Here is a 288,358-nt window from a genome sequence, read left to right as displayed (position 1 = left end):
TATTCAGTTTAAAGAAGACGAGACACAATTTAATGTGTTTTTTAATGTATTACAGATACCACAGCTAGATACTCTCAGTGCAGAGGAATTGGACAAACCTCTGACATCTTCAGAATTACTTGACGCTATAAACTCACTTCAGATTAAGAAAGCAACAGGCTCTGATGGCTACCTTGCTGAATTTCAATTAAGTCAGCTCCCCTTTTATTAGCAACATTTATAGAAGCCAGAGGCAATAAAATTCTACCTCAGACTTTTCGCAAAGCATTAATTACCATCTTGTCTAAGAAAAATAAAGACTTATTACAATGTGCATCATACAGACCAAACTACCTTCTGAATAATAATGTTAAGATGTTCTCCAAAGTCCCAGGTAGAAGTACTGAGAAAGTCTTTCCTTTAGTAATATCACAAGACCAAACTGAATTTATTAAAGGCAGACACTTAGCTTCCAAACTTCAACGCCTGTTTAATGTAATATATTCACCCACAAAGTCTAACACCTGTCAGGGATGCCAGGGGCAACGACCGGCCGGGACGCCGTGAGGGACCGGATGTGGGTCTGCGCCCACTCTGGATCACGTGTGGGCTGCCTTCCTGGCTGCTCTGGGCGCCTCAGGTTGAGGGCATGGAAGCCCCACCCTATAGAGGCCCGTGGTCACCGCCAGGAGGTGCCCCAATGCCTTGGGGACCTGTTACCTCAGCACTTCCGCCACACCAGGAAGTGCTGGGGGGAAGAATAAGGAGGATACACGGTGAGCTGCCGGGAGAAAAGCCAGCACTTCCGCACTGGGGCATGGCCAACGGGGGAGTGTCGGAAGCACCTGGAGCTCATCCGGGTCATGTATAAAAGGGGCCGTCTCCCTTCATTCAGGGCTAGAGTCGGGTGGAAGACGGACAAGGCAAGAGAGAGTGGAGGCGGCCCAAAGAGAGGCATTTTGTGGCCAGGACTGAGAGTTGGGGTTTGCGACCTACTTTGGACTGGGTCTTAGTGACCATTTATTGTAAATAATTATAAATAATAAACGTGTGGTGGTGATTAAGAACATGTCCGCCTGTCTGTGTCTGGGTCAGCTCTACACACCCTGGAGATTTTATTATCTCTGAATGCAGAAAAGCATTTGATATAGTTGAATGGCACTACCTATTTACTGCATTGTACAAATTTGGGTTTGGCCTGAACATATGGGCATGGATTAAACTACAGTATACCAGTCCAGAAGCTTCTGTTTGTATTAACAACATTATTTCAGACTACTTGAAACTAAACCTGTGAGGCTTTTGCTATATTTTTTTATCACAAAATTAATGATACTAGAAATAATATAGTACATCCCCCCCAATACTGATCCTATTAAATCCCGGTATTTCATTTTAAATTAATTAATTTCTTTCACCAGGATAGATTTACACGACCTATATAGAATAATTTCTCAACTAAGAACCTCCTCCTGCGTACTTGACCCAATACCAACAAGTTTTTTCAAAGAAGTATCCGGTGTGCTAATTGATAGTGTGCTTGACATTGTAAATTCATCATTTTATATGGGGGTCTTCCCAGACTGTCTTAAGACTGCTGTTGTTAAACCCCTGCTCAAGAAAAATAATCTTGACTTCTCTGTTTTTGACAACTTTAGACATATTTCTAACCTGCCTTTCTTAAGTAAAATCCTAGAAAAGGCAGTCATTACAAATATAAATGGTCACTTGAATAAACCAAGTTTCTTGCCAAGTTTCAATCAGATTTTTGAACAAATCACAGTACAGAAACTGCACTCATGAAAGTAGTAAATGACTTGCTGTTTAATGCAGATAGAGGCTGTTTATCTGTTCTCATCCTCTTAGATCTGAGTGCAGCCTTTGATACCATTGATCACAATATTCTTATAAATCGCCTTAGTGAGTGGTTGGGCCTCTCTGGCAATGTCTTAAATAGGTTTGACTCTTAACAAGTAGAAAATTCTTTGTTAGTTGTTGTAATTATACTTCAAAGGCACATGATATTCAATATGGTGTTCCACAAGGATCTGTCCTGGGTCCACTGCTGTTTTCGATCTACATGCTTCCATTAGGTCAGATTATCTCAAGGCATAATGTGAGTTACCACAGATATGCTGATGACGCACAACTATATTTATCAATAGCTCCTGATGACCCCGACTCTCTTGATTCACTGACCCAATGTCTTACTTGTGTTTCTGAATGGATGAGTAGCAATTTTCTCAATCTAAATAAGGAGAAAACAGAAATCTTAGTGATTGGCAATAACAGATATAGTGAGAGTATTACAAATACTCTCTGTACTGTTACAGACACAAATCATATGTATGTTTTTATTGTATAATATTAACAATAAGAGCAACTCACTACTTAAACCAGTAAATTTGTGAGGCAGCCTGTATCGAACCAGCAACCTCTTGATTACGAGTCAGCTCTTTCCGCTGCAGCACTCGAAGCTGTTGTATTGTACTTGTACCTTTTGTGAAAGTGTTTATTTGATATTTGAACTTCAGCCTTCACACATTATACAGTTCATGTCTGCATTATGTAATTTATTACTAAAACATGAAAACCGTTTCTGTTTTAACAATGTGTTTACATAGATTGTTTTAGACACGGAACACACATGAAATGTATGTATTCCAAATGACGATATATTATTTACCCTCTACAACTGCAGACAATTACTCCAAGATAAGGTTCTCAGTACTCAGTGTTTCTTTGTGAAATAACCTGTGGCTATGGGTGGGGGATGGGATAATAGGCTGTTTGTTGCTTGTGTTGATCAACACATTTACAAGACAAAAGACAGGGAAAGTTGCAAAGGGATTTAAGGTGGGGCCGGGATTACGAGTTTTTTCGTAGGCTTTGGTAATTCTAGTGTTAAACTGCGAAAAACCCATTATTTTAACTCTTTTAGGGCTAATTTTTTTTGTTTCTCATCTCCCAGGGCTGAATATTTTTCCAAAAACTAACATTTTTTAAAAAAGAACACAAAGCAATTGTGTAACATATCAAATCAATAAAAAATATTTACTTTTGACAAATATTACTGTCTTGCATGTTGTATGAGCCTGCATACTCTATGATTTCACATACATATCACATAAATTTTACACAGCAAAGTCCTGCAAAGTCTGATCTCGCTCAAAGTAGCCAATTTCAGTCATTGTCACATTGCACTGCTTACAATACGTGTTGCTTTGGTGCCTACTTTTCAATTGTCTGTTGCTGCACTTTCTCACATATATTGTTAGTGTGTACTGTAGAGAGACAAGTCACCCTTTTGCCATTGTGCCATTCCACTGCCACCAAGTTTTCTGCCCGCATGAAAACCGTATTGTCACCTCTTTTCATCTTCTGAAACTTTATGAACTTTATGCATGGCATTATAGCCTGGCTCACCCCATGGGATTTGCTTCTGTTTATTACAGAAGTGAATAAAACTTTGCAGCAGCACGTACCTATCACCATGCTGCATAACCTGTCCAAAGCCACCAGGGGACAAAGCACGTTTGGACCAATGCTCCCTGAAGTTATATCACCAGTTCTGTCCCATCTCTATTTGTAATACCACAGCACGCTTCATCTCGTCTTTTGTTGTGGGTTTACACTTTGAAAAACGAGAATGCAATGCAAACGCAGACCACGATTCAAAAAATTTCTCTGCCTACCTGTTTATCTTGTCTGACGGTAGCTGAAAAGCAGCATCAGGAGAGAGCAGCCTGAAGTACAGCAGCTGGCGATCTGTCGTGTCCAACAGCAAGCCATGCTGTCTTGTGAAGTCCAGCAGCCAGATCAGCGCACAACGGATCAATGTCTGTGTATTTATCCCACGCGAACCTTGCAGTAGATGCATCGGCTGCGTGAAGCACTCAACTGGCAGCAGATCCGCTGGCGCGGCATCGGCTAGTGTTTGATCAGCTGATGCCGGCTTCTCACTCTCTTGTTCGATCTCCTGATCACTGTCAATAAAATCCGATTCTGAAAAATGCCGATTGTTTTCTTTTCTGCACTCACTTCGCTCCCTTGTCACATGTCGATGCCATCTTGCCATTGTTTACATTTCGCAACTCACGCATATGCTAGGATTAGTTGCCGAGTCAACGAGTCTAGCATTCCTCCAAGCACAGAGGGAATGCCTGTGACGTGACAGTGAGATTTATCGCCATTAACAGCTGATTATCGCCCTCTATCCCTGGATGTCGACTTTAGTCGACATTCGCCCTCAACTCCTCCTGTCGACAAAAGTTGTTGTAGAACATGGTATTAGACAAGGATGCCCCCGTCACCACTCCTATTTGCAATTGCCATTGAACTATTGGCAGTTCATTTCAAAATATTTCTGCGATAAAGGGGATTGTCAGAGAAGGACTAGAACAGAAAAATCACTATATGCAGGTGATATGGTACTATATATATCAGATCTACAAAATACTGTGCCTGCATTCCTAACAATAGTAGCAGAATTTCAAAACATATCTGGCCTCAAAATTAATTTGAATAAAAGTGTGCATTCTCCAATTTTTCCCCCACCATTTTGCTGTCTGCATGGAAAAATGTACTCAAGACATGCAGAGATGGTCTACCCTCCACCTCACTTTAGCAGGGAGAATTAACACTGTCAAGATGAATATCCTTCGTAAGCTTATTTTTCTATTTCAAAACATCCCTATTTACATTAACAAATAATTTAAAAAAAAATGTATCCAATCATAACCTCATTTATTTGAAATTTAAAAAGCTGATCTGGGAAAGGAAAGTCTCCTTTTTTTAAATAGTCATAAAGTAAACAGCTTTGCTGTAAGCATTAGTACTGAAAATGTGATTGAAGACATTACAATAAAAAATGACTGTGACAACTGATTCTGCAATACAAAACCATGTGTATTTAGCAGTGACATTCACACTCTTGCAGAATGCAGTAAAAGCAAGGAATTACCAAGCAAAGGTAGAGTTGACTTTTTGAAATCTAAATGTTTATCATTTACTCTTAGTAAAAACTGTACTGAGAAAATGATTTGTCAGAATTTTTTTGCAGCACACAGACATTCTACACATCAACAAGGAGGATGGAGCTAAATCCACTAAAGAAACTGACACAGGAATCTGTATGCTTACTGGGGTCATTGAAGAATATGCATTATATATAGCCTCTGTTAAGGTAAAATCCAAGAAAGTATGTAGAAACACAGACCTTTATATATCCTGGTAGTACAGTGACAATTTGCACTGAAAATCTTCAGAGACAGTTAATCCTTCATGAAAGAAGAACTCAAGTGTTCCACGAAATTATGAGTAATTGCGATGATGATTCAAGAATGTTAACCAAATGTTCTTATCAGATTTGCCAGTGTATGGTCTCAGTGATAATACATATTTACACACAGGTTTCTATTCCAGTGACCAAAGAAAATATTCTATCACAGGAAGATATTGTGAAATGGACATATCTTGAGGAGGTGCATGTACTTTTTATTGACTTAGAAGTTGATCTATTAATAGGTGTCAACAACCCTAAAAATCTTTAAAAGAGTATCTTTTTTATTAATGTTGTGAGATTCTGCGACAATTGTGTAGTGATCTGGCCCATAATGCATATGCCAAAATACTGTGTAAATGTGTGTTCAGTAATCTCTGGTTAACAAATGAAAAATATAAACCTATGGTTCCATAAAGATGAAGACACAGGACACGTGAAACGTAAATTATGTGGGAAAATGTTTGACATGAAGAATATGTATGGAGCTGTTCTAGCAAGTCACTCAAAAGGTAAAAAGCATATTGAAAATGAGCAAGAAAAATGATTGGAATTGAAACCTTATTCAATTAGTTTTTTGCTAATAATAATAATAATGACATATTTTAATTATATAGTGCCTTTCCCATGTTTAAGGCTAGCACAGCCAGGGTTAGTACAATTCCCTTATGCAATAATCTGGCCAGGCAAACTAAACAATCTAACACTGATGTAACTGTCTGCTGACGATTTGTGGGCGATAAAAGTAATTGATTCACACTATTATTACAAATTGTCTAACAGTCTTGGATAGCTGTTTAAAATAATATTCACAAACTGCTAAATCTCAGCTAAAGTTTCATGTAGTGAAACAAAATGTGCATAATTTATTACATTTTGTATTACTTCTTATGGTAAATCATTGATTGTCAGAGAAGTGTTTCAACAAAATGGGTATGTCCTACATTTTGATGAGACCCATAGTCACTCAGTTAAAACAAATGGATATATATTTAAGCATTTGGAATGGTGGAGAAGTGAAGTCTAGGTATGTAGGCATGGAATTTATGGGGGCATGCAGCTGCTTGAAACATTATGAAGAATTATGAAAAATTGCACAACACCAAAACATACTGTTGGAATAAAAAATATTGTCCATTTATCCATGGATGTGGCAGCATTGTCTGAAAATTGTTTCACGTGAAACAGACAGAGGATTTGAGTGATGTAAACAAGACATTGATCAACTATGTACACTTCAGGTTCCCCACAATGCATTTTGCGATCAACATAAATTGAGCGGATGGAAATTGGAACGTACCGCTTCCAGCCTCTACTTAGACTATTCAAAGACAGTCCTAATGCAGAGAAGACTTTGTTAGAATTACAGGTTGCAATCGATTTATGCTGAAATTTTCCCATTATGTGAAAGAGCATTAATGTTTTGGCTTCAAATATCCTGAATAATTTTGCTATTCACTAAGTGCCATAATAATATGTGAATCCGTCAGTCATTATCCCACCTGCTATATCCTAACACAGGGTCATGGGGGTCTGCTGGAGCCAATCCCAGCCAACACAGGGCGCAAGGCAAGAACAAATCTCAGGCAGGGCGCCAGCCCACCACAGGGCAGGGCACACACACCAAGGACAATTTAGGATCGCCAATGCACCTAACCTGCATGTCTTTGGACTGTGGGAGGAAACTGGCACACCCAGAGGAAACCCACACAGACATGGGGAGAACATGCAAACTCTACACAGGGAGGACCCGGGAAGCGAACCCAGGTATACTTACTGCAAGGCAGCAGCGCTACCACTGCGCTACCGTGCCGGCTAATATGTGAATGTTAATTCTAATATTGATTTTTAAGCAGTATTTCCTTTTTAGTTATTGGACAGAAAATGTAAGTTTATATATTAATAACATGCACATGGCAAGATAAACCCTGAGAGACACAGCTTCAACACTGAAGCTCCTCCAGGTCCCTTTTCAAGAAACCAGTGAGCAGAAGGATAGCTAAACAGTGAACATTGGATTTGCGGCATAGAAGGTTCTCTGTCAATTTAAGGCTCATAAGAAAAGCTAAGAGAGGCAGCTGCTTATGTAAAATGTAAACATTTTCTGATTCCTCCACTGGCCATGCTTCTTAAGAAGACACCAGTAAACCACCTGCTTGTCAGGAATATGCAGTGTCTTGAATCAAGTCTCAAGTAAGGAGCAGTGTGCTGAAAAAACAAAGTGCCTGCGCACTATTTGTTACAGCAAATCAAGAGAATGAGTCAGTTGTGATGATGTGCTGAGGGAGATCAAGTAATTTTTGTGATTTTGCTTTGAGCACAGCAGATTTCTGTTAAACTGACCTCAAGTCAGAAAGGTTAGATGCTATATTGAATGGGACAATGGGTTTCAAAGCAGAGTTCAGAAGGTTGAAGGGATATTTTTGGACAGGCAAAAGTAGAGAAGGGGATTCTCTGCAAATAAGGAGATTGTAATGGAGAATCTGTAGGAGCATTTAATGGTTGTACAGAAAATGCAGGACAGTTGGGGAGTATGTAATGTTCAGATTACAAAAGAGCTTCTTATGTCAGCAACAGGAACTAGGCAGAAGTACCATGTGTATTGTGATGAACAGAAAAGACTGAGGGACGGACTGAAGATTAACTAAGTAGGAACAGACTCATGGATAAGCTTGACAAGTGGAAAAGAAAGAGTTCAAGTGAAGGCTGATGTAAAAATATTTGAGCGTGTAGCAGATGATTACGCTCTCAAAGCAGAATATACAAGCAAACTGACTTAAATTGCAAAATCAAACAGTCTCTGTCACACTCAAAATGAAAAATAGGCATATTTGATGGATATCAACAAGCAAATTATGGAGAAATGAAAAGAAATAAAGCACTTAACACTGAGACTGTTCTGATTCTTAAGAATCAGTAATAACATTCCACTTACCATATGCAGTTTTTCATGATGTTATTCATACAGGAAATAGTTTGTTTATGAAGATAAGTATTTCATAAGACAAGTCTTAACAGTTGACCAACCAGTATTGACTAACCATTGAGAAAGGTTGCTAATTTTCTAAGAAAGAATGCATTATAAAACAGCGTGGTGCCTACCAGCGCTGACCCAAAATATTCCAGCTTATTTTATGCTTTTAGTAGCTTGCTAACCTTAAAAGGACTGCTAGCTTTAAGCCACACAAAGATGTAAAAAACACACAACTGTGCACAGTTGGTTTTATAGGCACTCCTGCTATTGATAATGTCATGTCAGCTCATTCTTTTGGTAATTCATCCCTGGCTCATGTAACATGTGCAGCACTGTTTCATAGTCCTCCTTCAAAGTCGTTGTCTCCAGTGACATCTCCCAACTCCTTGCAATGGTGCACAAACTTGTCAAAAGGTGGGGTGGTCTTTTCTCCGGCTTTGGTCATGCAGCTCGTGTTGAGGGCTCATCAGCAGGGATAGGGAGCACTGTGTTGACACAAATTGGAGAGGCACTGTCTGCGTTTATATGCTAAACAAGATCTGTTTTGTTGCAGTCCTCGTCATAAGCAGCAAACATATCGAAATTCTCCTTCAGCAGAAGAAGAAACTGTTGGGTATGGTGCTCTGGCAAATCAACTGTGCTGTGTTGCCATAGACCCGTAACAGCTGTACTGGTAGTAGTGGATGAATGCTGTGCAGGTGGATGTTCTGTTGTAAGGGACGGCCTAATGGTGGTGCTGACTTTTATTTTTTCTGAACTGGTATATGGATGCTGCTAATGGGCTTCTTTGCCAGTGGTGCTGACCTGGTAGGAATCTGGGTACTAATGACCTGAAGGCTGTGGGTCGTAGTATGATCCCTGCAACAGGTATTGCTCTTTCACACAGACACAGCTTTCTTTTTCCAAAGTCCAGGACTGTGTGTCACCAAGAAATCTGCTCCAAGGAACAGAATTTTTGTTCAAACCAGAGATGTCCAATGACTATTGGTAACCATCTTTTGCCTCACATTTAAGTTTCCTCTCCGGTGACCATCTTCAAGGTACCCAGTGCCATTTCCCAGCCCTCTGTTTCTCCATGCTATAGCTGCCCCACCCTCACCAAAGAGATGGTGAAACCGGTGTCTAGTAGAGCTTCAAAGGAGACAGAATCGATTTTGTAGCAAAGACGAGGGCAACTAGAAGAACCAAGGTGGCCAGTAGTGAAAATGTTCTTTTGAGAAGGGCTGGGGTTATGGAGCAACGCTTCCCTCAATGCTGAAGTTTTCTGCTGAATGCAGATAAAGCTCTGGGCATATCCAAGCCTTGTGATCCTTCTTGCAGCATTGCCAACACCTAAATCTGCTGGGTGGTGGTCTGCTTCCTCCCTGTGTGCTGTGTCTCTGTCACTGAGTGCCTGGCAGGGATGTTGAGGTTCATTAGGTGGACACAAGGCAGCCTCAACCTTTTCGGCTTCTGCAGGTGCCTCACTGAGACTTCTGGGTGCTGCCAGACAGATGTGCTGCTGTGTAAGTGACAAGATATCCACTGCCAGGGCTCTGAGCCTTACTTGGCTCCTTCTTTGTTTAGTGGACAGGGGAGCCTGGATATGTTCTTTCACCTTCTTTTACCCGAACCTCTTCTCCAGTGCTGTCACCAATGCAGTCAAATCTCCCTAGTCCTCCAGGCGGATATCTAGCGAAGCACTTACTGCTTTGACATCCAATGCCATGCCAAGGTGTGCTACTGTTGCTTCCTCGTCCCATTTATTGTGGCAACAGGCCAGGTGGAGCTGTGCATGGTAAGTTTCCCATGAGATCTGTCTGTTATACCTGAGTAAACAAATCTCTTGCTGTGCAGTTGCAGCAGTAGTGGTCTCTTAGCTGTCCTTCCTTTTAGGTTGTCGCTGCAGCATTCCATATCCCAGATCTCAGCTTTAAGACTCTCCATCAGCAACTCAGAAGAGTCCAGCAAGTCAATTTTGGCTAGGTGAGGCACTCGGTGGAATGTAGGTCCTCTCCATGTCCTGCTTCTGAATCCAATGTAGCACTGTGTGATGCCTGCCAGCACTGACCCATTGGATTCCAGCTCACTAATGCCCTTTTAATAGCTTGCTATGTTTCAAAGGACTGATAGCTTTCAGCCACACAAACATGGAAAGAATGTGCAACTACACAGAGTTGCTATTTTTATAGACACTCCTGCTATTGATGATGTAATGTCAGCTCATTCTTTATGTGATTCATCCCTGGCTGTTGTAATTTGTCCAGTGCCATTACAGTAGTGATGAGATTAAAGAGAAATGCCGTGTAAAGGTGTTTTTGTAATAAAAAGTTTCACTCTGCAAAATCTTTAGGAACTATACACTTTTATTTATTTATATTGATTTATTTTCAAAGTTTATTAAATCATACTGTATGTTTGACCTTATACTGCTCAAGACTTTCTTTAAGTTGCAGTTCACAGTTATAGCCAGTACTTGCAAATCATTAATCCCTTGGTAGAATCAGGTGTGCAAGAGTTGATCTATTGGAAAATTTACAAAACAGGAGCCTAAAGATAATATTAGTCAACTAACACTGTTTTAAATTCCACAAACCTGTCACATCAGTGTTGCTTTTGTAGTAGTTGTAAGGCAAATGTATTCACAAAAGTGCAAAATGTCATAGAGAGTTTTTAGTTAGAAGCTATGGAAAAGTTTTAAAATTTTGCTGGTAAAAAAGTGTGAGAAACCTGAGTTACATCTTCAAATTGGATCCAAAACGATAACTATTTGTTTGTTTTAAGATTGAATCTGTACATAGAGTTTAAGAGTCTTTGGCTCTTAACAAGTAAAATGTAGTAATTGTCTCTGTTCCCTGCATAAACAATTATGGGCCAGAAATGTAAGAGCCAAATCCTTTAAATTAATGTTAATAGTAAATATAACTTAGTTTACTTAGTTTTGAACTCGAATATAATGTAGGCTTAACATGGATAATGGAAGATTCAGTTTAACCTCCGACTGTGTGACAGTAGAACAGCCCTTAGATTGTAGTTAGACAGCCAGAAAGAAAAATTAACAGTAAGACAGAGAGGCATTAAGAGCATTTAGTTTTCTGACCATTATATACGTTATGTACATTGATGTGGTCAATAAATTAACATTAAGAAATGTAACCTAGAACTAAATCCTCAAGCAGAATGCCATAAGTTTCCATTCCCCCCTTTTTTGTGTGTATTATCAACTTTTTTCTCTTATTTTTTGTGTGAACAGTTTGCTTCGAATTTCATTAAAATCTTCAAAAAGACGCTTGGAATGTGTTTTTATGTATGGCAAGTCATACTAGTGCTGGAGTGTTTGTCTGGTAGCTGGATTTGACCTATTTTGAGCTATTTGTAAACCATCAACAAACGCAGGTACAGTAGCAATAGTTTAACCATGTAGTTAAATTACACAATAATTTTGCGAGCAGTTCTCTACGCTAGTGTTTAGATCTGGCAGTACCATGCTGACAGTATATGTGCCCAAAAAGAACAAGTCTGACTGCATTCTCTGTGCTATTGCTCACATACTGATGTGACTATAACTGCATGTGGAAGCTGCCGTGGCACTTTACATAACTAATCTTTTCCTAAATAAAGAGTAGCATTGCATATGACTTTGTCAGCATTCCTATGTCGATCAAACACAGGAAGTTCTGCAGTCTACTTTGACTCTACTCTGTAGGAAGATAAGTAAATAAAAATAGGTCAACAACATTCCAAGCGGTGCTTACATAAGTAACATATAAATGTTTTTCATATAAGCATCAAAAAACATAATCGCAAACAGAATTCTGCACTATACATTGCCAAGCTTTGCAGGTTCTGCTGTTTCGTTCAAGGACATGTGTGGGGCAGATTCACTGGCAGATTGATGGCCAAACTGTTGCTGCATCCAAACGGTGCCATCTTTTGCCTTTACAGCTGGTGTAGCTGCATTGTTCTTATGTGTGACTGGACATTTCTTGCGGGGAGGACTTCTGTTCTCTTTCTCCGATGTAGAACCCTCATCCTCATCTAAGCTCACCTCTGTTATATCATATCCTTGAAAACAGCAGTATCAGATCGTGGGGAGCGTGAACATGACTGAGAGAATAAGATTAAATATTTAAAAAAAAAGCTAACCTTTACAAATTACTTTTATTCAAATTAATTTTGAGCCCAGATATCTTTTGAAATTCTGCTAGTGCTGTCAGGACTGCAAGCATTGACTTTTGTGGATCTGATATATATAGAATCATATCATCTGCATATACTGTAGTGATATTTTCTGTTCAAGTCCTTCTCTGATAGTCCCCTTTATCTCAGATGCATTTTCAAAAGTGAATAGCCAATGGCTTAATGGCAAATGCAAGTAGCAGTGGTGACAATGGGCTTCCTTGCCTAGTACCACATTCTAGTTTGAAGTAGTCTGAAATAATGATATTATTGCAAAGTGAAGCTTCTGGACTGGTATACAGTAGTCTGATCCATGCACATATGTTTGGGCCATACCCAAATTTGTACAATGTAGTGAAATAAGTAGTCCCATTCAATCATATCAAGAGGCTGTATCTGATTTCAGCTTTCTGTAAAGCACTGTTAAATGCTGTAAAATATGGCACGTTTACCAGCTGTTAAAGGTGAGAAATCAGGGAAAATATGAATGAGGTTATTTTCAAATATAATCTCGTTTCAGTCTTAGAAGCAGTTTCATTTAGATTATAATTTGTCGAAACGTACAATAAGGCTTCCAGGTTTTGAGGCATTCAATCCATGTATGGAGTAAGCTGCTAATATCTCAGTCTCTGATTTAAATTCCTCACCAGTTATTTTAGAGAATAGTTCAGCTATGAATTTCACTGAGTTTGGACTTTCATGGTTTTCAGGGAGACTTTTGATTACAATTTATTCCTTCTGTATACATCTTCCGGTGCAGCTAGTCTGTCTTCAAGCAGTTAGCATTCGGATTTTGCAGCCATTGCTTTTTCATCAGTGTCAGATGTCAATTATTCAACTATTTCAATAAGAGTCATGACATTCACAGCAACAAGTACTGTAAATTTATTTTCAAAAACTTACTCACATTTTTGTGCATTTTTTCTTGAATTTTTGTCTATCATACCTTTAAAGGTTGCCTCAAAGAAATTACTTAAAGTTTTCTCCTCGTCTTTAATATCCTAAAGCAGCTTCTCGTTTGTCTTGTTTATGTCCTTTACTAGCAGGAGTACCCGGGCATGCCCGGAAATGTGTAATGAATTTTCAAAATAAAAGAAACACAACATAGAAATAGAACAAACATTTTTCTGTTTCACATTTTATTGTAATATGTAATACAAGTGGTTATTCCAGAGCCTTTGGATACACTATATTTTTTTTTCCCTTGTGGTGCGAAAATGAACAAATTCTGAGGACTGCCCACTGTAGAACATGCTATGTAGAGTTGTCCGTGTGAAAAGCATGGATTTTCCAAATTGATGCCTGCAACTTGCACTGATTGCCCTTGATCCTTATTAATTGACATAGCAAAAGCCAAACAAACAGGAAATTGTAGCCGTTTGAAATCAAAGGGTAAATCATTCGGAATCAGCGGTATTCTTGGTATGAAAACATTTTCACGTCTTGCGCAACCTGTTATGATAGTTGCTTCAATAATATGTATTGATGGAAAAATTGGCAGCATTTCAAGATGTGATGTGAGTCATTAGTCGGTAAGCATAAAAGTCCATTGCACTAGTAGCGGGGTTCCATCAACCCAGCCACAGGAGATGCACAAATCAGTGTGTTTCTGCGTGCCGGTTCCAAGCCCGGATAAATGGGGAGGGTTACATCAGGAAAGGCATCCGGTGTAAAATTTTGCCAAATCAATATGCAGAAAACAATACAAATTTCCATACTTGGATCTGTCGAGCCCTGGGTTAACAACGACCGCCACCACTACTGTTAGCCAACAGGGTGCTGGTGGAAATTGGCCTACTGTTGGCCGAAGAAGAAGAAGAGGGGAGATGTGTCTGGAGGCAGGAGGAAAGTAAAGAGAGTGGAACTGAGGGTAGGAACTTTGAATGTTGGCAGTATGACTGGTAAGGGTAGAGAGTTAGCAGATATGATGGAGAAAAGGAAGGTTGATATATTGTGCGTACAAGAGACTAAATGAAAGGGGAGTAAGGCCAGGTGGATTGGAGGTGGATTTAAATTGTTCTATCATGGTGTGGATGGAAGGAGAAATAGGGTAGGAGTTATTCTGAAGGAGCAGTATGTCAAGAGTGTTTTGGAGGTGAAAAGAGTGTCAGGCAAAGTAATGATTATGAAGCTGGAAATTGGAGGTGTGATGATGAATGTTGTTAGTGCATATACACCGCATTTGAGTGTGCAATGGGTGAGAAAGAAGATTTTTGGAGTGAGTTGGATGAAGCAATGAACAGTGTACCCAAGGGACAGAAAGTGGTGATTGGAGCAGAATTCAATAGGCATGTTGGTGAAGGGAACAGTGGAGACGAGTAGGTGATGGGTAGGTATGGTGTCAAGGAGAGGAATGAAGAAGGTCAGAGGATAGTGGATTTTGCCAAAAGGATGGACATGGCTGTGGTGAATATGTATTTTAAGAAGATGGAGGAACATAGGGTTATGTACAAGAGTGGAGGAAGATGCACACAGGTAGATTACATCCTATGCAGAAGAGTTGATCTGAAAGAGATTGAAGACTGCAAAGTGGTGGCAGGGGAAAGTGTAGTTAAGCAGCATAGAATCGTGATCTGTAGGATGACATTGGAAATGAAGAAAAGGAAGAGAGTGAGGGCAGAGCCAAGGATCAAATGATGGAAGTTGAAAAAGGAAGACTGCAAGGTTGAGTTTAGGGAGGAGGTGAGACAGGCACTGGGAGGCAGTGAAGAGTTACCTGACAGCTGGGAAACTACAGCACATGTAGTAAGGGAGACAGCAAGAAGAGTGCTTGGTGTGACATCTGTAAAGTGAAAGGAAACCTGGTGGTGGAATGAGGAAATACAGGAGAGTATACAGAGGAAGAGGATGGCAAAGAAGTGGGATAGTCAGAGAGATGCAGAAAGTAGACAAGAGTACAAGGAGATAAGGCGCAAGGTGAAGAGAAAGGTGGCGAAGGCTAAAGGAAAGGCATATGATGAGTTGTATGAGAGGCTGGGCACTAAGGAGGGAGAAAAGGACCTGTACTGATTGGCTGGACAGAAGGACCATGCTGGGAAAGATGTGCAGCAGGTTAGGGTGATAAAGGATAAAGAGGGAAATGTACTCACAAATGAGGAGAGTGTGTTGAGCAGATGGAAAGAGTACTTTGAGAGGCTGATGAATGAAGAGAATGAGAGAGAGAAGAGGTTGGATGATGTGGAGATAGTGAATCAAGAAGTGCAATGGATTAGCAAGGAGGAAGTAAGGACAGCTATGAAGTGGGTGAAAATTGGAAAGGCCATTGGTCCAGATGACATACCTATGGAAGCGTGTGTGTGTTTAGGAGACATGGCAGTGGAGTTTTTAACCAGATTGTTTAATGGAATCTTGGAAAGTGAAAGGATGCCTGAGGAGTGGAGAAGAAGTGTGCTGGTGCCGATATTTAAGAATAAGGGGAATGTGCAGGACTGCAGTAACTACAGGGGAATAAAATTGATGAGCCACAGCATGAAGTTATTGGAAAGAGTAATGTAAACTAGGTTAAGACATGAGGTGATGATCAGTGAGCAGCAGTATGGTTTCATGCCAAGAAAGAGCACCACAGATGCAATGTTTGCTCTGAGGATGTTGATGGAGAAGTTTAGAGAAGGCCAGAAGGAGTTGCATTGTGTCTTTGTGGACCTGGAAAAAGCATATGACAGGGTGCCTCGAGAGGAGCTGTGGTATTATGAGGAAGTCAGGAGTGGCAGAGAAGTGTGTAAGAGTTGTACACGATATGTACGAGGGAAGTGTGACAGTGGTGAGGTCTGCGGTAGTAGTGACGGATACATTCAGCGTGGATGTGGGATTACATAGGGGATCAGATCTGAGCCCTTTCTTATTTGCAATGGTGATGGATAGGTTGACAGACAAGATTAGACAGGAGTCCCCGTGGCCTATGATGTTTGCTGATGACATTGTGATCTGTAGCGAGAGTAGGGAGCAGGTTGAGGAGACCCTGGAGAGGTGGAGATATGCTCTAGAGAGGAGAGGAATGAAGGTCAGTAGGAACTAGACAGAATACATGTGTGTAAATGAGAGGGAGGTCAGTGGAATGATGAGGATGCAGGGAGTAGAGTTGGCGAAGCTGGATGAGTTTAAATACTTGGGATCAACAGTACAGAGGAATGAGGATTGTGGACGAGAGGTGAAAAAGAGAGTGCAGTCTGGGTGGAATGGGTGGAGAAGAGCGTCAGGAGTAATTTGTGACAGATGGGTATCGGCAAGAGTGAAAGGGAAGGTCTACAGGACGGTAGTGAGACCAGCTATGTTATATGGGTTGGAGATGGTGCTGCTGACCAGAAAGCAGGAGACAGAGCTGGAGGTAGCAAAGTTAAAGATGCTATGATTTGCACTGGTTGTGATGAGGATGGATAGGATTAGCAATTAGTACATTACAGGGTCAGCTCAAGTTGGACGGTTGGGAGACAAAGCCAGAGAGGCGACATTGTATTGATTTGGACATGAGCAGAGGAGAGATGCTGTGTATATTGGGAGAATGATACTAAGGATAGAGCTGCCAGAGAGGAGGAAAAGAGGAAGGCCTAAGCGAAGGTTTATGGATGTGGTGAGAGAGGACATGCAGGTGATGGGTGTAACAAAACAAGATGCAGAGGACAGAAAGATATAGAAGAAGATGATCCACTATGGCAACCCCTTACGGGAGCAGCCGAAAGAAGTAGCAGGGTTCCATTTCAGACACCCATCTCCCAACATGGACAAGACCAAACCTGAGCTAAATTTAAAGCTGGTGTCCTGCCTGTGGGCCTCATGCATAAATGATGCGTACACACAAAAATGTTGCGTACGCCCATTTCCACACTCCCATCGCAATGTATAAAATTTAAACTTGGTGTAAATCCACACACATTCTCATGCTAGCTCAAACCATTGCATACACAAGTTTTCAGCTTGGTTTTGCAAACAGGTGGCACCCAGCATCAAAACAGTGCTACTGTTCCGGTGGTTTCCTTTTATTTTGTAGATTCATATCCCTGACGTGGCTTTATCAAATACACTGCAGTTAACTGCATATCATTTTTAAGTTTAAGGCATCTGATTGTAATCAGCCTGTAATTATATAATTTTGCACAGAATGGCCAAACTATTCTAAATGCCATAGCTACTTTAGGGTTATTACTCTTAGTACACCACTCAGAATATTTTAATCCATTGTATCTGAGTGTTGAATCACAGCACTACAGCAGATGATCAGAAAGCTCTACGGCAGATTGTGTTGAGAGTGGATACAGCTTCTAGCACACACTGCCTTAGCCATGCGCACAATCTATTTGAACTTCACCTATTCTGCAAACGTTTCAGATACTTTCCTGTAGGAACCTTGTAGTTCTGAAACAGTTTCATCCCAAGAGCTATAAACACACTCAATCAGTCATAAACCCTGTAGTTAGTGCTAGAATTGTTTGCATCTGTCAGCATCTTCTGTAATATAAATTTAATTTGGTTCTATTGTTTTATTTTTTGGGCGGCACGATGGCGCACTGGGTAGCACTGCTGCCTCGCAGTTACGAGACCCGGGTTTGCTTCCCGGGTCCTCCCTGCATGGAGTTTGCATGTTCTCCCCGTGTCTGCGTGGGTATCCTCAGGGTACTCCGGTTTACTCCCACAGTCCAAAGACATGCAGGTTAGGTACATTGGCGAGTCTAAATTGTTCCTAATGTGTGCTTGTTGTGTGTGTGTCCTGTGGTGGGCTAGCGGGGTTTGTTTTCTGCCTTGCGCCCTGTGTTGGCTGGGATTGGCTCCAGCAGACCCCTGTGACCCTGTAGTTAGGATATAGCAGGTTGGATAATGGATGGTTGGATGGATGTTTTATTTTTAATCTTTGTTTCCTTGTAATTTAATTTTGATTATACTGTTCACTCTTTTTGTTACCTTATTGATAAAATCTTTCTGTTTTTCATGATAATACTTTCCTAAAAGTGTTGATGTGAATACATAAAATAATGCCATGTTAGTCACTGCCTTATTTAAAAAAAATAAAGGAAAAATTCTCCTAGAAAAATAATTTAAAGTTAAGCATTCTTGACTATGATTTCTTTTTTGCTCACTACAAAATTCACTAAATTTATTGACCAGCTATTTATCTCAAGGTTACAATTTCTATTTAACATCTCTATTTAAGCCTTACTAATGATATGCACTTTTCACAGAAAAATGTTCTCTTTCTTCACATTATTCTAAAGATTACTTAAATTTTTATTTAATTTAACATGGATTGTTTATGACTGACTGACTGTTTATGTTTAATCAATTAGACTAAATTCTGTTTTGTTGATCCTATTCCATAATTTGTGTTTATGTATCCAAACACTGTACGTTTCTCTAATTTACTGTTACCCTATTACAGCTTTTAAATATGTGAGTCTTCTGAGCATTGTGGAATACTGGGGCATACAGCTTCCCAAACCAGGACACAGACAGGCACAGAGGCACAAGTCCAAAGTCACACATGTTTATTTCTCGTGGGGCAGCGCACCTCAGTACAAACAACCACACAATGCTCAGTCCCTTCTTTTTTATTCATCCTCCTCCTCCTCCACTTCACTTTCTCTGCCGCCTCCAGTCCTCTCCCAGCAATCTTCATCTTCCTCCTCCTGACTCTAACTCCTAGACTGGAGTATGGCAGCTTCTTTTATTTAGCACCTGGGAGCACTCCAGGGGCCTCATGTATAAACGGTGCGTACGCACAGAAATGTTGCGTAAGAACTTTTCCACGTTCAAATCGCGATGTATAAAACCTACACTTGGTGTAAAGCCACGCACTTTTCCACGGTACCTCATGCCTTGTCGTACGCAAGTTCTCCGCTCGGTTTTGCAGACTGGCGGGACCCAGCGTCAAAGCAATGGTACTGTTCCTGTGTGATTACTGTACTCATTATTTTCATGACGCGGCTTTATAAATACACCGAAACTAACCGCATATTGTTTATTAGTGTAATGCATCTGATTGTAATTAACTCGTAACAATATAATTGTCCAGGGAACAGCCATAGTATTCCAAATACCATAACTGCTTTAGCGTTGTTACTCTCACTGCACCTTCCTCTTCTTCTTATTTTTCTTCTTCTTCTTTCAGCTCCTCCCGTTAGGAGTTGCCACAGCGGATCATCTTTTTCCATATTACTCTCACTGCACCACGCGGAGTATTTATATCACTGTATCTGAGTGTGAATCACAGCAGCAGCTGATCGGAAAGAGAATTATCGGTATACAGCTTCAAGGACACGCTGTCTCAGCCACGGCAAAACGTTTTAAAGCCTTTCCTGTACAGACCTCGCGGTTCAGAAACAGTTTAATCCCAAGAACTTTAAATGCAGTCAATCAAGTACTCCTTGTAGAACTGTTTGTACTTATAAGTACAATCACCACACTGTAAACTTGCACTACAGTTATAATATCGCACAACCTCAGCCACTTTATAAAGCGCGTATTTACATATGATGACGATATCATTTTTAAGGTGAAATGCAGCAAAATATGTTTGTTAAATTATACAGATAAAATTTTAACTTCATTTAAATAATCTATATTCTTCACTGGGAGTGTCATTAAGGATAGAATAATTAAACATGTACTACGAAGATATTTCAATGTTCTTTAAACGTTTTGAAGAATCGGCGCTAAGCTTACAGATGGCTTAACGTCTATTACAGAGCTGATTGTATGGTGTTCGGTTACTTGGGGAAAGAAAAGAACTGACTGCAGTGACAGCTACGCCAATATATATTGAATATAAAACAGAAAGAGAAAATAACAACACAGGAAAAAACGCAGCAACAAATTTCGGCAAAAGTTAAATGCTTGTGTCATGAGCACAAGGCGGCTATGCAGTGTTTGCAACGGACGTGGCCATCCACCGTGCATGACATTGGTGGGTGAAGGAGTCACCGATTCTTCCTCTGCCCAGTGCCACCACAAGCCTAGAGCCGCCCCTGAGTACTGCTGCAATAAATTATTTCATCGAAGTGAAACACATGTCTAATAACGTGCTTTAACTCATGTCATCATGAAAATGACATCACGTATACATCTCAGTATTTTAGTTATTCAGAGAGCTGTAATATCACGAATGTAATGGACTCTGTGTCCAGTTGGAGGAAGAGAGCCGGTTTAAGAAGCAAGTAATGATTCACACGCACAGAGCACATAGAAGATCAAATACAAAACAAAGCATTTAACGTGCTACTTTAATTACGATGTGATTTGAGAAACTGGTTAATTAAACAATTTTAAGATGAAGTTTATGATGTTCTACTTTAATGACAAAATAAACTACGTGATTAAAGTGCAAATGTTGAGATTGAAGTTGACATTTCGTGCTTTTTCCCCACTGTGTGCCTTTTTTTCTCTGTACCCTAATAAGCTTTCATATGACACTCAGACAGTGGGCTACAACTCGGCTTTTCACGGTGACTTTGATATGTGACTTCTTTTTTATTTCCAGCACTGTGCGATTTTGTGAACGTGAGCTTTCAAGTTTCTCCAACACGCTATGTCACTCGATCAACTTCCTTTTGTTGATTAAACATACTATTTGAACAAATAGTATGTTTTTCCTTTGCCTCCACTTGGTATTTGCTGAAATTCTTATATTTTCCCCCGTGCTTTTCCCAATGTCTTTTCACAGAAGGCTGCGCTTAAGGGAGATTTATATTATTTTGCATATTCAAAGAGGTGTAATTCTGGGAGGAGTTGGGGCGTTACATAAAGCACGTGCACGAGCGTTAGTTTTCACGCTGATCGGGATTTATGTAGCGGAAGAACGTGGAAGTTGGAGTACGCACAGATTCCTGCATCTGGATTTTTCTGTGCGTAAGCACATTTCGGCTTTTGTGCTTACGCCATGTTATAGTGCAAGTTCTACGCACAGCGTTATACATGAGGCCCCAGGTGTGGTGGAAATCCAACATATGGCTCTGCAGCTCCCCCTGGCGGCCTCCACGGAACCCAACAGGGCTGTACCAAATTCCAACTCCTGGCATGCCCTGCGGGAATCCATGGTGCCCAGGAGGGCTGCCCTCTAGTGCCCCAATGGAGGTAGTGCCTCACAGATGCTCTCTCCCCTGGTCCTTCCATCCAGGTGACATCCCGGCCGGGAAATGGCCAAGGCCACCCGTCACAGCATATACTTATATAACAGGGCTATATTAGAATACCATAAATATAATTGAATTAATTTCAACTCTCCAGATTCCATGCTTTCAGGATTAAGTATTATATTAGGAATAATACTTAATAACCTCAACCTGAAACTAAATATTAATTGTCAAAAACATAAAGTTGCCCAAATGTTTGTGCATCTATAATTTGTAGACATACAATTTTCAATGAATTCTCAAAAAGCACCTTGTTAGAAGAATTCACAGTTAATCTTTTGTGAGGTTACAAAACATATTTAAATTGTCAGTCTGTGACAGTCTGTATCCATATTATATCAACTTTTTGTGACATTAAAATCCTCAAGCTCTGCTTAACTTAATATAGTTGTCTTAATTCATTGTGATTGAATAAATTCAGCCTGTCCATAAAAATTGAAGAAGTTGACTTGAAGGCACTCCTTAAAAAAAATATATAAATCAACAAAGACAAAAAGATGTTGACATTGTGCTTAGGTCATCATCAGAGAAGGAATAATCAAGAGTAGCTTTACAGTATTGTATATACTGTACAGATGGAAAATCAAGAAGAGCTTACACATAGTATGTAAAGTTGTGTTGGCAAGGATCTGGTGTGTTATTTATAGTCTAACTCAAAAACTGCAGAAAACACAAGTGAAGTCTTATTCTGTTATGGTGGCAAAATCACAGAAATACAGCTAAATGTCTTATGAAGAATTACAGCCTGGGCCATTATAAAATGCAAGTTTAAACCATAGAGAGTACCATAATGCTAAGCCTTCAATTTTCAATATGTACTTATGAATATTTAAGAGGCAATAATAGTATCCTTAATATTCCAAAGAAAGTAATGAGAAAAACAAAAGTTATTCAAGAGCAGCATATGGGTAGGTTTATACAGAGATACAGTATTATTCTTCAGTTATGATATGGATTAGTGCTCCAGGACATGAAAGAGTAATGGGGCAAAACTATTAGAAGGGGTGGAAGGACAGGGAAATATTTAGGACATGTTTATGAATAACAGTATGATTTTTAACTCCTTGACTTTACAGTAAGATTATGTTGATAGATTGAAAACACTGTGTTAAGAGGAATTAGGTCTAGTCTGAACTGAGGTAACACTTCAACAGCTCGAAAGATACCATGGAACCCATAAAAATAGCCAACAGCACCCACAACAGTGAACCAGCATTGACTTGATTACATTCTTTCATCAGGTTTTTTGCATGCCTACATTTTTTTGTACAACTGAACTTCTCATGGCATTTTGGAAGACTAGGGAGGTCACAGTTTATTCACTGCCCTATCAGCTTAAACATACAGTACAGTATTACATGAGTGACCCAGTGACTGTCTGTCTTATAACATTCCATATTTATCTGATTACTGAGTAAGCTTTAATAATTTCACTGACCTTGGAAGGGTCTAGGACAGGGGTCCTCAATCACGGTCCTGGAGAGCCGCAGTGGCTGCAGGTTTTGCTCCAACCCAGTTGCTTAATAAAAAGCACTTATTGCTAAAGTAACACTTCTGCTTCACTTTAGTGATTTTGAGCCCTTATTGCTTAATTTTGTCTTAAACAGCTATTTTAATTGCTCCTTATTATCAATAACATGCAAATGACAAGTGAGAGCAGCATTTCTCCATTTAGCTTATTTACATTTACACCTGTGTGTATTTATCTGCACTATTGGGTTTAATTAAATACTTGGAAGAAAAATGAAGAGAAAAAAGTGAAGGACTGAGAATTACTCGGTCCATTTTAGCCTTCAAATCATTTGCATGATAGAAAGGGAAAGAAAATCTAGGATATGAGAATGACCTGACATAGCAGAGTTAATTTAATTTCATAGCTTGTTAGTGCTTTATTGGCAAGAATTGCTTTTTAATTAAGCAACCAGGTCAGAACAAAACCTGCAGCCACTGCGGCTCTCCAGGGGCCTCATGTATAACGCCGTGCGTAGAACTCGCACTATAACATGGCGTAAGCACAAAAGCAGAAATGTGCTTACGCACAGAAAAATCCAGATGCAGGAATCTGTGCGTACTCCAACTTCCACATTCTTCCGCTACATAAATCCCGATCAGCGTGAAAACTAACGCCGTGCACGCATTATGTAACGCCCCAAATCCTCCCAGAATTACGCCTATTTGAATATGCAAATCAATATAAATCGCCCTTAAGCGCAGCCTTCTGTGAAAAGACAATGGGAAAAGCACGGGGAAAATATAAGAATTTCAGCGAATACCAAGTGGAGGCAAAGGAAAACATACTATTTGTTCAAATAAACCGTGGTATAATCAACAAAAGGAAGTTGATCGAGTGACATAGTGTGTTGGAGAAACTTGAAAGCTCACATTCACAAAATCGCACAGTGCCGGAAATAAAAAAGAAGTCACATATCAAAGTTGCCGTGAAAAGAAGAGTTGTAGCCCACCGTCTGAGTGTCATATGAAAGTTTATTAGGGTACAGAGAAAAAAGGCACACGGTGGGGAAAAAGCACGAAATGTCAACTTCAATCTCGACATTTCCACTTTAATCACGTAGTTTATTTTGTCATTTAGTAGAACATTATAAACTTCATCTTAAAATCGTTTAATTAACCAGTTTCTCAAATCACATCGTAATTAAAGTAGCACGTTAAATGCTTTGTTTTGTATTTGATCTTCTACTGTATGTGATCTATGTGTGTGAATCACTACTTGCTTCTTAAACTGGCTCTCTTCCTCCAACTGGACACAGAGTCCATTACATTTGTGATATTACAGCTCTCTGAATAACTAAAATACTGAGATGTATACGTGATGTCATTTTCATGATGATAGGAGCTAAAGCACATTATTAAACATGTGTTTCATGAGCCTCGTGCTCATGACAAGCATTTATCTTTTGTCAAATTTGTCGCTGCTTTTAGCTGTGTTGTTATTTTCTTTCTGTTTTATATTCAATATATATTGGCGTGCGCCCAAGAGTCCTTGCTTTTCTTTCCCCAAGTAACCGATCGCCATACAATCAGCTCTGTAATAGAAGTTAAGCCATCTGTAAGCTTAGCCCGATTCTTCAAAACGCTTAAAGAACATTGAAATATCTTCGTAGTACATGTTTAATTATTCTATCCTTCACGACACTCCCAGTGAAGAATATAGATTATTTAAATGAAGTTAAAGTTTTATGTGTATAATTTAACAAACATATTTTGCTGCATTTCACCTTAAAAATGATATCGTCATCATATGTAAATACGCGCTTTATAAAGTGGCTCAGGTTGTGAGATATTATAACTGTAGTGCAAGTTTACAGTGGGGTGATTGTACTTATAAGTACAAACCGTTCTACAAGGAGCAATTGATTGAGTGCATTTAAAGTTCTTGGGATTAAACTGTTTCTGAACCGCGAGGTCTGTACAGGAAAGGCTTTAAAACGTTTTGCAGTGGCTGAGACAGCGTGTCCTTAAAGCTGTATACCGATAATTCTCTTTCCGATCAGCTGCTGCTGTGATTCACACTCAGATACAGGGATATAAATACTCCGAGTCGTGCAGTGAGAGTAATATGGAAAAAGATGATCCGCTGTGGCAACTCCTAACGGGAGAAGCTGAAAGAAGAAGAAGAAGAAGGAGAAGTGAGAGCAGTTATGGTATTTGGAATACTATGGCTGTTCCCTGGACCATTATATTGTTACGAGTTAATTACAATCAGATGCATTACACTAATAAACAATATGCGGTTAGTTTCTGTGTATTTATAAAGCCGCGTCATGAAAATAATGAGTAATCACACAAGAACAGTACCATTGCTTTGACGCTGGGTGCCGCCAGTTTGCAAAACCGAGCGGAGAACTTGCGTGCGACAAGCTATGAGGTACCGTGGAAAAGTGCGTGGCTTTACGCCAAGTGTAGGTTTTATACATCGCGATTTGAACGTGGAAAAGTTCTTACGCAACATTTCTATACATTAGGCCCCAGGACTGGGATTGAGGACCCCTGGTCTAGGACCATTAGAATTACATGGTAGGAAAATCAGAGAACACACATATGCAGTTTATTTAGAACTGGCAATTAAACTACAGTAACTGTATTTCAGAGATGTGTTATATGTTTTTCACAGTGATGTTTTGGAAGGAAGGATATAGAAAAAAAAAATTACTTTTATATTGGCATATACATATAGATGTGAGTTTCAAAAAGTGCTGCTTACAGTAGGCAGGACAAAAAGCACATTAAGGTGTTTATCTAGTTGAGCTAAATTAATAGACTCTTTATATAAGGCTAACACATAACAAATAATACAGACAATGGTGTGAGGGTGAGGTTTCATAGCCTTCAGCAGCCACTGTGCTTTTTTGCCACTTTTAACCTAGCAGCTACATTAATCATGAACAAATTCCATACAAACACATACACTTCAATAGCTTCTAGTGAACATACAACTGTACCACTTGTGTTTCATGAGTATAGTGTATTCAATGGATACTGTAATAGTGAGCAGATTGATTAGTATCTATCTATCTATTATACTGGCATTGTTCTATGCACTGTATTTAAAGTTTATACTTTGCAGCTTCTGTGCAATGGACTGGCATCCTGTCAACAGTTGGATTATGTTGTGTACCCTGTGCTCCTGGGATAGGCTATACCACCATGAACCCAAATTTTATTACAGTTTTATTACAGTTTGCACATTCAGTTCTCTGTTACGCCTTATATACATCTGTGTGTGTATTTTTTTTGCATCACAATGAGTTTTAAAACCAAACTTCTAACCGTCTATATGAGTGATATGTATAATACTGTCGGTGAAGGCTGAAATGAAAGCTAACATTATTACATCCTCAAAGGCATACATGTTAGCTTTCTTGGCAGTTCCAAATTTGGCACTGTGTGAAAATGAGTATGTCAAGTGATGTTTTCCACCTTGTGTTTGATGCTACTAGAATACAGTAGGTACCATATGATCATTAATTGTATTAAACAAGTTGATAATCTACTGTATGAAAGTATGAACTAAATTAAAGGGTTATTGGCTCTTCGTATTCCATACAGCATTATTGTGAATATTTTTTTTTTCATTTGAAAGAAATGCTTTATTTTGATTTTAGTGTAAATAGTATTATTTGTGTAAATATGGTTGTTAGCGTGAGCGAGTAAGTAATGGACTGGAGCTCCTCCTTTCACTCAGTCCTGTCAGAATAGGCCTTTGCCTCTTATAATAATGCACTTAAGTGCAGATGGAAATGGATGAGTGGATTGTGACAGTAGTAGAACCGTCACTGGGTCTTTTGTTGGTGAAGAGAGCCAGAAGAATCAGCAGCAGCCGCTATTTAACAAAATAAAGTACAGTAAAGAGTTGACAGGTGTAGTGCTGAAAGGTTCGTAAAGGGAAGATTCCCCTTAAGACACTTAATGTTGGAACATCATTCTGATAAATATTAGATTTTTTTTATTTTAGATAAAGCCTTCACTTACCGGCTTGGCGGAGTCATCTTCTCAAGTGGACTAGCTGCGGTAGTGGTCAGTTGACGGGCAGTTTTCATTCCACAGACGCGTGGCTGTGTACTCCCTTTATGCTGCTAAAAGCCAGCAAGCAGTTGATTTCACAACAGTCACGAAGAATGAAATGGGAAAGGGGGAAAGCAATCACAGTACAGGTATGGTAATAGTTTTACTGCATTTGTTTATGTATATTATGTCTTATTGTTGTTTAAGAATTCAGATGTAATCCCCGGGGACGTGTGAAATGTATGTAAGATGGTATATACAGTATGTAGGAATAAAGTATGGATAAGGCTGTGTTCCTCTCCCTCTGTCTGAATGGTAGAAGCCCATTGCCTTTAAGCAACTGGGTGGGAAATACTTAAAAGGCCTCAGTGCCATTAGTAAGGGGTTGGTGGTAAGGATAAGTGTCACTATTCGGCGTATTACAAAGGTTCTTTTTCCCCCCATGCTCAGAGTTGTCTTAAAGGTATTTTTTTAAATTTTTTAAGCCAGTAAGTCTCCTAGATTTTGGGGAGAGCTAGAGCACTTGGGGAGAGAGAGGTTTTGGCTGCTACAGAGCCATTGGAACAGTTATTCGACCTTTTTTTTTCTTTCTACAGTTTTTTTTGGCAGCTTTGGACTATGTACATTTTATGAGCCCTTGCCTATAAATACTATTCATGATTTTTTTAAGTAATTTATTGAATTCCTCCTGTTTGTTGGAAAGGACTATTTTTGTTCTGCTGGATTGTTATATATTTTTTAAATTTTTTTTGTTGTTGTGGATTTTGTCCTTTATCTCTCCCACCAATACTAGTTTATCATTTTTTGCAATAAACATTGGTGACTTTACTTTCAAGAGACTTAGTACTTTATCTGTGTTTTGGGGTACCTTGAGCGCCATCCGGCTATGAAATACTAGCGAACACTGACCGAAGACAGTGTTATGTTATGAATGAAAAAAATCTTATGGAAATACTGCTGAAATATTACCATGAGAAATGCTAAGTAATGAAGAAAACAAGCAAGACAGCATTTTCATGTTTTGTTTGCATTTTTATTTATTTATTTTATTTAAAAGCAAATAACAATCCATATAATAAAATCAAATTTAACAAAAACAAATTCAGCCCCCATCCAAAAGAAAGAAAAAGAGGAGAGTCAGCTAATAATGTAATGAAGCAAGGAAGGAAGAGTATCATTTTCCCTGATATAGAAGCTTATTCTAAAATGTTGTTGATTAGACCCTGCCATATTAAAAAAAAAGGTCTGAACAGATCCTCTGAGTGAGTATTAGATTTTTTCCAATTTCAAATATTGTAGGACATCAGTTGCCCAATGTCTTAAATGTGGTGCGTTGAGATTCTTTCACTTGAGCAAGGTAAGTCAAAATATTAGTAGTGAGGTAAAGGCAATTATGCTTTGTTTGTTCTTCTCCACTTTTAAGTCCATCTGGGAGTACACCAAACATAGCCGTTAATGTCTTAGGAGTGATTGTGACACTAAGGCTATTTAATAGGCATTCAAGGATTTTTGTCCAAAACAATGTTAATTTGGGCACGCCCAAAACATATGGCCCAGTGAAGTTGGAGCTAGATTGCAATGTTCACAGATCGAATTGCCCTAGAAAAATTTTGGATTATTTTAATTGAGATAAATGTGTTTGAAAGGAGATTTTAAGTTGAATAATTGAGTGCTTTGCGTATATGAAGCTACAATGTATTCTGTTCATGACTGCCTTCCTAAAATTTTAAGTGAATGGTCATTGGGTTTTATTTATAATTGTGCATGTTTTTATATTTTGTCTGTATTATTCCCTTTGGGGCCACCCAAGTCATATATAGTTGTTACAACAGCATCAACTAAATGCACTAAAAATCATAAAGTATATCAAATCAAAATAAAAAATAAAAAAATGATGACAGCACTGGACTCAGGGTAGGAAACAGCCATGGACTGGGGACAGTCTAACATAGGATATACTCACACTGTTCATCTGAAACTTGAATTCTCATGATGTCCTTAACAAAGAGCTAATTTGTAAAGAGAGGATTATGACGCAAGCAGCAGGCAGAGGGAGTGCTGAACAGGTATTTTGAAATAGAGAAGTTCTAAATGCATGTGACATGTAGACAGATGTATCAAGCTGCAAAAGCCTTTTAGTAAAGTTTTGATTTAATTTTGATTAGTGTTTGTTAGTTAGAATATGTAAGTTGTCTCTCCATAGGTTTTCTGTTTAACAGAGGTTAGCATTGCCTTCTGCAGTGCAAATTTACCAAAGGACTCCCTCGTGCACATACCTGCATGACGCTACTTCACAGTTCTTTATTTCACTGTTTTATTGCCACATAATGCAGGTGAAACCACAACACACAGATAAAATTAATTATATTCTATGGCCCCTGTTCATGTCATTGTGAAAGAGCACAGAGCATTTCAAAATGTGATATGCTACCTATTTTCTACATGCTTGCACAAAAAAGGGGCCCACTGAAAAACTGGTGCGTGAATACTGGTTTGGAAGGGGGCAACCTGGACGATTCAAGATTCACTTCACTTCCTCTTCCTTCTTCTGCTGGGGCTAAATTCTCCTATTAAAACATATTCTTTCAGTGTAATGTAGAATTCAAAACTTCTCAAAAGCTGTATTTGTTAATAAAGATAAAGCTGACCTCAATGTGGCTCAGAAACATGAGGAAGTATTGTGTACTCTTGTTAAATAACACATATCTAAGGGGTAGATAAGGAGTGTCCCAGAATGTAATATAGTATAAACATTTAACTTAGTTGGAATCACCATTAATTTTACTGAATCAGTCCACAACCTAGGAGTTATCTTTGACCCTAGCATGTCATTTAAAGCACACATTACAAAGTTGTACAAATCATGTTTCTTCCATCTTAAAAATGTTTGGAAGTTAAGGCGCTTTCTAAATATACAGGATTCTGAAAAATTAATTCATGCATTTATTTCTAGTAGGATTGACTACTTCAATGCTGTGTTCACTGGATGTTCAAATTGGTCTTTATACAGCTTTCAGTTAATCCAAAATGCTACCTCAAGAATTATTACAAGAACAATAAAATACGAACACGTAACTCCAGTTTTTAAAACCTTACACTTGCTCCCAGTTAAGTTTAGGGCAGATTTCAAAATCCTTCTTTTAACATATAAAGCCTTAAATGGCCATTGTCTGGCTTACTTATCTGAACTTATCATGACTTACAAATCAGAGCGCACATTCAGATCTCAAGATGCCGGTCTGCTTATGATTCCAAAGATTAATAAAATAACACTGGGAGGTCGAGCTTTTAGTTACAGGGACCCTAAACTGTGGAATGGTCTGCCTGCTGCTATAAGAGATGCCCCTTCAGTCTCAGTTTTTAAATCCCAGCTGAAGACTCACTACTTCATTTAGCATATCCTGACTAGAGCTGCTGAGTAACTGTACAGACTGCATCTCTGTTGTTGGAGGTCATTAGCACTAAAACATAAGTAGTATGATAGTTCTAATTTGTTACTAGCCCTCAACTAGCCCTCCTTTGATGGAGGATTGCAAGAATTGTCGGGTAGAGGGGTCCTTTCTTCGGATTGGCTGGCCCAGCGCTGTCTCAGCTGTGGAATGGCTAATAGGGGGAGGCACCTTGATGTCTGAGGTCTCCAGGACACTGAACAAATCCAAATCATATTATGTGATATCATCTACTGTTGAATTCTGCTATGTACTTGTAATATTTCTATCGCACTATCATACGGTATTGTATTGAGGATTACTTGTGTTTTGTTCTGCGAATTGTATTGGATTTACCACCTTCTTTTTGACACCCACTGCACACCCAACCTACCTGGAAAGGGGTCTCTCTTTAACTGCCTTTCCCAAGATTTATTCAATTTTTTTCCCTACTGGGGTTTTTTTGGGAGTTTTTCCTTGTCTTCTTAGATAGTCATGGCTGAAGGGCTGTCTCAAGGCAAAGCCTGTTAAAGCCCATTGCGGCACTTCTTGTGTGATTTTGGGCTATACAAAAATAAATTGTATTGTATTGTATTTAATGGACATGATCCATTTCTCAACAACACAATAATGACATGTAATTCATCCTGACCTGCATTAACATTTCCATAAATGCATTTGCATTGTCACTCAAAAGCAAAGCAGGTGCTGAGGTGAACTAAGGTTTTGAAGCCATCTTTCGCCAGAGTCAAAGGTAGAAGCTGCAGACAGACCAGAGTATAGAGTGTCTCAACAGGCCTCTTCAAGGTCTTCTCAAGGCAAATCAAATACAGCATTTTGTCACACAGAGTGGTATGGCAAAAACATCCATCCATCCATTATCCATCCCGCTATATCCTAACTACATGGTCACAGGGGGTCTGCTGGAGCCAATCCCAGCCAACACAGGGTGCAAGGCAGGGTGCCAACCCACCGCAGAGTGCACATACACACACCAAGCACATACTAGGGACAATTTAGAATCGCCAATGCACCTAACCTGCATGTCTTTGGACTGTGGCAGGAAACCCACGCAGACATGGGGAGAACATGCAAACTCCATGCAGGGAGGACCCTGGAAACGAACCCGGGTCTCCTATTACGCAAGGCAGCGGCGCTACCCACTGCACCACCATGCCACCCAAGTAAGAACATTTACAGTAAAATCATGCAGGTGACAAAGACCAAAAAGGAACTACACAGCTACACATTGTATTATAATACAAGCTAATAACAGTCCTCCTGGGTTTCATCGGCTCCCCATCCAGTATGGCAGCAGGATCAATGTCATACTTAAAGCACTCCTGAAAAAGGTAGTACCATTTCTGAAAGGAAAGTTGGAGATTGTCAAGTGGCATGTCAAATGCTGTGCAGAACATACAGTCATATGAAAAAATTTGGGAACCCCTCTCAGCCTGCATAATAATTTACTGTACTTTTAACAAAAAAGATAACTGGTATGTCTTTCATTTCCTAGGAACATCTGAGTACTGGGGTGTTTACCGAACAAAGATTTTTAGTGAAGCAGTATTTAGTTGTATGAAATTAAATCAAATGTGAAAAACTGGCTGTGCAAAATTTTGCTGATTTGAATGCATGTAACTGCTGAATACTGATTACTTGCAACACCAAATCGGTTGGATTAGCTCGTTAAGCCTTGAACTTCATAGACAGGTGTGTCCAATCATGAGAAAAGGTATTTAAGGTGGTCAATTGCAAGTTGTGCTGCCCTTTGACTCTCCTCTGAGGAGTGACAGCATGGGATCCTCAAATTAACTCTCAAAAGATCTGAAAACAAAGATTGTTCAGTATCATGGTTTAGGGGAAGACTACAAAAGCTATCTCAGAGGTTTAAACTGTCAGTTTCAACTGTAAGGAATGTAATGAGGAAATGGAAGGCCACAGGCACAGTTGCTGTTAGACCCAGGTCTGGCAGGCCAAGAAAAATACAGGAGCGGCATATGCGTAAGATTGTGAGAATGGTTACAGACAATCCACAGATCACCTCCAAAGACCTGCAAGAACATCTTGCTGCAGATGGTGTATCTGTACATCGTTCTACAATTCAGCGCAATTTGTACAAAGAACATTTGTATGGCAGGGTGATGAGAAAGAAGCCCTTTCTGCACTCACGCCACAAACAGAGTCGCTTGTTGTATGCAAATGCTCATTTAGACAAGTCAGATTCATTTTGGAACAAAGTGCTTTGGACTGATGAGACAAAAATTGAGTTATTTGGTCATAACAAAAAGCACTTTGCATGGGGAGGAAGAACACCGTATTCCAAGAAAAACACCTTCTACCTACTGTCAAATTTGGTGGAGATTCCATCATGCTATGGAGCTGTGTAGCTAGTTCAGGGACTGGGACCCTTGTTAAAGTCAAGGGTCAGATGAATTCAACCCAATATCAACAAATTCTTCAGGATAATGTTCAAGCATCAGTCACAAAATTGAAGTTACACAGGGGTTGGATATTCCAACAAGACAATGACCCAAAACACAGTTCAAAATCTACAAAGGCATTCATGCAGAGAGAGTACAATGTCCTGGAATGGTTGTCACAGTCCCCTGACTTGAATATCATTGAAAATCTACGGGATGATTTGAAACAGGCTATCCATGCTCGGCAGCCATCAAATTTAAGTGAACTGGAGAGATTTTGTACGGAAGGATGGTGAAAAATACCTCCATCCAGATTCCATACACTCATCACAAGCTGTAGGAGACGTGTAGAGATTGTTATATTTGCAAAAGGAGGCTCAACAAGTATTGATGTACTATCTCTGTTGGGGTGCCCAAATGTATGCACCTGTCTAATTTTGTTATGATGCATATTGCATATTTTCTGTTAATCCAATAAACTGCTGAAATACTACTGTTTCCATAAGGCATGTCATATATTAAAAGGAAGTTTCTAGTTTGAAAGCTCAGCCAATGACAAACAAAAATCCAAAGTTCTTAAACTTTTTCATATGACTGTAGCTAAAGATAACAAGAATAGTGGTCAATAAATTTAATGCGCCACCACAAGGTTCTTCAGGAGTGAGAGCCTTAAGGAGTGTTTTGAGGAGAAAATCACCCCTAGTCCCTCTCATGGGCCCACTCATGCTATGTCAAAGAAGGTCAAATAGACAGTGATTGAGGGAGAGAGTGCAGAAGGCAGATTAAGAAATGGTAAGTGCATCACTGGGAGCCTAGGGATATACAATATTCTGATAATAGCTTTTGCACACTGTTGTAAGATTGTACAAAGTTGGGCCTGCATATCTTCCATATCGCCCCCTCCCAAACCAGTACTGAGAAATGTTTTTACATGGAATAACCCTAGCTGACTGAATTGAGAATGCCTCTGTCTGGTTTTGCATCATCGGAGCTGGCAAAGACTATTTGGACCTAAACAACAATATGGTCTCTGTAAACTGTAAAGACACCATGGAGGATGGGACTAACCTCATGGCCAATTCGCAGGTAAGTTTGGTTAATTATCCTGTTGCCTCACTGTTTATCCAGGTGTATATCACAGTGGGCAAATGGTTGATCAGCCAGATTAATAATTGCTATCCGTACAAAGCTTTTATTGAAACCCCAAGAAAGCAGTTCTCAGCTGGACTGTTTTTTGAGAGACACTCTGGGTTATCATGAGGTTATCACCATGATGTGTAAATAAAGGTTTAAAAAAGAAAGACACTTTCACCTCCCTGAGCAAAAAGGTGAATCTGCTAATCAAACTTTTACTCAATGGTATGGGTCTTAAATTAAAATTGATTCACAATATGATGCTTTCTGCTTGATGAGCAAGGGTGGCATCTATAAACTTCACATCCTGTAATCCATATGAAAAAAAGTTCTGTGTCAGGCTGTTTGAATCGGCCATACAGAGGTGCTACTGACCAGTAATGTCAAATACCCCATTGATTGAGTTCAAATGAAAGTCTTCAGCATCTCAGTGGGAATTAGAGCCTGAAGCCAGGAAAACCTGTTTTTCGGACCAGTTGCCCAAACTGCTTGTTCTGCAGTTTGTTGATAATACAGTCTTCAGCAGCGATTTCACACAGAATCCTTTTAATTTTAAAAATAACATCAAATTTCTAGCTCTGTACCTGGAGTGAAAAAGTAAGAAAATAAGTAGATAAATCTCTAGTGAACTGTGAAGAGTTTCAAAAATGTTCCTCTATTCACCTTCAATCTGGTTCCTGATGATAAGCCTACTGGACACTACCCAGATAGCAAGCAATCATTGAATCAATGTTGAAGCCTAACATTGTTGATTCATTATTAGTTTGCATCCTGATTTAATGTTGAAACAAGGTTGAAATCCTTAACTAAATTCAGCAGAACTTCAGGACTACTTCAATCATTTTTCAGCCTTGCGTAAAAGTTATATTACTTTAGTAAGCCTGCTTTATCTATAGCCAGATTTATTTATTACTGTGTATTGTCCAAATAAACAAAGTACACAACTCTGTAGTTTCACAACAATTTTTTTACTGACACAACATCACAAATTAGTTTACTTTTATTTTACGACCAGTTCCACGTAAGCGATCTGGTGCACAGAGCAGCCATTTTTTGACAGCATCTGCAAATTCATACTGGGACACATTTTCCTCTTCCATTCGCAGTTTCAAGGCATCGAAAACAAACAGAAGAAAAAAAGGGAATGAGCTTGTTTACTGTGCAATTGTGTGCATACATATTCACTAAATAAAATAATTTCTTTATGAATAAAAGTGTAACATCATACTACCAGTCTGGCTGAAATTTGAATCAAATGTGAATTTGGATTGCTCAGCCTCATTAAACACTGTACCAGATGGCGGGGATTAGGTCCTGTCTACGATTCTGCTGCTTTGGTTGCTACTGCTCCTAAGCAGTTGTTATCTGCCATTGCTGTACTGCATTGTGGGACAGTCTTTCTTTGTAGGCACACTATTTCATATTTGTCAATTATTGCTGACTCCGTAGCCAGAAGCATTGACTTGCCAATACAGGGCTCAAGGCAGGAACAAACGCAGGGCACACGCACACACACACACACACACCAAGCACACACTAGGGACAATTTAGAATCGCCAATGGACCTAACCTGCATGTCTTTGGATTGTGGGAGGAAACCGGAGTACCCGGAGTAAACCCACGCAGACACAGGGAGAACATGCAAACTCCATGGAAGCGAACCCAGGTATACTTACTGCGAGGCAGCAGTGCTACTACTGTGCTACCGTGCCACCCCTTTTAGTTTTACCGCTATCTTAATCAAACACTACTTCATTTCCCTATTTTAACTGATTAAACATCATCATCAATATCAGAGACTGCTCATTTACAGTGTCCCTTATCAATGGCACCTGTTTGAGTTTAGTCAATTGTTACACAATTTATCTACAGAAAAACACGAATTAAAGGAAGAAAATTAAAATAAAAGAATGACTTTTTCTGTTTCAAGATCTGTGACAAAAATATAATTTATCCTATGTGTCTTTCTGCCTGTACACACTCTGAACAGAAAATAGTCTGTTAAACCTTGCGTTTAATACTACACAGTATTACTGGATAAACTGTATGTACTGTTACAGTAATAATTGATTGTATTCAAATAAGGATGATTAATAAGCTTCAGAGGCCAATAAGATAAATGTTTTTAAACATGACTTCTGTTGCAAGAAATGTCTTAAAAGAACTAACTTGTGTTAAATAAGAAATAAAAAAGCAATATAAGTAAATCATAGTTCTCCTTTTTCTTGTTAAAATGTAATAAATTTGCTAGGAATTTCTCGATTGGCATAGTAATTGTAGAAATAGAGCAATAACATGATGTTTAGTTGAGATATGGGTTAAATTTAAAATTGAGTTCGAACAAACACCAGCACCCATTGCAGCACTCCAGGTTTGTACACCCTGCTTAATCACATAAAATAAATGTGCATGCATGCAGCATCTTCCAGCCAGCTAATCTTTTGCTTCAGTTTGACCAGATTTTACAACAGGGACTGCAGCTATTGTTCAGTGAGGAGATCACAACTTTCTTAACCAGCTTTCTGGATGTGTTCTTCTCTGATAGGCTCCTCAAGCAGAAACTAACACTAAGACCATTATTCTTGATTGTGAATGTTGACTCCAAGCATAAACCCAGTCAACAGTGGTTGACCTTTTACCTGACAGAAGATGGAAAAGTAGAATTCTTTGAGTCATACTGATTTCCTTCCATCTGTTGGTCCGTTGCTTGTTTTGTCAGCAGATCATCAGCAGACCAACAGTAGGGAGACAGCAGCAAGCTGATAGAGAGTGTTCAGCCTGCGGCCCACTGTCAGCTTGCTTGCTCATCAGTGGCTCTTAGCTGCTAGAACGCTAGTGGTAACCATCCAACAGGTTAACATTGTTCTTGTGGTGGCTAGCCAACCACTGTTATAGTTAGCCTGATCAGAATACACTTGAAAATGAATATTGTTTGCATATAACAAATAGTAGAAAGAATAGCAAGCTACTTGTAGTTTTATAATTTTTGATATACTGTATCCCTTTTACATTACAAGTTACTTTAGATTACTTCAGGTTACTTATTGCTATTGTTGCATAATCTTTGCTTTAATAAAAATATCAAGACTTTTACAAAGTGGGTTGTGGTCTAGTTAAATTTCCCTACATGAGAGGTGGTCAATTAATGAACTCCCAAGAACAATATTTAATATTAAGACAAAATAAAAAGGCATATAGTGCCTGAAGGGGGGGAGGGACCTGATTCTGTTGGCAAATGCTCTTCTGCCACCCAAGGACTGCTGGTAGCGGGCTGCCATGGGGCCACCCAAAAGCTGATGTGCAAAATTCCAGCAGACCACTGGCGGCAGATGCTAACAGATCACTGTTTTGGCCATTAGCTGTCCACTAGTGCCCCGCTGGACCTTTGCAATCAGGGGAGTTTTTACTCCCGACTATTCGGAGAATTTTTCAGGACAGAGGTGGCTCCATACTATATAACTCCAATCAGTGGCAAGATGTTTTGTCCATTAAATAAGGCCAATATTGCTGATTTTACCTTTTTCAAAAATGTAAAGAACTTTCTTTAAAACAAATAGTTGAACTGTACTTTCAGAATTCAACAATTATATTGTGATGAATTCTTTTCACCAAGCATTCTGCCTGAAGCCATATACCAAACATGTTGGTACTTTACCGTGAAAGTAATAAGAAGCAAAATGTGAATGAAGGTAACTGTTGACCTACCACTGTTCACTGCAAATAAAAAAAACTATCAAGAGATCCCTTCCTTTGTTTTTTGTGAAGGCAGTAAAATAACAAAACAGCAGGGAAAAGTGTTAACTGTTTATTGATTGACACACTCCAGTCTTCATAAACACTTAAACATTTAATGTATACAGTGTTTTCACATTTATAGGATTTACAGCAAATATTTTTCTTTTTCTCAACCTGTGAACAGTGGTCGGTGTTTTAACAGAGTAACCAGAGTCATGTGTCACCACCGTCAGTTGTACAAACCAGCCCCAAATAGATTTTATTTCCTCCAACAAAATTCTGTTTGTTATATTGTGCAGAATGGAGATTGGTAGGTTAATTTTGCCTATGGCTAGAAAAAATGTATCCTAACCTTTGTGTTTTTTGTCAAGTGAGAGAGACTGAGTCTGGGTCAAACGCTTGACCAGGTCCAGCATGTTGATTCCAGAGATGGTCATGCCTTTATGAATAAATCTCCCCCTCTCATTCCAAGATATCAGAGCTATATGCATCATTTTTCTTTACAAGATTTAAGCATTTTTTTGGTTTCTCTAAGATGCACTAATCATAGTATCAGATGTCCCATCAAGGTACTTGATTCAGCCTGTGCCTCTAGCATAAGTAAAGTCAGATGAGTCTTTTCAGATTAAGACTGATGGATCAAACTAAAATAGTGATGTAACACTTGCTAATGCCCCTTGGCCTCCTCATACTCTGGGAATTGTGGAATTTGCAAAATGGCACTCATTTCATCATCACAGGCTATGTGTGGTGGTCTGCTGTATGACAGGTTTTAACTGGTGCAACTGTTTTTGAGGTACTAAATACATTTTCTCAATATGCTAAACAAACCTTTTAGATGAGGGATGGCAATGATTAGCAAGTTTCCTATAAACCTGCCAGCTTGAATCACAATGCCTTTTCATTTTCAACAGATATCCCCTTGTTACTTACGGTTTTTACCACAGATCACCTTTTCTTCAGATGGTTAATTTGGTGCAAGGTGAGAGGAAGATTTCCTTTCACAGCATTTAGGGCAATTTCAATGATGGTTTGTACCAAGTCGTTTGAAGTGGAGCACAGAATGGCCTTCCTTCGTGGGGGCCTGGCCTTCAAAAGAAAACGTAATAGCAGTAGGTTTTGTAGCACAATGTGCAGGCATGATATCCTTACACCTCCCTTTCCCCAAATAAGAAGACAGATATGAGGATCATGACTTTTTTAACCCAAAATCTCTTTTGTATAAATAGGCTACTGGTTGGTCCGGAGGGAATACACATGAGTTTGCCCAGATACAGTACATCTTTCTGGCCAAGATGGCGAACTGTTGCTTGTCACACAGGTTCTTAAACAGCACCACATATTTGGCATTTAAATTGATGGTGCAACTGTGTTTACCCTGCAAAGCACATTTTGCACAATGTACAGAATGTTCAAATCTCTGTGACACACATATTTTGTAAATACCTTTTCTATTTCATTTATTTTACAAGCAGATTCCATTAAATCATTCATAATTACCATGTCTATTATTTAAGGTGGTAATAACTCATCATCGTGCTGAGACTCTGGCAAACTCTCAATAAACTGAAAGTAATTAATTTTTTTGCAGTTCATTATTCAGAGCAACTTTACAGCCAGATGATTTTTTGGGCATGTTGACACTATACATGTTAACTGAAGTGACTTTAGCTGCAGGTGGAAGCTCCAGTCGAACCCTACTCAACTGTGCTTGATATTATGCAGGAAAAGATCCCAGCTGAGCTACGGGAGAAAGACTTTCCAAGACTAAGGTCATAAAGCTAATGAAACCGTTTCTGGACGAAGGCAGACCCGTAACAATGGTTGCGTGGAGCTTCCACCTGCAGCTAAAGTCACTTCAGTATACATGTACTTTGTGAGCATGCCTGTGTCGATCAAACAGAAAAAGCTCTGCAGTCTACTTGTGACTTTATGCTGTAGGAAGATAAGTAAATGAATCAAGGTAAATACCATTCGATCTGGCTTTTATATTAGTAACATATAAATGTTTTTTTATAAAGACCATCACAAAACATAATCACAAACAGGACTTTGCAAGATACCTTGGCAAGCTCTGTAAGCCCTGCTTTTTTTTTGAAGGACAGGTGTGGGGCAGACTGACTGGCAGGATGCTGCCTGACCTGTTGCTGCATCCAAACGTTGCCATCTTTCTCCTTCACACCTGGTGCAGCTGCGTTGTTCTTATATGTGAGTGGATGTTTCTTGCGGGGAGGGTTTCTATTCTCTTTCTCCAATGTAAAACCATCATCCTCATCTGAGTTCACCACTGCTATAGCACATCTTTATTTGAAAACAGCAGTGTCAGATTGGAGTGAGCATGAAAACAAATGAGAGAATAAAAGTGAATAAAAAAATTTAAAAAACGGTAACCTTTACAAGTACCATAAATTTACACTGGCTGTTACAGACTCAAACTAAATATATGTTTTTATTCTACTGTATAATAGTAAGAATAAGAGCAACTCACTACTCAAAACAGAGGTGTCTGGGATCGAACCACAAACGTCTTGATTTTGAGTCTGCAGCTCTTACCAATACACCATCAAAGCAGTCGTATTAAGAGTGTGTCAATGTTGCACCCTAAAGAGTTCTTTTTCTGCAGTTATATTCTTGAATAAAAGCATACTTGTTTTGTTATACTTGTACCTTTTGAGAAAGTGTTTATTCGATATTTGGACTTCAGGCTTCACACATTATAAACTTCATGTCTACATTTTGTCAATCTATACTAATAAAAGGCAAAGCCCTCACTGACTCACTCACTCACTCACTCACTCACTCACTGACTCATCACTAATTCTCCAACTTCCCGTGTAGGTGGAAGGCTGAAATTTGGCAGGCTCATTCCTTACAGCTTACTTACAAAAGTTGGGCATGTTTCATTTCGAAATTTTACGCGTAACGGTCATAACTGGAACCTACTTTCGTCCATATATACGGCTATAGCCTGCAGCTCTGTCACCGTGTGAGTTGTGCCTGCCCATATAAGGCCGTCCGTCAGCAGCTATCCAATAGACACGCTGCCGCGAAATATTCACGGGTGAAGGACTGTGCTTATGCAAACGAGGATGAGATGGTCAGGCACAAACTCAGCGAAAGTGCGAGAGAAACTTTTAAGTGCCGGGTCTTACATTAAATAAAGCCGTGGACATCGTAAGATCACACGACATAGCACAAGCACAGCTGAGAACCTTCGAACTGACTTTGCAGGTCTGGGAAAGGTAAACCCGTGCATGCAGTGTGTGATGTAGCAACCCTCTGATGCTGAACAAGCCTTTTGTACACATATCAATAGGAAAGCAAGGTGTAAAGCTTAAGTTTAAATTACGTTCATAGACACGCTGCCGCTAAATATTCGCAGGCAAATCCACAACTTAATACTGGGAATGCCTGTTAAACATCTTAGATTCACGAGTACCGATTTAGGTAGTGATCACTTCAATGAATGAAACCTGTTTAAAAAACGCATTACACAATTGAGAAGGCAGCAAAAGAATATGAAGCGAGTGACGCATACAAGCATATTCATAAGTGCAGCTAATGCGGAAACAAAGCACGGTGTAAACCTTAAGTTTAAATTAAGTTCATAGACAGGCTGCCGCTGGCGTTTGACATCGCACTAGATAGCACAAGCACAGCTGAGAAGCTTCGATGGATGTACTCCGAGCGGCTCACGTGAACTGACTTTGTTCTGGCTTTAACTACTGTAAATTAAACAGACATAAACTGGAAGCGTGAGTCTGTGCCTTTTAATAATCTCAAGAGAGAAACATGGTGGCAGCGTAGGTGACGGAACAGCGGCAAAAGTCACGCCAGTTTGCTGTTAAAAGTTCAGGATGCGGAGACGCTCACAGGAAAGGAAAATGGACGGTCTGAGACCGCTGCTGGCATTAAGCCTTGATGCTAAAGACCTGGCAAAGTCATGGAGAACATGGAAGTACGAGTTCAGATTATTCACAGAACTTGCAATGCCGGAGGCAGAGGAAAACACTAAAGTCAGATTATTCCATTATCTTATTGGAGAGAGCAGCAGAGAATTGTGTCAGGCGCTGACCGATGATGTAAGACCTGATAAGTTAACCATGAGCTTGATGATACGTAAATTTTATGAAAATTACAACCCGAAAACAAACGAAACTGTAGAGAGGTACAGATTTTTTTCAAGAAATCAGGCAAGGGTTGAAAATATAGATGACTACGTCACAGATCTGAGAGTGTTAGCAGGCACATGCAATTTCGGGGAGATTAAAAGTTCCCTTATACATGACCGAATTGTGTGCGGAACTAGTGATGCAAGTTTAGAGAGGTGCATACAAATATGCAGAGCCACAGAACTGTCAAAGGAGAACAGCAGAAGAGTCACACGGGGTTCCCTATTCTATAATTCTCCCGGTGCGTCTCTCTAAACCCTCCGTGCGGGAACATTATCATAAGGCTTAACAATCCTATTGTTACACCTTCTACGTGCACCCAACCATCCTTATTACGGAGTCTTCCTTGCTTTACCACTGGCTGCTTCTTTCCATTCACCTTCCCAGCTCTTTATTTAAACAGTTTTCCTTCTCAATTTTCCGCTCCTTCGCTGTTCTCCCTTTTCGTTCAAAATACGCGCCTCCTTGCCTTTAGCGATTTGGGTAGTGAACACTTCGATGAATGAAACCTGTTATCTTTACAAAGGTTAACAAACACGGAATGTAACTTGAACACAACACGTCCCCCAAATACGAACCTGATTGAAAGAAATAATGATAATCAAATCCTTGATGACAGAAACACTCATAACAGTCACAAAACAATTACATTGACAATCAGGTTATGTTATTTTTAAAATGTTTCCTTTTCTTTTTCATAACTTCTTTAACACACTACTTCTCCGCTGTGAAGCATGGGTATTTTGCTAGTTATTACTAAAACATGAAAAACATTTCTGTTTTAACAATGTGTTTACATAGATTGTTGTAGACACGGAACACACATGAAATGCATGTATTCCAAATAATGATATATTATTTACAACAACAACAACATTTATTTATATAGCACATTTTCATAAAAACAGTAGCTCAAAGTGCTTTACATAATAAAGAATAGAAAAATAAAAGACACAATAAGAAAACAAAATAAATCAAGATTAATTAACATCGAATAAGAGTAAGGTTCAATGGCCAGGGGGGACAGAAAAAACAAAAAAAATCCAGACGGCTGGAGAAAAAATAAAATCTGTAGGGATTCCAGACCATGAGACCGCCCAGTCCCCTCTGGGCATTCTACCTAACATAAATGAAACAGTCCTCTTTGGATTTAGGGTTCTCACGGAAGGGCTTGATGATGATGATGGTCACGTAGACTTCTGCCTTTAAATCCATCCATCGTTGTTGGAGCATCATGAAGCTTTGAGTAGGTGGAGGTGGCGCAGGCCACCACCACAAAGAAACCGGAAAAAGAAACAGAAAAGAGAGTAGGGGTCAGTACGGATTTTAGAGCCACCATGAGTAGTTATTATAAGGAAATTGAACATACAGAGTATCAGGATTAAGTTAAATTAAATTAAATTGAAGTTATAGAAAGGCCATGTTAAAGTAAATATGTTTTCAGCAGTGTTTTAAACTGCTCTACTGTATTAGCCTGGCGAATTCCTATTGGCAGGCTATTCCAGATTTTAGGTGCATAGCAGCAGAAGGCCGCCTCACCACTTCTTTTAAGCTTTGTTCTTGTAATTCTAAGGAGACCTTCATTTGAGGATCTGAGGTTACGATTTGGAATATAAGGTGTCAGACATTCCGATATATAAGATGGGGCGAGATTATTTAAGGCTTTATAAACCATAAGCAGAATTTTAAAGTCAATCCTGAATGACACAGGTAACCAGTGTAGTGACATCAAAACTGGAGTAATGTGTTCAGATTTTCTTTTCCTAGTTAGGAATTTATTTACCCAATACAACTCCAGGCAACTCACACACAGGTAAACAGACTTGAGCTGAAAGAACTTTCTCCCCTTTCTGCGTTGATGGGGGGATGGTATAGCAGGCTGCTTGCTGCTTTTACTGATCAATACATTTACAACACAAAAGACACTGATGGAGAGGTGTGAAGGGATTTAAGGTGGGCCAGGATTTCGAGTTTTTCGTAGACTTTGGTAATTCTAGTGTTAAAGGTTGCCTCAAAGCAATTACTTAAACATTTCTCCTGGTCTTTAATATCCTGAAGCAGCTTCTTGTTTGTCTTGTTTATATCCTTTATGACCACCCAAAGAGCAGTAGTTATTGTGGTAATCATCGCGGTGATCATTACCTTTAGCTTGGACTGTTTGTTTCGATCTCCTCCATTCTCCATCGGTGGAGTACCAAGCCTGGTTGGAGTCTATGCCGCTGACTCGCGGGGGCAAGTTGACAGTGGTGATAGTAAGGCCATGCTCAGTTCCAATGAACCTTCTGGAATCGACACATTCTCCTTGCCCAACTCACTTGCAGTTTCCGCTCCCACTTTCACTCTTGGCTGGAGATGATTTTGCAGCATCAAGTCCCTGGAGATCTATTCCTTCACCTATCTGTTCTAAGTCAGTCTTTGGCAGGCCGTACTTTGAACTTGAACTTGAGGCCTGTTTGGACTTAGATGAAGCTTTAGCTGTTTCTTTTGTTTCTTTCGGAGCCTTTTTCTGCTACTCGTTCTTGTATGTACTTGTATTTACATTAATTAAAGTCCCTTGGGTTTAGTAAATACAGGATACCGCGGGATGATAGTTAAAAAAAAGGCAAAATAACACTGCTGCTGCATCTCAGACATCCAGATCACTGAAACAAACAAGACCAAAGGTAAAGCACAGTAAATTATTTTATCACAGCTCTTTTATTTCAGGTCCTTAAGTTTTTTCTGTTTCGTTTCATTTACATTAACTGATATTGTCAGGCAGTTCTTTTGTATTAAAGTCCTCCGATGACAGTTTTCTGACTTATGGTATAATGTAGCTCAGGTTTTCCAAATAGTTCAAATGCACCTACCAGGCAACTATTGCATCACTAGTATGACTTAACATACATAAACAAATTCCACAGTCCAAGTGTTTTTTAAAAGATTTTTTGCGAAATTTGAAACAAGTAGTTCACACAATAAATAAGGAGATAAAAGTTGATAATACACACAGAAAGGGGGGAAAATGGAAACTTATGGTATTCTGCTTGTGGATTAAGTATCTAGGTTACATAATATATGTTATCTTATTCGCCACATGTACATTCATAACGTACATAATGTACATAACATACATAATGAACATAACAGTCAGAAATCTATATGCTCTTAATGTCTATCTGCCCAACAGTTCATATTTCTTTCTAGCTGCCTAACTTCAGTCAAAGGGTTATTGTATTGTCAAAAAGAACTAACATTACAAACATTCCATTTTCTTTAACTTATAGGGTGTTAACACTAGAATCTCTGAATCCTACGAACAAAGTCGTAATTCTGGGCCACCTTAAATTCCTATGCACCTCTCCATTTTGTTTTGCAAATATGTCAATCAGCACAAGCAGCATATATTCTTGAATAAAAGTGCATGTGTTTATTTGATATTTGGACTAAAGTCTTCACACATTATACACTTCATGTCATTATTACTATAACATGGAAAAAGTTTCTGTTTTAGGTATGTGTTCAGCATTTCTTGCCTTGCATTTCCTGTCATCCTACATTTAACCAGATCGTTGTAGATATGGAACACACAAGAAATGTTTGTATTCCAAATAATGACATATTATTTACCCTATACAACTCCAGGCACCTCATACCCACATAAAAAGACCTGAGGTGGGAGAACTTCAGCTACGTTGGTGAGGGGATGGGATAGCAAGCTGCTTGCTGCTTGTGCTGATTGACACATTTGCAAAACGAAAGTTGCTAATGGAGAAGTGCTAAGGACAGGTAGCCCAGGATTATGATTTTTTTCATAGATTTCTGGAATTATAGTGTTAAACTGAATCTTTCATTATCTATATTATGTAATCTATGTTATTTATTATATTCAAGTTCAAAACTAAGCAAACCAATGTAAATTTACGATTAACATTAACTTAAAGGATTTAGCTCTTACAGTTACCGTTTTATAAACTCTCCCAAAATGGGCCAAGCTCCAGATAGGTCTCTTTTCACAATGGACATAACCCTAGATGTTGTTTAACGGTACTCACATTTCTGCCTCACTCCACACCATTTGTGCAGCATGGCAACAGAGAACTTAAACAACTAAGCACATCCATATAAAAACGTCAAGGGTGAGCTTTCTTGAAGGCTTTTACTGGACATACCTTGTTGTAAACTAAAATATATACAAACAAAACATACAGGTATTTACAGGTGTACAAAGACAAAAAATAATGATTTACAAAGCAATACATAGCAGACAGTATACTTTAAACAAAATCTTTAAAAGACACTTACAAAGCGAATGATTTCCATGGTCGGATTGTGATAAACCTTAAAGATACGTTTTGAACATGACCAAAACAAGAGAAACCTGGGGTGTATTGTATTTAAATGTTTATTATGGGACCTACATGCTTTACGTGAGTTTCATAGACATTTATAGTGTGTGTGGGATATGACTGACAGGTGTGTTAATAAATGACAAGACAAATAACAGTAATATTTAACAGTATGGTGGGCAGAATACTCCCCATCTGATATAATAACATTATATCACTATTTGTATAAACAAACATTGTGTGAAATTTCTAGATGGGTGAGCCCATTTACGTCTCCACTGTAGTGTGGGGAGGTATTCACATCTCTAGCGTGTCCAGAATTCATTTGCCAAGGCTTGCACTTGTCTCCACTAGCTTTTAAAAAGGTAATTCCTTGTGAAATTACCTGGTGGTGCAGACACGCCTGTTTTCTGGGTAAGCAGCATTGCAGGGCTCAATAAAAATGGCATCTCTGGGTCAGAGGAAATTGGGACCAGTGGTCTGGCATTTATTATCACAGATACTTCTGTCAGAAACTTAAAAAAGACTTCATGAGTGATGTGAGATAGTCTGCCCTGTAGCAACATGGAGTCAAGTCTTCTACGTGTCATGCTAATAGTACGCTCCCAGGCACCTCTCATGTGTGATGTGTGAGGAGGGTTGAATTCCCAAGTACATCCCTGTTCACTTAAGTATCATTGGATGCTTACATAGTAATAATAATAATAATAATACATTTTATTTATATAGAGCCTTTCCCATGCTCAAGGCACTTCACAGAGTTTAAGAAAGAATGGCAGGGTATACAATATATAGCATTATACTAAACCAAATAAATAAATAAAGAAGAGTAAGATAGTAATTCAGAGAAAAGCCTAACAGACAACATAATTGATGGTCTAGCACACACACGCAATACATGAGCATTTTGACATAGAGTTAAACTGAAAGAAGGGTAATAAAGTCAGGTAGAGTTAAAAGTCTTCCTGAACAGATGAGTTTTGAGTTGTTTTTTAAAAGAATTCATGAAGTCAGCTGATCTAATTAATTTTGGTAGGTCATTCCAGAGTCTGAGTGCTATACAGCTGAAGGCCCTGTCACCCATGGAGTGTAGATTAGTGTGAAAAGCAGAGGACCGAGGACAGAGTCCTGTGGAACCCCTTGTATGACTGGTGCTGTGCTGGACCTGCTGTTGCCAAGACTAACCAGAATGTTCTCCATTCTGGACAGTAGAATGTCATGTCTGACAGTGTCAAATGTTGCACTGAGGTCTAACAGAATTAATATGCTGGTTTGTCCAGAGTCTGCTGCCATAAGCAAATCATTGGTTACCCGTAGCAGAGCAGTTCCACAACTGTGCTGTGCTCTGAATCCATAGTGAAAGGGTTTCATTAAATTATTAGAAATTATGTTTCTCAGAGTCTTTTACAAATCCTAGTTCCCTGCTAGCTCCAATAAAGTTAGTTCCACATTCAGACCTAAGTTGCTTTGCAGGGTCACGTATTGCAAAAAACCTTCACAAGGCATTGATACAACTGCCAGTGTCCATGGTTTCCACTACCTCAATGTGCACAGCTCTAGTGCTCATTCAAATGAAGAGTATTCCCCAGCACTTGTTTTGAGCCACACCTCCTCTTGTGCGTCGTATGGTAACTGACCATGGGCCAAACACATCCAGTTTCACATATTTTAGGTGAAAGGAGGGGATGTGTTGAGACATTCTTGGGGAAGTTCTGCCATCAGTTGTTTTTCCATTTTGCCTCTAAGCTTACAACAGGTGGTGCAGTGATAAAGCACAGAACTTACGAGTCTCTTACCACTGGCAACCCACAGACTTGATGCTCTAATGGATCCTTCTGTAAATAGACGGCCCTGGCCCTCTTTGTGATAGTGCTCCACTAACAAAGATGTAACATGACTTTCCTTGGGAGTATAATAGCGTTCTTTTTTTTTTTTCTGCGTGCTTCAGTTGTCCCCCTACCTTGATAAAGCCATCATTCAGCATAGGATGTAGTTTAAGAAGAGAACTGTTTATGGGGAGGTTCCTTTTTGCTGTGAGTGAATTGATTTCATTTGAGTATGCCTCTTTCTGGAATGACTTAAAAATAACATTTCTTGCAGTGGTGAGCTCATCTGGGTTTATTACACCAATGCCAGTCATTGCAGTTCCTGCAGTGCTCTCAGGACAGAATGCCAGGTGAAGAAGCATTGAAAGCGCTTAGGACTGAGTTGTTTCAAATTAGTTAGAGTGACGAAGCTGTTTATTTGTGAGCATAGTTCTGCATCAAGCACAGGATGGATAAGTATGGGGTATGGTTGGTTCTGGCTTGGAGGTCAATTTGGCTTTTCCCAGAACAAATCCCACATGACACTGTCCACTCTTGGTGGTAACTTTAAGGTATGCTACTGCACCAATGGCCACATTAGATGCATCTAAGAAGACACACAATTCAGTATGCTTTGCCTGGGCCCGGCCATGAGGAGCATATGTGTGTGGGATATGAAGATTTTTTAAATCCTGTTGGGAGTTTTGCCAAACCTTCTACTCTTCTAATTTATCTTGTGAAAGTGGGATATCCCAGTCACCAGAGTCGTGAGAGTGTTTTCGCAGCAAAGCTCTCACTTGTATGGTAATCAGGGCTAATATAATAAGGGTGTCAAAAAGGCTGTTGACTGTGGACAAAACTCCACAACATTTAACTGTTTTTTTCTTCTCCTGAAAATGTAAAGGTAAATGTGTTCAATTCTATCTCCCAACTAAGTCTTAGGCTTCTTTGGGCTGGAAGAATCTCTTTAGTAATATCCAAGTCCTTTATGCTTTTGGCTAGGTCATCTGTTATCACAGATACTTCTGTCAGAAACTTAAAAAGACTTCATGAGTGATGTGAGATAGTCTGCCCTGTAGCAACATGGAGTCAAGTCTTCTCACGTGTCATGCTAATAGTACGCTCCCAGGCACCTCTCATGTGTGATGTGTGAGGAGGGTTGAATTCAAGTACATCCCTGTTCACTTAAGTATCATTGGATGCTTACATAGTAATAATAATAATAATACATTTTATTTATATAGAGCCTTTCCCATGCTCAAGGCACTTCACAGAGTTTAAGAAAGAATGGCAGGGTATACAATATATAGCATTATACTAAACCAAATAAATAAATAAAGAAGAGTAAGATAGTAATTCTAGAGAAAAGCCTAACAGACAACATAATTGATGGTCTAGCACACACACGCAATACATGAGCATTTTGACATAGAGTTAAACTGAAAGAAGGGTAATAAAGTCAGGTAGAGTTAAAAGTCTTCCTGAACAGATGAGTTTTGAGTTGTTTTTTAAAAGAATTCATGAAGTCAGCTGATCTAATTAATTTTGGTAGGTCATTCAGAGTCTGAGTGCTATACAGCTGAAGGCCCTGTCACCCATGGAGTGTAGATTAGTGTGAAAAGCAGAGGACCGAGGACAGAGTCCTGTGGAACCCCTTGTATGACTGGTGCTGTGCTGGACCTGCTGTTGCCAAGACTAACCAGAATGTTCTCCATTCTGGACAGTAGAATGTCATGTCTGACAGTGTCAAATGTTGCACTGAGGTCTAACAGAATTAATATGCTGGTTTGTCCAGAGTCTGCTGCCATAAGCAAATCATTGGTTACCCGTAGCAGAGCAGTTCCACAACTGTGCTGTGCTCTGAATCCATAGTGAAAGGGTTTCATTAAATTATTAGAAATTATGTTTCTCAGAGTCTTTTACAAATCCTAGTTCCCTGCTAGCTCCAATAAAGTTAGTTCCACATTCAGACCTAAGTTGCTTTGCAGGGTCACGTATTGCAAAAAACCTTCACAAGGCATTGATACAACTGCCAGTGTCCATGGTTTCCACTACCTCAATGTGCACAGCTCTAGTGCTCATTCAAATGAAGAGTATTCCCCAGCACTTGTTTTGAGCCACACCTCCTCTTGTGCGTCGTATGGTAACTGACCATGGGCCAAACACATCCAGTTTCACATATTTTAGGTGAAAGGAGGGGATGTGTTGAGACATTCTTGGGGAAGTTCTGCCATCAGTTGTTTTTCCATTTTGCCTCTAAGCTTACAACAGGTGGTGCAGTGATAAAGCACAGAACTTACGAGTCTCTTACCACTGGCAACCCACAGACTTGATGCTCTAATGGATCCTTCTGTAAATAGACGGCCCTGGCCCTCTTTTGTGATAGTGCTCCACTAACAAAGATGTAACATGACTTTCCTTGGGAGTATAATAGCGTTCTTTTTTTTTTTTTCTGCGTGCTTCAGTTGTCCCCCTACCTTGATAAAGCCATCATTCAGCATAGGATGTAGTTTAAGAAGAGAACTGTTTATGGGGAGGTTCCTTTTTGCTGTGAGTGAATTGATTTCATTTGAGTATGCCTCTTTCTGGAATGACTTAAAAATAACATTTCTTGCAGTGGTGAGCTCATCTGGGTTTATTACACCAATGCCAGTCATTGCAGTTCCTGCAGTGCTCTCAGGACAGAATGCCAGGTGAAGAAGCATTGAAAGCGCTTAGGACTGAGTTGTTTCAAATTAGTTAGAGTGACGAAGCTGTTTATTTGTGAGCATAGTTCTGCATCAAGCACAGGATGGATAAGTATGGGGTATGGTTGGTTCTGGCTTGGAGGTCAATTTGGCTTTTCCCAGAACAAATCCCACATGACACTGTCCACTCTTGGTGGTAACTTTAAGGTATGCTACTGCACCAATGGCCACATTAGATGCATCTAAGAAGACACACAATTCAGTATGCTTTGCCTGGGCCCGGCCATGAGGAGCATATGTGTGTGGGATATGAAGATTTTTTAAATCCTGTTGGGAGTTTTGCCAAACCTTCTACTCTTCTAATTTATCTTGTGAAAGTGGGATATCCCAGTCACCAGAGTCGTGAGAGTGTTTTCGCAGCAAAGCTCTCACTTGTATGGTAATCAGGGCTAATATAATAAGGGTGTCAAAAAGGCTGTTGACTGTGGACAAAACTCCACAACATTTAACTGTTTTTTTCTTCTCCTGAAAATGTAAAGGTAAATGTGTTCAATTCTATCTCCCAACTAAGTCTTAGGCTTCTTTGGGCTGGAAGAATCTCTTTAGTAATATCCAAGTCCTTTATGCTTTTGGCTAGGTCATCTGCTGTAGAGGCTTTCATTATTAAAGCATTATTCGAATCGATTTAGTGTAGCTTTAGATTAGATTGTGCCAAAGATGCTTGTGTCCGTTTTAGAAGACTAATGGTTTTACATTCCATTGGCAGAGAAAAAAGACCATCATCCACATAAAAATGTCTCTGTATAAACTGGCATGTATCTGATCCATACTCATATTCACCTTCCTCAGCTGCTCGTCTCAGCCCATGTATAGCAACTACAGGGGAATGACTATTCCCAAAAGCATGCACTAGCATCTGATATTCAATTATTTATTTAGTTGTGTCATTGTCTTGATGCCACAGAATCCTGAAATATTTCCGGTAGTCTTTTCTCACTATGAAACAACAGAACATTTGCTCAATGTCTGCAGTTACTGCTACAGGTTCCTTTCTGAAATAGATCAACACGCCAAGCAAGGAATGATTTAAGTCTGATCCTTTCAGTAGAACACTGTTTAGTGACATGCCACAGTGCTGCGCACTGGAGTCAAAAACTACCCTTACTTGACCAGTCTTCCTCCTCTTCTTTCAGTGTAGGGGCTGGTTCTGCATGCCCATTCTCAAATGTTTTCCCCATAAAATTGGTGAACTGCTCTTTCATCTCAGGCCTTGAAAAGTGTGCTGAAAAGACACAACGCGAGAAAGAGCCTGTTCACCATTACTGGGGAGATGAGGTCTGGGAGATCTGAAAGGTAGCAGAGCAACTCAGCTATTCCCTTCATCTCTGCTAAATTCCTTTACCATAATTTTTAAAAAGACTTGATCAAACAAATGCTGAGGGCACACTTATTGTCATCTTTAGTTTTCTGAAACACTGACCAGCACATTATGTGCAGACTTGATCAAAGAGGCCAATGGTGTTGGCTTCCCACCGTAAGTCACTCTCTCTCTCAAGCGAAGGTGACTATAGCAAGGTGTGAAAAGTAAAGATTGCCCATCTTCCAGCAAACTTGTCTTGAAAGTACAAACTATTGGTTTATGTACATTTTCGATGCAAACTTCACCTACAAGAACTGTGGAAAAATACAAAACAGCTTGATCAATCTGGTGTATGTGACAAGAGCCATGTAAAACTCTGCTTGCCCATGGTGTACGTGACAAGGGTCATGAAGACCCTGCGTGCCCAAAGTATGCGTGCTAAGTGCTACTTCTTGTTTTAAGGTTACTACACAAAAAACCACAAGTGTGGACTCATCGAGCCCCAAACTAAGGAAACTAACAGATGTATTCCACCTTTAGATTTCTGGTAATGCTGATTCAGGCTAATATTTTTAAATATTTGGGTAACTAAAGTCATAAGACAAAAGCCCTATAAAAATTTGGGACACCAACCCCTCGGGGCAGACGAAGGGCAGGTGTCCTAGGACTGTGCTTCTCTGTCATTTAACCTTTGCCTGGTGTGTATCAATAAAAGATTTTTACTAACTTTAATTATATCTCTCTGTCTTCAGTCACAAGAAATGACACCATAGAAAAAGTGTCGACAGAACCCATTCTAGGTCAAGTATTTGAGCACGGTGGATTGTGAGGGCCATTAAGTTGCTGCCTGACTTTGTGCACTCTGATGATGTCTCTTCCAAGCAACAGCAGAATGTGGGCATTAGTGTCCATTTTTGTGATATGGCCTGCCACAGACTTTAAGTGAGGGTGGCGAAGTGCTGGCTTGAGGTTTGGCATTTCAGAGCAATTATTCTAAAACTCATTGTATTCAATAAGTGGATGCAGGGCTATACTTACTCCTTCATTCACAGCCTCTATTTGTAAGCCAACTGCTTTTCTTCTAATTGTCTCCATAACCCCAGCATAGGTTCGTAGAGAGAATGTGAATGGGCAGCTTTGAATGTTAACACTAGAATCCCTAACGCCTACAAAAAAAGTCATAATGCCAGGCCACCTTGCATTCCATGGCATCTCTTCATCAGTGTCTTTGTTTTGCAGTTAATCAGCACCAGGTGTTACAGACTCAAATCAAATGGATGTTTATATTATTATTATAGTAATATTAATAACCAGTAATATATGATTCTCTTTCAGATATGTCTTTCGTTCCTCTAAGGGCTTTTCTCTGAAACCTTTACATTTTGCCAGGGGATGAGGTTAGTTGTGGATGGGATAGTGCTTCATGAATCTGTTTTGTGGAAAGATATCTGAGCTTTTTGGTTAAAATTCTTATATGAAGGCTTGCCATGCCTAGCAGGATCACTATAACTCCCAGACAGTGTGAAGCTTGGGTTGTTCCTGGTTCTGGCTTTATTGCATACAAACTTGAAAAAAGAGAAAGGAGGGTAGCACATTTTATGTTCCTCTTTGAGCCTTGATCCAACTGTGATCCATTTTTGTTGGATGCTGTGAGGTCATTTTTCCACAATTAGATTAATTCCACAAACTGTATCTAAATAAGCAAGACAAGGTAGATATCCATCTTCCTTTGGATTCAGCAACAAAATGAGGAGGTATCCTAGGTCTCTGAGCCGGACATAATCTTTGCAGGATATGCGTGGGAAGTTCTCTAGTTTCTTAAACAGAACACTTTCTGACACTTCCGGGGTAGCATAAAATTCTGTCAGTCTTTCTCAGACTATTTTAAGAGCTGCCCTTGGATTATTTTTATGAACAGCTCTGATTCTGTGGACATGCTCTGCTGAATCTTTCCCCAGCCATTTTATTAACAGATCTTGCTCCTCAATAGAGGTCAGGTGTAGCCCTTGGGTAGCATTCATAAAGGATGACAGACACATCCTGTAGTTCTCAGGCTGGTCATCAAACTTTATGAGTCCAGTGGTAGCAAGTTCTTTGCATGCCAAATACTTTGCAAAGTTGATCATGTCAGGATTCTGGACCTGCTTAATATAATACTGGTTATGCTGGGAGAACAGCCCAGTGTTTAAGGCTTGTTCTGTGACAGGGCTGTTCTTTAGAGGAGGGGTCTTGATGTGATGATTAGGCAGTCCTGCTTGGTGGGGCAGTTTTGTGTAAATGGTGTGTGCTGACTGTGATGACACTCTTTGGACATTTTTACTTTCTCCTGCCTGCACCTTGTAGAAAAAGGGTGGTCACTGAAATGCGTGAAGGACTCCTCTGCCTGACATCCTGCAGATGATTTTTCCATTGCTGTGCATGTAGGTGAGTTAGGCTGAGTGGTGACAGCGTCAGGTGTGAGCCATACACTCTGATCCCGTACATACCCTGTTTTCTTTCCCTTATCAGCTTGAGATGAGCTTCTGTGGCTGTGGATCTCATCATTTAGTAGATTTATCACAGCTTCTAATATTTCAGCTTCAGCTACTGCAGCAGCAGTTTCCTTTTCAGACTGAAGAGCCTCTAGTGCTTGCTACCAGTGCAAGTCTCTCTGCCTCCATTCTTGCTAGTTCTCTTTTTATGGCAAGCTCTTTCTCTGAGAAGGATGTGTGTACATGCTCAGCTTCAGCCAACGCACGGGCTTTGGTTACAGAAGTGCTTGATGATGCATTGGAATAGTGCGTGTGTCTTAAACTTCTACAGAAGCAGCATCGGTTTTGCATACTTTCTACATGTCTTTAACACTGAATTTTGGGTTGTACAGTATATGTTGAACCAAGTGCTTGTGTAGCGAGCTACACCCAAAGACAACTGCTGATTTTAGGTAATTCAGGACAGCCAAAGTGAATAAAGCTGAAACGCTTAAGTCAACCTGATCCCAATTCGGCCCTGTGTGAAGTGACATTCTTGTTGTTTATGGCCATGAGAAACACCGCTAACACCCCTGTTGCTTATGGTTATGAGAGATGTCAATCTGTATTGGAAAGCAGAGCATCAAAAGACAGGACCTTACTGGCCCTCAACCTGTCAGTAGGTGGAGTTGAGTTAAATGATGCTGTGGAGATTCTGTGCTTTGAATCACAGCATGAATTCTGTCCTTCAGCCGAGTTGCCCTGAGATCCTCCCTTTGATCCCTGGCACAAACGTCCCTTTACTTAGCTGGTGTAGAACAATATCCAGCAGTCTGTCCTGCAACATGGAATTACCCTTTAACTAAGTTGCCTTTGATCTGCCAGGCGAGAACTTTCCTTTACTTAGCTGTCAAAGCGATTCTCTTGCAGTCTGTCACACAACATGGATTCGCCTTTTTACTTTTCTGACCCACTCTGTGTCATTTGTGCAGCGCGGCCACAGAGAGCTTAAACAACTAAGCACATCCACATAAAAATGACAAGGGTGAGCTTTCATGATGGCTTTTACTGGATGTACCTCTTTGTAACCTGAAATGTATACAAAAAAAATATACAGGTATTTACAGTTGTACAGACAAAAACAATAAATAATGATTTACAAAGCAATACATAGCAGACAGTATACATTAAACAATAAAGCTTTAAAAAACACTTTCAAGGAGAGTGATTTCCACAGTCAGATCGTGACAAATAGAAGTGCGTAGACAGAGGTTCAAATTGCTACATACCACAACTAACCAGACCCAGGGGTTGATACACCTTAAAGATATGTTTCGGACGTGACCAAAACAACTGATAAAGGGGTGCCTATGTGAGACACATGTAGTGTATTGTATTTAAATGTTTATTATGGGACCTATGTGCTTTATGTGAGTTTCATAGATATTTATCACACCACTGTGAGTGTGGGATGTGACTGGCAGGTTTGTTAATAAATGACAAGGCAAAGGGGGAGGACAGTTCAATAAATAACATTAATAGTTAACAGCATGTGGGGCAGAACACTTACCTTGTCTGTAGGAAAAAATAGTTTATCCAGGTTTGCCCATAGAGTGGTGTGGAATGTGCTACTTCAGCCTATGTTAACTATTGTGAAATGAAGTGCCTTGACACATAAAAAAATCTGGGGCATTTTAATATGTTTAAGTAGTTTGGATCTTTATAAAATATTTAATTTAGAGATGTGTATGCAATTTATCTAAAACTGATAGGTGAAAATTTAAATATATTGAAATGTATAATGAAAATTAACTTAACTAATAAAAGGAAGCTCCATCAGCTGGTGTAAATAAAGGATGTCTATGTTTGGAGTCCATATATAGCAATGGCCCAAGATTCTTCTTTATTTAGTATTTTCTGCAACAAAGTGTTCTGCCATTTTAGACAAACTAAGGTGCTGGCAGAACCTACTGCATAATAGCGTATAACGTACTTAATTGTCAGCCTTAACAAACATGGGATAATTCATGGAGTACAAAATAATAGAAATTAATTTGTCTAGTGTGTTTGGAAGTATATTTTTGGTAAAAATCTGTATTCTTGAGTAGAAGACAATAAAATCTCTAATATGCCACACTTGGCAAAAGCAGTACAAACATGTTCCAAATGGAAAAGAGATGCCGAAGCAAGAAAGGGATCTGTTTGCCAGAATAGAGCCGATAAATAAAAATGCTGAAAATTCTTTAACAAAATTATATCAAACCAAACAAAATCAACATACTAAAGAAAAAAACAACTTGGAGCAGAATTATAATTGAAACATCATTGTTCTTTCATTACAAACATGCTTACATTCGTTGTAACCAATTTGTAACACAAGAGTAGTCTGAAAAAGATGCTGTCCTACTGTAGGTCCTCATAGGCACTAGGAAAAAATTACTGCCTGACTGAAAAACATTAACTGAATGTTAATACCTAAAGAATGGAAAACACAGAAAAGGATTAATGGCAACTGGCTTTGTCTAGCAACCGATTCTATAGATTTTCTCAATTAACATCAGTTTTAGGATCTTTGCACACATAAAAGTTGTGGTTTAACATTTACACAACAGCCTGTAAACATTACTTGGCTATTTTTGAATATATTTGGTTATATTTAAAATATTTTCCATATTGCTCTTTTCTCAATATTTTTCTAGAAGCAAGATGTCATAAATAATTATGCCAGTGTTTGGTTTATGATTGATCAACAGGACTGGGCTTAGCTTTCATCTATATATCACAGATGACAGCTTCTATAAGATACCAAACCCTTTACAGCTGTTCAGGAAGAGCCGCTAATTGTGCTTCCAGCTGACTTTCTTTCTTAATATTTTTGTACTTTGAAGAAAGATGGCAAATAACAACCTACAGAACTCCAGAATGGCTGTTAATTTGTTTGCAGCATTCACACTTTTCCTTGCCACTTTGAGGGTTAACAGGTGTGCTTATGCACAAATAGAATATTTTAACACATTCTAATGGAATTTGTTAGATCAGTTTTATTTGGAGATCACCCCAACCTAAAGCTGTTGCTTCTTAATTAACAACATTAATTGTTCTATGACATGACAGCTGCTGCCATTTACAGAACTCTGTTTTGTGCACATTTGAAATAAAAAGCATTCTTTCGTCTTAGCTTGCTGCTTTAACTGCTCTAGTTTTTAATTCTATATTTTGAGTATGAAAAGACAATTGAAATACCAGCAATATTATTATTATTATTATTAAACTTGTTGTTGGTAAAATAAAATCTGAAATAAAAAGTGTGTAATGTTCTTTATATTGTATAGCATTAGTATGCTGATTTATGTCCTAAAATAATTTATAATAATAAGACAGTTATAAAAAATTATAGGTACGTTAGTTGACAGGTTTTCAAATAGTTCAAAATACAGCTACCAGAAAGGAATCCCAGCAGTCTACATAAGTAATTGTGCAAAAAAAAAACAACTCTGTAGTCCAAGTGTCTTTTTTTAAAACGTTATAAATTCAATGAAACAGTTCACACAAAAAGAAAGTTTATATTGCACATACAACAAAGAAAAATGTTATTTTCTATAATGTTCTGTTTCATAATTGTAACCTAGATACTTAAGCCTTAAAGTATCTATTGTCTCATACACTAGAACACCTATGTTTGATATGCATACATACGTCTACATATGGTCAGAAAACTATAAGCTCTTAATTCTTTTTCCATCTAGCAGTTCATGTTTCTTTCTAGCTGTAGAACTTCAATCTGAGAGCATTCTACTGTCTAAATCCAGAAATGCAGTAGACCATCAATGATAACTTGTTAGCTTATAGGGTAAACAGAATCTTCCATTATCTTTGTGAAAGATACTTTCTAGTCAATTTAAGCAAAACTAAGGTACAGTAGAACCTCATTCCAAAACTCTGGTCATAAACCGATTTGGTCGTGAACCGAAGCTATTTCCCCCTTAGGATTGTATGTAAATACAATTAATCCGTTTCAGATCATACGAACTGCATGTAAATATAGATTTTTTTTAAGTTTTTAAGCACAAATATAGTTAACTAGCAAAATACCAGGCAAGCAGCGGAGAAGTAGTGTTAAAGAAGTAATGAAAAGAAAAGGAAACATTTTGAAAATAACGTAACATGATTGTCAATTGTCAACATGATTGTAATTGTTTTGTCACTGTTGTGAGTGATGAGTGTTGCTGTCATATATATATATATATAGCAGAATACCCGCGCTTTCGCAGCGGAGAAGTAGTGTGTTAAAGAAGAAAGAAAAGAAAAGGAAAATTTTAAAATAACGTAACATGATTGTAATGTAATTGTTTTGTCACTGTTATGAGTGTCGCTGTGATATATATATATATAGCAAAATACCAAGGCGCCAGCGCATGTCATGTGTTAAAGAAGTTATGAAAAAGAAAAGGAAACATTTTAAAATAATGTAACATGATTGTCAAAGTAATTGTTTTGTGTATTTGGCGGCAGCGTCACAAAGTTATTTTCGTCTAGCTGCATCAGAAAATGTACCACGACGCCTGACACGCCTCTTTTACTTTCTCCTGCCTGCACCTTGTAGAAAAAGGGTGGTCACTGAAATGCGTGAAGGACTCCTCTGCCTGACATCCTGCAGATGATTTTTCCATTGCTGTGCATGTAGGTGAGTTAGGCTGAGTGGTGACAGCGTCAGGTGTGAGCCATACACTCTGATCCCGTACATACCCTGTTTTCTTTCCCTTATCAGCTTGAGATGAGCTTCTGTGGCTGTGGATCTCATCATTTAGTAGATTTATCACAGCTTCTAATATTTCAGCTTCAGCTACTGCAGCAGCAGTTTCCTTTTCAGACTGAAGAGCCTCTAGTGCTTGCTACCAGTGCAAGTCTCTCTGCCTCCATTCTTGCTAGTTCTCTTTTTATGGCAAGCTCTTTCTCTGAGAAGGATGTGTGTACATGCTCAGCTTCAGCCAACGCACGGGCTTTGGTTACAGAAGTGCTTGATGATGCATTGGAATAGTGCGTGTGTCTTAAACTTCTACAGAAGCAGCATCGGTTTTGCATACTTTCTACATGTCTTTAACACTGAATTTTGGGTTGTACAGTATATGTTGAACCAAGTGCTTGTGTAGCGAGCTACACCCAAAGACAACTGCTGATTTTAGGTAATTCAGGACAGCCAAAGTGAATAAAGCTGAAACGCTTAAGTCAACCTGATCCCAATTCGGCCCTGTGTGAAGTGACATTCTTGTTGTTTATGGCCATGAGAAACACCGCTAACACCCCTGTTGCTTATGGTTATGAGAGATGTCAATCTGTATTGGAAAGCAGAGCATCAAAAGACAGGACCTTACTGGCCCTCAACCTGTCAGTAGGTGGAGTTGAGTTAAATGATGCTGTGGAGATTCTGTGCTTTGAATCACAGCATGAATTCTGTCCTTCAGCCGAGTTGCCCTGAGATCCTCCCTTTGATCCCTGGCACAAACGTCCCTTTACTTAGCTGGTGTAGAACAATATCCAGCAGTCTGTCCTGCAACATGGAATTACCCTTTAACTAAGTTGCCTTTGATCTGCCAGGCGAGAACTTTCCTTTACTTAGCTGTCAAAGCGATTCTCTTGCAGTCTGTCACACAACATGGATTCGCCTTTTTACTTTTCTGACCCACTCTGTGTCATTTGTGCAGCGCGGCCACAGAGAGCTTAAACAACTAAGCACATCCACATAAAAATGACAAGGGTGAGCTTTCATGATGGCTTTTACTGGATGTACCTCTTTGTAACCTGAAATGTATACAAAAAAAATATACAGGTATTTACAGTTGTACAGACAAAAACAATAAATAATGATTTACAAAGCAATACATAGCAGACAGTATACATTAAACAATAAAGCTTTAAAAAACACTTTCAAGGAGAGTGATTTCCACAGTCAGATCGTGACAAATAGAAGTGCGTAGACAGAGGTTCAAATTGCTACATACCACAACTAACCAGACCCAGGGGTTGATACACCTTAAAGATATGTTTCGGACGTGACCAAAACAACTGATAAAGGGTGCCTATGTGAGACACATGTAGTGTATTGTATTTAAATGTTTATTATGGGACCTATGTGCTTTATGTGAGTTTCATAGATATTTATCACACCACTGTGAGTGTGGGATGTGACTGGCAGGTTTGTTAATAAATGACAAGGCAAAGGGGGAGGACAGTTCAATAAATAACATTAATAGTTAACAGCATGTGGGGCAGAACACTTACCTTGTCTGTAGGAAAAAATAGTTTATCCAGGTTTGCCCATAGAGTGGTGTGGAATGTGCTACTTCAGCCTATGTTAACTATTGTGAAATGAAGTGCCTTGACACCGCAAAAAAATCTGGGGCATTTTAATATGTTTAAGTAGTTTGGATCTTTATAAAATATTTAATTTAGAGATGTGTATGCAATTTATCTAAAACTGATAGGTGAAAATTTAAATATATTGAAATGTATAATGAAAATTAACTTAACTAATAAAAGGAAGCTCCATCAGCTGGTGTAAATAAAGGATGTCTATGTTTGGAGTCCATATATAGCAATGGCCCAAGATTCTTCTTTATTTAGTATTTTCTGCAACAAAGTGTTCTGCCATTTTAGACAAACTAAGGTGCTGGCAGAACCTACTGCATAATAGCGTATAACGTACTTAATTGTCAGCCTTAACAAACATGGGATAATTCATGGAGTACAAAATAATAGAAATTAATTTGTCTAGTGTGTTTGGAAGTATATTTTTGGTAAAAATCTGTATTCTTGAGTAGAAGACAATAAAATCTCTAATATGCCACACTTGGCAAAAGCAGTACAAACATGTTCCAAATGGAAAAGAGATGCCGAAGCAAGAAAGGGATCTGTTTGCCAGAATAGAGCCGATAAATAAAAATGCTGAAAATTCTTTAACAAAATTATATCAAACCAAACAAAATCAACATACTAAAGAAAAAAACAACTTGGAGCAGAATTATAATTGAAACATCATTGTTCTTTCATTACAAACATGCTTACATTCGTTGCACCAATTTGTAACACAAGAGTAGTCTGAAAAAGATGCTGTCCTACTGTAGGTCCTCATAGGCACTAGGAAAAAATTACTGCCTGACTGAAAAACATTAACTGAATGTTAATACCTAAAGAATGGAAAACACAGAAAAGGATTAATGGCAACTGGCTTTGTCTAGCAACCGATTCTATAGATTTTCTCAATTAACATCAGTTTTAGGATCTTTGCACACATAAAAGTTGTGGTTTAACATTTACACAACAGCCTGTAAACATTACTTGGCTATTTTTGAATATATTTGGTTATATTTAAAATATTTTCCATATTGCTCTTTTCTCAATATTTTTCTAGAAGCAAGATGTCATAAATAATTATGCCAGTGTTTGGTTTATGATTGATCAACAGGACTGGGCTTAGCTTTCATCTATATATCACAGATGACAGCTTCTATAAGATACCAAACCCTTTACAGCTGTTCAGGAAGAGCCGCTAATTGTGCTTCCAGCTGACTTTCTTTCTTAATATTTTTGTACTTTGAAGAAAGATGGCAAATAACAACCTACAGAACTCCAGAATGGCTGTTAATTTGTTTGCAGCATTCACACTTTTCCTTGCCACTTTGAGGGTTAACAGGTGTGCTTATGCACAAATAGAATATTTTTAACACATTCTAATGGAATTTGTTAGATCAGTTTTATTTGGAGATCACCCCAACCTAAAGCTGTTGCTTCTTAATTAACAACATTAATTGTTCTATGACATGACAGCTGTTGCCATTTACAGAACTCTGTTTTGTGCGCACATTTGAAATAAAAAGCATTCTTTCGTCTTAGCTTGCTGCTTTAACTGCTCTAGTTTTTAATTCTATATTTTGAGTATGAAAAGACAATTGAAATACCAGCAATATTATTATTATTATTATTATTAAACTTGTTGTTGGTAAAATAAAATCTGAAATAAAAAGTGTGTAATGTTCTTTATATTGTATAGCATTAGTATGCTGATTTATGTCCTAAAATAATTTATAATAATAAGACAGTTATAAAAAATTATAGGTACGTTAGTTGACAGGTTTTCAAATAGTTCAAAATACAGCTACCAGAAAGGAATCCCAGCAGTCTACATAAGTAATTGTGCAAAAAAAAACAACTCTGTAGTCCAAGTGTCTTTTTTTAAAACGTTATAAATTCAATGAAACAGTTCACACAAAAAGAAAGTTTATATTGCACATACAACAAAGAAAAATGTTATTTTCTATAATGTTCTGTTTCATAATTGTAACCTAGATACTTAAGCCTTAAAGTATCTATTGTCTCATACACTAGAACACCTATGTTTGATATGCATACATACGTACATATGGTCAGAAAACTATAAGCTCTTAATTCTTTTCCATCTAGCAGTTCATGTTTCTTTCTAGCTGTAGAACTTCAATCTGAGAGCATTCTACTGTCTAAATCCAGAAATGCAGTAGACCATCAATGATAACTTGTTAGCTTATAGGGTAAACAGAATCTTCCATTATCTTTGTGAAAGATACTTTCTAGTCAATTTAAGCAAAACTAAGGTACAGTAGAACCTCATTCCAAAACTCTGGTCATAAACCGATTTGGTCGTGAACCGAAGCTATTTCCCCCTTAGGATTGTATGTAAATACAATTAATCCGTTTCAGATCATACGAACTGCATGTAAATATAGATTTTTTTTAAGTTTTTAAGCACAAATATAGTTAACTAGCAAAATACCCGCGCTTCGCAGCGGAGAAGTAGTGTGTTAAAGAAGTAATGAAAAAGAAAAGGAAACATTTTGAAAATAACGTAACATGATTGTCAATTGTCAACATGATTGTAATTGTTTTGTCACTGTTGTGAGTGATGAGTGTTGCTGTCATATATATATATATATAGCAGAATACCCGCGCTTCGCAGCGGAGAAGTAGTGTGTTAAAGAAGTTATGAAAAAGAAAAGGAAACATTTTAAAAATAATGTAACATGATTGTCAAAGTAATTGTTTTGTGTATTTGGCGGCAGCGTCACAAAGTTATTTTCGTCTAGCTGCATCAGAAAATGTACCACGACGTCTGACACGCCTCCTTTTTACTGTTTTCTCACAGCTTGGATTGCTGCTGTCATATATATATATACACACACACACACACACACATACATACATACATACATACATACACATACATACATATATATATATATATACACATACATATCTTCATATCTACATATCTATATACATATCTACATATACACATATATATACATACCTATCTACATCATATATACACACACACAAATTATATATATGTATGTATGTATGTATGTGTGTGTGTGTGTGTGTATATATATATACACATACATACATATATATACACATACATATACTTGTGTGTATGTTTGTATGTGTCTATATGTGTGTGTATAGCTTTGGTCACTGAGTGCAAGGGAAAAATAATAAAATATAGTCTATAAGTTATTAAACAGTAAAACATTAACGTTTAAGAAGTACAGGTACATTGAGCACTACTGGAGTGGTTGCGGGTAAACTACATTTTAAAGACTGTGTAACACAACAGGTAAGTAACTAACAGCAGCTAAAATGTATATGGATCATCTCTCGGTAGTAGATCCCTTTTGAAAGGTGCTACACGACGGCTGTGGTATAGAAATTACATTTTCTATGTGAACGTTCAAATTTGTGCCTCTGGTAATGTGCCTTACCGGCAATTAAAGAAAATTAGTTTTGTGTCCTCTGCAGTGTTAAGAGAGAAAGGCTTTGGTTTGGGATAAAAGGAAAAAAGGTGTAAAGAAAGGAAAGTTGCCTTTTCTTTTATATAGTATAGAGAGATGTGTTCGCTGACGTTATGATCGCCTTTTGGGGACAGTCGCGTGTGTCTTGTGTAGACTGGTGAGACGTCCCCGCCATTAATCGGCTGTGATGGCACTGTCAGTCCTCCACTCGTGTGCGTGTCTTCATAATCCGAGTTTAGGACCTCATAATCGTATACGTGCAAAAGAAAGTGTGAATCGCCTTAATATTATTTTGCCGTGGTGTAGAAAAGGGGTCCCGTGTTTGCACTTGTCTGGGCTATAGCGCAGGGGGAGGATGAAAAAAATTAAAAGTGCTCACTTTGACTTAAAGCAGAAGCGCAGTCAGCGTCTCAAAGGCCGGCACAGCTATGCACGCGCTGGCTGCTCGACTTTTGCTGGGCAGGAGACCCCTTTTGTACACACGTTCATGATATCAAAAGTCTCAGCGCTCTTTGGAGGTAATTCATATATTATATATATAGCAAAATACCCGCGCCTCGAAGCGGAGAAGTAGTGTGTTAAAGAAGTAATGAAAAAGAAAAGGAAACATTTTAATAATAACGTAACATGATTGACATTGTCATGAGTGTTGCTGTCATATATATGCCTGCCTAAATAAGTCACCCTCGCTTTGCTCTTACTTTATTTACCGTTCATTTAATCATGGCTAATGGCGGAAAAATTATAAAATGGAAGGAGGATGGCTTTACCAAAACAATTATTGATGGCGAATCGATTATTCATAAAGCTTGAATTGGTGATCTGTTTTTCTGTGTTAACCTCATATTTTTCATACTTCTTCTCAAACTAAGGTGGTGCGAGGGTAAAATGAATCGGGATGCGCTGATCAATGTAATCCGTGTACCAGGAAATCATGCATTGACAAAACTCCCCTTTGCTTGTAATGCAAAGTGTGATTAAATGCATTATTTTTTAACGCGTTATGGAGCACATGCATCGAAGCTTCTCAGCTGTGCTTGTGCTAAGAAAAGGAAAGATTTTAAAAATAACGTAACACGATTGTCAATGTAACCTTTTGTAAGTAGTGCCTGGAGGATTCAGTGTGGAGAAACTCTAGAGACAGTGTGTGGATTTTTCTGTGAGTATTTGGTGGCAGTCTGACGAAGTTGCTTCGGAAGACGGCGTTAGCCGTGGAGCTCAGCTCAGAGTGAAATGAGATGAATGGGAGGGGAGATGATGACGTGACTCCCCCACCCGCCTTAACTGTCAATCCCCAACAAACACAGTCTCGGAATTTGCATAAGCACACCCCTTCACCTACAATTTTAACTTAGTTACAAAGTGATCAAAACTCGCTTTATATCCTCGTCCTCTCATTAAACTTGTATCCCGCATTACCTGTGGGCATGTGAAATGCCAGCGGTAGCCTGTCTATGAACTTAATTTAAAGTTTAGGTTTACACCTTGCTTTCTTTCCGAGGTAGCAGCACTCATGAATATGGTATTATATGTCACTCGCTCGCTTCTTATTGTTTCGCTGCCTTCTCAATTATATAATGCATGTTTTTTTAAGCGCTTTTTGGAGGTCTTCCTGGTTTTCTACGCACTTCGTTGACAGTCAGTTCACGTGATTACGTGGGAGGCGTGATGATGTCACACGAAACTCCGCCCCCACGTCATTGCCACTCAACTCCATTACAGTTAATGGAGAAAAATACCTTCCAGTTATGACCATAGGGAGACGGCTCCTTTTATACATGACCTGGATGAGCTCCAGATGCTTCTGACACTCCCCCATTGGCTGGCTATTCTCCCGGCAGCTCTCCGGATACCGTCCTTATTCTTCCCCTGCTTGAAACCTGCTTAACTTTTGTAAGTAAGCTGTAAGGAATGAGCCTGCCAAATTTCAGCCTTCTACCTACACGGGAAGTTGGAGAATTAGTGATGAGTCAGTGAGTGAGTGAGTGAGTGAGTGAGGGCTTTGCCTTTTATTAGTATAGATTAAACCACAGAATGCACAGCCTAATAGTAAATTATATGTAAAAACATCGAATAACACTGAGAAAACCTTGAACAACAGAGAAAACTAACACTGTAATAGTTCACGCTATAGTGCTACCAACCTCCAGCTAAAAGCACTTTTTAAATGAGTTTTAAGCACAGGGAAAAAAAATGAACATTTGAAAAAATCCATAATTTAATAAACCACCAAGAAAAATAACATTGCAACAATGCACGCTACGAACAGATCGCTGTAAACAGAAGTGAAAACAAAATCAAGCCCAGTGCATTCTTTAACTGCCTTCCTACCTTAATGCGTCCAGCTCTCTCTTGCGCTGCCTGTGTGTCTGCATCTCGGGCTACCTCTGTGTATGTGTGTGTCGCACTCCCTCTCTGTATGCGTGTGTGTGTGCACGCCTCTCTCGCACTGCCTGTGTGTGTGCCAGCGCCGCTCTCGCGCTGCCTGTGTGTGTGCGGGCGCACGCCTCTCTCGCGCTGCCTGTGTGTGTGCGGCGCACGCCTCTCTCGCGCTGCCTGTGTGTGTGCGCGCACACGCCTCTCTCGCGCTGCCTGTGTGTGTGTGTGTGTGTGTGTGTGTGTGTCTCGCTCTCTCTATTGCTCTCTCTCTGTCTCTTGCTCTCTGCACAGGAAATGCACAGGGAGAGACTGAAGATGAACAAATCGAAAGGGAAACTGGCTTGTTCGTATACTGAGTGTGTGGTTGTGAACCTAGGCAAAGTTTGGCAAACTTTTTGGTCATAAACCGAGTTGTACGTGTACCGAGACGTTCATGAACCGAGGTTCCACTGTACATTTACTGTTAAGATTAACTTAAAACATTTTCCTTTTACATTAAAAATGAATAGGAAACATTTAGTGACTTACTTCAAAAAGTTAGTAAGTGTAGTTTTAAGATTGTTTCTTTAATCTGCAAGTTAACATCTACAAAAAAATGTTAAATTACCAACAAAACCAGGTGTTTATCAGAAAATGGCACCTGTGATATGGTAGGAATAATTGTGGCACCTATGGCACCTATGGTAGAGATAATTGTAGGGAGAATGTAAAGAATGAAAAGGATAAACGTCTATATCCACTTCAACTTCAAGTGACCTTTAAAAGGTCTGCTTACTGCTTCTTTAATGTTATACCAACCATAAAAACTACCTCTTCTGGGTTAGTATATCTCTTTTAGCACTTGAAACATATAAATCATTATCCTGGTATCCTCCTTGTCATCTTGATCTTACTTGGAGAATCAGGAATATCTGTCATTTTTTTGGGTGTCTGGCCATCCATCATGGGCAAACAATATTTCGAAATATACAGTACAGGAACATTGCTGGCTTGAGTTGCTTGAAGGATCTACAGTAGTCTCCTGATAAACTAAACTTTAGGTTTCCATTCACAATAATGGTACATACCATGCATAAGATGCCCTCTCCCTAACCATGCACAGAGACTGCCAATGTGGTTTTCTTTCACTCTTTTAGCCCCTCTGAAGGGTCAGTCTCCTTCTACTATGCCACTAAAATACTATTTCTGCCCTGGTAATAGGTGGCTTCCTACACCTGCCATAATTATGGACATTTCATTTATGTTCTTCTAATATTGCTTATCTAATATTTTTACTATTAGTTTAGTCAAATTAAACATAGTATTTTTTTCCTTCACTTGTGTTTTTGCATGTCTATTGTTTCATCCCTGCCTGTCCTAGTTTTGCTGCTTCTGTAATTTTTAATCTTCTTTCCTGACCTATTTTGTTCTAAATGTAGTGTAGGTCTAACTTTCTCATATATATTGTGATGTGTGGATCAAAAACTTCCACAATAGAGAAGGATGCAAGTCCAGGTTTCCGAAAAAATCAGCTTTATTGTTGGGAAGTCAGGAACAGTTGTAAGCATTTTGAAACAGGAGCAGTCAGTTCAGCACTCAAAACACAGCAAGCAAGCAGTGACGCTGATGTCATCCTGCATTAGCGCCTTTATTCAGATTAAAAGAACAGATGGCCTTCCTCAGACAGAAAGTGAGCATAACGACAGGTCAGCTGCCGGTTTTAAATTTTCCCTGCATCAACTATCATGCAACAGACATGTGTTCTGGTGATTCCACTTAACTTGTAGTTGACTCAGTAGTGGACAACCAACTCCTGCTTGTTTTAATAGAGTCTCACACCCCACACCACCAGCTTTGCAAGCACCAGTGTGAACAAAGCAACAGTTGAAGTTGGGATCCAGCCAGCCATGTGAGGACATCAGTGTTGACATGCGCAGAATAGGAAGATGGAAGACATCAGTATCAAACGACTGCAAGCTAATGAACCACCTAGAGAGCCAAGAGTTTGTATATTTCTGCCTGTAGAGCCACTGAAGTGGAGCACATTCAGTAATCAAGGTAAACCACCTACCCGACAAGAAATAGTGGAGTGCCTCCACTGCACACTTAATTGCCAAACTTTCTTTCTCAATGGTCAAGTTATGACACTCCCTGGGTATTAATTTCCTGTTCACAAATGTGATGTTCTTCCCCATCAAAATTCTGAGAGAGTACAGCTCCCAAATCAGATGAACTCTCATCAGTCTGCAGAATGAACTTCTTAGAAAAATCCAGATTCCTCAGAACCAGGTATTCAATGAATGTCCTGTGAGTCCAAGGAATAAACCAGTGAGTTCAAGAAAGCACAAACCTGCTTCTGTGTTTCCAGATATGGATACATCAGAGCAAGAATGCACATACCATTGTTTGCATACTAAAGTGTCAGCAGGCACTTTTCGTGGCATTACAAACAGTTTTGAGCATGCCCTCTGCACACTACTTGTGACTTTTGGCTTTAGGAAGTAAGTAAATAAATAAAGGTAAATTGTGTCATAAAATGATTTCTTCAAAACGATGAATGTTATTTATTTGGCACGGACATGTCTGCATGCACTTTTTGTGGCATTACACATGTATTTTTTGAGCATGTCTGTGCTTTGAAGAAATCATTTTATGACACGATTTACCTTTAGGCTTTAGGAAGTATGTAAATAAATAAAGTCACAAGTAGTGTGCAGAGGGCATGCTCAAAACTGTGTGTAATGCCACGAAAAGTGCCTGCTGACACTTTAGTATGCAAGCAATGGTATGTGCATTCTTGCTCCGATGTAGAAGGGAGCTGAGTTTACCTCTGTTATAGCGCGTATATGTGAAAACAGCAGCGTCAGATGTTGGGGTGGGGTGTGTTTGGGCTCGTGAACGCGGCTGAGATAATAAAAAAGACTAAAAAAAAAACAAAAAAAACAAAGCTAACCTTTACAAGTATCATAAATCACACCGGCTGTTACAGACTGAAATCAAATGTATGTTTTTATTCTAAAATAGTAAGACTAAGAGCAATTTACTTCTCAAAACGGAGTGGTGCAGGATCGAACTCGCAAACTTTTGATTCCCAGTCAGCGGCTGATTCTATTGCACTACGGAGGCAATCATAATAAACGGGTGTCAATGTCGTATGTTAAGCCGGCTTTTTGTTTCTGCAGTTATATTTTTGAATAAAAGCGCAATTGCTGTGTTAGATTTGTAGCTTTTGTGAAAGTATTTATGTGATACTTCAGGCTTCATACATTATATAGTTTATGCCTACATTTTGTCATCTACTAGTAGAATATAAAAAACGTTTTCTGTTTCAACAATGTGTTTACACAGATTACTGTAGAAACGGAACAGACATTAAATGTGTGTGTTCCAAACAACGATCTATTATTTCCACTCTAAAACTCCACTTTACTCCCAGAAAATCAATCAAGGCATGAGCTGGGGGAAGTTTGTGCACCTTCTAAGTCGGTGGGGGGATGGAATAGCCGGCTGCTTGCTGCATGATTTTTATCAGCACATTTAGATGACAAAAGACGCTGGTGGAGAGCTGTGAATGATTTTAAGAAGCGATTTAAGGTGGGACGGATTTACGAGTTTTTTCGTAGGCTCTGGTAATTCTAGTGTTAAAGGTGCGCCATGAAGACCAAATGGGAGCCTAGAAAATTTGAACAACGAATGTAGCCTTCCCACAACTGGATTCCTCAAGCAATACCTGCCAGTACCCCTTTGTGAGACTGAGTGTGGAAATATACTAGACTTGTCCAAGTTTCTCCAACTTTTTCTTTTTCTTCTTCTTCGTCCTCTTTTGGCTTCACAAATTAGGGGTTGCCACAGTGGATCATCTTTTTCCATATCTTCCTGTCCTCTGCATCATCAATATACAGTATCAGGTATGTATCAAATTTGGAAATCTTATTCAAACATCTAAAATCTATACAGAAACTAACAGAGCCATCTGGTTTTGGTACCAGAAAAACTGGATTGTGCCATTGGCTTTTACTCTTGAGAATTACACCCAATTTGAGCATCTGCTTCAGTTCTTCACATACCACAGCCATCTTAGCTTCTGTTAAACAATACGGGTACATCTGCATCTTAACCCCAGGCTCAGACACAGTCTTGTGTTTCACCAGTGTCATCCGGCCAGGTAAGGATTAAAAGACATCTGAGTTCCTTTCAAATCAGTAACAGCAACTCAGCCTTCTGAATTTCCATTAAATCATCACCAATTGCAACCTCAGTCTGAGAGATTTCAACGGTAGTGGCCAACACCTCATTAGGACCATGCCACTCCTTCAAAACATTAACATGCAGGATCTGAACGGGTTTCCGATGATCCAGAATCCTAACCTTATATTTCAGAGGGCCCATTCTTTCCTCCACCACTGCAGGACCCAACCATTTTGTCAGAAACTTATGTAGGTCAGACATGATCAAAGCAAGAACCCTATCACCCTTTTTAAATTCGCAAAGTCTGCTTTTCCTGTCATAATTGCATTTTTATGCCTTCTGCTCAAGCTGCTGATGCTCCACCATGATAAAGGACAATTTAGAAATTTGTTCCGGTAGTGAAATACCCAATTTTCAAATTCAAACCTGGAGTTATAGTTTGAAACCCTGTTCATTCCATCTGAAAACTATCCAAAACAACTCAGGGTTGTCTTCCAAATATAATTCAAATGGGCTCAAGCCAGTAGATGCCTATGGGTATTCATGAGCGGCGAACATGAGAAAAGGTAAAACCATGTCCCAGGATGTCGGGTTGTCATGAGCCACACACTGAATCTTCTGCTTTAAAGTCTTATTAAATCATTCAGTTAGGCCATTCGTCTGAGGATGGTAAACAGAGGCATGCAATTGTTTTAAAACTAGAATTACCAGAGCCTACGAAAAAACTCATAGATTCGTCCCACCTTAAATCGCTTCGCACCTCTCCATCAGCGTCTTTTCTCCTGTAAATGTGTTGCTAAGCAGCAAGCAGCCTGCTATCACATCTTTTATTAAGTAACTAAAAAGATTACAATATGCAAGCTTTTGAGGCAACTCAGGCCCCTTCTTCAGGCAAGATGTAAGTAACATATAAATGTTAATATTTGGGCACATGCACCGTCCAGATCTAAACACTAGAGTGGAAAGTCTCTTGCATACAGAAGAGTCTATAGCTGCAGGTTGAAGCTGCCGTCGCTGTACTTTCTATATAAGAGCCAGATCAAATGTTATTTACTTATTTACCTTGGTTTATTTACTTACTTGCTAGAGCGTAAGGTCACAAGTACAGTGCAGAGCTATAGCGTGTCTTGTCAGATGGCGGGGTTAGGATCGCGAACGTGACTGAGAAAATAAAACTGAATAAAAAAAAAAAAAAAAAAGCTAACCTTTATGAGTATCATACATTTACATCGGCTATTACAGACTGAAATCAAATGTATGTTTTTATTCTAAAATAGTGAGAATAACAGCAGCTCACTTCTCAAAACGGACTTGTCCGGGATTAAACCTGTGAAGTTTTTATTACCAGTCAACAGTTGACACCATTGCACCACCAAAGCGGTCCTAGTAAATGCATGTCAATGTCGCACCCTAACGCAGGTTCTTTTTCTGTAGTTACAGTATATTCTTGAATAGAAGCACACTTGTTCTGTTATATTTGTACCTTTTGTGAAAGTGTTTATTTGATATTTGGAAATCAGGCTTAACACATTATACACTTCATGTCTATATTTTGTCAATTATTACTAAAACATGAAAAACGTTTGTTTTAATGATGTGTTTACTGTACATAGATTGTTGTAGACACAGAACACACATGAAATACATGTGTTCCAAATAACGATATAGTATTTATAAAAGGTATGATTTTGCTTGACTTCTCACTCTACACAACTCCAAACAACTGACACGCAGGTAAACAGACTTGAGCTAAGAAAACTGTGCGCCGGTGGGGGATGTGATAGCAGGCTGCTTGCTGCTTATCAACACATTTACAGGACAAAAGACACTGATGGATAGGTGTGAAGCGATTTAAGGTGGGACGGATCTACGAGTTTTTTCGTAGGCTCTGGTAATTTTAGTGTTTATTGTAAGGCTCTCACATAGCTGCTTCATTTTTCTGGTGGTACACTAAAGGGCATACCCTGGTCAGTTAGGATCTCACATAGAATGCCAATACGAGTGAAAACCTACATTAAAGCCTTGGCAAGCCTGCGGGTTAGCCTTCTGCAAAGCGCCCACCTCAGTATATCTTGTTGTGTAACCAACCAACACACACACATATTGATAACCATTCTTACTCTTGAGAAATGGACCGACAATGTTTAACCCAGCTCTCTTGAAAGGGGCATCTAAAATAGGCATTGGTGAAAGGGGAGCTCTAGCAGGTCTATGAAAGAAACAACTTGACAGTCTGGGCAAGACTTAACAAAACTGCTCCACAAATCTGCCAATATTCAGCCAATAAAGCTGTTTTGAAATGCAATTCCTTGTGTTCTCCATACCAAGATGTCCATGCAAAACATGTGTGTGAGCAATTTTCAATGCTGTCTCTCTATGACCTCTTAGGACCACTAACTGTTCAATCAGCCCATCCCCAATGTGATACAAGAAGCCGTTCTTCACTAAAAATTACAGAGTTTTGAAACTAGGGCCTTCTTGCTGTTCATAGTTACAATTGTCTGTGACATGTGCTTGTTCAAATGCAAAATCTAAGCTGGTATCAGCTAGTTATAAGTGTGCAGACTCTGGCTGTTTGTCAGCCAATGCTTCTCCAGAGCCCAACACAGCAGCCCCCTCTTCCCTAGATAATGTCTCCCCAGAGCCCGAAGCAGCAGCCCCATTTGATTAGGTTAAAGGTGCAACACCTGTTGTGAAGAGCCCTCCAACTGTCCCAGAAACTCAGGAGAGGAATTGTCCCCATCCTCACTGGACAAATCAGGCTCAATCTCCAGGCTGGCTTCTGAGAGACCCTGTCGGGGCCAAGTCCCTCCCTTTTTACTAAAGAAAGAGGTACTTTGGAGGTGGTCAACACCTGTGGGAATAGGCCATTCCTCTTCCTGACTGAGAAGGGCCAGGGAGAAGACATGGCAGTCCAAATTTTAAAGTTCCTTCCCTTATTTTTCAGACAATCTCATACTCCTTCACATTCACATGAACACAACAAATGTTTTCATGCTCCATGCTTGTGCAGGGCATCTGCTAGAACATTAGATGACACAGAGTTCACTACCCAAACCCAGCAGGACCAGGACCTCGTGCCCGGCTGTGCCAACCAAGACCTTAAAGTTATCTTTTTCCAAAAACTTGGCCTGAGAGCAACAAATATCAGGCAAGCCAATCTCCAGGGAAAGAGCAGGTAGGAGGCAACATTTCCTACCCAGATGTCCAGACTGGTCACAGCAAAAGTACCTGCAGTCAGTCTCGGCCGTATATATATCAAATCTGAGAAACACAAATTAATTTTCTAACTTTATTAAAATAAACAAAAACTATTAGGGATAACATTCTTAAGAACTTAAAAACTAAATGTAATTTTGATTACCAAATCCACTGTATCCCAGTCAGGGCTGGGGGGGTCAGCAACTGTTCAACAATACACTAAGTACCCCCTCTGGAGAGAGGAATAGTTAATTACTGTACATGGCACTCACAAGCAGTTTATAATAGCCAACAGACACAGGTGTGTTTATTTGAGCTAAAAAAATGGAACAGGCAACAATGTTGTTAATCATTATGCTATCATAGCACTTTGCTATTTAATAGGAATGCATCAGTACCATTTTCCAACTGAGAATACCAGTGGTGAATACTAATATAGAGACTTTTATTAAAAGGAAAAGAGTGAAGCTAAATTTTGTTAAGATGAGCAAAATGCTTAATTATTAATCATTTCAATTTTTGTAAACTGATTGTATGTTCAGATATGCTTACTTTGAGATATTTGTCCTTCCTAAGCTGCCTTACAGTGGAGCATTCCCAATGTAAGTCATGTATCTGCAACAAATACATGCAGTGAAGTTCATCCCTCTCGTTTAAGCCTATGGTAGCATAGCCGGTAAGTTTATATTTGAAAATGTTACTGTTCTGTACTGCTACTTATAGTTTAAAGCTGTTTCCCAACCTTTTGTTATTTGCATGCTGAATATTATATTACTTTACTTGTAGTTTCACACCTACTCTTTGTTAATAAACTGGAGATGGGTACACTTTGTGTCAAGTCAGTCTCTGAGTTGTTATAGTGATAAAGGGAGGAGTTTAGCACCCTAAATATTTACTACATCATAATACTGAGATCAGAACAAATTGATTCCCATTTTTTTTTAATAAGTAAATAAAGTTAGAATGATATGCAATCATCATTATTATATTATATATTGACATGTGTGCATATTAACACTAGAATTACCAGAGCCTACGAAAAAACTCATAGATCCGTCCCACCTTAAATCGCTTCTGAAAACCGTTCTCACCTCTCCGCCAGCGTCTTTTGTTAATCTAAATGTGCTGATAAAGAAAAGTTGCAAGTAGCCGGCTATTCCATCCCCCACTGACTTAGAACGTGCACAAACTTCTCCCAGCTCATGCCTTGATTGATTATCTGGGAGTGAAGTGGAGTTTAAAAAATAAAGCAAGTTACAGTAGGCGGTTGATACGACAGCTTGCGTGGTGCAATGCTAAGAACTGCTGATTTCCGATCCGTACTATATAAAATCATCACATTCAAATATTAACAATTCCCACACACCCTTCCTACATTCACGACATGTGTACTTGTTGCAGTGTACACCTGACACTGTACTTTCTTCCCTGTATAAATAACATTCGAGCTATAGTGCATCTCCAAATAAATCATATTTGAGCTATAGCACGTCTTTATGTAAAATAGCAGTATCAGAATGGGAATCATGAACGCGACTGAGAGAATGGAACTGAATTAAAAAAAAAAAACAGCTAACCTTTACAATTATCATGCATTTACACTGGCTCTTACAGACTGCAGAGCGGCAAAGGTTAAATAACCTTCGTCGTTCTGCCTGCCTGAACTCCCTGTCTATCTACAGTATATAGTAATAACAGTAATTTTATTCCCTGTCTGCCTATCATATAGTGCCTATCCTTCCTACCTATCTATATATCTATCCCCTTAGCTGTTATTTATATTACCTATTATACAGTGCCTTGACTGTTTATTTATATATCTAGTGCCTTCTCTGCCTGTCTGTCTGTCTGATTGCATATAGTGCTGAACTTACTGCTCTGTACTATTCTGTCCTCTGCGTGTCCTGGAGTACAAAAGAAACACCACCATACAGCAACATGTGCGAACTGGCAAGATCGGGGAAAAAAACACGCGGTCACTGATTACAAACCGCAAGATGAATGAAAGAGACAATATATGTAAAAACATCTGACGCTGTTCGTTTTCAGATAATATTGCATGTACTGTGCGTTGAAACTGCTGCACTGAATAAGCTGACGCCTTCTGTAACAGCGTCAGCGTGTATTCAAACCCAATCTGACGCTGTTCATTTTCAAATAATATTGCATGTACTGTACTATTTTAGAATAAAAACATACATTTGATTTCACTCAGTCTGTAAGAGCCAGTGTAAATGCATGATAATTGTAAAGATTAGCTTTTTTTAAATTTAGTTCCATTCTCTCAGTCACGTTCACGATCCCCCCCTCCATCTGACACTGCTGTTTTCACATAAAGACGCGATATAGCTCAAATGTGATTTATTTGGATACGCGCTATAGCTCAAATGTTATTTATATAGGGAAGAAAGTGCAGTGTCAGGTGCTCATTCAGTGTAATAGGAACCATAGCACAGAGAGATGTGTACACTGCAACAAGTACACTTGTCGTGAATGTTGGAAGGGTGTGTGGGAATTGTTAATATTTGAATGTGATGATTTTATATAGCACGGATCGGAAATCAGCAGTTCTTAGCATTGCACCACGCAAGCTGTTGTTTCAACCGCCTACTGTAACTTGCTTTATTTTTTCTTCACTTATAGTCTAGAATAAAAGTGCACTTGTTTTGTTATACTTGTACACCAACATATGTTCCTGTGTTTGAGCAACAGTTAAAGTTTAAACAGTGTAAACTTTACACAAACCCTGGGAATTTTTTCTTCACACAAAGAACCACAGTAGACCGATCCTCGGCTACAGAAGCAGGCTCTTGGGATGTTGAATGTCACCTCGCTGAAGGGGAAGGAGCCTGAACTAGTGCGCAAGGTCAGAAGGTTCTGGCTAGATATAGTCGGGCTCACCTCGACTCACAGTGTGGACTCTGGAACTAATTTCCTTGAGAGGGGCAGGACTCTGTACCACTCTGGATTTGCTCCCTGTGAGAGGTGCCGAACAGGTGTGGGTATACTTTTTGCCCCCCGATTTGGAACCTGTTCATTGGGGTTCACCCTAGTAGACGAGAGGGTAGCCTCCCTCCGCCTTTGGGTGGAGGGACGGGTCTTGTGGACGAAAACTCAGACCCGACAGCAGGTGCGGTTATAAAGCAGCTTTATTTTCAGAGACACGGTGAGAAGAGTTTCAGAAAAGCAGACAATCAAATGTACATGACAGCGTCAGGGCTCTTCTGAACCCCGTCTGTTGGGTGGGGTCCAGTTTTATACCCCTAGAATGCATGATTTAATATCATTATGAAATGTAACAGTCAACACATTTATTATACACAAACCTTGAGCTCCTTTAACGTCCCTTGTAAAACTTGATTTCTTGGCTCTTTTTGTTATGGCGTTCAGATGTAAGCTAAGGGAAAACGTGATAAGGCAGACTCATGTGTGGAATGCTCAGACCTTGAGTCCTTTGCACAAATATTTTTCTGTTTGCTAAAACAAAGCATGCTTTTACAAGGTTTAGTAAAGCCTACTTCTCAGACATGAATTAGTACAAGGGAACGAAGAGAACATTCAGTTTCCACATTCCCCCCTTTTTTAGCAAACAAAAAATATTTGATCAGGGAGAGTTGAGTAGGAAAGGGTAGGAGAGGGGATGGAGTGGAGTGGGCGGAGGAGTGTGGGGTGGCTGTGCTGATCTGAAGCATTTTTTCTTTGTGTAAAAAGTAAGCCTTTGCCATAGAGGCAGTAAAATACTTGGATACAGTGTATCTTATCAAGGGAACAATACAGCAAGCTACAAGCAGGAGAATGATAAAAGCAACTGTAAGAGAGATGAAAACTGACTTAAGCCATTTAACCAGGTTAAGTGGAGGTGTGTTCTGACTCAGGACACACAACAGTGGCTAAAGCTAAGCTAAATTAGCCACCAGAAACCTGCAAACAGGAACAAAGCACAAGAAGTCCCCGGCGACTTGGAAATAAATCACCCTAAAATGTCCAAATATTGCTGTTCTTATAGCTGAAAGTGCATACAATTTTTACTATTATGTTCTAGAAAATAATCTGTAGGAAGAACAAAAATCCAGCTTTCTTTCAAGCTGTGCTTTATATAGCGTCTTTCATACATTTATCAGTCCATCCATTTTCTAACCCACTTCAGTTCAGGGTCATGGTCATCTGGCACCTATCAAAGTTGTGGGCACTGGAACCCTTGAACTGGATGCCATCCTATCACAGGGCACACTCTTCACATGTCCATAAGAAACACCAGGCAAAAGTAAATTATCCAGTTAACCCAGTTTTACATCTTCAGGATATGGCAGCAAACAAGGATACCACAATCAAGGGTGCCATCTTTTGCAATGTGAGATGTGAATCCAAGCAGGCAGTCCCTCAACTTTAACAGCGTGTGGTGTCGACAGCAGAACTTGGACGGTCCTCTCCACCGAGGGTGATGCCAATGTTTCCTTCGAGTATCTCTAACCAGAATCCAGGTTCCTAACGGAATCGGGAGTCCTTTGATGGAGGACTAGTTCTCCAGGCCTGATTCACCTGCTCGTGGACTTCCTTCAGAGAAGCTCGGAGACCTGTAAGACTGGAAAGAAGATCATTGTCCACAGTATGCAGTGTAACATTACCTATGACCATGCCGACTGGCATGGGCCATCCGGTCAGAATTTCGAATGGTGACAGCCCTAACTGCCGATGTGTTCTTCCCCTTAATCCCATCAAGGCCAGAGGCAGAGCATCAGGCCAAGTTAAATTTGTTTGCTCACAGATTTTAGCCAATTTAGATTGCAAGGTACCATTGCATCGTTCCACAATACCTCCACTCTGGGGGTGGTATTTGCAATAATGATGCACATTTATCTGGAGCCAGGTGGTTAATTCATTTATAACGGAATTTACAAAGTGTGTGCCATTATCAGTTTGTAATTTCTGCGGTATGCCCCATCTTGGAATGATTTCCTTTATCAAAGCTTTTGCCACAGTTTTGGCATCTGCATGTTTGGAAGGGAAAGCTTCCACCCATCGGGAGAACACATCAACAATTACTAAACAGTATCGGTACCCCTTTGATGGTGTTAATTCAATGAAGTCCATTTGAAGGTGTTCGAATGGACCCATTAGGTTAGGTGTAATGGCGGACTTACCTGGGTGCCCTTTCCTACATTAAACTTTTGACATAATGCACAGCGCCTGCAGAACTGCTCTGCATATGTAGAGAAACCTACAGCTTCCCAATGTTTTTCAACATCTTGAACCATGGCGTCTTTTCCAGCATGGTCTAGGCCATGGGCGATTTTTGCCATACCTGGGAAAGAAGCTTTGGGAGGAAAGGTTTGTTAGTTTGCTTATGGGTCCAGACTCCATCAGAGAGGACCCTTCTTTGGACCATTTTCTTTCTCTGTGTCCGTGGCTGCACTCTGTAAAGAAATAATTTGATTATCAGTGTCCTGGTCATTTCTCTGTTGGAATAAAGAGATTGGTGTGTTATTATACGCAGCCCGTTTAGCAAAATGATCAGCTAATTGTTTCCTTTGCTGACAGGATCCTGTTTTCCTGTGTGAGCTTGACATTTAACGATCGCTAGCTTTGATGGTTTAGTTATGGCCTCTAAGAGGGATTCTATTAGTTTTGATGCTGAATGGGCTTGCCAGTACTGGTCTTGAATCCCTGAGTTTCCATAATGCCCCATGATCATGGCAGACTCCAAAAGCATATCTAGAATCAGTATAGATAGTTACAATTTTTCCCTCTGACAACTGACAAGCTCAGGTGAGAGCTATCAACTCAGCTGCCTGCGCTTAAACTTGAAGAAATTCGTTGTTAGGTGGTCTAGGTTTTATAACCTTAGTTATTTCATCATGACAGTTGGTAGAAGAGTAGCTGGATTTAAGGTGGAGCACCTTTCTATGGTAACGTTTGACAACGTACAGAGTACATTTTGATAGTGTATTGCCCTAGCAGTAGTGAGATGTGAGGTTTTAGCCTGTACTAAAATGGAGTGTACGGCGTGAGGCACTTTTACCACTAGGGGGCTCATGAGCACTATATCTGTACTGGCTAGCATGGCCTCTGTTGTGGCTGCTACAGCTCTGAGACAGGTTGGAAGTCCCGCAGCCACTGGATCCAATTTTTTCAAAAATAGGCTAAGCCTTTGTTTTTTCTCCATGGAGTTGTGTAAGAACTGCATTCATATATCCCCCCTTTTCGTCCACAAACAGAGTGAATGGACGAGATAGTCAACAGTCCCAACGCATGCGCAAACAGTAGGGCACTTTTTTTTTTTTAAGTCACATAGAGCCTTCTCAGCTTGATCATTCCATGCCACCTGACCAGAAAGGGGGAGATCAGGGGTGATCGCTAAAGTTTGCAAAAGCTGTGCTCTTTCAGTGAAGTTTAAAATCCATTGCCGGCAGTATCCTAGAATGCCTAATACAGACACAACCTGTTGCTTTGTAACAGGTCTAGGAAGATTTTGAATGGTGTTTATATGATCGCTAGAGAGAGAGAGCTCTTGTTTCACAAGAAATGTCATGACCTGAATATTTCACAGTTGTTTGAATTAACTGCAGTTTTGTTTTAGAAACTTTATGGCCATTTTCTGCTAAAAATAATAACAATTTCTGAGTATCATGCACAATCTTCTTCTGTAGTACTACACATTATATCATCTACATACTGTATCAATACACTGTCTTTATCTGGCCTTTTAAATTTTGAGCAAGAGCTTATCCAATACACAAGGGCTGCAGTATATCCCTGAGGCATAACGGTCCATGTCCAACGGCGGTTTTGGAAAGTAAAGGCAAACCAGAATTGAGAGTCGGGGTGCAAAGGAATACAAAAATAAGCGTTAGCAAGGTCAATAACAGAGAAATAATGGGCAGACGGGGGTATATTAGAAAGAAAAGTGGAAGGATTAGGAACAATAGGTGCCCTAGGAAAAACTGCAGAATTAACGTGTCGAAGATCTTGAACAAAAACGCCATGAACCGTCAGCCTTTTAAACAGGTAAAACGGGGGAGTTGACTGGAGAGTATTTAATTTGAATGATTGCTCCACGTTTCACGAGATCGGAATGTACGGCGGAGATGCCAGCCTCTGCTGCTGGAGACAGAGGATACTGGGCCGATGCGGGCGGAAGGACGATTTTGGGTAAATCACCAGTGGCTCACAGTGTGCTATCCTTCCATAATCATTTTTCCCCTGGGACCACAGTGCATCGGGAAGTGAGGAAAGCCAAGAGGGAGAGGTGGTTTGCAATGAAAAAGCAGAAAGGGAAGGACGGCACAATGCACGATGTACTAAAAAATCATTTTGAAGCACAACTTTAGTTATCAAATGATCTGAGGTATCAAAAATACCCGGAGCAATGTGCAGCCAGTCCGTCCTATCGAAACATTGTTCCACCCATTCCCCAATTTCAACTCAGTGAACGGTGCTAGATTTGGCTAAAGAAAACATGGGGAACCGAACCTCCTAAATAGAAAATGCTTTGTGAATATGTGAGTGCACTGACAGCAGCAGCTGTGTTGGATGAGAAAAAAATGCAAGGGATATGGAGGGTCTCTGGGCTAGTACCTGAAGAGAGAAAAGATTCTAACCAAGGTGTGTCCACTTCAGCAGGGAAGTACTGGGCAGTGCAGTGGAGGGTGTTGGGGACTTGCAAGTGGGGAAAAGACATGAAGGAAAAGAGTGTAGGGCTTTAAGGAGAATGGTGTGTGAGGAGATGTTCAGGGTCCAGGCTGCAAAAGAGGGCTTAGTGTGGGGGGAGGTTTGGCACAGGAGTTTAGGAATAGAACAGTAAAACCCTCGTTTGGTTAGAGAAATAGAGAGGGAGAGCTTAGTCATCAGATCCCTTCCTAACAGATTAACAGGGCAGAGCTGATTTAATAAAAAAACGGTGCATCAAAGTGGAACCACTGGAATGAAGCTGAACCCGAAGAGGTTTAGACACCAGCAAAACATGAGGTTGTCCAGAAGCAGTAAGTACAGTCACTGTATCGTTCGAGGCAGACTAGAAAAGCAGTTTCAGTGCCATTCACCAGCAAAGTCAATAAAGGATCTGTGTCCGCATGGCGAGTGAGCAAAGGCAACTGAAGAGAGTGGCTGGGGTCCCTGTGAAAGGAATATCCTCAGGTTCAGGTAAGGAAGGTGGGGGAGGAAGCTGATGTGGGCAATTGCGACAGAAGTGTCCCATCGTAACAGGCAAGATGTGTAGGTGCTTGATCTGAGGGGAGAGGCGGCTGAGCAGACGAAGAATTCGGATTAGGGAGTAAAAATCCGCGACCTCTCCCCCCCGGCCTCGCCCCTGTCCTCGGAAAAATCCACGTCCTCTACGTCCTTGACCCCTGCCTGAGGCAGCTTCACCTGCATAATAATTATTTTTATTATTATTTATTATTTTAATAAATTATTTTATTATTTATCACTTACACTTTTACCACTTACAACTTAACACCAGCAAGACCAAGGAGCTGGTGGTGGATTTTAGGAGGCCTAGGCCCCTCATGTTCTTTAGATAGATTGTGAATTTCCCCTTGGGATTAATAAAGTATCTATCTATCTATCATCATCTAATTCATTTGTGCCGCGATTAACTTGGTCTGAGTATCTGACTCTTTTTGCTTAGTCTGTTGTTCAGCATGCTCCGCGTGTCATTAAACTTCATCAAAAGTGGCACTTTCCCATCCAAATACAGGACGTGCATACTTTATTTTGAATATCACTTCTGAGTCCTGACACAAAAGGAGGAACTGCTGCATTTGGCACGGTCGTCTGGGCTGTCTAAGCCAGAATGGTTTGTCAACAAGTCCTGAATGTGGTGTGCCCATTCATCTACCGTCTCATCTTTCTTTTGTTTGGCAGCTGAAATAAGGTACCAGTCGGTGCCCTTTTTATATTTTGCAGTTATTGCAGTTTTCACGGGTTCCCATTGGGCAAGGAAAGGACCCTCATTATTTTGTCCACGAGGCAATGCCTCATTCCACTGCCACTGTTCTCCATTATGCTGCCCATGATTGACAGTAGCCCAAATGGTGCCCATCTTCCTGCGTAGCACCTGGGTCCACTCGGCCGCACTGGGTTTATATATGTTGTCTAGTTGCTGCACCTGTTCCACAAACTTCAACCCACCGATTACCTTAAGATCAGGCAATTCGGACACTACGGCTTTCAGTTCTTGAATATCTCAGTTACGATGTATCATTACAGTAGTGGGGTTATTGTTTCCTGGGGGTTGTGTGGGATCATGTTGGGGGTTAGGGACCTCAATTAAAGGGCATGAAAATGTGGGTGCTAAAGGTTTTGGGGACTTAAACGGGGTAAGGTTTTCAGGGGACTTATCTCTGAGGGTCTTGCTTCTAGTACGTTGTGAAATGGAGGGCTTTTTGTGTGAGTTAGAAGAGCCTCCCATAGCCCCTAACAAGTGGCCGTCAGTCTCATCACCTGGATCTGTAAGTGAGGAGGGGTCGCACTGATATTGTTCATCAAAGAAATCATCAGTAACTGGGGCATCGGTAACCACAGGAGCCGTTGGGGCAAGGGGTGAATGTGGCGGTGGAAGGGGTTGAGGGTAAAGTGTTGGGGAAGACAGTACGGGATATAAAGGGTCTTTTTTATCACTCCTTCTCCTCCTTCCTTCAGACTGGGGTCCCGTATCAGCCTGCACTTTCTGTAAAGCTATAAGCAGCTCTTCCTTTTCCTTTCTATTCTTAAGTTCAGCAACTTAAAGCTCATTCCGTTTCTGTGCCGCTTCCAACGTACGGTCTTTAATAACCAATTCCCATCTGTCATACATATCCATCCGATAAGGACCTCCATTACAACAACCCTGTGTATTTCTGCACAGTATTTTTCTAATGTCCTGTATCTCATTCATATCTCTGGTTCCTTCCACTACGCTATCTACCTGCACTGTCCTTACTCTACTTTCTACATGCTTTTTTTAATATCTAATCCTGTCTTCTTTTCAATGAGCTTTCTAGGGGACCTGCCTTTCGATCCCGACAGCGCACTAGGAGCCTGGCGATCCCCCGGAAATAATCCTTCTAACGTTAGGTTTTCAGGACTCTTGGGGGACTGTTTGACTGGCTTGCTAATTGTTTTTTCCCATAGTAAGCGGCAGGATCTCAGCAGAAAATGACTCAGCCCTCGATAAACCCCGTTCCACCCGCCGTCCGCTCCTATCCCGGATTACAGCTTCAGGTGACTTTGTGTCCGTTTATTCGCATCAGCAGAATCCTACATCAATAAGCCCCGTGGAGTCCGGGATATGGAGGATTTAACCCCATCCCCTCATCAGACAGTTTATATGCGTCAATCTGCCAGGGTATAGTCTCCATCACCTTAGCAACCCGTTGAGACAAGAGTATGACCAGACAGAGGATGAAAAACTCGACCTCCCGTTTATTTAGACACACATTCTCTAAATACGCCCTTTCACTCCCATTCCTCAAATTATTATAGGAGCGTGCCACTCTCCCCTTTCTAATCCACTTTACAGGGGTGACTAGCTAACATTCACACTGTGCCGTTTTCCGTAGAGTCCCAAAGTCACCTTCTGTGAGTCCCTAGAACCCTCCTATGGGTCTGATACAGTATGCTCTCTTATTCTTTATTTTGCATATGCTTTTATTCTTTTTCTTTCTATATTCGTATTACTTCTAGCACACCAGTCAAACTCAACTAACAGGAATCCCCCGATCTACTCACCATGACTCCATCCACCTGCCTGGAAATGCCCGTCAAGTCGTGGCCTCGTATCGGCTAGGAGGAGGTCAGGGACTCCCCACGCAGGAAACGCCCAAGGCAAGCCAATCCTACATTTACCGAAGCTGGACCCGACCCGGCCGGAATCGGCTCCACCACGGTCCTCTGGACGATCCTGCACGAGGAGCCGTCTGCCGTCTCCTGCCCCACATTTGGGCGCCAAAACTGTGGACGAAAACTCAGACCCGACAGCAGGTGTGGTTATAAAGCAGCTTTATTTTCAGAGTCACGGTGAGAAGAGTTTCAGAAAAGCAGACAATCAAATGTACATGACAGCGTCAGGGCTCTTCTGAACCCCGTCTGTTGGGTGGGGTCCAGTTTTATACCCCTAGAATGCATGATTTAATATCATTATGAAATGTAACAGTCAACACATTTATTATACACAAACCTTGAGCCCCTTTAACGTCCCTTGTAAAACTTGATTTCTTGGCTCCTTTTGTTATGGCGTTCAGATGTAAGCTAAGGGAAAACGTGATAAAGCAAACTCATGTGTGGAATGCTCAGACCTTGAGTCCTTTGCACAAATATTTTTCTGTTTGCTAAAACAAAGCATGCTTTTACAAGGTTTAGTAAAGCCTACTTCTCAGACATGAATTAGTACAAGGGAACGAAGAGAATATTCAGTTTCCACGGTCCTAACTGTTGTTTGCGCATATGCGTCGAACAGCAGTCTGGAGTTCACACCTGCTGGGGACTCCTTCGTTCTGTTGGGAGACTTCAATGCTCACATGGGCAATGACAGTGAGACCTGGAAGGGCGTGATTGGGAGGAATGCCTCCCCAATATGAACCCGAGTGGTGTTTTGTTATTGGACTTCTGTGCTTGTCACAGATTGTCCATAATGAACACCATGTTCAGGCATAGAGGTGTCCATATGTGCACCTGGCACCAGAACACCCTACTTCATAGTCGTGTCGTCTGACTTGCGGCCACATGTCTTGGACACTCGGGCGAAGACAGGGGCGGAGCTGTCAACTGATCATCACCTGGTGGTGAGTTGGCTTCGATGGTGGGGGAGGATGCCGGTTAGGCCTGGTAGGCCCAAATGTATTGTGTCCCCTATCAGAAGTAGCTTTAACTCCCACCTCCAGCAGAACTTTGACCACGTTCCAAGGGAGGTGCGGGACATCGAGTCCGAATGGGCCATGTTCCGTGCCTCCATTTTTGAGGTGGCTGACCGGAGCTGTGGCTGTAAGGTGGTCGGTGCCTGTCGTGGCGGTAGTCCCTGAACCTGCTGGTGGACACCGGCGGTAAGAGAGGCTTTCAAGCTGAAGGAGGAGTCCTAGGAGGAGGACCATTTTGTCCTGTTGGACTCTGGAGGCAGCTAATAGGTACCAGCAGGCCAAGCAGAATGTGGCTTTGGTAGTTGCTGAGGCAAAAACTCGGGTGTGCGAGAAATCTGGGAAGGCCATGGCTTCGAGCAGATTCTGGTCCACCATCTGGCGTCTCAGGAGGGGGATGTGGTGCAGTGTCAACACTGTGTATGGTGGGGATGGTTCGCTGCTGACTCGGGACATTGTGGGTTCATGGGGAGAGTACTTCGAAGACCTCTTCAATCCCACTAACATGCCTTCCAATGAGGAAGCACAGCCTGGGAACTCGAAGGTTGGCTCTCCCATCTCTGGGACTAAGGTGGTCAAAAAACTCCTTGGTCGCAGGGCCCCGGGGATAGATGAGATACACTCAGAGTTTCTCAAGGCTCTGGATGTTGTAGGACTCTCTTGGATCTGCAACATCGCATGGACATCGGGGACAGTGCCTCTGGATTGGCAAACCGGGGTGGTGGTCCCCGTCTTTAAGAAGGGGGACCAGAGGGTGTGTTCCAACTACAGAGGGATCACACTCCTTAGCCTCCCTGGAAAAGTCTAAAAAAGTCCTGGAGAGGAGGGTCCATCAGATAGTCTAACCTCGGATTCAGGAGGAACAGTGTGATTTTCATTCTAGTCACAGAAACAGTGGACTAGCTCTACACCCTTGGCAGGGTCCCTGGAGGGTGCATGGGAGTTTTTCCAACCAGTCTACATGTGTTTTGTGGACTTGGAAAAGGCGTTCGACTGTGACCCTCAGAGAATCCTGTGGGGGGTGCTCCGGGAGTATGGGGTACTGGACCCCGTGATAAGGGCTGTTCGGTTCTTGTACAACCGGTGTCAGAGCTTGGTCCGCATTGCAGACAGTAAGTCGAACCCATTTCCGGTGAGAGTTGGACTCCACCAGGGCTGCCCTTTGTCTCCGATTCTTTTCATAACTTTTATGGACAGAATTTCTAGGCGCAGCCAGGGCGTTGAGGGGCGGTTGGGTTGGCTCAGGATTGGGTCACTGATTTTTGCAGATGATGTAGTCCTGTTTGCTTCATCAGGCCGTTATCTTCAGCTCTCACTGGATCGGTTTGCAGCCGCGTGAGGCGGCTGGGATGGGAATCAGCACCTCCAAATCTGACACCATGGTCCTCAGCCTGGAAAGGGGTGGAGAACCCTCTCAGGGTTGGGGGCGAGATCCTGCCCCAAGTGGAGGAGGTTAAGTATTGTTCACAAGTGAGGGAAGAATGGAGCAGGACATCAACAGGTGGATCGGTGCTGCGTCCGCATCCGGGAGGAGCTCAGAGTACAGCCACTGCTCCTCCGCATCGAGAGGAGTCAGATTAGGTGGCTTGGGCATCTGATCAGGATGCCTCCTGGATGCCTCCCTGGTGAGGTGTTCTGGGCACGTCTAACCAGGAGGAGGCCCCGGGGAAGACCCAGGACACGCTGGAGGGACTATGTTTCTCGTATGGCCTGGGAACGTCTCAGGATTCCCCCAGAAGAGCTGGTAGAAGTGGCCAGGGAGAGGGAAGTCTGGGTATCTCTGCTCAAGCTGCTGCCCTTGCGACCCGATCTCGGATAAGCAGAAGAGGATAGATGGATGGATGGACAAAGAACCATAGATACATGAAATAAGTTAGTGGCAGACAGTGGGACTTTAGGAACCTTCAAAACTGCAAGCAGCCGGCTATTCCATCCCCCCACTGACTTGGAACATGCACAAACTTCTCCCAGCTAATGCCTTGATTGATTATCTGGGAGTGAAATGGAGTTTTAGAGTGGAAATAATAGATCGTTATTTGGAACACATGCATTTCATGTATGTTCCGTTTCTACAGTAATCTGTGTAAACACATTTTTAAAACAGAAACGTTTTTCATATTTTAGTAGTAAATGACAAAATGTAGGCATAAACTATATAATGATAAAGTCCAAAGATCAAGTAAACACTTTCACAAATGGTTCAAGTAAAAGACAACAGCTTCTGTGGTTTAAGGTTTGCTGACTTGTAATTAAGAGTCCCTGGTTCGATCCCGACTCACTCCTATATTTGCTGTTTTCAGTAGTGAGCTGCTCTTCTTGTTAATACAGTATTATACAGTACACACATACACTTGGTTTGCTTCTGTAACACACGGTGTACATTTATAGGACTTGTAAACGTTACCGTTTTTTTCACTTTTATTCTCTCTAGTTCACGATAACGATACATACTAACGCCACCCCCACCCAGTCGCGGATAGTTGACACAGACTGCTCAGCCAATCAGTGCGCAGCAGGCCTCTTGCGCCTTAGAGACCCGAGTTCGATTCCCTGCTAGGGAGAAAGTGTTATTTTTTTTTTCTTTTTAACCATATAAATTGGTATGCACTGTTAGTCAGTCAGATCATTGTATTTTCATGTGGGATGCTCCTTTTAAAATATTATTTTTAACAACTGAGACTGCAATTAACATGAACAAGTGTCTTAATAAGTGTTATTTTTAAGATCCATAAGACATAGACAGACAGAGCACTGCATAATAGACAGACAGATAGAGAAGTCACTAGATATATAAATAAACAGGGAAGGCACTGTATAATAGGTATAAAAAATAGCTAACAGGATAGATACATAGCTATAGCGTGTCTTTATGTGATCCAAATAAATAACATTTGAGGTGTAGCGTGTCTTTATGTGATTCAAATAAATAACATTCGAGCTATAGCACGTCTTTATGTGATCCAAATAAATAACATTCAAGCTATAGCGCGTCTTTATGTGATCCAAATAAATAACATTCGAGCTATAGCACGTCCTTATGTGATCCAAATAAATAACATTCAAGCTGATTTATTTACTTATCTTCCTACAGTATAACGTCACAAGTGAACTGCAGAGCTTCCTCTGTTTGATCGTCAAGGGCATACTCACAAATTACACGTGTAATGTCACGAAATACCTGCTGACACTTTAGTACTTGTTCTGTTATGTTTGTACCTTTTGTAAAAGTGTTTATTTGATACCTGGAAATCAGGCTTAACACATTATACACTTCATGTCTACATTTTGACAATTATTACTAAAACATAAAAAACATTTCTGTTTTAACGATGTGTTTACTGTACATAGATAGTTGTAGACACGGAACACACATGAAATGCATGTGTTCCAAATAACAATATAGTATTTATAAAAGGTGTGATTTTGCTTGACTTCTCACTCTATACAACTCCAAGCAACTGACACGCAGGTAAACAGACTTGAGCTGAGGAAACTGTGCGCCGGTGGGGGATGTGACAGCAGACTGCTTGCTGTTTGCTGCTTATCAACACATTTAAAGGACAAAAGACACTGATTGAGAGATGAGAAGCGTTTTAAGGTGGGACGGATCTACGAGTTTTTTCATAGGCTCTGGTAATTCTTGTGGTAATGACCTCTTGGGCAGAGCCATCAGCTGTTTGTCTGTCTGTAGAGAGAGTGTTGGCCACATTGAGAGGTGTACTAACCACGGCAGCTATATTCATGTCTCTGGTGACTCTTTCTATGAAGTCAGTAGATGGATGGGGAGAGCATAGGAGGGTTCATGAGGTCACTGGAAAGGGGTATGTAGCACTCCCGATATTTTTGCAAAAGGATGAAAGTCCAAGTCATTAAAGTCCTTTGCTCTATGGTTGCGAGACATGAACGCTATCCAGTGACCTAAGAAAAAGCCTGGACTCCTTCGGTACGCTGTCTCTTCACAGAATCCTTGAGTACCACTGGTTGAGAAATATTGTAAGTTGTTCATATATGTGATTTTACCGCGGTTGGTTGCTAAGCAACACTTGTGAGGGCTCCACAAACACAAGTTCTGCCAGAGTGTTTGTGTACAAATTTCGGACGGAAAATACTTGTGCGCACATTCACCGTAAAAAAAAGAGGGACGAAACGTTGGAGTCTTTCCAGTATGCGTGCTGATTGTGTCGAACAAGCGATTGCTCATGGAGTTCCAAATGAGGTACATTACCTACATTTTGAGAGAGTGTCAATTACGACACTACAGCCACGTGGTGCGATTCTCAGAGGGTGATGCAGCTCGCAGGATCCTCATTGTTGAAGACCCGACTGGCAGGACCAGGCAAAGGGGACACCCATGTAAAACCTGGCTGCGGCAGTTAGATGGCTATTTCCAAAAGGTGGGACTGGACCATGTGTCTGCCTGTGGGGTTGCCAACCAGGATCCCAAGCTGTTTCGTGTATTGGGTTCAAGCACTACCAGTGCATGCTCCCCAACCTGACCTAACCTGACCTTAGGAACACTTCTAATTTTAAACTTTTAATGCAGTTATAACCTTTCCCACAAAGGCACTGCAGTCCAGATGGCGTAAGATGTACAAGTGAATGCAAAATGAGACTTTTCAATGTTACTTTTTAATATTAGATTATCTTTATCAGTCAGTATTATTGAAGTCACAAAAAATCTTTATATCCACAACATACAAAAGACAAAATCAATTTCATGGAGTGTACTTATTGTCTCATACCACTATATGTAGCCACCTGACTGACTGATTCACTCATATCAATATTAGTTCCTTGTACCTATCACCATCCTGCATTTTATATTGCTTGATGAAGATTTTATTGCTTTGTTCACACATAAGTAGACCAAATAAATTAGTAAAAACTTTACTAGGCATTGACTTTGGAAACTGCCGGGATAAATTTCCTGATAAAATCACATATATGAACAACTTACAATATTTCTCTTAAGGATGCTGCACTGAAGCAGTACCAGCAGTAGTGTCATTCAAAGTGAACTTGCAACACCACCTTCATCCAGTATCTTTAAAATGTTATACACATTATCTCTCACAGCTCCATGCAGTTTCTTTCCACATTTATAACACTGTGTAAAAGGCCAATGAGATGTGGTGTGTGATTCGGTGGTGTGTGATTCGGTGTATTCAGAACCATGTTAAATGAAATTTTATAGCTGTTAGTCTGTGTTAAGTCACTGACCTTTACAAATAAATTTACCTAAAGTACTGCTGTTAGAGCTGCAAGTATTCATGTTAAAGTTTAGGGAATTTAAAGTTTTTAGTAAGTGCATGGTTCATAGATGTTAGGATTACATTTAACAGCCCTGGCAAAGTCACATCAAAGCAGAAAATCTCACCTGGGTTGAAGATTTTCAACAAGCCTGCAAAATTCAGAATTTTTAACAGAACAAGGAATCATTAAGCAAAATACCTGTATTTATCTTACAATGTTTTCTGTTAAAGGTGTTCTGTGTTCAAGGTGATTTGTCAAAATATCTGGCTAAAGTAAATTATACAATTGTTTGGATTCCTAGTACTGTATTTGCTGCTACTGGTTTTTATGCAAATAAATATGATTTTCAAGTAAAAGCTTAAATTCAGTGTCTCTCTCTCTAATTTGATTACTAGTGAGCCAAGAAATAAAGATTAATCATTGCTTGTCTAGCTGTGGTCCTTTAAAGATTCAAAGAACACTTCTGGTTCACATACTAAGAAGTGCTGTTCAGGAAGCAGATTCTGGCACTGCAGTATAAATTACTCAGATGTGTCAAGATGGTAGGAAGTGCAAGGCATCCTTTAAAGACTTGCTGTGGCAATATGCAGACTAGAAGTGATCGCTATCTGAAATAAGAATTTCATAGCTAATTGTGGTACCAGCAGACTCTCTCTTATTGTTGCTGCACTTGACCCTGACATTACACTCACCACTCCCCTCAAGAAAGCCAGGTCATGGCAACATTTTTTTCTGGAAAATGAATTAAATTAGGGCGACACCACTGTTAGCTTAATGTCTTCTCCTCTGTCACTCTCTAGCTCTTTAATTCTTACTACAATGTTTTGATTTTGGCATTCTAAACAGAGTGGAAGTTAAAGAAAGATGCCAAAGATTGCAACTTATGACTGCTTTCTTCTAATTGACTGGCTACAAAAAAAGATGTTGTGGTATTTCATGTAACAAAATAAGATTTGGAACTGAAAAAAAGCAATGAGGGAATTGTATATTCAGTCGCCTCTTGTGATTCATCTATACTAATAAAAGGCAAAGCCCTCACTCACTCACTCACTCACTCACTGACTCATCACTAATTCTCCAACTTCCCGTGTGGGTGGAAGGCTGAAATTTGGCAGGATCATTCCTTACAGCTTCCTTACAAAAGTTGGGCAGGTTTTATATCGAAATTCTACGCGTAATGGTCATAACTGGAAGCTGTTTTTCTCCATTTACTGTAATGGAGATGAGCTTGAACGCCGTGGGGGCGGAGTTTCGTATGACATCATCACGCCTTCACGTAATCACGCAGTACATAGAAAACCAGGAAGACCTCCAAAAAGCGCTGAAGAAAACATGCATTATATAATTTAGAAGGCAGCGAAACAATAAGAAGCGAGCGAGTGACATATACAACCATATTTATGAGTTCTGCTACTTCGGAAACAAAGCACGATGTAAACCTACACTTTAAATTAAGTTCATAGACAGGCTGCCGCTGGCGTTTGTAATTTAGTGCCTGCCCATATAAGGCCGTCCGTCAGCGGCAATCCAATAGCAAACTCCCACTAAATATTCACGGGTTAAGGACTGTGCTTATGCAGAGGAAGATGAGATGGTCAGGGTGGTGTTTGGTACAAACTCAGCGAAACTGCGAGAGAAAGTTTTAAGTGCCAGGACTAAGGTAACATTAAATACAGCCATGGACATAGCACGAGATGGCACCAGCACAACTGGGGAACTTCGATGCATGTACACCGAGCGGCTCACGTGAACTGACGCAGTGCACAGATAAAAAGCAACAGTTCCAAAGAGCTGAACAAAAACCGAATTACACAATTGAAAAGGCAGCAAAAATATGAAGCGCCTGATACATACAAGCATATTCATAAATCCAGCTACTGCGAAACAAAGCACACGGTGGAAAAGTTAATGTCCCGCTAAAGGAAGACAGTGTAAAAAAAAAACCCGTGCATGCAGTGTGTCACGGCTCAGATAAAGAAGAAGACGAGCTGTTTATTGATGCAGTAAGAAACGAATCGATGAATGAAACCTGTCATCTTTACAACGATTGACAAACACGGAATGTAACTTGAACACAACACATCCTACAAATACGAACCTGATTGAAAGAAATAATGATAATCAAATCCTTGATGACAGCAACACTCAGTAACACTCACAAAACAAATACTGTATATTGACAGTCATGTTACGTTATTTTTAAAATGTTCCCTTTTCTTTTTCTAGCTTTTTAACACACTACTTCTCCGCTGCGATACACGGGTATATATATATATGTATATATATATCCCAATCTACATACTCGAATAATGGATACTTTATTCGCCATCAATGATTGTTTTGGTAAAGCCATACTCAGTGTATTCATTAGATGAACGGTAAAAAAGTAAGAGCGAGGGGAGGATGACTTATTGAGGCATGCAGGCTGTAGTGCGTGTCAACTCTATCTGAATTGCACGATCACATTTAAAAAAAAAATATATTTTCAAGTTCTATTTAGTCCATATGTGTCAAACTCAAGGGCCAAGGCCACATCCGCCCGGCGTAATTATATCTGGCCCGCGAGATCATTTTATATACTGTATTATTGTTATTAATGGCCCGGGAAGCGCTGGTAACACAATAAACTACAGATCCCATAATGCAGCGCTTCAGCTGCCTTGCCGAACACTTACCGCGTTAATCAAGTCTAGCTTATGATGTGTGTAAATATATATATATATATATATATGACAGCAACACTCATCACTCACAACAGTGACAAAACAATTACATTGACAATCATGTTACGTTATTTTCAAAATGTTTCCTTTTCTTTTTCATTGCTTCTTTAACACACTACTTCTCCGCTGCGAAGCGCGGGTATTTTGCTAGTATTCATATAATCTGATGTGCATACAGGCAAACAACTGCATTTAACACATTGATAAGCTCTCTATCTATCTAGTTGAGCCCCGTAGTTTGACACTAGCTTTGACACTGCATCATATTGCCCATGTATCAATTTTCTCATGAATATATTGTTTATGGCAGAATAGACAAGTTATTTTTAAAAGATTATAAAAAAGCAGATGAAAGGTTATGTTGCCATGTTATTGAATTGAGTGGAGACTGATGGTGCCTTTCAAAATAATGAATAATATGTTTTAAATGATTTGAGAGATCAGAAATAAAGGATTTGTAAAAATGCACAGGGATGATGATAAATCAATGACACACCACATTCTTTAAAGAGAGAAAGAGGTTGGGAGCATGCACTGATACAGTATGTTGCCACACCCACCCACGACTGGGACCGAGATTGGAATCCAAGTGCAATTGTGCAATGGGTGACACCTCAGCACCACACTGGAACTGTGTGAGGCTTTTTACGGTGGCCAGAGTGCCAATCCTGCCACCAACCCACAAGGCTAGAGGATCTGCTGGACCAGTGCTGGATGCACATTAACGTCATACGAAGGACATTACAGGTTTTCTTTTCAGCCACTTCCTTAATTAATGATCAATTACTTCTGCTAATTAACACTAGAATTACCAGAGCCTACGAAAAAACTCGTAATTCCGTCCCACCTTAAATCGCTTCTTAAAATCGTTCACAGCTCTCCACCAGCGTCTTTTGTCATCTAAATGTGCTGATAAAAATCAGGCTGCAAGCAGCCAGCTATTCCATCCCCCCACCGACTTAGAACGTGCACAAACTTCTCCCAGCTCATGCCTTGATTGATTATCTAGGAGTGAAGTGGAGTTTTAGAGTGGAAAGAATAGATCATTATTTGGAATACACGCATTTCACGTGTGTTCCGTTTCTACAGTAATCCGTGTAAACACATTTTTAAAACAGAAACGTTTTTCATATTGTAGTAGTAAATGACAAAATGTAAGTATAAACTATATAATGTATGAAGCCTGAAGTCCAAATATCAAACACTTTCACAAAAGGTACACATATAACAGAACAAGTATGCTGTTATTCAAAAATATAACTGCAGAAAAAAGCCACCTTAGCATGCCATATTGACACGTGCATGCTGCAGCTGCCACAGTAGCATAATGGTATCAGCCGCTTACTGGTATCCAAAAGCTCATGAGTTCGATCCCACATGGTTCAGTTTTGAGAAGTAAACTGCTCTTATTCTTACTATTTTAGAATAAAAACATGCATTTGATTTCAGTGTGTAACGGCCAGTAATTTATGATACTTGTAAAGGTTAGTTTTTTTTTTATTCACTTTTCATTCTCTTAGTCGTGTTCAGGATCCTTCCCTACCTCCTCATCTGAGAATGCTGTTTTCACATAAAGATGCGCGTGGCTCTGCAGCGTACTTGTGACTGCATTCTCGTACCAATGCTTGCGAACTGAAGTGCCTGTGCACTTTTCGTGGCATTACACGCCTATTTTTGAGCATGCCCGTGTCGCTCAAACACAGGAACATATGTTGGTGTACAAGAATAAAAAACAAGTGCACTTTTATTCTAGACTATAAGTGAAGAAAAAATAAAGCAAGTTACAGTAGGTGGTTGATACGACAGCTTGCGTGGTACAATGCTAAGAACTGCTGATTTCCGATCCGTGCTATATAAAATCATAACATTCAAATATTAACAATTTCCACACACCCTTCCTACATTCACGACATGTGTACTTGTTGCAGTGTACACATCTCTCTGTGCTATGGTTCCTATTACACTGAATGAGCACCTGACATTGTACTTTCTTCCCTATATAAATAACATTCGAGTATAGCGCTCTCCAAATAAATCACATTCGAGTTATAGCGTCTTTATGTGAAAACAGCATTGTCAGATTGGGGGTTTATCGTGAACGCGACTGAGAGAATGGAACTGAATAAAAAAGACTGAAATCAAATGTATGTTTTATTCTAAAATAGTTAAGTACATGCAATATTATTTGAAACGAACAGCGTCAGATCGGGCGCATATTCAAACCCGATCTGACGCTATTCGTTTTCAAATAATATTGCATTAGTGCGATGATGTTTTTACATATATTGTCTCTTTCATTCATCTTGCGGTTTGTAATCAGTGACCGCGTGTTTTTTCCCCGATCTTGCCAGTTCGCACATGTTGCTGTATGGTGCTGTTTCTTTTGTACTCCAGGACACGCAGAGGACAGAAAAGTACAGAGCAGTAAGTTCAGCGCTATATGCAATCAGACAGACAAACAGGCAGAGAAGGCACTAGATATATAAATAAACAGGGAAGGCACTGTATAATAGATATATAAAAAACAGCTAAGGGGATAGATATATAGATAGGTAGGAAGGAAAGGCACTATATGATATGATATGATATGTTCTGTTATATGTGTACCTTTTGTGAAAGTGTTTGATATTTGGACTTCAGGCTTCATACATTATATAGTTTATGCTTACATTTTGTCATTTACTACTACAATATGAAAAACGTTTCTGTTTTAAAAATGTGTTTACACGGATTACTGTAGAAACGGAACACACGTGAAATGCGTGTATTCCAAATAATGATCTATTCTTTCCACTCTAAAACTCCACTTCACTCCTAGATAATCAATCAAGGCATGAACTGGAAGAAGTTTGTGCACGTTCCAAGTCGGTGGGGGGATGGAATAGCTGGCTGCTTGCAGCCTGATTTTTATCAGCACATTTAGATGACAAAAGACGCTGGTGGAGAGCTGTGAACGATTTTAAGAAGCGATTTAAGGTGGGACGGAATTACGAGTTTTTTCGTAGGCTCTGGTAATTCTAGTGTTAAACCAGTTTCTTTTAGCTTAATTTTATTGATTTGCTTTTAGAGACCCAGATCTCTTAATTGTTTTTATTTTTTCTTAAATAAAAATTCAAGGCAAGCCAACAGATGACCAGCTAAGTCGGAAGCCTCAAACTTCCACCAGTTTCATGCCAACCAATTTCATAATTAAAAGTAAATTCTTGTTAATAAAACAAATTATTTAATTTCATGGCTTGTGAGTGCTCTCATTCTGCTACTTCAAACATTTCCAAAAGTATTTCATTTTTTCTGACAGCACCTTCAAAATGTTTTGCAGATTAGAGCACATCATTATTTTTCAGACCTTCACCATTATTTCTTTTCCAGTATTTAAATGAAAAGGATGTTGTACACACAGGGACAAATCAGATAAGGTTGTGTGTTGGCTTACTTTCCATCCCATAATTGTGTGACTGCTAATTTTTTAAATGTTACTTACACCATTTAGTTTCCAGTGATGCCAAGAAAAAAATTTAGTTTTATGTTTTCACATGATTTGTCATTTGGCAGCATTGGTCACTACTGGCTTCTTCAATATCATAAACTTATTTCTCTCCATTCTGCTTGCAAAAATGACATTAAAAGTTTTTCTTGCCTATCACTACAAAATTAATGGTGTAAGTAACATATACAAGTAATTTTGGATTTGGGATGAGTATCCAGGTAAAATTAAAGCAAAATCAGCATATTCAATGAATTAGTAATTGGGCAGGAATGAAGAAAATGAAGAAAGAACAACACAACAGCCATCAATGATATGATTTTTAGACATCTTTGTTAGGGCATATGAAATCATGAACATCAAACTAGCTTTTTTGGATTTTAATTTATAGGAGGTGAGAGTGATATAGAGAAGTCTAGGAGATTCCACCAGTACTTCTAGTGCCAGTCAGGGAAAAGAAATGCCAGGAGGAGAGACAGTACCAAAGCAGATGAAGAACAAAAACCAAGTTGTACATTTTAGTGTCTGTATTGATATCCTACCTTTTAAATTGTCTTGCCTTGCAGTATATAACACTTAATAGATACTCAGTTAGAGGACATTACAGTCTTAAAATTATTCCAATATCTTGTCAGGATGGAGGGGCATTTGTAGATTTTGTTGATAAATTTAAAACAGAGGATTTATTAATTTTAACAACAACCAATCTACAGTAGTGTGAAATGTGTAGATACAATAGACAATCATGAAGTACGAACCTCTTTGATTCTATTGAATACTAGAGGGCTCCACCCCCTGCTCGCTTCTCTCGCCAACCCCCGTGTTTGTGTTTCTGGAAATAAAAATGTTTTTTTTTCCTTGGAATTGTTACATATGCATTGTTTTCACTTTTACTTTAAAACTTCAGTAAAAACAGTATATGGAATTAACTTTTCTTCAAGATATCACTGAATTTTGCTTCCTTGTTTGGTCTCACATGGACATAATGCAACTGGCCGTGAGTGAATATTGTTTCTTTCTCTAATAAGTCTTCACTTATTGGCAGACTTTGAATTTGAAAGTTTCCAATGTCTAGTAGCCAGTTGGCAAATTTTGATTTGCTCATATATATTTTTGTAATTTGAATTATTGGAACAAGGATCATAAAGGCCTACTCTTTAGACATGCATCGTAAATCTGCTGTCTGCCTCTTTTCTTGACTACTGGTAGATAATTCAGGGCAGATTTCTGTGTTTGGAATTTCAGCACAGACAAACCGATCTACATCATCAGCGGTTAATCATTTTTTTTGCAGAGTAATCAATAAATGCATGTGAGGCAAACCCCATTTCTTAAATTCGTTCATGTAAATGTATGCTCTGATGTGAACGAACTCTCTGATAGGAACAGCACATGCTGTGGAAGATCCATTATTCTATATACAAATTCTTCAGGTGCTTCCCTATCATGTTGCTTTGTATTGCTTAGTTCCTGGAACAGTTCTGTGCTGCTTTTATCCCTAATGTGTAGCCTAAGAAATTGTTTGAGTTCTTCTAATGTGAGATCCTCTCTACTGATGAGAAAATTTTAGAAGATACCTGGTTTAACTACTTTTAATACAGATTTAACAATTTCAGACTCAGTAAATCCCTCATGTTGCCCTACATCTATTTGTTTGCAAAGGTTACTGTATAGAACTTCAGAAGATCATAGATTTGGCCACCATGGACTTTGAACTCCCTGCGAGGCAGAAAAGCAGCAACATCAGTAAGTCATACCACTTGATCTGAAGTGATATAAGGAAGGCATCCTTTCCCCAAGACCCCAGAATTCCTCCTATTTTCAAAGTTTGTGCCAAGATGTTTAGCTTGGCTCAAATGAGTATCTTGATCCAGTCCTGTGGTAATGACATCTGTACATTCCTTACTCTTAGCAGTGGTGAAATCCTTTACGGTTAGGAGTTGTGAAATCATATCCTGGAGGTTAAGTAGGTGTGACATGCCTTCGCCCTCCAAATTTCTCAACTTATCACCCTTAACATAATCAAAAAGAAAATAATAAAGTTCTCAACCTAGTTGTGAGAGTTCTACAGTTTCATTCCCTTCTCTATCTTCTATACTTGCAGTCAGAAGGCTGAGTTGATTGTTATCCAGCAATATTAATTTCCTGTGGTCTGGATGTTGCAATTTCTCTTCTGTACCTGAAGCTGGGCTCTCTGGCTGACACACTTAAAGGAGTGCTCCCTGAAGCTTCACAACAGGAATTCCCAGGCGTAGTGATGACTGTCTTCACAACAGGGTGCTGATCCCGGACGAGCCTCCAATTGTTATCGGCCTCAGGCCTAAGAGATCCTGGGCCAGGTACAAGCCACTGTTTCTATAGGGTGTAGCCAAGGCAATATGCTGAAAGAGCATAAAAGAATCAGGCAGCAGTCACAAGTCCCAGACCATACTTCTCTATTCTTTTTTATTCTTCTTTTCCCATAAATATATAAAAGCTTCAATTTCTGCATAGATCAACATGGCAGTCAGTGAAACAATGGTGCAAGCCAATTTCCTCCGCTGAACAAATAGTGTAAACACATTTACTTTGGTTCAACAATGGTATTGTGGCCAGCTATCAAAAAGTACTTCATTAGAAACCAATGTCCCAGAATATGTTAATTTTCAAAGGAAGCAGACAGTTCTGTATCACCACATTGTGTGTGATCAAAGCAGTCTCACTATTTAGCAAAGCAGGTAAATATTTATGTCCTGTAGATAGCCATTAACAATAACCTGTATCAGAATTTTCCAGAAATTATGCCTTTTCGTGAAAACACTGATTTATAGCCCATTACACTAAGCAACACACAGAAATGTCTTATTCCTTAGAAAAATGTATTCTAGCCAATTACAATATCTCCGTCTTTAAAAATTATTATCGCTGACAATTCGTCACAAGTTGGTTTATTATAAATTTGACTGTGATCTTTTGGATTCATACAAAGATCCAATAACATTTCTTTGTCCATGTTTTGCAGATAAAATTTGTGTAAAGTGTGATACTGTTGGATGTATGGACTTGTATGCAGTATTGGCTGTATAATTTCTATTACATCTGAACGTTTAACTCTTTCGAATTCTATGTTGCATCGCTTCTCCGTGATCATAAATATACACCTGTCCTAATTGTGGTTTCTTTGAAATTAAACTTGTTGTAGCTGTAATTGTTGCAGGACCACAGATTCCCAAAGCGTATGGTCCATTATTGTGTAAATCTACGTTTTGTGCATTGAATAATGCAAATTGAAAAAGGTTATTGTAGGCGCATATATTTTGCCTGTAGTGTTTGTGGATTTCGCTTTCACCAAACAAAAAATCTTTCAATTCCCACAGATATGCCTCTTCATTGGGAAGCAACAGGACTTCTCCCTGATGGCAACATGAATTTGATGATCTACAACTCTCCGACTTAAACGTTAAAGCCTTACAAATATCTACATACTTCTGACATATCACTTATGTCCCTATATTCAATCTCTATTTGCTGCTCCGTTATTTCACTGAGTAATAATTTCCATTTGTTAATGCTAATGCGATCTTTACTCTCTTGTTTTTGATACTTGGGAATTTTACTACTTTCATATTTTTTAACTTGCTCTGCATATGTATATCGTGCCAAAGTGTTTGAATGTCTTTATGAAGTTGTACTTTGTCTTTTACTTAGTGTTTTGTTTCTGTGCCCAATTGGACCTGTGAGGTTAGATCACTGTGATCTTGTTTGACAATGTTTGTAATTAAGGCGTGACTTGCCTATGTCACTGTCTCACGGGAACATACTTTCAATGCATGCCAGTATGACTTGACTTGACTTGACCGTGACTTGACCATGTCGTGGGAAGTGAAAGTGTCTCTGCCTCTCTGAAGTGTCTCTCTGTCTCTCTTCAGAAGATCACGTCTCGTTGCAAGTTTTTTTTTTATAATAGAGAGATGCGCAAGTAGTTGGATGTTAAAATATTGTATCTTGTGGGAGATATCAATGTCTAGATATTTAAGTGAATGGTTGAATAGGTTAAAGAGTCTTGATCATACTGACAAAAGAACTCAGTTTCTGTGAAAGTTTTTTTTTTTTTAAAGCTACAACTGCAGGGTCACATATTGATGAATCTACATCAATAATGTGTAACATTTAATATTTTCCTGCATTATGGGCACACCTAAATCGTTCAGGATGTATGATTTTTTGTACTTACTGGTTGAACAATGGAAATCGATTTTGTGTTTAGAATTAGTAAACCATACATTGAAGATGAAATTGAAAATTTAATTGAGTTGGATTAAATTGTCATATGACAGAGGGGCATTTTGCAAAACAGGAGTGTCATATTTGGGAAGAAACTTAAACACCATAATTTATGTATAAAAGAGTAGCACTGGTCTAAAAATTGTCAATAGTCTGGCTACTAAGATTGCATTGTTCCTTTCTAAAGAATTTTGAAAGACTTGCTGCATTCAGCAGACAAAAAATACACCTTTACAGATGACCTACTAATCAGAATAGCACAATATCACACTATATGGATGAAATCATTTTTAAAAGAAAATATTCACAAAAATAATATTAAACATATTGTGCTCTTATAGGACGGTATCCAACATTTGTTGTTGTTGTTTTGTTTTATCATTTTGGTAATGGGCATCTTCAGGCCAGGAAACATTAGTTTATCTACTTTCATTCAATTCCAAAATCTGGATAGTTGAGGAAATTTCTATTCATAAAGCATTAAAATGTCACTCTGGGTAGAAATTATGTGAAGGCTTGCATTTAAATATCTTGTTTCTTTAAAGCATGGTGATTTAATTATTTTAAATATACTGTATACATGGTGTTGGATTATTTTAATCAATTATGGTTTAATGCTGTTTTATTGATATTTTGTAAGTTGCCATTATTATTTTATGATTTTTAGTATTTCAACAGACAATAAATAATATCAGTGCAAAAAATGAAATCTTAACAAGCCAGAAAATCTTGAAAAGAAATAACAAATCTTATTTTTTTATTTTAAGAATAACTGACTTGGTTAGATTTGTATGTGTAAGATACATACATTAGTTTTTAGAAACTTAGTCTACAATTAACTTACTATGAAAAAATACCTAGTTATAAGGACATCTTAAAGTGAAATTCAAAATAAATAAGATATTAAATAAGAAATTCAAGACAACTTTACTTAATGTAAAATTACAATGTATTTTTAAGACTTAAAAACATTTCATTTTTCTTTTAATATATACTTGATGACACAATTTTATGTGACTGAAAAATATTTATTGGTATTATGTTGTTTGCAGTGTTTAAACCAAATACTGTTACATTAAAAACAAAAAGTAGCTTTCAAATGTGGTATAGTGCATTTCTATAACAAGTTTCACAAAATGTGTGAATAAATTCAGTAAAAAAATGTAAAAACAATCAGTAAAGACAGCTTTACATGTTTTTTAATACATGAGCTGATTACATGAGTTTACACATAAGCACTTCAAAATGTACAGGCATTCCAGTTATGTGTTCATACAGATGAAAAATAGGGTCAAAAAACAAAATAGACCAGAGTGTGTTTCAAAACCTAAATTGCCCCCAACCCCCTTTTTTGTTTCTCACAAACCTTTGATAGTTTGTATACTAGCAGTCAGTAGTGCATCATTGTGCATAAATGAAATCACCATCATAGTATTTCAGAGGAATGTAGGTGGTTTTTAAAACTAATAAGATGTGTACTCAACAATCTTATCAGCATTGACCAACTCAGTAGCTTGAGCAAGATCTGGTACCTCAATTTCACAGGAAAAAAATCAGGATTGAAAGCTATAGTGTCATACACCGACATTCAAAGCAATACAATGAAGACTACAATGAATGTGCCTTTTAAAAGTACAAACTTGGACACCTTCAACTTCACTACTGATAATCACTGACTTCTGACAAACATACTTATTACCTTTCAGCTCGAGCCATTTCACAGACTCCACATGATAAATCTTTTCTGTGCCCAAAAGATCTCTCATTTTATCCTGGAGATTTTGTAAATTTCTCACATGAGAACGCTCGTCCCATTTACCACCTCTTTGGAAAAAAGTGGATGTTCCACGCTGCTGACATTTTGACAGCATTAAAACATCTGGTTGTGCTTTACCAAGGACTTGCATATATTCTTAAAATTTAACTAGGAAAATCACTGTTTGAAAAAAGGTTTAGATTCAAATCTCATTCACATATGTCTTACCATTGGACCTAAAGCTTTTATCTATGCAGTAATGTTCAAAAGATAATGCTGCTATGGTGTTATAGGATTCTCAGGAAACAATTGCTTTATATGAATTAAGTGTTCTTTGATAGGTGACTTGAGGTTTGATATAGTTTCTAGAGAAATTATTAGTGCAAAAAGGATCTGAACTATCTGTATTAATTCAGTATGGCCTTGAATATATGCATTTCTTTCACAACTGCGCAATACACATGGTAAAATCTTGAGGTACACAAGTATTTGACCAGAAGATTGCTTCAATTTGTTGTAATTTGTTGACAATGTTGTAACGGTGACAGGACATGGCTTGTCTCAGACATCAACTGAGTATGAGTATCCTAGTACAGTACTTTTGAATGTGTCTAAGTCAAGCTGTCCTGACAGTACAAAGTATTTCAAATCACTTTTTCATTGTTACTGGTGCTACTCTCTCTAGTATTACATGCATTATACTGTACCTTGAGGAGTTTGCTTGATTAGATCAAACAATGGAAAGTCTACCAATTTGCTCATCCTGTTAATTTCATATGTAGTTTTCAAACAGTTTCTTAAAAAATCAGTAGAAGACTTCTCAATTTCATGACATTGTCTGATTTGGCTATTTAATGTTCGTTGGAAAAAAGCTTTCCTCATTAAAGTGGATCTGTGTATTTTCAAGACTGCACTCACAGTGTCTGCACCTACAGAATGAAAATCCAACTCCCTTTTTAAACCTGCTTACCTCATGCTCAGCCAAGGAGTCTCCACAAAGAGAGACTAACGCACAATTCTCTAATCAGCAAATATTCTGATTCTCACACCATTGTACATCATATTCAGATCTTCCTGTATTCTATTCAGCATTACATCAACACCACACTGAGTAATATCACTTGCTTTTGCAATGGCAAGTAAATGAATAGATGCCAGTTTAGATCTACAGTATATTTAGGATTTATATTCCCTAAAGTATAGCACACCATTAGAAGTTTGTTTTTAAGGCATGTGACCCAAGAGGATTACACAGTTCTATTTAATCCATATACAGTATCAGCTGTAGGGCATTTGTTCAAACAGAGAATAACAGATGTGATTTCGAAATATCACCATTAATGATGTACTTTAATAATCCAGTCTTGCAGGTCTCTATACTTTTTGTCAAACATGACTAACACCACAGGATGTGAAAGTAATTATTCCAAACTTTTCACCAAAGTTATATATTAAAAGAATTAAAATGTTATAGTTACAGCCTGAGATGATCCTGTCTTTAAGAGAATGGGCAATATCTACTGCATTCCAGTTACAATGTCGTTGACTGCACTCTTAAACCAGTCAGGCTCATGTCATTGTCACTGAGCCCTCCCGGCGCCTCACAGAACCTTCAATCTGACAAAAAGAGAAACGATTCACCCTTCCCCGCTGTTTCAAGTGTGGGGAGGTTGGACATAATTTTCCTACATGCCCAATCACGAGTGAGCCTATGAGTTGTTCTCATTCCAAGGGAGAGAGGTACTGTGCTTTAGTTAACCCTTTGTCTCTGCCATATATGGAGGTAGTGATAATTAATGGTTATAAAGTACTCGTTATGTTCGATATAGGGAATAACATTTTTATTGTTGCTCACTGTTATGTTACTGCGACAATGGCTTAAAAGACCAGTGTCACATGGATACATGGCGAAACTTGCTATTCCAAGTCCACCTCCTGTATTATTTTGGTTAATAATTCTATGAAAAGTTTAGTAGTAGCAGTTTTACCCAATCCACCATATCCAGTAATACTGGGGCGGGACTGGTCTGATAGTAAAAGCAGTACTAACATAACTACTCCTGTTAAAAAAAATGAGCTTGCTAATGGATGGGGATAATGCTAATTTGGCTGCTTCTGTGCCATATACGGCGGCCACTTGGACCCCATTCGTCGACTCAGTGTGAGAGGATGGAGGGTTGTTTCAGTTAATGGACACATGTCCCAAAATCTTACACCACGAGAGCCTTACTTTGTTATTGAAAATGTTCTCTTTTATCATGTGGCAGAACATGAGGGGGAGGTGAGGTCTCTGTTGTTTGTGCCACGTGCATATCGGTGGCCAGTATGTGAACTAGTGTACTCCCACCTCCTAGGTGCTCATCTGGGAACTGAAAAAACTTTAGAGTGAATTAAGCTTCGATTTTATTGGCCTGCAATAAACGAGGAGGTCCGACAATTCTGTACTTCATGTCCTGAATGTCGGCTTCGCCATATCCCTAGGAGGGACTGAGCTCCTCTTATTCCTTTACCCCTGATTGATATTTCCTTTGAATGAGTTGGTATCGACCTTGTATGACCTTTAGAATCATCATTACCTGGCCATAAATATATATCGGTCATTGTAGATTATGCCACTCAGTTTGCAGAGACCGTTCCTTTGTGCTCGACTACTTCAAAATTTATTGCACTGGAACTAGTAGGGATTTTTGTGCGTGTCAGGATCCCAAAAGTGGTATTAACAGACCATGGAATTCCCTACACTTTGGAGATGTTTAGGGAAGTAGCCAAGTTACTACAAATTAAACATCTTAAAACCTTAGTCTATCATCCTCAAACTGACAGGTTAGTAGAACGATTTAATGAAAAACTTAAACAGATGTTACGCAAGGTAGTTAGCGAAGATGGAAGAAACTGGGATCAGTTACTTCCCCTTGTATTATTTGCCTATTGGGAAGTCCGGGGTGAACTTGTCCAGGCTGGTAGTAAGGCTATCCTCCTGCCATTGCAAGCAATCTTTGCTTCCATTTGGGAGACTGGCATCATCCCAACTGACTGGAAAACGGGACTTGTCATCCCCATCTGGAAAGGGAAGGGTGATCGCCTGGATTGCAGCAACTACAGGGGGATAACACTGCTCTCGGTGCCGGGTAAGGTCCTTGCTAGGGTCGTCCTCAATAGGATCCGTGATCACTAGCTCACCTACCAGCGACCGGTTTAATGCCTAAAAAGTCTACCATCGACCGCATCCTGGCACTGAGGGTTCTCATAGAGCTCAAACGCGAATATTGGCAGAGTTTCTTTGCAGCCTTTGTCGATTTTTGCAGTGTTCGACTCATTTGTTCGAGTTGCCCTGTGGGACATCCTGAGGGTTCGCGGGATCCCCTCGAGGTTGCTGGATATAATGGCTGGCCTGTACACTGGTACTGTGAGTGCTGTGCAGAGTGGAGGCAGGACCTCTGTGTTTTTCCCAGTTGATTCTGGGGTTCGTCAGGGGTGTGTTCTTGCTCCTACTCTGTTCAATGCTTGTATGGACTGGGTGTAGGGCAAGGTCGTAGGGTCCAGCGGCTGTGGGGCATCTATTGGTGAAGAAAGATTCACGAATCTTGACTTTGCTGACGATGCTGTCATCTTTGCGGAGTCAATGAAGGCTCTGATTGGGGCGCTCGAGAGACTGAGTGAGGAGTGGGAACAGCCATCAGCAGTGAGGTCTGTTTGCAGAGAGTGTGTAAGACCTTGTTGAGAGGTTTACTTACCTCAGCAGTGACATTCATGTCTCTGGTGACTCTTCCTGTGAAGTCAGTAGACAGATTGGGTAAGCCTGGGGTTCATGAGGTCGCTGGAAAGGGGTGTGGGGCGCTCCTGATATTTATGCAAAAGGACGAAGGTCCAAGTCTCTAGAGTCCTAGTGCTTCCTGTCTTACTATATGGTTGTGAGACATGGACGCTATCCAGTGACCTGAGACGAAAACTGGACTCCTTTGGTACTGTGTCTCAACAGAAAATCCTTGAGTACCGTTGGTTTGATTTTGTGTCAAATGAACGGTTGCTCATGGAATCCTGAATGAGGCATATTACCTGCATTGTGAGGGAGCGTCAGTTACGGCACTATGGCCATGTGGTGCGTTTCCGCAAGGGTGATCCAGCTCATAAGATCCTTATTGTTGGGGACCCAAGTGGCTGGACCAGACCATGGGGTCGCTCACGTAACACCTGGCTACGGCAGATATAGGGTAATTTCCAAAGGGTAGGACTGGACCTGGGGGTCTGCCTGGGGGGTTGCCAACCGGGATCCCGAGCTGTTTCAACGTGTAGTGGGTGCGGCAATGTACCAGTGCATGCTCCCCAACTTGACTTGACTTGGTTTGAAGTACTGCAGGCCTCAACAGGGTTTTCTCTGTTTGAATTATTATAAGGATGACATCCCCGAGGTGTATTGCATATGTGAAAGGAAGGGTGGGAAGAAAAGGACCTCCCAGTCCTGATTTGACCTGGAAACAAAGACAGGAACTAGAATCAGCCATCCTGTCCATACCAGCAGTAGTAAGTGAGCAACCCGGTCACACTGCATTGATTGAACATGACATAGTTAATGATCCAGGAGTAATTGTCAGAGAACGCCCATATCAACTTACTGAGGCAAAGAAAACAGAGGTGAAGTTGGAAATCAGGTGTATGTTGGAACTGGGTATGACTGAGGAAAGCCACAGTCCTTAGTCCAGTCCAGTTATGCTGGTACTAAAACCTGATGGGACGTGGAGGTTCTGTAATGACTTCTGATGTCTTACTCAGGTCTCCAAGATGTTTTTTTGGTTTAAAAGAGGCTAAATATATAGGCTATCTGGTTGGTGGGGGAACAGTCTGATTACCAAGAGGCAGGTACAAACATTTTTGGGTTTAGCAAGCTACTACTACTGATTTGTACCTTGTTTTTCAGAAATACCCTCACCCTTGACTGACCTAACAAAGAAAAGAGCACCCCTGAAAGTGGTTTGCAATGACAAAACTGAAACTGCATTATTTGACTTAAAATGGCCCTGACATCAGCATCTGTGTTAAAAACTCCCAACTTTTCATTTCCTTTTATTCTTCAGACTGATGCATCGGACACAGGACTTGGAGCCATGCTCAGCCAATTCATTGACCGCGCTGAACACGCCATATTGTATCTGAGCTGGAAATTGCTGGATCGGGAGACCAGGTGTGCAGCAATGGAATGAGACGTCATGGTGATTAAATGGGCTGTGACTCAGTTGAGGTACTACTTGCTAGGATGGGAATTTACCTTGATCAGGGATCATGCCGCCCTACAGTGGATGGCTGTTCATCGAGAGTCTAATCCTTGTGTCACCAGGTGGTTTTTAGACCTTCAACCCTACAGATTCAAAGTCATTTATTGTAAAGATTCTCTGCAGCCCAATGCTGATACTCTACAACCTCTCGGTTCAGACGGCACAACCTGATGGGTCTGGGCTGGTGGGGGTGGGGGGGTCATGTCACACACAAGCACTTAGGAGGCAGCCACCAAGTCCTGAGGTGAGTGAAATATCGCGAGACAAAGGCTTGATATCGAGCATTAACACCTCCCTCCTTTCAACAGAGTTACAGAAGAAAACTAGCTCACTCACCTCCATTATTTCTGCCTTCCCAAAATGGCTTTTCGACCAGGACATCACTTCCAGTCCCATCCTGATAACATCACTTCCGGTCTTATCATGGTGATGTCATTTCCATCTTCTGTTATAACGTTACTTACAACTATACTTCCTTCTGGTCGCCATTTTGTATAAAAAGCCACAGCTAACCTCTGTATTTTGTAAAATGCTTGTGTTTTTGATCCAATTCAATGTTTATTGAATGTTTTTTTCTTGGTTTCTTTGTCGATTCCTTTTTACCACACCTGCTTAGACTTTGCCACATCTGCACAAAATTGGCCCTACCAAATTTAAACTTAACAATTTTAGTCTTTGCAGCCGCACTCTTAAAAAAACACTGAGAAACTGTATTATATTATGGTCACTTGACCCTAGTGATTCAATCACCTCTACACCCTAAATTCTATACTGATTTTTACAAAATGCTAATCCCAAGCAGGCTTCACCCTTCAACCTTACAATGTGTTACTCTATTTATAAAGTTATCTGTCTATCCTTCCTAAAAAATGTGTATCCCTCTATGTTACATTTATCCCCATTTTTGTTATTTAGCCATGTTTCTGTTATTGTTATAATATCATAATAATGCTCTGCTATACATAGCTCCAACTCACTTGCCTTATTTTTTGATACTTCAAGCATTAAGTCAAACTATTTTTAATGTGTTACTTCTTCTATGTTTAAATATTTGGTTAGAATGTATATTACTTCGCATTTCGATTTCTACACTGCTGTTTGTTCCTCCATATATAGTTCTAAACCTAGCCTGTCCTAAACAAAATGCCATCAATGCCATAGTTTAAGCAATCCTCAACTAGCCTACTCACACACCTCCACAATACACCGGTGCCCCTCTGGTTCAGATGTAACTTGTCACAGCGGAACAGGTCCCATCTGTTCCAAAAGTGAGTCCCAATGCCCCATAAACCTATACCCTTCTACCTTGCACCAAGATTTGAGCCACAAGTTAAGCCTTCTAATCTCTTCAACCTTACCTGGACTGGTACATGGCACAGGCAGAACTTCAGAGGAGACTACCTTGTCAGTTCTGCTCCTCAGCCTAGCATCTAACCTCTTGGAATTTGGATCTCGGAACTGACATACTATCCTTATATGTATGTATGTCATTTGTTTCAACATGGACAATGACAACTGGATCCACCCCTGCTCTTGCCAAGAGCCTATCCATCCTTCCAGGGAAGTCACCCACCTGTACACCTGGAATGCAACACAATGTGCGAGACCCTCTGTCTCTGGAGCAAACCTGTGCCTCAATCCCCCTAATGATTGAGTCCCCAACTTTCACTACCTCTCCCTTTCTGGGAACTGGTTTTGAGGTGGCCTGTTGGGGCTCCTCATCCCTGCCTACCACCTCAGAATCTGCTCTGCAAGGACCTGAAAATGGGTTGAAACTTCTAATTCTGGGGTTGATGCCCCCAGACAGTGTGCACCCTTTACCATATGCCTTGTGACCATGACCCACCTGTCTCTACCTGTCTGGTCTGGAATCTCTTCCTGCAAAACCTTAAGGGTGCACACTATCTCTCTAAAGGACATCTGGGATAGGTCCACCAATTCTTTACTACAATGCAGGCCATCCAACTCCTCTAGTTCAGCAACCCTGATCTCGAGGTGCTGGATCAACTGGTATCTCCTGCAGATGTAGACCTCATAGACAACTAGCTCTTCCAAGCCATTTTCTAAAAAGTCCAACATCCAACAGGACCTGCATTACACTGGCCTCATTGTTAAAATTTGATTCAGGATCACTAAAACTGCCTTAATTTTTTTTTTTATTTAAAATTAAATGATTTAACTTGGTAAATCTAAAAAAAATAGCCAAATAAAATAGATTATAAAACTGGTACATCTATTTTACACCTTTCTCCTTAAGCTTATGTACTATTCTCCCTCTCAACTGCCCGCTGTTTGTCCTTCTATGAAATAAACTTTACTTTTCTCTGTTTTTCTAACTTTGCGTTCCTCTTATTCCTTACATAAAAGCTCTCCATTTGCACTGTTTGTATTCCCCCGTATTAATGAACCCTTACAATGTTGCCCACTTAGCTGTTCTACCTCTGGACCGCTAAGAACTGTTCAAACTAAAATAAATAAATAAATAAAACTTGCTTAGTGGATATCTGCTGCTGTTAATTTCTTATTTTCTCCTGCAGCCCCTTTTGTCTGATTGGGAGTCATAACGATGGCTGCTTACCTAAGCACCGCTAACCCTTCCGGCTTATTGCTCTAAAGTCATCCAAGGTTTTTTTTTTAATACTAAGGAAGCACTGTTTCGGTTACTTTTTAAGTATTTATTGCTGTGACACAGTTATTTACTTACAGATGCTGATATCAGTTACTGCTGGTTTCTACCCTGCCTCTTTGATGCTAGTTCAAATACAGATAGCAAAAACACGTACACGTACCAAGGACCTTTTCCAGGCGCACCTCCAAACACCCAGCTACTTTTGCTTCTGTGTGGGTGAAATAAAAGCAAATAAACCTTCAAAAGGGAAAAAAAGCTTTACAAATTCCTGCATGGTTCCTTACCATAAACCAATACCCAATTTTATAGGAGCAAAATGTATTTTATTAATTAACTCTCACACCACAGAAAACATAAAAATTCTCAGCAACTGTCAGCAGCCTCTCTTTTTAGCAAGGTTAACGTCAGCACGTCCACTTGCTTATGAGGAGACAGCAGTCCTTACCTCTTTACTAGTCAAGCAGAGGTATCTACTTTGTATTGATTGATTGTTGGGCTTCAGTTTTTAAATATTGGTAGCAACATGTAAATATTTTTGAATAAAAGTGCACTTGTTTTGTTATACCTTTTGTGAAAGTGTTTATTTGAACTTTGGACTTCAATCTTCACACATTATACACTTCACGTCAACATTTTGTCAATTATCACTTTAACATGAAAAAAGCTATTTCTGATTGACTGTAATTGTCTGGTAATTGTACGAAATGATTTTTGTGAATTGTGTCACATTTGTACCTTATTGTGTATTTATTTTTACTTTAAAATTAATTTAAATGTTTTATTTTAAGCATCGGATGTGCTGCAAAACCATGTACTATTTAACTCTTAATACACGGTATATCTTGTAGTTATATTAGTGGGGGATCACATTCATATATCATAAAAACTGCTGTAGGGTTCACTTGGTACCACACCTAGACCATCCTTTGCAAAGGGTCTTGGTCTGATTGTTTTGGTCCATACTTAGGTGTTCACAACAACCTCTACGAACCAGAGTTTCAGGGAGATCACAAAAACTGCATCAAACGAACTAGTTCTGAAAACACCTTTAAGTTTTTTTGCAAGTGTGTACTATTAGTTATGTAGTTAGCTCATTAATGCCCAATGTCTTTGTTAGCTTTGTGACTTTTCCATCTAATAGCAGTCTTACCTTTGCTAGCGAACTTTCTGAAACATTACTCTTCTGGACATTATTATTGAAAATTTGTATGTGGTATCGAGAACTGCCTTACAAGGTAAAATTCAGTTTAACTCACATATTCATATCAATTTAGGTGATTGATCAATTACCTGACTTTTCAAATTCGAACATGTGCAGGCATGTACATCCTACGTTCTACTAAAATTAAAACACAGAATGTTAGGTAAGCATATATTCACTTATGGATTTTTCAGTTTTTAATTATATATCTCATAACAAATTATTAATTCCTTATACATTAGTAGATTTTAAATAATGCATTATAAAAATTGATGATGTAAAGGACATAAAAGATATAAAGTCTGAGCTGGGCTTTAACAGGACTCCTGTAACAATTTAGGCCCACTTACTAAAAAGGTCCTAACACCAAACATTTAAACTGGAAACTATGCAAATACAAACACCTGCTGACAGCGTATGTGTTGTTTTTAGATGACATTCACTTATTTATTTTTTTTGTACTGTAATTTTTAGATTATTTCACATTTAAAGCGGACATTAGCTTATTCTGTTAATGGGCTTATTATGGGCTTTTTCGTAATACAATCAAATTATAATGAATTTTATTTTTTACCCATTACAGCATAAATTATTAAATGTTACAGATTTAAAGAAATATACAAACATTTTTGCTTAGCCCAGATGAGGTCAGTCAGCTAAGATATGTTTAGAGATAAAAATAAGCTGCTTTATTTTAGAACTGGAGATGCAAAGCTAACATTCCTAACAAACAATACAATCAATATATACAGTATCCCAAATCCTTCCTGTAAATACATGCCTACACCTTTTCTCACTAGGTTCAAACTTTAATTTAAATCATCCAGGCTAATCAAAATGGTTTAGGACACAATATGAATTACTGTAAGCTTTAAAATTGAATAGAACTATAGCATATAACAGAAAGCTGTAACAGACATTACAACCAGAGTTGTGCCAAATTCTGATTCCTGTTCTTGTTCATGCAGACATATGGATACTACAGATTATGTTTGCTTTCTGTCGTTTGTAAGTCTAGATGGAAGTTCTGTTTACTGTCAAAGCTTAAAATAAATCATATTGTATCTTTAACAACTAACTAGGTGACAAATTAAAATCTGGATGTGGGTTGAGAAAAGTTTTGCAAATATATTTATAGAAAAAATTTAGCTGACTATTGGCTTCTATTGTTTGTTAGAAACATTAGCTTCACAGCTCCATCATTAAAACTGAAATTTTACCAGGCTAGTTTTTGACTGATCTATTCTTTATAGATAGATTTGTAGTAGGTTATCTAAAAGATGTGTATGCTTCATATTGAGGTGTAAATTTCTCTAGCTATGTTAATTACCAAACTTCAAATCTTGGATTGCTAGGGTAGTTGACAATTATAAAGTTGGTGGCCTACTGTGCAACATCTGTGTTGAAATACACTTTGTGTAGGGATGCAAGTCCTAGAAATTCTTAAATAATTTAATAACTTTTGACCAATTCAATTTATGATTAGTTTTCAGTATGTTTTCTTTTTCAGCTTCAGATGTCAGTGAAACCCTGTTAATAACCCTGTTCCCTGGAAATATTTGTGATCTTTTTCCTGGACCGGAACCTTTTCCTTGAAGAAAAGTCATATGGAACCTGTTTCACAAGGAGCAGAAGGTACACATTAACTGAAGTTGGCGTATACTGTAATCTCATTACAAGCATTCAGTCAGTTTAAAAAATAATGCTTAAAATAGATCATTCATTAGTAATCTGTTTAATTATAGTCATGACTGTATGAAGTTGGCCTGTTCTTTTATTTAATTATCTATAGCATGTTTTGTTTTCTGCTTTCTAAAAGAGATAGTACCTACAAATTTCATTTACTATGTTCTGAAACAGCTGAGCTCTAAAAGGGACACAGGTCATTTTTCTGAAGATGCAGACAAGGCCAGCCAGCAAGCATTTCCAATCATAACTGAATTAGCAGTAGAACATATATGAAGTATTCCTAATTGGCTGAATATGTATAATGGGAAATAACAGACTGTATTATTCCAGTAAATTACTGATTAATAGTTACTTCACTTTCACAGGTTCTTACAATAGCATATTTACAGTAAAAGTGGTAAAATAACAGCTATGAGTATGTACTGTGATGTCCCTGTCAGACACATTTAACAGTTACTGTGAAAAAGCTTAACACTACTAGGTATTTTCAATGCTTTTTGATTTTTGTTCAGGATGATCTTCACTTTTATTAGAAAACAGCATCTAAAATTTGTAATTACCAAATTAATAATGCTTTGAGAGGTTGTATTTATGAATTATAATATTATTTTGATGCTTTTCAGCAGAGGAAGCAGGCAGCAACTCCCAATAAAAGAATGGTTAAGGTGATTGAGAGCTGGCTGCTGTACAAGTGAACCCCAGTGTCTCAGAAACCCCTAGCTCCAGCAGTCCTGAACCTCGCAGACCTGATGTGCAAGAAACATTGCACCCTCCAAGAACCCTGCAGCTACGCAACTCTGAATATATTGTATAAACAGACAGTGAGCTAGAACATTGCTAGAAGACAGTATTTTGAAATGCAATGTGTTGGCCATGAAGGTGAATTCATTCTTTCAAAAGAGCTTTGCTGATGATTAATGAGAAACACAGTACCCAACATGGTATCGATCATCAGAGCAGCAACTACTATTTTATGTATCCACCAAAAATTATGTCCAAGCAATAGCAAAGTGGCTTGTGGATCATTATCCCATGCTTTGTGATAACTCTGTGAAATATGGACACAATTGGCTAAGTCAGGGGTCTCCAACACGTCACTTGCGAGCTACCGGTACCTCACAACCCCTTTCCAAGTAGCTCGCCAAAGGGTTAATGAATCCTACATAAATTTGAAAACTTGATTAGTCAAATTAGGGCTGGGTGATCTTTCCAAAAAATCATATTACGATCCTTTTAACACAAAATCACAATCCACAATCTGAATTGCAATCTAACTTTTCAATGTGGCTATCACTTAAGAGAATATCTGGACTCAAACTCATCAAGACCTAAGTAACACTTTATTTTAAATATCAAACAAATTTGAATTCAATTGTTCTCTCGTTGCTGGCGAGTGAGTGAGAAAGGCCCCTCCCCTCGGCCCGCTGCATATTGCACAAATAAATTTGTACCGCAAGCGAACTATGATACATAGCAAAATAAGAGAAGTTGCAAAATTAACCGGAATGTTCAAGCAAATTATATAAAAAACCTGCTCTAAATCCGTTAAGTATTTCTTCTGTGAAAAGCGGACAGACATACAGACAGACATTGGATTTTATATATTATATATTAGTAATCATTCAAAATAATGTGCAGTTAAAGCCAGCAGCATTCTCAGCATTTCTGGAGCTTAGTAAAGCCAGGTAACTGGAAGAATCTTCACCAAGCAGCTCTGAAAATGTCTGCTTTCTTTGGGGTCTACATACTTCTGTGAGTCGGCCTTTTCTGATATGAATGTCATGAAATCAAAGTTTAGAGCAAGACTGACAGATGAACATTTAAATGACTCCATAAGAGTGAACCTAAGTGGCTACACTCCACCATACACCTCTCTTGTTGACTTCATGCAGTGGCAGTCATCACACTAACTAAAAAACACAGCACACATTCAATTGGACATGTGAATACTCTTGTGAAGTGAAACAGTGACATATAACAAAATGATAAATAATAAGTAATATCAGTTGTGGCAGGAGCCGGGACACCTGGAAGGACCGGGAGACACAAGGGGGCAACTGCCCTGGATAATGAGGGGTCCACGGGGATGGAGCAAGGAGGGTCAAGCCCATTGGGGCCCATGGCCACCGCCAGGAGGCGCCCCGAGCATCATTGAGCCAGGGAGATCTGCCCTTCCGCCACACCTGGGAAGGTGGAGGATGGACCTTCCAGGGACGACCTGAGTGCTTCCAGGTGCTCATGCGGCACTTCCTCCACACCAGGAAGTGCTGCCAGAAGAACGTCAGGGAGCACCTGGAGCACGTCCGGGTGATTATAAAAGGTGCCGCCTTCCTACACTCAGGAAGCGAGAGTCGGGAGCTGGTGACAGGAGGAAGAAAGGCGTCCCACAGACTTTTGAAAGGCCTGTGACTAGTGGTGTTTGTGCTGTGTTGGGAATTTTGGTGATTAAACGTGTGTTTTATACTTATACTGGTGTCTGTCTGATGGTTTTTGGTCCAGTTCTCACACTGTGTATTTGTAATTGCATTGTTTTGTTTTGATAGCATTCATGTTTTAATTCAATAGTGTGAGATACACTAAAAAATGCATACAGACATACAAAATGCACTTGCAGGTGAACTAAATATTTTTTGTGATTTTTTTAATGCAAAATGTGAGTTGTGGACACCAACATTTTGCAAATGTTCAGGCAATAAAGCTTATTCCATTTATTTGGGTTGAAATAAACTATGAAAATAAACGTTAGAAACCATGAGTAGCACTCGGCCATTTTCATTTTGTAAAAGTAGCTCTCAGGGAATAAAGGTTGGAGCCCCTGGGCTAAGTGTTTGTTCCATTTGTAAACTTATCTGCACATTATTATGGAAAAACTGTGTGCGGTATTGAGAACTACCTTACACGGTAAAATTCAGTTTAACTCACATATTTGTATCAATTCAGGTGAGTGATAAATGACTTGCCTTTTCAAATTCGAAAATGTACAGATGTGTATATTTTACATTCTACTAAAATTAAAACACATAATACAGGTAAGAATATTTTTACTTATGGATTTTTCAGTTTTTAATTATATATCTCATAAAAATTATTAATATCTTATAAATTAGTAGATTTTAAATAATGCATTATAAAAAATGATGATGTAAAGGACATAAAAGATATAAAGTCTGAGATGGGCTTTAACAGGACTCCTCTACCAATTTGGACCCACTTACTAATAAGGTCCTATCACCAAGCATGTTAATACAAGACACCAATACTCCATTAATGTCATAAAAGCCAATTTTAAGTTTCTTAGTGATGGAAAGCACATTATACACTGCATACTGGTCCAAAGGAACTGAACTAAAAGTATACATTTTAGCATAATTACCAGTAGGTTCTGATGGATAATGACGTCAATTAGCTTCTATTTTGAAAAAAACATTTGGAGTAGCACATTCATTGTAATATCATGTTTAAGCTGGAAAATGTAAAAAAAAAAAAAAGTAAAATCACAGTAAGTATAATTCCTTATTTTTATGGTCCTGTTTCAATTTAATTCCGATAGAGAAATATATATAATACATGTATCATTTTGCACCATATAACTACCTGTTACTTTCATGCTTAAATATATGGCATTACTGTCAAATATGGTTAAACTACCACGTTACATCATGCCCCAAATATATGCACTGCAAATGGCGTGTTCCCCCACCCTCTGATAATACCTAGAACCTGCTGGGCATTTCACTGTAATTTGCAGTTCACCTCTCGTGGACCCTACCATCATGCTACCTAAAATATTTATGTATTGTAGAATTTTGTTTTAGATGGATAGAATCTAGATTACATGTTAAAGGAGGAAGACATTAATCCCATAGTAAAATGTAATATGCATTCTAAACATGTAGTTCTACATGATGCAGCAAAATGAGTACATTATTGAAATATTTTTGTCTTCTACTCTATCTTTCACATGCAGCAGTTGCTTTTCAAGCAATTAATGAAATGACTCCACAACATAAAAACACCAAAAAGAGACAGGGACCTACACCACAAAGACAGTGGAAACAAAGACGGCTGGATTTTGTACGTTTTGAAAATGATTCAAGTGCATCATGAAGCACTGCATCAACTGTAATCTTGGACAGAACAAGCAGCACACTATCATCGAAGGACAGGAATTCAACTGATGCTAAGTGCAGTATGTTATGAATTGTCTGTTATATATAAAATTTTGAAAAGAACCTATTCATGCTGAAGATCTAGGTGGCCAATCTGACACTGATAGTCAACAAGTCAAGCAAGACATTACAATACCCTGAAAGAAATGTATAAATGACCAAAATCTAACAAGGAGGCAGTTGCTCAGCTGCTTGAACTTGAATTTGATTCTCGTAGAGCCTTCATCAACTCTGACACCTTTTAAGACCAGAACAGACCAGCTAACATACTGCAAGCATATCCCTTGACACGTGAGTCAGTGTCTTGCACCCCAAAATATAAGGCTAAGTCTCAGTACTTTAGCAAAACCAGCTTTATTCAACTTAAAACAGGAACAGCAGGTTTATTTATTGCAACGGGAATTATCACTCTCCTATACACAGACATAGCAAAATGGCATAGTCGGGGCCAGGTCAGTGGCCAAGTTATACTGTTCCCTGCATTTATTATGTTCCACCCATCAGTGACAGTCACATATACCAAAATCTCGATCAGCTCTTAGTTGTTTCCACAGAACTATACTGCTGTGCTGCAAACCTGTAGTTGCCCCAACAACAGACAAGCAGTCCTCTACAGATGCATCAGTCATGCTTTGGTATCTCGTCCCGTTGGGGGTGGGTCCTAAAGGAGTTCAGAAAGCTCACAATATGTATTTATTTTAACTGCTCCTAACTATACTTTCATCGAAATATTAATTTTATTAAATATTTGTGTGTTTTTCCCTTTTTTCCTATCAGAATGTACTAATTTTTGTAATTATTGCTGCTGCTTATACACTTCTTCTTCTTTTGGCTGCTCCTGTTAGGGGTTGCCACAGCAGATCATCTTCTTCCATATCTTTCTGTCCTCTGCATCTTGTTCTGTTACACCCATCACCTGCATGTCCTCTATCACCACATCCATAAGCCTTCACTTAGGCCTTCCTCTTTTCCTCTTCCCTAGCAGCTCTATCCTTAGCATCCTTCTCCCAATATACCCAGCATCTCTCCTTTGCGCATGTCCAAACCAATGCAATCTCGCCTCTCTGACTTTTGTCTCCCAACCATCCAACTTGAGCTGACCCACTAATGCACTCATTTCTAATTCTATCCACACCGAATGCAAATCTTAGCATCTTTAACTCTGCCACCTCCAGCTCTGTCTCCTGCTTTCTGGTCAGTGACACCGTCTCCAACCCATGTAACATAGATGGTCTCATTACTGTCCTGTAGACCTTCCCTTTCACTCTTGCTGATAACCGTCTGTCACAAATTACTCCTGACACTCTTCTCCACCCATTCCACCCTGCCAGCACTCTCTTTTTCACCTCTCTTCCACAATCCCCATTACTCTGTACTATTGATCCCAAGTATTTAAACTCATCTACCTTCGCCAGCTCTACTCTCTGCATCCTCACCATTCCACTGATCTCCCTCTCATTTACACACATGTATTCTGTCTTGTTCCTACTGGCCTTCATTCCTCTCCTCTCTAGAGCATATCTCCACCACTCCAGGGTCTCCTCAACCTGCTCCCTACTATCGCTACAGATCACAATGTCATCAGCAAACATCATAGCCCATGGGGACTCCTGTCTAATCTCGTATGTCAACCTGTCCATCGCCATTGCAAATAAGAAAGGGCTCAGAGCCGATCCCTTATGTACTCCCACCTCCAACTTGAATGCATCCATCACTCCTACCGCAGACCTCACCACTGTCACACTTCCCTCGTATATATCCTGTACAACTCTTACGTACTTCTCTGCCACTCCTGACTTCTTCATACAATACCACAGCTCCTCTCGAAGCACCCTGTCATATGCTTTCTCCAGTTCCACAAAGATGCAATGCAACTCCTTCTGGCCTTCTCTAAACTTCTCCATCAACATCCTAAGAGTAAACATTGCATCTGTGGTGCTCTTTCTTGGCATGAAACCATACTGCTGTTCACTAATCATCACGTCACTTCTTAACCTAGCTTCCACTACTCTTTCCCATATCTTCATGCTGTGGCTCATCAATTTTATCCCCCTGTAGTTACTGCAGTACTGCACATCCCCTTATTCTTAATGCTGCTGCTTATACACTAAGGTCAGATAATCAGGGGTGCAGAAATGTGTGTTGGAAATAAAGTGGATATGTACCATAACTGTACTGTGGTACTCTAGAACTTATATGAGAACCTTTGACCTAGACATGAGCATAATATTTTTAAAACTAAATGTGTGAATATTATGGTAATAATATTATGGTTCTATTTAACACTAGAATCCCTGAAGCCTACGAAAAAAATCTTAATCCTGGACTACCTTAAATTCCTTCGTACCTCTCCAGCAACATCTTTTGTTTTGTAAATATGTCGATCTGCACAAGCAGCAACAACAACAACAACAACATTTATTTATATAGCACATTTTCATACAAAAAAGTAGATCAAAGTGCTTTACATAATGAAGAAAAATAAAAGACAAAATAAGAAATTAAAATAAGACAACATTAGTTAACATAGAAAAAGAGTAAGGTCCGATGGCCAGGAAGGACAGAAAAAACAAAAAAAAAAACTCCAGACAGCTGGAGAAAAAAATAAAATCTGCAGAGGTTCCAGGCCACGAGACCGCCCAGTCCCCTCTGGGCAGTCTACCTAACATAAATTAAATAGTCCTCTTTGTATTTAGGGTTCTCACGAACTGACTTGATGATAATGGTCATGCAGACTTCTGGCTTTTAATCCATCATTGTTGGAACATCACGGTGCTTTGATGCAGAAGAGAGAGTAGGAGTTAGTAATGATTTTAGAGCCACCATGAATAGTTATTATAATGAATTGGATATACAGAGTATCAGGATTAAATTACAGTGAAGTTATGAGAAGGCCATGTTAAAATAATGTGTTTTCAACAGTTTTTTGAAGTGCTCCACTGTATTAGCCTGGCAAATTCCTATTGGCAGGCTATTCCAAATTTTAGGTGCATAACAGCAGAAGACCGCTTCACCACTTCTTTTAAGTTTTGCTCTTGGAATTCTAAGGAGACACTCATTTGAGGACCTGAGGTTATGATTTGGAATATAAGATGTCAGACATTCTGATATACAAAATGGGGCGAGATTATTTAAGGTTTTGTAAACCATAAGCAGAATTTTAAAGTCAATCCTGAATGACACAGGTAACCAGTGTAGTGACATCAAAACTGGAGAAATGTGCTCGGATTTTCTTTTCCTGGTTAGGATTCTAGCAGCTGCATTTTGTACTAGTTGCAAATGATTTATGTCTTTTTTGGGTATTCCTGAGAGGATTGAGTTACAGTAATCTAGCCAAATGAAAACAAACACGTGAACTAATTTCTCAGCATCTTTCAGTGATATAAGAGGTCTAACTTTAGCTATGTTTCTTAAGTGAAAAAATGCTGTCCTAGTGATCTGATTAATATGCGATTTAAAATTCAGATTACAGTCAACAGTTACCCCTAAGCTTTTTACCTCTGTCTTGACTTTTAATCCTAATGTATCCAGTTTATTTCTAATAGCCTCATTGTATCAGTTATTGCCAATCACCAAGATTTCACTTTTCTCTTTATTTAGCTTGAGAAAGTTACTATTCATCCATTCAGAAATACAAGTCAGACATTGTGTTAGTGAATCAAGAGAATCGGGGTCATCAGGTGCTATTGATAAATACAGCTGTGTGTCATCAGCATAGCTGTGGTAACTCATGTTATGCCCCGAGATAATCTGACCTAACGGAAGCATTTAGATTGAGAACAGCAGAGGACCCAGGATAGAGCCTTGTAGAACACCATATAGGATATCATGTGTCTTTGAGTTGTAATTCCCACAACTAACAAAGATTTTCTCCCTGCCAGGTAGGATTCAAACCAATTTAAGACACTGCCAGAGAGGCCCACCCATTGACTAAGGTGATTTCTAAGAATGTTGTGATCAATGGTGTCAAATGCAGCACTCAAATCTAAGAGGATGAGAACAGATAAATGGTCTCTGTCTGCATTTACCCGCAAGTCATTTACTACTTTAACGAGTGCAGTTTCTGTGCTGTGATTTGTTCTAAACTTGACTGAAATTTATCAAGAATAGCATGTTTATTGAGGCGGTAATTTAACTGCATAATGACTACCTTTTCTAGAATTTTACTTAATTAAGCAAGCAGTCTGCTATCCCATACACACCCATGACAGAGCTTTTATTAAAGATCTAATCACTGGCGTGGAGAATTGAACGCATACTGAAGAGACTTGAGCTGTCCTGTCTCATTTTATTTTATGGTGCCAAGCAGAGTTGTGTTACGGTGCAGCAGTCTATTAGCCACCATCGAGAGAGACGTGGAGAAAGCAAACCAGATAAACAACTTCTTTAACAGGTTTGACCACCCTAACCCACTCTCACCTCGGAGTAATGCACCCTCCAACCATCCTTCTGCTGATACCAGCATAGGAGAGAGTTTCCCACCACCCATAATTACAGCAGCCCAGGTAAGCAGAGAGCTGAGGAGACTTTGTGCCAGCAAAGCAGTGGGTCCAGATGGAGTATTGCCATGACTGCTGAAGGCCTGTGCGTTGGAGCTACAGCACATCTTCAACCTAAGTCTGGAACAGAGAAGAGTCCCGAGGCTTTGGAAAACATCTTGCATCACCCCAGTCCCAAAGGTATCATGTCCTAGTGAGCTGAATGAGATCCAGCTCTGATGTCACATGTGATGAAGACCATGGAGCAGCTGCTGTTTCACCACCTGAGGCCACAGGTCTGCCACACCCTCGACCCTCTGCAGTTCTCATATCAGGAGAAGGTAGGAGCGGAGGATGCCATCATCTATATGCTACACCGATCCCTCTGAGGCAGTGGTGCTGTAAGAAGTATGTTCCTGGACTTCTCTAGTGCCTTCAACACCATCCAACCTCTGCTCCTTAGGGACAAGAAGACAGAGATGGGAGTAGATTCATACCTGGTGGCATGGATCGTGGACTATCTTACAGACAGACCTCAGTAAGTGTGTCTCGGTAACTGCAGGTCTGACATTGTGGTCAGCAACACAGGAGCACCGCAGGGGAATATACTTTCTCCGGTCCTGTTCAGCCTATATACATTGGACTTCCAATACAACTCGGAGTACTGCCTGTGCAAAATTTCACTGATGACACTGCTATCGTGGGCTGCATCAGGAGTGGGCAGGAGGATGAGTATAGGAACCTAATCAAGGACTTTGTTAAATGGTGCAACTCAAACCACCTACAACTGAACACCAGCAAAACCAAGGAGCTGGTGGTGGATTTTACGAGGCCCAGGCACCTCATGGACCCCGTGATCATCAGTGGTGACTGTGTGCAGAGGGTGCAGACCTATAAATATCAGGGAGTGCAGCTGGATGATAAATTGGACTGGACTGCCAATACTGATGCTCTGTGCAAGAGAGGACAGAGCCGACTACACTTCCTTAGAAGGCTGGCGTCTTTCAACATCTGCAATTAGATGCTGCAGATGTTCTACCAGACGGTTGTGGCGAGTGCCCTCTTCTACACGGTGGTGTGCTGGGGTGGCAGCATAAAAATGAAAGACGCCTCACGCCTGGACACACTTGTTAAGAAGGCAGGCTCTATTGTAGGATTAAAGTTGGACAGTTTAACATCTGTGGCAGAGCGACGGGCACTGAGTAGGTTCCTGTCAATCATGGAGAATCCACTGCATCTACTAAAAAGTATTATCTCCAGACAGAGGAGCAGCTTCAGCGACAGACTGAGGAGATCGTTCCTCCCCCACACCATGCGACTCTTCAATTCCACCCGGTGGGGGTAAACATTAATATTATACAAACTTATTGTCTGTTATACCTGCATTTTTATCACTCTTTAATTTAATATTCTTTTTAATCAGTATGCTGCTGCTGGAGTATGTGAATTTCCCCTTGGAATTAATAAAGTATCTATCTATATATCTATCTATCTATCTACCACATGAACGTCAATGAGAAAATAAAACTGAATAATAAAAAGAAGCACTAACTTTTACAAGTAGCCAAAATTTACACCAGGTGTTACAGACTCAAATCAAATGTATGTGTTTATTATATTATAGTAATAATAATAATAGCAGCTCACTACTCACAATACGGAGTGACGAGACTCGCAACCTTTTGGTTATAAGGCAGCAGTTCTTACCTCTGCATTATCCAAGAATACGTATTAACTTTCTGCGATTGACATTTGAGCTTGAGTTTTTAAGTCATTGACAGCCACATGTAAATCAAATGCTTTTTTTTCTATGGTTATATTCCAGAATAAAAGCGCACATGTTTATTTGATATTTGGACTAAAGTCTTCACACATTATATACTTCACATCATCATTATTATTATTATTCTATTTCCCGGTTCAGTGAACGCTGGCGTGACTGGTCACTGCTGGTCTCTGGTAACTTTTTAACTATTTAAACTTTTTTTATGATTAACTTACCATTTAATGGACTAAGCAGCTGTTTTCATTTTCATTTCGGGCAGATTTATTCTATGAGTTTTATTTTTCAATCATTTAAGGCTAGACTGATTTCTAGCTCGACTGGTTATTTGGCTGTGTATGGACTATTTTTTGGCCTATCCCTGCCTTGAGACTTACCTGGCTTTGTTCTCTGAACATCAGAGTTGTCTGCGTCTTTGCTTAACCTGTGGACCAGTAGGATATTTATTTGGTTCGTATTTGTTTGGTCCCTCCTGTCACTCACTATCCAACCTGCAATGGGCCTGCTTCAGTACTCAGCTGCTGAGCTACTCCGACTCCGCTTTCACCTGTCCTAGCCTCCGCTGAATGGCCTATATCTCCACTCAGACATCGTATTCCTCCCCGTCGGAGATAAAGCCACCGTGGGTCCCGCCGGAGTATCCAAACTGACAGTTCGAAACTAATAAACTCCATCTGGTCCAGTTCTCGATGTCCTAAATGTAATTTAGGCAGAGTCGCTGACCACAGTGTGTTAGCCAGCCTAGCCTGGTCAGCTAACACCATTGCTAAATGCGATAACGCCATTGTTAAGGTGGAGGTCTCGCGTTAATGTATCGTGAGAAATGGAAAGTCTTGCCGTTATCTGTTCCTGCCTTCAGTTCTTTTGAATTTTTTGTATGTCAGTTAAATGGACCTATTCCTACTATTATTGCAACTGTTTACCGGTCCCCTAAACCAAATAATGACTTTCTAAATGACTTTGCTTTTTTCTTTACACACTTATCTACTGTTTCATCAACCATAATACTTCTGGGGGATTTCAATGTACATATGGATAATATCAATGTTCCTATTACTAGAGACATTACATCCTGCCTTGAGAGTTTTGGATTCCAGCAGCATACTGATGCTCCCACTCATTCCAAAGGACATATCTTGGATTGTACTGCAGATGAACTCGCCATAACTGATCATTTTCTTATTTCATTCAATGTTAAACTTGCACTTTCCAACACTAAGCTTTCCCGTCTCATGTCTTTCCGTAATATTAAGAATATTAACTTAGACTCTCTTTTCTCTGGTATTGATTCCCTTATGGACATTCATAATTTATCCACTCCTGAAGAACTGGTCTCACACTATAACATTGGACTTAATAGTATTCTTAACTCTGTTGCTCCATTAAAAAATAGATCTATTTCTTTCTCCTTTTCTGCTCCCTGGTTCACGCCTGAAATTCGGCTTTTGAAAGCCAAAGGCTGGCAGCTTGATCGGTTATATAAAAAAACTGGACTCTTTGTTCACAAAAAGATGTACAAAAACCATATACTTTATTACAAGGACTGTATTGCCCAAACTAAATCTTACAATTATACTCTTATTATTTCTTCCAATAAAGGAAACACCAAGTCATTGTTTTCACTACGTAACAATATCACACAACCCCAAGATTCTTTACCTTCTCACGTTTACTCTACTGAATTTTGCAATTCCCTTATGTCCTTTTTCAATGAAAAAATCCATAAGATTCATCAGTCTCTCTGTACGGATTCCTCCAGTACTTCATTTGAATTTCACCCACCAACTCACTCATTTTCCTCTTTCCTTCTTCCTACTTTCTCAGAAAACTCAGATCTTGTCTGTAAGTCTAAGACATCCACCTGTCAACTGGACCCCCTCCCTAAAGTTCTAGTCAAAGTCTGCCTCCCCTCTCTGGTCTCCCTTATCTCTGCTATAATCCACTCTTCTCTCACTACTAATACTGTTCCTTCATCTTTTAAAACTGCTGCAATAACTCCAATACTGAAAAAACCTGTTGCCGATCCGACTAATTTCAGTAATTTTCGTCCTATTTCTAATCTACCCTTCATTTCCAAAATTCTTGAAAAAATAGTCACTATTCAACTTCATTCTCATTTATCTCAAAATAATATGTATGACAGTTCCAGTCTGTTTTTCGTCCCCTCCACAGTACAGAAACGGTTGCTCTGCTCCCCAGCTTTGAAACTCAGTACCACCTGAGCTTAGAAATATTGAATCATTTTTACTTTTCAAATCTAAACTTAAAACTCACTTGTTTAACACTTCTTATTCTCTTATTGATTACAGTTGCTCTGTCTGATTTTAACACTAGAATTACCAGAGCCTACGAAAAAACTCGTAATTCTGTCCCACCTTAAATTGCTTTTAAATCCCTTCACACCTCTCCGCCAGCGTCCTTTGTCCTCTAAATGTGCTGATAAAGAGAAGCTAGGAGCAGCCGGCTATTCCATCCCCCCACCAATTTAGAACGTGCACGAACTTCTCTTAGCTCATGCCTTGATTGAGTATCTGGGAGTGAAGAAAAGTTTTAGAGTGGAAATAATAGATCGTTATTTGGAACACACGCATTTCATGTCTGTTCCGTTTCTACAGTAATCTGTGTCAACACATTGTTAAAACAGAAACGTTTTTTATATTCTAGTAGTAGATGACAAAATGTAGGCATAAACTATATAATGTATGAAGCCTGAAGTCCAAATATCAAAGAAACATTTTCACAAGAATAACACAACAATTGCGCTTTTATTCAAAAATATAACTACAGAAACAAAAAGCCGCCTTAACATGCGACATTGACATCCATTTATTGTAACTGCCTCTGTGGTGCAATAGAATCAGTTCCCACTTGGGAATCAAAAGATCACGAGTTCGATTCTGCGCCTCTCCATTTTGAGAAGTAAACTGCTCTTAGTCTTACTATTTTAGAATAAAAGCATACATTTGATTTCAGTCTGTAACAGCCGGTGCAATTTATGATCCTTGTAAAGGTTAGCTTTTTTTTTTTTTTTTTAATTCACTTTTCATTCTCTCAGTCGCGTTCAGAATCAATCCATACAACCCCATCTGACACGGCTGTTTTCACTAAAGACGCGCTATAGCTCTGCAGTGTACCACGATGCATACTAACGCCCCGCCCCAAAGGGTTCTGACACACACAGACGCTGGCAAAGCTGCCTTCTTCGTATCTCACTGTCACTTGATTTTCTTTTTATTCAGTTTTATTGAGTGTTCCTGCCAGTCCCTGCATGTTGCTGTATGCTGTTTCTTTTGTACTCCAGGACATGCAGAGGAAAGAATGGTAAAGAGCAGTAACTTCGGTGCTATATGCAATAATCAGACACTCCCCATCTGCCCGTGTCATTCAAACACAGGAACATATACAGCAACATGCGGGGACTGGCAGGAACACTCAATAAAACTGAATAAAAAGAAAATCAAGTGACAGTGAGATACGAAGAAGGCAGCTTCAGCAGTCTGTGTGTGATAACCCTTTGGGGGGTGCGTTAGTATGCATCGTGGTACACTGCAGAGCTATAGCGCGTCTGTATTCTGTTTCTTTTGTACTCCAGGGCATGCAGAGAAGCGAATGGTAAAGAGCAGTAACTTCGGCGCTATATGCAATCATCAGACACTCCCCATCTGCCCGTTGTTTTGTTATACTTTTACACCAACTTATGTTCCTGTGTTTGAGCATGCTCAAACGGGCATGCTCAAAAAATACATGTGTAATGCTACGAAAAGTGCACACAGACACTTCATTTCGCAAACAAAACAAGTGTACTTTTATTCAAGACTACCTGTATAACCGAAGAAAAAAGAAAGCAAGTTACAGTAGGCGATTGATATGACAGCTTGCATCGTGCAATGCTAAGAAGTGCTGATTTTCATTCCGTGTTATATAAAATCATCACATTCAAATATTAACAGTTCCCACACACCCAAGGACCGTCCTTGCTACATTTACGACACGTGTACTTGTTGCCGTGTACACACCTCTCTGTGCTATGGTTCCTATTACACTGAATGAGCACCTGACACTGTACTTTCTTCCCCGGGGGAAGGTCCCGCATCAGAGAATTTCCAGTTCCTGCATAAATTCACACCCGATCTGACGCTGTTCGTTTTCAAATAATATTGCATTAGTGCCATGATATTTTCACATGTATTGTCTCTTTCTTTCAGGTGTGTAATAGAAACCACAGCATAGAGAGAAGTGTGTACATTGCTTCTTACAGGAAAAGCGATGGAAAAGTGCACTTGAATAAAAGTGCACTTTTGTTATACTTTTACACCAATATATGTTCCTGTGTTTGAACGACACGGGCAGATGGGGAGTGTCTGATTATTGCATATAGCCCCGAAGTTACTGCTCTTTACCATTCTTTCCTCTGCATGTCCTGGAGTACAAAAGAAACAACATACAGCAACATGCGGGGACTGGCAGGAACACTCAATAAAACTGAATAAAAAGAAAATCAAGTGACGGTGAGATACGAAGAAGGCAGCTTCACCAGCTTTTATGTGTCAGAACCCGGGTGTCTAGTATGCATTGTGGTAGACTGCAGAGCTATAGCGCGTCTTTAGTGAAAACAGCCGTGTCAGATGGGGTTGTATGGATTGATTCTGAACGCAACTGAGAGAATGAAAAGTGAATTAAAAAAAAAAGCTAACCTTTACAAGGATCATAAATTGCACCGGCTGTTACAGACTGAAATCAAATGTATGCTTTTATTCTAAAATAGTAAGACTAAGAGCAGTTTACTTCTCAAAATGGAGTGGTGCAGGATCAAACTCACAACCATTTGATTCCAACGCAAGAACAGGCTTCATACATTATATAGTTTATGCCTACATTTTGTAATCTACTACTAGAATATAAAAAACGTTTCTGTTTTAACAATGTGTTGACACAGATTACTGTAGAAACGGAACAGACATGAAATGCGTGTGTTCCAAATAACGATCTATTATTGCCACTCTAAAACTTTTCTTCACTCCCAGATACTCAATCAAGGCATGAGCTGAGAGAAGTTCGTGCACGTTCTAAATTGGTGGGGGGATGGAATAGCCAGCTGCTCCTAGCTTCTCTTTATCAGCACATTTAGAAGACAAAGGGTGCTGGCGAAGAGTTGTGAAGGGATTTAAGAAGAGATTTAAGGTGGGACGGAATTACGAGTTTTTTTGTAGGCTCTGGTAATTCTAGTGTTAACTTTTGTATTTTACTTTTGTTTATAATCTGTGTTTTTTCTATTGTTCGGTGTCCTTGAGTGTTTAGAAAGGCGTCTACAAATAAAATGTATTATTATTATTAGTAGTAGTATAACATGGACAAAGGTTCTGCTTTAGGTATGTGATCAGCATTTCTTGCCTTGCATTTTCTTTCTTCCTACGCTTACCTAGATCTTTATAGACACGGAACACACATGAAATGCATGTGTTCCAAATAACGATATACTGTATTATCTACCCTATACAACTCCAGGCATTTCATATGCAGATAAGGAGCCTTGAGTCGGGAGAACTTTTTGCCAGTGTTGAGCCCTGTTTTCTGTGAAATAGCAGGCTGCTTGTGTTGATTGACACATTTACAAAATGAAACACGCTTATGGAAAGGTATGAAGGAATTTAAGGTGGCCGGGATCGCAAGTTTTTTCGTAGGCTTAAGGGATTCTAGTGTTATATCATTGGATTCTGCTACTCCACTTATAACAAGAAAACATACTCAGATTAATTCCACACCATGGTTTTCAGATGACATCCTTGCACTCAAACAGACTTGCAGAAAATTAGAGTGCAGGTGGCATATGACAAAGCATGAGGGTTTTCATCTTGCCTAGGAAGAAAATTTTAAAAATTATAAACAAGCACTTTCAATTGCTAAAACAGCATATTTCCCTGATTTTATTAACACTTATAGAAATAATCCATAATTTTTGTTTGATACGGTTATCAAGTTTACACGGAATGCTCCTGCGCAATTTTCTCCATTCAATGCTGATGAATTTCTTAGATAAATAAGTAATTTATACATAACTTATTCATAAATAAGTTTGACTTTATTAGAGTTAAAATCAATGATTTTCAGTACTGTCGCTTGGACCTCTTGCAGTTTTTCACGATTTGAATTAATTTCCCCTGAGGCTTTGTCCTGCCTGATAACTGTTTCCAAAACTATAACCTGCATATTATATCTAATACAACCTTATCTTTTTAAGGAACTGTCTCCTGTTTTAATTGGTCCTAGTTTGAATATTATCAATAAGTCACTATTCATTGTTTCTGTGCCCTCCGCTTTTAAAACTGTCATTATTAAGGCATTGCTTTAAAAACTTAACTTGTATCCAAAGATTTTGTGTAACTATCGACCAGTCTCAAATCTTTCTTTTATGTCTAAATTACTTGAAAGGGTTGTCAAGGATCAACTTAATACCTACAAATTTCAAACCAAGTCTTGGTCCAGTCATTCTGCAGAAACTGTATTGACTAGAATAATCAATGATCTACTGATCACTTTTGATTCGAATTTGATATTAGTATTCCTGCTTCTTGACTTAAGTGCTGCATTTGTCACTGTAGACCATGGCATACTTTTAAGCCTCTTGGAGAGACATATCAGCATCCAGGGGACGATACTTTCATGGTTTCATTCTTATTTATCAAACCGAACTCAATGTGTAAGTTACAACAAGACAATCTCTGAATTTTCTGAAGTAAAGTTTGGTGTATCCCAGGGATATGTTTTTGGCCCCATAGTTTTTCCATCTATATTGGAGGCGAGACAAGCCATGCCCACCCTGAGAAATGCTCTGTCTGTCCAATGAAAACTCTGGAGAAGAATAACATTTGATTTTCACAGTTCACTTCGCCACACATTTTGCAGCACGTTTTGAACCTGTTGACCGCATTCTTTAATTAAAACAGCATATACGTTCCATTCTTCTTTTATTTTCTGGTTGGTAACACCAAAGGCTATGCATAGGTGGCTTATTAAAAAGCAGACATCTTCAACTTCTGTCCCTCCGCGAGCTGCTGGCTCCACGGTTGAGCCCAGCACCGCTGCTACCAACACACAACACAGCGCACCCACGTCGGGAACTTAAACTCCAAAAGATGTAGATAAGCCTACACAATCCTCCAGCTCTGCGCCCGTGTCGGGTACTCCAAACCTCTGCCTTCAACAAAATATACAGTCCGGTCTGCCTGACTTAAATATGGATAGCCCATCCCAGCCCATTTTAATTAATTATCCCAAGCGCGCAGTTGGAAATACACTCAGATGTTTTAGAGCAAGTTGGTATCAGTCTCGACCATGGCTTGAATATTCTGTTGTTCGTGATGCCAGCCTTTGCTTTGCCTGCCGCAAATCTAGTGTTTCCAATTCGGACCGTGAGGACATGTTTACCAAACACGGCTACACTAAATGGAAAAAAGCTCTAGAAAAAGATGGTGGCGGCTTCCACAAACACGCGTCTAGTATCCCGTACGTCATAACATAGCACGTCAGAGCTATGTCTGCATGGCAAGAGTATCGGCGCCGGGCAGAGACGGACGAAAGCATAGTTCAACTACTGGGTCCAACCCACATACAAAAGAACAGATATTATGTGAAAAGCATTGGGGAGGCCGTTCAGTTCCTTGCAGTCAATGAACTGGCTTTGCGTGGTCACAATCACGAAGGTGGGGAGGAAGGACTTTTCCTTAAGTTCTTTTATTACACAATCAAAAAAGATGCCAAACTTGCAGAAATTGTAAAATACATCCCAGACAACGCAAAATATACATCCAATGTAATTCAAAATGAAATAATTGAGACTCTTGCCAAAATGGTGGTAAAAGATATCAGGACCAAATATGAAAAAGCTGACTCTCCTGGATTTTGCATTAAAAGTGATGGTACCAGGGATCGCTGTAACATTGAGAATTTGTCTGTAGTGATTAGATTTGTCCAGAACTCCATCCCTGAAGAACACCTGATTGGCTTAATTGAACTGAATCAGCTTGATGCTGAATATATTTGTAACCAAATTCTGTCACATCTCTCTGAGCTAGGTTACAGCCCAGACAATTTAGTGTGTCAGTGTTTTGATAGTGCTTCTGTCATGTCTGGGACAAGGGGTGGTGTCCAGGCTTTGTTACAAAACAAAGTTGGTAAGTATATTTCATATGTACACTGCTACAACCACCACCTCCATTTACCAGTGATACGTGCAATGGAATCAGAACCTCTGGCTAAGAAGTTCTTTGACTGGTCAAATTCATCGAACACATTTTGTCACAGACATTATGTTTCACACACATACAATATACCCACACTGGCAAGACTTCTAGAAATACGATGGACCAGTCATTATGATATCACAAAGTCCATTGTCAACATTGAGGAAGCTATAAGAGGGCTTCTCTCAGAGGTAGCAGAGGCTGACACTGCCCCTTTTGACATTTGCATAGAGGCATGTGGTCTTTTGACCCAATTAAAAAAGCAGAATTTCTTCAATACAGGAAAATTCCTCCTTCATGTGCTTGGTGTGCTGAAACCATCCAATGCAATTCTACAGGCACATGCAGTGGATTTGTGAACTGCTGGGTAGGTGGTGACAGCTTCACTGGCCACACTGAAGGAGACAAGAAGCGACTCATTCTGGGAGGAACATTTCTCTCAGTGTGAAAGTAGGCCTACCAATTCGCTCAAAAGGAAACGGAAAGTTAATTCACAGCTTGATGATAGTATTGTCGTGTCTAAGCTTGGGCAAGGTGACTCTGATGAACAAATTGCTCCTAATCAGACTTTTAAAAGGGTTATGTTCAGCATTCTTGATAGAGCTATTGTGGTAATGGGGACAAGATTCTCTCAGAGAAATGTTGAATTATTGAGGGCCACATCACTTCTCCTGCCAAAATCAGAATTATTTCTTGATCATTCTCTCCTGAAACCACTTCAGGCACTTGCAGGCACAGAGAAAAACAGCATGAGCTTGCAAAATGAAATTGCTGTGGCAAAAGCAATATTGATTAATAAACTGCCAGCTGATGCTAATCTCTCTGAAGCATGCAAATGCATTCAGCAGTACAAAGAGGCCTTCCCTATGTTTCATTCGCTATATGTCACAGCACTCATCATTGGTGTGTCTTCAACTGCACGTGAAAGCTCTTTCTCTACTTTGAACTGCATTCTCACTCCACTCCGCCAAACAATGCTGCATTCAAGGAAGAGAAATGTAGTCATTCTGGCACATGAGAAAAACATCATAGAAAATCTAGACATGAATAAATTTATTTCAGAATTTGCCAAAAGTAACTGCAGACTGGTCCTGTAGATAATATCCAAGTTAAACACTGGCAACTGATATCCTATAGCCTCCCTAATGACTACAATGAGCCACGTTTCTGTTCTTGCTTTCATATGTTGTATACATTTGACTTTATTGATATTTACCTGGTAGATGTAGTTCTATATTTGTTCATAAAAAATAATACAAGTTCCATTGCCTCTGTTAATTTTATTGAACAATAGGTTATGATTTATGCCAAAGTTTTTGTTTTTCTATGTTATATAAAACTATGCTGTTATTATTATTTGATCCCCCTACAAAAATGGGGATGGATGGATGAATATTTTCGCCCGCCCGACAAGCCAAATGCCCACCCACACATGATGTTCTGGTCACTCCTCTGATCTATATGCTTCCCCTTGGTGACATCATTTGTAAATATGGTGTTTCATAGTTATGCTGATGATGTACAGTACAACTATATATGCCAGTAAAGCCAAATGACTTTTCTCAACTTCTAAATTTAAAGGCATATGGATGAGTAAGAACTTTCTGCTCTTAAATGCTGGTAAAACAGAATTCAGTGTTAATAATGATGGCTGTTCTACCTGTGAAAGTTCAAGAATTAAAAATATTGGAGGAATTTTCAATAATTGTCTCACACTCCAGTCTTATATCAAGACTATTACCAAGACACCATTTTTTTATCTTAGTAATATTGCAAGAATCTGATCTATTCTATCTCTGCATGATGCTGAAACATTAATGTATACATTTGTTTTTTCTAAACTTGATTATTGTAATGTTCTTTTCTCCAGTCTTCCTAGTTGTGCTGCTGGAAGTCTTCAGCTTGTTCAGAGTGCTGCAGCTAAAATCTTGACAAAAACAAAACAAATTGAGCACATATCACCCACTCTAGCTTCTCTACACTGGATAAAAGTACAATCAAGAGCAGATTTTAAAGTTCTTTTTTATCATATAAGGTCTTGCATGGAGTTGAACCTCTGTAATTAGCTGATCTGATTACACAAGTCTCTCCGTTACATCCTCTTTGCTCTCTTAATGCTGGTCTTTTGGTCATTCCCTTAGTTAAGAAAAAAATCAGTTGGTTAAAGAGCATTCACCTATCGTGCACCTTATCTTTGGAATGGCCTGCCATTATGTGTAAAAAAAGCACACTTAACTGAGACATTTAAATCAAGACTAAAAACCTACCCATACTCTGTTTATTACAAATTACCTTAGTATTCAGTCAGGTCCATCATCCTTGAAATATTCCTTATTATATAATTCCCTTGTTGATAAACCTTAACTTTTAATGTTTTGGTGTTATTTTATTTGTTTTATTTGTTATTGTTCCTTTAACATTGATGTTGTTTTATTTGCTTATTTTATATTTTGTACCTTGTATTTTTCCAATTTGTAAAGTGTACTAGACTATGCTACCAGGTGATTTTGCACTTTAAATAAAGTTGATTGATTGACTGATTTCAAATTGCATGGACAGAGATTGTTAAAAATATTTAAAAAGCTCTTTTTAAAGCTTTCTCAGAAAACTATTCTAAAATAATTGATAACAATAATATTAAACCTTGTCTACTGTTTGGAACAGTTGCTAATTTAACGAATATAAATTCAGATCTAGAGTGCAAAATGCCAACAGACATTTGCAGTACAAACTGAGCGTCTTCAATAAGAAAATTAAAAACATAAGATTCAAGATCTCACCATCACAGTGCTGCGTTCTGGCTTGGCAAACCCTGTCTCACCTTGCATTCACCACTTTAGAAATTTTAATCCTGTGACAGAACAGGAAGTCTTTAATTTTTAAAATGAAACATACTATTTGTTCCCTAGATCCAATGCCAACAAAACTAGTAAAAGGCACAATGGATGTTCTGGCAGCATCTATTCTTAGCATTATCAATAGTTCCTTATTGCATGGCACAGTACCTGATGCACTGAAAGTGTCAATCATCTCTTACTACTTAAAAAGTCAGACCTAGATCCTCATAAACTTAATAATTATGGACCCATATCAAATTTACCCTTGTCTCTAAAATACTTGAAAATGTAGTTGCCAATCAGTTTCAGTTACACCTTACACATCACAATTTATTTAAGAAATTTTAGTCTGGCTTCCGCACAGGTCATAGTAAAGAAACAAGCACTAACACATGTCGTAAATTCTGATATCCTCTGATGAAGTAAACTCCACTGTAATTATGTTATTAGATTTAAGCTCAGCATTTGACAGCATTGACCAGTCTATTTTACTACACAAACTGGAAAATTGGGCAAACAAACAAAAAAAAATCTAGATGAACTGTAGAAAAAAACAAAATCTGCAGGGGTTCCAAGGCCACAAGACCACCTAGCCACCACGGGGGATTCTACCAAACATAAATGATCTAAATCAGTAGTCATAGTTTTCAGGCTTTGTGAAAGAATTTGATGTTGTTGGTCATGTGGACATTTGGGGTACTGCCTTCAATCCACCAGCGTAGGGACTGCAAAGTGCCTTGATCAGGTAATGGTGCAGATTGCCACCGCAGAAAAACCAGAAGAAAAACTGCAGAGAAAAGTAGAAAATGATGATTCTATATATATATATATATATATATATATATATATATATATACAGTATATAAATATATATATATATATATATACAGTAACAGTATATATATATATATATATCAGGGGTACACTAAAATGTACCGATGAGAAAGCCATGTTAAAATAATGGATTTTTAGCAGTTTTTTTAAATGTCCAGTAAACTATTCCAGATTTTAGATGCATAACAGCAGAAGGCTAACACACTACTTCTTTTAAGTTTAGCTTGGGATTGTAAGCATCATTTGAAGACCTAAGGTTACGATTCGGAGCGTAAGGTGACAGGCATTCCAAAGTATAGGGGATATAGCAAGATTATTTAAGGTTTGTAAACCCCATAAGCAGTATTTTAAAGTCAATTCTGAATGGCACAGGTAACGAGTGTAGCGACATTAACACTGGAAAGATGTGCTCAGGTTTTCTTTTCCTAGTTTAGATTCTGGCAGCTGCATTCTGCACTAGTTGCAGTCGATTGATGTCTTTCTTTGATAGTCCTGAAAGGAGTGCGTTACAGTAATCTAGTCAACTAAAAACAAAAGTGTGAACTAATGTTTCAGCATCTTACAAAGTTATAAGGAGTTTAACTTTTGCTATATTTTTTAAGTGAAAAAATGCTGTCCTGTAATCTGAATAATATGCGATTTAAAATTTAGGTCAGAGTCAATCTTCTTCTTCTTTCGGCTGCTCCTGTTAGGTGTTGCCACAGCAGATCATCTTTTTCAGTAACTTCCTGTCTTCTGCATCTTGCTCTGTCATACTCATCACCTGCATGTCCTCTCTCACCACATCCATAAACCTTCTCTTAAGCCTTCCTCTTTTCCTCTTGACTGGCAGCTCTATCTTTAACATCCTTTTCCCAATATACCCAGCACCTCTCCTTTGCACATGTTCAAATCAACGCAATCTTGCCTCTCTGACTTTGTCTCCCAACTGTCCAACCTGAGTTGACCCTCTAATGTACTAATTTCTAATCATCTCCATCCTTGTCACACCCAATGCAAATCTCAGCATCTTTAACTCTGCCCCCTCCAGCTCTGTCCCCTTTCTGGTCAGTGCTACCATCACCAACCCATCTAACAAAGCAGGTCTTACTACTGTGTGCTGTAGTAAGTAAGTAAGTACTCTTGCTGATAACTGTCACAAATTACTCATGACACTCTTCTCCACCCATTCCACCCTGCCTGCACTCTCTTTTTCACCTATCTTCCCCAGTCCCCATTACTTTGTATTTTTGATCCCAAGTACTTAAGTCTTGACTTTTAAACCTAATGGATTAAGTTTTTTTTTTAATACCCTCACTATATCTATATATATTTTTGCCAAAAACTAAGATTTCTGTTTTCTTATCACAATTTATGCTAATAAATGGTCTTAATAATAATTTAAAATTGCACCAAGTTTGATAAACAGTATGCAACTTCATCAACAAACCCAAACCCATATTTTTTCCCCAGATAATTTCATGTGATTGATGCACTATTCATAGAAAAAAGCACATATTCATACAAAAAAATGTAGCTCATAGTGCTTTACAAAATGAATAGAAAAATAGAAGACACAATAAAAAATAAACATAAGTCAACATTAATTAACATAGAATAAGAGTAAGGTCAGGGCGGACAGAAAAAACAAAAAAAAAACTCCAAATGCTGGAGAAAAAAATAAAATCTGTAGGGGTTCCAGACCAAGAGACCGCCCAGTCCCCTCTGGGCATTCTACCTAACATAAGTCAAACAGTCCTCTTTGTATTTAAGGTTTTCATGGAAGGACCTGATGATGATGGTCACGTAGACTTCTGGCTTTCAGTCCATCAATGTTGGTGCATCATGATGCTTTATCTATTTATATATTTATATATAAATATACATATTTATATATTTAATTTATATATTTTATCACTGGAAGCACCACCGCCGATGCCAATTGATGTTGTGTTTTTAGATCTTTAATTATTTAATCAGTGCATATGTCATGCTCCTGTCTTGCTTGACTCTTCTTAAAATTCAGCATTTCCTTTGGCTCACACTTGACTGCATTTGTATATCCTTTTTACCAAATCCTGGCCTTCCACTGCTATTAACATTACTAAACATTATTGCCTAAATGTGAATTGTCATCTCTCATCTGTAAAAAACTTGAACATAATTGCCAAAATATGTCACAATTATAATCACTTGCACATATTCACTATGTGTTAAGAAAAAAGTATACATATCTGAATACTGTCAACACCATTTATTTCATTTAGGTTCAGTTCACTCACTTTAAATTACATCACAGTGTTTATCAGACAAGTTGGAATATGAAATACACAACCAACATCAGTTTGAAGTGGATAAAGGAGAACACTGAAGAAAGAACATTGTGGACGGAGCAAGACACAAGTGAAGAGCTGAAGAGCAGTTCACTCAAAAGATATTTTCACAGATGTGGAAGACGTGAAAATGTATACAATTCTGTTTTTTATTCATTCATTGTCATTTTGGTCCATGAAGAAGGTACCTTTAAAAAAATGGAAAAATATGATTTGAGTATGGTTCCAATGAAATGCTTGCACACATATTGAATCACATACACAAACAGTCGGTCATATTACAATACTATACAATACAATTTATTTTTGTATAGCCCAAAAATCACAAAAGAAGTGCCACAATAGGCTTTCACAGGCCCTGTCTTTTGACAGCCCCCCAGCCTTGATTCTCTTAGAAGACAAAGAAAAACTCCAAACATTAAATCCCAGTAGGGAAAAAATGGAAGAAACCTTGGGAAATGTGAGACCCCTTTCCAGGTAGGTTAGTCGTGCAGTGGGTGTCAAAAAGAAGGGGGTAAATACAATACAATACACAGAACAAAACACAAGTAATTCTCAATACAATATAAAAGTAAAATAAAAATATTACAAGTACAGAGCAGAATTTAACAGTAGATGATAATACATTAATGTGATTTGGATTTGTTTAGAGTCCTGGGGCCTCATGCATAAAGTTGTGTGTAAAATTCACACTAAAACATGGCGTACGGAGAAACTGGAAATGTTCGTACACACACAAAAATCCAGATGTATAAATCTGTACGATCAGTAACTTCCACATTCTTCCACTCCATATATCTCAGTCAGCGTGAAAAGTAATGCATGTGCATGTGCCTGCTGCCACTCCCCAAACTCTCCCCAGAATTACGCCTCTTTAAATATGCAAATCAATATGAATACCCTTTAAGCTCAGCGTTCTGTGAAAAGGCAATGGCAAAAGCATGGGGCAAATAGAAGAATTTCAGCAAATACCAAGTGGAGGCAAGGAAAAACATAATATTTGTTGGTTTAAACAGTGGTATAAACAACAAAGGGAAGTTGATCGAGTGACATAGAGTGTCGGAGAAACTCGAAAGCTCAAGTTCACAAAGTTGCACAGTGCCGGAAATAAAAAAGAAGTTGTCATATATCAAAGTCGCTATGAAAAGGTGAGTTATAGCCCACTGTCTGAGTGTCATATAAAAGCTTACTAGGGTACAGAGAAAAGAAAAAAAAATAGGGACACAGTGGGAAAAAAGCTTGAAATGTCAACTTTAATCTTGAAATTTCCACTTTAATCACATAGTTTATTTTTTCATTAAAGCAGAACATCATAAACGTCATCATAAAATTTTTAATTTACTAGTTTCTCAAATCGCATCGTAACTAAAGTAGCACGTTAAATGCTTTGTTTTGTATGTGTTATTCTATGTGCTCTATGTGTGTGAATCACTACATGCTTCTTAAATGGGCTTTCTCTTCATCAGACAGGACCACAGAATACATTTCATTCATGATATCACAGCTTGCTGAACAATTTAAATAGTAAGATGTATACTTGATATCATTTTCATGATGATAGGAATTAAAGATGTACTAAACATGGGAGCACGGTGGTGCAGTGATAGTGACGAACTGGCGCCCCGTCCAGAGATTGTTCTTTTTCTCATTTATATCTTCCGGCACCATGGTATTAAATTTCATTGTTACACTGATGGCACACAGCTATATCTATCCACTAAATCCACTTCTGTTTTCCCTCCAGATACTCTTATGGCATGTCTCCAAAACATAAAAACATGGATGACTCACAGTTTTCTCCAACTAAACAGCAATAAAACTGAGGCGCTCCTCATTGGTTCTAAATCCGCACTTGCTAAGGTTAACCAGTATTCTATTTTAATTAACAATATTAACACAAACATCTCTACCCAGGTGAAGAGCCTGGGCATTATTCTTGACAGTATTCTCCCGTTTTCTTTCCATATAAGTAATGTTTCTCAGACTGTCTTCTTCCATCTCTGAAACATTTCTAGATTTTGTCCTGTTCTCGCCCAATACAGTACTGAAGTATTGGTTAATGCCTTAGTCACCTCACGTATAGATTACTGTAATGCTATTCTATCTGGCATCCCACAAAAATGTATCCATTGCTTACAACTTATTAAAAATTCTGCTGCCAGGATAATAACCTGTTCTCAATCCACTGAACATATTACACCTATTTTCTCTCAACTTCGTTGTCTCCCTGTTAACTACAGAATACAATACAAAATACAGCTCTTAACATTTAAAGCTCTTCACAACCTTGCACCCCCTACCTCACTGATCTCCAACAGACTTACACTCCCTCTCGCTCACTCAGATCAGCTCTACTTTCTGTACCACACATCAAACTCAGTTCTATGGGAGCTCGAGCATTTTCGCATAGTGCTCCTCAACTCTGGAATTTTCTTCCCTCTCATATTCGTCAGCTAGATTCAATAACACGTTTTAAAACTGTCCTCAAAACTTATCTTTTAAAACTGGCATATCAATTGTGAATTTTGCACTGTTATTGCATGTTATCTTTGTTTGTTTGATAATTATTGACTATTAATTTATCACTCTCTTTGTTTTTATTTTACTAATGTTGTTTAATTTCATTATAAGTTTACTTTGATTAATTTTAAACCATCCTGAAAGAATAAATCCGGGGAATGATGTTAAATTTTCCCATAGAGAAGCAGAAAAGTAAATCAAGGGTTTGATATTAAACTGGCCCCTTCAGGGAGAATAAAATTATATAATTGTAAAATATTGCACGTTTAGCAGCTGTTGAAAGTGAGAAATGAGGGAAAACACAATTTTAGACAATCTATTGTTTTTGGGGATAGTACTGTAGGGATGCATTATCAGGATGCCAACCTGATGAGCCATTAATGTGAATTTAAAAAAATGTGTGGCTGTTCTGTTAAGATGTGTTCATGTATGCCTTACCTAGAAAGCATCAAAGTATTCATTTTTTATTTGCCAGGAATATATTATAAGCCATCTTTTTTATTAGGCCAATTTTTCTGCTTTAATTTGTGCAAACATATGTGTAGACCTGTGACGTGTTTCATATTTTATTAACTTATCTTTATTATGTGGCAAATATCTTATTATTATTTTGGTCGTTTGTCAAACAAAAATTTGTAAAATGAATTGTAATTGCAACATTTCATCTGGTTATAAACCTTCCTACTAAACTACAGTTTTTAAGAATTAAAATAAGAGTCTTAAGAATATATAAATTATAAATCTCTCATAAACATCAGTATGGAATAATCTACATTCGTTGAACCTTGCATATGTTCATCTTACTAAGAATTCTTGACTTGAACTATTTTTTTTAAATTTACCTGTTATGTTCTCTTGTTGCAATCTTCTGTTCAGAAAGCCATACTTAATAGCTTGTGTATATTCTACCCATAAACATGTTTTAGGATGCTCAGCTGAACTTGCAGATTATTACTGCCGACAAAAAATCATGCACCTTGTGATGGTGGAAGAATTACCTTTATAAAGCTTCATATATGTCTAGGCCAATAAATGATAGATCAACCATAAAGCCAGTTGAAATATACTGCTGAAATCATACAGTGAATGTTCAGTAATGTTAATTAAAAAGAGACATTTGCTTTTGAATCTGAAGTGTCATTTAATGTGTAACCAGACTTCTGCGCTACTGGTGGTTCAGGAGTGGTAATGAAGTACACATTTTTGCATCAAATTACTATGACCTGACAATTTATTTTATAATGTTGCAGCTCTACTTCTTTTTCTAGGCATAATGTGGAGAAAATGTTACTTAAAAGGGAAAATGCAGAAGATGTTTGCTTCTACAGGAACCTCATCTGTGCCATAGTTTCTTAATTGTTCTGTGATCATAATAAGAAAGTTATTCATCTATGAGCCTTGTTTAAAGTTGACCCAAAACTCAAAATAAAACAATTAAATTAATCACAGGTAATTATTATTCTTTGAATTAATCTTTAGTGTGTATACATATGAAAACCTTAGTTTTCACTTCCTGTGTCTATTTTCTTATATCTGTGTAACAATGCCTTATGTTTTGGGCTTTACTGCTGCAAACAAATCTCTATCTGGTGTAATAAAGTCTACCTAACCCAAACTAACAGACCTTGTGACATCATGGAACTGACAGAGTCGAACCATCTGCTTTTCATTAAATTAAACAACTGTCAATCAGAACTGGCCGAGAGAAACCCAACTGGTGCAACTCGATGATTTCAATGGCTTATTGTATAGAGACACTCGGGGGCATTCCAGCTCCTTCAAATCCAATACAACAGACACAGGGCAAAAGTGAAAAGCACACAAGAGCCTTTTTATTGTGATTAAAATTCTTCACAACAGCCACAAGTACAATACAAGTTTAGCACAATGACTCTTCTTTTAATTTTTTATGTTCTTTGCTTCCTCCGCTCCTCCCATCAAGTTTTGGCCTCCACCTCCCAACTCTGGCTCATCCCTGTGAGGTTGGCAAGTCCTTTTATTCTGGCCATCCCAGAAGTGCTTCTGCTCTTCCACCCACGTGATCTGCAAGCAATTCCAGGTCAGGCAGAAATCTCATGCCATACAACTGCTCCATTTTCACAGCACCCCCTAACGGCACCCACGGTACCCAACAGTGCTAAGACATAGAACTCCAAGTCACATGGTGCCCTGTGGGAATCCGGGGGACCACTGCATTCTAGCGTTCTGGGGAGCCAGTGCCCTAAAGAAGCTGCCTTCCCCCATCCTTCCATTTCTTGGGTGTCCCCGCCAGGTCGGGCTGCCGGTCGTCCCTTACAATTGGTGTATACACACTTACTACTTATAATATTACTATAATTCATTTTCTTTGCAAACATCACTAAGAATTTCTTTAGTTCAGGCAATGCCTTTCAATTAGAGGCATATCACTAGAGAGGCTGAATAGTGTGGTGGTTTAGCTGGTTAGCTAGTGTTTTTTACTACTTGTAGTATTCTATGACTGGCACTTGCCAATACAGCTCAGTTTCTACATGTTTTCTGAAGTGTATATCCTTAAGAACAAATTTTTCCAAGACAGTCTTATAGATAGACATTAACATAAGTGGTTGAAAACCGCCTATCAACCTTCTGAAATTGCCAAACCACTATTTTTATCAAATTCCTTCATCTCTTGTCCTCGGCAATCCTGGCATTTTTCTCAAGTCTGCCTTGCTTTCAGTGTAGCCAATGTAAAGTCAACCTGTTCAACTGTGAATGTCACTTATGCTGGAAGGGTAAAGTGTGGATCTGTGGAAGATTTAGGCTGATTCCATTCACTTAAAAGTAGTAGTAATAACACCTCACAGATGGGGTTAGGGGGTGGACTTGGAGGAAGGGACCTGTGCTTGAAACATTGTTTGGGCTTTCCTTGACTGTAGTGAAGGAACCATAGAAAACTAGAATTTAATGTCAAAGCCAGTGCCCAAGAACTGCATGTGTAGTGTCCATGTGGGTTTCCTCTGTCCAAAGTCCAAAGACATTCAGGTTCGGTAGATCGTAGATGGTAAATTGACCCCAATGTATTTGTGTTTGTGTATGTGATCAACTTGTGCTGGGCTTGTGGCCTGTCTACGGATTGATCTAGCCTTGTGCTGGTCTGAATAAGTGGGTTTGGAAGATGGATGGGCAGATAACATGCTACATGTTGAATTCAAATTGTTAACTGTGTAGGACATCTGTGAATTCAATGGCAAATAACTGAAATTATTCTAAGTACATATTACTGTAGATCTGAGACTTTCTACTTTCTTTACCTATGTGCGTAACTGTATGTAAGTATATATGGTCATGAGAAATACGCCACTCAACAAGACTCTCAGAAAAATACACACACGAGGAAGAACATTTCAAAAAACATGTAACAACTGGAAACAGCAGGCTTTATTTTTTTTTCCATGTTACTCTAAAATGAACCTAATCTGTGTTGTAAAAGTGAAAAGAGCTTCTTTTGTGCATCATTGTACAGCCACCTGTGAGTAACTTTTCTATATAACCCAACAAAATAACAGATAACTGATAACTATGGTGGCAATATAATCATAATCTTACCACACAGCTCTCCATAAACTTGTAAATTAATTTAGGTCTCTGAAATAAACAGACTATCCCAATATTATTACAAAATTATATTAAATCGAAGTATAATGATGCTTTAAACATTTCCCCATGATGCCTGTTTGTCATAGCTTTACAAAAGTATGCAAATAAAGCAAACTCACCAATTAATCAATAAACAAATACCTCAGTATACATTGAATTACATCAGACTTTAGCAATGTATTCAAAGCTTACTCCAAGCCTGTTGCTGTGTTGATCATTTAATCTTATTTTACTTGGCGTGAGCCTCCCATGTTACACTAGTCTGAGGATTACTATTATTGTTGTTGTTTATTATTTAATGTTTATGACAACTGATGAGCTGGAGCATATGCTGTCCATTGTTGCTCCTGTATTGCTTTTGTGTACTTTATTGATTCTGTTGAAACAATTGTGAGTAATTTCAACAGGTATTTTTTTCAACCTGCCTAAGTGTTGGAGCCATTTCATTTTTTTATGAGGAAAATTTTCTTTTTTTTTAAATCAAGCAGAAATTGAGCTCTACACTCTTACCAGCATGTTAAAAACTATATTTAGCACCAAGTAACTTTTACTGAAACCACACTAAAGGTCACAATAAATGAAAGAAATTAAAAAAAAAGGTATTCCCAATAAGACTGTAGAAGGTGGAAACCAATAACCCTTTACATTAGTATTTATGCATGTCTTAACTGAAGTGAAAGGAAAGCCCATTTTAGACAGATGACAACTGTGCTTGGAAATCAAATGCAGCAGCTGATCAGAGGCCTTTTTAAAATCACATTATACATATATTGTAGACAATTTGCAGGAAAAAAGGCCAAAAAAACTGATACATTTGAACCACCTGGGCACAACATGTTATATTAGTCTATTAGCCTTGACCACTATAAGGAAAATAAAATGTCAAAATGTTTCCAGGAGAATGAATTGAGGTATACATTGTTGTTGCTTAGATGCACAATATTATATTAATATTACTATAATTTAGTAATAAATAGTACATTTCTTTATTATTAACAACAAGTTGTGTTCTTTCTACATTATTGTATGAATTAGAAAAGGTTAAAACATTATACAGGACCATGTTGATACATAAAATATTTAGAAAAAGGATAGAATTTGGTTGTGCACATTTTCATGTAATGTTTAGGGACACTTGCTGACTCTTGTATAATATACTGTGTATCAATCCATATACTCAATAAGTTTTATCTGTTTCAGAGATCAATTGAGAATATAAATTAGGCTTGGACTTTAGTCCACTAAAGGGCACATGCATATACTTAATTTGGGTGTTTATAAATGTACACAAGAAATAGACGTGGTTTTTTTTTTTTTGCATTTAACCATTTTTTCAAGCATGGATATGGATTAAAAAAACACACACACAAATGATTTTGCCTTTTTCACATGTACTGAAAATCTTTGGATGAAATTCACATAAAGTCATGCTTACTATATAGAAGAAAAAAGTATAGTATGCAGCTTATCTGGTTGAGCTAAATCAACAGAGCTTAGCACACCCTGAAAATACAATTAATAGTGGGATGAACTGTATTCAATAAACAATGTAGTATTTTTTCACTTCACTGTAACATGTACTGTAAAGAATTATGAGCATATCACAGTATATACACTTCAAAAAAGTTCCAGAGCCATGCATCTTTCCTTTTTTTGTGGGACAGTGGTTCATGCTGTGTACTTAGTACTGCTGGAATATGTTATTCTGCTGTTTCAACATTTGTTTAAAATGTCATTGTGCATGTTAACTGGTTCATGATTTATTCAGCTGAAAGAGCTGACAGAGGTAAGTACTGGAAATTATTTTGTTTCAGTTATTTGTAATATTGCTTTGATAGAAAAGAAAAAAAGTATTGACAATTCTGTTCAACATTCATTAATATTATCCTCATTCAAGTCAAACAAAAACTCCAAAAAAAAACTCCTCACTAAACTGCCACCTTATCGTGGTGGAGGGGTTTGCATGTCCCAATGATCCTAGGAGCTCTGTTGTCCGGGGCTTTATGCCACTGGTAGGATCACCCAAGGCAAACTGGTCCTAGATGAGGGATGAGACAAAGAGTGGTTCAACCAAACCTCCTATGAAGAACAAAAACCTTGGATGACGTTTTCTCTTGCCCGGACGCAGGTCTCCGGGGCCCCCTTCTGTAGCCAGGCCTGGAGGTGGGGCTCGATGGTGAGCGCCTGGTGGCTGGGCCTGCACCCATGGGGCTCGGCCGGGCACAGCCCGCAGAGACAACGTGGGTCCCCCTTCCCATTGGCTCACCACCTGTAGGAGAGGCCAAGGAGGTCGGGTGCAGTGTGAGTTGGGTGGTGGCCAAAGGCGGGAACCTTGGCAGTCCGATCCTTGGCTACAGAAGCAGGCTCTTGGGACGTGGAATGTCACCTCTCTGAAGGGGAAGGAGCCTGAGCTAGTGCGCGGGGTCGAGAGGTTTCATCTAGATATAGTCAGGCTCACCTCGACGCACAGCTTGGACTCTGGAACTAATCTCCTTGAGAGGGGCTGGACTCTCTACCACTCTGGAGTTGCCCCCAGTGAGAGGCACTGAGCGGGTGTGGGCATACTTATTGCCTCGTGACTTGGAGCCTGTTCATTGGGGTTTACCCCGGTGGACGAGAGGGTAGCCTCCCTCCACCTTCGGGTGGGGGGACAGGTCCTAACTGTTGTTTGTGCGTATGCGCTGAACGGCAGTTTGGAGTACCCACCCTTTTTGGAGTCTCTGGAGGGGGTGCTAGAGGGCATACTTTCTGGGGACTCCCTCGTACTGCTGGGAGACTTCAATGCTCACATGGGCAATGACAGTGAGACCTGGAAGGGAGTGATTGGTAGGAATGGCCCCCCCGATCTGAACCTGAGCGGTGTTTTATTATTGGACTTCTGTGTTCTTCATGGATTGTCCATAACGAACACCATGTTCAAGCATAAGGGTGTTCATATGTGCACTTGGCACCAGGACACCCTAGGCCTCAGTTCAATGATTGACTTTGTGGTCATGTCGTCGGACTTGCGGCCACATGTCTTGTACACTCGGGTGAAGAGAGGGGCAAAGCTTTTAACTGATCACCACCTGGTGGTAAGTAGGCTTCGATGGTGGTGAAGGATGCCGGTCAGGCCTGGTAGGCCCAAATGTGTTGTGAGGGTCTGCTGGGAATGTCTGGCAGAGTTCCCTGTCAGAAGTAACTTCAACTCACACCTCTGGCAGAACTTCAAACATGTCCCGAGGGAGGTGGGGGACATTGAGTCCGAAAGGGCCATGTTCCGTGCCTCTATTGTTGAGGCAGCTGACCGGAGCTGCGGCCATAAGGTGGCCGGTGCCTGTCGTGGTGGGAATCCCCAAACCCGTTGGTGGACACCGGCGGTGAGGGATGCCATCAAGCTGAAGAAGGAGTCCTACCAGACCCGTTTGTCCTGTGGGACTCTGGAGGCAGCTGATAGGTACTGGCAGGCCAAGCAGAATGCGGCTTCGGTGGTTGCTGAGTCAAAAACTTGGGCATGGGAGGAGTTTGGGGAGACCATGGAGAATGACTTCGGACGGCTTCAAGGAGATTCTGGTCCACCGTCCGGCGTCTCAGACCTCCTCAATCCCACTAACATGCCTTCCAATGAGGAAGTAGAGCCTGGGGACTCGGAGGTGGGCTCCCCCATCTCTGAGGTCACCGAGGTGGTTAAAAAACTCCTTGGTGTCAGGGCCCCGGGGGTGGATGAGATACGCCCGGAGTTCCTCAAGGCTCTGGATGTTGTAGGACTGTCTTGGTGGACACGTCTCTGCAACATCACATGGACATTGGGGACAGTGCCTCTGGATTGGCAGACTGGGGTGGTAGTCCCCCTATTTAAGAAAGGGGACCGAAGGGTGTGTTCCAACTACAGAGGAATCACATTTCTCAGCCTCCCTGGAAAAGTCTATTCGGGGGTTCTGGAGAGGAGGGTCCGTCGGATAGTCGAACCTTGGATTCAGGAGGAACAGTGTGGTTTTCGTCCTGGTCGCGGAACAGTGGACCAGCTCTACACCCTTAGCAGGATCCTGGAGGGTGCATGGGAGTTTGCCCAACCAGTCTACGTGTGTTTTGTGGACTTGGAAAAGGCGTTCGACCGTGTCCCTCTGGGAATCCTGTGGGGGGTGCTCTGGGAGTATGGGGTACCGGACCCCCTGATAAGGGCTGTTCGGTCCCTGTTCAACCAGTGTCAGAGCTTGGTCCACATTGCTGGCAGTAAGTCGAACCCGTTTCCAGGGAGAGTTGGACTCCACCAGGGCTGCGCTTTGTCACCGATTCTGTTCATAACTTTTATGGACAGAATTTCTAGGCGCAGCCAGGGTTTTGAGGGGGTCTGGCTTGGTGGACTCAGGATTGGGTCATTGTTTTTTGTAGATGATGTTGTCCTGTTTTCTTCATCAGGCTCTCTCTGAATTGGTTCGCAGCTGAGTGTGAAGCGGCTGGGATGGGAATCAGCACCTCCAAATCCGAGACCATGGTCCTCAGCTGGAAAAGGGCGGAGTGTCCTCTCAGGGTTTGGAGCGAGATCCTGCCCCAAGTGGAGGAATTCAAGTATCTTGGGGTTTTGTTCATGAGTGAGGGAAGAATGGAGCGTGAGATCGACAGGCGGATCGGTGCAGCGTCCGCAGTGATGCAGGCTCTGCATTGGTCTGTCGTAGTGAAAAAGGAGCTGAGCCGTAAGGCAAAGCTCTCAATTTACCAGTCGATCTATGTTCCTACCCTCACCTATGGTCATGAGCTATGGGTAGTGACCAAAAGAATGAGATCGCCAATACAAGCGGCTGAAATGAGTTTCCTCCGCAGGGTGTCTGGGCTTAAAGATAGGGTGAGAAGCTCAGTCATCCGGGAGGGGCTCAGAGTAGAGCTGATGCTACTCCACATCGAGAGGAGTAAGATGAGGTGGCTCAGGCATCTAAACAGGATGCCTCCTGGACACCTCCCCGGCGAGGTGTTCCGGGCACCTCCAACCGGGAGGAGGCCCCGGGGAAGACCCAGGACACGCTGGAGGGACTATGTCTCTCGGCTGGCCTGGGAACACCTCGGGATTCCCCCAGAAGAGCTAGAAGAAGTGGCCAGGGAGAGGAAAGTCTGGACTTCTCTGCTCAAGCTGCTGCCCCCGCGACCTGACCTCGGATAAGCGGAAGAGGATGGATGAATGGATGGAAGTCACACAAAAAGGTAATGATTTTTTCTTTAAAAGACTATCCTGTTTTGAAGTAATTTATTCATGATTGAGAAATATTACATAGTATCAGGCTTAGGATTTCCATGTATTTCAGACATGAAGTCCACATGCCTACACATACATAGTTTACACATATGCTTTTCTGGATCTCCATGAAAACATATTGTATGTATGTATCTTTTGCAGCACAAGAAATTGTTTTCCCCTTAGATTCTGACAGGCTTTATTAAGGTATGTTTAGTGCTTTGAGATGAATGCCTGAGGAATACTAATATTTGCACAGGGTCTACTTACCTGGCCCACCTTGCTAGATGATGTACAATATGATCTATTTGACTGAGCTGCTTAAATTTAAAAGAGTTTATGTTTACTTCTGCAAAAGTGCAGCAGACATCCTCATGCAAGAATGAGTGAAATGAAGTCATTTGGATGTGCTTCTTTTATCAACATCTGTTGAAAAAAATGCTGCATTTCAAATCATTCATTATTACATCGGTTTACTTCTTATTCAGATGAGTCTTTTTTGGGTTTGCTCATTTTTTCTGATTCTTCCCTGGATTATTCTGTTAATTTACCACTGTTACTAAATTTACCCCAAATGAGTGACAGTGGGTGTTTTCTGATTTTTGTTTTTGAATTTTCTTTCTTTAATTTATATGGGAATGTAATTTGTCAGTGCTAAGACATGTTGAAAACATTTAGTGATGACTACTGTGCAAAGAAGTCAATATAGTATATTATGAGAACATACAGGATTTGAATCATGCTCCTTATTGTTTCTGTATGGTGTTTGCACATTCTTCCTCTGTCTGTGTGGGCTTTCCACTCACATCACCCAAAATATACATGTTATATTAGTTTTCAATTCCAAATTGGCCCAATGTGAGTTTAAGTATGAGTTCCCATGAGCAAGAGTTGAATTGAAAGTCTTTATTGTCATTGTAAAATAATTATAATAAAATTACGAGTACTATCATTGTAAAATAATTACAATGAAATTATGAGTGCCTCTTCAAATGGGTACAAGAAGCAAAAATGACACTACCTTTCATGAAACACAATCAGTGCTACAACAAAAATTACAGTAATATTATATCTAAAATACACTTTAAAAGAAATAATCCAGTAGTAATACAGTAAAACAATACCAGTAGCAGCAGCAGTATGTATGAGTCTATTTCCCAGCACTGACTAAAAAAATATTTAAACCACCTTAATTTCCTTATTCATGTTCAATGTATTTATGGCCATTGGATATAAACTATTTCTGAATCTATCAGTCTGTAGTTTCAAATTTCTGTAATGCTGATCAGAGGGCAGCAGGTCAAACAGGTGGTGCCAGGGTGTGAAGGATCCTCAATACTAGAATTCCTGAAATCTATTAAAAAATCATAATCTCAGGCCACCTTAAATTCCTTTGCATTTCTCCATTATCGTCTTTTGTTTAACCTGTACCAGTGCATGCTCCCCAACCTGACCTGATACTATTCCAGGCACCTCACACCCAGATAAACAGACTTGAGCTGGGAGAACTCCAGCTGTGTCATTTGGCAAATGGGGTTTGGGGGGGTCAGACATGATAGCAGGTTGCTTGTTGCTTGTGCTGATTGACACATTTCCAAAACAAAGATGCTAATGAAGAGGTACAAAGGAATTGAAAGTGGCCTGGCATTACAACCTTTTCTGTAGGCTCCAGGGATTCTAGTGTTAATAAATGGGTGTATACAGAACACATTTTCAAACTTAATATATTTACTATCTCCATTTTGTAAAAAAAAAAAAATCCATCCATCCATCCATTATCCAACCAGATATATCCTATCAAATCCCACTTCCTAGCATTAGACCCGTGTGTCACTCGGGGTGTAAAAACAACTAAAAACAGTAGTCTCAAGTGTTACCCAGGCAATGGTATAGCTGCATCTGCTCCTCTCACCTGTAGATGTGTCTAGTAATACTGGCGAATCATAAAAAAAGTTTTTCAGCAGTCCAAGTGTTGCATGATTTTGACAGCGATATGGGCAGTGATGTTGAGGAGCATCTCATCAGCACTGATGATAAATTCAATCTGTCTTCAGTCACTGAAACTGAAATGGACAGTGAAACCGAAATGACACTTACTCTGTATTTGCATCATTATACTTTTTGCACTTGTGACTTCATACTTTTAGTGCTTTGCACATTTTATAGTAAAAAATAAAAATGTTATTTTTTGAGCCAAAAATGCAACGCTTTATACGTTTTTTTCAAGAAGAAATGTAACGCTAACGCTTGTTGTTGTTCTTCAGATTGTTTTCAAGAACTCAACATGTTTAATATTTTCTGTTAATAAACAAACAAACAAAGAAATGTGATCATTGGCACTATATGTAATAATCTACTAATGCAAAGTCTTTAATTTTTTTTAGTTTTTTACTGTATATCTACAAATACTGTAAGTTTTACAGAAGATTAACCATTCTTGTAAGACAACACTCTGGCTGCATCAATATTGGTATCAGTATCGTGAATACTCGCCTCACCCAGTGTCAGATCGAAAAAGAAAATCAGCAGTATTGCCCATCACTACCGTGGAGCTTACACTTGCATGTCTAGCAGGGGTTCAATTATAGAAAGTTTTTTGGGACTAGTGTAATTATTTTTCCTTTTTTATTTAGTTTATTTATTTTGATTACTCTTGTGCATATTTTCCTCTATTTTTTCCCCTTTTGAGGAACTTCCTGAGCCAGGGATAAATGAGGAAGGCTGCCTTCCATTGTGGTGTGTGTAGTTTTTGTATAGATAATTAAAGGAGTGTACTGTACTTGTTTCTGTTTGTTTTTTGATGGAGTGTCAGCGCTGAAGGACTGTGAAAAAACCCACCACACACTGCTGTGTTTTTGTTGTACAGCAATCTTGTACATAAACCTTTCACCATTCAATTTTGGTGTGTCTCTCTTCTCTCCTCTGATCCTATTTGGCTCATAAACTATCTTATGCCTAGAGCGTAGGTTGGGACCACTTTCCCACTACACAGGATGTTACAGTAGGATGTCACCTAATTATTAAATTATTAATTATATAACACAGTCTACTGGATTGATTTTTTTTCTTCCTTAATAGCATAAGGATGTTTAGAAATACATCCAGTCTGGTGCTTTGGACCTGACAGCATCAATCATTGGATGGATGCATGTTCTGTCAAAAAGAGTAGTATGCAGAAGAGAGAGTCATATAGAAGGGAGAGTCCACACTATTGACAAGAAAATTCAATTCAAAAATGCATAGCAGCTGTCTAATATTTAGTAGAACATTTTTTGAATAATTGTTTGAGATGTACTATAACACAGTGAATATTAAATGGGGACTAAGAACAATTACACAGGTGCTAGAATGTGGAATGTGTGTTAATCCATTCAGAATAGTTTTATAAAAATACCAGGGACACCATACTCATTTTGTGTGTATAATATTTCAAAAATGTTCTTATTTTCTGATGCTGCTAAACGCTAAATGCTTTAGCCAACATATGCTTCAGGTAGTTTATATACCTGTTTTTTATGTGGTTTATTAACATTAGAATTACCAAAGCAAACAAAAAAACTTGTAAATCATGCCCACCTTAAATCCCTTCGCACCTCTCTATCCGCGTATTTTGTCTTGTAAATGTGTCGATCAAGACAAGCAGCAAGCAGCCTGCTATACCATCCCCCAATCCCTTGCAGAAAGGGCAAAACATTCTCCCAAACTGAGCCTTGATTATCTTGGAGTGAAGTGCTGGAGTTTTAGAGTGGAAATAATAGTTCTTTCTTTGAACACATGGATTCATGTGTGTTCAGTGTCTACAACAATCTATGTAAACACATTGTTAAAACAGAAATGTTTTTCATGTTTTAGTAATAATTGACAAAATGAACTTATATATCAAGGCTTAAGTCCAAATACCAAATAAACACTTTCATGAAAGGTGCAAGTGCAATACAACAGCTTCTGTGTTGCAGCGGTAAGAACTGTTGACTTATAATCCAGAGTGTGCAAGTTCAAAACCAGCTCCCTTGTAAATTTACCATTTTGAGTAACGAGCTGCTCTTATTGTTAATATTATAGAATAAAAACATACATTTGATTTGTACCTGTAACAGCCAGTTTAAATTTATAGTACTTGTAAAAGTTAGCGTGTTTTTTCACTTTCATGATACAACCCCCCTCTCAAACCCCAGATCTGCATTAGATGAGTTGCATATTTAAATTATTCCAGTACTGTATAAGTTTAGATATGTCTGGGCATGTGCTCTGCGAAGAACCAGTGACCTAACTGGAGTTGTATCTCACTTTGTGCTTTTTTCTAGCAGTAGACTGAAAAATCAGTCCCTTGTACTTTTGACACATTTCATGAGGCTTCGATTTCATCTTTATAGACTCTTGCTTTTGAATTAAAAAGAGAGATGCATACATAATTTGCTTGTGCATGGTTTTGCTCTTACTTAATACTTTTGCAAAACATTTTATGAATTTATTAAAAACTGATATTGTGTTTTGTAGTTAATTTCTGATGCACATTACTTGTATTAGTCTTGTGGCTCTGGTTTTTCTGTGTCTCACTGCTACACACTTGCTGAAATCTTTTCCCGTAGGAATTCCCTTTTGACAGAAGTATACACATGTGTAGTGTCAATGAAAAATATGCAGCACCTAAGTCTGCAAAATGAGGCAAAGAGATTGCTAAAGGACTCCCCAGCACAGGAGGCATCACTGGAAACTTGTGCTTTGTATTTGTTAATGGTGTAAAGAAGATTACATGTCATTGAAAGTTGATTTAAAAACTACTTTCAAACACAACTGTATATTGGTATTAGATTCTAAAAGCATGGCATGAGCTGGAATAAATGTCTTGCCAACAGGAAACAGTAAAACGTATTAGTTACTGTCAACAAATATGTCTTCTTCAATCATTATCTATCTTTCTTTATTACATTCTCAGCATGAGCAACTCAGCATGTATAAGGACCACAAAAATCTACTCTGGCCTTTGCCCTGTTTTGTATAAAAAAAGGCAGTTTTTGTGATTCTATATTCTGTTCTCTAGTAGCCTTTTTGCATTATCTTTGTCTTTTTTTCCCTCAGTTTCCTCTTTTTTTCTTACTATGCTTGCCACACCAAAAGAAGAGCGTAACACTATTAATTGGTACTGCAAAGTTAGCATCCAAATACAGTTGGTCAGTGGAATTGACTAAGGTTTTGATTTCACAAAAAATGCCCTGGGTGGCACATTGGTGCAGTGGGTAGTGTTGCTCCCTCGCAGTTAGGAGACCCGGGTTCATTTCCCGGGTCCTCCCTGCGTGGAGTTTGCATGTTCTCCCCGTGTCTACGTGGGTTTCTTCCTGGTGCTCCGGTTTCCTCCCACAGTCCAAAGACATGCAGGTTAAGTGTATTGGCGATCCTAATTTGTCCCTGGTGTGTGCATGTGTCCTGCGGTGGGCTGGCGCCCTGCCCGAGATTTGTTCCTGCCTTGTGCCCTGTGTTGGATGGGATTGGCTCCGGCAGACCCCCATGACCCTGTAGTTAGGATATAGCGGGTTGGATAATGGATGGATGGATGGAAAAAATGCAATGTAGGGTAATCAGTTCAGATTTATTGTCACTTGTATTGAGTATAATCAACTTTTTAATTGAACACTTGGGCAACAGGCAACATGAGCCACTCTATTGCATTTAGAATCTTGCTCCTTAGGGTATTTAAAGTATACAATTACAAAATCTGGTTCCCCTGAGTTACAAAGTCCATGATGCCTATAACTTGACATTTCATTAACATATAGATAGTTATGTAATACATTTGTAATAGATTAGAAAAATATGATAGAGATACATTCACAGGGCTAAACATTAAACAAATATATTGATTCTTTTGTATTGTGCTTTGTACATATAAAAAAAAATTAATTCTAATCAATTATACATTCTTTCCTGAACATTGTAATTTAATTGTACTTTGCTCACTATTTTTTAATCAATACAATTTTATTTGATTGCCAGCTGTTGGTTTCCATTAGATAGATAGATAGATACTTTATTCATCCCAAAGACAAATTCACAAAGTGTCATTAGTCTTACAACACAAAGTCATTAGATTTACAACACAGCATAAATGTTTCTCGGTTGAAAATGTGCGGTACCAATCACCTGTTTTTGGGGATCTATAATGCTGTAGTTCTTTTAAATTTAAAAATTGTTTACCCTATTTTTCATTAAATTATCACAGGGACATGGAAGTATCCATTTGCATATCTATTGTATATTGACATTCTCTCTTTATTTATGTTACGTCTTTTCATTCCAGCCTTTTCTCCCCCTCTTTATCCTTCTGGACTGTTATGGTACAGAAGACTAACCATGCTGAATTAGCATTCTGAAGTGTACATTTATACACTCTTTCAGAAATTATAATGTGGTTTTAAATGTGCAGATGTAATTTAATTATTGTACTATGAATACTTTTCTAACACATCTGTAGTATCTGAAACTAGTCGGGCACAAATTAAACATTTGCAATGGTAAAAATACATTTCTTTATTATTTTGAATTGTGTATCATGTAATGTTGAGAGTTCTACAATAATGTAAAATGATAATTTTATTGTAATAACGATGAAAATTTCATTTTTACCAACAATTTTTGACAGCTTTGCTTTAGCGTATTAAATCTTTCATAATTCCATACATTGCTGCCTTCACTAGGGGTTTTATACTTTGATGGGTTTTCTTCAAGGATTTATTTGTTAATTCTGTAATTCTTCACTAAAATGATTATGAAAGGAACATATTTGGTCATGAAAAATTTTCCATGTCAGTTTTACAGTGATATACTAGCTGTCTTTATTCTTTTGCAGTCGTTTTTAAATAATTACTAGAAAACAGTACGTGTAAGCTTCAACAATTCTCTCATTTTTCAGATTTCAATATGTATTGTCATTCAGTGTCAAATGAAATAGATTTATTATTAGTTAGAATGATAAACAAAGACCTAGTATTTTAGCAATTCACACTGATGGTGTCTTGGAATTGTCTTTTCATGTTTAAATATAAAAGCATACTTGTATCAAGATCAATATTTCTGTAGACATGAGGTATGATTTATTTTTATTTGCAAAGTACATTACAGAGATTTATTTCAAACCTTTCAAATAAATTGCAACTTTGCTGATTATCCAGGAACACATACTGTAATTGTGTTTTAGTAAACTGGACTTCTGTGACAGAAATTATAATAATTTTCCAAGATTGAGTGTTACTGGACAAAAATGTACTTAGGTGATTACAGGAGTTATTAAACAACTGAAAGATCATGTTTCATAATTAAAGATTGTGCAGCCCTCATCAAAAAAATGATTCTGGGAATGTAATAATTTTGACCCTTAATATGTTTCAGAGTTTCAGTTTAAATTAAGAACCATCTGCTGATGTGTGAATCATAAATAGTTTTAAGTAGTATTTTTTCATTGAACTATCGGTGAGCTTAATTAAGTGACTGATCCCAAAAGAACAGTAATTAGTAGATAGAATTTTAAAACTGCTGGGTGCAAGGACATTTTTCAGTACAATTTAAATTCATTGCTGTTTAAATGAATTTGCATTAGACATTGAAAGCATCTACTGTTCCAATTCAAAAATGCCCAACAAGAAGATATTGTGTGGGAGGAAAGCTAGAAAGGGCAGAAAAAAATAAAGCATAAAAAGTCAGAAGGTACAGTATGTTGCAAGCTGTAGACAAAGACCCCATGATGTTTTCTTTCTTTTTTTGAAAGAGATAGTTATGCTCCATTACCTTATTTTTAGAAAAGCAAAATTAGAAGATTTTTAAGGTAAAAATAATAAGGTTAGCTCATAAACAATACTAAAGAATATACCAAAAATGCAAACACACTGAGGACATACAAGAATAAATCAATAGGGGTTTCCCTGCTGAAGTCTAATTTGTCAAAGATAAATTTAAAATACAGTAGTAAGTACTTGCTCCTCTTTGCCATGAAATCGACTGGGAATTCTGAAATTTTACATATGCCGTTCTTATTCATTTTTTCCAACAAATCAGTGAAATTAGGTGAAGTCTCCAGTGATTACAAAGAATGAAATAATATTCCAAAATTCAAAAAAGGGAACAAGATTGAGTATAGTATTAAGTAAGCTGGTAAACCTTTAATTTCTGTTAGACAAAATTGACTGTGTTTTTTGTTACTCTTAAGGGATAATTTCCTTATACAACAGCAGGGAAGATAAGTGTTGCTAGGACACCACAACCACTAAAATGCTTAAAAATGCTTAATCCTGGTACTTATAATTGCAATACACCATAACCTCTCACCATCCAAGTTGCCCTGGATGCACTGACTGCATGAGGACAAGATAACAGTCACCAAATGCTAACAAAGAGAGACAGAGAGAGATAAAACCTGAACTGCTGACAGCTATAGCAATGCTCATATGGGGATTATTCAATAGGATTCTCCAGGCAGCGCATGGACTGTATGTTGAAAAATTAATTAATAAAAGCTAAATATAAAATTGTTTTTGTTGTGGTTGTTCTGTTGCCATTCAGGCACTGAATAATCCCTGTAAGTGGAATAGTTCTATTTCTCTTCTGACAGTCTTAGCACCATCAGCAGTTCATTAATGACTGGTATAGTTCCTTTTTCCCTAAATGTGTCAGTTATCAGACCATTGATGAAAAAATACACATATACTTAACAATTATAGACCCATTTAAAATTTACCATTTCTTTCTAAAATACCTGAAAAAGTAGTCACCATGCTGATTCAGTTTTTATCCTACACATCACAATTTATCTGAAAACATTCCAGTCTAGCTTTCACACCAATTACAGTACAGAAATGGCACTCTCCAATGTAGATTAAATTCTAATATCTTTTGATGATGGAAATTCTACAGTGATTATATCATTACTTCATTCTTTGACATCATTGATGACTCTATTTATATGTTAAAATTCACATATGTTTTCGGGATCAAGGATTGATTTTTTTTTCTCTTTGTAATGTCTTAGACACAATTTTAGGGCTTTGATCACGGCCATTTTGAGTACCTGTTGTTAGGTCTGCATCCTGCATTTCTATTGGCATGACCTTAGAGGTAATGACCTTCAGACACAAAAAAACTTTTTCTAATACAGTAATCCCTCCTCGATCGCAGGGGTTGCATTCTAGGTGAAAATATGAGAAGCAGAAACCATATGTTTGTATGGTTATTTTTATATATTTTAAGCCCTTAGAAACTCTCCCACACTGTTAACATTATTAGAGCCCTCTAGACATGAAATAACACCCTTTAGTCAAAAGTTTAAACTGTGCTCCAAGACAAGACAGAGATGGCAGTTCTTTCTCAGAATTAAAAGAATAAAAACATATCTTCTCTTCAAAACAGCGCCTTCAGGAGCAGAGAATGTCAGTGAGAGAGGAAGCAAACAATCAAAAAATCAATACGTGCTGTTGAGCTTTTAAGTATGCGCACCGCGATAAAGCAGCTGCAAAGAAGGGTGCAATGTGAAGGTAGTCTTTCAGCATTTTTTAGAGTAGCGTCCTTATCTTCTAGGCAAACAGCCCCTCTGCTCACACCCCTTCCATCAGGTGCAGAGAAAGTCAGAGAGAGTGAGAGAGAACGAGAAAAGCAAACAATCAAGCACCGCTTGGGAAGCACATCGTATATCATTGAGGAGTTTTATTTAATACGTAATACATGCTCTGACTGGGTAGCTTCTAAGCCATCCGCCAATAGCGTCCCTTGTATGAAATCAACTGGGCAAACAAACTGAGGAAGTATGTACTTTAAATTAAAAGACCCACTGTCTGCAGAAATCCGCGAACCAGCGAAAAATCCGTGATATATATTTAGATATGCTTACATTTAAAATCCGCAATGGAGTGAAGCTGCGAAAGTCGAAGCGCGATATAGCGAGGGATCACTGTATAATACTTGCAAGTTTCATTTGATTTTGACCCCTTTGTACTTTTTGACTATGAATTTTGTCTCATGTTTTGGCTTTAGTTCATATTTTTTGACCTACCGGGCTTGACCCTCTCCCAATTTTGCTCATTAGTTTACCTGCCAACTTGCTGTTAAGACACCAGGGATGCTGCCTGCTTAACTGGCCATAGTTCAATGGTAATATTCATGTATAGATATAATCAAATTAAATTTATATTATTCAGACCTTGTGTATATATGTTATGCAATTAGTGTTTTGTAAAGTTTGTAATCACATTTTACCTGTAAGTGAATCAGTCTCAACATACGAAAAAAGTTTGGAGCAGACACCCTTATATTGTCCCTGGCTCCAAAAGGGTATTGAAGTAAGATGAGATGTGTTCTCATTGAGTTCCAAAACTGAACTGCCAAAGCAGTGATATGATGGCGGTATTAAAGGCCAAAACTGGAAATGATATCATCTGTGCCTGGAATCAGAAGTGAGAATCAGAAGTAATGTCTTTCGTAGTGCTGGAACTTGAAGTGATGTCTTTCATGGCGTCGGAACCGAAAGTGAAGTCATTCGTGGTGCCGAAACTTGAAGTGACATCGTTAATGATAAATCAAGTAGGCTTTCCTGTATCTGGCCTGCAGATATAACAGAAGTAGATTTAGCGTACCCTGTCACACCCTGGCCTAACTTGTAATTACTGTCACTTGGTCCACTCAGCTTTCTCCTACTTGCACGTATATGACACTGTATAGCACTCTTAGCTTATACTTAACACTAGAATTACCATAGCCTACAAAAAAACTCGTAAATCTGTCCCACCTTAAATCGCTTCTTAAAATCGTTCACAGCTCCCCACCAGCGTCTTTTGTCATCTAAATGTGCTGATAAAAATCAGGCTGCAGAGCAGCCGGCTATTCCATTCCCCCACCGACTTAGAACGTGCACAAACTTCTCCCAGCTCATGCCTTGATTGATTTTCTGGGAGTGAAGTGGAGTTTTAGAGTAGAAATAATAGATTGTTGTTTGGAACACACACATTTCATGTCTGTTCCATTTCTACAGTAATCTGTGTAAACACATTGTTAAAACAGAAACGTTTTTTATATTTTACTAGCAGATGACAAAATGTAGGCATAAACTATATAATGTATGAAGCCTGAAGTATCACATGAATACTTTCACAAAAGCTACAAATCTAACACAGCAATTGCGCTTTTATTCAAAAATATAACTGCAGAAACAAAAAGCCGCCTTAACATGCGACATTGACATCTGCTTATTATGACTGCCTCTGTAGTGCAATAGAATCAGTCGCCGACTGGGAATCGAAAGGTCGCGACTTCGATCCTGCACCCCTCTGTTTTGAGAAGTAAACTGCTCTTAGTCTTACTATTTTAGAATAAAAACATACATTTGATTTCAGTCTGTAACAGCCGGTGTAATTTATGATACTTGTAAAGGTTAGCTTTGGTTTTTTATTTTTAAGTCAGTTTTATTATCTCAGCCGCGTTCACAAGCCCAAATACACCACACCCCCGCATCTGATACTGCTGTTTTCACATAGACGCGCTGTAACAGAGGTAAACTCAGCTCCCTTCTACATCGGAGCAAGAATGCACATACCATTGCTTGCATACTAAAGTGTCAGCAGGCACTTTTCGTGGCATTACACACAGTTTTGAGTATGCCCTCTGCACACTACTTGTGACTTTAGGCTTTAGGAAGTAAGTAAATAAATAAAGGTAAATCATGTCATAAAATGATTTCTTCAAAACGTCGAATGTTATTTATTTGGCACGGACATGTCTGCATGCACTTTTTGTGGCATTACACATGTATTTTTTGAGCATGTCCGTGCCAAATAAATAACGCTGTTCATTTTCAAATAATATTGCATTTCTCTCTATGCTGTGGTTTCTATTACACACCTGAAAGAAAGAGACAATATATGTGAAAACATCATCGCACAAATGCAATATTATTTGAAAACAAATAGCGTCCGATCAGCTGTAAAAGTATGGCATTTCTAAATGTTTGCTTTTTTTCAAGTCTGATTCTCTCAGTCAGACTGTATATTTGTCTCTTATTCAGTGCATGCAAGAACATGCAGGTAGCCAGATGCTGTATGCTACAACATGCTGGCGGTGATCAATGCACATTTTAAAAAAAGAAAGAGACAAATATATGTGACATTTTGAAGAAATCATTTTATGACACGATTTACCTTTATTAATTTACTTACTTCCTAAAGCCTAAAGTCACAAGTAGTGTGCAGAGGGCATGCGCAAAAATGTGTGTAACTCCACGAAAAGTGCCTGCTTACACTTTAGTATGCAAGCAATGGTATGTGCATTCTTGCTCCGATGTAGAAGGGAGCTGAGTTTACCTCTGTTACAGTGCATCTATGTAAAAACAACTGTATCAGATGCGGGGGTGGAGTGTTTTTGGGCTCGTGAACGTGGCCGAGATAATAAAACTGACTAAAAAAAAGCAAAGCTAACCTTTACAAGTATCATAAATTACACTGGCTGTTACAGACTGAAATCAAATGTATGTTTTTATTCTAAAATAGTAAGACTAAGAGCAGTTTACTTCTCAAAACGGAGAGGTGCAGGATCAAACTCGCGACCTTTTGATTCCCAGTTGGCAGCAGAGTCTATTACACCACGGAGGCAGTCATAATAAACAAGTGTCAATGTCGTATGTTAAGGCGGCTTTTTGTTTCTGCAGTTATATTTTTTAATAAAAGCGCAATTGTTGTATTAGATTTGTACCTTCTGTGAAAATATTTCTTTTGATATTTGGACTTCAGGCTTCGTATATTATATAGTTTATGCCTACATTTTGTCATCTACTACTAGAATATAAAAAACGTTTCTGTTTTAACAGTGTGTTTACACAGATTACTGTAGAAACTGAACAGACATGAAATGCGTGTGTTCCAAACAACGATCTATTATTTCCACTCTAAAACTCCACTTCACTCCCAGAAAATCAATCAAGGCATGAGCTGGGAGAAGTTTGTGCATGTTCTAAGTCGGTGGGGGGATGGAATAGCCGGCTACTTGCAGCTTTTCTTTTATCAGCACATTTAGATGACAAAAGACGCTGGCGGAGAGGTGAGAACGGTTTTAAGAAGCGATTTAAGGTGGGACAGAGTTTCTGGTAATTCTAGTGTTAATGACAAGTTTCCAGTGTATTTTCAGCACTGCATCAAATCCATTTGTGAAGCTAATGCTAAACATCCAGCCTCTGACTTTACTGGATCATCTAGTTTTTCATGAGTTTGTTCCTAAAAATACTATTTTGGTTCTGGTTTGGTCTATCAAAGATTAATATTTATTAGTCTGACAGCACACATGATTTTGCAGAATTTATAGCTTTACTGATGAGATCCATGATTTAAAACCAACAAAGCTCTGAACTCCACCAGACCTGCTAAACCAAGTCTAACATTTAGAATTGTTGTGGACTTGTAAATCACAGTTATATCCATGAAGAAAACCAAGTGAACTCTGTCTAATTGTGCCAGAAATGCTAGTTTTACCCTGTGTGCGTGTGTGTGTGCATGTACGACAAATATATGTGTACATGTTCGTTTTCAAATAATATTGCATGTACTGTGCGTTGATCTTGCTGCACTGAATAAGCTCACTCCTTCTGTAACAGCGCCAGCGTGTATTCAAACCTGATCTGACACTGTTCGTTTCAAATAATATTGCATTAGTGCGATGATGTTTTCTGATTAATTTTATACCCAATGTCCCATATATTTGTCTCTGTGCTGCATCAACATCGTGCACCAGAAGGCGTGAGCTTATTCAGTACAGCAAGATCAACACACAGTACATGCAATATTATATGAAAACAAACAGCTTCAGATTGGGTTTGAATAAACGCTGGTGCTGTTACAGAAAGCGTGAGCTTATTCAGTGCAGCAGTTTCAACGCACAGTACATGCAATATTATTTGAAAACAAACAGCGTCAGATCGGGCGTATATTCAAACCCGATCTGACACTGTTCCTTTTCAAATAATATTGCATTACTGCGATGATGTTTTCACATATATTGTCTCTTTCTTTCATCTTGTGGTTTGTAATCAGTGACCGTGTGTTTTTTTTTCCCGATCTTGCCAGTCTACACATGTTGCTGTATGCTGTTTCTTTTGTACTCCAGGATATGCATAGGACAGAATAGTGCAGAGCAGTAAGTTCAGCGCTATATGCAATCATCAGATTCAAATGTTAACAGTTCACACACACGCAAGGATCGCCCTTCCTATATTTACGTGTGTACCTGTTACAATGTACACACTTCTCTCTATGCTGTAGTTTCTATTACACACCTGAAAGAAAGAGACAATATATGTGAAAACATCATCGCACTAATGCAAATTATTTGAAAACGAACAGCGTCAGATTGGGTGTAAATTTATGCTGGCACTGTTACTTAGAGTCAGATCAGGAGCTTATTCAGTGCATTATATAGTTTATGCCTACATTTTGTCATTTACTACTAAAATATGAAAAACATTTCTGTTTTACAAATGTATTTACACAGATTACTGTAGAAACGGAACACACATGAAATGCGTGTGTTCCAAATAACAATCTATTATTTCCACTCTAAAACTCCACTTCACTCCCAGATAATCAATCAAGGAATGAGCTGGGAGAAGTTTGTGCATGTTCTAATTCGGTGGGGGGATGCAATAGGCGGCTACTTGCAGCTTGTCTTATCAACACATTTAGAGGACAATGGACGCTGGCGGAGAGGTGTGAACGGATTTAAGGTGGGCCGGATCTACATGTTTTTTCGTAAGCTCTTGTAATTATAGTGTTAAACATAGCTGAGTTCTTGAATGTACTGGAATTAATTAAATGTCTTTTTGTCAATTAAAGTCAACCAGCAATCAGGTTTTATAAATAAAATGTATTATTATTATTAATATCAATATCTTCTGCCATGTTGCTTATTGTTCTTGGGATCTTCTGAGCTTGTCAGCCTCTTTTTCACCAATAATTAATGAAATTAATTATTTTAATACTGATAAGAGTTTTAAAAGATTTATGGAAGGCTAGAAGTAATTTTTATTTTTAAATCACCCAAGCCTAGCTGTTGCATCTGCTATTACTTAATTATATTTTAAATTGAAACCCCCATGATCTGCACATGGTCCATGTTGTTATTCTAATTCACTGTTGTCATCAAGTAATACAGTTTAAGATTATTGTTCTGATTAACATTAAACCTTAAGATGAACACATTTAGAATAAAGCCAAGAATTATCAAAGGATTTTCTAGGGCAATCATCTAATGCTTTACTTTATTCATTTAATTAATTTAACTCATTTAGTTGTAAATAATATATAATTCTAATATAGTATGAATCTAATTTAACTTTGTGCCTTGTATTTTTCTGTTTGTTTCTTTTTCCAGGTATAAAATATTAAGGCTGCAACGCTTCCGCTGAAAGATTTCCCTGCTGTCTTTGAGATGTCTTCATATTGGTCTAAAAGATGTAGGATTATCAAAAAAGTAAAAGACACAGAATAAGAGATATTAGAAGAACTTGAAAAATCTATCAGAAATAGAACTGAGAGCAGGCATTCAAATCATTCTAATATAACAGTACATGCAAAGGTTTTGTATGCTAGTACTAGTCAACCAGTAACCAGTGGCTCTTCAAACAATGACAGACTGCTAGACAATGCACCAGTAGTTTCACAAGATGACTGTAGCGTTCAAAACAGAACAGAACTGAATTGTCAGTATGAGAGTTGCTTAAGTGATTGTACAGATTCTGTTTTTGAGTCTGATAAGTCTACAGAAGACACTCTGAGAAGACGTCTATATTACTGGGCTTCAACTTTTTCTATCTGCCTTGCTGTACTGACAGCACTTCTTGCCATTTTATGAATTTTTCACCCACAGTTACCTAGAGATGGAAGAACATTATCAGGTACACCAAACAGTGTTCCCACTATTTATATTGGGGGTGGAGAGTATTGCCACTTTGGCTTGGACGAGGGACTGCTGTCTAGACTAAGATGCTTAAGACTGCCAGCTGAACTTCACAGTCATGCTGCAGTTTAAAATACATGGTCTTCCACCATTCAAGAGTTTCAAACTCCAAATTTGGCCAATTCTTGGACTTGTTGATTGTGATTACTCAAAATCTCCATTTGTTATTGAAATATTCTGTGGCAATACCAAACCAAAAGTGTCTTTGAATACCTTGAAGCTTTTGTTCAAGATTTGACACATATACTGACTAATGGCATAGTTTTCAGTTGTACAAGACTGAAGGTGCTAATTCCTTCTTTCATTTGTGATGCTCCATCTCATGCTTTTGTAAAATACATGAAGGCCCACAATGGTTATTCTGGGTGTGATAAATGTCACCAGGAAGGTAAATGGAAAGGAAAGATGACATATTACTTATGTAAAACCTATGACAGACTCAGATTTTGTAATGATGGATGATGAGGACCATCATTTTGATCAAAAACTGAGTCCATTGGCAGGTTGTGTGAAAATGGTATCCATGTTCCCCATTGACTACATGCACCTTTGCTGTCTTGGAGTTAAAAGAAAATTGTTGTGCATGTGGTTAAAAGGGAAAAGATTAGCCAGTAGGCTTTATTCTCAAACTGTGGGCATATTTTCTGAGCATCTACAGATCTCCGACTCCATAACCCTTTTGAATTTAATTGCAAGCCCACAGGTTTGACAGAGATTGACCACTGGAAGGCAACAGAGCTGCGGTCTGTTTTGTTGTATTTTGGTTGTGTTGTGCTTAGTGAATGCCTTCCAAGCGAGTTACATGATAACTTCAAGCTATTTCATGTTGGCATGTTTTTGTTTCTATCTCCTGGCCTTTCCGATGATAAGATTGAATTTGCTTATACAGTGCTTGTTGCCTTTGTTATTCATTTTGATCAGTTGTATGGAAGAGAGGAAATTGTGTATAATGTACATCAGGTTATTCAGCTGATGAGTACAGACAGTTTGGATCTCTGGATAATATCACTGTTTTCCCTTGCAAGAATTATTTAGGAGAAATAAAGTGCTACGTAAGCCACATCAACCATTACAACAAATTGTAAAAAGGCTTTCGGAAAATTCCAGTACTGAAGTACTACTGCCATCCGGTAAATCTGTCTTATTTAAGCCTCATTATGATAGTTCTTTGCCGCTACATTTTCAGACAGCAGAGCAGTACAAAAAGGTCACCACCAACTACAACGTCTCATACCCATGTATGTCATCTTACATTGGATGTTACACGGTCATTAACTTGCAGGAATGCTTGGGAGTACATATGTAAACTTGCCAATATTAATCAGAAATGTGTTCTTTATCCAGATAATAAGAGCTTCATAGCTATTCCTATTCTACACTTAAAGTAAGCAAAATTATAAGAATATTAAGAACTATGTCTGCACCAAAGTGAAATTTCTGTTTTATAAACTTGATGCATTATGTAAATCTTTGTTTTAGCCCATTAAACTTCAGATTGTGGGTCTGTTCATTAATAAATATTTGCTGTTTTTTATTGCCTTAGTAAAAGATTGTAGTAAAAGCACATTTTCATCTGATTCCATTCATACTGTATATACAATGTTTTACATTAGTGAAATGGTACAGTTGTTTGTTGTGCAGTTTGAGGCCGGAGGGACCGCTGTTGTGCCTTATAGCTGGTATGATGAAAATTGCTCAAGAGCAGAAATGACTCTCGGTCAGCATCTAAACATCTGAAATTTCACAAAACCATTCAAAAACATCGCAATCCTGAGCCAGATTGGACAGTCTATGTACTTGTGCGACTTCTTCTCACCAAAGGTGACTTTTTGTTGTAATTGTTAAAATTGAATTGTGCCTGATAAATGATTAAATAGTATAAATACTTTAAATTCAAATTTTGGATTGAGTAAAAAAATATCTTGAATTAATGATGTCTTGTTTATTTTTCTCACATACACCCATGAGCAAGAAATACATTGTGAGTTTAAGTACAATGAGCAAAGTTGCATGACATCTGACATTGAATTAGAAGAAGAAGGTTTGATATGGAAAAGAAAATCAAGGTAAACTAGACAGAGCACTTAAACTAGCAGTAAGGTTTTATTTTTCCCATGAGTGAACGTTTTTACCGCCTATATATATTTATTTTCAGGCCCAATTGTTTGTTCATAAATTCTGACTTTGTGGGGGATGGATATTGTGGTCAAGAGAACCAAATTTCCACTTCAGTTTTTCTACCAGATGAGCTTAAATAGAATACTAGTTGTGCAATTTAAGACTCTGGATTTTCTCTAAGATTATTGTGTGAGGAACAGTATAAATTGTAAACAATCTCCCACCAGGGGACCAGCAGACTCAGGGACCAGGTTCAACAAATGAGCTAAGAAAAGGTATGTCTACAATAAATGTTCCATTGGACATTTGTAAGCATTTTGGGCCACCTAATGCTCTTCAGAAAACTAGAATATTTTCTCCTAAAAACATCTTTGGTCTTGTTTCACTCATATTTTCTATTTTTAGAGCTAGTTCAGAATATCTTATTTACTCTCCAAAACTGTAGAGAGTTTGTAGCAATTGTTGTGTATTGTCTCCTTTTGGAGCTTATGCTGTTGGGTGGCATTCATCACCATTCTAAAGGACATAAAACAGTTGGACTTGAAAGCTGATTGGATATCCATGAAAACATGTTAGTGATGTATATTCTACATAGGTCTGTAATTTTTGATAGAAGAGAATGTACCAATATTAATAAAGTATCTATGTATCTATGTATCTATCTATCTATGTATCTATCTATCTATCTATCTATCTATCTATCTATCTATCTATTATCTTTCAACTGCTTTCTGATTTATTTTAGCAGGCTACTCTCTTGGCCAGGAGGCATTTTAAATAAATACAGGTAAATCTTGAACATCTAGAAATGGAGGGGGCCTTGGGAGTAGAGCTGCTTTAAAATAGTCTAGAAGTTACTTTTACCTTTATAGAGTTATCATGGAATCCTGGTTCTTTTTCCAGAGCACCTTTTCAAGTTAATACTCTTAAATTATTTTAATTATTGTAAATTATTGGTTCCCAACTCCAGTCTGCAGACCCATTGACCTATGTGAAGATGTAAAAGTACTGGGTAGTGTGATGTGGCATTGCTTATAGTAGTGAAATTGGCAAAGTATTCAAGAACATATTTTTTAACTGACATGAGGTGGAGTCACTCAATATAAAATATTATTGTAATTTTCTTTATTGCAATTTCTCATGCTGTAGCAGAATAAGGAAAATATTAATTTCTAAATTTTTAAGTATTTGTTTAAAACAGGAAATATGCTGGCATACACAACTGGCATTAGATTTCAATTTTATAAATGATACATTAAGGTTTTAAGTGTATTTGATGTTTGTTATTCAGTAAATGCTTCTGCTTGACACATTTTCCCACCATTTGTAATTTTTAAAATGTTTTTTCAAATAAGATATTGGAGTGTGAGCAACTGTACATACTTAATTTTTGTCGCTCTTTTGATTTTTTTTTTAAATTCACCTACTGACCAGATGTACCACAACATGGACACAGCTCATCAAGCAAGTGGCAACAAAATGGCTGTTTTTAGTGCTTATAATTCCAATCTAATTGCAAAATCAAATAATGTCTTGTGTATGGTTTGTTAAAACAGTATGTAGATTAAGTGTTTAGTCCACTTTAAGGCCAGTATTTAAAATTTTAGTTGCCTAGGCAACTTTTGTTTAACCAATTATGAAATTTGTTCTCAACATTTTATTGAGAGATGAACTTCTCTAAGCTATAAAGTTTTTGCAAAATCTTAAGCAGATTTAATGGAAAATAAGATCATTTTTGTATTTCTTTGTACATTTTGGGTTATGACCAGCCCACTCCAGTCTCAATATCTCTTCAGTTCATGAAAGGTAATCACATCAGTTCAGTGAATAAGAGGTAGGCATGGAGGACTGGTGCATGTATACAGATTGTAGGGGTAACTTGTTAGTTTAGTTCACAAGTGAGCACCTGTAAAACACTTAAATGTACATTTTCTTTCTTCACTTTAGTTACTGAGACTTGTATCAGCACTAGGGTTGGTTTGGTACCAGAATTTTGGGTATGGTACAGTGCCTTTGTAAATCAAGAAACTATTAGAGGTCCACTCCAATAGTCTTAAGCAAAGCATGTGACTAAAACTCTATGCTAATTCACGATCTTTAAGTAACAGATCTCTCAAGATCAACATGCTGCATAGTGGACTGTTCTTCTTACCTGTTATCACAGAGTTTGTCACTGATACGCTCAAGAAAGGCTATGTCACCATGTTTTTCAAAAATACTGAATACTCTAATAATGACTTTTTTTGCAACTATTAAATATCAAAACACAGAAGTTTTGGTATATTGTGACAATCCTAGAGAAAACTGTTGTTAATGTTTTATTCTTCTGCAGACATTACTGATAGGAGGGTGATGCAAATGCTTGTTCAGGTCCTTGATGAGGTAAAGAAAGTCAAATGCTATTCTTGGGCTACAGCATGAAGTCATCGGATGCTTCCTTTCCAGTTTTCTATAAGGCTGCCCCTTGTGAAGAGGATTTAATGAAGGCAGAGGTTGCTCTACAAAATGAGGATATACGTTGAAGAATGGTAAATTGTTATAGCACAATTAATAACTATATTGTATATCTATTTAATTTATTTTCATTACATTTTACACTTTACTTGATGTGAGGTAGGTTACTGATCTAAATGAAAATCTTTGTTTTGGTTAGATTCTATGGTGTGGAAAACAGGGCTTCTATTTACCATTTTACAATAAAGGAGTGACATGTAAAATTAAATACCAGTATAATTTCTTCAGCATATTCAGTAAGGCTTGCATTTTAATTCTTGACTTGATTCCAAATCGACAATATGCAATAGTATGGGAACTTAATTTATATTGGTCACAGATACACTCACACCTTAAGGATTTGAATCAGGCCTCAGCCTGGGTGTTTCTTCAGTTTAGGCTATGGGTTAATATGTCTGGAATTTATACTAGGTTGAGATTCTGGGTGAATGAGCTAGTTTGTTATGAACAGTACAAAAGCATTATCATCTGTTTTTAAGTCTCCTGTTTTGCAATGGTTGGAGGTGGAAATGCTGAAGGAACTGTTAGGAGGATGCTTGAAGAGGTGATGACCAACAATTAGGCAGGCAAAGGATATAAACAGTCTTTCAAGAAAACTAAAATCCAAAACAGTTTATTTGGTACGTTTTTATTAAATATTGTAAAAATAAGACTATTATCATCATAGAAACATATACTGTGCAACATGCATAATTTAAATGTTCAATCGCTTGTAAATCAATCTCAGTTAGATCAATGGTTGATTCATGGTTAAATTAATAGTTGAATCAGTGCAATACAATCTCAAACTTCAGTACTGGTTTAATGTACAATACTTCAATATTAGATCAATGGTTGATACATGGTTAAATTAATAGTTGATCAATGTATTTAATCAATGTTGAATAAATGGTCTTTACAATGAGCAGGATCAATGCGAATTTAACGTTGAAGATCAACATTGTTTTAATAATGCTGTCTGATGTTTAAACAATGTTGCTTCAATGGGACTTTGCAATCTGGGCAGGTTGCATGAATCCACTTTATAATTACTTCAGATCAATGGACACAAATCTTCAGTTGTTATTTACTTTTGCGTTTGATGTTCATTTTTATCAAACCACATACATTCTGAGTACATTATACTCATACCATTTACCTGTCAATCGTCTTATAAACACATTCAAAGCACAGTGAATATGTAAAAATATGTCTGGCTTTTGCAGAGCACTACATTTTGCAGTAAGAGGCAAAGGGAAGTCAATGCACTTTTTTGTATTTCTACAGTTGTTTGTGAATGTGTATTTTTTTTTACAGTTATTGCATGCTACAGGTAGAAATTATGATCTGTCATCTTTTTGGCTGAAAGACACACTGACTTTTATTAAAATAAATTAACATTACAACTCCAAAATGGCATTTTAAGTCTGACACAAGTAGTGTTATTTTACATATGCAGCTTATTATAATCAGCTTAAATAAATGATTACTACACATAACTGAAATATTAATATTAGATTAATTTCACAACAGAATCACTATTAAAATGATATTTGAAATAATTGCTTTCTTCACTCCATGGAGAGTGAATGCTATAACTATGGCATTTTTAATTAAATGAACAGATGTCCCATTCAGGATGCTTCTTAACCTGTGAATGCTGCAGTAAGGATATGACCTAATATTTTCAAAGCTATGGATCATATATGTCTGTGAAAAAATTTTTTTTTTGAAAAAACAGTACTCTAAATAACTAAAAACTAATAAGCTTATTTCCACAACTTACAATCTTTGTTTAACACTAGAATCCCAAAAGCCTACAAAAAAAACTCGTCATCCTGGCCCACCTTAAATTCTTTTGCATCTCTCCATCAGCGTATTTTGTTTTGTAAATGTGTCGATCAGCACAAGCAGCAAGCAAGCTGCTGTCCCATTCCCCCACTTAACAGAGCTCAACTCGGGGGAAAAAGTTCTCCCAGCTCAAGCCCAGGCTCCTTATCTACGTGTGAGGTGCTTGGAGGTGTATAGGGTAAATAATACAGTATATCGTTATTTGGAATACATGAATTTCATGTGTGTTCTGTGTCTATACATACACTTACACTTATCTGAGTAAGTGTAAGATGAAAGGAAATAAATGTGAGGCAAGAAATGCTGAACACATACCTAAAACAGAAACTTTTTCCATGTTATACTAATCACTGCACAACAAAGTTTTTGCTTCTTGAACACTGTTGGTTGTTTCTTATAGATTTTTGTGTGCTGATCACAAATATCAAATCAAAATTTACTGTTTCAGAGAAATCTTCAGTTTTGTCATTGATTTTTTCTTATATTTGTATCCAAACATTTTCGCTCCCGTAAGTAACTTATCAACAATGGTTTGTGCAGCTTGGGCTTGTCCAGGCATGGCATCAGGCCACGATGGAAGCTGTTCTGTGGAAGTCGACATCCTGGAAAGGTCTGAACGAGCTTGATGCTGTCTCAGCATGCAATAAAGGTGGCTTGCTTACACTGATCCTGCTCATTTGGTTAATATAGTCAGTGTGTATGTATAGTATCAGTATAGTAAAGTATAGTATTTGTAGCAATACAACAGTAAGTAAGCTTGATGCTATAGACTTTTTGGTGAGGGGCGATATGTCTCTTCAATGTCGTAACAACTGCGATACATTCTGCTATATCTGTGGCGAATATACACTTGTGCCTCAGAGACAATGAATGACTGCTCTTGTGAAGAAAGCTTATCATCTGTATTTCGGCTGCAAAATTGGTGCTCAAGACAAGGAATGGGCGCCTCACATTTGCTGTGCGACATGTGCTGTCAGTCTGAGAGCCTGGCTTGAAGGCACTCGAAAGACGATGCCGTTTGTTGTTCCGATGATATGGCGAGAACAGAAAGACCATGTGACGGGCTGTTACTTCTGTTTCACTAATGTGTCTGGTTTCTCTGCCAGCAAAGCAAGAAGTTAATTGAATATCCTAATCTGCCTCCAGCACTGAGACCCGTGCCTATTCCGAAACCACCAGAGGATCGGACCTTAGACAAAACAGATGAAACTGCAATGCAGGGTACTGACAGTGACATTAACCTGGATTTTGAACCATGCTCATCAGGCAATCCACATCTGATAACACAGTCCGAATTGAACTATTTAATCAGAGATTTGCGTCTGTCAAAGCAAAAGCCGAGCTGCTGGGTTCGAGGCTGCAGGAATGGTGTTTGCCATCACCAGGTATGAAAATGTCTGTGTTTCGAGGCTGACATCATGATATAACCAAATTTTTTGCACAAGTTGACAGTCTCTGTTTCTATTGTGACACTGAAGGATTGTTCTCGACCTTGGGTTGTGATCACAACCCAGAAGAGTTGTGTCTCTTCACTGATTCGTCAATGTTAAGCCTGAAAGCTGTTCTGCTACACAATGGCAACGTTTATCCTTCAGTACCTGTTGGCTATGCAGCACACTTGAAAGAAACGTATGAGAATATGGAACTGTTGCTGAAGCACACCCAGTATAGCAGGTACAACTGGAATATCTGTGGAGATCTTAAAGCGGTTGCTCTGTTACTAGGACTGCAGACCTGAATCCAATTGAGATGCTATGGCATGACCTTAAAAAGGCGGTTCATGCTAGAAAACCCTCAAATAAAGCTGAATTACAACAATTTTGCAAAGATGAGTGGGCCAAAATTCCTCCAGAGCGCTGTAAAAGACTCATTGCAAGTTATCGCAAACGCTTGATTGCAGGTATTGCTGCTAAGGGTGGCCCAACCAGTTATTAGGTTCAGGGGGCAATTACTTTTCACACAGGGCCATGTAGGTTTGGATTTTTTCTCCCTAAATAATAAAAACCATCATTTAAAAACTGCATTTTATGTTTACTTGTGTTATATTTGACTAATGGTTAAATATGTTTGATGATCAGAAACATTTTGTGTGACAAACATACAAAAGAATAAAAAAATCAGGAAAGGGGCAAATAGTTTTTCACACCACTGTAAATGTGACTAAATATGTTATTGTAAGTAAAAAATAAACATTTAATTTACATGTTGCTGTCAATGATTTACAAACCCAAGATCAAATGTCAATTGACAGAAAGAGATATTCTTGGGTGGTGTAGAGGTATGAACTGCTTGCTGCTTAACACTAGAATTACCAGAGCCTACGAAAAAACTCGTAATTCCGTCCCACCTTAAACTGCTTCTTAAATCCCTTCACACCTCTCCGCCAGCGTCCTTTGTTCTCTAAATGTGCTGATAAAGAGAAGCTAGGAGCAGCCGGCTATTCCATCCCCCACCAATTTAGAACGTGCATGAACTTCTCTCAGCTCATGCCTTGATTGAGTATCTGGGAGTGAAGTGAAGTTTTAGAGTGAAATAATAGATCGTTGTTTGGAACACACGCATTTCATGTCTGTTCCGTTTCTACAGTAATCTGTGTCAACACATTGTTAAAACAGAAACTTTTTTTATATTCTAGTAGTAGATGACAAAATGTAGGCATAAACTATATAATGTATGAAGCCTGAAGTCCAAATAGCAAAGAAACATTTTCACAAGAATAACACAATTGCACTTTTATTCAAACATATAACTGCAGAAACAAAAAGCCGCCTTAACATGCGACATTGACACCAGTTTACTGTAACTGACTCCGTGGTTCAATAGACACAGGCCCTGCTTGGGAATTAAGGGGTCATGGGTTTGATCCTGCGCCCCTCTGTTTTGAGAAGTAAACTGCTCTTATTCTTACTGTTTTAGAATAAAAACATACATTTGATTTCAGTCTGTAACAGCCGGTGCAATTTATGATCTTTGTAAAGGTTAACTTTTTTTTTAATTTTTAATTCAGTTTTTACTCTCTCAGTCGCGTTCAGAATCAATCCATACAACCCCATCTGACACGGCTGTTTTCACTAAAGACACGCTATAGCTCTGCAGTGTACCACGATGCATACTAACGCTACTAACAGCCGTGTCAGATGGGGTTGTATGGATTGATTCTGAACGCGACTGAGAGAGTAAAAACTGAATTAAAAATTAAAAAAAAAGTTAACCTTTACAAAGATCATAAATTGCACCGGCTGTTACAGACTGAAATCAAATGTATGTTTTTAATCTAAAACAGTAAGAATAAGAGCAGTTTACTTCTCAAAACAGAGGGGCGCAGGATCGAACCCATGACCCCTTAATTCCCAAGCGGGGCCTGTGTCTATTGAACCACGGAGTCAGTTACAGTAAACTGGTGTCAATGTCGCATGTTAAGGCGGCTTTTTGTTTCTGCAGTTATATGTTTGAATAAAAGTGCAATTGTGTTATTCTTGTGAAAATGTTTCTTTGCTATTTGGACTTCAGGCTTCATACATTATATAGTTTATGCCTACATTTTGTCATCTACTACTAGAATATAAAAAAGTTTCTGTTTTAACAATGTGTTGACACAGATTACTGTAGAAACGGAACAGACATGAAATGCGTGTGTTCCAAACAACGATCTATTATTTCACTCTAAAACTCCACTTCACTCCCAGATACTCAATCAAGGCATGAGCTGAGAGAAGTTCATGCACGTTCTAAATTGGTGGGGGGATGGAATAGCCGGCTACTCTTTATCAGCACATTTAGAAGACAAAGGGCGCATGGAGAGGTGTGAAGGGATTTAAGAAGCAGTTTAAGGTGGGACGGAATTACGAGTTTTTTCATAGGCTCTGGTAATTCTAGTGTTAATGACCGAAAGGTTGCTGGTTCAAGACTGGGTGCTCTGTGCTTTGAGTAGTGAGTTGCAATTATTATTACTATAAAATAATAAAAACATACATTTGATTTGAATGTGCAACACCCAGTGTAAATTTTGGTTACTTGTAAAAGTAAGCACTTTTTTTATTATTCAGTTTCATTCTCTCAGTGACGTTCATGTAGTACAACAAACTTGCCTCTCCCTCTCTGAGTTGATGCCATTTTTTCTCCATTCTTTTCACAAGAACAGCAATGACCACAGATGGTGCTGTGGTTGATTCTGCTCAAAACCCTTTGTTGTACCGGCAATCAAAGATACGATGTCCCTTGACCACTATCAGACTGGATAAAGGCAGGATGGTTTCATTCCAGGAAAGAGCCACACAGATTTGATGTTTCCTCTGAGAGTGTTGATGGAAAAGTATAGAGGACAGAAGGAGTTGCATTGCATCTTTGTCGACCTTGAGAAAGAATATGGCAGGGTGCTGTGACGGACGGCTGGGGGTGGTACCCAGCCGGGACTCCCAGGAGGACCGGAGGAGGGCTTGCGCCTCCTCCAGACCACAAGGGGGCGACCGGCCTGGTTGTGTTGGGGGCCACGGGTAGAGGGCTTGGAAGCCCAACCCTGTAGGGGCCCGTGGTCACCTGGCGTGGCGGAAGTGCTGGGGGGGGGAATAGGAGCAGGAACACCCAGAGGACTTCCGGCTACACAGCTGGTGCTTCCGCCACACGGGGGTGTGTCGGCGGAGGCTCCTCAGGAAGCACCTGGAGCCCATCCGGGCGTGCATAAAAGGGGCTGCCTCCAGTCGACAGCAAGAGTTGGGTGGAAGTGGACGGAGCTCGGAGGAGAGGAGTGGAGGTGGTCTGAAGACGGAAAAGGCATTGTGTTGGCCAGGACTGAAAGGGGTGATTGGTGCTACAGCACTGGGTTGTGCACTGTAAATAGTGTTAAAAATAAATGTGTGTGTGGAGAACCAACATGTCTACCTATCTGTGTCCAGGCTGTACCCCACAGTGCCTAGAGAGGAGTTGTGGTTTTGTATGAGGAAGTCGGGAGTAGCATTAAAGTATGTAAGAGTTGTACAAGGTATTTATGAGAGAAGTGTGATAGTGGTGAGGTCTGCTGTAGGAGTGACAGATGAATTCAAGGTGGGATTACATCAGAGTTCAGCTCTGAGCCCTTATATATTTGCAGTGGTGATAGACAAGTTGACAAATGAGATTAGACAGGAGTCTCCATGGACTATGATATTTGCTGATGACATTGTGATCTGTAGCAAGAGTATGGAGCAGGTTGAGGAGATTCAGGAGAGGTGGAGATATGATCTTGAGAGGAGAAGAATGAAGGTCAGTAGGAATAAGACAGAATACATGTGTGTAAATGAGAGGGAGGTCAGAGGAGTGTTGAGGATGCAGGGAGTACAGTGGGCAAAGGTGGATGAGTTTAAATATCTGGGATCAACAGTACAGAGTAACGGGGAGTGTGGAAGTGAAGTGAAGAAAAGAGTGTAGGGAGGGTGGAGGAGTGTTAGGAGTGATTTGTGACAGAAAGGTATCAGCAAGAGTGAAAGGGAAGGTCTACAGAATAGTAGTGACACCAGCTATGTTATATGGGTTGGATCTGGTGGCACTGAGCAAAAAACATGAGACAGTGCTGGAGATGGCAGTGTTAAAAATGTTAAGATTTGCGTTGGGTGTGAACAGGATTAGAAATGAGTAAATTAGTGGGTCAGCTAAGGTTGGACAGTTTGGAGGCAAAGTCTGAGAGGCGAGATTGTATTGGTTTGGACATGTGCAGAGCAGAGATGCTGAATATATTGGGAAAAGGACACTACGGATAGAGCTGTCAGGTAAGAGGAAAGGATGAAGGCCTTGGAGGAGGTTTATGGATGTGGTGAGAGAAAACATGCAGGTAACAGAGCATGATGCAGAGGACAGGAGGATATGGAGAAAGAGGATCTGCTGTGGCGCCCCTTACAAGAGCAGCTGAAAGAAGAAGAATTCTTGTTATCCTTTACAATTCTTTGGAAAGGATTTCTTTGTGAGATGGTTGTTGCTAATTCCAAGCTCGAAAGTTTCAGTTTTGATTGTAGGTGTTCCATGATTTTTTTTTCCTTTCCTCATTGAATGAAGCTGTCCAATTTCTTGCAAACACACTCTCCAAAATCAGGAATGTACATGTTTTCTAAACTATCAGTCATTCACTCAGCTTCAGCAGCCAAAAAAAAATATCAGAATCAATGTACTCTTATTGTGTTCTACGGTACATGTATGTTAGCCATTGTGTAACAATTAAAAGTACCAAATGTTAATTTAATAAACAATCAAATATTTTGTTCATATATATCCTTGTTCTGAGTACAAACTGAACCCCAACCCCCACCCCTATATTTGGAAAAAAGATATAGATAAAAAGTGTCATTTTAGGTGTTACTGATAGCAGTAATCAAAATAACTGAGTTGGTCTTGTCTGGTACTGGAGATGGACATCTGAAGCAGAACTCCGTTAGAAGTGGTATTATTTTTTCTCTTTTTTTATCATCCTGAGATATCCTGTATTTACTTAACCCGAGGAGGCTCAATTAGAGTATATCCAACCATATATTAACATGTCCAGCAGAAATAGGGATCAGAAAAATATGGAAAAGACAGCTAAAGCTCCATCCAAGCCTTGACAGGCATTAAGCACAAGTTCAGGTTCAAGGTATGGCCTTTCAGAAACTGACCTGGAACTGATAGGTGAAATCACAAATTTCCTGGGACTGGATGCTACTGCATCGCCTCCAGTCAAGATCGAAAGTGGGAGCGATTATACAAGTGAATCAGGCCAGGATAGCTTGTTGATTCCAGAAGATTTATTGAAACTGAAAATGGCCTTACCTTCCACATTGTCAACCACTCCTCGCATCAAATTCAATTGGGCATAAAAGACATAAAACAGCTCAAGAATGATTTAAAGAAAGAAATAAATTATATAATAAAAGAAATAAAGGAGCTACACAAGACAAATGAAAAGCTGCTTTAGGATATTAAAGACAGAGAAAAATGTTTAAATAATCACTTTGAGGTGGCCTTTAAATTTATGCTAGAAAAAACTGAGGGACAAATAAAGGAAAATACATCTAAGTTTGACAGAAAACTTACAGCACTTGGCACTCAGTTGGAATATGTTAAGCAAACAAACACGACACATACTGAAACAGCTGAATAACTGGCATCTACCGCTGACAGAAAAACAACTCAGAGACAGACTTGCTACACTGTAAGGTGGATGCAGAAGGAATAATATTACAATCGAAGGTCTCCTTGAGAATTGTGAAAGTCCAACCCCAGTGAAATTCGTAGCTGAACTATTCTCTAAAATAATTGGAGAGTACTTCAAATCAGACAACAAGATAGCAGCCGCTTACCACATATGGGGATCACAGGGATAAAATCTCTCTAAACCTAGAACTCTCATCGTGCATTTTGAAAAATCACAATTTAAACGTCATATAATGTTACTTCTCAGACAGAAACAAGAGATTATATTTGAAAATAACCACATTCGTATTTTCCTGGGTTATCTCACCCTCAACAGCAGCTAAACGTGCTGCATTTTACAACATTAAACAGTGCTTAAGGAAAGCCGAGATCAGGTACAGCTTCTTGTATCCTGCCAAATTGAAAGTGGATATTCAAGGCAAGCTATACGTTTTTACTTCTACGTAGGAAGCAGAAAAAGAGGTAAAAAAACTGATCCTGACACATTTTTAAAATACGATTGTAGGTCGCATTCTGTTCAGGCATGATAAAGAAGATCTTACTGGCTGTTTGATCCATCTGCAATGATACTGGTACCATAATTATACATCATATTTACTTCTTGTTGTCACTTTTTGTTTATGATTTATGTTATAATTACAATTACATGTGTATATGTATGTATGCAAATATATGTATGTGTACATTTTTTTTTTTAAGAGGCTGTTTAACATCATACCCTTGGTTTATTGAATTAGGGCTTACAATACTTATTCACGGCTACTGTTTAATATCGTTCCCTGGGTTTACTCTCTCAAGACTGCTTAAGATTATATTTTATGGTTACAGTATTTGGACTGTATTGGCAATAGACATGTCTATTTTTATCATTATACGCCGCTGCTGGGGGGGATTGTTTCGGTTTGGACATGTTCTGTCTCTATGTATGTCAGAAGACTGGGACTTTGTGAAGTGTGGTCTAGCCTCACATTGGGAGGCAAAATGCGGGGTTTGGAGAGGAGAAAGAGAGCAAGCTATTTGCAATCTATTCTTTTAATCCTTATATTTATAAATGCCAACGCAACATTAGGCTTCATGGCAATAACTCCTGAGAAAGCCAATAAGATTTTAGCTCAAGAAATCCACAAGCGTGAAGCTCGCAATGCAATCCCATCAATTACCAACACAAACTGAGACAAAATCATTGATCATAAAAAAACAATGCAGACATTTAGAGGCTACTATAAGTCCTTATATTCTACTGAGCTTAAAGAAGACAAGACACAACCTAATGCATTTCTGGATGCATTACAGGTACACAACTAGATACTCTCAGTGCATAGGAATTGGAAAACCTCTGGTACTATCAGCATTACAAGATATTATAAACTCACTTCAGAGTGCGAAAGCAGCAGGTCCTGGTGGCTACCCTGCCAAATTTTATAAAAAAAAATCTAAATTAAGATAGCGCTCCCCTTTTATTAGCAACATTTACAGAAGTTAGAGAAAATAAAAGTCTAAATACCATCTTTCCTAAGCAAAATAAGGACTTATTACAATGTGCATCATACAGACCGATCTCACTTTTCAATAACGATGTAACGATACTTTCCAAATTCCTAACTAGAAGTGCTTCCTGGACTTATTAAAGGCAGACACTTAGCTTCCAATCTTCGACACCTGTTTAATGTGATATATTCACACATAAAGTCAAACACCTCAGAGATATTATTATCGTTGGATGCAGAAAAAGAATTTGATATGGTTGAATGGAACTACCTATTTACCATATTGGAGAAATTTGGATTTGGCCCAAACATCAGTGCATGGATGAAACTACTGTATATCTGTCCAGAAGCTTCAGTTTGTATTAATATCATTAATTCAAACTACTTCAAACTAGAACGGGGTACTAGACAAGGATGTCCCTTGTCAACACTGCTGTTTGCAATCACCTTTGAGCCACTGGCTGCTCACTGTTGAAATGCTTATGAGATAAATTTCCCTATATGCAGATTATATTGTACTGTATATACATGTATCTGATCCACAAAATACTGTGCCTGAAGTCCTAACAGCACTTGTAGAATTTCAAAAGATTTCTAGTCTCAGAATTAATTTGAACAAAAGTGTGCTCTTTCCAGTGAATTCTCAAGCACATAATATTAGATTGGACACCTTACCTTTTATCATCACAGATCAGTTTAAATACCTATAGGTAAACATCATGAGTAAACATAAAGCTCTTTATCAAAAAAATTTCATTGCCTGCATGGGAAAAAATTAAGAAAGACTTGAATAGATGGTCTACCCTTCATCTAACTTTAGCTGGAAGAATTAACATTGTCAAGATGAATATCCTACCTAAGCTTCTCTTTCTATTTCAAAACATTCCAATATATATCAATAAATAATTTTTGAAGAAATTAGGTTGAACCATAACCTCGTTTATTTGGAATTTAAAACATTTAAGTATCCAAAAGGTGACCCTACAAAGACCTAAGGAAGAAGGTTGTAGCAGGGCTACATGATTGTAGACAGTTAATGTTTGTTTTGTGCTTAGTCACGTCTTTTATGTATCTTCCCATTTAAATCCATTGTATGTTTATGTAAAATGTTGTCCCTGGGAAACAAATGGGGAAGGATGATGCAGGGAAGCAGCGACCCCAATACTGGTATTTCCTGTTGTCTCACCAATTGCATCCAAGATATTTTTATTTAAATCAGAGGAGGGAACTATCAAAAAAGGGAGAAGAAGGAGAAAAGGAGATTGAGAGGGGAGAGAAGGCATTTCACATTCATTTCACCAAATCATTGTTTACCTTTCATTGTGCAAACTTACCGTCTGCTTTTTGCATTGTCTGGATCATCAGTACGTCAGCCAGTGCGGTGAAACCCCAGGGTTTGGATTTTTTTCAACCACTGCTGAGAACTCACACGGTGAAATCGTTTTGAGTAATTTGGGAAGGAGCAAACCTAGCATATCAAACAGTATTTCATTTAATTCAGGACATTAATAACTTTGGACTAATTCTATTTCACCCATTCACTGCAGTTTGTTCTTGATCTGTGTTTATTCACTTATTGTTTAGGGACAAGGGAGGGCTTTGTATTGTTTTGATTACTTTATATTTGTGTGCTTGCTATAAATAAGATATAGTCATATGAAAAAGTTTGGGAACCTCTCTTAATTCTTTGGATTTTTGTTTATCATTGGCTGAGCTTTCAAAGTAGCAACTTCCTTTCAGTATATGACATGCCTTATGGAAACAGTAGTATTTCAGCAGTGACATTAAGTTTATTGGATTAACAGAAAATATGCAGTATGCATCATAACATAATTAGACAGGTGCATAAAATTGGGCACCCCAACAGAGATATTACACCAATACTTCGTTGAGGCTCCTTTTGCAAATGTAACAGCCTCTAGACGCCTCCTATTGCCTTTGATGAGTGTCTGGATTCTGGATGGAGGTATTTTTGACCATTCTTCCATACAAAATCTCTTCAGATCAGTTACACTTGATGGCTGCCGAGCATGGACAGCCTGCTTCAAATCATCCCATAGATTTTCAATGATATTCAAGTCAGGGGACTGTGATGGCCATTCCAGAATGTTGTACTTCTCCCTCTGCATGAATGCCTTTGTGGATTTCCGAACGGTGTTTTAGGTCATTGTCTTGCTGGAATATCCAACCCCTGCGTAACTTCAAATCTGTGAATGACGCTTGAACATTATCCTGAAGAATTTGTTGATATTGGGTTGAATTCATCCGACCCTCAACTTTAACAAGGGCCCCAGTCCCTGAACTAGCCACACAGCCCCACAGCATGTTTGACAGTAGGTAGTAGGTGTTTTACTTAGAATACGTTGTTCTTCTTCCACCATGCAAAGTGCTTTTTGTTATAACCAAATTACTCAATTTTTGTCTCATCACTCCAAAGCACTTTGTTCCAAAATGAATCTAAATGAACATTTGCATACAAAAAGCGACTCTGTTTGTGGAGTGATTGCAGAAAGGGCTTCTTTCTCATCACCCTGCCATACATACTGTATATTCTTTGTGCAAATTGTGCTGAATTACAGAATGATGTACAGATACACCATCTGCATAAAGATGTTCTTGCAGGTCTTTGGAGGTGATCTGTGGGCTGTCTGTAACCATTCTCACAATCCTGCGTATATGCCACTCCTGTATTTTTCTTGGCCTGCCAGACCTGGGTTTAACAGCTACTGTGCCTGTGGCCTTCCATTTCCTGTTTACATTCCTTACAGTTGAAACTGACAGTTTAAACCTCTGAGATAGCTTTTTATAGCCGTCCCCTAAACCATGAGACTGAACAATCTTTGTTTTCAGATCTTTTGAGAGTTGCTTTGAGGATTCCGTGCTGTCACTCTACAGAGGAGAGTCAAAGGGAAGCACAACTTGTAATTGACCACCTTAAATACCTTTTCTCATGATTGGACACACCTGTCTATGAAGTTCAAGGCTTAACGAGCTAATCCAACCAATTTGGTGTTGAAAGTAATCAGTACTGAGCAGTTACATGCATTCAAATCAGCAAAATTACAAGGGGACCCAAATTTTTGCACAGCCAGTTTTTCACATTTGATTTAATTTCATACAACTAAATACTGCTTCACTGAAAATCTTTGTTCAGAAAACACACCGGTATTTACATATTCCCAAGGAACTGAAAGACATACCACTGTTATCTTTTTGCTGAAAGTAAACTATTTTGCAGGCTGAGAGGGGTTCCCAAACTTTTTCTTATGACTGTATACAGGCATGTTTCACTTGTGTCTTTGGGCTGGTGGGGGGAATTGTGTATGTATATATATACAACCCCAATTCCAATGAAGTTGGGACGTTGCATAAAACATAAATAAAAACAGAATACAATGATTTGCAAATCCTCTTTAACCTATATTCAATTGAATACACTACAAAGACATCAAATGCAAAATGAGTGAAGATTTGCAAAACAACAATAAAGTTTATCAGTTTGAACATTTGAAGATTTGCAAAACAACAATAAAGTTTATCAGTTTGAACATTTGATATCTTGTCTTTGTAGTGTATTCAATTGAATATAGGTTTAAAAGGATTTGCAAATCATTGTATTCTGTTTTTATTTACGTTTTACACAACGTCCCAACTTCATTGGAATTGGGGTTGTGTGTATATATATATATTATTGATAGCCTGTCTGCCTTAAATATATATCTTCTTATATAATACGCTACCGTGGCTGTTCGTTTGTCTGTCCAGGATTTTAAATCACCTGTAGCTCACAAACCGTTTCACCTATTGACATGAAATTTGGTACACATATACTACGTGATGTCTACTATCCGCTTTCGGGGTGATGATTTTTATTACTTTTTTTATTTTTATTTTATTTAATTTTAGAATCAATTTTCGGCAGCGCAGAGCAGGGCGGCCCATGCGTATGAGAGCCGTTCTCATTACCTACCTCCTTCGCTAATCATTCTTGAGGCAGATTTAACACTTAAGTGAAAAATTAAAGAAAGTGTACTAAGTAATTGCAACACAAAAACTAACTTAACACTAGAATTATTTGAAAACGAACAACGTCAGATCGGGTTTGAATATGCGCCCGATCTGACGCTGTTCGGTTTCAGATAATATTGCATGTACTGTGCGTTGAAACAGCTGTACTGAATAAGCTGATGCCTTCTGTAATTGTGTCAGTGTGTATTCAAACCCGATCTGACGCTGTTCGCTTTCAAATAATATTGCATGTACTCTATTTTAGATTAAAAACATACATACGATTGATTTTAGTCAGTCTGTAAGAGCCAGTGTAAATGCATGATAATTGTAAAGGTTAGCTTTTTTTTTTTTTTAATTCACTTCCATTCTCTCAGTTGCATTCACGATATGCTTACTGACTCTGCTGTTTTCACATAAAGATGCGCTATAGCTCAAATGTGATTTATTTGGAGACGCGCTATAGCTCAAATGTTATTTATATAGGGAAGAAAGTACAGTGTTAGGTGCTCATTCAGTGTAATAGGAACCATAGCACAGAGAGGTGTGTACACTGCAACAAGTGCACATGTCGTGAATGTTGGAAGGGTGTGTGGGAATTGTTAATATTTGAATGAGATGATTTTATATAGCACGGATAGGAAATCAGCAGTTCTTAGCATTGCACCATGCAAGCTGTCGTATCAACCGCCTACTGTAACTTGCTTTATTTTTTCTTCACTTATAGTCTAGAATAAAAGTGCACTTGTTTTGTTATACTTGTACACCAACATATGTTCCTGTGTTTGAGCGACATGGGTATGCTCAAAAAATAGACGTGTAATGCCACGAAAAGTGCACGCAGGCACTACAGTTCACAAGCATTGGTACGAGAATGCAGTCACAAGTATGCTGCAGAGCTATAGCGCATCTTTATGTGAAAACAGCATTGTCAAATTGTGGGGGGGAGGTAGGGAAGGATCTTGAACACGACTGAGAGAATGAAAAGTGAATAAAAAAAAAAAACGAACCTTTACAAGTATCATAAATTACACTGGCTGTTACACACTGAAATCAAATGTATGTTTTTACACAATGCATACAATTATTCAATTTAAAATTATATATGGAGCACATCTCTCTCGTGTAAAATTGTCCAAAATGTTTCCACGGCAAGATCCAACCTGCGAACGTTGCAATAAAGTTCCAGCCACACTGAGCCATATGTTTTGGGTGTGCACCAAATTAATACCATTCTGGACCGAAATCTCATGCCTTTCAGACAGCCCTGGTGTCACAATCCCTCCTAATCCATTAACAGCTGTGTCTGGTGTACTTCCAGATGGGCTTAAAGTGGAGAAGGAGAGACAAATTGTAATTGCCTTTACTACACTTCTGGCATGTAGACTTTCTCAACTGGAAGAATCCTAACTCATCTCTTTTAAGTCAGTGGATAACTGATGTTATATATTATCTAAAACTGTAAAAAAAGCTAATTACCACTTAGAGGATCTGTACAAAACGTTTCCTTAATCTGGCAGGATCTGATAAATAACATTTTAGAATAAACATTTAAATTGAGGAAATTGATTCTCTCCCCTCTTTTCTATTCTAAAATCTATTTTTATATATTTATTTACAAATTTACTGTTATTAAAGTGCTATTCTGCTGATCTAGCTTTCTTTCCCATGGGTGGGGATTGAGTTGTTTCAAACCAGTTTTGTTAAACTTGACTTGCATGTATGGAATGTTTTTTGATTTTAATAAAACAAACTATATATAGAAAAAAATAACTAAGTAAGCCTGTTTTATAGAATATCACCAGTAAATTGTGTGAAGTATGGAACTAAACCAAAATGTTTACTTATATCAAAGTCACACTGGGTCATTTTAACAGGAACTTGGTGCAGGTCTTATGACAAAAGGAAATAAAACTAAACCATGACATTGCCTTCCTTTCACCTAATAGCATCACTGTTACAAATTTAAAGCAGGCATACTGATTTTTATAGAAAATTTTTTTCTTTAGTTACAGTATCTGTAAAATATCAACGACCTAGATGTGTCACATCAGACTACTCATACCTGTGCAAGCCTTGCAGGAGTTATAAGGCCAGTGCATTTTGTACTTAGTATTCCTTATTGGCAACATGGCCTGGTTAAAAAATAATTAAATAAAATAAAAAAAGGAAAACGTGCTGTAGTAATGCCATGTTTCATCTAGACAATAGTACGCAAGTATAGCAAACCTTAAATATTTGGAGAAACCACATTTATGTTGTTGTTTATGCTCTTCACTTCAGCAAACCAGAATTAAATTATGACATCATTATCCTCCTACAGCTTTAAGGCTGTGCCTACCAGAACTTTCCATACAGTTTTCACATGTTAACCTATTTTGTGTCTGCTTTTTGTGCTTATATCACTTGTAGTTTTGGAAAGTTTTTACACAACTTTTTAAACTCCCACTTCTTTTAGTTTAATACCAAATCTCTCATGTGGTAGCTTATCAAATGCTTTCTGAAAGTCAAGATAAATAATATCAGATGTACCACTCTGATCATATCCTTTAGTTGCTTCCTCATGGAATTCTAGCATGTTACTAAAACAGGACCTCCTTTGTCTGAGCCTGTGTTGATTGTTCAGCAAAACTCATGTTCTCGCAATGTGTTGCTCTATCTTTTCTTTAATAATTTCTTCAATTAATGTACTTGATATGCATGTTACTCTTACTGGCCTATAGTTATAGATCTGCCCTGTCACCCTTTTTCTATAATGGGATAATAGTTGCCATTTCCCAGTCCTTCAGAATTTCCACAGGGGGCAGTGACTTCCTATAAATATATGTTAAGGGTCAATGACCTTACCAAAATATGTACAGCAACTATTTCATTGCCTGTATATGATAATTTCCCTTTCTATACCTGATAGACTTGGCTAATAGACTAATATAACATGTTGAATCCAGGGGCCTCATGTATAAACGGTGTGTACGCACAGAAATGTTGCGTAGGAACTTTTCCATGTTCAAATCACAATGTATAAAACCTACACTTGGCATAAAGCCACACACTTTTCCACTGTACCTCATACCTTGTCGTACGCAAGTTCTCCGTTTTGCAGACTGGCGGCACCCAGCATCAAAGCAATGCTACTGTTCCTGTGTGGTTGCTCCTTATTTTTCTGACGCGGCTTTATAAATACACTTAAACTAACCGCATATTGTTTATTAATGCAATGCATCTGATTGTAATTAACTTGTAACAATATAATGTTCCAGGGAATAGCCATAGTACTGTATTCCAAATACCATAACTGCTTTAGCGTTGTTACTCTCACTGCACCTTTTTTTCTTCTTTCAGCTGCTCCCGTTAAGGGTTGCCACAGCGGATCATCTTTTTCCATATTACTCTCACTGCACAACTCGTAGTATTTTTATCACTGTATCTGAGAGTGAATCAAAGCAGCAGCTGATCAGAAAGAGAATTATCGGGATACAGAATCAAGCAAACGCTACCTCAGCCACGGCAAAATGTTTCAAAGCCTTTCCTGTACGGACCTCGCGGTTCAGAAAGTTTCATCCCAAGAACTATAAACACACTCAATCAATTGCTGCTTGTAGAACTGTTTGTACTAAGTACAATCACCCCACTGTAAACTTGCACTACAGTTATAATATTGCACAACCTGAGCCACTTAATTAAAGCTCGTATTTACATATGATGACGATATCATTTTTAAGATGAAATGCAGCAAAACATGCTTATTATATTATACAGGTAAAAGTTTAACTTCATTTAAATAATCCATATTCTTCACTGGGACTGGTGTGAAGGATAGAATAATTAAACATGTACTACGAAGGTAGTTCAATGTTCCTTAAACGTTTTGAAGAGTCGGCACTCTAAGCTTCCAGATGGCATAACATCTATTACAGAGCTGACTGTGTGGTGATCGGTTACTTGGAGAAAGAAAAGCAAGGACTGCAGGGGCAGCAAAGCCAATATATATTGAATATAAAACAGAAAGAGAAAATAACGACACAGCTAAAAACGCAGAGGCAAATTTCGACAAAAGTTCGACGCTTGTCTCATGAGCACGAGGCGGCTATGCAGTGTCCTCAACGGACGTGGCCATCCACCGTGCTTACGATAACATACTGACATTGGCGGGCGAAGGGGCCACCGATTCTTTCTCTGCCTAGAGCCTCCCATGAGTACTGCTGCAATAAATAATTTCATCGAAGGTCACACACAATCACTGCGCTGTGAAAACCCATGTTTAATAATGTGCTTTAACTCCTATCATCATGAAAATTATATCACATATACATCTCAGTATTTTAGTTATTCAGAGAGCTGTAATATCACGAATGTAATGGATTCTGTGTCCAGTCGGAGGAAGAGAGCCAGTTTAAGAAGCAAGTAGTGGTTCACAGACATAGAGCACATAGAAGATCACATACAAAACAAAGCATTTAACGTGCTACTTTAATTACGATGTGATTTGAGAAACTGGTTAATTAAACGATTTTAAGATGACGTTTGTGATATTCTACTTTAATGACAAAATAAACTACATGATTAAAGTCAAAATTTCGAGATTAAAGTTGACATTTCATGCTTTTTCCCCCACTGCGTGCCTTTTTTTTCTCTTTACCCTAATAACCTTTCATATGACACTCAGATGGTGGGCTACAACTCGCTTTTTCACGGAGACTTTGATATCTGAGCTTTCAAGTTTCTCCAACACGCTATGTCACTCGATCAGCTTCCTTTTGTTGATTATACCACGGTTTAATTAAACAAATAGTATGTTTTTCCTTTGCCTCCACTTGGTATTCGCTGAAATTCTTATAGTTTCCCCCGTGCTTTTCCCATTGTATTTTCACAGAAGGCTGAGCTTAAGGGCGATTTATATTGATTTGCATATTCAAAGAGGAGTAATTCTGGGAGGAGTTGGGGCGGGACATAAGGCGTGTGCACGAGTGTTAGTTTTCACGCTGACAGGGATTTATGTAGCAGAAGAACGTGGAAGTTGGAGTACGTACAGATTCCTGCATCTGGATTTTTCTGTGCATACTGTAAGCACATTTCGGCTTTTGTGCTTACGCCATGTTATAGTGCAAATTCTACGCACGCCGTTATACATGAGCCCCAGGTGATTCAAAATCTGATAAAAGCATTACCTTTGTTCTCTTATAGTATGTGCATATTGGTAAATTAGTTTCACAGCAGATAATATGGAAATTGAAAAGAACACTGGAACTGGTGCTGAATTTGAATTCCAAGCACATTTGTTGTCTGTGGGTTAAAAATCAATACAATTCACAAAAACAAAACAGGATCAGCATTGAACACATGCACACGCACACACACATTCATACAGGTATATAGGGTTTATTAGGGTCACCGGAATTAATCCAGCATTATAAGAACATCACTTTCCTTTAATGATATCATTGAAAAATGCATATAAATTACATTTATGATTTAAGACACATTCCACTTGACTTACTTGATATGACTAAAATTCTTGACTTGGCTTTTAACAGGCATGTGGGGATATTAATTATTTATTCATTATGAGGACATATAATGTTAAGCTGGACATTTATTTAACCCGGAAATATACTACATTAACAGGTCAAAAAGATTTGTAAGGACTGGACATGATTGCTTAATAATTGCTTTAAGAAAATCAAATATTATCCATCCATCCATCTATTTTCCAACCTGCTGAATCCGAACACAGGGTCACGGGGGTCTGCTGGAGCCAATCCCAGCCAACACAGGGCACAAGGCAGGAACCAATGCCGGGCAGAACACACACAAACACACAAACACACCAAGCACACACTAGGGCCAATTTAGAATCACCAATCCACCTAACCTGCATGTCTTTGGACCGTGGGAGGAAACAAATCAAATATTAATTAAACAAAATTATGCCTTTAATAGTTAATATGCTTTTTGTAATAAAAATTAAAAATCCAAAAGTCATTTATGAAAAAGCTTCTGAAACATTTGTGTTTTATATATCAGGATTTGTATTCATAAAGACAAAGAAGAAACCTGCAGGTAAATTTGAGTGATAGCCATGCAGCCACAATAGAAATGATTAACCTGTGTTAATATAATATGTAAAATTTAGATACTTAAAATTATGTTAGAAAAAAACTAAACTTTCAAAAAACTTGATTCATATGCAAGTTATTATTTGAATATTTTAGTAAATATTCCTGAAAGCACTTAAGCTTTTTTTAGTGAATGCCTGAGGTATTACATGACTTATAATAATATAACACAAAAGAAGTAGACTGAACATGATTTTCCATCTCCACAAACAAAGCATCAAAAAGTCAACTGATGTAACCCAGTTGGCTTCATACTTTACAAAGTGGATTTAAAAAAACATTCTATGAAATGAATGTACCTATATGTCTTATTGCAACCATAACATAAATATATGGTTAATTTCCAGATGATAAGTGAAGAAAGGCAAATCAGCCAGATATAAATGTTACAACTGTCCTTGAACATTACACTCCCCCATTCACCCAGCATTTCTCATTCAAAAAATGGAGGTTATACACGTCTAAGGCATGTGAATGACATCCACTTAACAATGGACCTCCTCTCACAACAATAAAGAAACTACTGGTAAAAGTGTTTGAAATAAATACAGTAAGATGTACCAACAAGTAAGTGCTTTACAAGAAATTACAATAAATTTCATGGAAGCAAAAAAGGTAGACTTTGTAAGATTTGAAAAAAATGACTAATAAAACTAACAGCCTAAAAATATTTCATTTTTTTTTTTACCAAACTACAAAAAATAATATACCTCTATTTTAAGAAGTGAAAAATTATATTAAAATATAAATGTTATTGCGCCACAGCTATTATTATTATTACCCCTAAGACACACAAATGATACTTATAGCAATAAATATTTATCAATTCTAACTTTGTCTGCTCTCTTTTTCTTAAGCCAAATCAGATATTCAGTTTCTTTATTAAACTTTACCTAAATATTATAATGTACAATATACAAAATGTTCACATTGTATACAGGTTATGAATAACAATAGTAATCCTGGAGTTAGAATTGTATAAAGGATAAAAAAGAAATATTTTTTTATTCATCTGGAGACATTGAAGAACCACAGACAGGACAAGATCACCTTATACCTTATCCAAAATACCCACCCAACTTTTCATACATATATATATAGGGTGGTCCAGATCTAATTATGCAATTTTCATTACGCTAGAACTTATTAAGTTTATTACATAAAAAATCACCCGAAAAATCTCGGACCATCGAGAAGTGTGCAAACTGACGACATGAAGAATCGTCTTTGCACCAAATTGGAAGCATCACCACATAAATCAAAGTCATCCAGACAATCTGGATCTGCATAATTGGATCTGGACCACCCTGTACATACATATGCACAAATACAGTACCTTTGTAAAGTATTCAGGATCCTTACTTTTTTTTACATTTGTTTATGTTGCAGCTTATACTAAAATCATTTAAGTTAATTTTTTTACCTCATTAAGCAACACTCAATACACAAGAATGACAAAATGAAAACAGGAATTTAGAAATAAAAAAACTATATAGAGTATGTACATAGAAACATATGAAGTTTGCTATCTTTAGATAAATTTAGAAAAACCCTTTAAAAGATCTGTAATAATTTTTAAGGTACTATTAATGAAAACATATAGACTAAAACATAGTTTGGTAAATATGGGTTTTATTTTAAAAAATCCAGTAACATTTTATAATACACATTTAATATTTAGTTAATTTAACTTTAGACATATTTTTATTGGCATAAAAATAAAAAAATAGCAGTTAAGACTTGCATTCAATTTCATTTTAGTTATATTAGTAAATAAATTAAAATAGTTTTAAATACACTGATTAAACTTCACTGTATTAGGTCAAATAAAGTGTAATAATTAAATGCCATTTATACATTTGTGTTTTTGGGATTCTAGAACACCATTTTTTCAGGATTTTTATATAATAAACAGATATATTGCATATTAATAAATCAATGTATCAAAAATGCATATACTGTACTGTATATGCTATACACAAATTTTAGGTAATATATGCTCACCTGCTTATAATCACCTCATTTAGTATTAGTAGATTTGTGCCGTAATGTTTTATGTATTGACAATTAAAATGTATTATCAACTTCCAAACGCATTTAAAAATACAGTATAAAATGTCTTTTATTATTGTCACAGCATACAACACTTCCTATTTTTATATACCACACAATAACCCCCTATTCCTGAGATGGTTTAATGGAAAATATAGTCTCTTAATATTTTCATAACTTCAGGAGTAAACCTGTCTTATATGGAAATCAAAATGTTATGCTGTATGGTTAAATGGTCAGTCAACAGTATTACAAGCTTAAAATTACTAATTACCATAACCATTTCAGAGAGATCAAGCATGACTAATGCTGGAGAAGCAAAATTAGGAAATCACATTTCCCTTATCATCATGAGTTGAAATTGGAAATATGTAGACTATTAACTTAATTTCTAGACTCCCAGTAATGGCTGCAGATTGATTAAATGAATGAATTTAATATAACATTTTAAGTTATATTCTTTTCATATTTCATTAGTTAAAAAATAACTAAATTTTTATTAATAAGAACAAACATATGGAATTTGGTTTGATGATAATCGTTAAATGAATCAGTATAAACACACAAAACATGAAGAACATTTATTAGCATTTTACTACAGCACACTAACAACAAATTTACCACAAACACGCTTGGATATATTCAGCTTAGATTCACTCGCAAATGCAAAGTCTAAATAATTTTTTTTTTTACTTAAACTTCTCTACATTTACTATTAACATGCATGTGTTATTTGGCCTTTTAAGGCAGGTAAAGAATAACTTCATAAAAAGTGTGAAAATATTCCATCTCCCCACTATATATAGAATTTAACACTATATTTATCCACTTAAAGAACATATTGCAGGGAGACAAGAGTTGATTCTCTATGCACCGTGCAAGGAGAAAACAGGGATGGCTTTATTAGACCTGCCTCCTGCCTTTCACTGCAGTAGGTCTATGGTATAGTGGATCCACGCCTTCAGAAATAAAAAAAAGTCCAGTTTTAAATCCAGACAGCCGTGTCCGTCTCTGTGGGTGCGATTGCACGGCCGTGAGGAGTTAATGAGGTAATTGGGGCAATCATTCTCAATTGCTTCATCGGCTTCCTGTGGTGTGTGGTTAAGGTGCTGTGCCTATGGAGCTATATAAGTACAAGCCAGCACAGGGGGAATGGAGGATCGGAGATCGAGAGAAAGAATAGAGGTTAAAAGACGAGACGAGAAGAGCAGTCTTGGGAGGAGGATCTGACCACCTGGAAGGGGAAGGTAGTAAGAGCTGAGGCCCCGCAAAGGAGTGTAGGCTGAGGCGCTCTAGGACCTGGTTCGCTCCAATGATTATTTGTGTCAAGTGGGATGAGCATGGCTGATGACCTCCTTATGCATCAGACATATGACTGCGGGAGCACGAAGGAAGACGGGAGGAGAGCCGACTTTGAACGGTCTGGCTGTGCATTTTGGAGGCAGCCAAGACAGGGGTCGGAAGCAAGGAGTTTGTGGCTGCTGAGTCTCCGTCAGCTACACGAGTAATGGGTAAGCCGGGGAGACAAAGAAGGAGGTAGGCTGAGATCAGGTAAAGCTAGTGACTGCAATTTAACCACTGCTTTTAATGGATTTATTTATTATGGTTTTTTATTTCCCATTCTCACTTGATTTTATGGATTTATTTATGGACATTTGGAACACTGCACTGTGAATAATTTTTGTTTGGATTTGGTTTTTAATAAGAGCACCTTGGCACATTTCCACCATCCCCTTTCTCTATGTGAGATTTGTCCCCATTTGTCTGCTCATCTCGGTCATAACTGTTGATGGTGTTGGGTTTTAAGGGCTCCCAAAAGGGAAGTGGGAGCATGAAGCAGAACCCGCATTGTCACAAGGTCTTATAAAGGACACTTTGGTGATAATGATGTGAACACACACACACTGATCACATATATGATGAACGAATAAAACAATTTTTATTTTAACATACAACTGACATGTGTGGGCACATGCAAAGTTTTGTGAAATGTGTTTAATTTCAGATAGGAGGGAGGTAATTTATACTAGCCCCAAGGTAGATTTTCTTGCCAGACCACAGACCTGTCACCTTCCTCTCAATCCTATGGTGGATTGTCCTGGAGTGTGGTGTCAAAACTGGATGTTATTGATTTTAATAAATATTTTAAGCTTATTATCACTCTGATACTTAGGGTAAATGGTACCAAATTGGTGACAATTCTAAGGATTCTCCCCCTTGACCAATGTGCCAAATTTGCAAGCATTATGACCCTAGGAAACCCTAGAAAAAGATGTTTAAGATTTTATACAAAACATTGTATACCTAAAAAGTTTATAGCTATGAGCTTCAAATATTGGGGAGGGCAAAGGTTGGTAGCCCAAATGAAATGAGTCAGGTTTGAAGGGTGTGGTCAGAGCCCTGGGTGCAGTCAGTCAAAGTTTCAAATCTGACATAGTTGTGGCTCACTCATGTCTAGGCTTAGATGTTCCAAACTCACATAACTTTTAGAGTTTGATGACCCTTAGGGCAGGTGCCATATAGGATGATGTTTTATAAATGATGACCCACATAACCCCTTTCAGAAACTCCTACATGTGTTATGTGTGGACTTATTTTTAAATATTTCTTTCTCTTCACTGCTCTGCCATCCAGCACAGATTTATGCAGTAACTCGCCAATAGTTGTTTGACTCAGTTTCTCACATCTCAGCTGGATTTCCCATTGCATACTCCCAAGTTATTTTTTTGGCCATCTGACTGGGTTTTTATTTATTTATTTGTTTTTTTATTACATGATTTTATTCAATTTGACCTCTCTGTTTGTCTGGATCAAATTTTGCCATCAATTTTGTACAAACTTTTACCAAATCGATTTTCTTCAAATTTTGCTTGCATGCCGGTGACAATGCACTATTTCAACAGTTTCTTACCCGAAAACTGTATGTTAATTAAGTAAAATTAAAATTTCTCATTTCCTTATATTATACTTGTGTACACTGGTTAGTGTGTTGGATGTTCAGTAAAATAGTCGAGGTTTCAAGACCAATGTACACAAACTAATTTTTTTTTCATTATTTATATACAAATTTGGCTAAATACTCTTTTCAGTGATTTGGTGATATTGGCTCAGTGGATAAAGTATTGGGCATTTCTAAGAAAGATTGAAGGTTCAATTCTGCAATAGACAAACACACATTTCCAGTACTTAACACATGTAAGGTTTAACCGTGGTTAGGATTTTCTGAAATAAGAAATGAACATTAATGAATGTTACGTTTCACTTTAATGTAATTTTTGTCAAATCAATTTCTCACCCAACTCAATGCTTTTGTAACGTGCTGAGGACTGTGTGGCAGTAGGGTGGATATAAAATATCTCTGTATTATAAAAAAAAAAATCCTGTGGAATGAATGACTAGGAAATGATGCATGATCTTCACGTTAAGATCACGAAAGACAAATAAAAGAACCACGAGATGAAAGAGAATGGGCAAAAAAAAAAAAAATCAGTAGTGTAAAGGGAAGCAACACACACAGATACAGGTGTCTCAGTGCATATAAAGCGTATAAAGAACAATATGTTATAAACGAAATGTCGACGAATAAAAGATAGCATTAGTGCAAAAAAAAAGGAAATTAATCATCAGGACCAGGTGTAATTGAAAAAATAGCAGGACAAAGCAAGGTCAGAAATAAAAGGAAATGAGCAGAAAACAAAGTCTTTTTGCATTTGCATCATTCAATGCACAAAACGTAGATTTACACAATAATGGAACATACGCTATGATATTCTGTGGACCCACAACAGTTAAAGCAACGACAAGTTTAATATCAAAGAAAACAATTTGGTCAGGTGTATATTTATGATCATGGAGAAGCAATCACAACATGAGCAGCAGAGACACAAAGTAACAAAAAGGACAGCGGCTGGACAGGCTTTAAAAAGATTGAAGGGCAGCGCAACAGCAGCCCCCCACTCCCTCTGACAACGCGCGCAGCATCATATGTACTGCAAGAAAGAATTTAACCACGCCCGGGGCCGGAAATAAAGTATTGTTTTGACAACGTTACACAAGACCAGGCAGAGAGCCATCATTTAAAACAAGTCCACAGACATCTAACCTAGCAGTTGTTGGATTGCTTTTGCCAGACAAGCATCATGTGTTACCAGCTCTTAAAACAATAATATGCGAGAAGCAGAACAGTTCAGCCACCGCACCCAACGCCACAACACAAGCAGCATTATACGTCTGGCAAGAAAGAGATGTAACCACGCACGGGGCTGGAAATAAAGGACAAGTATTGTTTTTACAAAAGTTTTTAAAGTAAAAGTGAAAATAATGCATATGCATCAATTCCACAATAACAATCTCTTTAAATTGTAGATTGCCTGCCTAAGGTAAAGTCATCCCTGATGGATCCAGTAAACCAAACACGGGGGTGGACGAATGAAACGAGCAGGGGGCAGAGCCCCCTAGTATATAAAAAAAAGATTTTAAAGTGACAAAATTTCATTCAAAATGTACTAAAAAGTAATTTTTTTCTTGTACTAAGATTTTGTTGGTCATATGTGACTAAAAATAAAATTGTGAGGCACCCATAAATGAATTAATTTAACTCAATTAAAATTCATAGATTTATTAAAGTAAAAGTTCTAACCAACTTAACTACGGAAAGAAAATATATAAAAGTTGATTAAAATATGTAAGATAATGAGTAAATATGAAGGTAACTGTGATGCTTTTGCTTATCTTCAATAAATGGCAGAGTTGATGCTTTGTTATACTTCACTACACCTAGACTAGAGTGGGATGTATGCAAAATGTATTTGTTGAGTTTGGCATTGTATAATTTCTTTTTAAAGATTCTGTAGCCAGCTGTAATTCATTATTGTCTTTTTTTAGTGCTCTTTTTGTAAAGAGTGACTCAATTTAAGAGCCAAGCTAGGCATCTTGTATATTTTTGTATCATCATATCCAGCTACTATTTTAACTGCTTTGATAACATGTTCAAAATTTGTTGGTTTCACAGTGTCCTCAGGTTTGTTGATGGATAACTCATTACAAATTACTTGCAGAATCCTTTCAATTTCTCTAAGCTTTTGACAGATATATTCATGTTTGGGTTGGAAAATGGATGGATGGATGAATTCATGTTTGTTTTAATCATGTCTATGCTTACTATAGAAAAACTGTGCCAACAGAAGTAGACAAACATCATTCTGAACAATGTACGTGACTAAATCTTGATTCAAGAGTGAAATGATCATACTCCATTATGATGCTACGGAGTTTGCAGTGAGTGCCAAACTGAGAACTTACTTTCTTCACCTCTGTTCTTTCTTCCATGTAGATTAAAGGTAGAATTTGCAGGTTCTTAAATGTCTCCAAAGGTGTTTATGGATGTAGAACCCTTGCAGAAAAGGTAATGCTGATAATCTGTATACGTTATATTTTTTTTTCTTCTTTTAAACATCAGTTTGCCATATCCTGTTCTTAATAGTTCAGAATTGGGCAGGAATTTCCTTTATTTCTTAGCTTTTCTAAAATATTCTCTTTCTACACACTTTTTAGGTAGATTTAATGATTTAGTAATATCAAGTTCTTGCTTTTTATGAAGCATAAAGTGTCTAGCGAGCTTTAATTGTTGCTTTCCACATACATAGCAGTATTTTTGAACCACTGCTGTCAACGTTGGTGACTTAAGGCCCCATAGAACTGCAAGGTTTTAAAAGTGAAGTAGAGTTTTCTTTTTCAATTAGCATACTGAAAAAAGTATAACATTGACGTTCATTTAATGTAAATTTCGTCTTTCAAGCAACTTAAAATTAGCCCATTTAGTGACGTAGCTCGAAAAATTTGGTTTTAGATCTCACTCAAAGTAGAAACATTTGTTAGTATTTGAGTAAGTTGTGGTGGAGGGAACAAACATAAAAATCCCATTTCAGTTAACCTACTATTTTTAAATGGTTCTCGATTGTCCCTTCCACCTTAGCTGTGTGTATATTCTTCTTCCGCTTGAATTTTCCAGAATGCAGGCTTTACAACTGCCAAAAATTGAAAAGAAAAACAGTTTTCCGAGTGGAGTTATACAGGTCTGGTTATTTTCAGCAGCAGACTTTTATAACAGAGGATTACTGGTAAATAACACTGTTTCTTAAATGTTAACTTTAACCATAAGAAATGTCATAATAAAACTATAGTTGCAAGAAAGCTGTAGAAACATTTAATAATTTTGATATGCCATAGTCATATGTTACTGCTTTGTGTGTGGTATTATTTTAGATGTGTTTGCAGTTTTTTTTTTCCATTACATGACAGAATGGATTAAAAGTTGTGTTGTCTTTCTATTAGAAGTAGACATTCAATGTTTAGTAGTTGGTCTGTAGCATTCGCACAACAACAAAATGGCCTAAGGACGGGTTTCCGAGAAGGAATTCCCGACATTAAGCTAGGTCTATCTCTAAATGGATTACCAAATATGCTTATTTTTCCTGTTGGTACAATGACATATGTATTCATCCCAAACCGTCCCGATATGGACGTTGTGGTTCATATACGCGGTGTTTTCCATGTGGAGCTAAAGTTAACAAGCGTGAGTTCCACCTGGAAATCTTAAGCTGTTAGACCTTAGCAACATTCCGTGCTAAGTTTATCTCAAGCTGTCAGACACCGTCATACTCACTCTGACAATTATAGTGAAACTGGTGACCCTATCTTTTCAGTCATGCAGTTATTGATTTTTTTGTTAATACAGACAATTTTGTTGTCTCTTTGCCCTTGTTTCACTGCTCAGTGTCCATCAACAACAATGAACTGTAGCTCTGCTAAGTTTCAGAGTGTCTTTAGTTTAATTTTAATAAACTACAGAAAGAAAAATGACGATTTTTTTTATCACTGTTTGAGAAGTGCCTGGTTAACAGGCTAAGCACAACCTATCTGACAGTATCTCTGCTGTGATTGGTTGAGTGAGGGTCTGTATTCTCTTCCTGCAATGGGATTGCCCAAAAGGATTAAATGGGGAAGACTTAAAAAGTCCAGGAAGCAACCGGGGAGATGCTCGACCCTACCTCTAACTTAAAAAAGGGAAACGAGAAAAAAAAAATAATGTAGCTTATGCTTTTCCATAATGCTAGGAGTGTTTTATTTGCGTTTCTAAGATGCTAATGAGAGTTTTGATATTTACACAAGTTAAACTTGAGGTAAGCAAAAATTTAAGGCAGATGTGTTCCTTTAGAAAGTACCTGTTGTCTTTTGCAGTGGGCCCTTAGCAAACCACAGTGACATCCTGTGACATCATCTTCATCTGGAAAGTATTGGTTTTGTTATACTGTAGGAAATGTAGGAAAATACTAAATTAAATTTAGAAATGATTCAACATTTAATATGTTAAATACTGGTTTATTTTATTTTATTATTTATTTTTTACTTGTTTTTGTATTTCTGAGATCCATGATAGGTGGGTCAAGGAATAATATGCTATAATCCAGCGGTTCTCAAACTTTCGTATTTTGTGCCCCCCCCCCTTTCTACTAGGAATAATTCTGCGCCCCCTGCATAATATAAGATAGATGAGAATAACCCATTATACAACTGAGAAAGATATGATACTCATGCGGTGTCGCGGTATCCTATCATTTTTACTTCCATAAGATCTGCATGTGTTCGGTCTAACTTCGATGAAATATTTGCAATTTATTTTTTTTAAAGTGCTTTAATAACTATTAAAATGCCTTGTGTGGTTTTTGGTAGTAATTCTAATACCAAAAACAAACAATAAATTATTCTTATTTATTTTTTTATGTAAAAAAAACATGTTTTAATCTTTAAAAAATCTCGTAAACAAGGACACTGATGAAGTCAATCTGCGTGAGACGAACATATTTTTGTCCGACAAATATTATACCGCTGTTAGTTTTATCATGAAAATAGCCCAATACGCAGTAAATTATTTCACTCAATTTGACAATATTGGCTACGCTGCCAATGTGGTGCAGTCGCACCACATTATCACCTGATCTACTGTTACTCGAATGTTCGCGACAGATACCGATATGTCTCAAATTTTATAGATTGAAAATACGAGACTATAAAAGCAGCAGCAGCGGCACTGCTCGTCAGTTAGCTCATAGCTGTGTTGTTCAGACTGTGTTACATAAGAGATTTTAGCTTAAGGATGAAGAAGCTTCTACTTCATCAGAAATGCCTAGTATCAGTGCTAATCATGTTATAAAATCAAAAAACGCAAAAATATGACCAACCATACTTAAACTTCAGTTTTACAAGCATTGAAATAAGTGGTGAAGAAAAACCTCAATGTGTTATTTGCCTCAAAATTTTGGCTGCAGTTAGCATGAAACCCAATAAATTGAAGAGGCATTTATAAACTCTGCACAAAGAATATGTCAATAAGCCCCGTAAATGTTTTGCAGAGAAACTTAGATCTTTTGGGAAACAGAAGTCAGATTTCCACAAAATTCTCACAGTAAATGACAAAGCTTTATTGACATCATACAAAGTGGTAAGGTGTTCAAGCTTGTCTACAAATTGAGAAATGAAATAGCGATATTCTTGAGTGAGGAGGGTCATGTGAAATGAAAAGGGTCATGAGGAGAGGCATGTGGAAGAATTCTACGATAGTTTATTTCTAATGAAGCTCTCCTACTTAGTAGACATATTCAAAAAACTTAATTAACTTAATCTTCAACTTCAGGGAAATACTACAAATATATTTGATTTAAGTGAACAGGTCAGCGCTTTTAATAAGAAAATACAGTGTAACAATAATGACCACAAGACATTGCGGGGGTTTGGGACAGCCACCTGTATAATTGTTCCCGGCTGCAAAACTTCTTAATAATTAAATCCATGTTCACACGACTCAGTCCAAAACAGAACTAACTCAGTATTAACAAGATGGCAGCTTTAAAGGCCATTAAAGAAAGTGATGTCATCAGGACCAGAACTGGAAGTGACGTTGTTGGCTGCCCCAGAGGCGGGCGGGATTTCCCTAGAATTGTCTATAAGAGATCAAGAGAGAGAATTAGTGCACTTTGCCACCCCCGGGTCTCGCGTGGAATTACATTTATTCGAGCCCTTTAGTTGTCTCCTAAACACGTGTGTGACAGTACCCCACCCCCCCCATCCCAGACCCGTCGGGTCAGACGTCCTGCACCAAGAGGTCATGAATGTGAGAAAAAGCATCGGCGTTGGAATGGAGAGAACCCTTCCGATGAACAAGCAAGAACTTATAAGGTTGCAGATCAAGGAACCACCTAGTGACTCGCAGGTTCGACTCCTTATGCAGGGTCATCCACTGTAAAGGTGCATGGTCCATGACAAGTATAAACGCATGACCCAAGAGGTAATACCTCAAATGTGTAATTGCCCATTTAATCGCAAGAGCCTCTCTCTCCACCGCCACATACTTGGCGATCCAGCAGTTTCCGGCTCAGGAACATGATGGGGTGTTCAGCACCATTGACGCTTTGGCTCAGCACTGCTCCCAGGCCAGGAGTCCGTCTGGTGGATAAAAGGAAGCGAAAAGTCAGCTGCTTTCAAAACAGGTGCCGATGTCAGGGCCTTTTTTAAGTCACTGAATGCAGCTTCCGTCGTATCAGTCAATACCACAATGTTAGGAGCCCTCTTCTTTGTTAAAACACTCACGAGCACAGCTCTCTGTGAAATGCGTGGCACAAACCAATGGTAGTACCCAGCTAGACCAAGAAATGCTTGGAAATGTTTGGTTCACGAACAGGGCCATTTCAAAATGGCTTCTATTTTAGAGCACTGTGGCTTTAAAGTACCACAACCCACCAGGTAGCCCAAGTATTTGGTTTCTTTCAACCCAAAAAAACATTTTTTTGGATTGATTCAAAGACCGGCCTCACCCAGTGTCCGTAATACTGCTCGGACGTGCTGTAGGTGTTCCTTCCATGTGCTGGAATAGATGACAATGTCATCCAGGTAGGCACCACTATACGCGTTATGGGGTCGGAGCACTTTGTCCACAAGACGCTGGAAAGTCACTGGAGCCCCAAGTAACCGAAATGGAAGTACACGATACTGCCAGTACCCGATAGGGGTGCTAAACGTGGTTTTAACCTTTGCGAAGTCCGTTAAAGGAATCTGCCAGTACCCCTTGGTCATGTCAAGGAGGTCGTCCACTTGAGGCATAGAATAAGTATCAAATTGTGAAACTTGATTAATTTGGTGGAAGTCATTGCAAAACCTCCCAACTTCCGTCAGGCTTACTAACCAAGACCATTGGGCTGGACCAGGGACTATAACTTTCCTCTATGACTCCTAAGTCTAGCATGCGCTTGATTTCAAGTTCCACTTCTGCCTTCTTTGCCTCAGGAAGCCGACAGGGGCGTTCTCGGACTATAACCCCGGGTTTGGTCACAATGTTGTGGGCAATCAGAGAGGTCCTTCCAGGTTTTTCATCAACCATCTCCTGGACAGACGAGATAACTGCTTCGAGCTCTCGCCTCTGTCAGGTACTCAGATTAGGGTCGAAGTTAAGTGTGTTGGTCAGAGCAAAGAATGAGCGGGGCTGGCCGGAGGAGGGATCAGGTTCCCTTTCCTTACACGGTTTCAGCAGATTCACATGATATATCTGCTTGCTAAGTCGATGATTGGGTTCTTTCACCAAATAGCAGACAAGCCCTTTCCTCTCCTTAACTTCGTACAGTCTTTGCCAATGGGCAAGTAATTTAGGATGTGAGGTGGGAACCAACACCATGACACGATGCACCGGTTGGAACTCCCAGAGCATCGTGCCACGGTAATAATAGTGGGCCTGACTTTTTAATATGGGTCGAATTTTCTCAAATCTATTGCATAATTGAGTGATATATTCCAAAATATTAGTTGAGGGAAGAGCCTCTCCTTCCCAACCTTCCTTTAGAATGTCCAACATGCCCTGATTTTGTTTTCCATATAATAATTTAAAGGTTGAGCAACCCGTCGAAGCTTGGGGGACTTCCCGGTAGGCAACGAGTATGAGGGAGAGGAGTTGATCCCAATTCCTTCCATCCCTGCTGACTACCTTGCGAAGCATCTGTTTGAGAGTCTGATTAAACCTCTCCACTAGACCATCGGTTTGAGGATGATACACCGCGGTCTTTAAGTGCTTTATTTTAAGTAACTTAGCCGTTTCCTTGTACGTCTCCAAGGTAAATGATGTCCCTTGGTCCGTAAGGACTTTTTAGGAATTACAGCACGCGCAAATACCCCTACTAGTTCTCGTGCCATGGCTTTAGAGGTAGCTGAGCACAACGGAACAGCTTCTGGATCTCGGGTTGCATAATCCACGAGGACTAATATATATTTATGTCCTCGGGCCGAGGGTTTCAAGGGTCCCACTATATCAACCCCTATTCTTTCGAATGGGACATCTGTTAAGGGAAGGGGAACAAGAAGTGCATGGTCCTAGGAATTTGCCGCAGCTGACACTCAGGACACGAGATACAGAAGCGAAGAACCTCCTCGTTAATTCCCGGCCAATTAAATCAGAGCTTGATACGCTCTGTTTTTTCGATGCCCAGGTGGCCTCCTAGGTGGTGTGTGTGTGCTAACTCATAAACCTGCCGCCGGAAAGTTCGTGGGATTAGCAACAGCTTCCACAGCCCCCCTCGTGTTCACTAACCTAATATAATAACTCATTTTCAATTACAAAGTGGGGCCCCTGTGGCATGGGCTGATGAGTGCATTGGCCGTTGACTAGGACAACTGCATTCTTAGCAAATTTAAAGGAATCATCATTCCATTGTTCCCTTTTAAACGAGGCCGGTGTTTGTTTCAATTGGAAATTTAACACTAGAATTACCAGAGCCTACGAAAAAACTCTTGTCCTTAAATCGCTTCTTAAAACTGTTCTCACCTCTCCGCCAGCCTCCTTTGTCCTGTAAATGTGCCGATAAAAACAAACTGCAAGCAGCTGGCTATTCCATCCCCCCACCGACTTGGAACATGCACGAACTTCTCCCAGCTCATGCCTCGATTATCTGGGAGTGAAGTGGAGTTTTAGAGTGGAAATAATACAGTAGATTGTTATTTGGAACACATGCATTTCATGTGTGTTCCGTTTCTACAGTAATCTCTGTAAACACAATGTTAAAACAGAAACTTTTTCATATTTTAGTAATAAATGTTACAAAATGTAGGCATAAACTATAAAATGTGTGAAGCCTGAAAGCCAAAGATCAAATAAACACTTTCATAAAAGGTTCAAGAACTTTCCAACAGCTTCCGTGGCGTACTGGTAAGATTTCGTCATTTAGAATGCAGCAGACTTGGTTTATCGCAAGAAATCCGAGTTTGATTCCCCGCTGGGGAGAAATTTTTTTTATTTTTAACCTTCACCGTTCTGCCTGCCTGAACTCCCTGACTACCTATATAGTAATAAGAGTAATTTTATTATTATATAGGAGTTTCCCTGTCTGCCTATCATATAGTGCCTTTCCTTCGTATCTATCTATATATCTATCCCCTTAGCTGTTTTTTAAATATCTATTATACAGTGCCTTCCCTGTTTATTTATATATCTAGTGCCTTCTCTGCCTGTCTGTCTGTCTGATTGCATATAGCACTGAACTTACTGCTCTGTACTATTCTGTCCTCTGCATGTCCTGGAGTACAAAAGAAACACCACCATACAGCAACATGTGCAAACTGGCAAGATCGGGGAAAAAAACACTCGGCCACTGATTACAAACCGCAAGGTGAATGAAAGAGACAATATATGTAAAAACAGCATTACACTAATGCAATATTATTTGAAAACGAACAGCGCCAGATCGGGTTTGAATATGTGCCCAATCTGACGCTGTTCATTTTCAAATAATATTGCATGTACTGTGCGTTGAAACTGCTGCACTGAATAAGCTGACACCTTCTGTAACAGCGTCAGTGTGTATTCAAACCCGATCTGACACTGTTCGTTTTCAAATAATATTGCATGTACTGTAGTATTTTAGAAAAAAACATACATTTGATTTCAGTCAGTCTGTAAGAGCCAGTTGTGACAGATAAGGGTTTGCTCGTACCCTTGTACCCTCAGACCACACGTCAGACACCAGGTAAAAGTCCAAATAATTATTATTTATTATAATAATAATGTGCACAAAGCACGCTCCTCTCCACAATACTCATTAAACAAATACACAATAATCAATAAACCAATCCTCCACTCCCAGATGCTTAGCCAACCTGCCTCCCAACTCAGCTCGCTGTCTGGGAGCTCCCACAGTCTTTTTATATCTCCCGGAAGTGTTCCTAATCCCCAGTCCATTTGGCTCTCAATCACTTCCGGGTCAGGTACAAGTTCTTTTCTTTACCCCGGAAGCATGTCATTCCTCTTGTCCATGTGTGCTTCCGGGGCGTAGGGAAAACATCCATTACTCCTCCCTGCAGCGTCCCCTAGTGGCCCCCATGGCATCCAGCAGTGCTGTGCATAAAAACTCCATTGTCCATGATGCCCTGCTGGTCTTTTGGGGACCTCCATGCTGCAAGGAGGGCTCCACCTGGCGGCTTGGGGGTATTGGTCGGGATAAACGGCTGGCCATTCTCCACACAGTGTAAATGCATAATTGTAAAGGATAGCTTTTTTTTTTAATTTAGTTCCATTCTCTCAGTCGCGTTTACAATCCCTCCTCCCCATCTGACACTGCTGTTTTCACATAAAGACGTGCTATAGCTCAAATGTGATTTATTTGGAGACGCGCTATAGCTCAAATGTTATTTATATAGGGAAGAAAGTACAGTGTCAGGTGCTCATTCAGTGTAATAGGAACCATAACACGGAGAGATGTGTACACTACAACAAGTACACATGTCGTAAATGTAGGAAGGATGTGTGGGAATTGTCAATATTTGAATGTGATGATTTTATATAGCACGGATCAGAAATCAGCAGTTCTTAGCATTGCACCACGCAAGCTGTCGTATCAACCTCCTACTGTAACTTGCTTTATTTTTTCTTCACTTATAGTCTAGAATAAAAGTGCACTTGTTTTGTTATACTTGTACACCAACATATGTTCCTGTGATTGAGCGACACGGGCATGCTCAAAAAATAGACATGTAATGCCACAAAAATGCACGCAGGCACTTCAGTTCGCAAGCATTGGTATGAGAATGCAGTCACAAGTACGCTGCAGTGCTATAGCGCATCTTTATGTGAAAACAGCAGTGTCAGATGGTGGGGGGAGGGAAGGATCCTGAACACGACAGAGAATGAAAGTGAATAAAAAAAAAAACCTAACCTTTACAAGTATCATTATTTACACTCTAAAATTTACACACAGAAATCAAATGTATGTTTTTATTCTAAAATAGTAAGAATAAGAGCAGTTTACTTCTCAAAACTGAGTCGTGGGAGATCAAACCCATTTGATTACTAATCAGCAGCTGATACCATTTAGCTACCATGGCAGTTATAGCAAATATGTGTCAATGTGGCATGCTAAGGAGGCATTTTTCTTTGCAGTTAGATTTTTGAATAAAGGCATACTTGTTCTGTTATATTTGTACCTTTCGTGAAAGTGTTTCTTTGATATTTGGACTTCAGGCTTCATACATTATATAGTTTATGCCTACATTTTGTGATTTACTACTACAATATGAAAAACGTTTCTGTTTTAAAAATGTATTTACACAGATTATTGTAGAAGCGGAACACGTGAAATGTGTGTATTCCAAATAATGATCTATTATTTCCACTCTAAAACTCCACTTCAATCCCAGATAATCAATCAAGGCATGAGCTGGGAGACATTTGTGCACATTCTAAGTCGGTGGGGGATGGAATATCTGGCTGCTTGCAGCTTTTCTTTTATCAGAACATTTAGATTAACAAAAGAGGCTGCCGAAGAGGTGAGAATGGTTTTAAGAAGCGATTTAAGGTGGGACGGATCTACGAGTTTTTTCGTAGGCTCTGGTAATTCTAGTGTTAAATGAATTACTGGTTTATTGAAACTTCAGATTTGCAAAAAGTTTCACTTGTGACTCTGTATCATAGCATTAACTGTAACATTGAAGAATCACTAATAACAACAGCATACTGTTCTCTTTAGTAAAATTGCCATACAAGGTTATTATAGTTAACGAAATCTAAAATCAAAACTGAAACTGTCATTAAAAAATATTTTCGTAAACTGAAATACAATAATTAACAAAACCGAAATGAAAAACTAAAACTAAATGAAACTATTAAAGTAGCTGGAAAGACTAACTGAAATAAATAATAATTTGCCAAGATATTTTTAGTTTTCGTTTTTAATGAATATTCTTGTCGTTAAGTCTTTAACTTTTGTAACTTTTAACTCTAAACCAGAAAGTCATCCACCACGAACTGCCCGCACATATTCATCCAGTGAACGGCGGTTGGTGACAGAGGGCGGGTGTTCACACAGCATTTGTGGTGACAGAGCAAGCTGAATACGAGCGTGTAAAGCGTGCAAAATAGAAAGCGATTTACGTGCCCACCTGTCTTTGCACTTGTTGTATCTCAATATGTAATTTAAATGGCTGAAATTGGAATGTGCTGGTCAGCAAAACCTTTACCATATGGACAGAAAAATCAAAAGTGAGTAATGTTTCGGTTAATTTCTCAGGTGACTGCTATTTGTTGATAGTAATTCAAATGCTACTTTGCACAGAAGAAATCTTTTTTACTTTCTCGTATACAAAGTATAGTAATCATAAAAAATTCAACTTTGAGATTTTGATTAATCTTAACGTTATAGACCTCTCTGAGTCCAAAAATACCGTGTTTTGGAATTATCTGTGTGTGCGCGCGTACGCAAACGGAGTGGGATAGATGGATGAAATTCGGCATGTTGTCATTACAACAAAATTGTATTAACTTTTGGGCTGCTGGTTCTTTAATGTATATAATATAAAAATATAATCATTGTCTTGTGGTTTACTCCTCAAATATCCATCTCCATATCTGAGTATATGAGAAAGTCTAGGGGAGACCACTCCCGATTTTTGAAAATAAAATGACACTGATCGAGAGACTGACTAGGTCATCATACAAGATCAGCATATTGTTACTGACCTATCAGTTTTGCTTTAAAAAAGTAATTTAACAATCAAAGGTAGGAAAGGCAAAGAGTCTGCTAAGTGATGAAAAACTAAACATACTAATGTGTTTTTGCATTTATTCTATATCTATTAATTTATCTTGTTTAGTTGATATTCACAACTCAAAATACCTGATATTGTGAAAATAATCCTTTAGCAGAATTATATTTTAAAATATTTGACCCCCTTTTTTCTCGCTCTCTCTCAAACTAGATAGTTGAAATATATTCCTTTTGTTCTTGACATCAGTCATATCATACATATTGCATACCAGGGATTTTTCCTGCCTTACATCCAAACCTGCTGGAGTAGGGTCCAGGTTTCCTGCGATCCTACTCTAGATAAAACTGTTTAAATAATGTATATATTGTTCTTAATCTCAGATGCTGTCTCTGCTCATGAAGGGTTTACTATTCTTATACATTGGCTATCCAAGTCTCTCTCTTTCACAATACATCCTTGTTTTTCTTTGTTTCTCTCAATACAGCTAGGTGGGCTGTGCACACTGATTGAAGTCTAAGAATTCTTTTCTTCCTAAGCCTCCATGATTTTCATGATCACACCTGTCAGAACTCAGTAGAATCTATTTTCTGATTTTTGCTATCATTTCAGGCCTGCAGGTGGCAAAATTCTGTCTATAAATTGTTTGTGCCTGAGACAGAATTAAAGATCAGTATGGCTGTTAGAAAATAACAAAGCTCAGTATGGAAGATTTTTGAATGAAATATTGAAGGTATTCATTATAAGCACATTATTGTTGGAGCAGGATACGTTGTGTGTTGTAGACAGTTTGAGTACAAAACCCTGAAACCTTAAAATTTACCTAAGTGTCATTACCAATTGGTCCATTTTGGGCGGTAAAAGAAAAATATAAACAGTGCCAACAGTCAGCACAGATTTGTTCTGCACAAATGACATAGAAAATATTTAAAAAATTACAAAATTGTGCAAAATTGTTCATATTCATTTTTTTGGTTTTGATTATGCTTGTTTTTATCATACAAGCACAAAACCAGATAGTAAACCAAGTAGTGTAGTAAGCTTCCACTAACATTAAACTCATATCCAAGTTAACCGTCTGTTAAGTGTACAGTTCTGTCTGATTGTGACACAAAACTAAAGCTCCATGCCATCATTTCTAAAACTAAAACTGAAACTAGTACATATAAAAATAAAATAGAAATGTTTTCATGAAATAAAAACTAAACTAAAAATACACAATGAAGGAAAACTGAATTTCCAAGTAAGGTCAGAAAAAATATAGGAATAAAAACTATATAAAAAGGCAAAACTATAATAACATTGTTCCCATACACTGTATTACTATATCTAGCATGACTGACTTGCCTTGACCTTTTTTATAGTATGGCACCAAGGTAGATCACATCCTCCATAGTCCCAAGTAATTTCTTAATTTGGAACAGTGTTTCTTAAAGCAAATAAGCTGGGGTCTATCATTTACTTCAAGTCTGTTAATTTTACAATTTTGATTTGATTCATCATTTACTAGGAAGCCTAGAGTTCCATCCTTGATTCCTATGAAAAAAAGGAACATGCTTTCAGATATTTCTAGTATCATAAATCAAATATATTTACATACATTCCAATACAAACACTGTAGGTTTTTCTTGGCTTGGATGTAAACCTTGGTACTCTAGAAAAAAAGTTTCCCTTTGGAATGAATAGTTTTACATGCCCTGAAAAAGAATTAGAAGTAAACACATTATGTGCACTGTAAAATAAATTATTAAGACTATGTACAGTAGAATAACATCCTTACTTTTTATTTTGTCAAACAACTTGGCTTCAACACAATCTTTGTCATTTTGAGCATGAATATATACTCTTCTTCATTTAATGAATACACTTTTTCTTATCTCTTCTTTTTCTGTTGGAAACTTAAGAAAGTGGTTTTCAGCAGTATTTCAATAGGACAAGAAAACATTCTTCTCTTTGTGAAGTACAAAAAGTAATGTAGTGTTTGATATATACTTTATGTGGACACATCCTTTATCACGGTTAAATTTAACTTGCATATCGTTATAACTTGTGTGTCTCCATGACCCACCATTATGCATGCATCTAAACATGAGTGATTGAAAGGCAATCTAACACATTTGAAAAAAAAGTGCAACAGAGATTAGGGAAAATTACATTACATAATCAATAACAATGTAATTATTACAACACAATACTCAACTATAATAAAATCATTAGGCAAAAATGTGATTATATTAAACAATCATGACTGCTCATTACAGCAGCTTTTTATGAAAACATCAAAATGCAAACATTTAATGTTAAGCTATTATTAACATTGTATATTTATTATTCGTTTACTAACAAACAATCTTAATCTTAAATCGCTGATATCAGAAATATTGCTATAATTCAGTTTCATGAGTCTTTAAATTTTATAAACTTTACTTTCAGATTTGATTTAGTACAAAAAGGAAGATTATAGTAATATTTTAGTAGCAACTCTGTACACACATATAAAATATAAAAATGTTTTCTGTTTATTCTTATGTTTCCTATTATGAGGCTTCTGTAGAATAAGAATTTTCTCACTGTGATAACAAGCCTAAGTATAGTTATAAAGTGTACAACGTGGTAACACTACATTGTGTCCATAATTACAATGTAATTACTATGTAATTACCCATATATGTACAGTGTGTAACTATGAGTTATTACTCAGTACTTACTGTGTAATACAAAGTAATGATATAGTTAATCACTCAGTTGTCATTGTTATTCCACAGTTTACATAATTACAACATAACAATTTATCACTGATCCAAAAACAAATTACTTGTATAGTTACATTGTATCTGTACGTTAAAAATATCAGGGTATGTAACTGCAACTATGTAACATGTTCCATGGTCTGGGCAATTTTAATGGAGAATTGCAGTGAGAACTGCACAGGTTTTCGATGACATTTCAAGATCTTTTTTAAATGGTGAAAACACCTTTGCAAAATGGTTAATGCTGTTGCCTCATGGATCCATTGTCCTGAGATTGAAATTTGTCAGGAGATACGTGTATAAAATTTGTACATTCTACCCATGTCTCCCTATGTCTTCTTCGTGAATTTTTCTGCCACATTCCAAGGATAGATACTGTAGGTTGGGTTACGTGGCCATACAGTATGGGACAGCGTGAGTTCTGGTGTGTTTGTCAGTGGGCCTGGCAATGGGATGGCTCCCCATCCTGGGCTGTTTCCTGCCTTTTGCCCGATGCTTGGAATGGCTTTATGACCCTGTGAACCTGAATTAAATGATGCAAGTTAGGCAGTATTCTGTTAGGGATGGGTGTGATAATAGCCCAAAAAATTCAATAATAAATAGTGTAAGACCTCTACAAGAATGTGACAAATGCTTGTTCAGGAGGTGCCCCACTAGATTTTGCATTTTTCAGGAATAAAGTCATCTCTTGGAAGCGCTTATACAAGCAGGATCAGTAAAATCTAAAACACATAGCAAAAACAGGAACTGCTGAATTGGAAGAGAATTCATGTACTCTGTCGTTATGTAATACTTAGAAGGGACTTGCAGACTGGGAAGTAAATTTAAGTATGTTGTGTTTATAATTTACTTACTTTGGAAGTGCCTACTTGTAAAATGTAACTGGGAACAGAATGTAATTGTTATGCATTTACTCTGTACTTACACAGGAATTGCCTACTTAATGTAAAGTGTAACTCGTTTGGGAACAGAATGAAGCTACTATGTTCTTATTCAATACCTAGCCAAGAATAACCTATAAAGAAGTATCTTTCATCTTGGTTCAATCTTGAATGTATATTTTCACTCTCTTGTCCTCATATATTTTATTTTAAACTAATAATCAGATATGTAATAAGAAACAATATACTGTATAAAAATACATAAAAAGTAAAAATATTTTTTAAATATAATATTTGTGTTTATTTTCACCTAAACAAATTGTAAATTGTGCTACTGAATTGGATATTCTCTAAAATATTAAATTACAAAATCAACATTACTATAATTTATAAATAAAAATAAGCTTTACAGCTTACCATAATGTTAATTAATTCAAAGAATGCAGTGTTAAATCAACTAGTGCATTAACTGCATGAAAATCTACACTGCAAATCTAAACCTCACAACATTTATTGCTAATTCCATTATGTGTTTTACTACTTTAAATCTTCAAGTTTTATTCACTTTTAATGACATTTTAGATGCTTCAACAGAAGCCTTATGATTTTGTGTAACCACTGACTAATAACAACCCCAGTTAATAGTGTGTTCTTTATTAATAAATAATTGTTCAGCCTATTGTTACTGGAAAGCCTTCCTTTATCTTATTTAAATCCCCTTAGTGCAGTCAAAATACTAAGGCATTAGACTATAAATGTTAAGTTTCCAGTTCAGCTCCTGCCACAGACCAACACTATTTATGTCACGTTTGCCAGTTGTTGATAAGAAAGCATTTGTTTTATACTGTACATGTAAAACACCTTGAGTGGTGCTGTTTGACTATGCAAAATAGAGTAAAACTTTTTTTATTAGTTGTGATTTCATTGAAGCTCTTTTAGGTGGACTAGGATTTTCAATGGAAAGTTTTAATTGTACTGGTTCTAATTCTTTGGCAAACTTTTGTAACCCTAACATAAAAATCCTAATGCTACTGCTGCTGCAGTAAGCAGGAAGCCATGTGGTAGGAAGTAGGAAGTGAGTGCAGCATCAGTAGTAAGCATGGTATTGGCAGGTACTACCCATCCATCCATTTTCTAACCCGCTGAATCCGAATACAGGGTCATGGGGGTCTGCTGGAGCCAATCCCAGCCAACACAGGGCACAAGGCAGGAACCAATCCTGGGCAGGGTGCCAACCCACCACAGGACACACACAAACACACCCACACACCAAGCACACACTAGGGCCAATCTAGAATCACCAATCCACCTAACCTGCATGTCTTTGGATTGTGGGAGGAAACCGGAGCGCCCGGAGGAAACCCACGCAGACACGGGGAGAACATGCAAACTCCACGCAGAGAGGACCCGGAAGCGAACCCGGGTCTCCTAACTGCGAGGCAGCAGCGCTACCACTGCGCCACCGTGCCGCCCCGGCAGGTACTATATATATATATATATACAAAGTATATATATACTGCTCACAAAAATTAAAGGAACACTTTAAAGAAACACATTAGATACATCAGATCTCAATATGAAGTTGGATATCTATACAAATAACGACAGGGCAATGTCTTAGGAACAAAAGGATGCCAAGTCTTTTAATGGAAATAAAAGTTTTCTGCCTACAGAGGGCTCAATTGTGTAGACACCCTAAAATCAGAGTGAAATGAAGATGTGGCAGGCTAGTCCATTTTTTCAAAAACTTAATTTCTGCTACTCAAAATGCTTTTCAGTATCTTGTGTGGCCCCACGAGCTTGTATGCATGCTTGACAACGTCGGGCATGCTCCTAATGAGACGACGGATGGTGTCTTGTGGCATTTCCTCCCAGATCTGTATGAGGGCATCCCTGAGCTGTTGTACAGTCTGAGGAGCAACCTGGCGGCGCCTAATGGACCAAACATAATGTCCCACAGATGTTCTATTGGGTTTAAGTCAGGGGATCGTGAAGGCCATTCAATTGTTTCAATTCCTTCATCCTCCAGGTACTGCCTGCATACTCTTGCCACATGAGGCCGGGCATTGTCGTGCATTAGGAGGAAACCAGGACCTACTGCACCAGCGTAGGGTCTGACAATGGGTTCAAGGATTTCTTCTGATACCTTATGGCAGTCAGAGCACCATTTCCTACGCAGTAGATGTCTGTCGTCCCTCCATGGATATGCCTCCCCAGACCATCACTGACCCACCACCAAACCTGTCATGTTGAACGACGTTGCAGGCAGCATATCGTTCTCCTTGTCTTCTCCAGACTCTTTCACGTCTATCACAGCTGCTCAGGGTGAACCTGCTCTCGTCTGTAAAAAGTACAGGGCGCCAGTGGGGACTTGCCAATTCTGGTGTTCTTGAGCAAATGCCAGTCGAGCTCCACGGTGCTGGGCAGTGAGCACAGGGCCCACTACAGGACGTCGGGCCCTCAGGCCATCTTCATGAAGTCTGTTCCTGTTTGTTTGGGTAGAGACATTCACACCAGTGGCCCTCTGGAGGTCATTCTGTAGGGACACAGCAGTGCTCAGCCTGTTCCGCCTTGCACAAAGGAGCAGGTATCGGTCCTGCTGATGGGTTGAGGACCTTCTACGGCCCTGTCCAGCTCTCCGAGAATAACAGCCAGTCTCCTGAAATCTCCTCCATGTTCTGGAGATTGTGCTGGGAGACACATTAAACCTTCTTGCTGCAGCACGTGTGGATGTGCCATCCTGGAGAAGTTGGACAACCTGTGCAACTTCTGTAGGGTTAAGGAATCGCCTCATACTGCCAGTAGAGATAATTACTCAAGCCAAAACTAGCACGAGTGGAAAACCCAGCCAAAAAGATCAAGAGGGAGAAACTTGAAATGACCTCCACATGTAAAACCAGTCCTGTTTTGAGGGTTTTCTAATTGTTGCCACTTTAGTGCACCTGTCGTTAAGTCCATGAACACCAATACAGCTGAAAGTGATTAACAATGACCTCAGCTGCTTAACCAACCAGAAAATTATCAGACAGGTTTAATTGATTTCATGCCAGGCCCAATAAAAAAGTGTTCCTTTAATTTTTGTGAGCAGTATATATATATATATATATATATATATATATATATATATATATATATATATATATGTTATATAAAGCATGTAGTAAATCATATAAAGTCCTTTCCATCTTGATGTTTTGTTGCAATTTCCCTTTTATGAACAAATTGTGTTTGTTTAAAATTACCTTTAGACATCAATTATCATTAATAAAATTGGCATTTGTCTTAAGGCACAAAACCTGATGTATCCAACCAGTTTTATAGAAATATATGGTCATTTTTCAAAAAAAGAAAAGAATTAACACTGTGTTGCATGGCATTGTGCTGACTGTCCCTGTCCTTAGTGCTGTTACTGTCAACTTGTTAAAGTTCTTTAATTCGTTCTTAGTTGTGCAATCAGGTCAGATTGCTGAAGAAACAAAGAGCATAAAGCCACTGGTTGAAATCCTCATTTATTCCAATGGCTATTAATATTACAAAGAAGTATAACTTTACATCCACAGACTTAAATTAAGGAAGTGAGCTGTTATCACTTGAATCAATCTATTTGATCTATTTTTTTACAGTAAGTGATTGCTGCTGTAGTTCATTTTTGTTATTCGTTTATTGTTAGTGATGTGTTTTTAATGTTATTTCAAGGCGTCTCTGTAAAACCCATTGAGAAACCAACTTACCTATTAATATAATAAAACTGAACTGAATTTAACAGCTGTAAAATAAAATATTCTCCACTAACTGAGCAGAATTTAAACAGCATGAAATAGTTTAGTTTATGATGAACACCATGTGGACTGAGGGCAGTGACATTCTTTCTTACAAGTTTAATCAACATAAAACACAGCTGTTTGTGTGCAGACACATCTCATGTCAATGGTTTTAGTCACTCATATCGATATGTTTCTCAAAAAAAATGAAACACACACCCGTATTTATATGTATATATTGTGGTCTTTGGCCGGCTTGTCATCCCGGCCAAAATCCCCAGGCCGCCAGATGGAGCCCTCCCTGCAGAATGGAGGTGCCCCGAAGACCAGCAGGGAGTCATAGACTATGTAGTTTTTATACACGACCCTGCTGGATACCACAGGGGCCGCAAGAGGGAGCTGCAGGGAGGACCAAAGAATCATTTGTGCCCTATAACCCGGAAGTACCTCAAAAGAAGAGCGACGTGCTTCTGGGGTTAGAAGGACTTGTACTTGACCCGGAAGTGATAGAGAATCACATGGACTGGGGATTGGGAACACTTCTGGGTCATGGAGGATAAAAGGACTGTGGGAGCTCCCAGATGGAGAGCTGAGCTGGGTGGAAGGGTGGCAACGCGTCTGGGAGTGGAGGATTGTTTATTGTAGTGATTATTGTTTGGTTTATGAGTATAGTGGAGGAAAGGGTGTTTTGTGCACTGTGGCATTTAAATAAAGTCAATTATTGGACTTTTATCTGGTGTCTGGAGTCTTGGACAGGGGTTCAAGGGAGCGATACACTCCCAATCTGTCACAATGTATATATACTGTATATATATTATGAGTAGAAAATGCAGTACTCATAAAGATGTGTAAATGCATTTTACTAGAACACAACTACAATGAAAATGGCCAACAAGGGAGAGGTGTTAAAAATTATTAGGGAAGGAGAACACAAATATATTTACAGATTTTTACCTTAATATTTAAAAAAATGTTAGCCAAGGTTTTGAACACAGTAAAAGTGAATCATTAAATTTGTCAAAAAAGGAAAAATGCTATTTTAGCTTTATGAACAAGATGCTACTCAGAGTCAAAGAGTTGTTATCCAGCAATATTCCATAAAAAATGTGTTCTATTTAAACTGATATTTTTCCCTTAACATTTGTTCACTAATAATATTTCTATATCGCTTTTGCTTATAAGTGTATATAAGTTTTGCTCTACAAAAATATACAGTAAAGAAAACTGAAGGTATTATAAATGTAAATGAGAAGCAAATGGAGAGGTTCTTGTCCTTTGTAATAAATACACAGCTTGGTCAATTGGCTGGGGACAAAGACAAACTTGCAGCCTTCAAGGATACTGGAGATAATAAACCTCTGGGGGTCCCAAGACAAAGCCCACACAGCCCCCTTTGCACATCCCAACGTAAATAATTGTGGCCGTCTCACTCCAATCACAATTCCATTTCAGGACATCTTGTGAACTTTTCTTCTATCACAGGCAGTTGGAGTTGATGTAACAGATGGTGGAGACGCAGGGTGGCACCATTGCGATAAATTGGAAAAAGACAACAGAGAAAAACAGTAGAGGTTAGTGCCCAGTGCAGAGCTTACAAAGTGTACACAGTACCATTTCTAATCTATTACAACCAATGCAAGTAATTAAGAAAAAGACAAATTAGAAAAGTGGGCTCGTTTAAGTTTTTCAAAATGCTTGACATTTGTAGCCTGTCAGTTCTCTATTGGTAAAGCATTCCAGAGTACAGAAAGCTGCTAGTTTTATGGTTGATCTTGGAATAAAAAGTAAAGTAATGTTTGAGAAAAGAAATGTTGGGAGCAGACACTCCAAAATATAGGCAGGGTCTAAAATACTCAAAGCCTTCTAATTATCTAATAGAACCTTGAAATCAATTCTATGTGAGACAGGCAGCCAGTGTAATGAGACCGAGACAGTTTTCAGAAGGAAAAAAATAACCATAAAGGGCAATACCTTGTAATCACTTGGCAAAGGCACAGCAGACCAGGCCAGAGATTGAGATGGAGGATTCTAGGAGTGCCGGACAGGAGGGGCAGCCGCTACTTTAACATGGCACACATCTCTCTGTCCTTCTACTTTAACTGCTGCCCCATAACACGAACAGACTCTTCTACTTCGCTGTAACCGTTAAAAACATAAACACAGTAGATACACGATGTTCACTCACGGATTTCAAACATTAATAAAGTGTACTCCTACTTCTTGTTCTGCCTCCTTTCTTGGTTCACCTGTAGATCTGCTTAGAGTAAAGTCTAACAAGTAATATTTTTTTAAATTACTGTGGTTTTTTGTTGGATGTTGAAAGAACCCTAACTTAATTGTCATTAAATGTAGCGTCATTTTTTCCTTTTACATTATGCATACAGTAGAAATTGTGTTACAATCTCTGTATGTCTAAACATCTAATGTGATGTGCTCAGATGTCTGTACTTGCATGAAAACATCTTTGTTTTTCTCCTGCCTTAGTTTTGTTTTAAGTTAAAATTAAGTCTCAGCTCTTTCAAAATCCAACAACAAAAGCATAGTAACTTATGAAAATAAATGTTATTTTGCAAAACAGAACAATATCCCTGTTTAGTGACTGCTGGGACTAATGCTCCTCAGTCTCTGTGTTTGTGAGGATTCACACTCTGAGGCTTTCCTGTCTAAAATTAAAAAGCCTGTGTTAGTTACTGGACAGAGTGAGCAGATATATACAGTACAGTATTCAAGGCATCAAAATATCACAGATCAAATAATAAATATGGGGAGGCTTTGCAGGAATTGTGCACAAATTACTTGTGAAACTGAAAGCCTCAGTAGTCTTACCTGTAGAAATAGCAAATATAATATGAACTGCACATCATCTCAAATTTGAATCTTAAAAGCAGAAGAAAACAACATCCAATTGTGTCTCAGAACTCGGGTACACTGGCATCTGTTCAGCCACATGAAAGGCTGGTTACCACTAGGCATCCTGTAGGGTCAAGAAAAAAAAACACAATAAAGGGGCATTGTTTTTCTAACTGCAGTAATAAGAAATGTTATTTCTAAGCAGTAAGCCTTCTCCATTATATTCAGTTAAATGTATCTATGTATACTTCTATAAGCTTATAACACGTGACAACTGCAGGTCCCCAGCCTGTCACTGTGCCACACCAGACACACCACCACTTCTCTGATGGCTTTAGACATACGTTTTAAAATTGCCTGTTTTCAGCCATGGAATTTTTTTGTACTAAATAAGGTTAAAGAAATCCATTAACAATTTGTAATGCTATTATCTGTATCCTGCTTTCTTGTAATAATTTAGTTGTTGCTACTTTTGTATGTAATTTAGCCTTCATCATTATATTTTGTTAACTTTATTATAATAAAACTATTGCATTGATGTAATCAGATATCAACATAATAAAAAAATATCGATGGCTTTGGAGGGCACACTTTAAACCCGTTGAGTGTCAGTCGTGCCCTCCTAATTCTATTCCTAATTTGACACCTCAAGTACATTGTTTTGCTTAATTATTAGCATGCTCTAATACTCACTCTTTAAGATAAAAAATGTGGACAAATGTTAAAAGAAACACACCACCAAATGCTAATAGGGTGTTACGAAATAAATGACATACATTCATTAATCCATTAACCCAAACACGGAAAATTCTGTGATTTTTACATTTAAACCACGATATTACAAAGTATTGCAAATAAAAATGAAAACCCTTATTGCCTTTTCCATCAATATAATGTACTTACAAAAAGCTGCACATATCCATTATAAAGTTCACAGAAACACGTCGCATTTCATTTCGCTCTCTCTTCATTTGACTGGAGTTAAATTTTTCAGGTGACACATCTTCCAAGACATTATAAAATTAAAAAGTTGGCATCTTTTCCAGTAAGAAGTCCACTTACAGACGAAGATAAACAGCAACACAAAAATTACTCACAAGTACAAGTCAAACCTGACGAGTAACGTGTGTCGTAAAACAGACATGCGCAGAACAAATCGGGCAGCGTCATGAAATCAATTTTAATTAAGCAGAGAGTGCGTGCACGAGACAAATCGGATGGGGACTCGTGGCGCAAAGTAAAAAAACGCAGAGTCATAATAGTAAAGCTCTGCGCATGCGCACGTGGCATGGGTTGTCTTTGTGTGCAAACCGGGCAGGCACCGCAGATCGGGTAGCGATAATTACCTCTGTGTTTGTTCTCTCAAACATTCCTTCACCATCCTGCTTAGTTAGCCCTTGTGAAGGCATTCCCTGTAAGTTATATCTTTTTTCTAGTTTCATAGCTTTTGTTTAAGTAACTTTGGTTAGGGAATGTCAAAGTAAATGTTATATTTCATCACATAAATTCACTTAACTTTCGGCTGTTAAGCTCTTAGTTATAAATGCTGCTGTATTTACTTTATGTTACCCTTACAAGTACTTATTAGGGTTTGCTTGTATTTGTATTTATAGTTTCACACCATTTTTGTAATTAAACATTCTCAACATCACTTCGTGGTTCCGGAAATTATTGCATGAAGGTGTTTAGCTTGCTGGATAATTGAACAGGAGATTCAGTGAGGCCAGTACAGTGAAAAGGGAGACCTACAAGGAAGATTGCTCAGTGGATCCGACTCCATTGTCTTTTATGGCATCTTAAGGCAAAATTAACAGTTTCAAGAATTAGAAGTTAGATCTGTTGATTGTCATTTGACTAAATCGTCTGCTGTTTCAAATGTCAGTGTAGCAGCAGCCAAAGCACATGCTAAGGCTGAAGCTGCCTAAGCTGGAGCTGACTTTTTAAAGAAGGAGATTGAAATTAGAATAGAAAAGGCCCATCAAGAAGCCACGTTAGATGCTCTGGAGAAAGAGAGAGAGAGGCAGAAGCAGCTGTGATGGAGGCTGCAGTTGCAAACCTAGAGGCCGCAAAAATTGAACTTGGATCTCAGTTACTGCCAGTGCAGAGACATCTGCAGCGTACTGAACAGTATGTAAATGAGCATATCGGCAGGCATTCATTCAGGGAAGGATATATGAATTTATACCCAATGACCCATATATTTGTCTCTTTCTTTTTTTTTTCCCAGTGCTTCGTCAACATTGTGCACCAGAAGGCCTAAGCTTATTCAGTGCAAAAGGATCAACACACATGTACTGTGCAAGGCATGCACGGGGGCCACTGTGAAAAGAAGAGTGTTCATGGCTCATATTGCAGAGGAACTTCATCGTTACATCTTACTAGAAAAGGCGATGGAAAAAGAAAAGGAGGATGCAACATCAACAAGCTTCTGTTTCAAGACAGCCACTTCCCTAGGAAAGTAAACTGAGTCAGTTTCAAGTGCCCTTTCAATGTAATAGAAACCACAGCATAGAGAAAAGTGTGCGCATTGCAACAGGTACACACGTCATAAATGTAGGAGAGATGGTTCTTGCAGCACAGAGAAAAAAAAGAAAGAGACAAATATATGGGACATTGGGTATAAATTTATGGTACTTGTAAAAGTTAGCTTTTTTAAGTTTTATTCTCTCAATCACGATTACGCTCTAGCTGAATTAAAAAAAATAAAGTGATGGTGAGATATGAAGAAGGCAGATTCACCAGCGTTTGTGTGTCAGCTTTTATCCCTCCAGATCAGAGAATGTCCAGTTCCATTGCCTCAAAATACTACTCACATCTACAGTAATTCACAGTTTCAAATAAAAACTAACAGTGTCAGATCCCTAGGGTGGTAGCATGTATCATGATCGTGAGTGAGAGAATAAAAGTGGAAAAAAAAGGTGACTTTTACAAGTACAGTACTATGAATGTGCACGGTCTGTTACAGACGCAAACCAAATGTGTGTGTGTGTGTTGTAAAACATTAACAATAAGAGCAGCTCACTACTGAAAACAGTAAATATAGGAGACAGTCAGGATCGAATGGGGACTCTTGACTACAAGTCAGTAAATCTTACCGCTACGACATTGAAGCTGTTGTATCATCCTTGAACCTTTTCTGAAAGTGTTTATTTGATCTTTGGACTTTAGGCTTCACACATTCTATAGTTTAAACCTACATTTTGTAACATCACTAAAATATGAAAAAGTTTCTGTTTTAACAATGTGTTTACACAGGTTACTGTAGAAAAGGAATACACATGAAATGCATGTGTTCCAAATAACAATCTATTATTTCCACTCTAAAACTCCAGCAGTTCACTCCCAGATAATCAAACAAGACATGAGCTGGGAGAACTTAGTAAACGTTCTGCGACGGTGGGGGATGGAATAGCCGGCTACTTGCTGCTTGTCTTAATCGGCACATTTACAGGACACATTTACAAACAACACTGACGGAGAGGTGCAAACGGATTTAAGGTGGGCTGGATTTACGAGTTTTCTTGTAGGCTCTAGTAAATCTAGTGTTAAGTAATCAGCCAAGTAGTGCTCGGAGCCCACCTGTGCTGACTCCTTGCTCCAGTCGTTATAACCACCACATGGGTGAAACTGCTGGACACTCTCGTGAACATACCTCATCAGATTTAGCAAGGTATCTGGTACGAAGCCAACTAATATCATCAGGACTAAATAAGTTTCATGACCGGCCTGAGAATTATTTGGCTTGGAAATTCACATTCCTTAATGCCATAGAGACATTGGGCCTTACAGCAGGAGAAGAGATATATTTATTGATTAAATGGCTTGGGACAGACTCCACAGAACATGCACGTTGCATCAAGTCAGCGAATGTGCAGAATTTGTCTATTGGGCTACAGCGCATTTGGGAGAAATTATAGGTCAGCAGAAGCCATAGAAAGTGTTCTGCTTGCAAAACTGGACAATTTTTTCTAAAATACTACCAAAAGAGCACCAAAAGTTTAGAGAACTAAGTGATTTACTGTGTGAAGTTGAAGCTGCAAAACAAGATTTTTTTTTACCGGGGCTTTTCCTACTTGGATACTGCTAGAGGTGTTAACCCAATAGTAGAAAAGTTCCCATATGCGCTTCAGGAGAATTGGATGATGCAGGGCTCCTGCTATAAGCCTTTCCCCCATTTTCCTTCTTCTTGCAGTTTATACACAGTGAAGCTAAGGCACGTAATGAACCCAACTTTATTGGATGAAGGTGTTTAGCTTGCTGGATAATTGAACAGGAGATTCACTGAGGCCACTACAGTAATATTATTATATATTCTAAATAAAATTAATTGTTTAACACAAACAAATATAGCAAAAACATTGTGTAATACCTTTCTTTTATGAGGAATTTTCATCAATCACAACAAATGTTTGATGGCCCCCAATTTTTGGATGCTTCCTTCTTCTAAGCCTCTTCATTGCTTTAACACACACCTTAAAAATATGCTCATGTGAACAAATTAATCAAACATATTTTTATACAAATAATATACATAGAAAAATTAATAAATGATAATAAGTTCATATAAATAAATGGTAACAAAGAAACCAAATATTCTACCCCATATATTCTCCTGTGTTGTTTGATGGTATTTAATTCAAGAAATGACAAAGATTTAACATTCTGTTCATTTAAAGACACAATTATTTACTGTGTTACAAACACAGTGGCCACTTTAGCTAAATTGTAAGTTTAACCTTTTAACAGTGGTTAAAAATCCAACTAACTATGCAAATAGATTAAAATGATACTGTACTTAAAAAGAAAATTTTAATGACAAATTTTAGCCAATATGCAAAGATGTTTCCTGAAAACTGTTTTGAAAATCCAAAATGACCAAAAATATATTTTTAGCAAAAAGAATCTATATTTTATACAACACATAATCACGGTTACTACATTCACAAATACATAAAATTCGCTTTGTCATTTAAGTCAGTGTCTGTGAGCTACTCACTAAGCCATCCTTAATCAATTTGCCTCATATGAAGACCCTGTGAAAAGCTAACAAATATGTACTGTCAAAGCAGTACTTTAAAAAAGGATTGTTATAAATCATCTGTTGAGCATCAATTAACTTACCGATATATAAACTTCATCCAATTTTCCACTGAAATATGAGAAGTTTATATGCTTAAAAAATGGAACCATAATGTATAGATTGCGAAGACTTGCTACTATGCATACTTTGTGGACACATCCTAAAAAGTATAAAAAGTCACACTACTTTAAATACCAGTACTGTTCTTTATAAAAAAAAATATTTAAGAAAACCTTACCAAAAATAGCCATCCCATCCAGAAAGATGTGACAGTTTCATCCTTTGGCCACAAAGTTGGCAACAACAACAACATTTATTTATATAGCATATTTTCATACAAAAAAGTAGCTCAAAGTGCTTTACATAATGAAGAAAAATAAAATACAAAATAAGAAATTAAAATAAGCAACATATTCTTTTACATAGCAATCTTTTTCTTTGTAACCACTTAATAAACTTTTTGTTACCGCCAAACAAATATGTTTTGAAGTCATCGGCAAGAGATGGCATTTTATTAATTTGCTTCTTGAAATCAATTTTATACTTTCTTAAGGGGAAATAAGTACAATGACTGCAGTTCATAATTTCTAATATGTAACAGTAAAGCATTTTTTACTTTATAAGTTAATATTAAACACTACTGAAAATGTTACTTCAGTTTGGATCTCCTAAACCAGCACAGTTCTGGGAATAGCTGTCCAATAGGGTTAACGCAACGCAATCTGTACATGCGTATTGTGCATTTCATATGGATTTCATAGTCTGGCGGTGAGAAAAGCATTATAATTCACAAGTTGCAAACTTTGAATAGAAAAGGTGAGTTTTTTTACTAAAATATGTGTTTATTTATTTGTAATTGGTATGGGGTAGCAGAATCTGTAGATGTATCTAAATTGTGTAGGATTAAGACAAAAATACACTTCTGTATGTTTGCGTTATAATGGGGCAAAACTAAGACATGTTGGTTAGTATTGGTATTCTCAAAAACTGCCCAACTGCTGCTAAGTATGCCTTGCTGTGAAATGCCGTTTAGTCTGCCACAGGTGGAGGCGTTCTGCTGCTGAATGAGTAAGGTACTTTAATAACGGGTAAAAGCATGTTTAAACAGTGGGTAAAAAGAACAACCTTTTTTTAACCTTTGTTGCTTTTACATGCAGTTTCAATGGCTCCACAGAAGTTGGCAAGAAAAAATAAACGGATTGTCTCAAAGCCATCAGCGATACTGTAGAAGTAAATACATGTACTGTTAATGAGGAGACAAGTATTGTGGGAGATACTGAACATAAGCTACCAGAAAAAGATAAAACAGTCACTCCTGCAGAATCAGATAAAGGTAATGTGTGATCATATCTTTTATTACAATTTAAATACTTTTAATGTCTATTCACGAATCAATATAATTACATATATACTTGTTTCAAAATAGATCTTGATGATGGAACTCTGACTGCTACTGCACTTTACACTCGTTTGAAGCGAGAAAATGTTAAGCTCTGAAGTTAACTTGCTTTGATGGAAAAGAAAGTAGTAGAGCTTCAGGAGGAATGGGACTTTTTACGAAACAATCTGGACCGTTTAATAGCTAATGTCAGTTAGTTTTTTCCCTGACCAGTTTATAATACTTCCTTGCTTTTAATTTTTATTTTTTGTGTAGCAAACTGCATCTGACAAAACCACTTTAGTTAAATTATGTTTGTCTCAGATGTCTCAAATTATGTATTGCAATAAGAAATTTCATATTAATATGAATAATTTGCAACGTTTTAGTAATTTTTATATAGTTAACAGTATTCCCATGTAATGAAATGGCTATTTAAATTTGTTAAAATGTATGTTACCAGCATATATTGCTTATTATCAGTAACGGCGCACTGCTATAACGATAATGAAAAGTGAATACACTTGACTTGAGCATTCCTAGTTTTCATCCTCTTTCTCTGTACATTTAGCATTCGTTTGCTCAGAGGTTGATACGCATGCTGCTTTCTGAGCAGCTCTTTTCTCCGCCCTAGCGGCCCACTTCTTCTGTTCTTCCGTCGGCATCTTTTCACGTTAAAACTGATCAAGTCAGTGTTTTGTGTTGGCAATTACTTAGTATGTTTTCCTTAATTTTTCACTTAAGCTGGCACTCAAGTCTTCAATCTGCCTCAAGAATGATTTAAGATATGAAGAGGTAGGGATGGGAATGCAACAAATTGATTCTACAATAAAATAAAATAAAAACAGTAATAAAAATCATCACCCCGAAAGCAGACAGTAGAGGTCACGTAGTATATGTGTAATAAATTTCAGATCAGTTGATCAAACAGGTTTTCAAGCAACAGGTGATTTAAAATCCTGGACAGACAAATGGACAGCCACAGTAGCATATTATATAAGAAGATAAGAATGCTATTGAAGTTTTAAATTATCTTTAGGCAAACCAAGTGCCAAAAGGGGAAAATATGACAGCTCAAGCTCCAGTTCATTGACATCATCTACATCTGATTCATTTACTTCTTTGTCAAGTAATACAAGTCTGGAAAAAAGAAAAAGAATTCAAAGAAGAGGGGAAAGGTGGTTTGCTTTTGAAAAGTTTCTTCAACACGAGGTATGCTAAATGCTGTCACAATGCTACAGGTTTAGAAGCTCTCCAAAGGTCACATTCTGAGTCAAACAGGATTCAACTCTGCAACCATATGGTTTAACTTCCATCATATTATCTACAAGGGTGCACAGCCTGCATGAGAATTTAGGAGATCTTTTGTTTAGATATGCAAACATCTTATAGAATTATATAATGTATAATTTTTATTCTTCAAAATTAAACGCAATTTTTTTGCTATACGAGATTTACTCCAGATATTTTGTGCTTTAATGAAATTGATGCCAGGTATTTTTTACTTTTCCTCATTTATAATGATAGATTTCCACAAATATTTTAAATATAGTGGAAATTTTCACATTATTTATATATTATTAATATATTTCACAACATAAGAGTTATAACATTTTATGCAAAATCATGTTTTATGAGTTACTTCAGTAATATATATAATTTTTGTTTCTTTTTATTCAATCATGTAAAATAGCAAAAACTGATTTCATTAAATTTAAAGAAAGTGATCCACATGTATTCTACAGACTGTGTTTCATGGTTGTAACTTCTTTTTTTTTTCACTAAATAGCTAAAACACCAGAGGATGTACTCGGTAGATACAAGAGACTACTTCCCAACTTTAGATTTGAGAGTACTATGCAAAAAGCTTATAAAAACAGTAAATGTTGGCTGAAATACTCTGGCATTAACAGCACCATTGGCAGAATAGCTGCACCTCATTTATTGTCAGAATATACAGTTTTAATCCGACACAGGAAAAACTTCTAGATTATGCAAAGTGATGTGTAAGATACATGACCCCAGAAATAAAACAGATGATTAAAGAAATGAAACATGAAAAGAAGCGGGTGCCAATTGCCTATAAATATAAGAAATAAAACCAATACAAAATTAAACGAGTTAAAATATTTACAAAAATGTTAAGTTAATTACATATTGTTATATTTTGTTTTGATTTATTTAAAAGTTTCATGATATTATGCAGCTGGTGTTTTGTGGTTGAAACATTTTTATCAATGGCCTTCATTGTTTCATATATTATTTAGTGCTGTATATCCTGTATACTATAATGGACTGTTGGATTAATGTGTTTCAGAACAGTAAATTTACAATAAAAAGTGCATACATTTCATGGCTTCTAATTTTGTTGTCTTATTATAATTATAAGCATTTTGGGATGTCACATTCTTAGTCATACCTGACACCCATAATATAATTTGTAGAATAATCATAAATAATGTATCTTATAGAATTATAAATGCTGTAGTTTACTACTTTTTCAAGGGTTTAATATAAGAAAGTTGTTTTTGCATAAAAATAAAGAATTTCCATTTGAACCAAAAGTAGGATCAATTAGTCAATTCCTGTGCAAGTACACAGTAAGTACCGTATTTTTCGCTCCTTAAGACGCACCTGACCTTAAGACTCACCTAGATTTAAAGGAGGAAAACGAGAAAAAATACTCTAAACCAAATGGTGTAGAAATTAATAAAATATAGCAGAATAATATTTCAACTATGTAAAGTCAACAGCGGTGTTAAGAACCAACATCACTGTCATTATTCAAATAAGGAGAGACAATACACTCTTCTAGTTTTCTGGAAACCCCAAGAACTCCTCATCGCTAGTGTCAGAATTTTTGAAGCTCAGTTGCTCACAGTCACTTTGTAGGAACACATACCTATCACACGGCATAACTTGTCCAAAGCCACTAGGGGACAAAGCACATTTGGACCAATGCTCCCTGAATTTATTCGCCATTTCGATATTTATTTCGCCAGTTTAGTCCCATCTCTATTTCTAATGCCACAAAGCCACTTTGCCACTTTGAAAAATGAGAATGCGGTGCATGCGCAGCCCGCAATTCATAAAATTGCTCTGCATACTTGTTTGTCTCGTCTGACAATAGCTGAAAGGCAACCTTAAGTAGTCTGGCGGCTGGTAATCTGTCGAGTCCAACAACAAGCCAGGCTGTCTTGTGAAGTCTGGTAGTTTGGCTCTCACGGATCAATGTCTGGGTATTCCTCCCACACGAACCTTGACGTAGGTGCATCGGCTGCGTGAATGCGCTCAGCTGGGGTGGCATCAGCTGGTGTCCAATCAGCTGATGCCAGTTCCTCACTCTCTTGCTCGATCTCCTGATCAGTGTCAACAAAATCAGATTCTGAAAATCAGAGTCCGATAATGCACAAAACATTGTTTGGTGAGTATTTTGTTTTCTGCACTCATTTAACTCCCTCGTGGGATGTCGATGCCATCTTGCCTATGTTTACATTTCATAACTCATGCACACGCAAGGATTAGATGCCGAGTCAATGACTCTAACATTCCTCCAAGCAGAGAGGGAATTTCTTTTAATGCTTCGCCTGTAAGAGTGAGTTTTGTCGCCATTAACAGATGATTGTCTCTACCCCTGGATGTTGACTTTTGTCAGGTAATACACATCATGGTCTGTGATGCAATATTTGCTCCATAAAACGCACAGACATTTCAACCCTTCTTTTGGGGAAAAAAGTGTGTCTTATGGAGTGAAAAATACGGTACGTGGAGATTACATTCTCTTCCCAAAGTAGTTACACTTTACATGAAATAGACAGTTCCTCTGTATGTACAGAATAAGTACTTGTTAATTACATCACAAACCAGTGTGTTTCTTTGCGCCAGTCCCAAGCCCGGATAAATAGGGAGAGTTACATCAGGAAGGGCATCCGGTGTAAAATTTTTCCAAGTCAATTATGCAGACAATGTAGATGATCCGCTGTGGCAACCTCTAACGGGACCAGCCAAAAGGAGAAGAATTTCATCATGTTCTCAAAGGAGTTACGCTTCACATATGGAGGCAATTCCTGTGTAAGTACAGAGTAAATACATGGTAAGTACATCCTGTTCCATATTAAGTATGCAGTTCCTGTGCAAGTACAGAGTAAATCCATGGCAAGTACATTGTGTTTACAAAGGAGTTACACTTTACATTAATTAGGTAATTCCCATAAAAGTACAGGGTAAATATATGGTAAGTACATTCTGTTCCCAAAGGAGTTACATTTTACACATGTAGGCAATTCCTGTGTAAGTATAGAGTAAATGCATGGGAATTATGTTCTGTTCCCAGGTAAATTTTACAAGTAGGCCGTTCCTATGTAGGTAATGTATAAGCACAACATAGTTACATTTACTTCCCAGTCTGCAAGTCCCTTCCAAGTATTACGTAACCACAGAATACTTGAATTCTCTTCCAGTCCAGCAGTTCCTGTTTATGCTGTGTGTTTTAGGGCTCATTTATACTTCACGCTCAGAACGCGTACGCACCCGCAACATGGCTGCCACGCGTTCCCAGCGTTCATTTCACGCGTCCTCTGAGCAGGTCCACAGAAATTAACGCGACGCGTGCGCAAGTTGCAGTACCAGCAAAAAGTCGGGGGGCGCAGTGTGCTAAAAGTCGGAACGTGACGTCAGAGTCTCTGTTTACTATCTACATGTGACAGCAAGCCTCAATGGAGATACTTCGGGGATCGATGTGCGCACTTTGCTGTTTGATGAATGGCTCAAATACAGCGCTATACTTATGTAGCCGATGTGAAGTTGCATAAAAAAAAAAAAATAGACGGCACAAAAGATGGTATGTGAGACTTTTAAAATGTATCGTGTCATTTATATATGTCTTTTTTACTTTTTTAATTTTTGCAACTTAACAACAGCAACATAATGTATAGCGTTATATTTGAGCCACTAAGAAAAAAATAAAGGACACGGTGAAAACGTGTATTTTGTGATTAAAGTGGAAATTTCGGCTTTAATCTTGAAATGTCCACTTTAACCTCGTAGTTTACTTTATCATTAAAGCAGACGGTCATAAACGTCATCCCAGTTTTTAATCGCTACGAGCTTCTTGGACCTGACAGCAGGTAAAGTAAAACAATAAAAAATAGATGGCACAAAAGATGGTATGTGAGACTTTTAAAATGTATCGTGTCATTATGATCGGGAATATGCAACGCTTGAATATAAAAGCACCACGAATGCATCTGTATGTCGGCATTTTGCTTCAGCAGCGGAAAGCAGCAATAGATCGCCAAACAGAACAAATTAAATGTATGATATTCCAACTCTCTGCACATTTAGAATCTTTAGATTTATACTTGATATCACTTTCATGATGAAATGCATTAAAATGTGTGTTGCATTTTACATATAATTTCGTTTAAATAATGAATACTGTTAATAAATACACACATGGGGGAATAATTACACACATGGGGGTGTCACGGTGGCGGAGCGATAGCACTGCTGTCTCGCAGGGAGTTATGTTGCTGGTATTTCCTGCTTGTATTCCACACTGTGCTCCGGTTTCCTTCCAAAGATATGCAGATTTGGGGATTTGGTGCCGCTAAAATGACGCTAGTGTATGTGTGTGCTTGTATTCACCTTGCGATGAGCTGAGGCCTCGTCAAGGGACTGTTTCTCACTCGTGCCCAATGCTTCCTGGAATGGACACATACATCCCTGGATTTATGGATTTAATCAATAAACATCCTTTTCAGAGATATTGCAGTAAGGTGTTATCGGAATTTAATAGGTGTTTTTGGCAATTCACAACACAGAGAAGCCGAACATGTTCTCACCGCGATAATATCTCGCACTGCCACCTGGTGGATTCCTCCAGATTTACGTAAAGTGCGCGCGCAAGTATAAACACTACAACGCTTGCGTAGCAGGAGCGTCCGCTGCAGGAGCGTCCGCTGCAGCATGCGTTGCGTCGCGTGAAGTATAACTCCAGCCTAAGATGTCTTCAGTGCCTGATTGTCAGCTATCTTGTTGATGTACTTTTTGTTCTTAAACCATTTTATGTCTGGAGCTTCTCTGCTTGTAGATATTTTATCTTTGATTACCAACTTTTGGAAAAATTAATTCAACTGGATGTATATCGACATTTGAGATAACTAACTCCAAAAACCCCGGAGTTATCCCTTGCTCAGTGCATCCTACCATATGTAATGGCAGTTAGAAATCGCACATGCAGGCATTCATTATATTATCTTTTGTTATTTAGTACATCATGAGAGATTACAGGTAACGTAAACATATGGATAGTTTTCCACATCTCATTACACTAGAGTGTGTAGTTTGTTCTGACCACTGCTGTAAAATGTCATGAGATAAGTAACTGTTACTTAAATTGGTAAGATAAACGATGGCCACTCCAATGGTATCTAAGGTTCTGACCTTTTTGTATTGTGTATTTTGTTAATGGCATCTTAAGAAGTGACAAAATCATAAATCAGATGGCTGGTGAATTCTTATAGTTCTTTAAATACTTTTTAACTGTGATACTGGCAAAAGACTGAGCAATTACATTATGGTTACTAATCCTGCTGGTACAATTGCTTCCAAGAGATGTCTTTATTGCTGACAAATGCAAAATCTAGTTGGGCACCTCCTTGACATGTGTTGCTAAAAGAAGCATTTGTCATATTCTTGTAGAGGTGTTACACTATTTACTGTTGATTTTTTTGGCTATTATTATACCCATCCCTAACATAATACTTCCTAACTTGCCTCATCCAATTCAGGTTCACAGGAAATAGCCCAGGATGGGGAGCCATCCCATTGCCAGGCCCACTGACAAACACACCGGAACTCACGCTCGCCCATACTGTATGGCCACATAACCCAATCTAAATATCCTTAGGATGTGGCAGAAAAACCCATGAAGAAGACATAGGAAGACATGGATAGAATGTAAAAATTTCACACACATATCTCCAGACAGAATTCCATCTCAGGACAATGGATACATGAGGCAACAGCATTAACCATTTTGCAAATATGTTTTCACCATTTAAAAAAGATCTTTAAGTATCATCGAAAACCTATTTAGTTATCACTGCAATTCTCCATTAAAATTTCTCAGACAATGGAACATCTGTTACATAGTTGTAGTTACAGTACTTACCCTGATTTTTTTATTAAATTTTTAAAGTACAGATACAAAGTAACTATGTAAGTACATTTGTTTTTGGATCATTAATACATTTTTACATTGTAATTAAATGAACTGTGGAATAACAATGACAACAGAGTAATTAACTATAGCATTTCTTTGTATTACACAGTAAGTATGCACCCTTTCCCATAGATGCTTCTGCTCTGAATTTGTTTTTAGGACTAATGTCATAGTATGCAAAGTTTATATATCATATTACATCATGGCATTAGAGCATATGCTTGCTTGTTTACATGGACAATCCAACTTTGACTTCTCAGAGGAAGCACATCGTAGCTTCCATAGGGTCAAGGAATTAACTCTGACCAGTTCTGCTCTGGCAATTTTTGATCCTGCTTTGACTTCAACTATAGCAACTGATGCTTCAGACTATGAGCTGGGTGCAGTATTTACACAAATGCATAATGATGGAACAGAGCATACTGTTTCCTTTGCTTCTTGTACAATTTCTCAAACTGAGGGGAAGTGCTCTGTGGTGGAAACGGAGGCCTTAGTGTGTATTTGGGCAGTTGAAAAGTGGCATAAATTATCTGTGGGGACACTGCTTCACTTTGAAAACAGATCACCAGACCCTTACAATACTTCTTACTATGAAAGGTATAAGAAGAGCTGGTATATTGTCCATTGGTCAGCATGTTTTCTTTGTTTTATGATTTTTTGTACTGCCCGGGAGTGCAAAATTCAACTGCTCGTCTCAGCTCCCTCTTATCTGTTCCTGATGTGCCATCTGAATTAGAGCTGGAAAATGTTGCCATTGGCTGTGAAGGCAGTAAGCCGTACAGAATTCAAAGCTGCTTCTTCATTTTGCCCAGAACTGAGTACGTTATGGAATCTCATTCATTCAGTAATTTCACATATGGCATGAACTGTCTGTTAGATATGATTTTGTGTTCAGAGGATTGGATCGGTAAGTTGTGGCGGTTAAACTGCAACAGGCAATAGTGGACCTAGCACATGAGGGTCATCAACAGAGGCTTCTCGACCTGTATTGGTGGCTGAAAATGGATGATCATTTTCATGAAAGCAATCAAGTCCTGTCAACATTGCTATTCTAATGATAAGAGCGCAAAGGTGTGTGCTACGCTGTTACAACCCATACCTTGGCCAGAAAGGTTCCATTGTTGCGATAAGGCCCTTTGAAATTGCACCTGCAGATTGTCGCTTTGCCTTCAAAATTATAGACTACTATTCAAAAAGGCTGGAAGTTAGTTATACTTAGCAAATTACTGCTTCAACTGTAGTTGCTTTCTAAGTATTTGTTTTCAGTCGCCATGGCAACCCTCAATGCTTGGTATCTGATAATGGTCCTCAGTTCACTTCCTCTATCCTGTCCATATTCTTATGGACAGTCAGCACACAAGATCTTTTAATTATTACCCTCAGGCTAACGGGACAATTGAAATATTTAATCAAGTGCTGAAGGAAACAGTGCAAATGCTTCATTTATAATGCAAGCCCTGGAAATCATCCATTACGGAATTCATTCATATATTTAGAGGTATTCCACATGCGACAATGGGTATTTCACCTTTTGAACTGCTTCATGAGCACAAGATGCATACTAAATTGAATGTGTTGCCTTTGTCAACATTTTTTGGACAAGACCAAGAGTTCCTAAACTTTTCTTGGCCACAGACCCCTTTGCCAAAAACTTTTAAAACCGTCGACCCCCTAGTCATTTACTTTACTTACTCAAATTAATAAATTTGGACAGTACTCGATATTAAATATTTCACTAGATATCAAACTTTTCATTTCAATCACTTGTAATTAATGATTGGAAAAGATAAAAGGAGTACGGAATATGGCATTATCTTGTGCAACATTTAATATCGAAACCTGCACTAACGAAAATTAAAGCAAAAAAATAGAGTTTTTGTTACATTTTTGACATTTATGAAATAAATATTTAATTTCAAAATAAGTAAAAATAGCTAAATATAACTGTACTGTCTGCATTTCTTTTTTGGTTCAGTCATATTGTTATCTGAAGAAATAAAAAACTTTAATTAAAAAACAATTTCGACAGCCCCTGTGATTAAAAAAAATAAAGTATGTACTTATTTTAAACAGAAGATTTTTGTTCAAACTCGAATAAATAAACTGTGTTCTCTGGTTTTCTTTTTTGTAGTACTGTTCCTCAATAAATAATTATATTCAAAGTTCAAATCACAAATAAGTACACAAGTGTCACATCAAACAAATCAATGTATTGTTTTTCATGAAAGCATGACTGTACAAGACTGATAGATTCTGCTAATATCGAATATCCGTCGTCTCGTCCCACCGCGAGCAAGTGTGGACATGCAATGATTTTTCATGTCCCACTTGCTTTGATACGTTCAATAAGACAACGCACAGAGATGTTTGTGCTACATGTATTTTCATGCATTCTTACGTGTGACATATTTTACCTTTTCGTTCGATAGTTTGGTATGTATTGTGTTTTTATCAAAAAATAGTTTTTTTGAATTATTTTACTTCTTAATTAGGTATCTCTTGGAATCATAAATATATTGAAGTAACAAACAAACAGAAGTAGTAAGGGGGTCTATTTTTGTTGTCGTCGATCCCCAAATGTTTTTATTGAAACTATCGACACCTAGAAAGTTCAAATCGACCCCATGGGGTCGATATCAACCACTTTGGGAACTCTTGGACTACACAATGCAAGCATAATACAGTGAGTTACTGCTAAACAGGAGAGGATGAAGAAATGCACGAATGATAGAAGAGGAGCTTGTATCCTGTCACTACCAAACGGGGACACAATGCGAATAAAGATGCCTACACATGTGCCTAAAGGATTACCAAAGTACAATAATCCCATTTCTGTACGTGACAAAATTGGACAAAGTAGCTATGTGCTTTGTGATGGTAAAGTGTGGAATGCAGCGTGTCTGTCCCCCTGCGGACCATGTGCAGACCCAACAAGTGATGCACCTCCAGATCCATCTTCTAATGTGCCTCTTGCTACTCTACTTGAATCACACAGGGATTCATCCCTTGAGTGTTGTCAGTTCCAACAGTGAACCCATCTGTTTTGTTGGCCCCTGAAAAAAATGGGAAGACCACCTTGAAGGGCTGTGTATGCTGCTGTATGGTTAAAAAACTATGAGACGGCACCGTAATGCAAATTAAACAGATTATTCTGTTTTTTTTATTTTCTATTTTGCTAATATGGAAGAGTAATTTTGGGGTAACATAACATTCATTTTAAACAAATAGCATAAAGAGTTAATGAATGTCAGAATCCTGTTCAGGCACACCAGGAAACCAGATAAATGTTAAGTGAACAAAAAAATGTACACTGAAATATAAGAACTGGTTTAGGAAAAATAGTGAGATGGTCAAGTAAATGAAGAATGTACCAGAAGAAAGGATGATGTAATATACAAAAAGTACTGAAGGATGACTAAGACATGAGTAAGAAATTAGCAGCTGTCCTATAAACTAGAATGGACAGTTGTTATATGCACAGAAATTTCAGGGGTGGTAGCTCATCTCAAAAGGTATTAGAAGAACCAGAATATAATATAATAGACTTTTGTTTTATATAAATCATTTGGGTGTAAACTAATGAACCATCCAGAATAAAATGTATGCATTGATTGATACTGTATGTAAATTCACCCGTTTATAAAATGAACCTAAATTCTTTGTTTCTCTGATCATTCTGTAACAGACTGATTTTGATGAATGCTCCCTCCCAGGCATTTTGCCGAGGAGTAATTAAAAGCTTCAATGAACAGCTTTTCTCCTGCCTGATTACAGAATTGTCCTGTTAGAGGATATTTCTTTCTTTAATAAGATGTTACATTTCTATCACACCAGCCAACTTTAGACAAGGAGTTAGATACTTAAGAAAGGGGGAGATGTTATGTAGCATTATTAATGTTATTAATATTGTACAGTTGGTGGCACTGTAAGAGATGATATAGTATATATTGAACTGGGAAATGGGATGGAAGGAGAGTTCCTAGAGGGAGAGTTAGGAGATGGAGATTTTTCTGTAATAAAGATGGTATTGCAACAAAAATGTAGAATATAAATTATTAAACAGTAAAACATTAACATGTAAGAAGTAAAGATACTGTACATTGAGCAGTACTGGAGTGCTTTCTTGTAAAGTACATTTTAAAGGTGCTATAACACAACAGGTAAGTAGCACTAACAGCAGCTTAAATGTATTTGGATCATCTCTCGGTAGCAGATCCCTTGTGAAAGGCGCTACATGACCGCTGTGGTATAGAAATTACATTTTCAATGCAATCCTGCAAATTTCTGCCTGACAACCTTGCACTATGTGCCTGTGATTTAAGAGAAAAATTATTCTGAAAAATGTGGACGCTGCCCTTCCGAGCTTAACGCGCAGAAGGTCCAAACAATTCCAAAGTCCAAAACTTAACATGAAGAGGTCAGTACATCTTCTTAGATGTAAGCCCTCCATCTTCTTAAAAGAATTTATCACAAAAACAACCTTGAATGTTGCAGGGTTTTAATGACCTGAACTCACATTAAGGGACATAAAGTAGTCGTGAAGCACAATTTACAAAGAGAGTCTTGCTTCAATGGTGCCAATTACACTCATTCGCAAAGATTTTCACTCTCCCAGGAGCCGACAGGCAACTCGAAGTATCACAAACAGTGCGAGAAGAGAGGACACCGCCCGAAACTGCGAAGTTCTCGACCCGGTAGAGCAACCCGACATTCCGCGCCTCTGAGCGTCCACTTTGTTCTCACGACCCCTTGCCTCTGAAGGCGGTTTCATCTTCATATTGTTTACAGCTCGGCGCAGACAGATAAATTATCTATCTATATATGTAAATCAGTGCATATTAATTAATTAAATTATATATATTGTGAACTGGGACCCGGACACAGGCAGACGGACAACATAGTTCACCCAACACACGTTTATTTTTACAATAATTACAATGCACGAACCCCAGTGCCTCTTGCACCGATTCCCCAAAGTCCAGGCCTCTCCGTCACTGTGCCATTCTCTTGGCCGCCTCCTGTCCTCTCTCCAGCTCTGTCCTCTTCCACCCGACATCCACTAGTGACTGGAGGGAGGCGGCCCCTTAAATGGGAACCCAGATGGGCTCTAGCTGCTTCCCGGCACTCTCCTTTGGACACACCCCTGTGTGGCGGAAGTGCCGGCTGTGCACCCGGAAGCCGTCTCCTGTTCTCTTCCCTCTAGCACTTCCTGGTGTGGTGGAAGTGCTGGGCTCCAGGGTTCCTCAGGCACCTGGCCCCCAATACAACCAGGGCGATCGCCCCCTTGCGGTCTGGAGGTGGCACAAGCCCTCCTCTGGTCCTCCTGGGCGTCCCGGCCAGGCTGCAGCCCCGGCCGGGGACCACACGGGATATTCCGGCACCGGGGCGCCGCCTGGCGGTGGTCACGGGTCCTTACAGGGCTGGGCTTCCAAGCTCTGTACCCGAGGCCCCCAACATAACCAGGATGGACGCCCCCTCGCGGTCTGGAGGAGGCACAAGCCCCCCTCTGGTCCTCCTGCGTCCGGCCATATATATATATATATATATATATATATATATATATATATACAGTTAGGTCCATAAATATTTGAACAGCAACAACTTTTTTCTATTTTTGGTTTTGTACATTACCACAATGAATTTTAAATGGAACAACTCAGATGCAGTTGAAGTGCAGACTTTCAGCTTTAATTCAGTGGGTTAAACAAAAAGATTGCATAAAAATGTGAGGCAACTACAGCATTTTTTAACACAATCCCTTCATTTCAGGGGCTCAAAAGTAATTGAACTAATTAAATAAATGGAAATAAAATGTTCATTTCTAACTGGCCGACCCGCGGCGCAGTATACGCCGCATAATTATTTATTGATGGGTGAACACTTCCTGAAAGACACAGTTGTCCAAATGGGGTGGATTTGAGGATAAGACTGAGTGAATAAAAAGATGGAACTCTGGAGAGAGCAACATACAATTGGCCGTGACTGAAAACTGGTTTTGGCAGATACAGGCATATCTTTTTGAAAGTTTGGCCCTGTGCCTTATTGTCACTGCAAAGGCTAATCTAAAAGGAAATTGTCTGTGTGTAAAAGTAAAAGGTAAATTTGAATCTGATGGGGTCAGGGAAATCCGGGGAATAAGGGCAGTTTGTGTGGTAGCAGCTGCGATAGTTTTACACTCCAGTACATTGCAGTGAATGCTGGTAACAGTCAGTCTAGTGACATTACAGAGACCTCTTGCTGACATGAGGTTTCTGAGAAGCATGACAACTGAACCAATTTTAATTTTGAGTTTATGTGGAAGGCATAAACTGTTAAGACTGTTAAGAAATTCTTCGGGGAATGAAAGTTGATCTGCGGGGTTGTCTGTGATGATGGAGTCAACGCTGGTGAAAGTTATTTCATTGGTAGGGATAAGTTTCAGTACTTGTTCATTAAGGTATAGCGAGTCTTCGTTGGTGATGCTTAATATAGCTCGCGTACTGAGTTGTTCCGGAGTGACAGTTGAGAAGTCAATACCTCGAGAGCGAGGGTGGACGCGGGAGGAGGGTTAGAGTTGGCGGCGGGGCTCTGTCCTGCGTATCCCATGACGCGGGAGGAAGGTTAGAGTTGGGGGGCGGTGCTCTCTCATGCATATCCCATGGTCTTAGAGTTGGTGGGCGGGTCTCTGTGAGTCAGCAGGCGTGGCTCTGTCGTGCATATCCCATGGTCGGGTGACTTAGTCAATTATATATATAGATACTTGGTTCAAAACCCTTTGCTGGCAATGACAGCCTGAAGTCTTGAACTCATGGACATCACCAGATGCTGGGTTTCCTCCTTTTTAATGCTCTGCCAGGCCTTTACTGCAGTGGCTTTCAGTTGCTGTTTGTTTGCAGGCCTTTCTGTCTGAAGTTTAGTCTTCAACAAGTGAAATGCATGCTTAATAGGGTGAAGATCAGGTGACTGCCTTGGCCATTCAAGAATTTTCCACTTCTTTGCTTTAATAAACTCCTGGGTTGCTTTGGCTGCATGTTTTAGGTCATTGTCCATCTGTATCATGAAACGCCGCCCAATCAATTTGTTACTGCATTTAGCTGTATTTGAGCAGACAGTATATCTCTGAACACCTCAGAATTCATTCGGCTGCTTCTCTCCTGTGTCACATCTTCAATAAACACTAGTGTCCCAGTGCAACTGGCAGCCATGCATGCCCAAGCCATCACACTGTCTCCACTGTATTTTACAGATGATGTGGTATGCTTTTTATAATGAACTGTTCCACGCCTTCTCCATACGTTTTTCTTGCCATCATTCTGGTAGAGGTTGATCTTGGTTTCATCTGTCCAAAGAATGTTTTTCTGGAAATGTGCTGGCTTTTTTAGATGTTCTTTAGCAAAGTCCAATCTAGCCCTTCTATTCTTGAGGCTTATGAGTGGCTTGCACCTTGCAGTCCACCCTCTGTATTTACTTTCATGCACTCTTCTCTTTATGGTAGACTTGGATATCTATACGCCTACCCCCTGGAGAGTGTTGTTCACTTATTTGGCTGTTGTGAAGGGGTTTCTCTTCACCATGGAAATGATTCTGCGATCTTCCACCACTGTTGTCTTCCGTGGACGTTCAGGTCTTTTTGCGTTGCTGAGTTCACCAGTGCTTGCTTTCTTTCTCAGGATGTACCAAACTGTAGATTTTGCCACTCGTAATATTGTAGCAATTTCTCGGATGGGTATTTTCTGTTTTTGCAGCTAAAGGATGGCTTCTTTCACCTGCATGTTGAGCTCCTTTGACCGCATGTTGTCTGTTCACAGCAAAATCTTCCACATGCAAGCACCACACCTTAAATCAACTCCAGGCCTTTTATCTGCTTAATTGATAATGACATAACGATTGACTTGCACACACCTGCCCATGAAATAGCCTTTGAGTCAATTGTCCAATTACTTTTGAGCCCCTGAAATGAAGGGATTGTGTTAAAAAAATGCTTTTTGCATTTTTATGCAATCTTTTTGTTTAACCCACTGAATAAAAGCTGAAGGTCTGCACTTCAACTGCATCTAAGTTGTTTCATTTAAAATTCATTGTGGTACAGTAATGTACAGAACTAAAATTAGAAAAAAGTTGTCTCAGTCCAAATATTTATGGACCTAACTGTATATATATAGTCACACACGTGTGATTAGGAGGCAGTCAAAGAGCCTAAAGGTGAGCGAAATATTGCGAGATAGAGGGTTGTCACGTGGTACTTACCTAAATCTCTTTTCATTAACAGAAAATCAGAGGAAAAGTAATTGCCTCCACTTCCGGATTCAAAATGGTCGCGACAATGTCACTTCTGGTCAAATACGATTACATCACTTCTGGCTCCACAAGATCACCTCACTTCCGGTTCCTGTCTCAGTCTGCCAACCATTTCCTGTCCCATAATCCCTCTGTCTATAAAACCGCCATCTTTACAGCAGTAAAAGGTTCATTGTTCCCATAAAGACTTTGAATCAATTTCTTTAATTTATTATCTGTACGACAATATATGGGGACGGTCCCCAAACCTTTATCTGTTTTTGTGCAGTATTTTTTCTTCTTCATTGGACTTTCCACAATACAGCGAGTCCTCGGGTTACAACGTTTCGGCATACAATGTTTCGAGTTTACAACGCTCACTCCCATAAAAACTTAAAAAAATTGAGACATGAGTGTTTTGGCTTATGTCATTAGCGTTGTACTTACGAACTACGTGGGCGAACTAGTTTGGTTGCACGCAGCAGAAGAATACGTACTAATGCAGCGTATGAGTGAGGGAGTTGGCGAACTAGTTTTGTTGCGTGCGGAGGAAGTGTTCCGTTTGTGTGGCTTTGTTTGCCGACATTGTGGCCCTTATCATGGCTCCTAAATGAAAGTCAGAGTCTTCAGATGGTAGTGCTTTGAAGAAGAGGAAAGCCATCACGATGGAAATGAAATTAGACATTATAAAGAGATCAGAAGAAATAAAGGTAAGAAATTTTTTACCCTCATCTTTTGTCATTGTTTCTTTTACTACAGTACAGTGTACAGTACAGTATATTTATTTCCTTTTTCTGTGGCTTAGTTGTGTTTTTATGTTCTAGATTCGACTTACACTTCAACTTAGTGTTTCGACTTACATCAAAATTCGGGTTACATCATTGTTTTAGGAACGGATCTGTGTCGTAACCCGAGGACCCCTGTGTATATACTTTGTATAAATGTAGAAATATATATATATATATATATACTAATAAAAGGCAAAGCCCTCACTGACTCACTCACTCACTCACTCACTGACTCATCACTAATTCTCCAACTTCCTGTGTAGGTAGAAGGCTGAAATTTGGCAGGCTCATTCCTTACAGCTTACTTACAAAAGTTGGGCAGGTTTCATTTCGAAATTCTACGCGTAATAGTCATAACTGGAACCTATTTTTTCGTCCATAGACTATAATAGACGTCTGCTAAATGGCCGTGGGAGGCGGAGTTACGCCTTCCACGTAATTTAGTGCCTGCCCATATAAGGCTGTCCGTCAGCGGCAATCCGATAGAAACACTGCCACTAAATATTCACGGGTGAAGGACTGTGCTTATGCAGACGAAGATGAGATGGTCAGGGTGTTCTTTGGCACAAACTCAGCGAAGCTGCGAGAGAAACTTTTAAGTGCCGGGTCTTAGCTAACATTAAATACAGCCTTGGACATCGCACAAGATGGCACCAGCACAGCTGGGAACCTTCAATGTATGTACACCGAGCAGCTCACGTGAACTGACGCAGTGCACAGACAAAAAGCAACAGTTCCAAAGAGTGCTGAACAAAAACCGAATTACACAACTGCTGAAACAAAGCACGTTGTGAATCGTAAGTTTAAATTAAGTTTATAGACACACTCCCACTGCCGTTTGTCATGCCTATGACGAGTATGGTATTCGCAGGATACAAGTTTAATGAGAAGACACGAGGTATAAACGAGACTTTGGATTACTTTGTTGCGGAGTTAAAATTGCTGTAGCAAGAAACTTTGAAGTCCCGGGTCTTAGCTAACATTAAATAAAGTCGTTGACATCGCGAGATCACACAAGCACAGCTGAGAAGCTTCGATGCATGTACTCCGAGCGGCTCGCGTCAACTGACTTTGCAGGACTGGAAGATTAAATTAAGTTCATACACATGCTACCGCTAAATATTCACAGGTAATTTCCACAACTACTACTTTCCCACTACCGGGAATGCCTGTTGAACATCTTACATTCACGAGTTCCGATTTGGGTGGTGAACACTTCGATGAATGAAACCTGTTATCTTTACAACGGTTGACAAACACGGAATAAACTTGAACACAACACGTCCTCCAAATCCTTGATGACAGCAACACTCATAACGGTCACAAGACTATTACATTGACAATCATGTTACGTTATTTTTAAAATGTTTCCTTTTCTTAGCACAAGCACAGCTGAGAAGCTTCTATGCATGTACTCCATAACGCGTTAAAAAATAACGCATTTAATCACACTTTGCATTCCAAGGAAAGGGTAACTTTTGTCAATGCATGATTTCCTGGTACATCGATTACATTGATGCACACATCAGAGCTACAACAATGTAAGAGTCGGAAGAAAGCGTGTTGCTAGCACTGATCGGAGGCAAATTTCATTGCAAAAGAATACCCGACGAAAGCCTTGATAAAAGCGTGGTTTGGTGCAAACTGTGCAAAAATGAGTTTGCATACCACCGAGGCACTTCAACCTTACGGTTCCATCTAAATGCAAAACATGTTACAGCGAGCACAGAAACTGTGTATGCTGTTAGCACTAGCAGTACGGGTTTGAGTACCAACAAAAGGTGTCGGCAGCCCAAACCTCATGAAATGACTGGCTTCAGGACCAAAATTAGTAAGTCAACATAGGTCAAATTTACAAATTCTCTCACAAAATACATTGCTTTGGACTGTAGACAACTAACAGTGGTGGAAGATAGGGGGTTAGAAAATGTGCTAGAGTTAGCGTATTTCAAGTAAAATTCAACAGCTTTATGACACTGAAAAGCAAGCAAAATTAGATGCATTACAGAAAGCGGACTTTGTGGCTCTTACTGGGGATCAATGGACTTCCGTGACCGCTAGTAATTCTAATTACATCTGATTACAAAATGTTCAATGATCACACTGTTTTAGCCTAATGTACAAAATAATTTTGGCTAAGGTTACTCACAGTTTAAAGGTGAGGCTAGTCAAATTACCTTTTATGTTTCTGCCTTATTTTTTTAAGAAGAAAAACTGCACTTTAATATTGAAATATTTGTTATTATTATTTAAAAACAATACCATTCTGAAAATGTACTTAATGTACTTAAAATACCACTTTTCTGCCCAATTTTAGCCAGGGATCATATTTTTGTTTCTGTTTTGAAATGAAATGCAGTTTAAATGCATTTTTTTCAGAAATTAAAACAGCTTGAGTTTACAATATTCCTGTCCATGTCTATTATTTGATTCTGTCGCCCACTAAAACCCTTTTAAATTAAAAAACAACATTTGCGATTTGGGGCAAATTTTCATGTGTGCTTACATTTGATTAATGAAGATTAATTAATTAGATTATTTTTTTTAATCGAGTCCCACCCCTAATATATATATATATATATATATATATATATGTAGATATGTACTTTGTATATATATATGTGTATATATATATGTAGATATGTATATGCATATATATTTATATATATGTGTGTGTCTGTGTGTATATATATATATATATATATATGTGTGTGTATATATATGTATATATATGTGTATATATTGTGGAGGACTGCCGGCTTCCCATGCCGGTCCGCACCCCCAGGCCGCCAGGAGGAGCTCTCCCAACAGCAGGATCGTGCCCCGAGTTCCAGCAGGGCCTTATGAACTATGTAGTGTTTTTACATAGCCCTGCTGGATACCTTGGGGACCACCGGGAGTCGCTGTAGGAGGGCTCATGGGCCCTTGTGTGCCCTATAACCCGGGAGTACGTCACGGTCACGTGACGGGAAGAAACGACTTGCTCCCGGGGTGAAGAACAGGACTGTTTGCCCTGGCCCGGAAGGAAAAAGGAACTGTGGACTGTTGGGACAGAAACACCTCCGGGTCAGGGGCTATAAAAAAGTGGATGTTGGGTGGAAGAGGACAGAGCTGGAGAGAGGACGGGAGGCGGCCAAAAGAAAGGCATAGAGACTGTGAGGCCTGGACTTTGGGGAATCGGTGCTGGAAGCACTGGGGTTTGTGCACTGAGTTAAATACTGTAAATATTGTATAATAAACGGTGTGTGGTGGAACTATGTTGTCCGTCTGCCTGTGTCTGGGTCCCAGTTCACAATATATATATATGTATCTATATACAGTATATGTGTATGTGTGTATATATATGTTTATATTTGTGTGTATATGTAAACTGCTCAAAAAAATTAAAGGAACACTTGGGAAAAAGAAATCCTCCTGGATATCTATACTGATATAGACTGGGTTAGGAACGAAAGGATGCCACATCGTTTGATGGAAATGAAAATGATCAACCTACAGAGCCCTGAATTCAAAGACGCCCCAAAAATCAGAGTGAAAAAATTATGTGGCAGGCTAGTCTATTTTGCTAAAATTTAATTGCAGCAACTCAAAATTGTACGCAGCACTTTGTATGGCCCCTGTGTTCTTGTATACATGCCTGACAACATCGGTGCATGCTTGTAATGAGATGACAGATGGTGTTGTGGGGGATCTCCTCCTAGATCTGGACCAGGGCATCACTGAGCTCCTGGACAGTCTGAGGTGCAACCTGGTGGCATTGGATGGACCAAAACATAATGTCCCAGAGATTTAGGTCAGGAAAGTGTGGTGGCCAGTCAATGGTATCAATTCCTTCATCCTCCAGGAACTGCCTGCATACTCTCACCACATGAGGCCAGGAATTGTCGTGCACCAGGAGCCACTGTACCAGCATAGGGTCTGACAATGGGTCCAAGGATTTCATCCTGATACCTAATGGCAGCCAAGGTGCCTTTGTCAAGCCTGTAGCGGTCTGTGTGACCCTCCATGGATATGCCTCCCCAGACAATCATTAACCCACCACCAAAGTGCTCATGCTGAATGATGTTACAGGCAGCATAATGTTCTCCATGGCTTCTCCAGACCCTTTCACTTCTGTCACGTGCTCAGGGTGAACCTGCTCTCATCTGTAAAAAGCACAGGGCACCAGTGGTGCATCTGCCAATTCTGGTATTCTATAGCGAATGCCAATCGAGCTGCATGCTGCTGGGCAGTGAGCTCAGGGCCCATTAGAGGACATGGGGCCCTTGGGTCACCCTCATGAAGTCTTTCTGGTTGTTTGGTCAGAGACATTCACACCAGTGGCCTGCTGGAGGTCATTTTGTAGGGCTCTGGCAGTGCTCATTCTGTTCCTCCTTGCCCAAAGGAGCAGATTCTGGTCCTGCTGATGGGTTATGGACCTTCTATGGCCCTCTCCAGCTCTCCTAGAGTAACTGCTTGTCTCCTAGAATCTCCTCCATGCCCTTGAGACTGTGCAGGGAGACACAGCAAACCTTCTGGTAATGACACGTATTGATGTGCCATCCTGGAGAAGTTGGACTACCTGTGCAACCTCTGTAGGGTCCAGGTATCGCCTCATGCTACCAGTAGTGACACTGACTGTAGCCAAATGCAAAACTAGTGAAGAAACAGTCAGAAAAGATGAGGAGGGAAAATGTCAGTGGCCTCCACCTGTTAAACCATTCCTGTTTTGGGGGTCATCTCATTGTTGCCCCTCTAGTGCATCTGTTGTTAATTTCATTAACACCACAGGAGCTGAAACTGATTAACAACCCCCTCTGCTACTTAACTGACCAGATTAATATCCCATAAGTTTCATTGACTTTATGCTATACTGTGATTAAAAAGTGTTCCTTTAATTCTTTTGAGCAGTGTATATATATATATATATATATATATATATATATATATATATATATATATATATATATATATATATATATATATGCAGCAACACACATGACAATGACAACACAATTACATTGTCAATCATGTTACGCTATTATTCCTTTTCTTTTCATTACTGCTTTAACACAATATTTCTCTGCTGCTAAGCGCTGGTATTTTGCTATATATATATATATATATATATATATATATATATATATATATATATGTATAGATTGTAATGGATGGCCGGGCCTTTTGCTCATGTTCCGGGGAAGCTACTAGAGACTCTGCAGTACATTTCCCCGGGATGCTTGGAACCCTCAACTGAGCGGGTGAACGGGCAGGAGTTTCCTGCTTGCTTCCACTCCCGCAAGGGTCGAGCCAAAGTGAGTCGAGTGTGCTACAACTGCGGCATCTGTAGCCACATCTGGCGGTGTTGTCCTGTGAGGACGTCCAAGTGGCAGCGACGTCGGGGCAACACCCCCAGACCATTTGCTTATATTTCCACAGGGCAGAACTGTAGTGCTGAGGACAACAACTCCCCATTATGGAGAAGACCAGCCCTCGCGGGACGGGCCGCTGAGTCCCACAAGACTCATCTGGAAGAGGGGTGGTGTAATGGACAGCCGGGTCCCATGCCCAGTAGGGACGACCCTGCTGTATATGGTCCAGGGGAGCAGCCATGGACTTCTCAGTACCTCCCCCGGGACGCTTGGTGGCAGCCTCCCTGGTTGATGATGCCTCAGTTTCCCGCAGGGTTTCATGGGAAATGGAGTTCTCCCCAACCCTGTGGGGACCCAGGATGGCCGCCAGGATTGAGACAGATAATTAAGCCCAGCTGGTTTAGTCATCAGGCCCACATGGGAGTGCAATTGGGAACAGGTGAACAAGCAACAGGAGCACTCCCGGGAGGGCCATAAAGGAGCCAGCAACCACCACTCAGAGCCAGAATCGGGAGGAAGAGGACGAGATACAAATAATCCGACTTCACAGCAGAGAAGTAGTGTGTTAAAGAAGTAATGAAAAAGAAAAGGAAACATTTTAATAATAATGTAACATGATTGACAATGTAATTGTTTTGTCATTGTCATGAGTGTTGTTGGCATATATATATATATATATATATATATATATATATAGCAAAATACCCGCCCTTTGCAGCTGAGAAATAGTGTGTTAAAGAAGTAATGAAAAAGAAAAGGAAACATTTTGAAAATAACGTAACATGATTGTTAATGTAATTGTTTTGTCATTGTTGTGAGTGATGAGTGTTGCTGTCATATATATATATATATATATATATATATATATATATATATATATATATATATATTGTGAAAGCTGGCCCGGACACACACAGACGGACAACATATTGTTCATCACCACACACTGTTTATTTACAATATTTACAATTTGTTCACGTGCCTCCCCAGTGCCTCTTGCACCGATTCCCCCAAAGTCCAGGGCTCACAGTCCTTGTGCCTTTCCTCTGGCCGCCTCCAGTCCTCTCTCCAGATCTGCCAACTACCACCCGACATCCACCAATGACTGGAGGGAGGCGGCCCCTCTTATGGGAACCCGGATGGGCTCCAGCTGCTTCCCGGCAATTAGACTTGGCCACACCCCTGTGTGGCAGAAGTGCCGCGCGCACCCGAAGCCGTCCGGTGTCCCCTGTCGTCTTCACCCCGCACTTCCTGGTGTGGGGAAGTGCCGGGCTCCCGGATGATAAGGCACTGGGCGCCGCCTGGCGGTGGCCACGGTCCCCAGGGCTGGGCTTCCAAGCCCCCTACCCGAGGCCTCCTGCATAACCAGGGCGGACGCCCCCTCTCTGTCTGGAGGAGGCACACGCCCTCCTCTGGTCCTCCAAGGCGTCCCGGCAGGGGACCACACGGGATAAACCGGCATCAGGGGGCCGCCTGGCGGAGGCCACGGGTCCCTACAGGGCTGGGCTTCCAAGCCCTCTAGCCGAGGCCCCCAACATAACCAGGACGGACGCCCCCTCGCAGTCTGGAGGAGGCACCAGTCCTCCTCTCGTCCTCCTGGACCACAATATATATATATATATATATATATATATATATATATATATATATATATATATATATATACACACACACACACATATAAACATATATATATATACATATCCATACATATATACATATACACATATATACACACACATATATACACACATACATATACATACACACACATATATATACATATACACACACACACACATATAAACATATATATATATATATACAGTCTTTGGGTTGCTGGGGGTGCCAGAATCCATGAAGGAAGAAAAATGAAAAACATTATTTGTACAAAATCTTAAGTTATTTATCCATTCCTAAATAATTAAATGGGCAGGCCATTTCATATCAGTGCAATACGCTGTTTGTTAAAACGGATGACTCCCGCTCTTACGTGCAAGTCTGCGTGGATATTATGATTATTACGTTTCTGTTCAAGTTCTATTTAAATTTTAAATAGAAGGAATTTTTATTTAGTTGATAGAATATTATTCCGGAATAAATCAACTCAAACCTTAAATAACTTATAATATTTTGCTCTCCATAAAAATATATCCTGTCTAAATTATACAAGTTAGAAATAAAGTAAATATTAAAAGAAAAAACTTTCAAATTTCTTTACTCTTATGTAATTTTATATAAAAAATAAACTTAAATTTTAAATATCCCAAAAGATTTTGCTCTCCATAAAAATATATCCTGTCAAAATTATACAAATTCAAATATGAACATGGTGCATAACAAAATCTGGAAATATAAATAAAATTTGTTCTTTTCAGCAATAACAAATCAAATCATTCAGTTGTCTTTGCTCATATGTCATTTTATCAGAGCTGGATGCCTGGCATCTTTTTTTGGCAAGAAGTTTGTTTATGTTTGGTGTGAGGTTCTGTGTTGTGGAGATTCTCAGGATGGACTGCAGGTGCTCATCAGTGAGGTGACTCCTGTGTGCTGTTTTGTTAGTCTTCATGACTGAGAAGAGCTTCTCAAACAGATATGTGCTACCAAACATGCACAAGGTTCGAGCCGCATGTAGACGGAGCTGGAGCATTTCTTCGGGAATGGAGTGAATAAACTGTGCGGGCCGTGCAGTATCGTACTTTGCCTTCAGTGTGCCATTACACTGCAGCTCAATTACCTCCATCTGAATCTGCACAGGTGCAGTTTCCACATCGAAAGCAAATGGGTTGTGAAACAACTCAAAATTCTTTTTTTGTTGTTCAAAGTCACCAAAGCACCGTGCGAACTCAGTGCGCAGTGCGCTCAGTTTATCAGCAAAGCGCGTATTTGGGAACATCGTTGTGCCGATTTGGTTCAACATTACTTGGCAACAGGGAAAGTGGGGCAAGTTGCACTGGTGCATTTGTGTCTCCCATAAAAGTAGCTTCACTTGAAATCACTTTGTGATTTTGCACGGTAAAACGTCTGCTGAAGTGTCAGATTCTTCTTTAACTCTTCTGCTTTCTGTATCTTGTGCATTGCATTCAGGTCTTTCAGGTTATCTTGATGTTTTGTCTCATAGTGCCGTCTTAGATTAAATTCTGTAATTACAGCCACATTAGCTCCACAAATGAGACACACGGGTTTACCGGCAATGTCAGTAAACATATACTCAGCCTCCCATCGGTTTTTAAAGGCTCTATGTTCAGAATCACCTTTTCTCTTCGGCATCATGTGGGCTAGCTTCGCAATAACTTGCAGCATCATAAGCTAGACTTGATTAACGCGTAAGTGTTCGCCAAGGCAGCTGAAGCGCTGCATTATGGGATCTGTAGTTTATTGTGGTACCAGCACTTCATATCCCCGGGCCATTAATAACAATAATACAGTATATAAAATGATCTCGCGGGCCGGATTTAATTACACGCCGGGCCGGATGTGGCCCGTGAGCCTTGAGTTTGACACATATGGACTAAATAGAACTTGAAAAGATATATTTTTTTGAATGTGATCGTGCAATTTTGATCGAGTTGACACGCACTACAGTACATCGAGCCCGCGTGCTATTGTGGTTTCGCCTGCGCGCCTCAATAAGTTACCCTCCCTTGCTCTTACTTTTTTACCGTTCATCTAATGAATACACTGAGTATGGCTTTACCAAAACAATCATTGATCGCGAATAAAGTATTCATTATTCATAAAGCTTCAATTGGTGATCTGTCTTTCTGCGTTAACCGCATATTTTTTCATACATCTCAAACCAAGGGGATGCGAAGGTAAAATGAATAAAAATGCGTGCGTATATACTCAGTGAATCCCCTCTCAGGAATCGAACCTCGGACATTGGCGCTAGAGGCAAAGCCACTACTATTGCGCCACGGCGTGTGGTTTATCCATTTGAGCGTAGCAGTGTAATTCGGTTTTTTTCAGCACTCTTTGGAACTGTTGCTTTTTGTCTGCGCACTGCGTCAGTTCACGTGAAGTTGGAGAATTAGTGATGAGTCATTGAGTCAGTTAGTCAGTGAGGGCTTTGCCTTTTATTAGTATAGATATATATATGTATGTGTGTATATATATATATATATATATATATATACTAGCAAAATACCCGCGCTTTGCAGCGGCGAAGTACTGCCTTAAAAATTTTTATTAAGAAGAAAATTAAACCTTTTTAAACTGAGGGAAAATATACCAATAATTATTTGTTAAGGATCTCTTTGTACAGTATACCACATTTTGAGTTCGGCCTTCCGGTTCTATTATGACCAAGCTGTGCGCTGAGCTTACTCTTGAGCATGCAACGTAGAGTTGGCCATGTGAACAGTAATCTTGTTTCAAATCTCACAGCTTGGATTGCTGCTGTCATAATCGGTTTGAGTTTCATGGTTTGTTTCAATTACGACAGTATTTGCAGGACTTGTGTTGAAGTGACATTCAGCATCTGTCAAGCGTTGTAAGCATACAACCGGTTTCATCGATAACTTCACATCCAGCTTTTGAGAGTTTAAACATTCATAAACATCAAAGTGTCCTCTACTGAAATCGTCACCTGTGAGTCTAAGATGTTTAAGAGGCACTGGCAGTTGTCGAAAGGTGTCGAAAATATTTGGCCATTTCGGTACACTTGAAAGCAACAACCGAACAATTCAGCGGCAGCCATCAACTCACATGCAGAACCATAGGTGAAGGGCTTAAGCATTTCAAGCATTAGTGCTCCTGTGTAGTATAATTATCTCCTGTACCATCATTAGTCCACACCTTGAACCTGTCCCAGTCATTCAATACATAAGACACAATGTTCCTCCGGATATCAAGAGTGAGCCTGATATGGCCGTGCAATATGTAACACAGAGAATGGAAAAGGCAGGTGCCATCTCCGGGCATGGAAACCACTCGGTAAGTGACAGTTCTTTGATCGATGGTGATCTCCTCGATAGACATGTTAACGGGGGTACGGTTGGAACGATAAAGGAAATGGGTACCTGAACAATGTAAAGTAAGTCTATAATACCTAAACAATAACTATAATCGTAATAAACGAACAATAAAACAGTGGAGAAGCCGTTGATTAAATAAAAAGGCTGTAGTTATCAGCAGGGAGATGTGAATCCCGTGGCGAAGCAAGGAAGGGAATGTAGAGACCGGAGCGACAGACAGCCTTATATAGGCAGGCAGCCAACAACATGGGAGACATTGGTATGGGGGACCCAACGCTGCCTCACATGGTGACCGAGCTGCAGGCTATGAACGTATATATATGTATGTAAGTAGGATTCAGTTAGCGTTGGGAACCCGCATACCAAATTTCTTGAAGATGGGCCCATAAGTAACAAAGACCGTTGAAAAGTTTAATATGGCGGCCGACAGTGGCATCATACCACTGAAATAAGTACGTTCATTGGTTTTGGTTAGCTCAGGGAAGCCACCTACCAAATTTTGTGAAGATGGAGCCATATATAAGAAAGTTCAACATGGCGGACGTTGTCGACCGTTATGACCGTTACGCGTAGAATTTCGAAATGAAACCTGCTTAACTTTTGTAAGTAAGCTGTAAAGAATGAGCCTGCCAAATTTCAGCCTTCTACCTACACAGGAAGTTGGAGAATTAGTGACATTGGAAAGTTCAATATGGCGGCTGACAGTGGCATCATACCACTGAAATAAGTACATACATCGGTTTTGGTTAGCACAGGGAAGCCACCTACCAAATTTCGTGAAGATGGGGCCATAAATAAGAAAGTTCAACATGGCGAACGTTGTCAACCGTTATGACCGTTACGCGTAGAATTTCGAAATGAAACCTGCTTAACTTTTGTAAGTAAGCTGTAATCAATGAGCATGCCAAATTTCAGCCTTCTACCTACACGGGAAGTTGGAGAATTAGTGACGTTGGAAAGTTCAATTTGGCGGCTGACAGTGGCGTCATATCACCGAAATAAGTATGTACATTGGTTTCGGTTAGCACAGGGAAGCCGCCTACCAAATTTCGTGAAGATGGGGCCATAAATAAAAAAAGTTCAACATGGCATTGTTGACCGTTATGACCGTTACCTGTAGAATTTCAAAATGAAACCTGCTTAACTTTTGTAAGTAAGCTGTAAGGAATGAGCATGCCAAATTTCAGCCTTCTACCTACACGGGACGTTGGAGAATTAGTGACGTTGGAAAGTTCAATATGGCGGCCGACAGTGGCGTCATACCACCAAAATAAGTACGTACATCGGTTTCGGTTCGTGCAGGGAAGCCGCCTACCAAATTTTGTGAAGATGGGGTCAGCCTTCTACCTACATGGGAAGTTGGAGAATTAGTGATGTTGGAAAGTTCAATATGGCGGCCGACAGTGGTTTCGAAATGAAACCTGCTTAACTTTTGTAAGTAAGCTGTAAGGGATAAGCCTGCCAAATTTCAGCCTTCTACCTACACGGGAAGTTGGAGAATTAGTGAGTGAGTGAGGGCTTTGCCTTTTATTAGTATAGATATATATACAGTGATCCCTCGCTATATTACGCTTCAACTTTCGCGGCTTCACTCTATCTCGATTTTTTTCTCATACACGCTTACGTCACTACGCATTCGCTTTCTGAGAACTTTTATCTAATCCCCATGATCGCTCCTAAACATTTTGCTTTTTCTAAGCCTTCTGACAATAAAGCTAAACGCCGGAGGAAGATGAAACTCTTGGATATGATCAAAGATGGCAATACCCCACAAAAGCCTCCTTACGCATATGAAAAGACAGCGCCAGCAACTGCCTATCAAGATGTTCTGCAGCCACGCACCCAGACACCTACTGCCTACTCCTAGTACTCCTTCAGTGGAAGAAGACAATGACGCACCTACTGAAGATACTGCACCACCTGAATACTCTCCTACTGAGGTCGTGCCTTCAAAGTTGGTGGTTGTGTGTAAAAACTGTGTGTGTGTAATTAAATGTACAGTATAATAATCTACTATATAAAAGCGGTCGGGATTGTCCTACCGTCCCGTGAGTGCAAAGCGTAGCAGTATTCCGCTTATCTCAGACTTACTACTTGAAAAATAGACAAAATTATGTCTCTGGAAATAATTAATGTTGATGGAGTACAAATACCTCACCGCGTAGTAAATATCAGGGGAGATGGTGCTTGCTTATTCTCATCTGTAGCTTATTTAGTGCATGCAACTCCATCTTTAGCGGTACAGATTCGGGCTGACATTGTACGACTTTGGACAGGCACTCGAGGGGATAAAAAAACTTATGTTTTCGGGAGATGTTATGAATGGGCACTTTGATGTTCTCATTCACTACACTTACATGCCTGATGTACACATGGAGCGCACACAAATTGAGGATAAAAGTCGTCGCCTTAAAAGGCGGGTGAGCCTAGAAATAATATGATATTTGTAACGTCTAATATGTCTTATTTCCTCTTATTTTGTCTAATATATTAGGTAATATGAGTGTAATGGTGACTAAAGGGTGTTATTCCATGTCTATAGTAATAATGTTAAAAAATGTATTTAGAAGGTCGTAAACAGGTTTTCTATACTCTAACTGCGAAAATATTCGATTTATAAATAAAGAATCCTACTTCGCGAAAATTCATTTATCACGGTAGAGTCTGGAACGCATTAACCGTGATAAACGAGGGTTCACTGTATATATCTATATATTGTGGACTTGAACCCGGTCAAAGACAGGCGGACATCTTATTTCACCCAACACACGTTTATTTACAGTTATATTCAGTGCACACAAACCCCAGTGCCTCTAGCACCGATCCCCCAATGTCCAGGCCACACAGTCCTTCGTGCCTCTCTCTCCTGGACGCCTCCAGTCCTCTCTCCAGCTCTGTCCACTTCCACCCGACTTCCGCTATCGACTGAAGGGAGGCGGCCCCTTAAATAGGAACCCGGATGGGCTCCAGCTGCCTCCCGGCACTGCTCCACAGACACGCCCCAGTGTGGCGGAAGTGCCAGCTGCGCACCCAGAAGCCGTCCAGGTGCCCCCTGTCGTCTTCCCCCCAGCACTTCCTGGTGTGGCAGAAGTGCTGGGCTCCAGGGATATCCAGGCACCGGGGCGCCGCCTGGCAGTGCCCACAGGTCCCTACAGGGCTGGGCTTCCAAGCCCTTTACCCGAGGCCCCCAACATAACCAGGGCGGACGCCCCCTCGTGGTCTGGAGGAGGCACAAGCCTTCCTCTGGTCCTCCTGGGCGTCCCGGCCGGGGATGCCACAATATATATATATATATATATATACCTCGTATATATATACACACCCCAATCTACATACTGTCAAATAAACAAACCACACACCGTGGCACAACATGAGAGGCTTCGCCTCTAGCGCTAACGTCCGAGGTTCGATTCCCGAGAGGGGGTGCAGTGAGTGTGTACTCCTGATGAGCCCAGAATTAGGGTGAAACACGTGCCGCGTACTGTTTGCATTATTTGACAGTAAAACTATTTCAATATATTCAATATATATATATCATCGCTTCCCTATTAATTTTACCCTCACACCCCCTTGGTTTCAGAAGAAGTATGAAAAAAAATGAGGTTAACGCAGAAAAACATCACCAATTGAAACTTTATGAATAATGGATACTTTATTTGCCATCAATAATTGTTTTGGTAAAGCCATACTCAGTGTAATCCTCCTTCCATTTTATAATTTTTCCGCCACTAGCCATGATTAAATGAAAGATAAAAAAGTAAGAGAGAAGCGAGGGTGACTTAGGCGGCAGGCAGGCGACAGCTCAATAGCTCGAATTTGGATATAAGTAGGTTCAATTTAGTCGTCAGAAATATCTTTGGTAGGAATGGAAGTTGAATTAAGTCTTTAAATTTCTATGGTGAAGAAAAATTAATGCAATGATGACTAAATTTAGCTTACATTCCTACTAAACTTATTTCTGTCGACTAAATAAAAATTACTTATATTTAAAAATTAAATAGAACTTGAACAGATACGATAGTTCATAATACCCACGCAGCACTAAGTGCACGTAAGAGCAGGAGTCCTCCGTTTTAACAAACAGCGTATTGCACTGATACAAAATAGCCTGCCCATTTAATTATTTAGGAATGGATAAATAAATTAAGATTTTGTACAAATAATGTTTTTAATTTTTCTTCCTCGATGGATTCTGGCACCCCCAGCAACAGCTGCTCGCACCCCAAAGGAGATATATATTTAGATATACATATATAGATTATATAGATTGATAGATATATACATATAGATAGATATATAGATATACAGTAGAGATATAGAGATATAGATATATATATATATAGATAGATAGATATATAGATAGATATCTATCTATGTGTATGTATATGTGTGTGTATATATATGTAGATACAGTATGTATGTATATATATATATATGCCAGAACAATTACATTGTCAATCATGTTACGTTATTATTAAAATGTTTCCTTTTCTTTTTCATTACTTCTTTAACACACTGCGAAGTGCGGGTATTTTGCTAGTATATATATACAGTATATATATATATATATAAAGCACTGTTTTAATTATCTATAAACATAGCAATACAATTTAATTACAGGTCCTGTTTTGTGTGAAGTCTTATCTTTTCCATAAGGCTGTAGAGACAAAGGCATTGATAGTACTAAAATTGAAATCAGAAAAGTGCTGCACCACATTATTCTAACTATAACATACTCTAACTGCATTCATCATCATTGTGCATCTGGGAGTTTAAATGACATGAATTTATCAGAACAAAATGACTACTAGAAAGCATGTTAATAAAAAGAACTGTAAACTCATGAACCCGGCTCGTTCAATATATATAATCATGAAACTTCCTCAGAGAATATGAATGGAAGTGGAGTGTTTAATTTTTACAAGCAAATTTCCACAACAATGACAGGGTTTTTAATTAAAATAGTAAAAAAAAAGTTACTAGAAAGCTGCAAGCAGATTTAACTGGATACCACAATGTTTGCAGAAATCTCCATAACTAACTGTATATTTATGAAATAAGTGTGAGGTTTAAAAACAATTTTCATGAAAACAAAACATATAAATTAACAGTATATTTTCAAAATTATATAGAACTGATTTTTCCAAAAGTCAACATAATATTTTCACTCTTTCATACTTCACACCAGTTATTCTACATGCATTCTTAATAATATTGACATTTTGTATTCACATTGTACAACAATAAACACCCTCTGCTTTAAAGAAACTCATCTGATTTTCATGTATTCTTCATATTTTTAATGAAGTTTGCAACACAGTAGACAGCCGGACTATCTTCTGCAAAAATTCACATTAGCAATTTAGTATATTAATTCACTACTAGGACATACCAGTATTCTTAGTGCCTTGCAATTTTCACACTTATTTTAGATTAACTGCCTGTTTGTCAAGGACTGTGCATGTCGTGTGAGGGATTAGTGCTGTGTCTAAGTATGGAACAAGCCTTCCACCTGATGCTGCTGACATAACCTATGGCTACTATGACTCTAAAATTAGACTAAGCAGCTTCAGAAAATAAATAAATGACATGCAGGTAAAGTACTGTTAAACAGTCTTAAGCACTCCAGATAATTAGAAATATTTGTCTTAGACGATTATTTTATATCATCTGGATTTGTGTGTGTGGAGCTTGGCCTGGACACAGACAGGCGGACACTGATGGTTCACCCAACACACATTTATTATACATATTATATACAATTAGTGCTCACACACAACCCCAGTACTCCCCCAAAGTCCACTCCTCTCCTCCAAGACTCTGTTTCTCTTCCTCCCGACTCCAGCCATCGAATGGAGGTAGGCAGCCCCTTTTATACACACCCGGACGTGCTCCAGGTGTCTCCTGAAGAGCTTCCGCCTCACCTTCCTGGTGTGGCAGAAGTACCGTCTGTGCACCTAGAAGCACTCCGGGTGTCCCTGGTCTTCTTCCCCCTAGCACTTCCGGTTGTGGTGGAAGTGCTGAGAGCAAGGGCTCCATAGGCAGCTTCTAAGCTCCGTTCCCGTGATCCCCAAAGCCACCAGGGCGGTCGCCACCTTGTGGTCTTGAGGAGGCATTAGGCCTCCTCCGGTCCTCCTGGGCATCCCGACTGGGTACCATTCCTAGCCACTCGCCACATTGTGTCAATAGAAAAGAATATATTTAGAGTTCTAAAGAGATGTACTGTAGATATTTGCAGATATATATGAACAAACATCTAAAACAATTTATAAAATGTATAAAATCTTAAAAATTCTTTGGTTTGGACAGTAACCAAATTCAGAGGTTTACTGTACATTACTGTTGCAAACTGAATTAGCTGTTGTAATGGTATTCATTATGTGTCTTTTGGCATTGATATTGTACTTTGAAATTATATTGACTGTAAAAAATACTTTCTATGTCTTTTCCTTTTTTTTTTAGCAAAAATACATACAACTACTTTGTATTCATTAGATCACTCTAGCTGTTGTGATTATCAGACTACAAGTGTTACATTAGTATTGTTACTGACACTGTATAAATGGTGTCACAAAGAGCAACATTGGCAGCCAGTTGGTTTCTTCCATTTATATAGAATGTATTTACACTCTTAATTGCTCTTTAGATTACAAGATGCAGGTATCAGAATTAGCATGCAGCTCACGTTGGCTTGCTACTTAATAAAAAGTGCACTTTGGAGAAATACTATAGAAGCAGAAACCAAAGAAGAACCCTGCAGCCCCAGAAGTAAATTACTTAGGTTTCATTTATGGGTTATTTATAATAGTTTGCTGGCTGATTAATTCCAGCAAAGAAAAACTCATAAAACAAGTATTTAAACAGATAGTTTTAAAGTAGGCAGTGATATTTTTTTTAAAGATAACTCAATATGTGGGTTTCTTTGCTTTATTTATCTTATGTAACTGCAGCGTGGGCTTCCTATCACCTTTTATATGATTTAGACCAAAACTCTGTTAGATCTCATTATCTGCTGTGTATATTATCCATATTCATGTCCCTCACTGGGATTTTAATGTACTTTCAAAATAGATACAGTGGATACTGTTACAGCAGACTACAGACAAATTTTATACCATTAAAAAAACATACAACTAAAAACACCCATCACCTAAATAACTTGTGAATAGATGTTTGACCAAAATTTTATAACAGAGTAAACAATCCATATTAAATATTTATAAGAAGGTAACACATTGTTATTTAGTGTGTAAAAAATACCAATTTTCATAGTATTTTTTGTTAAACTATAAATAAATTTCCAAAACACATCAACAATTATAATCAGAGTAAAGAATGTTTGGACAGTATGTATTCACCAAAGCATGATCTTTTTCTTTTTACCTATATGTAGGTTCTTATATGCCCCAGGCCTGAAGAGTGCACTGCAGCTCCCCATGCCTGACACAGACAGACACCAGGTAGAAGTCCAGCACAGCACACAAGTGTTTTATTTAACACTAGAATTACCAGAGCCTATGAAAAAACTCGTAGATCCATCCCACCTTAAATCGCTTCTTAAATCCGTCCTCACCTCTCCGCCAGCATCTTTTGTCCTGTTAATGTGCAGATTAAGAGCAGCAAGCAGCCGGCTATTCCCACCCGCACCGTCACAGAACGTGCACAAACTTCTCCCAGCTCATGCCTTGGTTGATTATCTGGGAGTGAAGTGAAGTTTTAGACTGGAAATAATAGATTGTTTTTGGAACACACGCATTTCATGTGTGTTCCGTTTCTACAGTAATCTGTATAAACACATTGTTGAAACAGAAACTTTTTCATATTTTAGTAATAAATGTTACAGAATATAGGCATAAACTATAGAATATGTGAGGGCTGATTTCCAAAGATCAAATAAAAGCTTTCACAAAAGGTTCAAGAACAAGACAGCAGCTCCCGTGGCGTAGCGCTAAGATTTACTGTTGTAGTATGTCAACTGTGTCTCAGGGAAAGTACTGTATAATAGATATATATATAAAAAAAAGCTAAGGGAATAGTTATATAGATTAATAGGAAGGAAAGGCATTATATGATAGGCAGACAGGGAAGCTGCTATATAATAATAAAATTACTGTTATTACTATATAGATAGACGGAGTTCATAGTATAATAGACAGACAGAGAAAGCACTACTAAATGAAAAATAGTCGGGCGGGCAGGGGGTTAGAGCGTGATCGTCATTGAGAAAATAAAAAAAAAGGAGGATGCAACATCGACAAGCTTCTGTCCCAAGACAGCCGCTTCCCCGGGAAAGTAAACTGTGTAAGTGTCAAGTGCCCTTTCAATGTAATAGAAGCCACAGCAAATAGAAAAGTGTGCGCATTGCAACAGGTACACACGTCATAATGTAGGAAAGACGGTTCTTGTACGCTCTAACCCCGCCCCCCGCCTGCCTGCCTGTTTGCGTGCCTCTTCTGATCTGACAGCACGAGCGTTACTTAGAGTCAGATCGGGGGAGAGGGGGAGGGGTTAGAGCTGGTGAGCTAATTCAGTGCGACAGGAACAACGCACATGTTGATCTTTTTTTTCTTTCAGTACATGTGCCTTCCCTGTTTATTTTGTGACTCCTCTGCCTGTTTGTCTCTCTATTATGCAGTGATCTGTCTATCTGTGTGTTATGGATCTTAAAAATAACAGTTATAAGGACACTTGTTCATGTTAATTGCAGTCTCAGTTGTTAAAAAAATATTTTAAAAGGAGCATCCCACATGAAAATATAACAATCTCATTAACTGACAGTGTATTCCAATTTATAAATTTTATGTCCGTTTGAGGTTAAATAGAAAAAAAAAGAAAAATTTTTCCCCAATGGTGAATCGAACTCAGGTCTTTGAGGCACAACAAGCCTACTGCCTTCCAAGTCAGCAAATTTTACCGCTAAGCCACAGAAGCTGCTATAGTGTTCTTGAACCTTTTGTGAAAGTGTTTATTTGAAGTTTCAACTTCATGCTTCACACATTCTATAGTTTATGCCTACATTTTGTAACATTTATTACTAGAATGTGAAAAAGTTTCTATGTTAACAATGTGTTTACACAGATTACTGTAGAAACGGAACACACATGAAATGCGTGTGTTCCAAATAACGATCTATTGTTTCCACTGTAAAACTCCCAGATAATCAACCAAGGTATGAGCTGTGAGAAGTTTGTGCATGTTCTGCGACAGTGGGGGATGGGATAGCTGCTTGCTGCTCTTAATCTGCACATTAACAGGACAAAAGACGCTGGGAGAGGTGCGGATGGATTTAAGTATCGATTTAAGGTGGGACAGATCTACGAGTTTTTTTGTGGGCTCTGGTAATTCTAGTGTTAAGAGAAATGCTTTTCAACTGTTTCCCACAGCACCAACACCAATACAAGTGAGCACAACAATAAATAAAGCACACGACACTTTGTCTTCTATACTTTCTCTCTGTTCTCCTCCTCCTTCCTCCTGCTAGCATTGTCACATTCTCTCCCGACTCTGGCAGCTGGTGCGTTTTATGTAATCCTGGGAGTACTTCCTGTGTCTTGTAGGATTGGTCTGGAAATACTTCCGGGTAAGGAGGGAACCCAGTGACTTGGGACTCGAGTTCTGGCAGCATCCCCTAGTGGCACCCCTGGAACCTAACAGGGCTGAGCCACCAAACTCCAATTCTCAACATGCCCTGTGGGAATCCATGGTACCGTAGCAACCTAGAGGGGCTGCTGCCTAGTGATCTGGGGGAGATAATTCCCTGAGCACACGCTTTCTCCTGGCCCTTCCACTTCTGAGGCATCCTAGCCAGGCAGGGTGCTAGTAATCCACTACAACAAAATGAATTTATGCCAAAGACATTTGGTACATTTACATGATGACAAATTTGCTTTAATTGTAGCGTAAATACACCCAGAAGAGAGGAAGAAGAAAACCAAATCACACTTATACTAAAAAGCAAGAATCTCCAAAGTGGTTGCGAGATTCAAGACAAAATAAACTACACACTGTAAAGCAGTCTTCATGTAAAGTGAGAGGAATTCTATTCAGTCCTTTCTGACTGCCTTTATTTAGTAAGTCATTCCTTGAAAGATTAGGAATCCCTTTTAGAAACAAATGATTTTTATATTTTTTTAACATAATTTTGTTTCTACCATGACAAGCAGTCCAAAATGTAAAGAGACTTGCATCGTATATTAATTCTCAAATATTGGCCATGGCCTCTGGCTATAGCCTTTTCTTTAAAACTTTTTCATAATTTTAAAAGGACTATTACCTTAATCAACATGCTTTTATGTTAATCCACAAATTCCCAGACATTATTAAAAGGTATTATTCAGTTTTTACAGAAAAGTCTAAACATTTTTGTGCTTCATGCAAATAAACAAACATGTTTTCTTAATCTTGTCTATTAACATTGTACAGATAATTGTAATTAAACAGGCATTATCTTAAACAACACTTTTTATGAGTAATTTCATGCAGGAAATAATGCCATCAATATGGTCTTGGGTTTAAGAGCAGTTTTTGACACTATAGAGAACAACAACCTCCTACACAGATTTGAGAATTTAGTTGAAAAATCGTCTTTATTTCATAGTTCAACCAAAAGTATTTTCAGCATGTACAGAAATTTGAATAAAATATTCTGTCACGCTTATATTTAGTTTGGTGTTCCTTATGGTTCAGTACTGCCATCAGTACTATAACTTGTAACCATGATGTTAAATTTAACACATATTGTAAACACACTTAGATGTACAGTGGATTCAGAAAGTATTCAAACCCATTGACTTTCTGCACGTTATTGTGTTCTACATTTAAATATAAATTGATACATTTGTCATTTTTGCCCAGCAATCAACACTCAATAAACCATAACATTTAAGTGAAAACATGTTTTTAGGACAGTTTTCAAAATTATTGCAACCCAAAAGTTTAAATCCCTTATTCAAATAGAAGTATTCAGACCTTTAATTCAGTACTTTGTAGAAGCAGCAATTGCAAATTTGAGACTTCTTGAGTAAGTGTTTACAAGCTTTGAACACCTGGATTTAAGCAGTTTAACCCATTCTTCCCAGCAGATCCTCGGAAACTCAGGTAGATTGAATGGAAAGTATCTGTAAACTTCATCTTCAGCTCTCTCCACAGATGTTCTATGGAGTTTAAGTCTGAGCTTTGGATGGGCTACTCAAGGACAGTCAGAAACATTTCCCAAAGCAAATCCAGCATTGTCTTTGCAGTATCCTTCTGGTTTTTGTCATGCTGAAAGGAGCAGGTTTTCATGCTTCCCTCTGTTCTTACTAGTTTCCCTATCCCTGCCACAGAGAAGCACCACAAAAGGCATGATGCTGCCTCCACCATGCTTCACCGTTAGAAACGTATTAGGCATTTGATGAGCAATGCCAAGTCTTTGTCAGACATAGTGCTTGAAGTTCTGACCTAATAGTTAAATTATTGTCCAGACCAGAAAATTCTTTTTCCTCATGCTGCCAGAGACCATTTGGCAAACTATAAGTGGGATATAGTCATTCTACCATAAATGTCTGATTGATGGAGTGCTGCTGAGATGGTCATCCTTTCAACAGGTTCTCCCATCTCAGCCGGGTATTTCTAAAGCTCTGTTAGAATCCACATTGGGTTCTTGGTCACCTCTCACACCAAGGCCCTTTTTGCCCAGTTACTCAATCCAGGTGGTTCCAAACCTATTCCATTTTACAATTATTTAGGCCACTGTTCTCCTGGGAACACTCAAAGCTTAAGAACTGGTTTAATACCTTTACCTGATCAATGCCTCGCCACAATTTGGTCATAGAGATTTACAAAGAGCTTCTTAGACTTCATCGCTGTTTGCATTGTGAATTGTGGAACCTTATATACAGTAATCCCTCCTTGATCGCAGGGGTTGCATTCCAGACCCCCGATAGGTGAAAATCCGCGAAGTAGAAACCATATGTTTGTATGGTTATTTTTATATATTTTAAGCCCTTATAAACTCTCCCACACTGTTAACATTATTAGAGCCCTCTAGACATGAAATAACACCCTTTAGTCAAAAGTTTAAGCTGTGCTCCATGACAAGACAGAGATGACAGTTCTTTCTCACAATTAAAAGAATACAAACATATCTTCTCTTCAAAGAATGCGTGTCAGGAGCAGAGAATGTCAAAGAGAGAGAGAGGGAGAGCGAGAGAAAAGCAAACAATCAAAAAAATCAATACGTGCTTTTAAGTATGCCAAAGTCCTGCGATAAAGCGGCATTTTTTAGAGGAGCATCCGTATCCTCTAGGCAAACAGCCTCTGTGCAAACAGCCCATCTGCTCACACCCCCTCCGTCAGGCAGAGAGAGTGAGAGAGACATAGAAAAGCAAACAATCAAGCACCATGCGGAAACATATTGTATATCATTGAGGAGTTTTAGTTAATAAGTAATACATGCTCTGATTGGGTAGCTTCTAAGCCATCCGCCAATTGCGTTCCTTGTATGAAATCAACTGGGCAAACAAAGTGAGGAAGCATGTACCATAAATTAAAACACCCATTATCCGCAGAAATCCGCAAACCAGTGAAAAATCTGTGATATATATTTAGATATGCTTACATTTAAAATCCGCGATGGAGTGAAGCCACGAAAGTTGAAGCGCGATATAGCGAGGAATCACTGTACACAGGTGTGTGCCTTTCTAAACTACCGTATAACAAATCAAATCAGTTTGCCACAGGTGGACTTGAATCAAGTTTCAGACACATTTCAGGATAATTATAGCAAACAGGATGCTCCTGACCTCAATTTGGTGTGCCACTCAAATGGTCTGAATACTTATATAAAAGAGAGATGAACAAGAGATTTCAGTTTCTGATTTTTAATTAGTATGCAAAACATTCTGAAAATATGTTTTCACTTTGTCAGTATGGGTTATTGAGTGTAGATTGATGTAGAAAAATGACAACTGTATTGATTTAAAATTAAATCTACTACCCAAAAATACTTTCTGAATCCACTGTTTGATTAATCAACCAAATTTGCACAGGGTACCAAAGCGTTACTAGCCACAGTTACATATAAATTTATCTCTAATAGTGTGCCTATTTATAATCAAGCTAAACTTGCTTTCAATTTTTGGGGGGATATGGGTGGAAAACCAGAGGACCCAAAGTCAACTCTCTAAGCAATTGAGAATGAATAAAGGGCAGAACTAATTAACAATGAAAATCACTGTTATAAGTTTCAAGGTGATGCTTTTAGAAACCTATTAGAATTTTAAAAAAATAAATAAACTAAACAGTAAACATGTATATTTATATTAATATGTATGTGTCCAAGTTCAATATAAAGCCTATGTATTGTACTTGTTCCATGTAATTTGTATGTATTTATAATAAGTTCATGCTGTTGCATTTGGATGCTTTATAAAAATCAAGAATTCGATTGAACTTAGTCTAAAATGTTCTTTTATTTAAACCAGGTGGAAACAACACTGGTTGCACCGATGTTTGCTCAGCACCTTGTTTACTGATGATAAATGGGTACCTTTATCTAACTGATAAATTCAAAAAGTAGTGCACAAGTGATTTACCAAGCAGCCAGAAATGTTTTTCTTTGATTGAACAGAAGTGTCTGTAGAAGTGTAGAGTTGTAGAATGAGTACAGGTGCACCTAAATTATCTTGCAAAATATATCAAAATGACTAATTTCTTCTTTGAAATAAATTGACTTTACTTTATTTATTTCATCCTGCGCAGCACTGAGTACCCGTGCTTTTAGGCAAAGTGCAGATCTGATCATTTAAAAAAATCCTCAGGAGTAAAAGTCTTGGCTCCAAATTAAATTAAAGAAAATAATAGCACAAATTTGAACAGGAGACCTCTGTTCTGGGTCAGGAGAGGGTGGGACATTCTGAGAATAATACTGCTGCTGCTGCTTATATAGATACATTCTGTGCAACCCTACTTCTGGTACCATTTGTCACGTTTAGGATTCTGAGGTACACAAAGAGCTGGCAGAAAAGTGCTTGTAAAAGCACTTTATTCCCAAGGGATCAAGAATAAAATAATTCAACGGTGTCTTAAAGAGTGGCAAAACCCACAGCATCACACACTATCTGCAAAATACAAACATCGACTTAGCCCAGTTTGGGGAGAAACTTTGTATTCCTGTGCCAAGTCCTAAAAATCCTTTCTAGGGGCACTTCCCTCATAAAGAGCAGAAATGATAACTCCCGGTGCGAAAGAGCGAGCGAGCAAGTGAAGGCTCGCATGCAGCTGTGCAGGAAGCCTGGGTGTTTTGGCCGACACCCGGGGGGTAGTTGTAGTGGTCGCTCGCGCAGAGTTTGTTTTAAATGGCGGGAGTGACCGGAAGGCGGATGACTCTCTGCGTAAGGCTGCGGAAGGCTGCAGGAGTCAGGACTTGGGACGTGGTGTCCCTAGCGTCAGAGCCCTGGTCATTGGGGAATCCCAAGTCGCTGTCTGGAGGAGCCTACCAGAGCCAGGTGTCGGTGAGGCAATCCAATCAGCTGAAGTAGGCAGAGAGAAGTTCAGCTGCATGTAGGGCGACTCCCCTGCTGAGAAGCCCACATGGTAGAAGCAGGGGAGCCGCAAGTAAAAAGAAGACACTGGGCTGTTTTGGTTTTTAAAGGAGACTGTTTTCCTGCAGTATTTTAACCTTGTTGTTTTTCGGACTTTTTCTATTTATTGGTTTTAACCTCCACTTCATGTCTGTTTTAATGGATTATTTATTTCATGACTTTTGAAGCACTGCACTTTATTTTGAACACTTTAGTTTTGTTGTTGTTTTAAATAAAATCACTTGACATTTTTGCACCATCCCCTTGCTATGTTGTTGCCTCACTGCTAAGCTCATCGGTGACATTACCGATGGTGACGGGTTCAAGGGCTCCCAGACAGAAGATGAGAGCATGCAACAAACCCGCATCGTCACACCTACACTAAACAATGGTGGCATTGTCTAAACTATGAAACATGAAACTTATTTGGGAAAATCAAATGAAGGTCATCTCATAGTCAGTCAGTCAGTCAAATAAATTGCATCTATTTAAATCTGGAATAACTCTCTTAAAGTCATTCCACAATTTTCATAATGTTTACAGTGTCTTCAGCAGTAAAAAGGAAATACACTCCTTCAATTTTTCAGTCCTACTTTAACAAATAATAGAGTTGTTTAAACTACTAAATTCAGCTGAATACTTCTGCAGCTTGTAATGTATGACTGCTTATAAAATCAAAGAAGTAAGTGACATAGTTCCTTCTTCATAAAAGATAAGGCTAAGAAATCTCACACATACTGAAATTTCCCTTTTCATCAATATGTGCCCTACAAATCTTTACTCAAAACAATATAAAGCAAAAATTAACTGAATATTACATATCCTGTTTATGTGTTGTGCAAAGGCAGACATTTGTGCTTTTCAGTCATATATTGTATCTACATTATGCTAATGGACATCTGTTGTCAAAGAGTTGCCTTGTTTTTACTATGAGAAACACCAATCTTAAATTACTTATAAAAGGAGTCTTTTTCTCTCTGAGTTTACTGGGAAATGGAAAGTAAAGAAAAGGCTCAATCTGCATTTGAAGAAAGCTGCTCCCTTAGTATGACAAAGGCAAATAAAAAGAACTGGTTCATTAGCCCACATTTGTCTTTTCTGAGTAGATCAGCTTGAGAATTGCAATGGTTCTTGTCAGAAGGACACTATTTATAAATTGATATTGTAGTGCTGATGCAAAGATACCTTCAATTTCATTTCTGTGTTTTAGATTTTTTCCATGCCAACATTGCAAATACAGTGTAATTTGAAACCAAGAAACTACAGTATATAAAGTGAATCAGAATTAAATTTTAGTTTGTTGCACAAGGAGGATGTTTTAATGCATTGTGACAAACTGCAGCATGATCCTAATTAAGTTCTCTTAGCAGAAGACCTTTAGTATGTTTCTATGAGAGGCAATAAGTCTTTTATAATTTCACATTTCACCTGGTTCATGAATTGATTGATTTTTAGTCTCAAATAAAGAAAGTGAATGCTTTGCGGCCGGACCTGCAACAGGTATTTGTTCTGCAATTTTTTTCATGCAGAAAATTAACAGAACCTACATCTGAATTTCTTTGTATACTCTCTTATATATTTCAATAGTTGATTTGAGAAATACTAAAACAGAAAGAATGTAATGAAAAAATACATATGCATTAAATTCTCTGTTGATTTTTATTTTCAGGATTCTTAATAAGGTGCTACAAACATAGATATATTTTAAGTTTAGCAGTCTTGTATATATTTTAGATAAAATGCTTTTGGGAGCATTAAAATAAATTAACAAGCTACATACAGCCGTAGAGGTAGGAGCACATACAGACATAACAGTTTCTATATTATCCTTCAAGTATGTCAAATTGGTGTTGTGAAGATCGCTCATTGTGTTTATTGTTGTAGTGGTACAGCTAGATTGGAACTTTAAATGTTCAGAGTAATGAATACTTGAATTTTGGATTAGCTAAGCTAAAACACTACTAATGATAATTTTAAATGTAATAGTAAAAATACTGTATATTAGCCAGATTGCACAGGAAAGGAGTTGCAGTTTATTAATTTCTTATTTTTTTATTTATACATTCGTATTATAATGAATTAGTTAGTGGAATTTTAAAGTGTATCTTAGAAAAAACTTCCAAAAACATTTCACAATAATATAATCTCTAGTGGTGGCAGATCCTGACACAAGCTAATTATTCGAAACTCTTGTGACATACTGTATACAATAAATTATAAACCTAGTAGAAGTAATTAATAATTTCAACACAAAAAATATAAAAAAGCACTCTCTCTTGGATATTATTTTTTTTTACGTTTTTAGATGAAATCAAACAAAATCAAACAAAACAAAAACATCAGGAAAACCAAAATGAGTATTTATTAGTTTTAAGTTGGTAAACAAAGAAGTTATAATCCTGCCCCAAGCCACAGCGAAGTCCTCAGAATATTTAGACTTACTGAAGCCTGAACAAATGGAAAGAGAGAATAGAGTTGGAGAATACTTTGACCTTAACAACTGACTCTTTCTTCATGTACATAACCATGTTCCAAAATACATTACATACCTTGTCATGATCACCAATATGAAGAGCTGCACTATAGATAGATATACAGGGTGTCCATAAAGTCTGTGTGCAATTTAACATAGTTGTAACTTTGTAAGAATATGTGATAGATAGATAGATAAAAAGGATTAGAAAGCTTGATATATGTAGTTTTTTTAATGTATTTGGGGAACTGAAAATCTATATGAGTCTGTTGAACATGAAAGAGATTCTCCCAAAGTTAATGTGTGGTGTGCTTTGGGAAAAAATCAAGTCATGGGGCCATTCTTTTTTGAAGGGCATGTTGTTAATGGTGATAACTATTTAGAAATGCTGCAAAATTACTTTATTCTTCAACTTGAACAATTAGGACTGATAGAGAATACAGTGTTTCAACAAGATTATTATTATTATTCATTTCCGGCGCCGCATCCGAGTGGCAGCCTTTCCAGCAGCTCCGTATACGACTTTATCTTTTTACCTTTTTATCTCTATTTTTCTCTATCTCACTGATCACTTCTACCACTTTCTTTTATGTGGAATTGCTCCCTGGACACTTTTACACATTTTTACTATTTTACTATTTGACATGGATTGTTACACTCCGAGAATCGCCTATTCAAGAAGTCAGCTTAAAGCACTGAGAAGAAATGCTTATGCCGGTGTGGTTCCTTATTTACCTGACGAGGTAAGAAGACGATATCGGGCAGCCGAGCGCAAAGATAAAAAATAAGATTAAATCGAGAAAATGGCGTTATAAACCGTCGGTGCCTTCTGTGATCCTGGGAAATGTAAACTCACTACAAAATAAGATCGACGAACTGGCTGTGCTGGTGAAAAATGTCAGAACCTACAGAGAATGCAGCTTGCTGTGTTTTAGTGAAACATGGCTAACGTCTATCATCCCAGATGCTAACGTGGAGCTACCCGGGTTTAGCACAGTTAGAGCGGACAGAGAAGCAAGTACCTGTGGAAAGAAAAAAGGAGGAGGACTCGCTCTCTATGTCAATACAAAGTGGTGCAACTCAGGACATGTAAACGTTAAAATCTCCACTTGCTGCAGGGACATCGAACTGTTGGCCGTAAGTCTGCGCCTATTACTTGCCCAGAGAGTTTGGACACGTGATTGCTGTTATTGTTTACATCCCCTCAAGCGAACGCGAGATGGCGTGTGACATCATCCATTCCGCAGTTGCTAAGTTACAAACGCAGCACCCTGAGGCACTTGTGCTAATCGCTGGAGACTTTAACCATGTAACGCTGGATAAAACATTACCTGCCTTCTCCCAGTATGTGGATTGTAAACTCGGGAAACAGGACTATTGACCTACTATATGCAAACGTTAAAGACGCATACAGCGCCACCCCACTGCCTGCGCTTGGGAAAGCAGATCATAACCTGGTTCTGCTTCAGCCTCAATACAAACCAAGAGTGAGGCGCTACCTACAACCACACGCTCATTCAGGAAGTGGTCCCTGAGGCAGAGCAGGCTCTGAGAGACTGCTTTGGAACTACAGACTGGGATATATTGCTGAGATCACATAGTGAGAACATTGAAGAGGCTGTTGAATGCACAACTGATTACATCAACTTCTGTATGGACATTGTAGTTCCAGTAAGAACAGTACGCTGCTATGCTAACAACAAGCCATGGATTACAAGTGACATCAAGGGCCTTTTGAACCAGAAGAAAAGGGCTTTTAAAGGTGGTGATAAGCATGAGCTGAAGTGCGTGCAGAAGGAACTCGAGTCCAGCTCAGGGCGAAAGAGCAGTACAGGAGAAAGCTGGAGCAGAAGTTGCAGAAAAACAGTATGAAGGAAGTGTGGAATGGGATGAAGATTATCACTGGCTGCAGCTCAAGCGGGTGCCGCATCGAGACAGACGTGGAAGAGCAAACCAAATGAACAACTTCTTTAATAGGTTTGATCACAGTAACCCACTCTCACCTCGGAGTACTGCATCCTCCAACCATCCTTCTGCTGATACCAGCATAGGTGAGACATCCCCACCCACAATTACAGCAGCCCAGGTGAGCAGAGAGCTGAAAAGACTTTGTGCCAGCAAAGCAGCGGGTCCAGATGGTGTATCGCCACGATTGCTGAAGGCCTGTGCGTTGGAACTGGGGAGTCCTCTACAGCGCATCTTCAACCTGAGCCTGGAACAGAGGAGAGTCCCGAGGCTTTGGAAAACATCTTGTATCACTCCTGTCCCAAAGGTATCACGTCCTAGTGAGCTGAATGACTTCCGGCCTGTTGCTCTGACGTCACATCTGATGAAGACCATGGAGCGGCTGCTGCTTCACCACCTGAGGCCACAGGTCCGTCACTCCCTAGACCCTCTGCAGTTCGCATACCAGGAGAAGGTGGGAGCGGAGGATGCCATCATCTATATGCTTCATCGATCCCTCTCCCACCTGGACAGAGGCAGTGGTGCTGTAAGAATTATGTTTTTGGACCATTTTTTTGGCCTCCATATTCACCAGATTTGACTCCATTGGATGTCTTTTTATGGGGACATGTGAAAACTAATGTTTATTCAACCAAGCCTCGATCTTTAGAAGACTTGCAAGCTTGGATAACTGATGTCAGGGGTATGGAAATCCAATGCCCGACTCGTCCAACATGGGTAAATTGACCGTCGAACAAGCGTGTTGTAATGGTTTCAGTTGTCCACGGACAAGTGCAATTTTCTGGAGAAAAAAGAATTATATTTGCTGTGCAGGGCACATTTTTACCACTACTTTCAAATTTTAAACATTTTGGTACGTACTTCGTGCGGAAATGTCTACTTAAGCATGCTCTTTATGTCTCAAATTGGTCTTCAATATCTATATTAATAAAAGGCAAAGCCCTCACTGACTCACTCACTCACTCACTGACTCATCACTAATTCTCCAACTTCCTGTGTAGGTAGAAGGCTGAAATTTGGCAAGCTCATTCCTTACAGCTTACTTACAAAAGTTGGGCAGGTTTCATTTCGAAATTCTACGCGTAATGGTCATAACTGGAACCTATATTTTTGTCCATATACTATAATGGACTTCTGCTCGAGGTAATTTAGTGCCTGCCCATATAGGGCCGTCTGTCAGCGGCAATCCAATAGAAACACTGCCGCTAAATATTCACGGGTGAAGGACTGTGCTTATGCAGAGGAAGATGAGATGATCAGGGTGGTGTTTGGCACAAACTCAGCGAAACTGCGAGAGAAACTTTTAAGTGCCGGGTCTTACCTAACATTAAATACAGCCATGGACATCGCACGAGATGGCACCAGCACAGCTGGGAACCTTCAATGCATGTACACTGAGCGGCTCACGTGAACTGACGCAGTGCACAGACAAAAAGCAACAGTTCCAAAGAGTGCTGAAAAAAAAATGAATTACACAATTGAGAAGGCGGCAAAAAAATATGAAGTGTGTGATACATACAAGCATATTCATAAGTGCAGCTACTGCGGAAACAAAGCACACGGTGGAATCCCACGTAATTTAGTGCCTGCCCATATAATGCCATCCGTCAGCGGCAATCCAATAGAAACACTGCCGTTAAATATTCACGGGTGAAGGACTGTGCTTGTGCAGAGGAAGATGAGATGGTCAGGGTGGTGTTTGGCACAAACTCGGCGAAACTGCGAGAGAAACTTTTAAGTGCCGGGTCTTAGCTAACATTAAATACTGCCATGGACATCTCATGAGATGGCACCAGCACAGCTGGGAACCTTCGATGCATGTACACCGAGTGGCTCACGTGAAATGACACAGTGCACAGACAAAAAGCAACAGTTCCAAAGAGTGCTGAACAAAAACTGAATTACACAATTGAGAAGGCAGCAAAAAAATATGAAGCGTGTGATACATACAAGCATATTCATAAGTGCAGCTACTGCAGAAACAAAGCACACGGTGGAAAAAGTCAATGTCCCGCTAAAGGAAGACAGTGTAAAAAAAAACCCGTGCATGCAGCGTGTCACGTCTCAGATAAAGATGAAGACGAGCTGTTTATTGATGCAGTAAGAAACGAATCAATGAATGAAACCTGTTATCTTTACAACGATTGACAAACACGGAATGTAACTTGAACACAACACATCCTACAAATACGAACCTGATTGAAAGAAATAATGATAATCAGATCCTTGATGACAGCAACACTCATAACACTCACAAAACAATTACTGTATATTGACAATCATGTTACGTTATTTTTAAAATGTTCCCTTTTCTTTTTCATAACTTCTTTAACACACTACTTCTCCGCTGCGAAGAGCGGGTATATATTTATATGTATATATATACCCCGATCTACATACTCTCAAATAGACAAACCACACGCCGTGGCGCAATGGTAGAGGCTTTGCCTCTAGCTCCGAGGTTCGATTCCCGAGAGGGGGTGCACTGAGTATGTACGCGCGCTTCCCGATTCATTTTACCCTCGCATCCCCTTGGTTTGAGACGTATGAAAAAATATGCGTTAACGCAGAAAGACAGATCACCAATTGAAGCTTTATGAATAATGGATACTTTATTCGCCATCAATGATTGTTTTGGTAAAGCCATACTCAGTGTATTCATTAGATGAATGGTAAAAAAGTAAGAGCGAGGGGAGGATGACTTATTGAGGCATGCAGGCTGTAGTGCGCGTCAACTCTATCTGAATTGCGCGATCACATTTAAAAAAATATATATTTTCAAGTTCTATTTAGTCCATATGTGTCAAACTCAAGGGCCAAGGGCCACATCCGGCCCGGCGTGTAATTATATCCGGCCCGCGAGATCATTTTATATACTGTATTATTGTTATTAATGGCCCGGGTATATGAAGCGATGGTAACACAATAAACTACAGATCCCATAATGCAGCGCTTCAGCTGCCTTGCCGAACACTTACCGCGTTAATCAAGTCTAGCTTATGATGCTGCGAGTTATTGCGAAGCTAGCTCACACGATGCTGAAGAGAAAAGTTGATTCTGAAAATAGAGCCTTTAAAACCGATGGGAGGCTGAGTATATGTTTACTGAACCCGTGTGTCTCATTTGTGGAGCTAATGTGGCTGTAATTACAGAATTTAATCTAAGACGGCACTATGAGACAAAACATCAGGGTAACCTGAATGCAATGCAGAAGATACAGAAAGCAGAAGAATTAAATAAGAATCTGACACTTCAGCGGACGTTTTACCCGTGCACAATCACAAAGTGATTTCAAGTGAAGCTGCTTTTATGGGAGACACAAATGCACCAGTGCAATTTGCCCCACTTTCCCTGTTGCCAAGTAATGTTGAACCAAGTCGTCACTACGGTGTTCCCAAATACGCACTTTGCTGATAAACTGAGCGCACTGAGTTTGCACGGCGCTTTGGTGACTTTGAAGAACAAAAAAAGTCCGTCTACATGCGGCTCGAACCTTGTGCATGTTTGGTAGCACATATCTGTGTGAGAAGCTCTTCTCAGTGATAAAGACTAACAAAACAGCACACAGGAGTCGCCTCACTGATGAGCACCTACAATCCATCCTGAGAATCTCCACAACACAGAACCTCACACCAAACATAAACGAACTTGTTGCCAAAAAAAGATGCCAGGCATCCAGCTCTAAAATGACATATGAGCAAAGACAACTGAATGATTTGATTTGTTATTGCTGAAAGGAACACATTTTATGTATATTTCTAGGTTTTGTTATGCAGAATGTTCATATTTGAATTTGTATAATTTTGACAGGATATATTTTTATGGAGAGCAAAATCTTTTGGGATATTTAAAATCTAAGTTTATTTTTTATATAAAATTACATAAGAGTAAAGAAATGTGAATGTTTGTTCTTTTAACGTTTACTTTATTTCTAACTTGTATAATTTAGACAGGATATATTTTTATGGAGAGCAAAATATTATAAGTTCTTTAAGGTTTGAGTTGATTTATTCACGAATAATATTCCTGTCTGTTTTTACCATTCCTACCAAAGATATTTCTGTCGACTAAATAAAAATTTCTTCTATTTAAAATTTAAATAGAACTTGAACAAATACGATAGTTCATAATATCCACGCAGACTTGCACGTAAGAGCGGAGTTATCCGTTTTAACAAGCAGCGTATTGCACTGATACGAAATAGCTGTGTGTGTATATATGTAGATATGTATGTATATGTATATATATGTTTATATTTGTGTGTGTGTATGTATATATATATATGTATTTGTGTGTATATATGTGTGTGTATGTATGTTTGTGTGTATGTATATGTATGTGTATATATGTATATATATATGTTTATGTGTGTGTGTGTAAATATATATATATATATATATATTTATATATATATATGACAGCAACACTCATCACTCACAACAGTGACAAAACAATTACATTGACAATCATGTTACGTTATTTTCAAAATGTTTCCTTTTCTTTTCATTGCTTCTTTAACACACTACTTCTCCGCTGCGAAGCGCGGGTATTTTGCTAGTGTGTATATATGTGTATATATATATATATATATGTATGTATATATGTGTGTGTGTGTATATATATGTGTATATGTTTATGTGTGTGTGTGTTGTGTATATATATATATGACAGCAACACTCATCACTCACAACAGTGACAAAACAATTACATTGACAATCATGTTACGTTATTTTCAAAATGTTTCCTTTTATTTTTCATTACTTCTTTAACACACTACTCCGCTGCGAAGCGCAGGTATTTTGCTAGTTATTTATAAAATGACGGCTGATTTTTCAAAGGGGAAGCACTCTTACGGTCTTACATAAGTATTTTACCCTACTATTTACACGCTTGGAGATGCGGCCATTTTTTTTTCATGCCGACATTATGATGTAATCTGATGGTTTTTCATTATAATCAATAACTTTTATATATTATTGATAAAATTTATTGTTTCTACATAAAAATGCGGCCATTTTACTTATAATGCAAATGTTTTCACCACATAACAAAGCTTGTTAGGCAGTTAATCTTTCCTGAAATTTGCGATTTTGCGTAGGTTGTGATATATTGAGGAGTTAAGAAATTTATTGCGTGACAACATCAATTTTGATGAACTGTCTATAGATTGTTTTTGATTAGAGAATTTCTCATATAAATCAAGTTGATTTCGCGCTGTCAGTTTATTAAAAATAAAGAAGAAAACATTCTAACAGTTTCCAAATGTTATGAAATATCTATAAAAATCTTCACTTAGATGCGATTATTTTTCCCCGACAACATCGGTAATATTTACTTTTTTGGAAATGTACCATGTTGTGGAATTTCGAATACATCATTAGGAATTACTTGCGTAACCCATAATGTACTGCGGTAAGCATGTTTTTCTCACTATACGCGTGTTGCTGAAACTGAAGCAAGTAGCATCGCGCATGAGAAATGGATCATTTCTTGATTAAAACTGGCACAACAGGCCCTGAAAAACCTGACAATGAGTGCAAGAAAAGAACGATAAAAGCTGAAACGGACCGTGAGTATGATAAAAAAAACAAAAACAGTCTTTTCATTTGCAATGGCTCAAAACGTTTCCTTGGGTAAATGCAGATGACACTGACTCCGTTTTTTGCAAAATTTGCCGTCAGTATCCACTTATTGCCGACAAAACATCCACATTATTTACCGGCAAGAAAGTCGACAGAAAAGACACACTACTGTCGCATCAGCTGTCTGCAAAATACATTGCCTGCATGTCAAAGCATGAGTCTAAAATTAAGAAAAAGGTTGGTCCAATTGAGAAAACGTTTTCTAAAGTTGAACACTCAGAGGTTAAGCGTTATGCTAGGCTGTTAAATACTGCTTATGCTGTTGCTAAGCACAACAGGCCATTTACTGACTTTCAATTTCTGTGTTCTGTGCAGTAAAAGAATGGTGTAAATTTAGGGAGTGACCATCGAGGCAGGGATGCCTGTGTTGAGTTTGTGAAGTCAATATCATCTGTTTTGTTGAATGATATCTCAAGCCACATGAAACATGTCAGATTCTTTTCATTCATGAATGACTCAAGCACCGACTCATCAGTAACAAACCAAGAAGGTATACTACTGAGGTATGTTCATCCAGAAACATTTGATCCCTACACAGCCATGGCTAGCATTGAGAATTTAGAAAATGCCAGAACAGATGGGGTTGTTGCTGCCATAAAAAATGATTTGTCAAAATGTGGCATTGATATTGAAAACATTAGAGACAATGTTTTCACAAAGCTTGTGTGCATTAATCTTGGAGCCAGAAATGGTGTTACCAAAAAGCTCAGTGATTGTGTAAGTAACAATGCTCTTGTTACACACTGTGTGTCACATAAACTGGAATTAGGTGTACTTGATGCTGTAAAAGATGTAGGCTATCTGAAAAAGTTTGAAGACACCATTAAGCGCATCTGTAAGTTTTATTCTTTTTCACCAGAGATGAAGTGAGCTGCAAAATCTTGCATCAATTTTGAATGAAACCTTGCTTATGCATTCAGAAATAAAAGCTATCAGATGGGTATCGTCAAAGTCCAGAGCACTGAAAGCTGTTAGCCAGGATTTACATGTAACCGTTACCCACATGGAACAGATACTTTCCACATCAAACAAGGCAGATGAATTGGGGCAGGCTAAAGCCATCCTACATGACCTCAAGCAAGTAAATTTTATTAAGTATCTATATCTGATGATGGATGTACTTTCTGCTATTACAGCCACCTCAACTCTTTTCCAGAGCAAAGACTTGCTGTTATTTGAAGTTAAGGAGGCCATTGACACCTTGTACACCAGATTGAATGCCGTAACAAAGGAGCCAGGAGAAAGCCTTGCAAAGTTTTATAACCTGTTTGACAAGGAGTCTAGTACATTTGATGGATACTTAAAGCTGTCTGGTGGTTTCAGAGATTTTTGTGAAGACAGAGATGTTCATGATCTCCTGGAAAGCATGATTCAGTATATACTTACCAGATTCTCTGACCTTGATAAGCCTTCTGTGTTAGATATGAGGGTGTTTGATTTCAGAATCTGGCCACACACTCTGTCTGAACTGTGAGCACTTATGGAAACTATGAAATCAAGAACTTGTGTCAGCAGTATAGTGATTTGTTGACTGATGAGGAAGTTAAACATGCACCTTCTGAATGGCAAGCACTTAAAGTGCAGATATCAATGCAACGGCAGTACCATCAACTTCCTCTGTCTTCCAGAGGATGGAAGAGTCTCTGAAGAATGTTAGTGTGTTGATTTCACTGTTTCTTACAGTTTCTCCTTCCACAGCTTCTGATGAGAAATTATTCTCCAATATGAATTTAGTAAAGAGTTCTCTAAGAACCCGTCTGACTCAGGAAAACCTTTAAAACCAGATGTGCATTGTTGTTGATGGCAAACCTTTAGAAGAGTTTGACCCATGACCAGCTGTGGAATTCTGGCTGTCATCTGGCAACAGGCACATCACTCATAAAAAACCTGAAAAGTCATCAGCATCCACTTCTGCAGGACCATCAGGAACCATGCAGTTCAGCTCAAGCAGAAATGAACAGCATTCAGCCCATGCTGTCTGAGATAGTAAAGATTCTTGGGGGAGAAGATATTGCAAGACAAAAGCTGAAGAACATGGCAGAAAATGAATCAGGACAGTGTTCTGTTATGTAACTGTAATATGTGAAACAGAACCAGTGTAGCTATAATGAAGCCATTGTTTATAAGTGAGTTAAAATGATAAGGGGATCTTTTATATAATGTTCTAGAGCAAGGTGGCAAAATACTACTACCTGAAAGAACTTTTTCAGTTTTAAAATGGAAGGCAGCTTTGGTATCAATAAAAGAGTTCAGAAAAAAATAAACTATTTTTCACTTTTGTTATTTGTTTATGGGCAAGTGAATTTTCTAAGTTTACTTCTCCATGCACAAGTAGAAAAAAATTTGATTTCCACACCCCTGGATGTGATTGCTGGTATTACTGAAAATCAGCATGAAAATTTTTTCTGAGAACTACAGAATCATATTACCCTTTGTATTAATAACGATGGTGGACATGTTGAAAATTAACAAGAACAATAAAAAATGCAAGTGTTCCTTCTTTCTGATCCTTTTTACAGATTCTTTCTATCACATATACTTACAAAGTTACAACTATTTTAAATTGCACATAGACATTATGGACACCTTGTATTAGGAAGGGTAAGACAGGTACAGATGCAGACTTTCATAATGAGCACAGTTTGCTATATTATTTTGTGGTGGCTGCCTAAACCACACTGCACACAATCGGACCTTTTCAGAAATTGTCAGAAAGTGATTGCACTAGCTTGGTTGAAATGACATGCTACCAGTAAAGACATAAGATCAAAGGCTCAGCTACAATCTTTTCATACATTATAGAAATTAAGTTGAATACTGTTTAGACTATTATTATTTTTAAACTGCTTTATTCTGTAGTATATAAGCATGGTGTGTTTTTCAGACTTACATACTCACAGAAAGAATTAAAAGTAAATATCTTTTCCACAAAATAAAAACAATAATACATTTTATTCAATTGTTCCTTTTACGGGCACATTATAAGATAAAACCATAAAATACAAAATCTTTGAGGGTAGCAATACTGTAGAGAAATATTCAATGAAGTATACACAGCTAAATTACATTCTCTTCATAAATACTTTATGCATCAGTCTTTAACCAAGTGACTTACATTACAATGATAATGTTTACATTCTAACTTAATAAAATGTGTATGTATAATAGTTTATCCTTTTCTAATACTGTATACATTGTACACACTGTACAGTAGTAAAAACAATCTTTCTGTTAAAGATAAAAAAAAATGCAATGATTACTTCAACCTGATAGTAATATTAATATAAAATTGTGCATCTACACCACCACTACATATCACAACTGGTTGGTTTGGACATTTTTTGGCTTTTTTTTAAGAACTTCACTGTCTTTATAGTGGGTATGGCTAATATAAATTGGTGCACTTAGATCCTTCAAAGACTAACCAATGCATTACTTTTTGTTCTATTCTGTGCATGCTTTCAAATTGGTTACACAGCACACATAATGGAAGGTTAATTTAATTCCATTTGTGATCTTTATAAAGACGGCAAAGTTGTGTTGTGTAGCTAAATATGGCTTCTAACATTCTGCCATAAGTGTAGAATGGAGCTTGCCTTTTACTTGATACTAAAAGAATATGTTTGCCTTATACTGAATTTATGTGGCTTCAAAAGATACATACAATAGGTAGGTCAAAAATACTTGTTAAAATATTTGCAATTTTTATATCAGGATTAATAAAATACACAAAAGCACACAAAAACAAAACAGCAGCAGCCATGGACAGCAACATATAATGGAAGGAGCAAACGATTAGAGGCTACAGGATAAAAAATAATCCAAAAATAGCAACAACAACACTATAATAATAAGCCTATAAGGTCTCTTGCAGGAAAAAAACTCTGATATCATGAATTGATTGGATTGCATGATTGCCTTTTGTGCATACAGTACATTTGTGAGGATACATTAAGCAAATCATTACATTTCAATTTAGTAAAATTTTGTAATCATTTTAGGCTAGTCACTTTATTTTAGGTATCTAAATTAATTTGCATGTTTGTGATGGCTGAATGATAAGATTGTAATTATACTGTCATCATCGCTGAAAGTTATCTGTTATTCTGGTGGGTTAAATACAGAGTTATTTCAATTTACACATAATGTTATGCAAAGTTTTTCTTTTACTTATGTAACTTGGTTTAGATCATTTTACAGAAATGTAAAATTGAAAAAAGGAAGTGTACTATTACAGCCAATTTCTGCATGTTTTCTGAAATGCTGGGTCTCACACATGTATTTTTCTTAGAGAGTCTTGCAGATTGCTTCCTCTCTCATCTTCACAGGTTTATGCATTCAGATATACCCATTATGTCTCTGATTTGCTGCAATATCTACTTGGGATAATTGCATTTACTTGCTTTTGTGAGGTGACAAATTTGCAAGTGTAATCCACTGTAAACAATATGAAGTCAGCATATAACTAATTTTCTATCCATCCATTCTTTCACTCATCCATCTTCCAAACCAACCTATGCATAGCAGGAGTATGGGAAGCTGCACCCTATCCCAGCAAGAAGTAGGTGTAAGGCTGGAACAATCCATGTGCAGGGCTTAATTTCATCACAAAGTTAACACATACATACACACATTGGGGCCAATTTCACATCATCAATCTACCTAATATGTATGTCAATATGAACATGGAAAAACATGCTGTTTTTGTGCATTATTGGTTTTGACATTAGATTCAAGTTTTCTGTGATTTCCTCATTACAGCCAGATAAAGTCCAAGCAGTGTTCAAATGCTGGCCTTTTACCCTTGTCCCCCTACCTCCCATATCTGTGAAGTTTCATTTCTACCACACTGAAGTGAATGAAATTCCCCCACTCCTTACAATATGTGCAACCTACCTAACGCATAGACACATGTAGACATTCAGAATTGAGCAATCCCAAAGAGCTTAATCCAGTCAAAAGCCTGAGGGGGCAGAGTTTATCTTGGCTGTATCGGGTGCAAGGTGGACATTAGAAAAGAGTTAAGACTGTTAGGGTCTAGATGTGAAGGGCTTTGATGTAAAACAGCAGTTTGAGGATTTTGAGTCGAGGGTGGATGAGATTTAATCACGTGTTTCTTTTTGAAAAATTTGCTCTGGAGATGTACATTAAATAAAACACCTACTATATAAATGAGCTGTAATGAGAGGCAAAAGCTGTTAAATACCACAAGCAGTTAAATTAGCAGGTATGATTTTTTTTCATCTCATATTCCTCAAAAAGTCTAAAATGACTGAATCTGTGTCTCATAAATGAAAACAATATATTGAGCTTTTTTACAAACTAAGTAGTTTTTGGTCTGGACTCTACTTAAATAGTCTAAGAGGTAGCTTACAGTATGTTGATGGTGATGATACAATTATAAGTGCAGCAAGACAGCCCTTTAAACATAAGCTATTTAATTAAGGCGAATGAAATAGTGATTGGCCTAATGTAACCTGAATGTTTAACTAAATGGAAGTAAAATGATTGACTTTTCATATTTATTCATGATTCCTGCTCACTATGTGCTCTGTAATGTATGCTTTAACACTAGAATTACCAGAGCCTACGAAAAAACTCGTAATTCCGTCCCACCTTAAATCGCTTCTTAAATCTCTTCACACCTCTCCGCCAGCGTCCTTTGTCCTCCAAATGTGCTGATAAAGAGAAGCTAGAAGCAGCCAGCTATTCCATCCCCCCACCAATTTAGAATGTGCACGAGCTTCTCTCAGCTCCTGCCTTGATTGAGTATCTGGGAATGAAGTGAAGTTTTAGAGTGGAAATAATAGATTGTTATTTGGAACACACGCATTTCATGTCTGTTCCGTTTCTACAGTAATCTGTGTAAACACATTGTTAAAACAGAAACGTTTTTTATATTCTACTAGTAGATGACAAAATGTAGGCATAAATCATATAATGTATGAAGCCTGAAGTCCAAATATCAAAGAAACATTTTCACAAAAGATACAAATATAACACAATTGCGCTTTTATTCAAAAATATAACTGAAGAAACAAAAAGCCGCCTTAACATGCGACATTGACACCCTTTCATTGTAACTGCCTCCGTGGTGCAATAGAATCAGTTCCCGCCTGGAAATCAAAAGGTCACAAGTTCGATCCTGCACCAGTCTATTTTGAGAAGTAAACTGCTCTTAGTCTTACTATTTTTGAGTAAAAGCATACATTTGATTTCAGTCTGTAACAGATGGTGCAATTTATGATCCTTGTAAAGGTTAGCTTTGTTTTTTTTTAATTCACTTTTCATTCTCTCAGTCGCGTTCAGAATCAATCCATACAACCCCATCTGACACGGCTGTTTTTACATAAAGACGCGCTTCAGCTCTGCAGTGTACCACGATGCATACTAACGCCCCAAAAGGGTTCTGACACACAGACGCTGGCGAAGCTGCCTTCTTCGTATCTCACCGTCACTTGATTTTCTTTTTATTCAGTTTTATTGAGTGTTCCTGCCAGTCCCCGCATGTTGCTGTATGCTGTTTCTTTTGTACTTCAGGACATGCAGAGGACAGAATGGTAAAGAGCAGTAACTTCGGCGCTATAGTTTTTCCAGCCAGAGACTATAAATACATTGAAATCATGTCAGAAGCAAATATGAAGAGTGTCATTAATAAAGTCGTAGATGGTGAAGGGCAATATTTTCCAAGTTTTAACAAAAGCTTTATTATAAGCCCATTTGAGAGATACTTATTCTTTGAATTAAATCAGCTTTTACTGATGAATCCAAAGCAAACAAATTGCAGACTTGATGATGTGTTGATGTTTTAATGTTAATTTTGCCACATCTGAGTCTCCTATGCAATTCCACTATGGGGTGATTATTATTATTATTGTTAATATTGTTGTTTTTGTTGTTAGATTATTTTTTCTATTCTAGCCTATCATTTATGCGCTCAATGTTTGATAAGCCAGCACCCATGAAAGAGAAGTTTAGATAACTGTTTAAAAAAATGTTTTAATAAGGGACGGAAGGTTTTAAAAACAGTGACAAATCACTCACACAAATCAAAATTTCAAAATACAATCAGTTTGGAATTATTAGTTATTATTTAGAATCACATTCTTCTATTTAATATCAGAAATGTTATTGTAATTCAGTTTTTTTCTTCTTCTTCTTTTGGCTGCTTCCATTAGGGGTTGCTACAGCAGATCATTGTTTTCCATATCTTCCTATCTTCTGCATCTTGTTCTGTCACACCCATCACCTGCATGTTTTCTCTCACCACATCCCACACCCATAAATCTTTTCTTAGGCCATCCTCTTTTTCTCTTGCCTGGTACAGTAGCTCTGTCTTTAACACCCTTTTCCAAATATAGCCAGCATCTCTTTTCTGCACATGTCCAAACCAACTCAATCTCGCCTCTTTGACTTTGTTTCACAACTGTCCAACCTGAGCCGACCTTCTAATGTAACTCATTTCTAATCCTATCCATCCTTGACACACCCAATGCAAATCTTAGCATCTTTAACTCTGCCACCTCCAGCTCTGTCTCCTGCTTTCTGGTCAGTGCCACCCCCTCCAACCCATATAAAAAGCTGGTCTCACTGCCATCCTGTAAATCTTCCCTTTCACTCTTGCTGATAACCGTCTGTCACAAATTACTCTTGACACCCTTCTCCACCCATTCCACCCTGCCTGCCCTTTCTTTTTCACCTCTCTTCCACAATCCCCATTACTCTGTACTGTTGATCCCAACTATTTAAACTCATCCACCTATGCCAACTCTCTACTCCATGCATCCTCACCATTCCACTGCCCTAACTCTCATTTACACACATGTATTCTGTCTTGTTCCTACTGGCCTTCATTCCTCTCTAGAGTATTTCACCATCTCTCCAGTGTTTCCTCAACCTGCTTCCTAGTCTCGCTACAGATCACAATGTCATCAGCAAACATCATAGTGGAAGGGGACTCCTGTCTAATCTCATCTGTTAACCTGTCCATCACTATTTCAAATAAGAAAGAGCTCAGAGCAGTTCCCTGATGTAATCCCATTTATAATTCAGTTTTATTAGTCTTTAATTTTTTTTTTTGTTATTGTTGAATTAGATTGTACAAAATACAGTTTAACTTCAAGGCCAAAAATCAATATAGTGCTCATGTTATTCAGTTTTATTTTTAAAAATGCTTTTTTTGTTTACTATACTAATTTTGAAAAATGCATGTTCTCCTGTTGTCCACAGGGTTTGTTCCTGTATGATGGGTTATGGTTTTTCATTCATTCATTGATTCAATTCATTCATTCATTCATTTATTTTCTACCGCTTATCCAAAGCTGGGTCATAGGGGCATCAGTCTTAGCAGTGAGGCCCAGACATCCTTTCCCAAGCCACACCTGCCAACTCATATCTGGGAGATATAATCCACCCAGACAGCCCTGTCATTCCCATAAAATCCTTAACATGAACACATCCAGAAAGCTTCCGTATCTGTCAGCGGCTTTATTCTGAGCCTCTCCTGGATGTTACCACTTCTCACCCTATCTCTAAGGGAGAGCCTGGCCATTTGCCGCTTGTACCCACAATCTTATTCTTTTGTTCATTACCCAAAGCTCATGACCATAGATAAGGCTCCTTCTTCCCCACTACAGATCGGTATAGTAAACTGCACTTGCCACCCCAATCCATCTGTTGATCTCACCATCCCTTTTCCCCACACGCATGAACAAGACCCTGAGGCATTTAAACTCCTCCACCTGAGGCAGTAACTCACTTCCCACTCAGAGAAAACAGTCCACCTTTTTCCTGCTAAGGACCATGACCTCAGATTTGGTGATTTCAATCCACATACCTGCCGCTTCACACTCAGTCTCAAACTGCTCCAATGCACGCTGGAGTTTACAGCGTAGTGAAGCCAAAAGGACCACATCAATTTCAAAGAGCAGTGATGTGATTCTAAGGTCACCAAACTGGACCCTCTCCCCTCCCCAACTGCCCCTTGATATCCTGTCTATAAAAACCACAAATAGGATAGGAGACAAAGCACAGCTCTGGCAGAGTGTCACACCCACTGAAAATGGTGCTGATGTTTTTACAAGTATGTGGACACAGTTCTCACTCTGACTATATAGGGGCAAAATGGTGCTTATTAGGGGCTACGGGACCACATACTCTCCTAGCTCCTCCCACCAGCATCCCTTGAGGACCATTGAGGAACATGGACATATGCCTTCTCTAAGTCCACAATTGGGCATACTCACATGCCCCCTCCAGTATCCTCATGAGGGTAAATTGCTGCTTCTCTGTTCCACGGCTTGGACAGAATCCACATTGCTCCAACTGGATCTGAGGTTCCACACCTGGGGATCTACACCCCCCCAGGGTCTACCACTCCAGAGGCACAGCCCCTGATGACCATGTAAAATTGAACAGGCATGTCAGCCATGACAATCCAACAGTGTTCAGACCCTTAATAATAGTAAAATCATAATGCATTTTATTTATGCAGTGCCTTTCCCATGCTAAATGCACTCTCAGCATTTCTGGGCAGATCTCGTCCACCCCCAGGGCCAAGCCACTGCAGAGTTACTTAACTCCCCAAGTGACATCCCTCACGGAAATGAGCATTGAATCCCCAACAGCTTATGGCTGTGCCTAATCCACAAAGGAAATATCCATCGGGTTCAGGAGCTCCTCAAAGTGTTCCTTCCACCACCAGACAACATCCTCAGTCTGGGTCAGCACTTCTCCACTCTTGCTGAAACAGCCTGGTGAATCCCTGCCTTCCCTTTCTGAGTCCTCTGATGGTTTGCTACAGCTCAATCATCGCTTTCTATGGTCTCTCCGAACTCCTCCCAAACCTGGGGTTTTGCTTCCCTGACAACCAAGGTTGCAGCCCTTTTAATGTGTCAGTACCTCTCTGCTGCTTCGGGGATCTCCTTTGCTAACCATACAGGGAAGTTCTCCTTTTCCAGCCTTATGGCATCCCTCACTTCTGATGTCCACAAATGGGTCCATGGGTTGCCACCTCATGAGCATTTATTCAAACTTGTTTTGGCTGCTTTTAGCTGTCCTTAATTAAGAACTTAAATAAAAAAAATAGCAACACTTTTATTTTCAAAAACAATTTCCTGGTAATACATTTTTCATTTTGTTAACCACTGAATATGGTTCCATCTAGAAAACCATTTTATAATCCTGCTTGCATGCAGTACTGTGCACCAGTAACTAAAGTTAAACTGTTTAAATAAGACTTACTAAAATTGGTTTCAGGAAACTGGCCCCAACAGAACAAAATACATTTTTTTTCTTTCTTTCTACTGTGTCGGGATGAAGCAGCTTCCAAAGTGCACAAGGCATTGCTGCACATAATTAATTCACGTCAATACAGTTTAGACTGTATGTTTATAAATTCCTTCAACATTAATAGGGAAATCTACAAAAAACATAAAAACTATTCTTTTCCACCCAGTAACATAATACGGGCATCTCTCCAGCCTACAAGTGAAATCCATGAATATAAATGTAAACAGCACTCTCCAACCTCCACACAAACCCACACCACCGCCACCACCAATACACGTTAAAACCTCTGTATTACATTAATGTTACAATCACTGGCCTTGTTGGTGTTAGGGGTTTTCCACATTCTGTTTATGTCTTTGGTCATTTTAAACACTTCTGGCTGTTTTGATCACTTTACAGCTTATGGTTTCTTTTTATTTCTTATTAGTATAGAAAACAGTTGACTCATTCATGCAATTTTATAAACCACAGAGTCAAATAAATGTCATATGTTTATTCTGTACAGAAATTTTTCTTTATCTGCAGGTTCACTGGTGTAAAAATGAGCAATTTTCTTATATTTTTTCCTGCCTTCTCTATGGTTGTTAGGTACAT

This window comes from Polypterus senegalus, chromosome 6, assembly GCF_016835505.1.
Source record: "Polypterus senegalus isolate Bchr_013 chromosome 6, ASM1683550v1, whole genome shotgun sequence".
Classification (NCBI taxonomy): Eukaryota; Metazoa; Chordata; class Cladistia; order Polypteriformes; family Polypteridae; genus Polypterus; species Polypterus senegalus.
The sequence above is the reverse complement of the archived record's forward strand: the minus strand, read 5'-3'. Positions refer to the sequence as shown.